The sequence below is a fragment of the Diadema antillarum genome, unplaced genomic scaffold (assembly GCF_040938485.1).
Source record: "Diadema antillarum isolate AM-2024a unplaced genomic scaffold, OU_Dant_1.0 seq00000193_RagTag, whole genome shotgun sequence".
Taxonomy (NCBI): domain Eukaryota; kingdom Metazoa; phylum Echinodermata; class Echinoidea; order Diadematoida; family Diadematidae; genus Diadema; species Diadema antillarum.
This window is the reverse complement of record NW_027271256.1, coordinates 668-289,025: the sequence shown is the minus strand read 5'-3', so window position 1 is coordinate 289,025 and position 288,358 is coordinate 668. Positions and strand designations below refer to the sequence as shown.

The 288,358-nt window shown below is 38.6% G+C and overlaps 6 protein-coding genes and 2 long non-coding RNA genes across 9 annotated transcripts; all 8 read right to left on the bottom strand.

Annotated features, from left to right (window-relative positions):
* Window positions 1–39,516: 39,516 nt before the first annotated feature.
* Window positions 39,517–40,086, bottom strand: LOC139728694 (uncharacterized). The gene has a single exon (XM_071639636.1). It carries the CDS (start codon window positions 40,084–40,086, stop codon window positions 39,517–39,519), a length of 570 nt encoding a protein of 189 aa, XP_071495737.1.
* Window positions 40,087–52,953: 12,867 nt separating this feature from the next.
* LOC139728706 (uncharacterized) lies at window positions 52,954–73,930 on the bottom strand. Its single transcript, XM_071639648.1, has 10 exons — window positions 73,789–73,930; window positions 72,930–73,101; window positions 63,060–63,201; window positions 60,981–61,112; window positions 59,717–59,880; window positions 57,861–57,973; window positions 56,800–57,069; window positions 54,689–55,037; window positions 53,580–53,806; window positions 52,954–53,106 (listed from the first exon to the last, which is right to left on the bottom strand). Exons 2-10 carry the CDS (start codon window positions 72,976–72,978, stop codon window positions 52,954–52,956), a joined length of 1,599 nt encoding a protein of 532 aa, XP_071495749.1. The 5' UTR covers window positions 72,979–73,101; window positions 73,789–73,930.
* A 9,922-nt stretch (window positions 73,931–83,852) lies between these two features.
* On the bottom strand, window positions 83,853–86,422 carry LOC139728704 (carbohydrate sulfotransferase 11-like). Its single transcript, XM_071639647.1, has 3 exons — window positions 86,305–86,422; window positions 85,474–85,565; window positions 83,853–84,998 (listed from the first exon to the last, which is right to left on the bottom strand). The coding sequence occupies exons 1-3, from the start codon at window positions 86,420–86,422 to the stop codon at window positions 83,853–83,855; spliced, it is 1,356 nt and encodes a 451-aa protein (XP_071495748.1).
* Window positions 86,423–141,006: 54,584 nt separating this feature from the next.
* Window positions 141,007–168,701, bottom strand: LOC139728703 (uncharacterized). The gene is made up of 9 exons (XM_071639646.1): window positions 168,680–168,701; window positions 168,205–168,282; window positions 166,115–166,189; window positions 164,738–164,800; window positions 162,032–162,145; window positions 157,371–157,466; window positions 156,674–156,754; window positions 150,437–150,508; window positions 141,007–141,309 (listed from the first exon to the last, which is right to left on the bottom strand). Exons 1-9 carry the CDS (start codon window positions 168,699–168,701, stop codon window positions 141,161–141,163), a joined length of 750 nt encoding a protein of 249 aa, XP_071495747.1. The 3' UTR covers window positions 141,007–141,160.
* Window positions 168,702–179,148: 10,447 nt separating this feature from the next.
* Window positions 179,149–197,404, bottom strand: LOC139728720 (uncharacterized). Of its 2 annotated transcripts, XR_011710826.1 has the most exons (4): window positions 197,375–197,404; window positions 195,552–195,665; window positions 180,421–180,471; window positions 179,149–179,584 (listed from the first exon to the last, which is right to left on the bottom strand). It is a non-coding gene; the product is annotated as an uncharacterized lncRNA (long non-coding RNA). The 2 variants fall into 2 exon arrangements; XR_011710825.1 differs by lacking the exon at window positions 197,375–197,404 and having other exon boundaries at window positions 195,552–196,314.
* Window positions 197,405–198,602: 1,198 nt separating this feature from the next.
* On the bottom strand, window positions 198,603–223,351 carry LOC139728719 (rho GTPase-activating protein 5-like). The gene is made up of 12 exons (XM_071639660.1): window positions 223,147–223,351; window positions 221,533–221,832; window positions 220,342–220,494; window positions 218,948–219,068; window positions 214,993–215,116; window positions 213,694–213,892; window positions 212,701–212,883; window positions 208,195–208,452; window positions 206,666–206,826; window positions 203,586–203,718; window positions 203,019–203,053; window positions 198,603–198,781 (listed from the first exon to the last, which is right to left on the bottom strand). The coding sequence occupies exons 1-12, from the start codon at window positions 223,326–223,328 to the stop codon at window positions 198,636–198,638; spliced, it is 1,995 nt and encodes a 664-aa protein (XP_071495761.1). The 5' UTR covers window positions 223,329–223,351; the 3' UTR covers window positions 198,603–198,635.
* Window positions 223,352–223,898: 547 nt separating this feature from the next.
* LOC139728702 (rho GTPase-activating protein 5-like) lies at window positions 223,899–228,941 on the bottom strand. The gene is made up of 4 exons (XM_071639645.1): window positions 228,725–228,941; window positions 226,250–226,435; window positions 224,682–225,172; window positions 223,899–224,063 (listed from the first exon to the last, which is right to left on the bottom strand). Exons 1-4 carry the CDS (start codon window positions 228,939–228,941, stop codon window positions 223,899–223,901), a joined length of 1,059 nt encoding a protein of 352 aa, XP_071495746.1.
* A 302-nt stretch (window positions 228,942–229,243) lies between these two features.
* On the bottom strand, window positions 229,244–285,381 carry LOC139728693 (uncharacterized). Its single transcript, XR_011710823.1, has 3 exons — window positions 285,232–285,381; window positions 256,646–256,704; window positions 229,244–229,570 (listed from the first exon to the last, which is right to left on the bottom strand). It is a non-coding gene; the product is annotated as an uncharacterized lncRNA (long non-coding RNA).
* Window positions 285,382–288,358: the final 2,977 nt, after the last annotated feature.

Below are 288,358 nucleotides of genomic sequence, written 5' to 3'. Positions count from 1 at the left end.
ACGAGACTAAGATTGAAGCGCTTTCCTGGGTATATCAATCATGCAGATTTATATCTATAAACGATATGGTGCGTGAGGAACGCTCTTTTAAAACGCCACTAACATCTTACAGGACGAAGGGTTATGGTGAGTGAAGACTACAGTGCAGGAGTTGTTACGGACAAAGGATTAACCAGAGACGAGTTACGAGTATACTCGGGCAGGTGTCTATGGAAAATGAGTGTTGTAGCAATATCAGTCTGTCCTCTACGGGTTAATAACGCAAGCTTCACTTTGAATGAATGAGAGGAGGAGCTTGATTCGAACCGGATAGGTGCCGTGCGCAGAGCATGCAGCCGCGTTTTAGATGCATTATGGGATAGCTCACGGGACAAACTTGCCCCAGTTTTGATTGCACATACACGTAGATCACGCTCTGTCTTTATCCGGAGGTATTTTTTGTTGAAGATTTCTTCGCGTTCCATAATGTGGCAAGCACATTGATGTCTTGCCGTTGTGAACCATGACTCTACATAGTGACCGCGAATCAGTAAAACTTATATAGAAACGTTCAACTCTTTTAAGCTGAATTATAGCCGAGACAAAAAAAGGGGGTTAACAACGGAAAGGCAGACAAAAAACTCAATTGAATCGTATGGGAACTGCGACTCGCGTGAGACAACCGGAAGTTAACAAGGGCACCGAGGAATTCAAAAGTGCATCTGTGACAGAGCTTTTCAGCGTGCCCAGAAGTTTTCTGCGCATTGGCGATATCGAGAATTGACTATACTAGAGATAATAAATGCTAAGCTTGCTATAGAGTAATAAGAAAACTTCTGAAGGGGATAGGTACTTATATTAGGAGTGTATTGATAGAGAGAAGGGGAATGAGATCTGAGGGGAGAGATAAAAAGGTCGGGTGACACAATATCAGAACGCGTGTGCTTTCTCGTTAAGCCATTTTTATTTTTCATTACAGTTAACCGCTGTCTTTTTATCTTTATTACAGCTTTATTACGACATAGGCAGTAAAAGTACTAATGGCCCTGTTTACGACCATTAGAATTAAGGAGGGCGCGAAGGAGTGGTAAGCAACGTAAAATCTTTTCTACCAGAAAGTTTGCACGAGACCAGTAGACACGGAAGGCCATTTCTGCCAAAGTGGTGCTGAAAATCTTAAACCTTTTCTTCTCTATGCTGTAAAGATGCTTGAGCGTAACCTCGTAAAAACCATATAATATGCTAATTAGGTGATCACGTGATGGAGTTTTCGCAAACAAGCACACACAGATGTTGCTTTTTCAGACCAAGTATATTCTGTATTCGTATTTTTGTTATTGCATATATAACTGAACTTATGAGATACATTATATAGATGATGACTGGCGGGGGAGGGAACATACCGAATGTTCCACCCGAAGGGTTTGAAATGCTTATGAGGGAGGTTATAAGCCCCGAGACGAAGTCGAGGAAATTATGGCCTCCCGAAATAGCATTTCAAACCCTGAGGGTGGAACATTTCGTACATGTTCCCGACAACAAAAGTCATCATCTTTTATACTATATGGGTTGGTCAAATACGTCAAATATCAACGTCAACCACCAGCACAACGCACTCGATCGCTCGCGCAGAGCCAAATTCACTGTGCGCGGGTCCTTGTGTCATTACGTGAAAATGTTTTCCCATGGGAGAACATTACAAAATGTTCTGCCCATGGGCGAACATAACCAATGTTCCTCCATCACATGACTGTGTTTAGCCAATCACTTACCGGTATTTGACTAACCCATTTGATATTAATTAAATGTCCCACTTTCATATATCATATTTCCTGCACCCTTCAAATAATTCATGTTTAAAGTATACCAAAGCTCAAAGAGAAATATGGATTGAGTGAAAACAGCAACATTAGTAGAACACATCCTTGAAAGTTTGAGGAAAGTCGGACTATCGATGCAAAAGTTATGAATTTTTAAAGTTTTGGTGTTGGAACCGCTAGATGAGGAGACTTCTAGAGGTTATGACGTCGTGTGTGGACGACAATATAAAAAGAATATAAACGGAATTCCACAAAAAAACTCACTTTTCTGCATAATGAACGAGCACTTGACACATGCTTGACTAACCGCTTTCAGAAAGCAGGGGAATGATTGCTATGACCCTCAACTTATTACGTCACTATCAAGTTGATGTACTGGAGAGTGCAAAATTGGTATGATGCAAAGATTCATAGCCTCAACATTAGACAAATTATCAATTTCTATCGGAAAGTGAGAGAGAAGGTAATAAACATGCTTGGTTTTTACGAGGATATACGCTTTGCAGTATTCACGAGTCCAGAGAGAATAATAATATGTTTGCAATATCCATAAATGTGGTCTTCCGTGGCCATGTTGTCTGGTCTCACATTAATTTGCTATAGTATCTAAAGCTGATTTAACCAAGGAGGTACTAGGCGAGCTCAGCACCTCCTTGATTTAATGCTGCCAGCTGCATGAACTCTGCCTTTAATACTCATTCCTCGTGAGTAAGGGCCATTTCGTGCTTTAACTGCTTATGCCGTAAAGTACGAAGAGCTCGTATAAAAGTGACAGATATGGACTGAAAAGAAACAAAATGGTTCATTGGAAATGCAAGCACGTTCTGATGGCATATTTAGCCCTTATATCAAGTATACCTTTTCATCTCTCTCTAACACACACACACACACACACACACACACACACTTTCTCTCTCTCTCTCTCTTTCATAAGTGCCTTTTATTTTTAATATTATTCTTGATTCTCTGTAGGGCCGAATTTATCGTGTATCTGGCGGCAAATTAAGAAATCTTTCAACACCAAATCAAGTTTCTACACTCCCTTATTTCCAAATGGAACGCGGTTTGTTGGTCGTTTGCCAAACTCTTAACCTTTCTTCTCCGGTTGCAACCTTTTATCGTAAGATGTCAGCGGTGTTTTAAAAGAGCGGTTCGGAACCAGTTTCAGATTATATTGAATGTAGGCTACATGCATATTAACAGCAATTATCGATTATTATTACGGCTGGCAGGTGATGTGTCAACATTTTGCCCCGATGTTCGGCCGACTCAATAATTGGCGAGTATAGCGCTAAGAGATACGAATAGCTGGACCGAGAGAAGGAGAGAATATAAAGGCAAAACATAGTTCTGGTACGCCTGAAAAAATTGTCAACTCCAAAATATACACTTATACCTAAGAAATGTGTGGAATAACGCTGTAATAACAAGATATCGTTGGTTAATGACGAACATGTGAAATATTAACCAAAAAAATTTGCATCTCAGAACTTACTCGATTGGGTTCAGGCTATCTCGGACTCGGGGACAACTCGGCCTCACTTTGATGGCGGGGCCGAGTTGTCCCTCTGGATTTTACAGAGTTGTACTGTGGAGGCGCTGACTGGTCGCAATTATGGGCCGAGTTGATGCAACGCGCGCATCAAAGAACCTCTTTGGCGCGCCCACAAAATGAACGCGCGCCTATGTATAAAATAATGATGATCACGAATTGCGTATAAACTGTCTGAAATAGGGCCGAGTTGTCAGTGAGACCGAGTTAAATGGGATCCTTCTGGAATAAAAGTAGGTAATATGCCGACTTTTATTTTTGATCTCAAAATACTCCGAAACAACTCACCATCCCGGCAAATCGCGTCAGCCAGGTAAGTTTCTTGGTAGACTTCTTTAGATATATTGCAAGCAAATATGTAATGGTGCAGGACGGGCCCTCGCACCCCTACCAGAACTACATGTTTTCACTTGGAGGTGATTCAAATACGCCCGACGAAGAATATAGAACCTAAACCAGATAAGATTGGTCATCGTGGTTCAAGCAACATTTACAGTGTTGGATTTACTATTTCATTTTTAGCAAAATGGTAAATTCAACATTTAGAAAATCAAATTTAACAATTACAAAAGTTTGGAGGAGTTTGGAGGAGTGACATCTTAACTGTTACTTGTTTTGTTTTGTTTTGTCTTCTTTCCTTTCCTTTTTCTTTTTTATTATTTAGAGTAGACTCCTAAATTGATCGCATTATCACGGGCTTCAATTTCTCTTGGAATTGCTGTTCCCAATAACTCTTTTATGAAACTATGAAACTCAAAAATTTATTTTTTGGGGGTATTTTAGGGCCCCTTTTCATTAAATCTCTCCTATTTTTCTGTTTGTTGATTGTAATAAAGATGATTTGAACAAGTCATAAAATCTAAGAAAAGTAAGTTGAACTTCGTACTTTATCAGCGTCACACAGGTAGCACATCAAACATGCCGGTGTATCTTTTTTTTTCAATTCAATTCAAATTTTTATTTCATATTTCGAAAAGAAAATTTTACTTTCTATGGCACCTTTCAGACCAGAAAGGAATCCTTACTCACATTTTTTTTTTTTTTTTGGAAATATCATTACGTCATCTATCCCGTCATGTTTGTAATACTAATGGCTTAGGCTTTGTAAATGACAATCTATATCGACAAACCTAAACTATATATACCGTAGAAAGAAGTTCGAGTGATAAAAATAAAATAGAATAAAATAGAATAATATTACGGGGGCGTGGGGGGGGGGGGGGGGGGGGGGCAACATTTTATACAACAAAATGGGACACTGAAAGCGAAAGCCCAAAGCGCCCGAGAGAAAAATTTGATATTTTCAGAGTTAAAATTGAGCGATATGGTGCACAAATTGGGAAAAATATTCGAAAATCTAAATGGTTACAAGAATACATTGTTTCGAAAACTCCTGGGGGCATTTTACCCCCTCCAGCCCCCCCCCCCCCCTCCTGCCTCTGCGTACGGCCATGGACCTAGCTAGCATTTTATCATTACTATTATTTTTGCATGTTTCATTTTAAAAGTTGCACCTCAAATATTAGGGGTGACATTACATTCTAGGATATGCCTTATTTATAAAGCATGATGATAAATGATGATAAAACCAGTGTATCATGATAAAACCAGTACATTTCGCACTTTTCGCTTTCCTTATGTTTTTTTTTTTCGACTACACGAAGCTCATTTGAGGGATCGTGAGGTGGAACGTTTTAAGACATATTCTTGGATTTATTTTATTTTGCTTCATTGTTACCATGCTTATTCGCCTGCCCTTACCAGGGGCGGATCCAGGGAGGACTGCAACCGGCGCACGCCCCCCCCCCCCATTTATTTTGTGTTGAAAAAAAGAAATAAAAAGAAAAATGGGGAGGGGTGCGTGCGCCCCCCCTTAATTTTGTAAACGCGCCCCCTCTTTACGGAATTCCTGGATCCGCCCCTGCTTACAACAATGTGTTCATATTTTACATTCATAGCCGACCTGATAGGCGCCAGACGACGCTTCTCGTTATAGCACTTAGCATGAATGGGACATGAAGTTGATAAGAAGTTTCTCTATATAATGCCCTGAGTACGTGCAACTTAGTTGGTAAAGTACTCGAAAGTGTTTGCCATGTTCTTTTTCATTTTTGTGCCTCCCGGTTGCCGACAAGAACTCTTTTAAAGCGGAATTCTGATTTTTGCTAAACGTAACAGTAAAACTCAAACTGCAATTTGGATGTGACGTAAGAGAGTAATGCTATCTGTAGCTGCAGTTAACACCATTATTTCGTAATAGATCGGTTTGCAATAAGCACACCTATCAGACCCCGTTCTCATGGCGTCTGGTCTGCTCAGACTGTATATACGTGTTTCCCTTCGCGTCCAACACCTACCGCAGTGGCTGATCAAGAGGGGGGCGCAACCGCGCACGCTCCACCCCCCCCCCTTTATTTTTCGTTAAAGACAAAAGAAATAATAAGAAAAAAATGAAATGAAACCTAGAAGTGGCACCAGAAATATTAGTCACGCCCCCCCCTTTTTTTTATAGAGAATTCCTGGATCCGCCCCTGTACCGCCTCAAAGTATTGCAACGTCCTATCACAGCCTATTGTCCTGTTTGCATGTGTTCTATCCGTTTTACTTTGTCCTATAGGCTATGTTTCTCATCTTAACATTGACAGATGTGGCAAATTTCTGCGTTTACACCAATATTCTAGTCCGGGAGCCAGCGGGGGTCAGCCTAGCTGAAAAGGTTACCAATTTTTATGTATATAGCAATTTAGTACATATGCCCCTAAGTATGGAAATGCACGTCTGGCTGGTCATCGGTGGTGGGTGTGGCCAGGAGGGCCAAAAAAAGGACCCCTCAAAATTAGGCTAGCCTAGCTGGAAAAGTAACCCCATAAAAACAACTGGAACTTGTTCGTTACACTTACAGGATAAATGAATGACCATTGCCAGACGTTTTAAGTGGTGGGGGGTAGCCGCCAGACGCTCTTAAAGGCCCAACTCCAGCTAGGCTAGCCTAGCTGAAAAAGTAACCTCATGAAAACCACTGGAACTTGTTCGTTACACTTACAGGATAAATGAATGACCATTGCCAGACGTTTTAAGTGGTGGGGGGTAGCCGCCAGACGCCCTTAAAGACCCAAATTTTTCCAGCTAGGCCAGCCTAGCTGAAAAAGTAACCTCATGAAACCCACTGGAACTTGTTCGTTACACTTACAGGATAAATGAATGACCATTGCCAGACGTTTTAAGTGGTGGGGGGTAGCCGCCAGACGCCCTTAAAGACCCAAATTTTTCCAGCTAGGCTAGCCTAGCTGAAAAAGTAACCTAATGAAACCCACTGGAACTTGTTCGTTACACTGACAGGATAAATGAATGACCATTGCCAGACGTTTTAAGTGGTGGGGGGTAACCGCCAGACGCCCTTAAAGACCCAACTTTTTCCAGCTAGGCTAGCCTAGTTGAAAATATAACCTAATGAAACCCACTTGAACTTGTTATTTACACTTACAGGATATATGCATGGTCGCGTTGCCAGACGTTTTAAGAAGTGGGTGGGGGGGGGGGGGGGGGGGGTATAGCCGCCAGATGCCCTCAAAGGCCCAATTTTACCAGCTAGACTATAGCCCTGGCTGGAAAAGTTACCTCCTGAAACCCACTGGAACTTGTTCTATGTTTGTATCTCACCTGATAAACACTGTCGACATAGTATTCTGGTGTTCTTTCGATAACTTTCCACACTTTTGAGCTATCAAATGACCACCAAATTCACTCCTCAGATCACCTAATGATTGCTGTCAAGTGTTAATATTGGTGAAGTCCGACTACGTCAACAGTCAAAAAGTCAATGAACTAGGCATATGCCATTTGAAAATCTCTGTAATCACAAAGTCGATACGTGGACGAGACATCACTTCGCTTTTGCCTTGTTAGATGGTGAATATTTCGTCGCTGAATCCACGAACCGGCACAACCGGCCAAAATCGAGTTAATTTTCGATTTTGAGATTTTTGCATATTATGATAGTATGTACCGAGTTCTACAACCTGACAAATTTTTGAACCTCAATCTCAAGTAATTACGTAATAATAACGACTATGCCACTTCGTGAAAACTCCGACTAGTCGGTCTGGATTTTCACGAAGTGGCACTATAGCGTGCGTACACGCCGGATGTCATCAAAAATCACTGATCTGTCAAACGTCCTCGTACGCGCTCGTCCAAAATGGCTGCGCCCAGAGCAGCGGAAACCAGACAGATGAAATCGGTAAAGTTACATATCGCTCTGTATTGATAGTTAAATTATTCGAATTTGTCACCTTATTGAATGTAGATTTGTGAATAAGGAATTAGAATATCCAAAGAGTGTAAATATGTACTCTAACAGGTCACAATGACTTAGTTTGGCTCTGTCCGTCCTAGCTTCGTGCTCTACGTTTGCAGTCCCACAGCTATTATTCGGTGTAAGTGAAGAATAGGGAAAGCGGTTCGAACTAGAGTCAAATGAACTCGTCTCACATTTGTATCGAATTTGTAACGCACTAAATGGTGATATATTGTATAATTTTATTGTTGCCTGTAATACGAGCTCAAGTATGTAATGCTACGGCCTACTTCTTCCCAGGTAAATTAGCTCTCTTACTCACTCTGAATCTTCCAGGAATTATCTACAGTTCGTCTAGATCTAATGTAGATAGTTAACTGTGTTACAGTGGTAAATTATTGATAGTGATCTTGAATGCCTTTACCTGTCCAGGTTACTGTGATGTTATGTCGCTGATTACCCTTGAAGTCTCAATGGGGGGAAAATGATTTAAAGCTACTTATGCTAAAATCTAAATGAGAAAGGTCTTCCTCTAAATTGGGGGCGAGGCGTTACGAACAACAATAAGGTTTGATAATGTTGTCGTGAATATCATACACGTGTACCAGCAAATTTGATTTGGATAGACAGCAAGCAAAAACATATTTGTTACGCAACGTTAATGCTCAGCACCTGAATTCATAAATTGTTATATCATGCTATAGGCCTAAATGTAAACATTATAAACATGTACCTGGCAAGTAATTTTGCCTTAGTTTGTGATATTTGCTTGTTTTGATCTTCTACAATCGATGGTTCTTTGAAACACAGTGTTTTTGTTTTTTTTTGGGGGGGGGGGGGAGGCATGAAGGATTCAGAGCTGTGCAAATTGTAAAAATCGACCATAGTGATGTTCTCAAACTTCAGATTCTAATAAGCCATATAATGTAGACCTGAAAAGGAGGTGGGGAAGGGGGCAGTGTGATGTTTTGGAAATTTGTGCCTCATATTGATGATCTTACAGAATTGTAAGTAGTGATGGATTTTCATGTAACTGACATCTTGCATTCATCTTCCATTCCAAACAGATATTGAGGCATTTGTGTGGACAACGCAACAACTTGCAGACTGGACTTAAATGAGTGATGTTCTTCGATGATGGGCTGCTTTACAAAATTGTACTCCAAACCGCATTCCTGTAGATTTCTACCATCATCACAAGCTTGAACAAGAACCGTAAGTTACATTACTATCTGACAAGGATTTAGACAGACCAGTGTGTAATACTAGTACACAGTGCAGGCATACGACTAATAATTTGACTTTTCACATATCGTACTGAAATGATTATGTATCTTACTCTTTTTTTTTTTAAAATTACAACTGTATTTGTAGTTTTGATGGTCGTGAAGCACTGACATAACATGGGATCCGACATTTTGACATCTAATTACCTGCAGTCATGCTGCATTTTGGTATAAAGGCAATGCTGTCTCTCAATCTGATCTTGATATGGTACTGGTATGCATTTCTTCAGTGTCATGTATCTTTCACTTCTGTTTTAATTGTAGTTGTGTGTGTTTTTTATGTTTGCTGTGTGGTTTTTTTTTTGGGGGGGGGGAGGGACAATGGAGATGGGGAATGAGCAGCTCTCTGTACTGATATGCGATACCATCAGCTCTGCAAAAGTCAATGGCACATACGGTATGACAAATACTTGGCAAAGACAATGAAAATGAAAGGTCTCAATATAAATTCAAAGCTTCATTAATATTAATGTTGTTGGTTTTTTTTTACTTTGTACACTCAGAAGTCAAATGTTGTAATAGTCTGAGACTTTACTTACATGGTGTTGACTATGTCACTGATTTTCACTTGTGATGTTCTGCTTTCTTTATTCTTTGTCTTATTCTTTACTTCAGTTCTGCCCCTGATTCTAGTCAACAATGTATTCATTCACCATTTCGTCTGGCTTAGCATCCTCTTCCTACTGCACTCAAAGGTTACATTGTGCACTGAGCTAAAGGTGAGCAAGATATAAACAGCAATCAGTGCAGCACCTACTCATGTAGTATTGGGTTTTATTTTGTCATAGATATTGCTCAGAAAATCCAGTGTCAATGGACAATTAGGAGTTATCCTAGTATAGTCTTGTTATGTACATTATCACGTTGATTAAAACTTATAATTCAACAGAATTGCATTAGCACTTTTGAGCAAAACATTACCAAAGTGTTGATATGAAAGGAACATTATATGATTATTTTCTCAGGCAAATCAATATAGTTTTACAGATGTGGAAAATTGATTAAGTAGTATGTTATGACTGTTGTCTCAAATGTCATCATTCCCCTCTGCAATATAGAAGTAACATTGTCGTGAAAAACAATTGTTCATCTTTGCATATAGGGAGAGAAGCTGATGACAACTGTCTACTGGATATGTCGAAGTGGAGAAAGCAAAGAGAAACCCGGAACAGCTTCAAATGACTAGGGTGGCTGAGCTGAACATCTGCACCAAAGTCCAAGCCATGGATCATTACGGAAGGAGAGCATAGCAATATTTCACTACAATCAGAGAGTTGCTCCAGACAGCACTCAGCGAACTTTTCACAAACGTGTGTGAGTGATGAATGGGCAGTCAGGTTCTGGCAGAACATTACCTCGATGTTCTGCTTAATGTCCTATTTAATGACTTTGGGTTGTGTGTGTGCAGAAATGGGGGGGGGGGGGGGTAGTGGGATTATAAAATCATTTTGATAATAATAATTATAATGATAATAATAGCAATAATAATGATACTACTACTACTACTACTAATAATAATGATAATAATAATAGTGATGGAAATAACGATGATATTAATAATAATAATAATATAAATGATAATAAAAGTAATAATAACAATAATCAACAGTGCTTATATATAGCACATAGAACATTCTGTATTATGTCCCTATGTGCTCAAGGATAAAAATGATCACACAAAAACATACAATTGCAATAACAATAATACCTTGTTTCATGTTAAGACTGTAATGAAGACATTCCCAAGGCAGACTTAGATTAAGATTTGTAAATTAGTTTAAATTCTGGGGTAGATTATACCATATGGTAGAGACATGATGAGCAAATATGTATGTTGTTGCTTTTTTATTCAGCATAACAAATAAGTCCCTGCCTTTTGAACAACGGTTTCTCTCTGGTGTGTCTGCATTTCAAAGTAGTTCTCTCAAATAGTGTGTATTCAAAAGTTAATATCAACATTTTGTACTGAATATGAATTTTGACTTTAAGCCAGTGCCAAGCCAGTGCAAGCTTCTTAGAACCAGTGAAGTTTGTGTTAATGTATATTATATATATTTCGTTTTAAATTTGAACACTACTTTTGCAGCAGAGTCTGGGATAGCTTGTTATCTCTGTATCTGTTTGACTGACAATCCACAAACTAATTAATGATGAAATCGACATGTCAAATGAAGAAATCATGAACTGAACGTACTGCTATGTGTTTATCAATGGAGTCTCAAATTTTCCAAATGTTGTATGTGAAAGAATCAAGGGGACATTAAGGGACATTAATCCTATGTACTGTATCTTACACTGTCACTTTTTTCACTGGCATTACTCGTGATAACCATCAATCCATGGGTCTCTCCATGCAGCTTTGTCACAATGATGCCATCCTCAATTTCCACTGTAGTATGCTTCCATTCTCTTTGGCTTAACAGTGCTTTTCACAGCAAAAACTATATAAGTATCAAAATCCATATAAAATGTATTTTCTTTTACTTTTTTGTGAAGCAGCTCACCTATCATACTATTCATTTTGTCTCCGTTAGCCAGGCCGCCATTAGGCCAACCCCGTTAACGATTCTCAGTATTTTTTAATCATGCGTACCCCCAGCACCTGGGACACCCACAGCAGACATTAACCAAAGTCAGGACCAAGCTTCAAGTCAATTTGTGCGAGTTAGAAAGGTATTAGGAGACTGCAAGAGGGTTATAAGCAATTGGATGCTTACATTTCCTCTGCTTGCTCTGCAACTCGAGGAGAATGAATAATAAAGTCTGACAGAAAATGTTTTATTGGATGATACGTGTACTGCAGTACACATCCATATTCTTGCAGTCTGTGTCCACATCAGGACTTACAGCATGGCCGTCATTATCTATATCTTTTTATATTGAATATTGTTGTGGATTTCATTTTTCAAAGAAAAAATGAAGAATTGCAGGTCTGATACGTTAACAGTCTACTTGTAAACATGTACAGTGCCAGAAAAAAAAAAACAGTCACCTTGTTTCATGGTGTCAATATTATTTACAGATATATGTGCAGAAAATTATATACAGAAATATTTGTGAAGTAAAGAACCACAGAAATATAAAAACATGAAAAATTTGATTGCGTTAACGAATCTGAATGTGGAAAGTGTGATACTCGAAGAGATATCAAAACTGATAATTTCCACGTAAGTTTATAGTAAAAATATCAGGTAGAAATTCATCTCTATGAAATCTTTTTAAAAGAACATTACTTGTGTAGATAACTCTGTAAAGTGTTTAACAATACAGTGCATCTTTGTACTGTTTGGAAATGTTTGCTTTGAAGAGGTTGGACTTTATTTCTCCAATTAGAATAAATCATACTTAAACAACAGTAAAGTTTAAGAGGCAAAACTTGTCATTAATTCGTGTATAGGGAATATCCAGTAACTGATTTTGGAGTAAGAAACGAGATTGATATTATGACGATTTGGAATGAAAATGAAATTTCTTTCTGCCAGAGAGCTGAAAGCTGCGAGAACAATACATTTTTATAATCAATTCCGAAAAAGTAGAGATGGCTAGTATTTAATTTGATGATAAGAAAAAAAAAGATTCCTTCTTTTTTGGGGGTGAGAACTGGATATAAGAAATACTAATACTAAGCAATATTTTATTCTATGAAGGTAAAGGAATATTGTGTAAAGGTACAATGTAATGTATTTCTATTTCATTGTGGTATGGGTTCCTGGAAATTGTCTTGTTCATTAGAACATGTATGTCAAGATTTCTTTCATTACGGGAAATATAGTTACTTTAAATTATGATTGAATGAACTACTGTCTCATTTCAACAGCTTCTGATTTAACAGCAGTTTTGCTTATTATATTTTTCGTTACGGAATACCTGGTACCATAGTAATGCACTTTGAATTTGGCTGAAAATGAAATGTGGAAATCCGTTTAATGAAATGTACAACCTATGATACTTGGAAACAATACAACATAATTATAGTAATGAATATATGTTCAAACAATTATTTTTCCTAGATTTCTTTTTTCTTCAGTTCTGCACGAATTAAATGTTGAATATAATCTAATGAAAATAAATGTCATTTGTTAAAAAGGAATGTGTATTTCTTCCTTTAATGAATGATTGAACATAATACAGGACTTGTGAGAGTGCTTGAAAATGTCATTATTTCTCGAAAAAGACAAGTGTAGAGGATGATGATGATGATGATGAAAGAAACAAAAAAAAGTAAAGATCTAAACATGAAGCTCCATGATCGAAATAAGAACTACTAATCTACAATACTTTTATCAACGGATATTAGATTTACAATGCCAAGAGCACAGAGTGCTAGGATTACTAGAAGAGCTAATTGTGATTTAAACTTTTCTTAGTGAAATAACCTTAACCAGAGATAAATTTGACAGCCATGTGCCGTTTCGTGAATTTATTGGGTGCTGTTCGTTATTCCGAAGGTTCGCTATTCCGAAGGTTCGTTATTCCGAAGGTTCGTTAATCGTGAAACACACAAATTCCCTATACCTAGACGTTTGTTAATCCGAAAATGAAATAGGGTTCGATAATCCGAACATTTGGGGCGTTATTCCGAAGGTTCGTTAACCCGAAAATGAAATAGGGTTCGCTATTCCGAAGGCTCGTTTATCCGAAAATGAAATAGGGTTCTTTATTCCGAAGGTTTTAATCCGAAATGATAGGGTATAGGGTCCGTAACGAACCTTCGGAATAACGAGTTTTGTTTCATTTTCGGAATAACGAACCTTCGGAATAACGAACCTTATTTCATTTTCGAATTAATGAACCTTCGGACCAAAGAACCTTCGGAATAACGAACCTTCGGAATAACGAGCTGTAACCAATTTATTTTGCGGAGAATCCTGAACGCTATGTGCGGCACAAGAGCAGTGTGCCGGTTCGTGGATTTATTTTGCGGTAAATCCTGAACATCATGTGCGACACTAAGCGCTGTGTGCCGGTTCGTGGATTTATTTTGCGGAGAATCCTGAACGCTATGTGCGACACTAAGCGCTGTGTGCCGGTTCGTGGATTTATTTTGCGGAGAATCCTGAACGCGATGTGCGACACTAAGCGCTGTGTGCCGGTTCGTGGATTTTTTCGGACCTAGTCTGGAGTTTTCACAAAACGACACACAACTTTATAGCCTTACTGTGTGCATATATTACATCACTGGGAAAATTGTTATGTATAGCAAGAAAGAGCAGATTCTTCTCGTACGTCACATTGAAATGTGTTGAAAATCAATTCCATTAACATATCTTACTAATAGTTTGAAAAAACAGAAATCTTTAAATGCGATTTACTCGAAATGTACTTCGCGCACCGGCGGTGCGCGTGTGCCGGTTCGTGGATTCAGCGACGATTTGTAAGCTTCCGTTTCTAATTCATACAGCACCAGCATACATGTCTGAGAATAGCGGTAAAGAAGATTAGAGTCTTTGGCAACAAGTGCAAAATTAAATTCTGTGCCTTATTTGCTAAACAAACGTGGTATAGTGATAGGAGGACAACGACCTGTTACGCAATATGGCGGACCAATAGCTCTATATTATTAGTGCTATAGAATAAATGACAATGATGTAGTTCTGGAGCATACTTTTCATTAGATGCTTTTGCAATGACTCAATGTATACTTTTAATCGAACTAAGTATATATCCATGACTTGCTCATGAATTACGGCAGAACGATTCGGTGAGGAAAGTTTTCTGTCATGTCATTACGGAAGAAGTGAACGTGTCAATATTTTGCTATTTGTTCCATAATTACATGTATTTCTGAAGTGGTTAAATGTATTTTCCTAAAACATTTTTTCTTTTATATAATATCTAAGTTGCATCCAAATGCCTATTCGCTGAAAAAATGCGGGCCATGTATTCAAAGGTCAAAGATCGTAGGTTAATGGAAGTAGGGCATACATTGTACAACATTTCACTAAGTTGTTGGTTGTTGTTGTTGTTGTTTTGTTTGTTGTTGTTTTTTTTTTTGGGGGGGGGGGGCATGATTCAAAGTGTCCTAAAACCTTGTATAATACATGTATTTACTTTTGAAGTCACGACTCTTGCTATGTATGATGCCAAACTCTTCCCGCTCATACAAATGCAGCCGTTTCAGGGAAATAATTATGATAATGATTGGTAATGCTGAAGTGGTTCATAACATTCCATTGATACTATGTATAGAACAGAAAGTGAATTTGAAAATGGTATATGATATCCGCAATTTACTCTTTGACAGGTTCTATCATCCGATTAATAATGTATAAATTGAATATACAATAGTCCCCTATTCAGTAACTACAGGTTAAGTTAGATAAGCTGCATTCATTTTGCACGCGACCATGGCGTTATAGCCAAAGATGATTGAATTCTGTAAATCTCTGTGTGCCTGCACAGGATTGGAAAACGAAACAACTTTCTGTGTATAGAACAACGAAACAGAAACTGGTGCATGCATTATTTTCAGTCACTTTGTTATGCATAATGATGGTTTGCTCATTGCAGTTCCGGAATCTCAGCTCGATGGACTCGAATTGATCCCAAATCAGTCGGCATGCGTGTATCACCCAAAACAATATCTGAACACAATTATAACTGCAGTCCTCCATAGTCTCTATTGGTTGCCGATAAGGGCTGGTATCAAGTTTGATTTTCATATTATTTACAGCACCTTGTATTTAAATGTTTTCATCGAAATGCCCGTATACGGTATGCGTATCTCAGTTAACTCTTTAAACCATAGTGATACGTGCCAAGAATCTCATGTTTTTAATAAGCGTGAACTCCAAGACATGTCGTGATAAGGACTTTAAGACAATTGGCATCGTCATTATAAAACGAATTCCCCTTTTACAAGACACGTTTTAGATTTTAGATAGAAATATGGATTCGTTTGAATGCATACAAACAGCTTCTTAAATCCTCTTACATTTTGTTTTTAAGATATGGTGTATACTTTAGAAGTGTAAGAAGCATGCTCTTGTTTTTAGAGGCTTTGAGTACTGGTAAGAAGTATGTTATTTTTAGAGATTATGTGAATGAGTACGCATTCAAGAACGTTTTGAATAAAACGTATCCAGACAACTGCATATCATATTTCTGCATATCATATTTTCACCTCTTCCTTCATGCAGATGTATACTCTTGCCGAGAAGGTTAACTGTTTGATAGATATAGTGCTCACCTTATTGAAAAGGTAATTGGGTAAATTTTTGGTTTCAGTATATTATTCAAACACAACTAAGTTAACTTTTACATTAACATTTTCACAACTCACAAATTCCACACGCACACACATTTCATGATTCACAAGATCCAAGTTACACTAATCCTATTTACTTTGCAGAGTGCAACAACAACATAAGTTATATACTGAGCAAATAGGCTTACATCAGTTCGCACTATTCAAGGTTTAGAGTAGTTAAGGAACTAAATCGTACCCGATTATGTGATGCTAAGTTGCACCTTGAGATGATGGGCAATATTGCCCTTATAAAGGAGCGGGCAGTGACACTGACTTGCTCCTTTAAAGGAGCAATTTTGCAGCAGTCATGGAGCAAATAAGCACCACATAGGTGCAACATCATAGTCATACCAATAAGGCACAAGATTGCACCCTCAAGAGAGGGTACATTCTTGCATCCTTCGGGCATAAAGTTGCACCTAAAGGTACGAGGTTGCGCCTTTTTCAAGGGGGCAAAGTTGCTCCCGAGGGTGTAACTTTCACCCTTTTTTGCGGGCACAAAGTAGCACCCAAAGTTCCAAGATTGCACCCTCAAAACAAGGCACAATCTTGGAACTTTGGGTGTTTCTTTGCACCCTCACGAAAGGATGTAAAGTTGCACCAAGATGTAAAGGCTACACGGGGTGCAAAGGTGCGCCGAAAGGTAAAGGGTGCAAGATCGCACCCTCAAGAAAGGTGCAACTTAGCACCACTTAGTGTGGGTGGAAAGATGCACCCTCAAGAAGGGGTGCAATCTAGCACAACTTAGTGTGGGTGGAAAGATGTACCCAAGGGAACATTTTCGCACCCTCAATAAAGGGTTCAACTTTGCACCCTCTCTGCAGTATTATTTTATACACACGTGAATTCCTTGTTCCTGTGAGCTACGTTTAATATGAGCGTGACCCAGTATTAGACACGTGTCAAGCCTTTGCAGACACAGAATTTTTTTCTTCATATTGTTTAAAGGTCATTAAAAACAAATTTAAATATATATTTATTTCTTTTAAGTTAAGAGGAGCAAATGTGGAGATCATGACCTGTGATACATGTTACGGGAAGTCTATATTTTTATGTGTACTCGGTTTTTTTTTTTTTCAACTACAAGGATTTACCTATGAGCTAATTGGATAAAGAAGCTGAGCATTCCTTTTTTTTCATCAGTTAGTGTCAGTGCTGGTGTATTATTCTTGAAAAGTTGGCATCTAAATGTCCTCCAAACCAAGTACTTATCACTGTATAAAATTATATTCCTGTGAGTTACGTTTCTTATGAGCATGACAGATCTGTAGACACGTGTCATAGTGGTTACAAACACTAAGTTTCCTTTGCTTTCATCGTTGTCAAGAAGCGATTTTGAACAATTTCAGATGTTCTGGTTTTTTCAATTTCGTTACGAGAAGGCAATAATGATTTCATGTAAAACATGTTAAGGAAAGTTGATAGTTTGGTTATTTTATCATTACTCATCTTCGTCTTCTCAACAAGAAGATGATACACATGAGCTCATTTGCTAAAGAATTTGAAGGATGTTTAATTGCTGGTAGCCACGTAGGGGCTTAAACATTTTGCATCTTAATCCCTCGAAACTAAGTACATGCAGTATTAGTTTATAGATAACATAATATTTTTGTTGTTGCTGTGAGCTTATTCATATGAATTGTAGACATGTTTCTCATATGTTTCTGTCATATGCTTTACTGAAGAACAGCAAATGTTGAGTTTATTGGCAAGAGAGGTTGATCATTACTTTACATTTAAGTTCATTGAAGTGCCGGAGCATAAACTTGTCTTGAAATATTAGCATCCAAAACCCTCCAAACCAAAAACGTGCAATACTAGACACGACAGGAATTCCTTGTTGTTGTGTGTTATGTTTCTTAAAAACACTGATTTTTTCTGCTTTTGCAATGTACTATGTTCAAAAACACTCTTGAACAATTTTCAGATTTCGTTTCTTTCTTAAGAGAAGAAAACGATGAGGTCATGTGAAGCATGTTCCTATATAAGTTTTATTTCGTTAATACTTTTTCTTTACCCATCTCCTCAACCGTAAGGTGATACGGTACCTAAAAAGTCATAGGCCAAATGTGTTGAGCTTTACTTCCCCTTTTTAAAGTAAATTTAAGAGCTGGGGCATTATTTTTAAAAAGTTGGCATTTTAAGCTTTGTACACCGAGGACGAGTCTTACTGAATGGATTTCTTGTTGCAGTAGAATTGTATTTTTTATGAGCTTGATGGAGTATTAGACAATTGTATAAAGTGTTTGCAAAAACTGTTAATGTATTCCCTTTTGCTAATGTCCAAAGAGTTCATTTGCCAAGTTTTGATTGTCTTTTGTTTTAATCATCAGGGGTTTGTTTTATCATGGTCATAGAGGAAAGAAACTTAATTATAAAAAAAGCCTTCATATAAGAAGAGATACTGTAGGACACAATTTTATCAAAAGTTGTGATTTTCAACATTTGCAAAATGCAATTGATGAATATTTCTCCCCAGGGCACAGAAAGAAAGTAGTTTTTGGTCTTGTTTTTTTTTTTCACGTCAGTATGTTATAATACCCGCGGGTTTACGCCCATCCCACCAATTTCCATCAGGATACTGTACCCGGCCCTGTTTTTTGTTTTTTGTTTTTCATTTTTGTTTTACACTGCAAAGAAAATGAGAGCACTGATGTTTGAGAAAAATCCTGACATGTTTGATTGGGCAATTCTTTTTTGATGTCTATTATTCTTCCCAAATAAGTTTTTTGGTTATCACTGAGGACAAATACAGATACCCTATTTCTTCTACCAAAACCACAGCACTGTATATTCTCATATTTCTACAGTATTTCGTCTCAACACTTGCCCTATTGATATTTCAAGTCATGTTTCCCTGTGCGCTAAAGAAACTCCCTCATTAAAGGAGACCTCCGGGTGATTCTCAGATTTTTATATTTGTACAACTATGAATTAGTTATACTGAGGACAGAGTTTCAGAATTTGTGATAATTGGGATGAAGAATAAGAATATTTTCAAAAAATAGAACAAATTGCAATGAACAAGGATGATGACATGGGAGAGCTAGTCACCATAACAATGCATGAGTTGGGGCTCAAGGAAGCAGAACAAAAGAATAAGGCATGCATAGATTATAGACAGGTGAACTCGCAAGCAAGCGGTATTGTTATGGAATTACACTGCTATCATTTCTGAAATATGTGAAGCTTATAGCTGGTAAAATTGGGTCTTTGAGAGCGTCTGGGGGCTACGCCCCACCACTTAAAGCGTCTGGCAACGGTCATGCATTTATTCTGTAAGTGTAAGAACAAGTTCCAGTGGGTTTCATGGGGTTACTTTCCTAATTTTCAGCTAGGCTAGCCTAGCTGGTAAGAGTTTGGTCTTTGGGGCCTCTGGCGGCTATTGTCTGGCAACAATCATTCAATTATCCTTTGAGTGTATCACAAGAACAAGTTCCAGTGGGTTTCAGGAGGTTATTTTTCCAGCTATATATAGGCTAGTCTAGCTGGTAAAATTGGGTCTTTGAGGGCGCCTGGCGGCTACCCCCCCCCCCCCACCACCACCACCATTTAAAACGTCTGGCAACGGTCATGCATATATCCTGTAAGTGTAAAGAACAAGTTCCAGTGGGTTTCATTAGGTTACTTGTTCAGCTAGGCAAGCCTAGCTGGAAAAAGTTTGGTCTTTAAGGGCGTCTGGCGGCTACCCCCCACCACTTAAAACGTCTGGCAATGGTCATTCATTTATCCTGTAAGTGTAACGAACAAGTTCCAGCGGGTTTCATTAGGTTACTTTTTCAGCTAGGCTAGCCTAGCTGGAAAAATTTGGGTCTTTAAGGGCGTCTGGCGGCTACCCCCCACCACTTAAAACGTCTGGCAATGGTCATTCATTTATCCTGTAAGTGTAACGAACAAGTTCCAGTGGGTTTCATTAGGTTACTTTTTCAGCTAGGCTAGCCTAGCTGGAAAAATTTGGGTCTTTAAGGGCGTCTGGCGGCTACCCCCCACCACTTAAAACGTCTGGCAATGGTCATTCATTTATCCTGTAAGTGTAACGAACAAGTTCCAGTGGGTTTCATGAGGTTACTTTTTCAGCTAGGCTAGCCTAGCTGGAAAAATTTGGGTCTTTAAGGGCGTCTGGCGGCTACCCCCCACCACTTAAAACGTCTGGCAATGGTCATTCATTTGTCCTGTAAGTGTAACGAACAAGTTCCAGTGGTTTTCATGAGGTTACTTTTCCAGCTAGGCTAGCCTAGCTGGAGTTGGGCCTTTAAGAGCGTCTGGCGGCTACCCCCACCACTTAAAACGTCTGGCAATGGTCATTCATTTATCCTGTAAGTGTAACGAACAAGTTCCAGTTGTTTTTATGGGGTTACTTTTCCAGCTAGGCCAGCCTAATTTTGGGGGGTCCTTTTTGTGGCTCTCCTGGCCACACCCACCACCGATGACCAGCCAGACGTGCATTTCCATACTCAGGGGCATATGTACTAAATTGCTATACACATAAAAATTGGTAACCTTTTCAGCTAGGCTGACCCCCGCTGGCTCCCGGACTATTCCTGGCGGCCAAGGCAGCCCAATGTGCGCGAAAGGCATGCAGTGCGCCGTTGGTAGGAGAGGCATTCTCGTATTATTTTCCCCCTTCGCATTCTACTAGGTGTTTCAAAAAACATTTCCCACTTTTGATTCTTGATAATTCATAAACTATATATCAGATAACACTGACATTGATATGAGTGATAGCTGAATACTGTACAATTTGGTTGAAGGTGGTTTAAATATGAAAGCATAAATCAGTTTCATGAAATCTATGATTAATTTCACAGTTAGGTTCCAGATTTTGCTCAATTTTCAACCCTCTGTACAAAATTTCACTTTGCACAGGAGTCAATGGGTGTGTATGGGAGTGTGTGGTTAACACCCTGACAATGGTCCTGAACAATGGCCAGGGTTTGAATGCTTCATTATTTATTCATGAGAAATTCCACTGTCACAACTAGTCTTTATTCAGCCTCTGGCAGTATCTGTGTAAAGTCAAACACCTGCCGATACTGTCTTTGAGTCGTGACTTTGACAGTGCTCTCCCTAATTCTGAAAAACGAAATTACAATGAATACCTTCTGTTCTATCGTAAACATGGTGACAGGAAGCAAAGAAAATCAATTAGAGTATACACTTGTGTATATGGAGCCTTAAACAAATCTACTGGTAAACAAATCGTCCCAATGATAAATGCTGCTGACCTCTTTATCAAGAATGATCTCTTTTTATCGAAAAAGCGAAAATTTGTCAGACTATTTAATTAGTAGACAGTTGTATAAAAATGAGGAACTTTAGATCATTTATGCTTAATTATATCCCAAATTTAGTGATATGTGAAGCAAAATTTGAAAATGATTGCCAGCTGGAATGAAATGTGGTGTTTGCAAGCACGTGGAAACATGTGCTTACTTTTTCCATGTGCATGCGTTTTACCCTTTACCGTGCATGAATTCAGACTAGCAGTGCCCAGGGCAATCAACATGAATTATTGATTAAGCATTCATGTGCCAGGGAGCGCGAGACTGACGCCTAGTGAACAGGTGGTTCAGGCATGTCCATTGTTCAGGGCCATTGTCAGCACACACTCACATACACATCATTGGTTTCTGTGTAAAGTTCATTTTTGTACAGAGGGTTAAAATTTGACCAAAATCTGAAACCTTACTTCAAAATCAATCTTAGATTCAATGAAATTGATTTATGCTTTCACATTTAAATTACCTTCAACAAAATTGTACATTATTCAGCTATTACTCATATTAATGACAGTTTTATCGAATGAACAGTTTCAGAATTATTAATGATCAAAAGTGGGAAATGTTTTTTGAAACACCTAGTAGTCTTGTTCGTTCCAGTCCTCATCCCGGTGAACATAGAGCTTTGAGACGCTGTTCTCACGGCGTCTGGTCAGGCTAAACTATCAATATTTTCCGTCGGGTCCAGTTACGTACCGCCTCCTAGTTTTGTTACGGCCTATATTACGTGCCGTCATGTTTCGTTGCGTTCATCCCGTTTTAAAACGGCAAACAAGATTCATCATAAGCAACAGGACTGCCATGGCATTTCTTCTTTTTTTTTGACATTTAAAAAATCTGACATGGCATCCACGGCAATCACGGCCAATCAGGTTTGTCTATCTCGCTTCATCGGGTCGTTTAAATTCATCCCGTTTCGTCCACGGTGGCCTGAAACGTGGATGCCGCGGTTGCCGGAAAAATAGTGTAAACGCAGGATAAAAATCGAGGTCATCCAAGGCAGTCACGACTTGCCACGTGTCCACATGCAGGTCTTCCACGATGTCTCACGTCCATCCCGTTTTGTCGATAGGGTTGACCTTGTGTGATTGCTGTGGCAGCCAGAAAGGCGGCATTAATGTAGCATTAAGAATGCACAAAGATAGGGCAAAAAACATGGATCTACGTCACAGTGCTATGCAAAATAGATGATACATTGTGATGATGAAATATCTAACGCCGAAAGTATCTGAATGACATATTATACACATTTTTTTTTTTTAATACTGCATAATAACATCATAATAACGTAGAGGGCGCAACGGCAATCTCGGAAAGGTTTTTCACCGCTGCAAAATTTTGACCCAAAATTCCAGATTTGACCGCGCCCGCCTATGGGGCGCCAAGTGTTCGCTTGAAAATTCCGTCCAAATAGACACGAAATTACCTTAAAACTACCGAAATCATACACTGAAATCCATTTCGTTACAAAATGAAATTGTACAGACAATTTCGTAACAAAACAATTTCATTTTGTCACGAAATCTGGTTTAATTACAAAATTAGGAAGACAGTTATCCATTTTGTTACAAAATGAAACAACAAATTTTATTTTGTAAACAAAATCTCATTTTGTTACAAAAAAGACTTATGCTTTTTCATTTTGTGACAGAATGACATGGCAAATATAATTTCGTAACAGAATCTTATTTTGTTCCAAAAAAATTCATTTCATGTACGGAATTGAACTACAAAACAATTTCGTGCACGGAATGGTTCTACAAACTGCATTTCGTGTAGAGGGTCTAACAGAACTGAACTACACTCCCTTTTGTGTACGGAATTGAACAACAAAAGTCATTTCCCTGTAAGGTACCATACGAAATGGATTGAGTTGCACACGAAATGGATTTCGTTGCACACGGAATGCATTTCGTACCATATCAAATGGATTTCGTACCATTCGAAACAGATTTCGTGTTACACAGAAAGGAATTCGTGTACGGAATGGCATTCTGTCAATCTCTGCCGTGTAAGAGATATAAGAAGGACGCTGATTGGCCGCCTTGTTGATCCGAGCAAGCTCCGCCCTATATTTTGCATATGCAACAATTTAGAGGTGAGTTTTTGTCCTAGTGTTTGTTGAGTTTTTTGATTGAACACGATGTAGCCAGTCAGTCCGCAGCGCGTGCGATAATGAGGCACGAACGACAATTTTATTCAGAATCACGTTTGCGCAGTTTGTGCCCTTGAGACTGACGAGATTTCGCGATACTTTGCGAGAGTTTTTGCAGAGGTCGCAACAACAGCTTTCATAGCTTTCGCAGTGCATTGTTTAACCCAGGATGGTTGGGTAAGTTATAGAGCTGATTATGCTCATTAATTTGATACCTAATTTCCCTATTTTTTATCTCAATATATATACTTTAGTAGTCCATTTTAGCATCAAAGTAAACGATTATTTTGCCAGTGTTCAAGAAGCTTTTAGATCACAGTTTGATGTTTTGCTAGTTCCTGACTGGTATTGGAAATAGATCTCCGTAATTTCTTCGATTTCACAATCGTGAAACTTGAGCGAATAATTATGATCAATTAAAAAAAAACGAAGAGGGGCACCATTTTTAAGGTTGTGAATTTTCCTGTTGAAAACAAGGCAAATTATGTTTTCTTATACCGGAAGTGGGGTAGTGAATGAACACGCGTGGAGTGTGTTGTTGATACCCAGACAATGGTCGTGGACAATGACCAGGATTGGAATGTTTCATGAGGAATTCCACTATCGCAGCTAGTCTTTGTTCATTCTGAAATGTGGTGTGTGCAAGCACATGGAAACATGTGCTTACTTCTTTCATGTGCATGCATTTCACCCTGTGTCAAGAATTCAGACTAGCAGTGCTCAGGGAAATCCACATGAATAATTGATAAAGCATTCATGTGCCTTGCAGCAGAGCTCGGGACAGGTGGTAGCCAGGTCCATTGTTCAGGGTCATTGTAGGTGCACACTCACATACACATCATTGGTTCCTGTGTAAAGTTCAAGTTTTGTATAGAGAGTGAAAATTCGATCACAATCTGTAACCTAACATTTAAAACTAGAAATGTCGCTACGGCGACTGATGCCTCCGCCATAATGCATGATTCTCCCAATAGGTGTATAGTACAATGTCTTCACAATGTGTGATGACAGTTTCACATAACTGGCAAAATATCGAAATAACAGGTTTATCAGAAATATCTTGAATGTTCACTTTCCATGAACTGGGTTTGCTATAATTGTCTATCAAAGAGTGCAGGTACACATATTTGGGGAATTGGAAATTTTTACTTGACTTCTGACCGACCTTATTATAAGTTTATGCATTGAGTATAATTTTCAAAATATGAAGAGAGAGTGTAATTACCAGTACAAAATATATATATATTTTTTCATTCAAACCTAACCTTTGACCTTTGACCTTCTGGCTGGAAATTTCCAAGAGAATCTCCATTAAGTAATACATGTACATATATTAAATTTTAAAACTAATAATGCAATCATTGCATATACTAGTACAGGCGTATATGAGGGAAATAGTAACATTTTGAGAAGTTGACCTTGACCTTTGACCCCTGACTATTGACCCATGACCCCTAAATTCCCTAGATAATCCCTGCCAGTCAGTACATGCATATGTACCAAGTTCAATGAAGATACATTGAACCATTTGTGAGAAAAGTGATATTGCAACATTTTCACCTAACCTTTGACCTTTTGACCTTTGACCTTATGACATGAAACTCTCTCTGGAGAATCTTTATGCAGTAGTACATGTCTACACTGAGTTTCAAGAAAACAACTGCAGGCATTGCATAGATATGGGGGAAATAGCAACATTTTTAGCATTTGACCTTGACCTTTTGACCTTTGACCTCTTGTCAATGTCACTAAAATCTACTCAACTAATTGTCCCATCATACATCATCCTTGGACCAAGTTTGGTGAAAGCTGCTTCATCCAGTTTTGAGTTATCACGTAAACAGATAAATTTTAGGATTTGACCTTGATCTTTGACCTTTGACCTCTGTCCGATTTCACTGAAAAACTAATCAAGTATTTGTCCCATCATACATCATCCTCCAACAAAGTTTGGTGAAATTTGCTCCATACAGTCTTGAGTTATCGCGTAAACGGATAAATTTCATGATTTGACCTTGACCTTTGACCTTTGACCTTTAGCCGATTTCACCTAAAATCTAATCAAATCATTGCCCCATCATACTTCATACTTGGACCAAGTTTGGTAAAATTCCAGTAAATATTACTCAAGTTATCGCGTAAACGAAAGCGGACGGACGTACGTACGGACGTACGTACGGACGTACGTACGGACGTACGTACGGACGTACGGACGTACGGACGGACGGACGGACAACCCGAAAACATAATGCCTCCGGCACCACTACGTGGCGGAGGCATAAAAATCATGGATTTCATGAAACTAATGTTGGCTTTCATTTTCAAATTACCTCCAGCTCAATTGTACACTATTCAGCTATTACTCATATCAATGACACTTTTATCTGATACAAAGTTTTGAGTCAGCATTGAGTCAGCAGCCAATGGATACTACGCAATGCGACACGCCGCGTCTTGCGACAGATTTCGACCAATTACAGACCCGGAATTCCGGTGCGAACGCGAGGATAATCTTTTTAAACTCGACGCTAGACATGTCTCTGAATTTTGCTAGTTCCTGACCCGTATTGAAATGAAGATGAGAAAACGTGCCCTTATTGTGATACTATATACTTTAGCGGACATAGTCTTCACCATATTTTAGAGGGGCATGAAAGATTTCAGGTTAGTTTTTTGGCGTCAAACGTGAAGGAATATTTTTGAATACAGTACCGAACTTCGAGAGAGATTTTGATATTCTATATTCTTCTTTTCCGTTTTATTTTGATCATGAGCATATTTGCTAATGCTTTCTCTTTCAGGCGATACTAAAAGTGTCGAAAACTGACAAGAAATACTCGTTCTACACGGATTTATTCATGACCATGTATCTGCTCACTACATATGCAAGCACCGCTCAGCCGTGCATACGACTTGAATAAATACGTGCGTTTTCGCTCGCGCTGCGGACTGACTGTAGCTTATCTACGTGTGTGCGAGAACATCGTAGTTTGTGCGCTACCCACTCGTTTGTTTCCGTGTAAGCATTTTTACCGTAAAGTGTCTTCATCGTTCGTCTTCCAAGCATCGTGTTTTCACCCTAGTTTTCCTCATCGTATAGTTTTTTACTTCGATTTTTTTTTTTTTTTTTGCGGTGCAAGATGTTCTGTGTATTTTCTCTACGGTAGAATGCCATCGTTGATGATCTTCGTGTATTCATTACTAGTTTTCCACCTCCGTCTCATTTTTGTGTAAAACTAGTGTCAAACGTAGCGTAGTTACAACTATGGTTTAGAGCTGGTTAGCTAGGTCTGCGATGTCTGTATCGTTTTAAGCCAGACATGATTTTGGAACATACATTACAGTGTCAAGACCTGTTCAGTGGACTTTGAATTCGCTATTTGTCTGTTTTAGCTCTTGAATGTACGACTTCGAACGTCCGATTTGTTTTTTACCACACCACATGGAGCTTCATGTTTTTTCAGCCCCATGCTTCTTTACATACACGTACGTCACACCCACACAAGCCATCGCGATCGAAGTTTGAGCGATAGTGATAACATGTGCGGAGCAGACATGCGGATTTCAGCACAGGGTAAATGAGTAGTTGAACGTATCATGATTGTAAAACAAATATTTTTCTATGTCTCTGCAAATTTGAATTAGGTTATCTCAGCATAGATAGATTATGATACATTACTAAATAGATTAGCCATAGCAAGAACTTGCTTACATGAGAGTTATTAGATACCGTTGCAAAATAAAACCCCCATCATTGAATGGAATGTTCCAGAGCTATCTCGGGGGCTCGAGGACATTATGGACACGTCGATTCGCAAGTGGGTAAGATGCGATTATAGATGGCTTGAAATGAAGAGGATTTATGAATGAAATACACAGAAACAATATTTTTTTCATAATTCCTGCACAGTTTATTATTTCTTTTCATAAAATTCACGTAAACTAGTGCTGTATTGAGTCAACTAAGTGCATATATTAGCACGTGTGTACACGCATCATCCCTCCTGCCTAGTGGGAATGACACAGGCAGTTTTTTCAATGACGTATGAATGCTCTTCGCGTGTAGATCGCGCCGTAGGGAAGATCGCGCCCAAGTTCATGGCCAACTTACTTAAGCCCCCGTTCCACTATGCCGTTCTCGCTACGATTTGACAATTTCCTCAGGTCGGGAAGGATCGGGTAAAACCTGTGCCGATCTGGACACAGTACGATGTTATAACGCTCTAAGTACGCTGCAGTTACGACTACCAAGTGCTTGCTACGCTCTTACTACGATGATCGGGAATGAGACATTACGATCTCTGCTGCTGCCGGTACGCTTAGAACGATGTAGCTACGCTGTCAGTGCGATGTTGCCGATGTTATCCGATCTATGCACGCTGTATCTGCGCTCTGAACGATCTATACGATCTTATCACGCTGTTACCCCGTTCAGAGAGCTGAAAAGTGCCCGATGTGCCCCGATATGTACCCCGATTCGACTGTCGGTCTGCAGTCAGTCAACTTATTAGCATGCAGAACCGAAGAAATATACTGTGGACCTCGAAGAGGCTCCTCAACTCACGGTTCTTTTGCAGCAATGCATTGAATAAACAAAGACCTGCTGATTTTTCCAAGGCTTTTTCTTGATGTCCTTGCTTTTATAGTCCGTCTTCCTCCAGTTGTAGATGATTTCGTATTCTTCAAAATTCTGCTATGTCCTCTTCCTCCTCTTTCAGCATCACGTGCAGCCTCTCTTTCTTCGCCTTTTGGGCAGCTGCTTCGCTGCTTTCTTCTCTTCTTTTTCTTCATCTCTTCTTCTTCGAAAATTACAGCTAAAATTACTTCCCGTTCTTGTGCCGATGTTACTACGCTCAGAAAGACCTTGTAACGCTCATCCCGCTGTGTTTACGCCGTCACTACGCTCTCCCCGCTGCGTTTACGCTGTCACTACGCTCTCCCCGCTTGCCGTACGATTAAAAATATGTCAATTTTGATCGGGGAGATCGGGAAGAAATTTTGAACCGGTTCAAAATTTCTTCCCGATCTGAAAAAATGCCCGCTCCAACCCCGACCTCCACACACTGCTGCTACGATGCTTCCGATCCCCATGCGCTTTTCCCGCTCTCTCCCGATCTGCTAGATCGGGACAGATCGGGGTTCAAATCGTGATAGAACGGGGGCTTTAGGATATTGGGACGCGAACGGAAACACATGGTGGTCTAGTTATATCTGAGCAGACGCCATGAGAACGGCGTATATCGCATAATTATGAAAAGTGTGTTTTTAGCAAACTGGGCCGTGGCCACAGAAAAGGTAATACTGATGGTGAACTTATAACGTTACTCTCTTAATTAAGATACATACCCGCAAAATTACAGTCTCGATCTTAAGAACTTAATGATGAATCCTATGAACGTAAGATCGGTATTCTACTCTACCAGTTTCAAGGATCTTGACAAAAATATGAAAAAGAACATGGCAAACACGTTCGTGTACTTTACCAACAAAGTTGCACGTACTCGGGGCATTACACAGAGAAACTTCTTATCAATTTCATGTCGCACTCATGCTAAGTGCTATTGGGAAGCGTCGTCTGGCGCCTATCAGGTCGGCTATGGATGTAAAATATGAACACAAAAATATTGCTGTAAGGGTAGGCGAATAAAAATGGTGACTATAATAAAGCAAAATAGAATAAAACCAAGAACATGTTTTAGTTGGCTCTTTCCAGACCCGGGCTGCCTACAACCTGGTGCACCCTTACCACTCCAGTGTATGTTCTGATTTCGAAAAATGTAATAACCAGTATGATACTTGTGTTTGAAAGCCGAATAGGTAATAATAATAATAATAAAAATAATAATAATAATAATAATGATAATAATAATAATAATAACAATAATAATAATACATACGTGGTATAGTCACTACTGTATCATGATATCTGGACACACACAAAAAAAAAAACCAAAAAAAAAAACCTCACATAAGCAAAGCGAAAAGTGCGAAATGTACCGGTTTAACCTCACTGGTTTTATCATTTCATCATACTTTATAAAGTAAGGCCTAGCCTAGCCTGTAATGTCACCCCTAATAATTGAGGTGAAACTTTGAAAATGAAACATGCAAAAAAAAAAACAACGATAGAATAAAATGCTAGCTATATAGGTCCATGGCCGTACGCAGGGAGGGGGGGGGGGGGTGGAGGGTGGAAATGGCCCTCAGAAATTCTCAAATATTTCGCCCAATATGTGCACCAAATCGCTCAATAGTAGCAACTCTGAAAATATAAAATTTGTCTCTCGGGCGCTTTGCGATCTCGCTTGCACTGTCAGTGTCCCATTTTGTTGTAAAGAATTTGCCCCCCCCCCCCCCGTAATAAAAAGTATCTCCTTTTTCTATTCTATTTTATTCTATCACTCGCACTGCTTTCCACGTTTTATATAGTTTTATGTTTATCGATATAGATTGTCACTTACAAAACCTAAGCCACTAGTATTAAAAACAATGATGGGACAGATGACATGATGATATTTGAAAACAAAAATGTGTGTAAGAATTCCATATTTTACAAATTGCAAACATCTTGGGCTCGCTTGCAATGATTTATATAAACTTTACGTATAGTTTTGCTATCATTATATTTGATGACAGCTTAAATATTTAGAACGCTTGCGTAAGACTAACGTGATTTACCAATAAAATGAAATTTGTCAAGCCCCCGATTTGTAAAAGTCCCCTTTTTACCTTTTTTGGTCGAAACCATGACAGGCGCCTTCACGCCTTGTCGTCATAGCGCCTTCGTGCATGTCTTTGTACAAGTCGCCTTTTCGCCTTCTCGTGTAAACAAGGCGCCTTGGCAATTTTTTAAAAGTCGCCTTATCGCCTTTTTGAGTAAACCCTCAATCTCCTGTTTGGCCATGTTTCCTGTCAAATATCTGAATAAGTTTTAAAAATAAAGTATCCCTGTTTGTGCATAATAATGACAGGACAATACTAAAATCTAATACATGTACTACAAAACACGGGTCAATAAAGATGACACATAATTAAGTCGAGAATTGCCTTCTTGACATGAGTCAAGATCGAGTAATGATAATAATAATAATAATAATGATGATAATAATAATAATAACAGTAATAATGATAATAATGATAACGATAATAATAATAGTAATAATGGTATTAATGGTAATAATAACTAGAAATATCACTTACTCTCTAAAAAAAATCGAGTGAAAATTTTCACTCTAAAAAGAGTGAATACAAAAAAGAGTGAATTTCGAGTGAAATTGGAGTGAATTTTGAGTGAAAATGCTCATTTTCACTCATTTCGGAGTGACGTCAAGGATCACTCGAAGATTTTGGAGTGATCCCTGACGTCACTCCAAAATGAGTGAAAATGAACATTTTCACTCAAAATTCATTCCAGTTTCACTCGAAATTCACTCTTTTTTGTATTCACTCTTTTTAGAGTGAAAAATTTCACTCGATTTTTTTTAGAGAGTAAGGTGATTAATACCCCCGCCCCGTGACAGCAGTCTTACCCAAGGAATGATCTTTCCTTGATCTTCTGCCATTTAAATGCCGTTACCATGGCAACGCAGCTTCCGACACGTCCGAAAAATATGTCTTGCACATCTTCCCACCAAGACTATTGTGTGTGCCACATTTCATAAGCTTTTGTCAAAAACTGAGGAAGTAGTTCAATCCACAAGATCTTTCCTTGATCTTCCACCATTAATATGCCGTTACCATGGCAACGCAGCTTCCGACACGTCCAAAAAATATGTCTTGCACATCTTCCCACCAAGACCAATGTGTGTGCCACATTTCATGAGCTTCAGTCGAATACAGAGGAAGTAGTTCAATCCGCAAGATCTTTCCTTGATCTTCTGCCATTTATATGCCGTTACCATGGCAACGCAGCTTCCGACACGTCCGAAAAATATGTCTTCCACATCATCCCACCAAGATCAAGGTGTGTGCCACATTTCATAAGCTTTGGTCAAAAAACTGAGGAAGTAGTTAAATCCGCAAGATCTTTCCTTGATCTTCTGCCATTAATATGCCGTTACCATGGCAACGTACTTTCGGGTACTGTCAAAAAATGCGTCTTGCACATCTACAACCAAAGGCACACATCTGTACCAAGTTTCATGGAAATTGGGCAAAAACTGAGGAAGTAGTTTGCAACACAAAATTTTCCATCATTTTGGCTCATAATATGTGAGCTGTTACCATGGCAACATACTTTTTGTCACTGTCAAGAAATGTGTCATGCTGACCTATATCCTAAGACAAACATTCAATATGAATTCCATGAGAATTGGAAGAACACTGATGAAGCAGTTTTGCCATGAAGCATTTTGCCCTATATTTTACCAATAACATGCCGTTACCATGGCAACGCACTTTTTGCCACTGCGGAAATATGTGTCTTGCACATTAACATATTCAGACGAACATCTGTACCTAATTTCATAAAAATTGATCAAAAACTGTGGGAGGAGTTCGCGACGCAAGATTTGTACCCATTTTTGCCCATAATATGCCGTTACCATGGCAACGTACTTTTGGGTACTGTCAAAAATACGTCTTGCACATCTACAACCCAAGGCACACATCTGTGCCAAGTTTTATGGGAATCGGTTGAAAACTGAGGAAGTAGTTCGCGACGCAAGATTTGCAACGGACCGACCGCCCGACCGCCCGACCGCCCGACCGACCGACCGCCCGCTGATTCCTATATACCCCCTTCAAACTTCGTTTGGCGGGGGTATAATAATGATAATAAGTCACATTTATAAAGCGCATAAAATTAACAAAAATCTCTTTGCGCTTTTACATAACATGCACAATCGATCATGACATAATATACAATCATCAATACTTGAACAGATAAGTTTTCAGTGCCTTCTTGAAAGAATCTTCCCCAACATATCTGGCAGATTTGCTCAAGCAGTATCACCCTCCTCGCAACCTTCGCTCAAGCACCCAAGCGCTTCTTCACATTCCCAGAACCAACACTTCATATTACGGGGACAGATCTTTCGCAGTTGCTGGACCTACGCTTTGGAACAATTTACCACAAAAAATTCGATGTGCACCCAGTTTTGCAAATTTCAAATCCGGTCTTAAAACTCACCTGTTTCGTCTTCCTTGATTAAGATAAACATTCATTACTCCTTTTGTTAATTATTGTATTTATTATGTTGAGTGTTACATTTGTTAGTCATTTGTTTGTATGTTGTATCTGAATTGTACAGCGCATAGAGAAGCATGTGCTTATTATGCGCTTTATAAATGTAGTATTATTATTATTATTATCATGGAAAGTGGTTATATGCTTAGAACTGATTGCAAGAGGTAATTAGTATAGGGTTATTGTATAGCTCAAGGAAGGATTATTCTTCAGTACATCGTGTAGACGGTGAAACTCTTTCCACTATTCATACCAAAGACGCTTACTATCTTTGATTCATACAGCTGTAACACGCACGCGCGCCAAACACACACACCACACACACACACACATACATACGTGCTGTATACCAAATAAATAACAACGAATAAGTCATACATTCCTATGGGAGTAATATGCCAACCAAATACCTCTCTTTATTTCTTTTTTTTTCATGAGTCCTTTAATAGAGGTCTTACTTGGGCTAAGTCCGCTGAGTCAACTATTACATCTAGTGTAGACAAAGTCCCAAGTATATGCAGCGCTAATTCAACCTGGGAGTAACCACGGTAACTAGAATCGATAGATTTTTTTTTCACTTTGATCTAGAGACAAGTTAGTCCTTACTTTCAATTTGTTTAATTTGTAAACAAAATTATAGCTACTTTGTCTCCAGACCAAAGTGGAAAAAAGTCTCACAGGTGTTTTTGTCTTATTAACTTTTTAGGGGATACTTCTTCTCTAGTATATGGGTGAGAATTTTGAACGATGTACAATTGCCAATTTTCGCACCTTATTATGACATTCTTTCCCTTAGAACACGCCAGGATGATCTAAGAAACCATATTTTTTCATGTCATCTCAAAGATTGGTAAATTTCCTTTCAGGAAATGTATGGTTTGGTTAACTTTTGCCTGATATCTTTCATTTGACAAGGACTTAAAGCGTAAAAATACGGTAAAAACGCCATTTTCACGATAATTTTTGTTTTTCAAACTAATGATGTGCCCTTTTTATGGTACGAGGCATCTAATTTCTGACCATGTTCTGGATCTGACATATCATGGGTATGTACCACAAAATTACAAGAACTTTATGAGCACGTATAGAATTACAGAGAACAATTGAAATACCAAAGCCCTAAACAGACGAACGTCCGTGATGCTTTTATTTCTATCGCTGCTGCAAATTCTACTTTGTTGTCCCAACTGTAATGTATACGTAAATTTGGTGTTCCACCTAATGAACATATCCTGCAAAAAAAAAAAAAAAAATACGTCTGCTGGCTGTACATGGGACGTAACATTCTTTTATACAAAATTATACTCAGTTTTCGTCACGGACGTGCTTCTACTATTTTCTAATAAAGATCGTAGCCCATTTACTATTGGCGATATTGTTCTGAGTCATAATCAACTAAGATCTAGCAACACGATAATATGTTTGTTTTGAGTTTCTGTCCATCCTTTGTCAAATAGGAGCCGAAATTATATTTTTCGACGAACCTCCGAGAAAAAAATAACGTCCGTGATGATTTAAACGTTTTCGAGTGGGACACCGTCTTGCTTTGGTGACGATGAAACATTTTACCTTTGGCTCTCTAGCCGAGGAGCTGCATGTCATTTCTGGAGCGGACTGAGGCTCGTCCGCAGTTTTTGGACCATGCAATTCACCGAAAACCAAGCAAATAATTAATCTTTTCTCTGAAAATTCACCTCCTAATCCCCCTCTGAGCAATATATATGTTGTAAGGACGTCAAATTTCTTATGATTTGCATTGACAATACCTTTTCAAATTTTTGAAAGAATTAGGAAGGCTAGGTACTCTCTGCCGATTAGTTATCCGTCCTGGAACATGACCCTAGTAGTAGAACGAACGTCCGTGACAAATCCAGCGAACGTCCGTGGCGTATGCAATCCCACCGATAGGGATAACTTGCCCAGAAAGTGTCCTGTATTCTGAAAAAACTTTTGGCTCCAATAGCGACAAATAAAGTTTTACAAAGTAAACAATGAGTTTAGAGCAGTAGTTTCAGAATTTTTAAGGCGTTACGTTATCATGATGAACAAACAGTTGAAAATGTACTCCCAATTTTACGCTTGTTTTCCCTCTAATTATACAAAAACAGCTTAACACTGAAAACAAAGTTATAGGAAAATGGAATTTTGCCTAATCTGTAATTTCTGTGCATTTAAATTTCTTTCTAATGAAGTTCTGGAGACAATTCGTACTGTAACAGGTTCTGAAAGTATCGCTCACGGACGTTCTGTCCGAGAAAGGAAATTTCTGATAATTACAAATATATCACTGCTCATTAAGTTAATGTTACTTGAACATATTACCAAATCACTGAGTCGCTCATACCCAAAAATGAATAACGTTCAGCACTCAATTTACCTGTAATAACAAACGGAAAAGGTATTGGTCACGGATGTTCGTTGGTAGAATAAGTCAATGGATTACATAGTAGGAGAAAGAAGAACAGTGCCACTTTTTAGTGACAGATGCTCCAAGTGTTTATCTTTTGAGTATGGTAGCTGCCGTCTCAAACAGAACACATCTAGTTTTGGTCTCCATAACGGACGTTCGCTGTAATTTGAATGATATTTAATGCCATAATTCATTCTTTTTTTCTCTTCACGACGATTTTTCTCTCATTCTTTAAGTAGCCTGAACATGCTCCGACCAAATAGAAAACAAAAACAAAACAAAACAAAACAAATCCGAAAAGCGCTACGCAATCACATTCGGGATAATGACGGAAGAAGTCTGTAATGGGCATGTGTTGAAGAAGAAACGGAAAAAATTCAAAAGGACGTGGAAGCAGTTGAATGAAAATGAGAAGAAACAGAGAAGGGATCGAGCTCCAACACAGAGAGAAAAGAATTGCCGGTGCACTCCCGTTATACCAAATTCCTCTGGAGAAGTTTTGTTTGTTTGTTTATTTGTTTATTTTTTATTCATCGAAATGCCGTCACAAGCGAACAAAAATAATGCAGTATACATTTATTGTCTGATGAAAACAAACAAATCCTCCGCATATCATCACATGGTGTTTTTTTATATTCATCAATGAAAAGCAATGTTCATTTGTAATTTTTCATTTTACATTTAAGAGACAGAGAGATCGTCACTTTGTTTGTGCTTTTGTGCTTACTTTGAAAACACATGCTAAAAAAGTAATGATTAAGAATAGGTTTAAGGTTGCACTTTGATACGTTCGCTCTTCCAAAGATTCGTTACTCCGAATGTCCAACGGTTTGTTATTCCAAAAATGAAAAAAAAAATCGTAGTTAATTCAGAAGGTTTCTTATTAAAAATGGTCTTATTCCGAAAGTTTGTTAGTCCAAAAATTAAACATTAAGGTTCATTATTTTTAGGTCCGTTCTTCTAAAAGTGGAATGGGCCTGATATTCGTTTAGGTGAAAACGGTTATCATGAGGCTTTGAAATTTGGAGGATTTGGTTGTTAACTTGTTTCTCCACATTTGGATAAGCGAACCTGATTTTTCATGTTCCAATTAATAAACCTTTCGATTACCCTTGGGAGATTTCTATCATTTACCGAATAAAAAATGATTATACGAACTCTATCAATTTTCGGATTGACAAATTGTATGAATAAAGAGCCTCCGAAATGACGCGCTACAAAATGTTGTAACAAACCATATTGTATAATATCGAAGTCACAAGCATCCATCCAAGTTATATGGACTTATTGTGTCTTGTTATGACGAAACTTCGCAGTATCGAACCTAATATCATTTCTGACTAATATAACAACACAAATTCTCCTCGGTAACAGTGTGTACCACAAGGAGCAAACGCAGAGGGATTTCTTCCTAACGTATTCATTTGCCCTCCCCAGCTAAACTTCATATTTCTATAACGGAGCACATTTATTTTGTTTTTCTATGTTAATTCCTTGTCATATTTAGCTGTGAACATGTTCGTTATAAGCAAATTTTGCATTGTAGACTTATAGATAACAAATTTAGGACCTGAATCTTTACTTCGTGATAACGAAATTTTGATAAATATATTCGTTCTCAAGGATGGTCTACACTTTGTACGTCACTGAGTTTACACGTACGTTTGTACGTTCATTTACGTGAGATGGAAAAATGGTTTTCTTTGATTCCTCAGTATGAGAAGATAAACAAGCTTTTATCATTGAAAATTGGTAATATCTATTCAGGATTTTGCAGAGGAGTTTGTTCTCGACATAAAATTGCTGTTTGTTGTGAGTAGAATGCGTTTCCAACTCAAGAGAGCTGCATTGTTCAATATCTTGTTTGTTTCGAACGTCGGTGAGCTATATGCGAACCTCCGTGATGAAAACGATATGCTATGTTTGTTGGGTTATAGAGACTGCCTAGATCACATACATCTTAAAAAGGTATGTTATTGTTTGGGAGTGAGGATTAAAGTATGGGATAGTGAAATAAGAGGTCAAAATATTGAGTTTCTGTAAAATGCGCGTAAAGTGGAGAAAGTGTTTAGCGGAATAGCAATATTTGAACAGAAATGACGAATTTGGTTAATTCATCAGTTGTCTACCATTACGTACAGGTTAAGAGTACAAGCTTAATATTCTGTCAACACGTACACATGTTCCTTAAGATATTTTGTTACGATTTTTAACTGAATCAGATCTTTGCAAACTATGTTAAATGGTATAGGGTGTGCAGTACTAGTCCTCACGGACGTTCGCTGCTCTAGATAGTAAACTTCCGCGGTGAATAAAAACCTGTTCCTCTGGGAAAATCCTAGTATAATTGGGTTCATATTAAAGCTTGAGTTATACTCTTTCGGGAAAGATAGATGATTTGGATAATTTCCTACTTTTTAAATTTTGCCTTGTTTTGGCTCAATTGTACATCGTTCAAAATTCTGACCCATATAGTTGAGCCGGACAAGGAGCATTTTGGTTATCTTGTTTGGCAAATCAGCAATGAATTAACATGAAGTATTAGCATTTGAAATGAACGCAAATTCAATAGAGAAAAACACTTCTCAGACGTTATTGGTTTAGTTCCGTCTTTTATATAGGGCTTATGCTGTTGTATGGCTTTGAAAAAAGAAAACATTGATTTTGTGGATAGTAACACTCGTGCTAATCAAACAGTAGACACTTCGTTTCTGAGTTTGTTTGAAATGTGTTATTTTATGGTAACTTTTTGCTTCATTTACGAGTTCTCATAGAGGAGCGGTCATTGGCTGAAGTGAGTGAACCGTGCGAAATTACAATTCAAGATTCATACGGCTGTCACCGAAATGACTAGCTCAATTTAGACATTTTGGAAGAAATTTATGAAGAGCACACCAAAAAACATGTCAATTAATAGGGCCTACCAAAACCAACAACCAAGTGACATCCACCCGAATACATAACTCCGCATAGTCTGATAATGCCGTTATGTATTAACCACACACAATCATATTTACATGCTTGGATATTTCACAAACATACTTACACAAAACAACACCAATAATTATGATGATGATAATGATAACTGATTCGAGTTCAACTAAAAGTTACGGTGTGCTGTGTGTAGGCCTGTGTATTCAATGATATTCTTACTTTCTGTTATAGGAAATTAACATTTTGGAGACTTTTCAAGCAGCAATTGATTATACAAAAAAAAAAATAGCGATAAGTAAATTTGCCTGTACATCTCGATATCAATTTTAAAGTGGATTCTGAAAACATTAAGTAAAATTGAACAGGGAAGACAGTGGCGAACCATAGTTTAAAACTGGGCTTGACTTCAACTGTTTGCGAAAGGGTTTGTAACATCACCACAGATAATTTCAATGATCACTCCAATGTACTAGTAGGCCTACACAAAATTATGTACCACTATTGCTCTATGAGACTATGCATTGTATTCGAGTTTTCAAGTTAATGCAACGGTAATAATTTGATCTATCGAGTAGACTCAACCCATTAGACTCAAAGCGGAGAAACCTTAGCCCTATGCCATTGAATTCGGTTAATGTCTGATGAATCTTTAATACGAGTGTCCCTCGAGCATTGCATGAAGTCATCGGGAAAACATATCGTTTGAAAGGACAAAATATTGCATACGTTCAGTTACAAGGCGTCACTGATCTAGGGTCAAGACCCTTTTTATTTTATCTAACAGATTCTAGATATATTGGAAAAAAACAGATACATATTTACTAATTACGCTTTAAGCTCTGTTCTGGACAAATGACTTGGTCTACTTGAACTTAGGTACTTGTTATAAAGTCTTGAATCTACTTTTCCCGATCTCACACAGTCCGATACAAATTCATTTGCTTGTAAAACTAGAATCTATTTACAAAGCACTGCACAATGTAGGCAAACCTTAAACTTCTTGTAGACCTAACCAATGTGTGTAGAATAGAGGCCGAGTCTTGACCATAGTCAAGGGTCTAAATTGTTAGATCATAGAATCTAGATGTTCTATTTTTCAGCCTACACTCTGGAGTCTGTACAGCTTCTGGAAATAAGGATTACCTTAGTTTTAGATAAGGTCTAGAATTCTATATACATTAGGATGATAGGGTCTTAGCTTGTTAATGTACGATTACGATGACGACATTCGTATTTATATCCAGTAGGCACTCTGAGAAGGACGGAGAATAGAACGCACAAGCCGACACAAACTACACATGAGCCGGTCCCTCGGTGAAGCACAGCGGGGCCGGGCCGAGGACATAAAAATAAAGGATCCGATGAAAGTTAAAAGAGCTTGAGTTCGAGTTGGCGATGGACCGGCATCGTTCGGTAGATGCTCGCAAAGTGAGAACCGCGCTTGCACATGTTACCGATAGCCTGCGACAGCGAACCGTCTTTCGATGCCACAGTCGTCAATAACTGCATGAATTCCTCGAAATCGATACTGTCGGAATTATCGGTGTCAATTTGACTAAAAGCAGCGAGACGTTCGTCAATGCTTGATGTATCCCCCAGCTCGTCCAGTGCGTTTACCAGCTCCGGAAAATCGATGAGTCCGTCTTGGTTGACGTCAAACGTCATAAATTGCATTTTGAAGTCTTCAATCTGGCCCAAGGTGTATGCTTTGAATTTCTTCATCAGACCATCGAGGTCCTCGAACTTTTGCTTGGCAAGTTTAGCTTTCCGACGTTGTTCTACAAATCTGTGAAAGTTCTTTTCCGTTGCTGACTCGAACCCAGTCTTGTCGAAGACCGGACGCTTTTTTTCCTTGCCGTTTGAGGTGAACATGTCCGCTGCCTCGAAACTGATATTCGTCTTGGGAACCGGGATGGGAAAGCTTGGGTTCAATCCCATGATGAGTAGATTGTTATGCCTGGTTTACTTAATGGTCCGTCAGTGTCGACTTGTAATTAGAGAAAGAGGCCAATAACGTCTAGCAGACAGGCATGCACACGTCCGAAGTCTTAAATTTTGTTTGTATTTTTCAGCACTCCGCAGGTGTTGTCCGGTAACTTGCGGTTACTTGAGCTCAACGGGCGGGAGGGCAGCGCAGCTAGCTGGCATGGCCACTATGCACTAATTTTATGAAAGTACTGTTGTGTTGTACAATGTGCATGCGTAATATGCGCTAGTTCTACAAACGGTACGGAGGAGCATGCATGTAACGCTAGCATAGCATGCATGCGGTATGGCTACTAAAAACATCGCACTGCTGAGTTGCTACGCGCGCGCACGCAGCGCGTATTTTGAAGTAAACGCGATACCCGCATTTGTTGCGTCATCAATGGTCTACTACATTGTATTAGACATCACGACGTCACCAAGTGATTTGAGCTGGACATTATTACGTCATCACCAACTGTTTGACTCGCAGAATCTCTGTACCAGGACGACATTATGATAATAGTGATAACATTGATGATGAAATACAATTTATTCAACGCCGTTTATGTGTGAAACATTCAAAAGCGCATAATGATTCATTAGGATTTCATTGTAATAATAGTTGTACTACAAGTTCTTGAAATAGGTTTCTATGTACAGCGTTATGATACATGCACAGTTTGAATAAATTATCAAGGCACTTCATCACGTACAACTTGGAAAAAGATAAATAAAAAATAAGAAAGTGGTTATATAAGGCATTTTTTCAAAGGGAGAATGTTATCATTCATCGTGCTCAGGGTGAAGCAAATACATTTTTAGGCTGTCCTTGAAGTTGACTCCCTGACTTGTTGAAATAAGATAGTATGAATTACAGTAAAGTTAGGCCTATGTAAGCACATTCACCCGTGTATAATACTTTTTTTCAAAATCGGATGAAAATTAGGGATATTGTAAAGTCGCGCTTTTTCCCACAAAATCTTGTTTTTTTTTTGTTGGTTTGGTTTTTGTTTTTTTTTTTGCTATTGTTGCTCAAACGCAATATTGTGATCAACTCAAAACGCTAATATATATCATTGATGGTTATTTTGAAGTACTCCATCCTAGAATATCATTATTTTTCTATTTCATATGGAGAAAATTTAATTCTCGTCAGATCTTGGTCAACAATAAAAAATGTAGCGAAGCTTCATAATTTCATAATTTCCTTGATTTCGATTTAACTGTGCGCAAATTTTCACTGCTCTGCCTTTTAATTATAGCTCTTTCTTCTCCGAATACCTTCAAACTCGTTCGGAATTCTGCTCATAAGAAAGTTCAAGAGTTTTGACTTAAGAGTACTTGTATTGGGCAGTGCATTAGATGGAACCCCGCACGTTCAGTTCGCGTAATAAGCCTACGTGACGTAGGACCTACGTACTGTTGTATGTATGTAGGCCTACATACACACACACGCGCGCGCGCGCGCACACACACACACACACACACACACACAAACACACACACACACAAACACACCACGGACTTACACACGTACCACACCAGACAATTAAAAAAGTGTAATGACATCCAATTCACATGCTACAGTAAAATGACGCGGGAAGTTTTTTTGTGTCCAATACTAGTCTTTTATTGTCGACGCCTCCCTCAATAAGGCAGGTATTGTGATGTCATAATGGAATTTCTTCCTCATAAACACGGTCATCTGTGGATCTAGTAACCACTCCAAGGCAACGAATGAGATAAAAAAGGATGAGCTACGAGCATCTTCTATCTTTTTCTAATATGAACGACCGCCTGAAAACGATGTAACAATTTTACAAGCAGCAAGAAATAGACATTGGTTTTTTTTAAGCGGCGTGTAACGCCATTGCAACGAAAAATGATACAATAAACACAAACTACACAAACAACAACGGCGCATGCTTTGACAATAATTTATGCTGATGTAAATGGCCAATACAATGCCACAAAATCAACGATTGTTTACAATTGTTTATGATATTTCAGGGAGCAGAGAAAGATAAGGGGAATCGATTATAACGAAACACTGCACTCATTGGATATACAGTAACAGAACTTGAATTACAATAATGATCATTGAAAGGGAGAAACATAATAATCACGCTCGACTTGAATTTGAACACTGACACTTGACTGAAATGAGCCAGGAAACTTCATTCATCTCCATTTCTATTATTTTTCGGCCCTTCAGTATTAAGCAGAGTAATTTGTTCTACATGGCCGTTGAGAGAGTCAGGCGCCGTGCTTCCCCACGGCATGTGGGATTGAAACAAAGTCCCCTTCCAAGGACTACAGGAAATGAGGGGAAGGTACCTTGATAATCAAGGGACCTCAGGAATGACAATCAGTTTCATCAGCTTCCGAGCCAAAAACACCTCCATTGCTGCGTGAAAGATATGGTTAAAACAACCAGTGTAAGCATGTCACTGTTACGCAACAGCAAATGTCTGCTCCTTCTTTCCATTTCATCTGACAATTTTTCAAAGTACAGAAAAACATTCCCGACTTTCGACCATCAACTCAAGCTAATGTTATCAACAGGCCGCATCCTTTATGAATAAAGAAACAACTCTGTCACATTTGTTTTCTTTAATTGATGCTCCATAACCTTTAAAGAATGCAGTAATGTTTCTTCATAAAGAAATCCACAATGCATAAATATAATTGAGAAGTGATGCATAATACACGGATACATTGCCAATACAGAAATTGGGAACATTATTAAAACGTCCATGTACAGGACAAGTGGATTTTATGACAACAAAGGATTCATTGAATACATGATAATAAATACACTTTTCTGAGGACGTAAGAAATGAGTACCGTAAGGAGAAAAGTTCATTCTTAGTACTTGGATTTTCAACCCTGTACAGTCGACTCCGTTATAATGAAGTCCTCTGGACCGGCAGTTTTCTTTCTATATATATCGAAATTCCGTTATAACCGAATAAATTAACAATAAAAGATACAGAGTATATAATGCTGGGCTCTGAATATTTACTTTGTTGTAACCGGAATTTCGTTATGACCGTATTCGTTATAACGGGAGTGCACTGTAGTACTGCAAGGATAAGAAGGTAACGTGTTCATCACCTTAAAACAAGGGAGATCAACTCTCTATATATGGATATATTTAGGGTAGTATATTCCGAACGGATACAAAGTCAAAGGGGAAAGCAATAAACACACATAGAGTACTAGAAAGCGACGTGAAAATACAATATTATTTGCCCAAACTTGCTCAAAACTTAGCCAGAGATCGCTACATGCCTATACACATTGCTCTCGTGTGCATTGAAAACACTTTGCCGCAAGACGATTCGAGCGCCATCTGCGTTCTGACAAATCGTCATCAGTCTTGTTACACTGACTGGAGACAACAGGTCAACAATACGTGTATATGACAGTATTTTTTTTAATCTGTCAGCAGTAAACTGCAACGACCACGCCGAGCCACTACACATCTGTCCAGCGCCCCCCCCCCCCCAAAAAAAAAAGAATAAATAAATAGAATAAGATAAAATACATAAAACAAGACAAGGAATAGCATACAATTATGTTGTACCTGATATTACAGTAACTACATGTATATTACACAGTCAACAGGCAGCAGTAAACTTCTCCTAAAGTACAGGTAGTACTCTACAAGCACATTGATGACAGAAAAAGAAATACAGACAGCTAAATATAACATACAATAGCTTTGTAAGACATCCATCACATACTTCATGATATACACATTCATTGTATAGAAAATAGACTGTGCAGCTGTACTACGTGTACCTGATTACCAATAGAAGTCTCACTAAACCAAGACACATAGAACTTGTGTACTGTCGTGAAATGCAGCATGGGTGCAATTCTAGAGAGCAAGGCACATTGTCAATTCTTTCACCACACAATACAAAATAGAGAGGGAAAATATACGTATTTTGAAGGATTATGTCACATAAAGAGAAAATCTTTTGATGTGGTTCCTGTTTTGTTTGTTCAATTGCTGACAATCTGAGAAATTTCAAAATTGGAGAACAAACTGCCAACCACACCAGAGCCTCCTACAGGAGGAGAATGTTTTTAATATCATTCCCTAACTATATATGCAGAACGACACTGTTATTTTCTCAGTTACACTGGTTTGCATGGGGAACCTCAAACAAGAGCTGATGAAAATATGAGTTTTGTGTTGCATATATATGAAGAGTTTGTTCGCAAAAAGCAATGTCCATATTTGCCAAATGGAGATATTTGGGATTAAAGGTCAACAAAAATAAAGAGAATAATAAGAAAATGTTTGCTTCTTTTGACAATAACTTCAAAAATGTACCTTTATATGTCGTGACCAATATATCAGGTATTATTTTGTACTGAATGACAGAGACCGTACTTCAAAATCTTCAAAACTGGACTTATCGGTTTTTGCGAACAAACTCTTCATATGTAACAACACTGCAAGAGTTAAAAAAGTTAGGACACATCATCGCTTTATATAATTTGCATATGTTGACATGTTTTGACATGTGTCATGAATTGGAAAACAACATGAATTAAGAAATTCTATAACATCCTTATTTCACGTCCAATTGCACTGAAATTTCTATTTCTATTTCTATACCGGTATTTTAAATTATGACTAACTTCATTCTACCTATAACAGCCAACTTTTAACATGCAGTGGGATTGCTATGTCAGTCACCAGTTTTACTCTATAAAAAGGGGAATACAATGACACATTCTTTCAGACAGTTCAGATAAAGTTTTGAAAGGCAATGACCTTTGACCTCTGATAGCACAGTCACACACAGTTTCCAACTCTTACAGAGAGAAATTACAACCACTTAGAAACACAAATATTTAAATAATGTTGAAGAATGTTGTAAGTTACATTGGTTTAATAAGGATCTCAGAGTTCCATGCCTTTTCAGCTCAGTTTATTTCAGTTATCTAATTCTTTGACACTACAAGGGATAGCAACTCTTCCATTACAGGCTCAACATGCACCAAACCAAACCTAGGACCAGGGCCGGCGCAGCCGTGGGGGCCGTGGGGGCTCGGGCCCCCACACTTTTTGTGCACCATACAAAGGAATACATAAGGTGTCATCACTTTGGGCCCCCACACTTTTTTCAACCCGGAAGTACGTAAGTGGCACTAAAATAGAAATAGATAGAAATCTTGAAGTATGGCGGCAGTAAGGTTATGTGTTTTCTCTGAAGACCTTTTTTTTATAACACCCGGAAATGGGAGGGGAGAGAATGAGCTGAGGACTGTTTTTTTGTTTTTGTTTTTTTGTTTGCTTGTCAACTGAAGAAACCCGGAAGTGGACGGGGAGAGATGAGCTGAGGACCTTTGTTTTAATTCGTTTTGTTTTTTTGCTTGTTAGCTCATGAAACCCGGAAGTGGGCCCCCACACTTTTGAAAACACTGCGCCGGCCCTGAGGACAGTCGGGCTTTGAAAAAAAGCCCACTGATCTCATCGTTGCATTGATTTTGTGCTTTTCAAAGAGCCAAGTTTTGTCAAATATAAATCATGATAGCCAAATTGTAACAATGCATGAGTTTGTCAGCTTTGATAACATACCCACAATGTAATATCGGCACTGATAATCATGATGAAATTGATTAATTATCATAATAACCTCAGAGCAGGACTTTACCATGAAGACAAAAGTCTAGGCATGTTTGATTGTTTTTACTTTTATTTTTGCTTGGTTTGGCCAATTTCAGTGAACTTTCTTTCTTTCTTTCTCATTTTTGTGCAAAATCAAGCAAATCTGTGTGTAGTTAGTTTGGCAGAGTCCTGAATATTTCAGCCTAGCATTGAATTAATTAAACTCTCCATGCCACAGAATACTCAATGTTCAAAGTAATAGACTCAAGATTGTCCTTATAATGCACGGATGAATATGACTGACAATGCAAAAAGGCATTCTAAACGAGCCTTGTAGGCCTACTTGAAAAAACAACAAACAAACAAACAAACAAACAAATAAACAAACAACAATAAAGATCTGCTAATTCAGTAACCCCCAATACATCATCTATTCTTCAAAATATTTGTTTTGTTAACTAATATCATCCAGAGAGTATTAGGTTTAAGATACTTCTTCTGGTTTATCATGTTATTGAGGGAACGGCTCCTGATTACAAGGTGTGTTTGTTTCGTCAATACCAACCTACATGAACTCTTTGATCCTCAGCTTCTGGTCTCTTACATATTCCACTTTCTAGGAAATCTTGGGGGGAACGAGTTTTCACTCACACTGGACCACACTTTGGAATTCACTTCCACGTGAGCTGAAAGACTCAAGCTCCATCACGTCTTTTAGGAGTAACCTAAAATCCTATTTGTTTAACAGTGCCTTTTGAAGACAGTCATGTCTTTTTTTCATCTCCTTCTTTTTAATGTATTTTCAGTCTTTTTGCTTTGGAGTAAAGTGCCTTGAGCATTCAATCAGAATGGAAAATGGTGCTATAGAAATTGTACACATTATAATTATCAGGACACTGACAGCAATAGGAGAACCTGTGGCTGTTTTGGAGGTTGGATAAACAATGAGAAAAATACATTGTATTAGCAAAACTACAGAGGAAAGTGAGTCAGAAGAATAATTCAACAGGCTACAAACAGGATGCTGTGATTGGTCAGGACAGTCAGTGACTTGCAAGTCCACTCATGAATAATTCAACAGGCTACAAATGGGATGCTGTGATTGGTCAACCTTTCTTGGCCTGGGAGCTGTAGAAGGTGGAGCAGCACGTGGAGGGGGCGGGGCATATGTAGGAGTCTCAATAGATGGAGTGCTGGGATAATTAGGGAACGTTCTCAGGACCGCCTCCAAGTCATCTTGTAGCTATAGTAACGATGTGCAAGCAAACATGAATGGTTAATGCCTTGTTTCACTGCTTGGTGACTGATGAATATTGACTGTTTGGTGACCGATGAGATTCATACTTCTCTACACATTCTGCAGTGAAGGCATGACGACTACCAAGATACTGTATGCAAGCCTACTAGTACATCCCTGAATGCATAAAGATTAATAAACAAATCATAAAACAAAAGAAACTTAAAAAAAATGTAATGATGCACTTAGTGAAGAATGACCTGATTATGCAACTGAAGGAACAATCTACTGCTGGATTACCGTACAAACTAGGGTCACTTGATAAACTAGGGAAGTGTTTCTATATGTGACCCTGCATCACACCTACAAAAAGTTGCCAGACATGGATTTTTAGTTAAGACCATATTCTGAGAGAGCAGACTTAAAGCTTTAAAATGATGTATAACTCAATTTAAATTGACTCTCCTCTAAACGTATCTTAATATTGGAAAGAAAGCACATAATCTGGAAAAGTGTGAACTGAGAAAAGAGGTTCTGAAGTACAGTGTCTATTCAGGCGCTTAATCTTTACCAAGCCATGCTAGCTGTGCTATGAATGGAGCAAAAAAAAGAAAGAAAGAAAAACAAGATGTAAACCATCAGGGCAACAACAATGAAGGGGTTATCAGATTAAGCTGAAATTAATCATGATGGTTTATTAACATGTACATTCTGTCCATGAGAACTGCCAACTTGCAAAGCAGTATATCATCCTTTCACAAGTTAGGTGTGAGTTGAAAGTGAATTAGAGTATGTACAAGGTTTGTAAGAAATGAAAATGGGACTCTATGAAACACCTAATAACACTACGCTACCAAAAAAAAAAAAAAAAAAAGTATTTGAGAGAAATGGCTTAAACACAATTTTCTGTTCGTTTTATGCTTTAGCATAATGTAGAAGACTTGATATTTCAGAAATTATGAAAAACTCAAGATTGGCTAGTTTGACCCATTTCACCTGTTTTCAGTGCTCACAAAAAAATCAGTGCGTGCGACTTTTCATTGGTTTTGTGATGCACAGTCACATACATGTATGAAGACCTCACAGCGAGAGCTTCGAAGGGTTTGTGCTTTGATCATGGTTTAAATTTTGACATGATGCAAAATATTTCTGGCAATACACATGCCTTGGCAGTCATTCCTGTTGATGCCTTCTGGTAAAGCTTGCCTGGTGGTTATGATGAACAAGGAAGTGCTGGGATTTGTGGTGCACATTGATACAATTAAATGACTACTGCAGCATGAGCAGGCAGCTGTACTTACATGCAACACAATTCACTGTATGTGGGACTAATGACAATAGATCCCACATACATCCAACACAATTCACTGTATGTGGGACTAATGACAATAGATCCCACACACAACTAACTACTGACATCACTATATTCAAAAGATATTAAATGCAAAACAAGACTCTCAACAGCATTTGTTACCTCTCACAATTTCGACAACCACAGCATTCATAACCTGGTGACTTGCCCTGTTTGCGATTAATCACACACCATACAGCTCTATGGTTTTCAGAGAAAACTGACAATAGTAAGATAGCTTAAACAAAACTATTCTAACACCAACCACGTCCACTTTGTGCATAAAAGTTCACTTAAAACACAAATGACCCAAATGGTACTGCAAGTGATACATTATTTCTGGCGCTACATCAAGTGGTCAACAGTAACCTTCCTGGTGAGAAAAGAAAATGACCTTTCTCGTCAAATTATGAGTGTGACGTAACCACCAGCTCATTGTGTGACAAAAAGAAGAATCCTGAAAAAAAAATATTCGAACAAACAACAAGAGCAAACAAGAAAGACACAATCCACAGAATATTGCCCTCACTTTCCCCTCTTCATATGTCATGGGTTACTAGTCCTTGATCAAGGCAAATCCAGCAACATACCATGCCATACAGTGTATGTACAGTCAGTAGTTGCCAGTGGTAAAGAAAGCTATTTGTCGGTTGAGAATGAGAAAGGCGTTAAGGTGCCTCGAACACAATGCCTCAATAGTGCCCATATCATTCTCACCCAAAGTATTATGAAGCTTAATCACTAGAAAAGTAAATTTGGTGTTCAGCATGGAGAAATTCACACTAAGTGCCTTGATCAAAGGCCACACATGGGCCAGCATGAAATCACCCACATGGCCCCATGCCAGTGTACTTGGTTTCAAGCCTCTTGTGAGAAAGGATAGTGATTAATTGTTCACTCTTGTTCTGCAGGGGAAAACACCAAAAATATTGCCCTCATTCAACCATAGTGTGCTTGCACCAAAATCATGCAATATGGTCCACTATCAGGCAATATACAGTGAATTTTATTCCCCTGAAGGCTGTAATGAGAAACAATAGCTGAGATTTTGCAAAGCTCTGGCAGCTAAACATAACTTGATGTTAGAAGTAAAATTTGAAAAACATTAAACAGGCACTAATACATAACGATCTTGTATCAAAATACTGTTCCTCAAAATATTGATACAGTGGCATGAATTCATCCTAAAATATTGACTTCTATGTAACAAATATTTACTATCTTTATGTATCCTCGCTTTACAAAATACCATATCATTTTGTTACACATAAAACAACAACTCTTTTCATCCAGTTCATGTTGTAGGCAAAGTGTACAAAAATATTGTTGTAAACAACCTACACAGCGTCAACATTGTCAACTCCATCATCATATCAGGTAACTACTTTATGTGGGTGTAGTGTTCCCACTGAGGGGCACTTGAAGTGCAAGTTGTTTTTTTTTTCTTTCTCTCTTTCTAATAAGTTTTATTTCATATATATGATGTAATTCTTGACATTCTTCATCTGAGCACAGACACATCTGATTTTGCAAATGGCTATTTACATTCCAGAGAATATAAATTTTTGATCGTATGGCTACTCATACATGTTTACCGCTGATCGTGGCAAACTGTTCCACACATAAAAACAATGACACGAAGGAGGTAACCTCATCCCTGATGATAGTGAGTGTTTTAGAAATACATTGTACACATGTAGCATTCACAAGAGACACCACACCTTGCTTTTTGCTGAGAAACTAAAGAACCTGGAAAAAAAAAAACCCGATGGTGTCGAGAGACATCGACATACAACATACAATGTTTCTGACTCTGTGATACCTACAGTAGGGCTACGAATAGTCCAACATTAAAATCTGGGAGGCTTCCACAGAGCAATCAGGGAAATGTGTGTTACATGGTATCTCAATGGGCAAATATTCCCCAAATTGGGGGAGCATTTTGTGTCACTTTGTCAACACATGAAAAGATGTCTTAATATTTCAGGAAACCTCTTGCAGAAAATCTTGGAGACTTGGCAGCTCTCCTAAACTGACTCATTGGTATTAACCCTGTCTGTGCCAGGGACTCTGGGCAGTGTGTATAACACTATGGGCATGGCTCGACACTAACTTTTTTGTTTGGTGGCCCGATGGGGCCACCAAAATCCTAAATTTCAAATTTTTGATGGCCCAAGAGAAAAATTTGGGGTCCCGAAAAAAAACAATAAAAAACATTAAAAGTCCTTTTTATTAATGAGTCAAATATTTCAGTTTTATGATAGTAAGAATTAGAAGTTGGACATAATTATGTACTCATAAATATACTTCAACAAACTTGCAACACTCACTCTCAGGCACTCATTCAGTCCTTTTTATCCATCCTTTAAACAAATTTAACTGCTAATTTCCGTCGCAAAAAGTTACAAATTTATTGACATACTTTTCAAAAAATTTTGGTGGCCCGAGGCGGGCCACCAAATTTGCCCTTTTTTGAAATTTGGTGGCCCGACTTTCATATTTTGGTGGCCCCGGGCCACCGGGCCACCGTTAGTGTCGAGCCCTGCTATGGGGCTGTGTGTGAGAAATGGTACTCAAAGCAGATAAAGGGTTAAATGAATGAGACACAATTTTACTGTCTTTGCACAGAGTAAAAGAAAAATCCAGCAAACTGAAACAAACGAAACATAGTAATCTAAAATCATCTGTTGACAATAACTGAAGTATGAGATGTCTGTCCCTATCCTACTGTACCATCACCATTTCTACAAAAATCAACGAAACATGAAGAAAGGAGAAGTGTGCTAGTTTTTTTGGCATCAATTGTTAAACACTGCACTCTCTTTGATGGTAGAGGTAACATTCACCTTCCTCTTTTAATAGCACCTTAAGACTCTGCAACCACCCACACTGTCAGTGTGCTTGCGCAGGGGTGTGTGTATGTGTGTGTGTGCAGGAGGTGGGGAGGGGGGGAGAGGGGTGTGGATGTGAAAACACATCCATTTCTTTGCCGTGGTTCACATACATGTAATCATCTGAATCATCCCTACATTGCAAGTTTATTTTTATTCCTTTATTAACTTTTTTATTTCATCTTCAGTACTGGCGTAAAAATTTAACTAAAACATGATACATTCACAGCAGAAAACTTTTGCTAATTGGAGCCGACAGCTTTTTTTGCAGCATAAAACTTTAGTGAATTTCCATTGGTATTCAGTGTATTGTGATGCAAAAACTTTTGTGCGTATTTTACTTTCGTGAAATTTGGCTCCTCCAGAAATTCACGAAAGTTCCATGCACGTGAAAAATTTCGGGTTTCACAGGACTTCCTTCACTGAGGAGAGGGTTTTGACAATGCAAATTTAAGTTGATGGGTAGTAAAAGGTTATTCATGATAGAAATGTCTCATGGCGCTCTACAGTACATGCGGATATTTGATTTGGTTTACAAATGTGGACCTAAACTTACAATCTACATGTCATCGCTGGGGTGATAAGACCTTGTATCTGCAATTTTGGTGAAAATGACTTTTTTGTATTAATAGTCAAATAATGGGTTAAGTGATGTCCTGTCCAAATCCCAACTGTCTTACTCCAAAAATGAAGCCACCACAGCATGTCAAACGAAAGGCTATCCCATTCGCTCTAGTGCTTTGGCCGCCATGTTTTTTGGCTCTCCTGAACATTTGACATTTTGTAGATACAAGGTCTTGTCGCCCTAGCGACGATATACTGCTCTATTATAGGAACACCACAGAAAAACCTTAATTTGGCTATCCACCTGATATCACAACAGACACCACTAGTTGGTATGAATGTCATCTCCTTGACAATGTTAGTCACCTGTGCTCGACGACAACGCTCTCGTGAAATCTTCTCCCGTGGTCAAAATTTGTGATCCAAGTAGAGCTTCGGTGCGTCAGCTATGAGAGAAGCAATAGGGACTTTTTGATTTTACGTCCTGGACGTGGACGGCAAGGTAATGACGTCATTTAATAAAGGAACTGCCCATGCTCCAGGTTCTCCAGCAGATCGAACTCCAGAATCGAGAACACATTTTCCAAGGATTTCACATCCTCCTAGATTCATGACATGAATGACGTCATCGCTCGGCACACTGATAACCAGCATGCGGGAGGGGACGGGAGTCATGACGTCATAGCAGTACGTCGTGACCAGTATGCACTGAAAATCAAAATGGGTGATAACACCTCGGAGGTAACGAGTAGACTGCAGCAATATGGAACCGCTCTAATACGAGATAGACGTCCATGTCCACACAATCGAAAAGTCCCTAATGTTTGGTTTAACTCTACCCATTCTAAAATGACTTGTATCTATGATTAGCACACATCAAATCATATGCAGAACAAGACGGTCTGGCATGATATGGGTTAAGGCTGTCTCGGGTTCATCACATTCAACCGCTGTATATGCCATAAATTTTCTCCACAATGCACCAACTTATTTTTCTCCACGTGGGACTACACAAACACACACTGCACTTTCAATTCTTCAGTCTATGTGACTCACGTCCTGCAACATATCCTCTCGGTATCATCCATTTGGAGTGTTTCTAGTTCATGTCACACCTAGGTCTCTCTCTCAAAATTGAGATAATGATGTGAAAGGGCGCCCCCTACAGCCGTATCGGGTGATTTTGATCAAGGAGCTGAGGCGACTCCACCATGATTCGTAGGAGGAGTTTCTCGATGTAGCCCTCCAGTTCCTTGATCTGGTCGAGATTCGCTGAGAGAATCGACTCCTGCTCCTGGACCAGGTGCACCAGTTGCTATGGTAATGGAGTTGAGAATTATAGCATTAGGACCAATGTAGTTGCTGAGGTACAAATTATTTAACGGTTACTTTGTGTTGAGTAGCATATGGGGATTTGAAAACCAATTTTCATCAAATAAACATTGAATCCTTTTTAGAATTACATGCTCTTTCACATTTCATAAGATGTTTCTCATTATCTCACTTAGGAATGTTGTAAACCTGAATCTCACATCAACCAGTACTGTACAGTCCCTTTAAAAACTGTTTAGGTTAATAACGAGGTTCCACTTTATATTCCCAAGGAGAAAGAAAGATGGACCCACCTGTCTGGAGAGGGTGTCATATTTGCTCCCCCCTCTCGTACTCCACCCCTCTCTGCCCTCCCGGTTAGGATCAAAATAAGTAATAAAGAGTTTAAAAACTGTTTAATAGGTTAATAACGAGGTTCCACTTTATATTCCCAAGGAGAAATAAAGATGGACCCACCTGTCTTGAGAGGGTGTCATATTTGCTCCCCCCTCTCGTACCCCGCCCTTCTCTGCCCTCCCGGTTCTCCCGATGCCTCTCTTCACCCGGGGCAGGCTTCTCTGGCGTGGGGCTGCGATGCCGATCTCTCCTGTCTCCGCCGTCGTCGCCATGGTAACCCAGCTCCGACAGGGTGGTGATGCAGGCACTCATGGTCTTCTTGTGTCGGGTATGGCCTTTGGCATGTTCTAGGCATGGTGGCAGGGGGTGGGGATGGTGAAAGGATATTCAATAAAACTTTTGTGGAGCAGACTTAAAGTAATAGTATAGGTTTTACTTTGTCTACAGTAAAAAGGTGACTTTTTCCAGCTTTATTCTCTTGAGGAAAAAAGGTACAGGACCACTTCAAATGTTTGTTGAAAAATATTACACTGATTTACCTGAAACGGTTGGTTTTCTGAGCTCTCTTAGAAAAGGAAATAATTGCATAGTATTTTTTCTTTTTCTCTATGCCCTCTGTCTTTCTCTATTTCACTAATTATTCGAAGGAAATATTAGATCAGGCTGAAACCTATTTACCTCTTTCCTCACCTTTCTACTTTTCCCTCCTCCTTCCTCTAACTATTCATTGGCAAAAAGGTTGCCCCTCTAAAAAACAAAAACAACTTGACTCCATTTATGAATCAAAATCCAGAATACATCTACAGTAAACTTCAGAATTCAACTCAGAATTGCTTTGATTGCTTCTCTTTTTACAGAGTACAGAAAAAGCATGTCAAAAAAAAAGGACTCAACATTAAAAATTTGCTCTGGTGGCCTGCTTGGGCCACTATAATTTATACATTTAAAATTCTTGTGTCAAAAAAAACAACAACAACAACAAACAAACAAACACTAAATTTCATTTTAAACCTTAGCTGCCCGATCAGGCCCCAAAGGATGACTTTTTGGAAATTTAGTTGGCCGACACAAATTTCTGGTGGCCCCGGGCCACCAATAATGTCAAGTCCTGTTCAAGGTGCCAGAGGGTTTAATAATGAATAGATGTAACCATAACAAAATTGAAATCTGGAATTCACTATAGAGAAATTTCAGGAATCCTCTAAGAATGGATTTCACACACAACTCACTTCCCCTGGGCAGGGTAGTGTAGGCGTACGCATCTTCTTTGTCCTTGGGCATGTCCGACTGGACTTTGTCCTTGGCGGTCAGCAGACTCTCTTCCGACACGGCATGGCTGAGGGGCGCAGCCGGGGGGTGCAGGCTACCCACCAGACTGGACACGCCCAGGTGCACCCGCTCCTTGCCCTGCTGCGAAGGGGAAGCGGGGCCACCGCTGTCGGGCTCGTCCGCCCCAGCGTCGCCAAGGCGATCCGCATCTTTGTGATGCTGTGGCGGCGTGGGGGATGACGGATCGGAGCTGGAGAGGAAACGCAAGTCCGGAGTGCTCAGGCCGATCTTGTTCACATGCTCTTTACTCTGAATAAAGAAGAAGGAAATATCAAGCAAACAGATGATGAATCACAATCACATCAATTAACATATAGCTCACATTCCACGTACTGTCTCTACATGGTATCCTTATGCCATCTTCTTCTGTTAACTCATTCCCTACCCAAATCTGAATTTCCCCATAATTCAGAAAAGGCTCATTAAGATCATTGAAGCAATGACTTAATATTATGAGAGTATGAGGAAGTTCAATAGGCAAAAAAAAACTAGAAATGTCGCTACAGCGACTGGTTATACCCCCGCCAAACAACATTTCATAAGCTTTGGTCAAAACAACATTTCATAAGCTTTGGTCAAAAAACTGAGGAAGTAGTTAAATCCGCAAGATCTTTCCTTGATCTTCTGCCATTAATATGCCGTTACCATGGCAACGTACTTTCGGGTACTGTCGAAAAATGCGTCTTGCACATCTACAACCAAAGGCACACATCTGTACCAAGTTTCATGGAAATTGGGCAAAAACTGAGGAAGTAGTTTGCAACACAAAATTTTCCATCATTTTGGCTCATAATATGTGAGCTGTTACCATGGCAACATACTTTTTGTCACTGTCAAGAAATGTGTCATGCTGACCTATATCCGAAGACAAACATTCAATATGAATTCCATGAGAATTGGAAGAACACTGATGAAGCAGTTTTGCCATGAAGCATTTTGCCCTATATTTTACCAATAACATGCCGTTACCATGGCAACGCACTTTTTGCCACTGCGGAAATATGTGTCTTGCACATTAAAATATTCAGATGAACATCTGTACCTAATTTCATAAAAATTGATCAAAAACTGTGGGAGGAGCTCGCGACGCAAGATTTGTACCCATTTTTGCCCATAATATGCCGTTACCATGGCAACGTACTTTTGGGGACTGTCAAAAAATACGTCTTGCACATCTACAACCCAAGGCACACATCTCTGCCAAGTTTTATGGGAATCGGTTGAAAACTGAGGAAGTAGTTCGCGACGCAAGATTTGCAACGGACCGACCGCCCGACCGACCGCCCGACCGACCGTCCGCTGATTCCTATATACCCCCTTCAAACTTCGTTTGGCGGGGGTATAAAAAGAAGGGTAGAAATGATTAGCCCTCAACTCACCACATCATTTAACCACAGTCTTTAGACTAAATATGAGCACTATCGTAGAACTCAGTGCACATACAGTGGACTCCCGTTATGAGGAAGTCCTCGGGATCGGCAGTTTTCTTTCATTATATTGAAACTTCATTATAACCGAACAAATAAACAATAAAAAAAAACATAGAATCGATTTTCTTGCGGCCTGAATTTTTACTTTGTTGTAACCGGGATTTCACTATTAATGGGAATGCACTGTATTGACAGGTATTGCACTTTGTCAAACGTAATGTTGTCTAAAACCGAAAGTTTTACAAACATTAGATCATTATATCTTATGTTTTTTATGTAGCATATCAGACAAATAGATTCGAGAAGTCCCGAATACAAGGCAATTGAAATCAAGTGGCAGGAAAATGAACATACACATATTAAAGAAAATTAAAAGAAAAAAGAAATTCCAAAATTTGGTGATGGGGAAAAACCCCTTGCAGTTTAACAAACTTCCCTACAGCGATATACCATACTCAATACACTTTGTACAGGTTTCAGAAGCTTTCGATGTGCAGAAATTTGATGCAAGTGACATCATCAAGATACATCATGCAAAATAAATATGCGGAATACGACATCCCACACATTTTTAAACTCACCAGTGCTTTTGAAATGTTCCCAAAGGCTGCTTTCACATTGCGCCCCAGCCCGCCTTTCCCTCTCGCGGATCCCTGGAGGCCGGATGGGCGGGGTTTATTCTGCGCCTTCCGAGGGGGCGTGTTCGGTAGGGAGCTCCCCCCATTCTTTCCGTGGACCCCGCCAATGTCCAAATGATGGTGGTGCAGGGCGTGGTGCGTGGACCGGTGGTCATCACTCATAGAGGAGGCAATGGAATGTGAATCGTCTGAGTAGAATGGGTCCACGTTGACCTACATATGAAATCATGAAAGATCCCAATATCAAAACTAGTCTGAGTAGAATGGGTCCACGTTGACCTACATATGAAATCACGAAAGATCCCAATATCAAAACTAGTCTGAGTAGAATGGGTCCATGTTGACCTACATATGAAACCATGAAATATACCAGTATCAAAACTGAATTCATGATTCAGTCAAAATTAACCCATACTTTACTTTGTTCACCAATGCCTGGAAACTTAATCCCTAATGAATACAGATTATTTAATCCTTATAAATCTTTTTATGTCACTGTGGGCTTCCTATTGGACAGAGGCACACAGCTGCAATTGAGTGGCCTTCCCAACTTTACTTGTACAACCAGGCCCCGTTTCACAAAACTTGTTATCAGTGACAACTGCCACATTTCTATGACAAATTTGCTCTCATTCAATCAGATGTAAGGATTTCAGAAGCTTGTAACAACTACATGTATCAAAACTTGTCACTGATAACAAGTTTTATGAAACAGGACCCAGGTCAATTTTAGATGGCTTACAGAATGCTGAAGAAAAAACTTGGCAAGTTCAGCTGAGTGCCTGGACTCACAAAGGTTTAAATGTAACAGGTCATATCGTAGGGTGAGAATGGAAAGGATGTCATGTTGCCACTTAAACTGTTCGAGGCACCTTAATGCCCTTCTCATTCTCACCCGACGATATGTAAAAATGCCATATATCCCGAACCATAAACCATCAAATCTTCAATTTTACCGAAAAATGATAAAACAAATAATGAACAATGAATATACATGTACACACCGAATCGTGGAATTGCATCTCCATGTTGTAATCATTCAGGAAATCCTCCTGAGCATTGTGTGAGTCTCGTCTCCTGCCATCTGATGATGCCCCTGAACTTTTTCTCCTCCATGCTGCCGTGATGTGAGACATAATCAAAGTTACATAACAGTTTTAATCCAACAAACAGACAAATCAAGTGCGGATTCATTTTATGTGGCTACATTAAGGAAGGAATTACGCTGTAAGTGAGTATACTGTAAAACACGATATATTCGCGGCATGAAAATTTCTTGAATTGGAGCCGACAGTCTTTCTTGCAGCATGAAATTTTCGCAACTTACCACTGGCATCCAATGCATACTGTGTAGGCAAAAACTTTCAAGTGCATTTTAATTTCGCGAATGTTGCTGCTCGCAAAATTTGCGAAATTAAAATGCATGCAAACATTCCTCGTTTTACAGTAATCAGACAAACATAGCAATGACAGACAGCTCTAAGTACCATATAGTACAGTAAAAATAATATATCATTGAATGTCTTGAGGCAAAACTCATACCTGGTCTAAAATATGAATACAATTGTATTGCATATTATAAAGTGTGGTACATAATGTTCAAAAGCACAGCATCTTTCCCATTTCAAAAATACATTTTTATCTTTTTGACTGAGAAAAATATGAAACTAGATATATCGCTACGGCTACTGATATGCCTCCGCCATAATGCATGGTTCTCCTAATAGGTCTATAGCACAATGTCTTGACAATGTGTGATGACAGTTTCACACAATTGGCAAAATATTAAAATGACAGGTTTGACACAAATGTGCTGAATGTTCACTTTCCTAGAACTAGGTTCAATTGGATGAATGATTAAAATGTAAGAGTGCAGGTATTTGGGGAATTGATGATTTTTACTTGACTTTTGACCCTTTTATAAGTTTATGCATTGAGTAATTTTCAAGGTATTGAGAAAAAGTATAATTTCAGTATCAAATGGGAAAATAGCATTATCTAAACCTGGTCTTTGACCTTTGACCTCACAGTTCCAAAGAGAATCACTGTTAGGTTGAACATGCATAAATATGTAAGTTTCATGATGATACCTTGAGTTACTTTCGAGATATGGAGGAAAAAGTGCAATTTAGCACTTTCACTTGACCTTTTACCTTTTGACCTTTGACCTTTAGGCAAGAAACTTCCCCAAAAATATATATTGGGTAATACATGCCATACATCAAATTAAAAAAAAAAAAACCTTCAGGCATATTGCATTTTAAGGAAAGTAGTGATATTTTGAGGAGTTGACCTCAACCTTTGACCCCCTGACCTTTGACCCATGACCCCCAACTTCCCTAGATAATCACTGCCCATCGGTACAAGCATATATACTAAGTTCCATGAAGATACCTTGAACCATTTGCGAGATATGGAGAAAAACATGAAATTTCAATTTTTTTTTTCACAAAATAACCTGTGACCTTTGACCTTTGACCCTGTGACCCTAAAATCCACACAAAGTATTATCCCCCAAGGATATACCCTCATACCAAGTTTGATGTAAAACCACCACACGGTTCTTGAGATATCGACAAAAACAAAACGGGACGGACGGACGGACGGACGGACGGACGGACGGACGACCCGAAAACATAATGCCTCCGGCCACTTCGTTGCGGAGGCATAAAAATACAATAAAACACATTGGCAGTTCTGTAAGCAGTGTATCATTTATTAGCAACTACAATGAATCAATGTGACCTTATTCATTTTTGTTGTTATTGTTGTTACTGAAAAACAAATTATATTAACGTGTACATTGAGACCTCTGACAGTAAGAAGAGTTTAACTCCACCCGAGTTTAAGCCAAACTCACCAGGAGAGGGCAGTATATTGAGAAGGGACGGTGACTTCTTGTCTTGACCTTTGACCTCGCTCTCCACATCTTTCCTGTACAGGATCTGGACAGTGACCTCTAGTTGACCTCTGTCTCCTGTCTTCTTCCCTTCCTGTCCTTTCTTTGGCTGTAGCTTGTACCATCTACCAGACAAACCAGCAAGAAGGAATGACCTTTCACCCTTGTTGCCATCCAGGGGCCATGGAAGGGGGAAGGGGCTAGAAGGGGGACAGTGCAGCCCCCTCCCACACACACACAAACACACACACACACGCACTTTTGGGGCCTGATATAAGAGGGAAAAAGATCTGGAAAAAAAAATCTGAGAAAAAGGACAAAAGATCACAAAACCCGCAACTTGACAAAGGTTCCTTCGAGAGGGGGGTGGGGGGGGGGGGGGGAGGGGGGCTGCACTGACCAGTGGGTTTCAATCAGTGCGATTTCTGAATCGCATCGCCATTCGTTCTTCCCACGAACTGTAAGGAACTGGAATTCCCTGTCGTCAGAAATTGTTTCAGCGCCATCTGTGGGATCATTTCGAAACCGTCTAATGGTTGATCACAGTGGCTAGTTATTTTCGTCATATTTTCTATGTGCTTGTAAACATCTGTAAATAAATTGTATTATAATGTAAATAGCACCAGTCTGCAAGAATCTTCAGTCTATTGAAGGAGGCAGACTTAATCAGAAGAAGAAGAAGAAGAATCAGTGCTATAACCATCGTGGCTTTGACTGGCTTTGGAATAATGTTGCTGTGGTAGTTACCACTGATTGCAAAGTGACAATGATTTGTACATTAACTTTACGATTGCAGTTTCTAAAGTGGCTATGGAAAAGGTAGAATACTGGTTTGCCAATTATTACAGATTGACTGACTGACTGATTGATTAATTGATTGAAAGATTGATCGACTATTTGATTGATTGATTGATTGATTGATTGATTGATTGATTGATTGATTGATTGGTTGGTTGGTTGATTGATTGCATGATTGATAGATGGATTAAATAACTTCAATCAGTGGTAACCATCTTGGCTTTCACAGGTTTTGAAATAGTTTTGTTATGGTTGTTACTACTCATTGTAATGTTACCATATTATGGTTTTAGGCAACGGGGCCTAGAGTTAATGAGTTACTACAAACGAGTACTCTGATCAAATACATAAAAATGTCATTTCTGAAATTATGCAAAGGCAATACTAAAAACAGGTTAAAATGTACACAAACAAATTGACATCTTACTTTCGAACACATTTGCCGTATGAGGCTGCGATGCCGCTGACGGACACCTCGACACGGCCAAGAAATCTTTCCCTCAGGAAGTCTGAATGACAGACTACTAGTTCCAACGTCCCTCCATGGTCTGATATCACACTGGAAGAAAACAATCAATATGCAAACCTTTTTCAGAAATTGCCAAATTTACTGGTCCGACATAACCATTAAAAAAAATTTAAAAATTGTCTTGTCCAGTTGGAAATCTAAGAACAGGGTCAGTAAATTACAAGTTCGAACCAGAAAAAAAAGAAAAGAAAAACTGGGTATCATTATTCTACTGGTCTGGCAGAGGCAGGTCGGACCAGTAGAAAAGAAAGAAAAAATGGGTTTCAGTGTGCATAGCAGCCATGTGATGCTATGAAATGCAGCCAAAAATCTATCTCCAAAACATCTCCTCAAATATTCATCTGGATCTGCATGAATGTCCTACATACTTGTACAGTCTGTGTCTAATTAAAGTGTGTAAACTTAAAACAATATTTGTTACTTTTTTTCCTCAAAGAAAGAGATATAGAATACAGTGGCTTATCAAGCATAAATTTGGCCAAAATGGCATATTTTCCATTATAATTCATTCTGAGCTTTGTACCGTGACAATCCCCATTTGAAGGTCGTTGTTATGCAACAGGAATTTACAGGATTAACTCCTTCAACATCTTGTTCTTGTTTCTTGTAGAACACAAGAAAACTATTTTAAACAAAAATTTTAGGACATTCCTGGGGATTAGCAAATGATTTGCAGCAACTGACAGTGCTGCAAAGGGTGAATGCAATGAACTAGTTTGATGAACATCATACATGGTTGTGAAATCAGCATTAGTGGTAGTAGAAGTTCTTAAGTATTCTTTGCAGTATTGCTGGAATCAGTACTGTTAACATAATTACCATTATCATCACTATTGTAGTAGTAGAATATCAGTGGTGGTAGTAATAGCAGAAGTACAGCACAAATGTAACTTGTAGCAGTAGTATGTAGTATCAATGGTGTAATTATCATTACTGCAATTTTATCTTTTCTATTACTGTTAAAACGATACAGGGTTTAAATAACTCACAATTCCCATAACAGCAAAATATTTTGAAGTAGTAAGAGTATCAATGTTTCGATATCATTACAGTTATTATCATTATCATTAACTACAATTTTCAACATTGATCATTGCCATTGGTATTTATCATGACAACTCTTGTAATCACTAAAAGCAATCTAAGGGTGCATTTATCAACTCTTTTTCTCGGTAGAAACAGGTTTTCCAAACGACTTTCAGGGAATTTTTACGAGATGATAAATGCCAAGCTGTTTTGATTATGGGGTTCGGAAAGCCTTTTTGAAAACCGCAAATTTGTGCTTTCCGAAACAGGTTTCCTAAACAGGTTTCCAGAAACCTGTTTCAAGAAGCCCTTTGAAGCGAAATAAACGCAAAGCTGCTTTGAAACAGCTTTGTACTGCGCGGTCGTGATTTGGCAAAAAGGTGTATGTCTGAAAAATATAATGTTTTTGGTTTTTACCATTTGGGGGGTTTTCGATGCCGAAATTTTCAGGTGACCAACTTTCGTAAGTCATCGAGCCTTTGTTTCCGAGATATTTGGGGCTATCTCTGCATCATTTTATCAGTTTTCCTGCTTTTGATTTGTATTTTTTAAAGTTTGATGCAAGAAAATTATCAGGAAATGAAATTTGCAGTGTATACTAAATCCTGTCCAGAATCAAATCCCTGAGCACTGCACAGTTTAGATGGCTTCTATGGTCAAGGAAACTGCCAAAATTTTAAAGTCGATTTTCTCGGCTTTGTAGTCGCTGTAAAACGGCAGACATTCACCTTTTTGCCAAAACACGACCGTGCGGTTACGAACCATGCATTTCCAGTTTCTGAAAAGACGTGCACCACGCAAAGGCCAGTTTTTTCGTATTCGCGATGAGTTGATAAACGCAACTATTTTGGAAGCCATTTCTAAAGGGCTTTGGAAACGGCTTTTGAAAGCCCTTTCAAACAGGGGAAAGATGATAAACGCAGCCTTAGATATCAAAAGAAATTGACTCACAATTCACATTCCTCATTCCAGACTGCCGTCCGAACCCTGTCGAGGACGGAAGTGGCAAACTTGCTCTTCCCGAGGGTAAAGGTCACGAAGGCATTGTTGGTGTCATCCTTACCCTTGAAGACCAGTCCCTTAGCTTGGTGAGCTGTATGAGAGAATGGAAGGAATGGAAGGAGAGTGGTCTGGGTAACGTTCTATTCCACATGCTGGGGACAGCCTTCCCTTTAAGGCAAAGCCAGGCATGCATGTATATATTCCTTTTGTTGCTTGCCCATTAGGCATGAAAAATCATTAGTTTTCCAATATTGCTTACCAGATAGAATGATGTACTTACCCCAAAATAGCATCAATGTACACGCTTGTATTAGTTGTCTTGAGGAGATTCTGATTTTCATACTAAGTCAAATTTTGCCTACACGATCAGGCATGTAAGTTTTAGCATTTGTATTATAGCATTTGTATGTATTATATTCACTTGCTCAACATACAGTTTTCATTACTCCACACAGGCGGGCATGTGTTGCTGTCAAGCCCCAATAAATACTGTATTGTATAGTATTCAGACTAAAATTTTAAACCTCCAGAAAATATCTCGAGGTTGCAAGTTGGGGGTGGGCGGATGTATTCTAGCCAAACAGCCGAACAAATCATTAGTGTGAACTGTTGATTCACGTCAGAATGACCTCAGGTCAGAGTCAAACAGATGTGCCCCAGAAACATACAAGTCTTTGACCATGAATTCTGTGGAAGCTACACGTATTGCACTAGTTGGTACACAGGTACTAGTAATATGTTTTATCACCTATACAGTGTTTTGGAGGTATTGTAAATGCCTGTGGAATGCTATGAAATCACTACAGTAAGTACCCATTTTCACTGAAAACTGATTATAAAATGGCTATACAACATGTGTACATGTATGTACACATAATAAGCATGTTGCATACATACCAAGTTCTGTGAACAGAGTCTAAAGAAAGATTTATGTGAGTCCTACAGTTCTTTGCTCGTACGTGTATGTTTACACATTGGATGGAAAAAATTATATCGGAATTACATTGTACAGTATAACATTGCTCACACCACAGTGACATAAAAACCAGGGGAATACTTTCCTCTACATGTTTTATATAAAGTGTAAAACAGGACTTTCAAATTGTCTCTAGTGTAGTTTGCAAATGGCTGACTTTTTAGCCCAATTATATACAGTTTTTGTTTTAATCATGTGGACTACGGAGATAAAGATACTTGTATGCCAGAATGTACCACTGTCCAGGCTGCAAATTTTAAAAGTGAAAAGTTGTTTGTCTTTGTCATTCACCAATCAAGCCAACAACTGTATACTGATTTAGTTTAGACTCTGACCTTGAACTATGACCTTTGACATCATGACCCTAACTCACTGAAATAAAAATGTACAGTGTACACCGCTTAGATCCAAATCCTCGAGAAATACCGTACCAATAGAATGTTCTTCTTCTAAGTATAAAATTTGACTTTACCACATATATGTAAACATCTGGTCGAAAAAGACGATCTGTAGGACATTATACTTCATACGGATGCAGAATGTAAAATGACTATCAGCATCCTGCTTTGAGAACAATTAAAGAATGACAGACTCAGGAACAATGGAATAATTCAGTCTGCCTATTTTGAAGATATCCGGATAAATTTAAAGGACAAGTTCACCTTCATAAACATAAGGATTGAGAGAATGCAACAATAATAGTAGAACACATCAGTGAAAGTTTGAGGAAAATTGGACAATCGATGCAAAAGTTATGAATTTTTAAAATTTTTGTGTTGGAACCGCTGGATGAGGAGACTACTACAGCTTGTGAGTCATATGCGTACAACAGTATAAAGAAAATGTAAAAGAAAATTCAACATATTTTCACTTTTTTCGCATAATAAAAGAGCACTTGACTTGCCTCTTTCTAAAGGCGGGGGGAATAATATTACCCATAACATTTGTCGGTAACGAGTCAGGGGAATGTGTACTTTTTTCAAAAGATGGAATTTTGTGAAATTCTCTTTATATTTTCCTTATATTGTTGTACGCATGTGACATCTAAGTTATACATACACTGCAGTAGTCTTCTCATCCAGCGGGTACTGCACAAAAACTTCAAAAATTCATAACTTTTGAACGGATTGTCTGATTTTCCTCAAACTTTCACTGATGTGTTCTACTAATATTGCTACATTCTCTCAATCCTTATGTTTATGAAGGTGAACTTGTCCTTTAACAAAACAGGAAAAAAATCACATGAAAAGTCCTGGAAACAAGGCTATCATGAAAAATGTAATCGACTCATAATTGAGACATGTCAGTGGTATGCAAATTTACATACCAGCAAGTTATGAGTCATGAAGTAACCATCCATAACAAATCTGAGGTCATGCATTCTGCTAGTTGTAAAATGGCATACGTTTACTGTACAATACACATATTCCATGCCTATCTTTCCGACAAAAGGTCTTATCTGACAGCCATAAAATTATAGTGTGAAGCTCGCCTAAAGTATGTCTAATAAACAGCCATTGAATGCAGGTGCGGGTTCCATTTGTTGTTGTTGTGGTTGTGGTTGTTGTTGTTGTTGATGTTGTTGTTGTCGTCGTCGCTGTTGTTGTTTTTTATTATTTTGTGTAAAAATGTCCTCTATGTCACTTCACAGCACAGTTTATGGCCATGAAAAATGCAACAAACATCTGAAGCTGGACTCTGATCATAACATTAGGAAGTCTGTTAGAATGCCTACATGTGCTATCAACAAATGAATGAATTAATGAATGCATGAATGAATGAGTGAATAAATGATTGAATAGGCCTACATGTATGTCATATGAATGGCAGTGAATGACTGCTGAGTGAATGACCATTTGAATGAATTTAGTCAATAAATGAATAAAGAATGAATGGAAGGGGAATATTGACTACATGAATGAGTAAATGAATGAATGAATGAATGAATGAATGAATGAATGAACGGGAGGTAAATGACTGAATGAATGAGTGAATGAATTAATAAAGGAATAGAAGTGTTTGAAAGATGAGTGAATGACTCTGTAAATATGTGGAAACAGGAATGAATGAATATGAATGAATGTGGAGTGAAAGACTGAATGAAAGAGTGGATACATAACAATGCATAAAACAAGACCTGAATGAATGAAAGAATGGATGAATTCAGAAAACATGCCAATTGATGAACATTGAAGGAACAAATGAATCTACAAGGGGGAAGAATGAATTAAAAATGAAGGCCAGAAACAAATTATAAGCACATGATCAGAGGTTTGTACTCATATGACCAAACTACCGCATGACTGCTTTCAGTCCCCTGCGAATTCCTAGGCACTGAGAAAAAGAGCCTTGCTTCAGAGGCACTTGTAACCACTGCCTACCACGGGACTTGAACCAGGGACCTTACAATTAAGAATCTGTGGTCCATACTGTGATCACTAGGCTGCTACAGCTCCTACTATAGTCAGAATAACACACACACACACACACACACACACACACACACACACACACACACACTTCAATGTTTATCCCAAGGGAAAAATAATACCCACGAATTTGTATTAAAACTATTATAGGCCTATCATTAAACATCAAGTACATCTGGTCCCTGTTTTATCAAACGATAAAATCGGTTTTAAATTTCTTTACCACACAGGCTGCCATAGACTTACAGAAACTATACAAAATCAACGATGTAATCAATTTTAACTCTTCATAAAAACAGGGCCCTGGCCTGTTGAATGCAGATCTCTTTGTCAAACGGATATTAAATTCAAGGGACTTCAAACCAATGTACTGTTCATGGGTGGAGGGGAAAGAAACAATTATGTGGTACGCAAGGTTATCAAAACACACAAACAAGATTGTTTTACCAGGGACTTCCGCCTATTAAACATGGACCTATAGGAGCTCCATGCTCCTACCATACAATGGGCCTGTTCAACATGTTGATAACATTAAACCTCAAGGCTAAATTGTTGTTGATGGTGGTGGTGGTGATGGTTTGAATGGCATTCCATTTCCACAGATATATTTACAGCAAACATGAAAAGTAATTAAACCTTGTGACAAGGCTGCCACATTATACTTGTTTGGGGTGTTTTGTATTTGTGCATTTAGCTATTTTTTAAGAGACCAGTAGTGCCAGTATATTACTTTTAAACGTGTTAATAAAACAAACAAATAAACAAGCAGACACTAAAGGGCTTTTTACACTTGTGTTTCTTAACCCCGGACTTTCTCTGACCCAGGACTATCGTTAGTCCTGTACCAATTTTTTCAGCTTTTTACACTCGCCAATTAGTCCCGTACTATCTCTTGTCCGGGGCTAAGGAGAAAACTGACCTTTTTACACTGGTATTTCTTAGCCCCGGACTTTCCATACCACATGAATATTCATGATTACGTTGTGTACTGTACACGTACACGCACGCACCGGCAGCACTTGATTACCTCGTTTCTGATTGGTCAGTGAGGGTCGGACTTCGTCTCCTACGCTTAGCCCAGGATTATTTTTTCGTTCTGTTTACACTCACTTGCTTGGCACCGCAATTGCGGTGCTAACCCTGTTATTTTGCAGGGCCATAGAGTACCGGACTATCGGTGGGGCTAGCCCACTTTGGCAAAAACGAGTGTAAACAGAAAGTGGGCTAAGGATAGTCCCGTACCAATGGTGGGGCTAAGTCCCCCCACCCCCCCTTAACCCCACCGTTGGTACGGGACTAAGCAAAAATTACAAACTTTGTAAAAAGCCCTTTAGAGGGACTGACTGTAGGGAGTTTTAATCCCGGATATTTTCCCGCATTTATAAATTGTATGTTCCTGCCAGGCAGGATTTTAACCCAGCATCTGGGGTTAGTTGAAAAGTCTTGAAAGTCTTTAAATATCAACATGAACAATGCGACATGGTTGAAATGCTGTGCACACTGAATGCTAACAGACACCTGAAATATACACTGTGTATACCGGTCTCTCCGTGTAGGGTTACAAACACATGATACACTGCTTGCAACCATTCAAGAGTACAGTGTGCTCTGCTTGATTGCATAGGGTTGATAAGAACAAAATTTCCTCATTTTTTTAAACCAGATGTACCCCACTAAGAGGTGAACAATTATATTGCATCTAAAATGTCTGGGAAATGCTTCAAGTATAGATTCAAGGCCTACTCCTCACTAGGATTACCATCCGAGTTAATTTATCCTGTATTCTACATACGTACGAAAAGACAAATTTGTGCAATGGTACAACTGACTAAATTATCCCGTTTTATTCTGTGGTAGACCAAAGTTTGGGCTAAACTGGACTCAGCATGCCATACAATGTACTCATAGCGATTGGTACAAGGATTCTTTTTAGTACCAATGTCTATACCTCGTCCACCATTGAGTTGTATTGAATGTGCTCCCTTTTCTAAAGCCCTTTTTACCCTTGTGTTTCTTAACCCCGTACTTTCTCTGACCCAGGACTATTGTTAGTCCCGTACCAATTTTTTCAGCTTTTTACACTCGCCAATTAGTCCCGTACTAAGCTCTTGTCCGGGGCTAAGGAGAAAATTGACCTTTTTACACTCGTATTTCTTAGTCCGGTACTTTCCAAACCAAATGAATATTCATGAGTTCACTGTGTACTGTACACGTACACGCACGCACTGGCAGCACTTGATTACATGTACCTCGTTTCTGATTGGTCAGTGAGGGTCGGACTTCGTCTCCTTCGCTTAGCCCAGGATTATTTTTCCGTTCTGTTTACACTCACTTGCTTGGCACCGCAATTGCGGTGCTAACCCTGCTATTTTGCAGGGCCAGATAGTACGGGATTATCGGTGGGGCTAGCCCACTTTGGCAAAAACGAGTGTAAACGGAAAGTGGGCTAAGGATAGTCCCGTACCAACGGTGGGGATAAGGCCCCCCCTTAGCCCCACTGTTAGCCCCACCGTTGGTACACGACTAAGCAAAAATTTACAAGTGTAAAAAGCCCTTATGTATCACAGCAAATAATGGGCTAAAACCACCTTTTAAAAAAAATAAACATCTCAAAGTACAAGTCCATCATTGGATGGAGCAAAATAAAATCATTTCAGTGATATCTTGCTTGGGTATCATAACAAGGAATATTGTTGGAATGATAAAGAGTTTCCATGTACATATTTTCTTAATATTTTCACTGTTTTTGAATCAGACAAATAAATCTTGAATTACCAGGAATGGTCATTTTGCAATCAAACTTTTCATGATTCTCATAAAAATGAGTTTTTCATCATACATTGTTTCCTCCCATTTTAACAGTAATTGAAAAAGATTCCATGACAATATCATTATGTCATGAATGTAAAGCAGTAGATCTGGGTCTGGAGTATAAAACAGTGCAGTGACTGCATTGTATGTAGTTCAAGTGCTACTGAATTGTAGCACTCGTAAACCCACAGCTGTACAGTACACACACTTTGTATTGTTGGATATATTGTTTAATCATTTCAAGGCAAAATGAAGGCTACTTTTTTCTGGCCTTAAATCTAATCTGAAGAGGTCATCCGGTGCTGAAATGATATGTGATTGTAGGTAGTTTAATACCAGCACAATGCATCTCTACAGTCTATAATACACCCATATTTCACACAGTCCATGAAATATAATACCTGTACATGAGTTTTGTTTTTTTTTCCATGTATACATGTAACATGTTTAACCCCTTGAGGACCAGTCAAGAGTATATACTCGGGCAAGCATCTACGGGAAATGCATGTAGTAGCAAAGTCAAACCGTCCTCAACAGGTTAAGAGCAACGTTTAAGTTCAACTGACAATGTGCATTATGAGATGTATTTGTATCATCAGTGTTAATCACACACACACACACACACACACACACACACACAAATATAGAGCTTTATATCCCCTGTGAATTATTTTTTCACTATCTTCCCATTCTTCAGATAGAATGTATTTTCTGGTTGTCTACAGCGGGACAGGTTCCAAAGTAACAATTTGTATTATGATTTTTCATTTCAAACAGTTTGTATGTATACCACCACATCCTGTTTCCATGTCAAATGTCCATGAAACAAGTTGAAATCTCACAAGTACAAGCATACTTTCTACAGGAAAAGATGCAGCCTTAACAAGAGGATTTTGGTCTGCAAATTGTTGTATAATCCATATCCTACCATGTATTCCTTACAATAAAAATATGACAATGTTAAAATGCACTCTCTCTGTAGTTTTGATGCACAGGTTTTTTGTTTTGATAAAAATTGCTGTTGTTATGGGTGTGTGTTTGTTTTGATATTGCTGTTGTTATGGGTGTGTGTTTGTTAGCGTAGAATTTCACGAAGTCAGTGAACTAAATTTCAAAATTGAATTGAATGTCTATATTTCTATTAACACTTTGGTCATATTGTCTGTTAGGAAATAATGATACTTTTCCCCCCATGTAACATGTGAAAACAGTCCCTCTAAAATAGGGAGTGAGATTCACATTGTACTGTACATGTACGTACATAGCAACTGTCAATATGAATTTGCATCAACCATTGTGTTTTGTGATGTACATTTGTACAATGCATGCAGCCTCCTACATATGACATTTTTCAGCTTGATAGCTCTTCCACATTATTAAACGGCCACCGCAGCTGACTGTGAACTATCTGGGATTATCACTTTGAATACAGAGAGCACACTAAAACATCTGGAGAGATTCGCCTCTTTTCTCCCTTTTTTTCAGTGGTGGTAAACAGGTGACTATTGCTTCGTGGTTTACTCAGTTGGCAGACACAAGCAGTCCAACAGGGTACTGTATACGCTATAATTTTCGCGTACATAAATTTTCGCGAATTGCCGCTGTCACACATTTTCGCAAGTGGTTGAATTCGCGAGTGGGGGACCAGAGAAAATATGAAGTGGCAAAGAAAGTGTGAATTTTCAACTTACTAGCAAATAAGAATGATACTAGTTATACACTGCATGAAAAAAAAACTTACCAAACTCTGCGAACTAGTAAGTTAGAATTCAACATTTTTGAAGTGGTTAAGTATCGCGCTAGATTTCTGACGAGTGGTCCCCCTTGCGATAATGGATTGGCTCTCTGCAGTATTCGTACAGCGTAAGTAGACGTGGACGTGCTATATGTACGTAAACAAGCTTAGCCAGTATGGTCTGTTTGGTAAGCCGTAATGTTTGTATCATCAAGGCAAGGGATTCATTTTGGAAGGTAATATTTTCGCGAGTTGTTTATTTCGCGAATAGCTCCCGACTCGCGAAATTCGCGAAAATAAAACCCCCGCGAAATATATAGCGTATACAGTAATAATGGTCCTACATCGGAGCACAGATCGTCTTTCTCCTTAATAGTGCTCATACAGCTCAGGTATCAGCCAACTCTTACATGACTGTTCAACATCTTCTTTCATAAAAACCATGGTCACACTGGCAAAACTTCCTGAAGTTTAAGTTCTCAAAGTTTTGCCCGGGTGACTGCAAACTTCCTTCTTGAAACTTCTCACGACACCTCCCACTAAACGTAGGGAAATTTCCAGTAACCCTGCAAATCTTCTTTTAAAAAGTTAGCACAGCTTGAACACAGGCTCATATCAACCAACTCTTATGATTGTTTCACATCTTCTTTCTTTCATAAAAACCATGGTTGCACTGGCAAAACTTCTTGAAGTTTAAGTTCTCAAAGTTGACTCCAAACATCCTTCTGAAAACTCCTCATGAAACATCCCACTAAAATCCTCCTCCCTGCTAAAACGAGGACATTTTCCAGAATCCCTGCAAATCTTCTCAAAGTTTGTGCAGTCTGAATGCAGGCAGCTGAAACTTTGCAAAGTTTGTCATGTAACCAGTCTGGTTCCTGTTTGTGGTGCCTTCAAAGCTGTCAGATGTTGCGCTCTTTCTTCTTTGTTGTGCATGTGCACCAGTGACCAAACCATCAAGACTTGTTGAAGAGTTATCAAAGTTAAACTTTAAAAAGTTTTACTAGTGTGACCTTGGCTTAAATCTAATCTTTTCAAGAGACATTCAGTATGCTGCCATAGAATTATGTATAAAATGTAGATGAAAATCCGTTCATGAGTTAAAAACTTCTTAACCAGCAATGATGGACTGGAACATGGATCCTATCAAACTTTGAACCTTCATAACTTTTGAAAGGATTGTCTGATTTCCCTAAAACTTCACTAAGATCCAAGATGTGTACTACCAAGTTGTTGTGCACATTCACTCCATCCACATATAGACATTATATAGATGATGACTGGTGGGGGAGGGAACATACCGAATGTTCCACCCGAAGGGTTTGGAAATGCTATTGAGGGAGGTTACATGGTGTATAAGTCCCGAGACGAAGTCGAGGGACTTATAGCCTCCTGAAATAGCATTTCAAACCCTGAGGGTGGAACATTTGGTACTGTACATGTTCCTGACAACAAAAGTCATCATCTGTTATATGGGTTAGTCAAATACGTCAAATACGTCAACGTCAACCAACAGCACAACACACTCAATCGCTCGTTCGCGTATTGCAGAGCCAAATTCACTGTGCGTGCGCGGTCCTAGGCCTTCTGTCATTTGTTACGTGAAAATGTTTTCCCATGGGAGAACATTACACGAATGTACCGCCATCACGTGACTGTGTCTAGCCAATCACTAACCGGTATTTGACTAACCCATTTAATATTGTACATTGTATATATCTGAGGTATATTCCCCTTACTGGAAGCATGAATGGTGTAGAAAAGAAGTGATGAATAGCCAAGCAAAGAGAAGAGAAAGAAAAGAAAGGGGACTGAACGAAGCAAACAATTAGAAAAAAAGATGAGTGCACACATTTTGCAATACTCACCAATAACTTTGCACACGTTCCCTGGCGGGTCCACAGTCAACGAAGACATTGTCGTCCAACTTCAGATCAGTTTCATGGGGGGTAGAGTGGAATTTTAGAATGAAGCTAGAAATTTAAACCAGCACACGCCGTGTCTGCAGCATGGCCATGTGTCATCATAACCTAATTGATACTGAAAAGAAGAAAAAAAAGACAATACTTTCATTCTTTCCATTGGTGATGTGAAACTTGTTAAAAAAGAAATACTCTCCGAAAGCATACAAATAAAACATTACTGTCCTAAGCATCTCTACGGGTACAGGTGTTTTGCTGTTGCTGTTTTAGCTCAACTCTTTCTTCAACTTTTTTTTCAAGCATTCAATATTTTTCCTCTAAAATCCACTTTGATCTTTTTAGAATCAGCATCATCAACCAAGCCTAAAGTAAAAATGCATTGCCATCGTCCACATCTTTCTTTCCAGACTTCATCACGACATCACTCATCAGAATAGTGTCAGAAATAAATTCAAATTTTACATCTCCTGCATCCTGATTATTTACAAAAATGATACAAAACAAAGTTATTTGCTTCGGTATTCTCCATTGAAATTGGGAAAATTGAACTATTAAAAAAATCGTTTATATCTCTCACCATGCTGACAACTAAACAACACGACTTTTTACAACGCTGGCACCAAAAATATAGACTAACACCGTATATCCGTACCATATCACATTATTTGTCCGACAATAATACAATAACACAATAATGTATATGTGGGACCGAGTAAATTGCGGCTAACGGTGTACCAGTAGCAGAATTCAGTTTAACGATAGGTCTATCTCACGTAAATTAATAACTTAAATCTTGACAGCTTACCGCTTGAATGTCGAGTTAATCCTAAAATGTCACTTGCAGTTAATGCCAGACAACACTCTATTTTGGCGTGTTCCAACAAGTCAATAATTCGTCATTTACAAGGAAGTTCGTAGAGCACAGTATTTCTACATCACATTCTTCGGCAGTTACTTCACTCGCTCAATGAGTCGAAAGGTTCGTACGATTCAATGAAACATCGATGTTTTGTGTACACATTCAATCAATCGAGCTACTTGCAAAGGGCAGCTTTCGTGAAATTCGCTGACCACATTACGCGAAAAACATCGGAGGTTGAAAAATTGAAGCAATATTCAGCGAATTTTTAAAAGATAATTCATGTAATTAAGTCTACTAGTATATGCCCAACTGCAATAGCTGCATTTGAAGTGAAAAATAATGTTTGCTTGTTTTTGTTACCCACAAGAATACTAGCATACAAACACAGTTCTCTGACTTTAGAATTGTCCAGAAAATGATGTTGAAGTAGTAATTCGACATCATTTTTATAGATTTATTTTGAATTTGTGCATAGGATAATTGGTAGTAACTTATTCCAGTAAAGCATGCGTTCAAGAATTATACATAAGGTATATCGCACGCTTTCTACAATCATGATTTCGTATGAAAATAAGAAATTAATTTTGAATATAGGCCCCTACAGTATAGGCTACCCCGATAAAACTAAATTGGCGTCATATCTATTTGAGAACGTTGTGTTGCGAGGAATCAGTGATATAAAAAGTTTGTCGTGTGAAGAAATTAATACAAACTGAAAGCCCATTCCAGGGGCGGATCCAGGAATTCCGTAAAGATGGGGGCGCCTTTTTATTTATTTCGTTTTAGCAATAATGATAATAATAATAATAATAATAATAATAATAATAATAATAATGATAATAATGGGGGCTCCTGGTGTGCCCAGCCCGCGCCCTCTTCCTCCCCCCCCCCCCCCCCCATCCGCTACTGCACTCCGCCTTCAAGTAATTAAAGTGAGAACAGTAAAATCATTAGCTATATGATGGAACAAAAACAAGAAGAAAACGGGGGGAAAAATCTGAAGTTTAATGTGTTTATTCCCCACACTCTGTAGTGCCATCGGTTATTATATATAAAATGATAGTACAGTTTTATCGCAAAACAATTAAGTGAACTCCATTTGTGTTAATTTCAGTTACTTTTTATTAAACTTGTTTAAAAAAATATGAATAAATGAGAAAATACTATGAAAATATGTTATATTTTTTATGAAAACTTCAAGAATGTCTGAAGAGTTTGTTCGCAAAAGACCGATAAGTCCATATTTGCTAAATGGAGATATTTGCGATTAAAAGTCAAGAAAAATAACGAGAATAATAAGAAAATTTTAGCTTCTTTTGACCATAACTTAAAAATTGTACCTTTATATAATGTAGCAGTGACCAATATATCATTTAAAAGGCATTATTGTGTACTTTATGACAGAGACCGTACTTCCATCTTCAAAAATGGACTTATCGGTTTTTGCGAACAAACTCTTTATCTCTTTTGATAGTGTTATATGACAAGTGAGGTCTCACTGGAAAAGTTTTATTTTGCTCTGACTGACTTGCTTTGAAATTGACTTTAAAATGGAGTTACTGAACTGTTTAAAAATGACGCTTAAACCGTTTTGCAATCAAACTCTTCATATAAATGGCTATGACGTCATTTAGCTTCTCTGCCATCTCATTTAATTGGCCTGTATAACAAGTATTTTGGTCAATATCCCAACAGCTTAACACTGTACACAATAATAAGTAAATCCAATATATAACAATTTGGTCGGGAGAATCGCAAGTTCTTTTCAATCAATTCAACTTAAGAAAAAAAAAGGAAAGGAAATTCCGAATACTTAGTCGGAATGTGCAGCCGAAAAGGTGACAAAAGCTGAGGTGACTTTGACGATTTTTAGTGGGAAAACGTGCGAATGTGACAGCTAAGGACTCTGCACGCATTTGGACTGCTTTCGTTGTGAACATTTTGTGAAAAGTTCCAATGCGTATTGTTCTTTATAGGCAAGGGAAGCAACATGCATGATGACCATCGATGACGGAACTATTTTCACTTTTACAAATTCTCCTCCAGTGGTATACGGTGTAGATCTAAGCGGTCACAGCGCTTACAGTGGTGACTTACTCAGGCGCCATCTAATAACCAGATTTTGAAAAAAAAAGCAAAGAAAGAATTTCATCTTTTCTTCTTCTTCTTCTTCTTCTTCTTCTCGCTCTTGCTTCGTCTTAAATGTTGTATTTTGTTTAATCTCAAAGGCTTATCAATAGCTTCACAACGTTTTCCATTATAGTGTTTAATCTTTGATACTGCCATGGTCTATGTTTTGTACATGGCATGATGTTTACTAAGCCATGAAAATGTTAATGTTAAAAGTAAATGACGTAGAAATGACATGATTTATGGTACTGTGCGTTTCTAAGAACTGAATACCACAATTATTATCAACCTTAATAACGATCGTATTGTCAGAAAAGAAAACTTTGCTAAACTCAATCACGGGCCATGTTTCTGATTTCACGCCGAACCGTAGAATTCCCCTACCTCGTGGTGTACTTATTTTTAAAGGGATATGTTCGCTCAATGACTAGTAATTCTCGAAGAGATTTTTGCATTATTCCCATATAGGCCTACCAAGGGGGAGAGATAAAGAATTTAAGAAACATATTATATGCATTATATGATTATTATGTCCCTAACAAAATCTTATTTTCCCATGTTTTCCACTCGTTCTCGAAGTAATTTACGGTATCCTTTTACTCGTTTGACTGTACGATCCCACTCTGTTAGGTTCACCGGTGTAAGTGAATGGAATTCAATAAGTACTGCTTTGAAATGCAGCACGACTCTTTCTAAATTTTAGATTTAAGTGCTTACTGAAGCGTTCTTTCTTTGAACAGTTAGCCATGACTGAGTAGTATAGTAGTATGTATACTGCATGTGTGTGTGTGTGTGTGTGTGTTGTGTGTGCGTGTGTTGTGTGTGTGTGTGTGTGTGTGTGTGTGTGTGTGTGTGTGTGTACGTGTTAATGTGATGGTGTTTTGTTTAGTTACTTGATTTCACACATAATCAGTTGTAATATATGTTGCTTAATTGTAAAGCATGTTGTATTTTCATGTGCAGGCAACCTAACACAAGCACAATATGCTTTCAAGGCTGCCTGGCTCTCATTGTGAACGCCACTATTATAAATATTATGTTTTTGTGTTTCATTTTGCCGAATAAATGGCCTAAACTGGCCTCAATTTAATGTTAATCTAATATCGCTGATAGGTAAGTAAGAGATCATGTCTGCCTTGAGCGCGGAACCAAGGCGTAGCCGCAAGTTCACCAAACGGGGCTCCTCCCAAACCGGCCCTCTATTGACAGTTGTGTGCACAGTTCGCCGCTATGTCAACCAGTTTACTGATAACATTTTATTGTCGTCTATCTCAATACAGCAATTTTCACCGCCTTTTCATTGTGGTCTTATCTCTCAGTTTGATTTACCAAAGAGCCCAAACATTGTACGCCACAAGTAGGCAAAGGTAACTGCTAACTGTTCGCCTATGATGTGCTGATTATCTTGAAAGGTGACTCAATATTTATGTAGCAGAATAATGGATATCCAAGTGGTAATACTGGTATCAAAGTTCTGAATTATTCGAACAAGATGATTTTATCAATAATGATTTTGGTTCCCTATAAGTTGTTGTGAAAGCCCCTGCGTGGGAATGTTGAAAGGTATTTCCATGTTATCAGATTATGACTGTGTCAATATTGGTATCTGGGGCATTGTCGAATTTATTCGCCCTGCGTTTACGACTCCGGAATTTAATTTCCTTTAATATGCACAACAAAATTGATTTCAGTATTCACATCTGTGAATATTCTTGCGTCGAGATGTTTTCATCAAAACTTATTGACAGATTGTTCATCATTGACGAATGTAAGCAACGATTATTCTGTATGTTATTATTAGCCGCGATCCCCCCCCCCCCAAAAAAAAGGAAATAAAAAATTGAACCTATTTTATACATTTTTTTTTTCAAAAATGGGAGAGTTACTTCCGTAGATGTCTGTAATAGGGTATACAGTTGAACCTCTCGTATCCGGACATGTCGGGACCGGGGCTCATCCGGATAAGGGATTTGGCCGGATACGGGGGACTCAATGCTTTATACATGTACATATACATACATATGCACTGAGTTAGCCCATTGTAGTACCACATGTAGTAACGTGTATACTGCAACCTTTTCACTGTTCCACTCAGTAACAGACCCCAAATGTGAAAATAGAGGTTCGTGTTTGCAAGAATGAAATCATTTTCTTTTATAAATTCTCGGGATAATTTACCTAAATAATTATTAAGAAATGTATCAAGTACATGTAATTCATGTGTGTTAGTGTAGGAGTTCTCAAGGAGTTGGGAATCCCCCTTTCCTCCCGTAATTATTATTTAAAACTAGAAATGTCGCTATGGCGACTGGTATGCCTCCGCCATAATGCACGATTCTCCTAATAGGTCTGTAGTACATGTGGACAATGTGTGATTACATTTTCACAAAATTGGCAAAATATTAAAATGATATGTTTGTCACAAATGTATCGAATGTTCACCTTCCTTGACCTATGTTTAATTGGATGAATAGGAGAGCATGTATTTGGGGATTTAAGAACTTTAACTTCGACTTTGACCCTTTCACAAGTTTACGCACTTGAGTAATTTTCAAGGTATGGAGAAAAAGTGCAATTTCTGTATTGAATAGTAAATTGTTATCATTTTCATCTAACCTTTGATTCATAAGAGAATCACCATCAGGCAGAACATACATAAATATGTACTAAGTTTAAAAATAACTTGAGCCACTTCCGAGATATGGAGAAAGAAGTAAGTTCAGCACTTTCACTTGATCTTTGACCTTTTGACCTTTGACCTTTTTGGCAAAAAAAAAATCCCAGAGAATCTCTAGTGGGTTATACATGCATACATCAAGTAAAAAAAAATAATAATCCTGCTGCATTGCATAAATATAAGGAAAATAGTAACATTTTGAAGTATTGCCCTTGACCTTTGACCTCTGACCTTTGACCCCATGAACCCCAAATTCCCTAGATAACCACTGCCAGTCATTACATGCATATATACTTTGTTCCATGAAGACACCTTGAACAATTTCCAAGATACAGAGAAAAAAGTGAAATTTTAACATTTTACTTGACCTTTTGACCTTTGACCTTTTGACCTCATGACCCCAAACTTTCACCACAGAATCTTAATTGGCTAATACATGTATACACTAAGTTTCAAGAAAATATCTTCAGGCATTGCATAGATATGGGGGAAATAGTGAAATTTTAAGCATTTGACCTTGACCTTTTGACCTTTGACCTTGAGCATGTGCACCCAAAAGTTGATAGGCACAACTTCACCCCCTAATACACATACATGCCAAGTTTCATTAGGATACCTCAAAAGGTTTTGATAGTTACCCTGTCCACAAAATTCATTACGGACGGACGGAAGGACGGACGGACGGAAGGACGGACGGACGGACGGACGGAAGGACGGACGGACGGACGGACAACCCGAAAACATAATGCCTCCGGCACCACTTCGTGGCGGAGGCATAAAAAAAATCACGGCGAGATTGCCTCCGTATAATAGAGAGATCCGGATAAAGGGAGGCCGGATAAGAGAGGTTTAACTGTACTAACAAAATGATGTTCTTCGTTCTTCTCTTTTATCGAAGAATAATAGCAGTCAACCGATTCAATATTAAAAGAATTCTGTTATTTCATTTTAAAATGCTGGCAGAAAATAGTAAATTTAGACGACCAAAGGAATATAATTCGCACAGACAATCGTGCAGAAAGATAAAAGGCATCTAAACCCGTGTTTGTTTGTTTGCTTGTAATCAGTAGCGATGTCATGCATGTTTTAAAATGAAGACGAACAAGCTTATATGTATATATTATATTATATATATATACATATACATATATACGTACATATATATGAAGACCTGAATATAAGAACGACCCAAGTCCAATTTTTGGCCAAATTCAGTTTGACATGGGAAATTGTAGCTTATGCATGGACCCATCTTGTGTATAAATGATAAATCCTAATTACCCCCTGAAGTGCCTGAAATGAATGAGTTAAATCTTTATTAATGTAGGAATGAAGGACTTGGGTCATTCTTACATTCATAATTATAGCGCCCTCTCTCATCCTTCTCTCATCTCTATAGCAGAATATCATGTATATGAATGAAAGAACGACCCAAGTCCATATGAATCCAAGAACGACCCAAGTCCACCACACAAAATGGCCTCTCCACAATTAGTGTAAATATTAATTGTCATAATAATATATGTTCTAATTTGTATATACAATGTTGCCTTCCCCTCACAGTTTTGGACAAATAAAAAAGATATGAAGTTGTTTTGTTTAGTTTACTCGAAATGGTGTTCCATGGACTTGGGTCGTTCTTATATTCATATACTCATATGTATAATGTCTATGTAAATACATATTGAAAGCCAAAAGAAAAACACTTTTCAAAAAAAAGCCAAAAGAAAAACACTTTTCATTTTAGCCGACAAGGTAGGCCTTTTTTTATTGGCAGAGTATTATTTGGCAATAAAGATAACTATTCTTGTTGACTAAAACGCATTAACCTTTTCTCTCATGCCTATCAATGTGTAAATGCCAATACGTGGATAAATCTATCATTAGTCCATCAAACAATATCTTATCATCAAAATATTTTACACAAGCCAAATACATGTATACATGCACAGATACGCACACACCATTTTTTCATGTCTGTCATAATCATCATTGGGCCTAACAACTGTATGAATCATTGACATGTGGGCTTCGGATCTACTTTTTCTAGTACGTCATACAAAACATTAAAACATGCACACCGAAGTAGGAAGCATTCTGAAATTTTTGATTTACTATCTTCTAATTTTATACCATTCTTTTATATTCTTTTGAGTTGTTTTATGTATCTCACTCACCGATTTGTCAGTTAAGATAAAGATTCATTTCGCAGTTTGTTATAATAATCGGAATGTCTTTTTTTAAACTTAGCGTGAAAAACTACACAAAATAACTATTCAAAGTATTCGAACGGGAGATTTTGATGATTCGCATTTTGTTGTCTTCATTGATGTTCAATAAAATAATCAGTGATGCATCGTAATTATAATAAACACAATAGCCACAGCATAGTAATAATCTCCAACGGACTCTGATTTTAATTTCTTCTCACTCACAACTTTGAATATTGACAAATGATCATGAAAGCACTGTACTTTTCAAACTTCAATTAGTAACATTAAGACCGAATAAAAGTGATAATACTTCATGATTATAAAAGGAATATTGATGTTGTTATCAACATTAAACAAACAGCCTCTTAAAAAAAAGAAGAAGAGTGTGTTGGCTGCTAAGGCCGTTTATCTTGTGATTAAATAAGATAATCCAACAAAACAAACGATAAGGTCAGGTCATAAAATAGTTAACATTTACACGCGTTGCAGCATAATGTTAATGGTTGAGACTTAATTTCAGGTTTCTAACATTTTTTTTTTGTGTGTGTGTGAGAGATAATAAGAAACCTCTCATGAAATATGAAAGAGCATGTAATTCCATGAGGAATTCAACGTTTATTTGATGAAACTGGTTTTGAAATGGCTGAGATATCCAAAACAGAGCGATTCTAATAAGTGTAGGACCATCGCTTTGTTTTACTTTGTTTTTGGATGTTTCAGTCATTCCTAACCCAATTTTCATCAAATAAACTTTGAATTCCTCCTAAAATGGTATGCTCTGTACTATTTTAAAAGTGTTTTCTTGGTATCTCCCAAAAAGTTAAAAGCCTAATTCTCATCTCCACCAATACTGTACCATCCCTTTAAGGTATAAATCCTAACGTTCACTTGAGAGAACAAAAACAAAGACAGATAACATTTTACCATTTCTTCTTTTTAAAGATATTCCCTATTTCAATGAACATTCTGCACATTGGGGAGAAGACAACATTGCCCCGTGATCACCGGAAAACAAAAACAAAAACAACGTATAGGACTGTGCGGATCAATCTCCTAATCAAAGACACACTAAAGAGCACGGGAAAATATTTTCTTTTTTTTAAACACATAGAGTTGTATTTGTACGAAATGATAATAATGTGTTTGCCTTTCAACATGCCTCCTTACATTATGTATCATCAAGTTGGTGAAACTTTCAGCGTTATAGACCAACTACATCACAGCATATTAGAACTGAGTTTGCAATAGCAATAGTAGTTGTATACAATAGTATGAGAATTGCAGAGTCGTGGAAGAAAAAAAAAACTATTATACATCATTGGATGACGACTGAAGTCATTTCTAAAAACAGATACCCCGTCATTAGCCCTTGAAATATTATTGTTTTAATTCAGTCAATCTGCAAAAATGTCTATTTGTAGGTGAAAATGCACCTTAGCCATCCTCTACCACCATAAAAGTGAATGAAAAAGGAGGGGATATTATGACAACTTCAATACCAGATAAAAATACATTTTGTATTGAATAACAGTCAAAGTCCACAATCAGAGTCAACAATCATTACCTGTCCTAATTCAAAAGAAAAATGACCGATACCTCGTTTTGATATAAGATCTCATACACTTCTTCGTATAATTTCCGATAAAGACGAGCGTTGAAGATAAAAACAACAAATCAGTTAGAAAAACATGGCGTAAAGATGCAAATTGTGGTTCATGTTTGAAATAAATAATGTAAGCCTATTATTTTTATTCATTCATGCTTCCTAAAATATGCAATGGAGTTCTACCTTCGTCTGTGCTTTGAATAATTGAAGAGTTTGTTTGCAAAAACCGATAAGTCCATTTTTGAAGATTTTGAAGTACGGTCTCTGTCATAAAGTACAAAATGATACCTTTTAAATGATATATTGGTCACTACATATAAAGGTACATTTTTGAAGTTATGATCAAAAGAAGCAAAATTTTTCTTATTATTCTCTTTATTTTTCCTGACCTTTAATGGCACTGTATCTCCATTTGACAAATATGGACTTATCGGTTTTTGCAAACAAACTCTTCAATTCGTGATGTCATTTTTAAATGATTTTGTATTGATATTCATATTCAAATAACTCTGACAATAATTACGTTCAGACGGTGATCATTAATTTGAAGATATCTACCTTTCAGGATAAGCCTGTAGTAAAGTACGAAGCGCCAAGTGTCGTATGATCTCTTTTGTCACGAAATGACAATGTCGTGACGATTTGTTTTTTCGTTGACAAGTGAAAAGTCAATTTTATCACGAAATGACCGATTTCGTGACGCAAAGAGACCATGCGACACTTGGCGCCCATACTTATCTACAAGCTCATCCTCGAAAATTAGGACCATCTTCTGAACGTAAAGAATTGATGACCATCAAGACGGAAGTCATATCTCATTGTCCATGCAAGAGAGGAAAAGGAACGGGTATTTTTGAAGAGGATTTGTCTCGTCAATACCTATTGAACTGTGTAGGAAAGAGAAATTTCTGTTTCTTATACGTTTACTTTGTCCTCAAAGTGTCGATTAACACGGTGACGCTACACTTGCTCCTGCAACAGTTGTTCTTATTTTCACCAAATGGACATAGGGTTAAGATTATGGTTGTGATAGGGTTTCAGGTTTAGTTTGATGTGATTTATAGGATTAGGGTTAGGGTTATGTTTGCGGGTTATGTTTGGCTTTTAGCGTGCAAATATTTCATGAGAGCAATTGGAACCGATAGACACTGGGCAGTGTGGAAATTTGAAGTACACTACTTGATATAAAGAGAAGCAATGACGTGGTAACAGAATTTATCTTATACATACAATACACAACAAACATAAAAAACAACAACAACACACACATCTACACATTCACATTTTACGACACAATATATACACATAACACAGCTGATATGCAAGTTCCCTTGAACTTTGACTGCGGTATAGAGGTATTTGATCGTTATGATTTTTTTCTCTAGTTTCCAATGTATTGTGGTTTGTCGTAGCCGAACAACCTGTAATCCATGTGGTATATCTCCCAGAGAGCATTAAGCGTTTCAGTAGAAAAATCTTCAAAATATTTAGCAGTGCCAGAAGTAATGTTTGTCGGGTGGCTGTTCTCCCTTCCCGGGAATTTCACGTCCCGCGTAAAATTAAAGTGCCGCAGTACAAATTCAGCCTCCTCTGCTACGTTCTCTAGCTTTCCGATAAAGTCGTACTGGATCTGGCACGGCGAGCAGAGCTTGTACATTTCTTTCCAGTGACGATCGAAATGCGGACGCTCCGACTTGTCCGTCAGATATTTTACGAACTCTACCCACGTGACGTTCTCGCCCGTAGCGAGAGCAAGGCTGGACGGATTATCGCGATACTTTCGAATGATGCGCTTACCGAAATAGTGGAAAACGCGCGGAGCTGTCCGATACACGCCGAGATCTGCGTATTTGTTTTTGTATGCCGACGCGACGCGCGAGAGAGGCTCACGCACGAACATGACCTTCCGATAGTTCTTCAACCGATACGCCCTCGCCTCTTTGCTTAGGTGTCCCAAGCGCGTAAGTCCATTGCGCGCATGCGCCTCTCTGCTCGTGATCTCGTCCGTGACGTCACGTTTCCTTGCCAACACCATCAATATTCGTTTCCAGTTGCTGCAGCCTACTTTCGGAATGTAACAGAACAGTAATTTCTCGTCGTCCACGACATAAGTATGGCGGTAAGTGTCTTTGAAGAAATTGTCCCCGCCTAACTCTTCTTTGTTCTCTTGACAAACTTCTGCAACAAGCTTCCGTCTTTCCTCTTGAATCTTCAAGATGGCGCTCTTCCGTTCTACAGAAAATTGATCACCGGTGATACCGACGGTCGATAGTGAAGTGATGTTGCTTGGGGCTGTTCCATTTGTAGACGCTCGCGTAGAATTTCCGCTACCACCCCGTGATGCATTGCCATGATCAGGGAATTCCCCGTCTGATGACGTAATTTCGTTGCCTGATGCCTCGGAAGACTGGCTCACGCTAGATGACTCTTCCCAGCTAGTGCTGCTGCTGTAACCATCATCCTCATACCGACCGTCCGCCCGACTTTCCGTGAGTGGTAACGATGGGTTGCCGCTAAGTTGCTGGGTCTGTGGTTGAGTGTGAAAGAAAGAGAGCCAATCTTCATGGAATTATCGCAAGACAGGAAAGGGCGGGGGGGGGGGGGGAGAATAATGTCACTAAGAATTTACTGCTGAGAGAAGACGCTGCCACATCGTGATTGTAAACAACATCATCATAATGATTTCAGAAGCAAACATTTTTTTTTTCACACAAACATTCACGTTGACGGAGTATAAGACTGAAATAAAATTACCGTTGTCTTTCGCTCAAGCGCACACGTCTGACTTCACTGATATAAATTTGTTGTATGGAGACCCTAAAAGTGTGTTCGATGCCTATCAAAAGTCTGTTATTGAAAACTACAGAAACAATATGCAAATTCGATGAAATGTTAATGTTACTTTGTTCCTCATGATTTTCTGGCTTCTTCTGGAATAAAGAAGAAAAGCGTTGCTAAGTGAGAAACGAATGATTGGGAAGTGTCTTAATAAATTGTATCACCTGTTCTGGACTGGTCTTATTGAGACCAATGGTGGCGTCCCTCACCATCTCGGGTGAAAAAGAGGCGAATTGAGCCAGCGGGAATCTGCTGACTACATGATCGTACACAGGAACTGTGGCAGAAAGGTTAATCAATGGGGAAGGGAGGGGGGGGGGGGGGAGAAGGGGTGGGAGAAAGGAGGGGGGGGGGGGGGGGGAGAAGACACAATTCAGAAAGACCAGATAGAGGGTGATATGATGGTTAACAATGAACCAGTGTTATATACTTTAATGCAAAGTTATTTTTCTAAACAATACATTGATTTCTGGAGTGAACAAAATAATCTTATTCGATAGAACATTGTTTTCGTTGAGCAATGTTCTTTTATTCTTCTTGGAGATATCACAGTATGAACTATCCGAAAAGTGCACTTTAAACCAGATAATCAGCGTTGCCTGTTATTTGCATGATCAATCATCCATCTTCTTCCAAAAGATTTTAATCAATTTCCAAAAGCTGTACCAATATTTGTAAAGGAATGTGATACATGACAAATAATTATGTTGATAAACACTTCAGGTTCTTCGGAAAACATGTATTTTCATAAAGAGTACCATAATAATTGACATTAAATCGTTATTTTTACAATGCTGAAAGTTGTTCTCAGTTAGAATTGTAATCATTTCGATGTCTTTTCAATACAATATAATAAATAACTTAATTATCAAATTACATGCACGCACAGCGCAGGCACATGAATGTATTAACATGCATTACGTGAAGGCAAGAGTATACCTGTTAAACAGACGAAGGTTTTCAAGGCTCGTAAAGTTTAGGTGAACACTTATTACCTTTAGTTAAGTCCGTATATCCGAAGAGCAGGTAGATGGTTGCCAGGGCAACGAAGAGGACCAAGCCCACCAGAGATGGTCTGGTTCCCATGGCAACCAGCTGTCTCCGTAACGTCATCACAGCCCAATATGTGACGTTAGATGTCTCGGGATAAGTAGTCGACTACATACGGCAAGCAGTAGGGAATGTGATATCAAAGTATGAATGCGGCTGTGCGAAGATATGGCATATTATAAACATTGATAAATACTGTATATGTTCATACAAAAGAAATAGACCTACTTTATATAACATCCAAGTAACAAGGAACAATTATTATATGGTCTACAGGTTGTTGTTTTTTTTTTGGAAATGCTGAGACTCTGACGTCATTAAAGCCAATGTATTATAATGTGGAGATGAACAGGATTAAGTGACATTTTTTTTTCCATTTTTTAATATAACAAGGGAAATACTTGATGTTTTGATGATGAATATCCAATATCTTATTTTCTTCGAGTTTCTAGCTGCTTTAGTTGACTTGAATTATCTCGAATTAACAAGATTGGAGGAAACGCGTTTTGCGATAACTCTTTATGGCTCGAATTCATGAAGGTGGTACAAGAAACCATGGTTTAAACCATGGACTATTTGAATGGAGCGCCAGTGTCGTATGGCCTATTTCGTTACGAAATCAGCAATGTCGTCGACGAAATGACCATTTCGTTAACGAAGTTATCATTTCGTTGACAAAATGACCGATTTCATAACGAAATAGTCCATGCGACACTTCGCGCTCCATACATAATTGTCCATGGTTTAAATCATGGTTTCAATAATGTACCACCTCCTTGAATACGGGCCTTAATTTTGTGACCAGTTTCCCCGTTTCGTTGTTATTGGTCAAGTGGAACTTCCTACTTCTTGGCTTCCTTATTCAATTTCTCGGCTTTGATGAAACATCCAACATTCTTGTTTGTTGTTGTTAAAAGGAATATCTTCCGGATTTTGAACTTCTTGACAATGAATTATACACGTCATCTTAATATCCTCACAAAAGTATATTGAAGATTGACCAAATATACTGTACTTATAGAAATTATCATGTGGATGTTAAGAAAACGAGCAGTGTATTGGTCAAAGGTGCATGGCAAGGGATACTATTATTGTCACATCTGTACAATGTACTATGCTTCAAATATGAAAAAGCCAACATTATATGCGACTATCTATTATCTTCTTTCCGAATTCAATATGAGTATAATTCTATGTACATAGGGAGTAGCCCCTTACATACGTACATGTATGTAACCCCCAGTGTATTACCCCGTTGTCCAATGAATAATACACACAAAGGCAATGAAAGGAGTTCCCTCTACATCACACAGCCCTATTCGCTGTTTATACTCTCACCGTGAAAATTCGGAGAACGTTAATAACAGTGTAAATTTGCCTTTCTCTTCTAGCGGAGACTGTGCATATTGATCCAGCGGCCCAGTCCTTCCCCCCGACACTTCACATCCTACCTTAGAGAGGCTCTTACGTAATAGGTCACCTCTTAACCCCCTCACGACTTTTGTTTCAAAATGCTACCGAAAGCCTTGTGCGGGATGTCTACCGGTGGGATAGTGAAAGGGTTAAAGCATGGGCGGGGTAGAAAGTGCTCTGTAGAGGTATGCCTGTTGGGATGTTGACATGAAGGACTTGACTGGGCAGTCAGGCGCCTATTCACAAGGAGTGCGTCATGTCTTTATCACAGTGCAGATCTACTTGAGCAACCAATTTGCATAAAAGCTAGCTTGATTCTTTCATTTCTCTGAGGATTCGGGGCCATGTCTGTATAGGCTAATACTTGAGACTGAAATTCATATCAAATATATTATAAAACTTATGATTGGGTTTAACTTGTGATTGATTACAATCAATCACAAGTTAAACCCATATCGGTCTTACAGAAACTCCAAATGCTATCAAACTGTCTGTATGAAAATCAATAATTATTATGTTTGGTTTTTTTTTTTTATTCTGAAACTTTCGCATTACAAATGTAAATTCCATGTGTCCTTTAATTTACTTTTTTTTTTAACGGTAAAGAGTCTATCTGATTACACTCTATCTGATAACATACCCTATACTCAATTTTGTTTCCTGGAAGTGACTGGATTAATTGCAAATTAATGGGAAACCCACAATTTGCAAATCAGTTCACTCCCTGTCGATCGCTTTTTGATTCAATAGCAAAGTTACGACTAATTCGAAACAATGTATTGTAAGTATATGTGTGTGTGTGTGTGTGTGTGTGTGTGTGTGTGTGTGGGTGGGTGTGTGTGTGAGTTTACTCGAATTATAGGTCCATTTCAAATCTTCCACTTTCCTGTAGATACGTGAAACCATTCAAGAAGACACCAAAGTTTCTTTTGGGGACTCAGCTACTGTATTATACTTCCCCTTTAAACCAAACCGTGTATAGAGCCAATGTCACATACGTACAATATCTTAGCTTGAAATATCAGTATCTCTCTGGGTAAGGGGTATGTACATGGTTTATAGCCATCGACCAATAATGTAATATGAAAATCCATTGCGAGCATGCTTGCATACTGGACAAAATAAATATGAAAAGTGCCCCTCATTAAATTATATCATGATTTAAAGTCCCAAACGCGAGGGAAAAGCACCCTCCGCCACACCCAACTCAATAGGCGCCAAACCTTACCTGTCCCTCATGCCTTGGGTGTAGCCAGTACGACGAAGCCGCGATGTACTCCCCTGGTCGCCGCGGGGCCCTCCATACCGCACAACGATGGTATCGAGATGAACGTTAGCGCAATACACCGATCTTCAAATTTGCTATTAGGAATTCCACGTCCTTTAAAATAACTTGACATAGATTATGTAGCGCCTAACAACGATAAAAGACATTTAACAGACAGAGTAAGGCGCCAACCTCTACAGCCCTTGTCTGTGAGATTAACCAAAAGCACTCCCGTTTAGTTTTGCAAGTGTTAGCAAAGATTCGATAGGCAGTAAAGACAGCGAAACTTCGAGAGTCGACACGAGTATTGATCGCGCGTGGCTTTAAGACACGCTGGCAGCGTGTACCACCCGTCGATCCTTGTTCCACTCCATGACCATTGATGGCAAGTGAAATTCGATTTGCATCGGACAATGGATGGTGGGCGGAGTGCAACGGAAGATCTTGTTCATACGAACTCGCAAGCTAGCCCAGCCTGTGCCATAATAAAATGGCCCATCGCGCGACAAATAAATCGTTTAAAGGGATTGTATATTTTTGTGTGAGACAATTTTAGGTTCCTAACTTTTTTGGTGAGATAATGAGAAACCTCTTAAGAAATATGAACGAGCATGTACTTCCATGAGGAATTCAACGTTTATTTGATGAAAATTGGATTTAAAATGGCTGAGATATCCAAAGACCGAGCGATTCTAATAAAGTGTGGGGCCCACCTTTTATCACGATCGCTTTGTTTTACTTTGTTTTTGGATGTTTCAGTCATTCCAAACCCGATTTTCATCAAAAAAACTTTGAATTCCTCTTAAAATGGTATGTTCTGTTTCATAAGTGTTTCCTTGGTATCTTGCAAAATGTTAAAAGCCCAATTTTCATCTCTACCAATACTGTACCATCCCTTTAAAATGGCGAGTTCATTTTCATCATAAATGCTACATTCGTGACAGTGGATGAACACAGTACATATTAATTACGAGCCAATTGTTATTTCAGCAACAACACAGAGAGACATTAAATCATTCATATTAGAATTACAATCACACATCTTTCGCTACACCATGCACTATGTTCATGGCGGCGACGAACTGGCATCCCGGCGCCAGATTGTTGATTAAAATTGACTCCAGTGCATGTTAAAGCTGATAATGTTGTTTCATTGGCAGGTATTGCTCAATTGTATGGCGCCGCTGGTGCCCAGTATTGAAACCAATCACGTGGCAGAAGCTACTGAAATGATTTGATTTTGTTTCATTTTTTTTTTTCTTTTGAGTCGTTCGCTTGCCCCGGACCATGAGATACATACCATCCCGTCATTCAACGAACGTAGGAGTTCAGTATCAATGATCACTGAACGTTTAACCCTAACTAGGCCGGGGGGGGGGGGGGGGGCTCCGAGCCCCCCCCCCCCCCCCTCCTCGACGTTCCGCGCGATGTATTGCAATCGCAGAAAGCTATCGCCGCGACGTTTCATGACTTTTTTCTTTCGAGTCTCCCGCATCTTTTGACACCAAATTTGCGACGCCTGGGCGCGCGGTTCCGAAGTTACGCATAAATATGTACATGCATGTCAGACCAAAAATTGCTCAAAAACGTTAATTCGTGTACAATTTCAATGCAAACTGTGCTTACTGGCAAATTTCATAAAAGCATGATTAATTTGGTGTTTTATCGATTAAAATCAATGAATAACATATTTTCGTGTACGGAGCGATGTCGTGGACAAATTTCATCGAAAAAACAATGAAAAAACATAAAGTCTAAAAAACAAAGAAATACATAAGAAATTCAAAAAAACAATAAAATACTTGAGAATTTTTTCTGATATCACAATTTTTTTTAGCACATTTGCTAAGGACACTAAAAAGAATATTTGCACAAAAAATGCGCATGTTTTTGAGCTTTTTTGTGTGATTTATACCAAATAGTCTGATTTTATGCATCATCATGCATAAATTAGCATAATTTAGCATAAATGATGATTTTTTTTGAAAAATTAACTTCATGGTATTTTAGATTACATCATAGGCAATGTGTGCGCCAATTTTCGTCGCGATCGCGCGGTCGACGGCCGAGATCTGGAGGGGGGGGGGGGGGGGGGGGGCAGGGAGGCCCCCCCCCCCCCCCCCCCCGGCTCTATCAACTACCTAAATAGCCCGGCCTAGTTAGGGTTAAAAGGATACGATACTTCAGCATTCATCCTGTGTTGTCGTCGAGAGAGACACAGAGAAATCAGCATGTTTGTGATTTTACATTTATACTTTCTTTTTCTCTCTGAAAGTCGGAAGAATATTGCATTCTCCGTGCGCAACAAACTTGATGTACTTGATAAACAACTGAATGACTTGAATGAAAATCATCCCACGTTGGCTTGATTCAAAATACCAGTGGTCATGGTTACTGTAAAACATGATAATATATTCGCGGCATGAATTTTTCGCGAATTGGAGCCGACAGCCTTTTTCGTGGCATGAAATTTTCGCGAAGTGCCACTGGCGTTTAATGCATATTTATAGTGTTAACAAGGACTTTCGCGTGCATTTTAATTTCGCGAATCTTGGCACTCGCGAAATTCGCGAAATTAAAGTGCACGCGAAAATTTCTCGTTTTACAGTATGCAGGCAATTCAAACATTCTCTTATGAATGTTTAACACACAAACATACACACACACAAACTAATATAATTATTATCCATTTCTTATCATCTTAATGTATTTGAGATTGACGCAGCTGAAAAAAAAACCCCAGAAAAGTTGCGTATAATTATGTGATAATTTTGATATCCCCCAAAATATTTCTTGTATAGGCTTAATTAGTGCAGTATCACTGGAAACGGATTTTTTTTTTTTTTTACTTATCGATAATGACCTATCTTCTTTGCTCTTAAAAGTTTTTTTAAGTTAGATATTTTAAATGCTTTTGATGTGGTATTTGTCAATTAAATAAAAGGAAAAAATTAAGCAAGTTTGAAATCTACAACATTCAATTTTGTACAAGTTTGATAAAACGTTCAAGGCTCTTTTTGCTAGTTTTTTTTTTCTCTCTTTCCTCTAGAGTCGACGAGAATGCGGAGCGGATCATGCCTTTGATTCTCTCAGCTAGTTTGATGTGTTCCTTTTTTTTTGGCTTGAACAAGAATTATAATAATATAAAGAGAGAACAATATGTCTTTCATATCAAATTATTTTAGCTGTTGTAATATTTCAATATTGAAAACAATGTTTCAGAAGTCATGTTTGCAGTTTGTATGGCAAGCCAAATGTCCCATAAATCGAAAAACTGTTCATTGACCGATAAATTAGGTTTTCCACCAGAAACTGTTTATCGAGAAAAAAAAAAAATCTTGGGTGAACTCTTGTTATCGAGTGAAAAACTACATTTACTTTATCATGTTTATAAAGCGAAGAACTAACTTTATCATGATAAACTTAATTTTTCACTTGATATACTATGTTTTTGGAGCGATAAACCGAGTTCATTGCCTGTATGTGACATTTGGCCTTCTATAATCGGGCCAATAAGTCTATTATGCTTTCTTCGCACTCCAACACGTCATTCTATTAATTCCCTCTTATGCTCTATACACATGGAGAGTTCCTTTCCAGACGGAGCTAAATCCATTTTTTTTTTTTTTTTTTTACGGCGAGAAACACCAAGATTTGTATTTCACATGCTTCAAAGTGTTTTCATGCAATGATTTTATGTCCCATATTGTTACCCCAAAATGGGATACAGAAAATGTGCCTCAGAAAATGTTCATGTCTATAGTGATTTTTGAAGAATTGAGATGCACTATCAATATTTTTCTTCTTTTTTTTTGCGGGGTAGGGGTAGATTTAGAACCTCTTATTGAAACAAAGTTTAAGCATGTTGATTTACAGCACAATTTGATGCTTTGTTTGTTTGGGTTTTTTTCTGTGATTTGATATTTCTGCCCATTCTCCTTTACCTATAGTGCTCTCCATCTATCCAAAGAATTTATATGAACGGAAATACAAAATTCCACAACAAATACTGGACAAGTAATATGTGGGTCATCTGAAAAGCTACACAGGCAAGAAAGCTAGCCAACTTAGCCTTACCATGGGTCAAAATGCACTCGAGAATACACATGGATTTGTAATTGGATCCTGCTGGATTTAGCACCTAATTGGAACAAAACAGAAATGGATTCAGCATCTTTTGGAAGAAAGTCGTTTTCATTTTCTCGATTTCTCCATTTCTCAGAAAAATTTCAGTACTTTGAAGAGGTTAATTTATGGTGTCATACTAGTGAATATATTTCTGTAAAAAGGTCCAATTTCATCAAAATGTATCTAGCGCCTTTTCAGGATCTCCTCTGTTCTTGTTAACACACACACACACACACACACACACAAACAAACAATCAAATATATATATATATATATATATGCGCTAAACTGAAGATCCAGCTTTTTTTTTATAGGGAGACATTGTGTAGCAGTGCCAGCAGTACAACATGCGATTGAATGGAATTTAATATACAAAGTAGTTGGTTGTGAGTCTCCTTAATAAAGTAATTATGAGCATAATGTATCCCTAAAAGTGGATACATCGTTTTATATATATATATATATACATATACCGTGTATAATTTATATATATGAGTTCACAAATTATCATATGTATACATGTATATATATATATACATATATATATATATATACATAATACGCACATTCTTTGACGAAAGAAGAAACACACAGACACGATAATCACCATTACTTTCTTACATAAGAATCATATATATTTCATACATATTTTCCGCCACCGTCTTATACAACAGTATCATCAGCAGTCGTTTTTAATCTTTTTAAAAAATCACATTTTACATTCTTAAACAATTTGTATACATAAACGAAAAAAAAATATGTGAAGTCAAACTGAGTGCATGGGGAAAAGGCATAATAAACTCTTATGTAATAGATAGATGTCTGAAATCTTAGTAAACGCAGTGATTACATTTTTGAAAATAGAAATGAATTCAAGAATATTTGTATGAAAAGCCATACTGAGTCAAATGCTTGTTTTTCTACTAAACACGTACATCACAGACACTAGTAACATTATTACAAAACAAGTCACGTAGGGGTCTTCAACAAACCCGCAGTGGCGTCTACACTGCTTTAAAAAAAAAAAAAATAGTATGGAGCTTTAAAGTTTTACGACGCGGACGTTCAGAGGGAAAAAAATAAAATCTGCGCATGCGCAATATCGCTTGTCAAAATCGATCTTGCCTGAGTTTTTCACATCGAGTTGCGGGCAATTTTTGCGTCCGCTTAATTCACGACGCAGAGAGCAAATTGACGCACTGATAAGTGGGGGACACAATTTCTACTTTGTATAGGCTGCGTCTTCACGTAATCTAAAGCTACTTTGCAACACGACGCAGGGAGAGAGGAGAACGGCCAACGCAATCGTCGTCTAAGCGTCCACGTCGCAAATCTAAAGCTCCCAATAAGGAAAGTACATGTATGACACCATTTTCTACGACTACGTAGGTAGAGAAAACTGATAAATCTCGGATGAATTTTACAACATATACTTCACAAACCCTGAAATCAGTTCGCAATTGATCTTCACTTAGTTGCCCCCCCCCCCCCCCGAACTTAAACAAATGCAAATAAGATACAAAAATATGCAAGTTACATTTCCAAATCTATTACGCGAAATTACAGATTACGTTGAAAATCATAGGGAAAGAAAATAAAGACAAAGTCCTTGAAAAATGTTACTTATCTGCCACAACAGATTTTACAGAGACCCACTATTCGTCTGTACGTGTATGCATGAGGGGCCATGCAGAGGCATTAGAGTGTTGGTTTTTTTCCACAAACTTATTGAAAATACAGTCAATCTCGCCTAAGTCGAAAATATGGCTACGTCGAAGTAAAATTCAACCCGGATGGACTTAAAGATGTGTTTACTCATTTGTGTATTTTGCAATTCGCGTAAGTCGAAGGCCTTTTTTCCCCGGTACCTTTGGAGTCGACTTGGGCGAGATTGACCTTAATAACATTGAATGAATAATCAAGGCCATATTCTGAACGGCTGAACGGAGAAGACAACTACAAACACAAATCACACATCACACGAAAACTTTTTAGGAAAATCTGAAGCGATAATCTCTTAAAAAACCTGGGTTGACATTTCATCAAAATAAATGTGTTTTTTATCTCCCTCTCTCTTATAAGTAGAGGTATTTATAGCATAAATCAGAGCTTTCTCTTTGTACTTTTGCGCTGTACTTTTTTGTCCCTTTGACCTACAAACTACAAACTACTTCCTATATAGGACTAATTTATAGCTAACTCATTCATTGTTAAAACGGCTTATTTATAATGAGCTGGAGGAAAACAACAATAACATAAAACTTCTCAATATCTCATGACGTTTTATCCAAAGCGTCATAGCATCTATCTCGTCACACTTATCTATCTCCTTAACTTATGCGAGGTTTACTGTACTACATATGCCCTTTACTACCGCACAGCTCTGTCAGACGAGGATTCGACAAAACCATGCACGACTAGAGCAAAAAGGACTCAGCGAATAACGACCTGCTTGCACACACAATAAGATATTTAAGTAGATAACTGCGTAATGTCTTTGGATTACATCTCTTCATTGGCAACGACGCTAACACAGTGAAGGCATTCCGCATCAAGGATGAAAAGTACTGGAACCTTTTACAATGAATTATGAAAAGAAACAAACATTCCGCTAGTCACGACATTACCCAATGAAAGGGCGGGAGTTCCGATTAACACTCGGAGCGGAGTTTTGCATCTTCGCACATTCAACAGTTTGCATAAAAGCAGTAATGCTTTCCTATTCCAACGTAACGCAAAACGCGCCAAAAAAAAAATTATAGGCCTAGCTTTCCTGGTATCGCTTTTTTAATCCTAAAATGACGTCATATCCATCTGCTTAAACCCTCTGGAAAGAATTTTGGGTAAGATGCAATATTGCGATAGCCGCATAATAGAATTTTATCATCCATAATTATTCACGGCCTAAGAAAATGGTAATGTTATGAGCTGTAAATTCTAGAATCTCTCCATTTACCCCTGTATATTCCTCTCGACTGTTCACACTGCTAATGTGTAGCCTCAAAGTTGACATAACCTCCACATGCATGGTAACAATATTTTTCTTTCAATTTTTGCCAAGCATCTCAACTTTTTTTTTTATAACCTTCATTTACAATACCGCATTCTTTAGCATTACACGATGTTAAAATACCATTTGGTTCTTCAACTGCCTATACAAAGCTTTATCAAAACACATTGGTGAAAGAAACTTTTTATCAAAACCGCTGAAAGACCAAAACCACCTTAATCGCTCAATTGCAACAATGGTTGCATGATTAAATTACAGGTTAATGGAAACTAAAAACAACTTAAAAATGACCTAGTCAAATTAAGTAACTCCTACAGAAATACAACGTTATAGTAGTCTCCATTGCCAATTCTTCTGTAAATAAGTGTGGTTTAGTTTGGGGGTTATTCCCTAAGATCTAGCGCTACCTCAGGGGTTCCAATCCAAGGCATTTGGTCACAATCATAACCAAATTGACGATTTCTATCAAACAAGTACTTTTCGTGTTTTGTTTTGTTTTTTTCGAAAACGAAAACAGGGGGTGGTATGCATCGCGACTCGCACAGCACAGGCAGGGTCTATTTGAATGAATTCTAAGCCAGAGCGCGAAATACATTCACAAAGTACATACTTATTACACCACCTGACATACAATGACATAAGCAGCTACACCGCCAACCCTAACACAATACAAACAGATCAGACATTTGAAAACAGAACAGTGTCATTTTCCTTGCAACAGACATACACAAATAAACCAACAAAATGCCTGCAAAACAACAAAAACAGACACAAACATCTATCCTCGTTACAAAGGAATTTTTGTTTTCCCTCTACTTTACACACACGGCATGAAATTGGAAAGACGTCACTTGTTGACGTCACTTGTTGACGTCACTTTTCGATCCAGTAGGGGAACATAATTCTAATCCTTCTACATTTTAAGTCAAAACTACACACAGGCAAATTAGAAAAAACAACATAAAAAGAAAATGACCTCGAACTTTTACTCTCTTTTTTTTCTTTGTAAACACACAAGCACATCTTACATTTACGCATTTGTCACTTACACCAGCAGCAGTTGCTGAGTTGATAATAATCTCTTTACAGACCTATAGGGAGTTTGATACTTCCACAACACAGACCAAGAATTGATAGATGTTTGAAATTAGCTTGACTCAGGGTTGAATTCATAATAAAGTACATAACATAATTCTTCAGGGCAAAACCTTGGGGATATAATATGGAGATTGTACTTCCATTACATTGTGAGTAGAAAAAGCAGGTCCGCCTGAAACTTAGATACATGAAGGACTAAAGGAAATCTTTTTCTCTATTTCGTGTACAATTCTAAGTATAAACAGCACGAAAGCGCTCTGTTGGGCAAAGTTTTCTGTAAATGTCAAAATCGTTTGCATTTCTTAGATGAAAATATGCGCCCAGAATGCTTACACTGACATAATTTATTTCATATAATCAAAGTCAAAGAATTCCATTTCTTTACTCTTAAATATTTTCCACTCTTGCTCCAAGCCCAAAATAGTCAGGTACAGAGTAGCAAGAAGTAAGAAACAAAGAGAATAGACTTGAACTTTCAAATGAATTACATCTTGGGATTTCTTACGATAAAAAGAAACAAAAAATGAATAAGTAATAAAAAAGGTAGGGCGCCCTCAGTGATGGCACCTAATTTCTGTTCATGCATGTAGTCATAGAAAACTCTTCCTGAATATAAACATTCACTGGAATATTTACATCATCCATTTACATTAGGAAACATACAGTCATATATATTCATTTCCCCCGATGTTTGTACATGAAAATACACAAAGAAATAAAAATCAGCAGTAAAAAAACAAACAAACAAACAAATAAACAAACCAAAAAGTTTACGACACATTATCTAAGAAAGAATTCATATTGAAACTTGGAGATCACCGGAAAATCCCCACAAGGAAATATGAGTGTGAATAAGAAAGGAACAACAAAACAAAACAAATATAGAAACTTTCATGCACTCTTCACGTTTGAAAGCAAAGTCATCACATAGAATTGAAGCTTCCTATGTCGGGGGGAAAAAAATGTATACATCGAACTTACTTTGATAGTCTTAGTACAGGGCGTTTAGAGACAATCACAATTTCTTTTTCTTTTTTTTTTTTTTGGTTACAAATCAGGACCATCATTATTTCCTGCATAAAGAATGACATTTAATACTTTGACCAGCCATCAGTAGGCTTAACGGCCTCGTGTTTCTCAACAAAAAATCAATATCTGTCATATAAAGAGCTTTTAGCTTTGAACTCTATAGCGCTTTTCTTGGGGACCGCATCGTGGCACGTCCACTGACCTCGTCTTGTATTGACATTTTTTAACTGATTAACCCTGTCCTTCCATTTTCCTACAAAGTGAATGGCACTTCGACATGGCAGTAGCAAGAGGCTTAACCCTATTCCTGACCAATCAGAATCAAACACCTTATGGGCATCGACAGTTTCAGCGATTTCATTGGCCTTTGTAGGCCTACATTATGGTTGAAATCCCTGCTTCCTCATTGGCCGATTGCCATAAAGAGTATTTCATGGGCTAAAGAAGTGCCAAAATTCAATTACACACTTGCACAGTTTACTTCTTCTTGAAAATTTGAGCAGTCATGCGTCACCGGTAAAAAAATTTCCAGGCAAATGTCGGCATTTGATGCATGTGTAATCAGTGTTATTGTACAAAATGACACAAAAATGGGGTTATAATATGCGCCCACTTTATAGCAAGAAGTAATAACCAGTTGCATTTTCGTGATTTCGTGGAGCTGCATGTACCCATTCATTAACAACACTCCGCAGAAAGTCCAAACAATCTGAAGCTCGGCTGCGCATCGTGGGTACAGACATGCCACAGCTCACTCGTGCATCGATGTATCTCTGAGCTTCATACTCAAGCACTTGCATTAAATGACTTGTTTTATATGGTGCACTCGTGGTTCAAACCAACCAAGTCTTATGACAAAACTTTCCCACTGCAAAATTAGTTATCTTCCAGGGCAAATGGAAGCACTACGTAGTGTGCATTAAGATTCAAACTTGTGGACAATGCAATAAAATGAGTATTTCTTCGGCCACTTTTAACACTTATCCTCAGGCATAGGAATTTAAAAATGACAAGCAAAAATGATTTGACTTGTGAAAGATCAGGAAGAAAAATCAAAAGGCCGTAAAATTACAAAACAAAAATCCTACTAGCGCTCTTTTACAAGGAAGGAAAGACTTCATTGATCATATTGTCCAAGCTGCTGGCATGCACGGAGTAGTGATGCTGAGGATTGGATGAAGCTTTTGATCTGCGCGTTGGCATGGCAACATCTTCATTGCAAGATTGGTCCTCTCTGACTTGAACAAACAACATGAGGCTTCATCCACACAGAGACAGCTGCTACGTAGATTAATTTCACCATAGTTCATGACTCCAAATTGGTGAGATATCATGTATGCTATGAAATGTAATAGTGTATTAACCCATAATTTGAATGCTTTTGCAAATCATTTTTCTTTTTCCCTTTTTTTTTTCTTAATCATGGCATTTAAAGATATGGGTGTATGAATTGCGAAAGTGAGGTTGCTCGCATTAATGTGGTATATATTCATGTCTTGATTCACTTTCACATTGCTGAATTATGGCTTGAAGTTTTGATTTAAATCATTGTTGCCCACCTCACTATCTAGTGATTCTGAATTCACTGTGATCTCAAAATGTTACTGCTTGATTGGAGGTGGGGGGGGGGGGGGGGAGCCTTTTGCAAAGGTAGCTTGCACACGAACACAGTGAGCAATAGACTCGCACACATAGCGCGCGACCGGTGACTTGCGAGATCCGATCGCTGCTTGCATGCAAGTTGACTGCTAGCTGTATGCGAGTCCATTGCAAGTTGCCTTTTCAAAAGGCTAGAGGGGAGGGAGGGGGTGAGGTTATAGTATTGATGATTCATGAAATATCTATTCCGGTTCAATCAGTTCCAATGACCTCAATTTTAATAAACTTTCATCGGTCCAATTTTGCATGCTGTTAACTTGCTGGACAAACCGGGTAGAACCCCGGCAGTCCCGATCCTCCAATGTTTGTCGCACGTGTTCCCACACCATCACTAACTCCGCGCATGCCCAGCTTCCTTGCACTATGATGCAACACAACCCAAAAAAAGAAAAAGAAGTAGTGACTGTACGTTTTTGATCTGCATTGCGATAGCTCATTTTCAAGTTAAAGGGGATAAACTCGTAACGCTGAAATGCTACACATTTTCTATAACTTCTCTGAAACTGCTCTATACTTCTTTATAATTCTCTTCAATTCATAGTAAATACATCCTTTTCTTTTTGTTTACTAGGTACTTCATTAAGCCTTAAAACCATACCAGGCTTTGTTTAACAACATTCAACAATTGCCCCTCGCTGGGATTTGCAACCCCATCTAGATTTGTTTTTTCAGAAACATGAAAGTATTGTTTCGTCGTTGAAGAAGTGTGAGAGCCAAAACTTTCCGTCAGACAAATTATTTCGGCTTTGCTACTACAGCATTTACAGATGTCACACAGTCATGATTCAAGTTCGCCATTTCTCTCTTTGGTAGACATGTGTGCAACGATATCGGTCTGGCAGAGAATCTAAAAAAGCAGCAGAACTTATTACGTCTAAATTTCAGTAGCAGGAGCGAACGTGCCCTCGTTTTGATAACGTTCCAAGTTGTGCCCGCCCTCAACGAGAAGAACAGTACAGGCTGCTTCTTTACTGCTCTCTTATAATCTCACTCTCCATAGCGGCAACATGCCCCATCCAATGTCCACATCACCGACTGATAATGAGCCAACTAGGAGTGTTGTAGGACAGTGTAGTTGATTAAGCCTCATCAGCACAAGCGTTCCAGTTACGTGTACCTTCAACCATTTTTTTTCTTCTTCTTGTTTGTAACGAGGAAGCGTGGATAAGGTTGCTGCCAGAAATAGAGGGTTCTCATCGTTGGGGGAGATACCCAACACCTACCTGCCAGGGAAATGCCCGCCTACGGGGCCAGCATCTCGGCATTTTCGATCATTTTGATTAAGATATGGGTGAGAAAGGCCAGCTTGGTGTGTAAGTCTTCCAAGGGCAAGGCAAAGATGGTTGGGCACCAACAGATGGCCAGGTTTTTCGCCTCCATTTTGTTCGTCTCACTGTACCCGGTCACCCTACGTTTGACAATGGAGTGATCCGCAAAATCAATGCAGGGAATGAGGGTGGGAGGGGGTGATAACGGAGAAAGTGGGTGCGAACTACTCTAAAATGGGGGTGATGACTTTGTGAGGGGTGATTTTTCTCTTGAATTTCCAGCTGTGGCCACTGTGTGAACCAGCGCCAACTCTACTAAGCCCTCTGAACCCTACAACCCGGTGGCGAGTGGAGTGAATGAATCCAAGTAAAAATCACATTTGGTAAGAAATGGCTCCAAACTATGATGTGGAAATGAAACGGCTGAAATGGAATCGAAAAAGGCGTGTAGCTGGATGGTGGCTGTGTAACCTTTCTCTACATTAAACACAGAGTGACAACACAATTGTCATTTCTCTATACACTTCAAACATGACTGAACACACACACACACTCACACACACACACACACACACACACACACGCCGACAAACAGTGACCCTACTGTCTCATGTAACACGGTCACTTTGCTCTACACGTTTAGTTATCTCTTGCCCCTGTGATTGACTGGGATAGGAGGTTTTTGATGATAAAGCTAATGGGGGAAAGCACGAAAATCGACGCATGACATCACTGGATTAGAAAGGGCTGGCGGGTATAAACACACATACATCATGAATGTTTTGCGGCTACAATGTTAGGGATTATTTTTTATGTTTCAAACTCTCCAAATTAGCATGGCAGGGCCCAGGGTTGTTTTTTTTTTTAAACAAACTTCTTCATACGTGTAGCAAATGGAGGGAAAAAAGCGTGAAAACACACTGAAAGTTAACTGAGCGTAAGGGATAATGAACATTTTGTAGGTGAAGGAACTGACATTAAAATACAATCTACCCTTTAAACAAAGCCTCATAATTCAGGTCCACAATAATCCCCACACCAGCGTGTCATATTCGAGACGACCAGTCGGCAAGGCAAGTGGCAAACGCACGAGTGCCGTGACGGCACTGCGTTAAGTGCGCGCACGCCTCACCATTCACCACAGTCAGAAACATGTTTCCACATGAAGAATGTTTCGGAATGAGGCGCAGCCTGGGATAGCAACCTGAGCCACAAGGCCCAGTCGGCGCCTTAAAAATGATCCCGTCGACTGTGTTATGAAAGGTAATAAAATTGTGAGCAATGTGAAAGGGTGTGCGAACTACACGTGGAGGTGACATGATGAGCTCATGAATACCCACACTGGGCTTTGTCAGGTCTTTCAATGTTGTTTTTCATCATCAGCAAGATACAACCCATTCAACACCAAAGTTGAACAAACAAATTAAATCATGTGTGGAAAAAAAAAATCATAGCAACAACATATTAAGGATATACTTTGATATATGACCCCTTCTTATTCTTGGCAGCACTCTACCGAAAAGTGATGCGGTTTACAAATGACAACGAACAGAAATGCAATCTAACTACACTACGGCTACATAGATTAGTTATAATATGGAATACATGTGTTAAAAAAGTCAGCATGAAACATTTTTATCATTGTTCCTTAACAAAACACCATAATCGTTTTTTTTTAACTCTCTATGTGGAACTGATATAAAGCATTCGTACCACTGACTACTACAATGTACGTTGTACCATTGCAGCTGTATGGATGGACGTACAGTACAGTACGTGCTCTGCTGGTACTTAAACACTTAACGTTCTAATGCTGCGCAATTAACAGTCGTCATGGGAAACTATACTTGCTGTACATACACTACAATAACCAGCCAATAAGTCAGCAAGAATTCCCCTGCAGGTAATAATAATGGTAACAATAGGTAGTCTGGCTTGAGTACTCCACTCCCTTCTATGACGGCGTGCGTCGAGCGAGCAGCCTGTCTCTCTGCTCATAGACATGCGGTGCACTTCACCTGCGCCCATCAAAGATAGCGAAAAGAATTCAGAGCAGAAGCAACTGAGATCCATCCCCCATCCCCCCCCCCCCCATAGTGGTGCAGGTGGGTGATGCGATGTCCATACGGTTGCTCTCGAGTGACCGGCAACAGAGGCAATAGGCATGATTCCTCACGAGGAAAATAATGAACAAACAAAAACGAAAAACTCCGAAAGCTGCGGCTCTCCCACCAGACATTAGGAGAGGGGAGATACGAGTTCGGCAGCTCGGTCACCTGACATGAATCACCTTTCATCTGTGAAACAATCCAACTCCCCCGCCCGCGGTGCCCACATGTAAAAGCTGCCAGTTAAGTACAATTGATTATAACATAGTAAAGATGTTGCAGAGTTAACGCCCTCGAGATATCGACGGTAGACACCAAAAAACACAGTCGTTCACAAGGTTACACCACTCAGCACATCTCGCCCTCGTACAATGTTCGGAGCAGCCGAGCTCCATCAACTCATCCTCTGCTAGAGTTTGGCGCCATAAAGTTCCCGTGCAAGGTACGAGTCTTAATAACGGCTTTTCATTCCCTGTGCGACTCAGGTGTGCCTTTATATAATGTGCGTGCATCTTTCGTGCCACTGCCGGAGGCTTGGGGGGCTGGGGAGATCGAGGGATGGGCGGTGATGGCCCAGAGGGGGGCGGATCTGCCCCCCTCACGTAAAGTTAAAGAGTTGCGGTGCGTTTTCTACGATTTGCTTGAAGACCACGGCCAGGAGTTGTTCGTTGGCGAGATCCTCGAAGGACGTGCTCTGTGGGTGTAACATGGATGGCCACCAGCAAATGGAAAGGTTTTCGGCCGTCATCAGGTTCACATCACAGTGATCTGTTATCCTATGGAGTACAATGGAACATTCCATGTTATGAGTGAGTCTGTGCGGTGACTCGGTGCTTCCATTACAGATAAAGGGGTGAGATAAATGTGTCCCCTTGATTTCAGAGTAAGATGCGAGTAACACGATAGAAAATTTTGTATGTGATATTTGTGACCCTTCACCATTTCACCCTGAAATAGTCACTGATACCAAACCTTAGAAATAGAAATAAAACACAAGGATTTGGCAAGAAAAAATACACCTGATGTAAAAAATATCTGATAGTTTATGCATGGCTCGACACTAACTTTTTTGTTTGGTGGCCCAAATTTCAAATTTTTGGTGGCCCGAGAGAAAAATTTGGTGTCCCGAAAAAAAACAATAAAAAACCTTTAAAGTCCTTTTTTTATTTAATGAGTAAAATATTTAAGTTTTATGATAGTAAGAATTAGAAGTCGGACATATCTACTCTAAACTTCAACAAACTTGCAACACTAACTCTCAGGCATTCATTCAGTCCTTTTCATCCATCCTTTAGACAAATTTAACTGCCAATTTCTGGCGCAAAAAGTTACGAATTTATTGATATACTTTTCAAAAAATTTTGGTGGCCCGAGGCGGGCCACGAAATTTGCCCTTTTTTTAAATTTGGTGGCCCGACTTTTATTTTTGGTGGCCCCGGGCCACCGGGCCACCGTTAGTGTCGAGCCCTGGTTTATGGCATGATATCTGTATTGTCTCCTCTCAAATGTGCGAAGTCTCTGAATGTCTGGTCCTCAAAAATTGATTTTTTTTCATGTCTGTGTGAATTGAAGGATAAAGCTGTAAATTGACCTACTGTGTGCAGATACAGTTAGTCTTTTGATTGATTTTTCAGATTAATCTAGTTTACCCAGTCGAACTAGCCTTTGTGAAACATATAATATGCAATGAAATCCAGCTGCCAATTTTGTGATAATGAAATGCTAACTTCTGCAGCAACACCTCCACTAGATCTTGATGGATTAAACATTCCACAGTATATAATTATTCTTTTTTTCTGTGACCTTGTTTGATATGTGTACATGTCAGTTTTGTGGAAAAAAAGAAAGACAAGAAGGAATCTGCAAAGCATGTACTTGTTCTTTCAACTATTACAGTACTGAAGAACAATTTTATCAAGACTTATCTATCAAAGGAGGTGGAAATCACTGGTAACTATGCCAAGGTCTTTCTTCTTCTTCTTCTCTTCCCCCCCCCCCTTTTTTTTTTTGTCAACAGAGTTGATGTAACCTTGCACAAATCTTTTAACTTGACACATCACTCTGTGCTCATTTAATTCATCAATTCAAATATAAACTTAGAACATGAGAGGCTATGGGTTCTAAAATCTAACAGCCAAAAAACTTTCCCCAAAACAAATGACTGATAAATATATATCATATACATGTATATATATTTTTTGTATGGTATTTTTTTTAATTGTAATAATTTCGATGTCAATGACATATGAATATAGAAATGATGATAATTGGTTATTATGATGATGTCAGCGTGAGAATGTTATATAATGATCAGGGGGGTGTTTCATCAACGTTTGTCAGCGCTGACAATTTCAGCTAAATTCTTGGCTTTGATTGGATGAGATGCTCTGGTCACTGACTGTTACTATGGTGATTGTAAGCGCTGACAACTTTTTAGCGCTGACAAACGTTGATGAAACACCCCCCAGAAGATGTCGTAGTCTAATCGAATGCATCTTTTTTCTGTTTTTTTTTTCTTTGTGCCTGAGAGACCTATCACTGGATATAGACCAGATGGTGAGAGAAAAATGAGGGATACAGGAAATACGGAAATTTGCTCGGATATTGTGACAACGTTGCTGCAATTTTCAACAGGATTATATAAAATCAATATGGATGAGTGTCTTACTTTTGTAGGGCGAAAAAAGTAAATAAATTATAATAACCTTTCTGTGATTACAAAAAAAAAAGAAGAAAGATATCATCAGAAATTGAGCTTTTAGCTAAACTTCTTTTCTGCATCCATTCAATCATAGTGTCGATCTGAATTATATCATCACCTGATCTATTGGTCAATAATTTCGAGGGATAGCAAAGGCAAAGCTGTATGGATATTGACTCATGGGGGCAGTACAGCAATTTTGGTGGCTTTACAACTTCCATCTCTAAGTCTCAGGTTACAAAGTATTCTCTTTTGTGAGAAACGAGTAAGGCCACTGAACCATCAAAAACAAATCAACTGAACTGTGAACACACACCGATGAAATAAATCAATAATAAGTCGATAAAAAGGAGATAAAAACACTGTTGACTAATAGAGCCAAATTCTTTTCAAGCAGCCTATTATAAATTATTTCATCATAGGTCACTTTCTAGCTGGGGAAATACAGCGAATGTGGCGCAATCAAGAATTACTACTTTGGTCAACGTCATTACGACAGCCAATCACAATAATCACAAGAAAAAGATTTTTCGAGTGCATATGGATGTAAACATTAGAATCTATTTGCAATCCCTCGAATGATATCATATACTGGTATATACATATATGTACTCCTCGTGGTATACAATGGTATATTGCAATATCTGATTATGTAATAGCATGGTTAATTGACGGTACAATTGTATAATCCTAGAAACAACAAACAACAAGAGACCCGCGGGTCTAGCGCTCACCTGAGTATCGCAAGTTCACCTTTCACGCAGTCACTAATCTAAATTATTTACAGCTCCACCAAAATTTGACCAGGCATTCTCAAGTAGAAGATGAAAATGTACAATAAAGGCCCAATTTTTTTAAGATTCCTTAATTTGGGGGGATTGGGGCCCCCTGGGGCCCTCTGGGTGGGGCATGGTGCCCATTTTGATAAATTGAGATCCTGACCCCCTAGGGATGCTACGTGCCAAGTTTGACAAAAATCCATCATGAGGTTTTCAGGAAGAAGATGAAAATGTACAATTCAGGCCCCCATTTGGACCCTTCCAACCACCCCCCCCCCCCCCCCACCCAAGAGGGGCACCCCTGGATCTCCTATGAACAAACTTGAAACTACAGTCATTAATGTACTCACTCATAGTATTATCTCAGCTCTATAACTTCTGATTCTAGAGAAGATTTATAAAGATTCCTTCATTTGGGGGGTTTGGGACCCCTGGGGGCCCCCTGGGTGGGGCATGGTGCCCATTTTAACAAATTGAGATCCTAACCCCCTAGGGATGCTACCTGCCAAGTTTGGTGAAAATGGGTCATGGGGTTCTCAAGACGACGATAAAAATGTACAATTTAGGCCCCATTAGGACCCCTCCTCACCCCCTCCCCTGGGTCCCAAGGGGGGCACCCCTGATTCTGCCATGAACAAACTTGAAACTACAGTCATCAATGTACTAACTCATAGTATTAACTAAGCACTATCACTTCTGGTTCTAGAGAAGAAGATTTTTGCAGAATCCTTAATTTTGGGGGGCTTGGGCCCCCCGAGGGCCCCCTGGGTGGGGCATGGTGCCCATTTTAACAAATTGAGTTCCTAACCCCCTAGGGATGCTACCTGCCAAGTTTGGTGAAAATGGGTCATGGGGTTCTCAAGAAGAAGATGAAAATGTACAATTTAGGCCCCATTAGAACCCTTCCCCACCCCCCTCCCCTGGGTCCCAAGGGGGGCACCCCTGATTCTGCCATGAACAAACTTGAAACTACAGTCATCAATGTACTAACTCATAGTATTAACTTAGCTCTATCACTTCTGGTTCTAGAGAAGAAGATTTTTACAGATTCCTTAATTTTGGGGGGTTTGGGCCCCCCTGGGGGCCCCCTGGGCGGGGCATGGTGCCCATTTTAACAAATTGAGTTCCTAACCCCCTAGGGATGCTACCTGCCAAGTTTGATGAAAATCGGTCTTGGGGTTTTCAAGAAGAAGATGAAAATGTAAAAAGTTTACGCACGACGCACGACGGACGACGCACGACGGACGACGGACGACGGACGACGGACGACGGACGACGCACGACGCACGACGGACGCCGGACGAAGGGCGATCGCAATAGCTCACTTGAGCCTTTGGCTCAGGTGAGCTAAAAATGAAAACAAGGGTTGGATATTTTGAATTTGAAATTTCAACTGGATAGTTTGCAACAACAACAAAAAAAGAAAAAAAATATACACCAGAAGACTAGCAATCAGGTATAGATTTCATTGATTTTGCTTTGTCTTCCTGCTATTAAAAGGAATAAATGATGTAAGCTTTTCTCCTTACAACCCATTTTGTTTTTGTTGTTTATTGACAACCTTTAATGTTTGAATATATGTTCAAGTATTGAATAAGACGGTCTGCTCATCACACCACTTTGAAGTCTTCCTAAATCTTTCCCGCTGTAGGACACACCCTTACAATACCCACTTGCCGCGCCTGTTTATTTCATTTATAGACCGATGTAAGAGTTGACAAGGTTTTGACAAATATAAAACATACACTGAAACCCCTGTGGCTATATACAATGTCATCATTAGTCAAACCAAGAAGTGTTTACAGATCTGAAAAGTGCAAGTCACCGCTGTTGTGTTAGAATTTGAAGGTTTGTTGGTAAGAAGTTCACGGGCACAGCATGCATTGCATAGTCAGCTTGAAACAGGAACAGGAAGATATAAGTTTTACAAAGAAACAAGGAGAAAGACGACTCTCAAGATGCACAAAGACACTCAACAAAAGGATGCACAAAACTTTCAAAGAACCTTTTAACATTAAGGCCAAATAAAACCTGCATATTTGTGATTTATTATGAATCATCTGGCTCCTAAATACCACAGAAGTGAAGATTTAAATTTCAGCGTGCCTAAAATTCACACATTACTAGTATTCTAATAGCTGTCAAAACCATGCAGCTATAGAAGGGAGCTGAACTGAATTCAACATTCACATTGCTACTACTTTAATGGCAAAGTTAACTTACATTGAACAGCAATAAAACATTTACCATTATATAAAACTAATAATCCACCTTTTATCTCCCTCCCCCTCCCCTACCATCACATGCCTCTCTACTGTGTTTACATCCATGTAATATTTTGCCCTCAGTGTAAAAAAAAAAAAAAAAAAAAAAAGCTTTGTGACTGCCACATGGATTCCTATCAAAATTTTTTACAGTGTAAGGCACATTAAAGTATAGCATCTAAAGAGGATTTTGGCGTGTACAGCCATCTACGTGTGGTTGCCAAAAAACAACAACAAATACAGATAAACACTCTTCGAAACAAAAGAATGATTTGATGCAGATTATGCATTCTATACCAGAAGGCTTACTAAATTGCACATTCAAGTTCTTTTTCAAACTACTCTGGAGCATGAAAGAACCAATGGATTTGATAAAGGGGTTCATTTAGCCATTTTTAGTCATAATATACTTCTCTTCTATTTTTATCTGTGCAATGAGGAAAACATTTGACTCTCCAATCTCTCAGCTCTTGTCTGTGCATTATTCATTTTTTTATTTTTTTAGTAATGGGTAGAATTTTTAGTAATGGGTAATATGTTCTTAGTAATGGGTAGAATTTTCTTAGTAATGGTTTGAATTTTCTTAGTAATGGGTACAATTTTCTCAGTAATGGGTAATATGCTCTTAGTAATTGGTAGAATTTTCTCTGTAATGGGTAGAATTTTCTCTGTAATGGGTAGAATTTTCTTAGTAATGAGTAGAATTTTCTCTGTAATGGGTAGAATTTTTTTAGTAATGGGTAGAATTTTCTTAGTAATGGGTAAAATTTTCTTAGTAATGGGTAGAATTTCTGAAGTGGAAGTGTTTATTCTTTCCTAGAAACTGTCCAACAAATTGATTTCATATGACAGAACACTAAAGGACTTTCAACAATCACACACTGACATCAGGGAGAGGGTAGAAAGATTTAAGGGAATTGCTCGTGTGCTTCAGGCATCTTACTGGACAAACTAATTGCAGAATAACGGAGGCTTTCACATTCCTCGGGGAGGATGTGAAAAGAGGTTTTTAAAGAGAGACTTAGCAACTCTGGGGCCCATTTCATACAGAGTTATGATTGATATTACCAAGGAGGTTCAAGAGAATGGAGTCACAACTGTCTTTATTTCCTTTACTAGATGTTCGATGCCGCCGCTCAAAAATATTTGAAGCATGTGCCAAACGGGATCTCCCACGCAGATAGGAAAACAATTGACTCGTGTCTCATTGCATAATCACCAGTCACTTTCTAAGGAAGATACGTCTTTGTGATGGTAATTACTTTTCGCTATCCCTTCTTATAAAAGGTAGGTGGCACAGACATGAGGATGTGCGAATAGAAATTGCGCAAAAATGCTGAAATTAAGATTAAAATTACTCGATTGGGCATACCCGGGCACTAATCTGATATATCTATCAATAAACAAATAAATAAATAAATAAATAAATAAAGAATTATATTTGAAGATTATTCCACGTTAGTTTTATTTGTTGGAATTAAGCGGAAAGGTGATAAAAACGGCTTTCCAGGATGGTACAGTTTTAAACATTTTCACATGATACAGCTCTGATTTACACTTATGCACAAATTTCTGCACAGGATTGCTTTTGTTTTACATGCCTATCGTTAAGTGAAATTTCATTTCATTTAAAATAAATAAGCAAAATATGGCCAATATTATGAACTTAACGTTCAAAATGAATCTTCAGATTGCTCAGCGAGAAGCAGCTTCGAACATCGAACATCAAAGGCACAAATGCACCTGTGAAATTCTTTTGTACATCAATTAAATCTGACAACTGTTTGAATAATTACAGCCAGTTGGAACTCCAACTCTTAAACCTCCTTGATATTACAAAGCTCAATTTATTGTGCGTAACTCGGTGAAGCCAGCGTAAGATCAATCCAAATCGTAAGTCTGTTTCACAAAGATACGATTTAAAGCACAGCTTTAGTAGCAGATCCAGCATAACTTTTTTGAAACACAATGAATCTTTAAGAAATGAAGAGTTTGTTCGCAAAAACCGATAGTCCATATTTGCCAAATGGAGATATTTGCGATTAAAGGTCAAGAAAAATAAAGAGAATAATAAGAAAATTTTTGCTTCTGATGACCATAACTTCAAAGATGTACCTTTATATGTAGTGACCAATATATCATTTTAAAGGTATTGTACTTAATGACAGAGACCGTACTTCAAAATCTTCAAAAATGGACTTATCGGTTTTTGCGAACAAACTCTTCAAATGGGCCCCTGGCGTTATACAGGCCCTGCAGTCACTACCCACAGTGAACCGGATCTGCTCACCAGTCCAAACTGACTGCAGGCTCTATTTATTTTGTTTTTCTTGTTTTCATTTATGGCAGGATTGCTCACAAACAAGCAGGCTTGACACTGACAGCTGAAACAGAAAAGATTAAGGTGAGGGCGCTCTACTAGGCTGCACGAAGGTGTAGGAATGCTGACATCCAATCCTTTTAACTCTACAAATGCCATGCGTACCACTTTACTCAATCTACAGCATGCCAAAGGTTGCTGTATTCATTCTCACATGCACATGCACTAAAAGTGGACATTTTTCCCCCATTGCTCTTGATTAATTAATTTAACATGCCACTTAAATAAATTCAACATGCCACTTATTGTTCTTTGCAGACTGCTGACACGTCCTTGTAGACGGTACAAACTCACACAAGAAAAAGCATTAAAAAACCATCTAAAAAATTTTATATTCCTTGCTGGTACAGTTGGTGTACGTACAGTATGTTATTGTTTGATAGTCCCTGAATCTCTGTACCATGTTCTACGTTAATGGCAGTTGCATCTTACTACAGACTTGAGGTGCCAATATTCAAACATCAAAATCAGTAAAATGCTCCAAAGAACAATACCCATTTGCCTCTTACAATACATACATCTCAGTGGGCAAAACTGATTCCCAAATGAGGGCGCCATTTAATACTCTCTTGCCAGCGTATCTGATTGTAGTCAGTCATTGACCCATCCAGTCACAGGACCGAGATTCTATGGTTTAATGCTCTATCTTTGTACCATAATTATTACAAATATTCATGGTTAGTACTGGAATCAAATTTGGTAGGATTCTATGTCAAAGACTTACAAGGACAATGTGTCTACCCCTGTATGGATTTTCTGCGCTAATTGGGGCTCAAAGAACTCAAAGGATTATAGCTTCTTTTCACCTGAATCCTACTTTGGTTGCATACCATCATTTACGTTGGTTACAGAATTATCAGAGGCTGTTTACTCGCTAAATCAACTGAAATCCTTAAACTGGCAACATTTTTTGTACGATGAAGTCTGCGTTTCTGTCTCGTTGTGCCAAATTCTGATTATCTCTCCTCTGATTCCGTGCAGAGTTTATCAATTTAATGGGTCCGTCTAATTTTTTCTGCAAAAATTCAGAGTTGCCATTTTAATGATGAAAGGGTGATAAATTTTGCAGCAAAATTTGTCATCGACATTAGACATATTTACTGACTGAGGGCACAGTACTATTATAAGCCAATCATGATACAGTCTGTGATACTGATATTGTAGTAAGTTGACATGGCAGCACGGCAAAATCAAGGTCTTGTTTCTGAGCAAAATCTTCGAGAAAATTCTGGGCCCCATTTCATAAAAAAGTTGATATTATAGCAACTCTTGCTGGAATGGCAATTGTTATCATAATGGTAACAACAACAATTCAGCTTCCTGATTCACTATGGCAAGTTGTCAGTCCAGCAAGAGTTGCTATCCTCACATCTTTTATGAGATGGGATACACAATTTGCTCAAGCAGTGCCAGCTATTTTCACATTTCTGTGGCATAAAGCAAAGCTTAGGGTTCTCTACCTGGTGCACAACAGAGAATTATTGCAGGAACAAAAAAGCTACCCGATACCATCATTTTTTAAATTTCTATTTCAGTATCTAAAAGGTGAAACCGCTCCCCTCGTCCAAATTCAGTTTAACCAACTGTTCATCGGAACCAAGGATGCTCTGTAATGAAGCTCTGAGAATTACAATTCTTCGAAAAGCAGTGACTTGATAAACAGAGCACGGTTGAATATAATGCACCAAGGCCTAAAGAGAATAATGTCTCCTCCAGCCCTCTGACAACAAACTGTTACTGGCAATTCCAGTTCACTTTTTTGAAAGAATCAGCCATTTAAAGTTCAATTTTCTATGCTTTTTTTTTTACCTCCGCTAAAGGAGGAGGTTATGTTTGTTGTCGTTTTCCCATTCGTCAAGCATTTCATATACATGTATCAATGAATATGCGGCCTCAATTTCAGGGACATCAATCATGCCCATTGATAACCAGGCTGTAATGCCTTGTCCAATGTAAGACAGATGACGCTATCAAGTACAGTGTCTAGTCCCAAACATAGCATTCTATGTATGGTTGACCCTTCCACGTACACTGTAACTGTATTCCGTGAAAACGACCCTGTCCTAGAGAAAAATAAAGGTGTCCCTTGCACACACAAACACCAGTATGTACACTCACTCACACAAACACAGACATAAACACACTCACACAGACAGGCAGAAAGGACACAATGTGTACAAGACGAGACAAACCACAATGACAGTAAGTGTACAGTGGTAACACTAACACTAACACACAAACGAGAAGGTGCAATTTTAGTTTTTAGTATACCGCAAGTGACATGCGTTAGTCAGGCAAGGGCGAATATTCATAATATGGGCAGGAAAGTGCACTGATCTGGTGTATGCATACAACACTGATGGTGAGCTTGGGTTGATGGATTTGGTGTTAACACAACAACATTCTGTAATATGGATAAGTCAACATTAATGGTGTAGCAGTTACAATGAAATGTGTGGTGACATTTAGTCTAGTGTTAGTGTAAGTGGGCTGCAACTTCTTTTTTTTTCCATACATGTAGGGTGATGAACAACAGTTAGACCTAAATGCACATTATTTGGATAATGCGCATTCTTAAACTTTTCATGAGTGAATTTTTTTTTTTTCTTTAAAGGCGCTGTCACACTGGAACGAGTGCCAAGCGAATGCCCGACAAGTTTAAAGACGAGTTTGCATCCCTTGCTAAAACTGGAATAGTTTGTCACATGTTTGCCATTCTTTGTATTCATTATCTAGTCATACAAATTCACAGAGATACAATAGAGATTTGGGATATAGTTCAAATCGAAAATCAGCTCCAGCGTATCTCTGTGAATCCCTGCGAATAGGTAATGAATACAAAGAACATCAAACTTGTTACAAACTATTCTAGGAGTAGCAAAGAATGCCAAAGTATCTTCAAGTTTTCAAATTTGTTTGGTATTCGTTGGGCTTTCGCTCAAGTGTGACGAGGCTTTAACATAAAAGTACACAAGTCATAGCCATTTACAAGAGAGAGTTTCGACATTTGAATTTCTTGATCTCGTGTGCAGCTCTGCATATTCTTACAAAATTGTACAAAAAAAAGCAAGTATAATGTCTAAATCAAATCAAAATGATTAGTAATTGTTTACTATTTTTTTTTTCAATTTTGTCATATCATGCAGAACTAAAGAATTAGCATGCATTCCATGAGGAAATCCCCATGTTTATGTTATGCTGGAGAATTAATTAGGAATCTCAAGAAGTTATCAAGATACGATATGATCTCAAAAGAATACAAAGACAAGCACGGGCAATATGTGTGTATATTTGTACCTGTATATAGTTGTTTGTGTATTTACAAATAATGGATACTGGAATACAATGTTAATACACATTGTAGACTTCAATTTTCCTTTACGTGCACATAATGGAATGCCTGGTACAGTATGGCTGCCAACATTCACCCATCAAAATCGGGAAGATCTCAAATAGAAATAAGGGAGGTACTCCTGTCTAGGGTGCACTCCAATGGGCAAAAATCAAAAGACCCAGGGGGTTAAAGCACTCGCACAAGTATCGCAAGTTTACCTTCTACAAATTCTTGCAGACCAATTTGGTACCCCATGCGGTAATGTGGTAATGCTAATTTTAATGCTAATCTGCAAATCAATTTTGTTGTGAAGTGCTGTGAAACCAGTCGTTGACTGTTTAAGGGCGCTATATACTAGTAAGTGATCCGATTGTTTTGTATTGCATGTATGCCCATTTGAACAAAGTGAGATCCCTGTATCCCGCCTTGGGGATGCTACCTGCCAAGTTTGGTGGAAAAATCGGTTGTGGGGGTTTTGAAGGAGAAGATGGAATATTGAACAAGTTTACGTACGACGCACAACGGTCACCAAACAAAGAATGATGGCACTGGCTCACTAACTGGCGATGTGTTTGAGTAATGTCTGCTAGGGATGTGAGCCACTGCAATCCTTCTCGGCAAAATATCCTAAATCAGCTATACACAGCACATATCTCAATATATTTTTTGGTTCTTTCTTTTTCTTTTCAATATTTTCCCTTATCAAGACATGAAGATAAAATGGGGTTTTAATAATAATTTTCCCACAGAATCAGGGAGAGTTTGGCAGCTCTGTCTAGTACCAAGCTGGTGATGTGTTTGATTGATGTTTGTTTCGGGGAAGTGCGCCCTCTCGTGTCCGGTCCCCGCCCCACTTACCTCCTCATGTGTTTCATCATGTAAGTGAGGACCGTTCGTCTGACGCTGCCGAGCCCTGACAGGTACTCCGGTAATCTCTCCACGAAGGCCTCCTCACAGTTAAGCTCTGCCGAGAGGTCAGGTGGGAAACACGCATTCAATTTCACAGCAAATTCAACTAGAATTCAATTTTTCTATGACACCAATGAAAACAGTAAAAAATTTCCATGGTTCAATGCTGTATCTGTTGATCATAATTTATATCATTAAGTTGGTACTGTTACATAAATATACAGTAGTAAACATTTTCCTTCATCTGCTTATTGTCTATAAATAATTGCTCAGGTTGAAAGAGTAACAGCCTCCTAATTGCTACATTTATAATGAATTCTTCAATTGATAACACATCTTAGAGGTTTAAAATCCTCGTTTCGCTCACAAATTGGCAAGTTTCTGAAAAACATTTTTTTTTTTTTAATTCTTTTCTTTTATGTTCCAGTACAGTTTGCACAGTGACATTCAGATAATGCAGACAATGATAATGATAATAATGAAGATGATGCAGATGATGATTATGATGATGATTATGATAACAAAGATGATGTAGATGATAATAATGAAGACAATGATGATATGATGATACAGATAACAAAGACAATGATGTACATGAAGACAATGCTAATGAAGACGATGATGAAGATGACGATGATGATGATGATGACATAGGCAATGTTAATGAAGATGATGATGATGATGTAGACAATGTTAATGAAGATGATGATGAAGATGACGATGATGATGGTGATGATGATGACGATGTTGATGACGAAGATGATGATGATGTTGATGATGATGACATAGGCAATGTTAATGAAGATGATGATGATGATGTAGACAATGTTAATGAAGATGATGATGAAGATGACGATGATGATGGTGATGATGATGACGATGTTGATGATGAAGATGATGATGATGTTGATGATGATGACATAGGCAATGTTAATGAAGATGATGATGATGATGTAGACAATGTTAATGAAGATGATGATGAAGATGACGATGATGATGGTGATGATGATGACGATGTTGATGATGAAGATGATGATGTTGATGATGATGACATAGGCAATGTTAATGAAGATGATGATGATGATGTAGACAATGTTAATGAAGATGATGACAAAGATGATGATGGGTGTGTCACCGTACCTCTGTAGTCTTGTATCATCCGGTCCTGGGTGCTGTAGGGGATGATGGGCTCCGGTAGACTCTTGAAGAACTGCTTGAGGGCGGCCGCGATGGTGTTGGCACTCAGGTTTTCCATGGCGGACAGCGAGGCGTTCTCGTTCTCATCAAACATCTTGATGATAAGGTCAATGTCGGCTGCCTTGCCTGATACCCTGTATATACCCTCCTGGGCTATACCTACATGGTTGCAAATAGGGAATTGCAAATGAAAAAAAAAGAGAAATATGAACATCGCTATGGCGACTGGTATGTATGCCTCCACCATAATGCATGGTTCTCCCAATAGGTCTGTAGTACGTCTTGACAATATGTGATGACAGTTTCACATAATTGGTAAAAAATTTAAACAAAAATTTAAAGGACGTACAGACAACCCTAAAACATAATGCCTCCGGCAACACTTCAAGGCAGAGATATAAAAAGAATGGCAACCCATTAGTTACAGTGTACATTACTTTGAGAGTACAATTGTACAAATTCATCTTAAGGATTTTACAACACAAAGCAAATCCAGAACTGCAGAAAATACATCAATGAATATAAAATAAAATGAAAGGAAAAAGAAATTGAAACATGATAGTAATAAACAAAAGCAGAATCTATACAATGTAAACACTTCCCTGTATTATTAATAAAAAGGGTTTGTTGTTGTATGAAATAAATGTATCTCATATCAAACTGAATTCTCCAATATGTAACACATTAAATCAAAATATTGAAAAGATACTGAACATTTGGGGCATCACTTGTCAGGTTCCCTAAAACTCTTTCATTTCATTAACCTCTTTACATGTACGAGAAACCAGCAAATGGACAAACTGAGCAAGCAAATGGACAGAGGCATGCAGACACACAGACAAACAGACAGACAAACATTCAGATAGACAGACAAACATGCTGACACACAAACAGATAGAAATGGATACAGTCAGACAGACAAGCAGAAAGACAAACAGACATACAATGTACAGACAGGGAAACACACAGACATTAATTTACACAGAAAGACAGACAGACAAACGGCAAGAGAGATAGACATGGAACCAGGCAGACAGACAAGCAGACAAACACACAAACAGACTTGTACACAGACAGACAGACATGCAGACAGACAAAGAGACAGAGAGACAGACACATGTGCAGACAGACATATGCAGATAGACTGTACATGTAGACTACAAAAAGTATACAGACAAACGCCAGACACGCAGATACAGTGTAGACATGTAGACAGACAAAGACATGGAGACAGACAGATAGACAGACAGACAGATAGACAGACTCTTGTTTGTAGGCGCTCACCCTCCTCCTCCAACCTCAGCACACACTGCTCGATGAACGGCGGGATTCCATTCTCGTTCAGGATGAGCTGTTCTAGCTGCTTGGCGGGTTTCTTGGGCGGTGCCATAGGACCCTTCTTCTTGTGCTTCTGCTGCTTTGCGGAGGCAGACACACGAGAGAATTCATCGGAACAACATCAACACTTCCACATGCTGTATACTGTATACACCATTCGACATATTTCGCGAGTCAAAACTTTTGCGAATCGGGAATTCCTAACAATTTCATGAGTGGTTAAATTCGCGATTGTGTGGTCCTGTACTGAACTGAGAAATGTACACGCGTATGTCACATCCACATCGGAATCAGAGTCAATATTTTCGCGTGTCTTTAATTTCGTGAATAGCACCTGACTCGCAAAATTCGCGAAAGTAAAAACCTCGCAAAATATTCGGTGTATACAGTACACTTTTATGTGTATAGTAGTCAATGGTGATGCGTTCTTCTTTTAAAGCATGTGGCCACTATTCTTTGCGAATACACGAACATGAATAGTAAAACAGTTCATGTATGAAATCTTTGTGTATAACTCTACGTTAATTGGTGTTGAAATGTAATTGCATAAGATAAGGCCTCATCCCCGTCAAGTTCTGCTAATAATGACGGTCCCATGTATTGTTTTCTCTCTTGTTCATATAGGAATACAGTTTCATAATAATATTGCTATTCAAATGACTGCCTTGAATTATGGGAAAAAAAAAGACCAGTTACTGACATATCACCCTTATCTAGAAGCAACACAACTCAGCTCAGACACAATGCACAATAGAGCGAAGAGGAGCAAGAGATTGGATTGCCCTACAAGAAGGAATCTAGTCACAGAACTTTTCCTTTAAACCCGTCTGGCACCATCGCTGGCAGGATTCTTACCTTGGCCACCTTCTTCTTGTCCTTCTTAATCTTGCCTGTTTTCTCAATCGTGCCCTGGGGGGGGGGGGGAGGGGGTGTGAGAGGGGAGATCAATGACAAATAAAAAAAGGATGATAATTGGAAAAAAAAATTGTGGCTGGTTCAAATGATTTACAGAGCAAAACCAAATCATCTCATTACATGGTGTAACTTATTCAATCAAGATAATAATCTTATAACATTCTGCTACTACTTCTACTACTACTCCACTGCTGCCACTACTACAACCATAATTACTAGGACTGCTGCTTTAACTATTTCTGCTACCATTACTACAATTACTACTAATACCACTACTACTTGCTACTACTAACTACTAACTACATGCTACAACTACTACTACTACTACTATCACCACTTCTACCACAACTTCTACTTCTACCACTGATACAAATTACTACTAATGATAGCAACAGTCTCTTTTACCTAGGGTAGCCTCTTCAGTGTTGCCACTGCTCTACCAGAGGGCCCTGCTATTATTATTTTCACCCTAGCATTGCCAGGTACCCATTTATACATCGCGGTCCAGAGGGACATTATGGTGAATAAAACCACCTCATTTTAAGGGCATCAGCATGCCTACATGTACTGTTGGCACCTGGCCGGGTTTGAACTCAGGACCTGCAATTGAGCCTTATCCAGCTGCCCCAGTACCTCTATGGATGGAGATAATTGTGTCCACAAAAAAGACTGGCCAAACGTGTGTGCTTGGTGACATACATGTACATACATAGTGTATAGGTAGCCTAGATGTAATTGTATATTCATCGTGATGATGTCGATGACGGAGCAGCAACCTCCTTTGGTGCTCACTGTGCAGTGCTACAGTTTACTTTAATAGCATGTAGAGTGTAGTACAAACATTTTGACAAATTTCATTGTAGAAAACATATAACTTCATACCCTCACGTCTTCGTGGCCTTACATATTCTATTCTAACTTCTGTCTATTAATTAGTAAATATTTAATATCAATTCTAACATTAATCTTTATGCTGCAAAATCACACATTCTTTCAGAGAACTGTATGGAGTATTACTACGTACGCTAAAAGTCGCCAAGGCTTGGCATTTTTACATGTCAAAAAGAGATTCAGTTTCATTCTTATCTTACCGATTCTTGGTCTATACTTGAGCTGTCCAGTGAGTCTGTGATAAGATGAAAGAAAGAAACAAAATTGAAATCAACATTAAGATTAAAACCAGGATTATGCAGAAAGAGAGCCAATGCCTATCTGTAGAAACTACTGAAAATCACAAACATTCAAAGTGCGAGGGAGCCCACAGCCTTTCTTTGGAATAGAATATTTGCAAGTGGCCAACTACATACAAGTCATATTACGAATATCATATGTACCATCAATGAATGGATTTATTAAACATTTGTATTCATTTCACTTTCCCGCATCTTGGCTCCTCATATGGAATTTTTATGTGCATGAAAATAAACAAACAGAATTGTTAAAAGCTTCATTTCATGAATGTGTCTGCAACCAAAAATATCATAAGATTACATTTCTGGTCATTGATCTCGGAAATCTACAAGTGGTACTGTCATATGAGTCTTAAATACCGGTACTGGTTGAATTACAACACAACAATTCAACTTGATGCACAGGCTTCAAGGGAGTTCTTATTGTAGCTTCATTGTCAAAAAGGGACATTTTTTTCCCTTTTTTTTTGAGGGGGGGGGGGGAGATTTGTGTGTAGGTCGCAGTGAGATTCTAGAGGTACACAACAACCCATCACACCTTACGATTTGTGTACACAGGACCGTCAACATTTACCCTTCAAAGTCCGAGAGATTTGACAGAGCAATGCAAGGAGAGACTTTTTTATTACAAGCAGACAGATGCCTGCACAAATGCTAACAGCGTCGAACCATGGTGCGAAAAAAAAAAATCAATTACATGATTTAAAAATTGTCTGCCACCTCTGACCTCTAAACCCCCGATACTGACTTCTAACAGCAGCTGGTTCTTGGGACTGCTTCCTGGTTCTCAGTTATGAGATTCTATCAAGAAATATTAATGAATCCTCCGCAAGGGACCACGTGCATGACAAAACATGCACGGTCATCTGGACAGACAACAAAAAACCTCCTGTCCACTTTCAGAGACTTTAACCCCAAGCACCTTCTGATCTGGAGATTCTTCCCGCCTGAAACCCCTAGCAAATGGGAGACTCCAACTTGATGTGTGCGAAGCGCACATCACGAGCATGAAGTTCCTTGCAGCCGGGGTCCAGGGTCCCCTCAAGGGCCCTGGAAGCTTGAGGGTTCTAGATGCTCTCTCATGTTATGTATCTCAGACTTATTTTTCAACATACGATGACATGAAATAAGAAATCATTTCAAGCAGGAGGCACAGAGCCAGGGCGGGAGAAATTAAATCTCAAGCAAGAAAACGGGAGATTTTGCAGAAATGGGCTTTCTACGGGAGATCTCCCGTGGAAAGCGGGAGAGTTGGAAGGAAACAACATGCATTTCTCAATTGTAACCAGTCACCACATTCATTTCCCTGAGGTGCAAACATGAAAGACCAGAAAAATTGAGGGGGTCGGTGCAATATAGTGCTAACCTACACAATTTTGAGATAATCGCTTTGAATGTTTGGAAAGTCTATACATTGTACATTAATAAAACATGAATGCATGAATGCATTACCATCTTATTGGTTGAATTCAAATATGACATTTTCACAGAGGCTAGAGTGAAGGATAGGGATTTATGAAAATGCACGTAACTCAATTTTGACAAAAGTGTGGGTTAGCACTATATTGCACCGACCCCCTCAATTGCAAGACTGGGCAAATCGGTAGAAGAAAAATTCAAAAGCAAAATCATGACATGAATGTGCGCAAATATCACAGGTACAACATGTATGGTATCTTCAATGATTCGTGTCTCAATTTTACGGTCTATAAATGTTTTATGTTAATCACAGATTTGACAATCATTCTGAAATTAACCTTTGAGTTCCTGAGTCCAACAAATGTAAAAAAACAAACAACAGAAATCGCTAAATATGTGATTTATGACTTTTAGCAGGATTTTGGGATGATGTGTTTGATTTCAGGTAGTGCATCTTGCATAGCATACTACACTTGTACCTAAAAATTTGATGCTATATCATTTTGTTTTGGTTTGTACGTGAAAAAAAAAAAAGAATATCATTATCAATATTTCAACAGTAAAAGGGAGTTCTCGGCAAGATAATGTATGCAAACTTTAAAAATTGATGCAACATCATTTTTTTTGATTCTTGGGTCAAAAAATATCACTACTAGTAATTATGTTTTCACAGAAAAGAAACAACTGAAAATGAATTTGGGAAAGAAACTTCTCAGAAAGCCAAAGTATGCTACCTAAAAATTAATGCCACTTTTTTCTTTACTGTTTTCTTTGAAAACAAAAGAATATATGGAAATTATTATTAATGATATTTCAACTTCTCGGAACACTACATGTTACATTCTCCGTGCCAGGCTGCGCAAATCCAATTTCTCCCTCGCTCTTTCATACCGGCCAATTGCATTGCATTCATTCCACAAGAAACTGAGCCTTCATGCATGCAGGCAAAACATGCCTTCCGGTCACATGATACTGTCATATGACTAATCACATGATTAATCACATGACTGGCACTCACCAAGACTGGCTTGTTCCTCAGGGATTTTGTGATTATACAACAAGGCTGCAGGTAGACCGTGGTACACAAACACACACAAAAACACAAACACACAATGCATGTGGATAGCTATACAGTGCAGTAATATGAGGTAATATAAAAGGTAATATACATGTAGGTGTATTATGGGGTCTAGGGCAATTGCCCCTTCCCCTTCCCCTTTCCCTAAGTCTAATCCTAATCCTGAACTTAAAGGAGACCACTCGATGATTTTCAGATTTTTACATTTGAACAGCTATAAATTAGTTAAACTGAGGACAGAGTTTCAGAATTTACAATAATTGGGATGAAGAATAAGGATATTTTCGAAATTTATAACAAATTGCAATGAACGAGGATGAGATGACATGGCAGCTTCACCATAAGAATGCATGAGTTGGGGCTCAAGGAAGCAGCACAAAAGAAGAAGGCATGCATCGGATTATTCACAGGTGAACTCGCAAGCAAGCAGTATTATAATGGAATTACACTGCTACATTTCTGAAGTATGTGAGCCTCTTATGTCATCATCCTTGTTCAGTGTAATTTGTTTAAGGTTTTTGAAAGTATTGTTTCTCTTCTCAAGAACCACAACAAATTCCACAAATCTATACATGGAGCTGTTGATTTATGTACTACATGATGTGAAATTATGAAAATCGTCTGGAATTCCCCTTTAATAAGGACCCTGACCCAAACTCTAACCCTAATCTTTACTCTTATGTTATCACTGACCAGTATTTAGCCGGGAGTAATTGCCCTAATACGGTATCATGTAATATCATATGCCTTACTAAGACCCATATTTGTAAAGGCAGCATAAATCAAATCCATGGTTTAAATTCAGTCCAAGGACAGAAACAAAATGTGAAATATGCAAACTTTGCACATGGATGGATCAACATGCATTTACTTTTCTACGTCTGTATGCGTACGCGACACGTCAGACACATTAAACGTTATCGTAAATTTGAATAATACATGGACAACAAGAAGGTCTAATCTGCCTTTTTGAATTCCAGGATATATATTGTCATCTGCATCAGTGGTCAGCCAATGGTGTGAGGATGAAGGGTTATGTAAGAAATTCAAAAGTCCGCTCCCTTTATCAAAGGGGAACACGGTTACCATGAAAACGGAGCCAGTCAGGGTCTGCTTTGAGCAGGTAGCCCGAGCAGTCTGAACAGATAAGAGAGATCGGCCGTCGACCGCGCAATCGCGACGAAAATTGGCACACACATTGCCTATGACGTAATCTATGGCACCACAAAGTTAAATTTCTAAAAAGTGATCATTTATGTTAAATTATGCTAATTTATGCATAATGATGCATGAAATCAGACAATTTGGCATAAATCACTAAATAAAGCTCAAAATGGGCACATTTTTTGTGTAAATATTCTTTTTAGTGTCCTGAGCAAATATAAGAGAAAAAAATTGCGGCATCAGAAAAAATTTCGTAAGTGTTTTATTGTTTTTTGAATTTCTTATGTATTTCATTGTTTTTTCGACTTTATGTTTTTCATTGTTTTTTTTCGATGAAACTTGTCCGCGACATTGTTCCGAACAAGAAAATATACTATTAATTGATTCTAATCAATAAAACCCCCAAATAATCATGCTTTTATGAAATTTGCCTGAAAGCGCAGTTTGCATTGAAATTGTACACAAATTCACTTTTTTTGAGCAATTTTTGGTCTGACATGCACGTACATATTTATGCGCAACTTTGGAAGCACGTGCCCGGGCATTGCAAATTTAGTGTCAAAAGATACAGGAGACTCAAAAGAAAAAAGTCATGAAACGTCGCGGCGATAGCTTTTCGTGTCAGCGATACATCGCGTGGAACGTCGAGGGGGGGCCTCGGAGGCCCCCCCCCCCTTCCGGCCTAGTTAGGGTTAAAAACTGGTACAACACTTATACTACTCCTGTATAACTATGGGCATTACACTGAAGCTATTCCAATGTTACCAGTGGCATTACACTGAAGCTGTTCTCGTGTTACCAGTAGCATTACACTTACACTGATCTTTGAGCTTTTCCAAAGCTTCTATGAAAATGTCCCGCTGGCTCTTTAGCTTGGATTGGTTGCCTTGGAGCTGCCCGCCCACACCTGATTGGTTGCTCTGCCGACTCATGTTCATCCCGTAGGGGGTGTCCTGGCCGCTTTCGCTGGCGATGGACGAGGTTGTCGAGGGGAGCGACGGACGCGGTGTTGTCGGGACGGACGGCTTCACTCTCTGGAACTACACCATAGAGAGAAACAGATTGTGGTGTTAAACTGTGCCTTACACAAGTATCCCGCACAAACTGTAAACAAAGGCACACTATACAATCTCTGCGTAGTGTACATCGAGAATGCAACATTGACACTATGTTACACCAAACACGAAATCAAGATTGCAATGTTTACACAGCAATACGGAAGCAACGGTCTTACACCGTGTCCCACACTCAAAATAAGAAAGGACTGCTCACCTGTATAAGCTATGATGTACAACACTTGACACAAAATATTTCAGTAGTAATTAGAGATTTGACACCAAGTGTATTACACCACAGAAAAGATCCAAGCTTACCTGACCAATGAAGCTCACTGCCATCACAAAGTATCACATGTGTAAAACTTAGTTTTAATGTCATTATAATATGTCCCACAGTGGTTAAAAAAAGGTCATTACTGTACCTTATATCTAAGCACAGTACATACCAGAGAGGACTGACATGGTTTGTAAAAGTTCAAAGAGCTGAAATTCATAAAGACTTCCAGGACTGTTTGAGGGCTGATTTTTATCACAAAGGTCTGGAATCTTGGTACAAAAGACTCTCGTTTAATTTCATGAGCCCCAAACTCCATTCAATTATATTTTATGTAAATGTTTTATCACTTCAATTTACTACCCACAATTTCTCCACAAACAAAAGGAGATTAGAAAAACATTTTTTCCTACCTGGGGAAAAATTCAGATTTCCATAAAAAATGAACAGAGGAAATACATGTAGATGTACATTATGTCACCTAACTCTGCCTATAAAGTTGAATGAAATCCCCCCTTAAAAAAAAAAAAAATAAATAAATATATAAGAAACATCCTCAAACACTTGATTTCATGAACACTAACAAATAATGAAAACTTTTTCCAAGATAACAGGGATATTTCAGACATTATTAAAAACTTCTCAGAACCCAGATGAAGTTAACTACTTTAGAGATTAAACAAACATGGTGTAATGGTTGTACATTGTATACCACACCCAATCTACCTTATAAGGAGTAGAAAAAAATAAAACACATACACAATATCTGGAATTATAGTTATGTGATGGATATAGTATGATATGTTCATGATATAATTCAACAGTGGCGGATCCAGGAATTCTGTACAGGGGGTGGGGTGCAAACAATATTTCTAGTGCTACTTCCAGTTTCGTCTCATTTTTTTCTTTTGTTTTAACTACAAATATAAAGACGGAGCATGCACCCAGTGCGCTCCCCTCTGGATCCGCCACTGCATATACATTATACATGTATAAATATACACTGAATGCAGAGTATACACAGATGTATGGGTATTAGATGAATATCTGGCTATACACTAGAATTTGATTACAATATGATTCACTACCATGGAACTTGGTCAATTCAACATCACATGACATGAAAGGATACAATGGCAATAAAAATAACAAATAATTTCTAGTGGTTTTGGGGTAAACTGACTGTTTAATGCAAAGATATTCGAATGATTAGAATTTGTTGCTATGATCTAGATATCAATGAATATATGACAAACTTGCACTGTGAGAACCTGTGTCGTCGTATTGCTATCAAAAATCTATGAAATCAAACAAAACTTTTCAAACTTCTGCTTATATTCACTGGCCCTCACAGAATCACTCTCATGTTAACCTGGGCTGCACACAAACCCATTTCTTCTACTGGTCCAACCTGTCTGTCAGACCAGTAGGTACCCAGTGTTTTTAACTTTTTACTGGTCCATTCCTGAAATAGTTACTGGTCCAACAGTAATATTTACCGGTCCTGGACCATCAGACCAGTGCCAGTGTGCAGCGTTGCGTTAACAGTAAGAACAAGAAGGATTACTGACTTACAGACAGACAGACAGAAAAACAGACAGAAAAAAACAGACATCATCATGTCTGTAAAGCACCTCAACTGTGCACAGCAAAAAAAAAATACACAAATGTAAAAAAACAAACAAACAAACAGACTCCCAAAGCGACCCAAAAAGAAACAGCACAGCAGAGACATATATTTCATAAAAAACAAAGAAAATAACACAGCAGTGCAGAGACGCACAAGGGCAGGCCTCAAAGTAGAGCTAGTCTCGATTCCAGACAAAATTCCTCTTTAACTCCAGGCATACAAAGCCAACTGATTTACAGTTCACTCTTGCCTGGCAAACAAATAGGATCACGGACATGGAACAAGAACAACATGCAATTTAAACGCACACAGCGGAAAAAATTTGCAAAATAATTTGGGTAAGCACAAAAGACCCCAAATATCTTGGTCTTAAAGAGCACTGCTGTATCTTTGGTAGATATTAAATTACTGTAAAACAAGGAATGTTCACGTGCATTCTCACTTTGTGAATTTCACGAGAGCAAATACATCGAATGCCAGTGGCAATTCACAAAAAAAAACTTCCATGCCGCGATTAAGGTCATTAACTCCAATTCAAAAAAAAAAAGAAAAAAATTCTTGCCACATATACATTATGTTTTACAGTATTGTACGTTAATTTTCACGTTACTGAGTCACGAAATGTTGAATACAGTTCTAGTCTACTCTACCACATCGCATACATGAGAGCTACATTCAAAAATGGCGGTTAGCTTCCTTGTTGGATTAGGAAACATCAACATACACAAGACTTCCATTTTATTTTATTCAATTTTATTTTTTTTTTAATTTATTTAATTATTTTATTTTTTATTTGCTTTTTGTTTTTCATTTCTTATTTTTTTTATTTATTTATTTATTTATTTATTTATTTTTTTTTTTTGGGGGGGGGGGTCTTTTTATTTGGGTAAGTGCGTAAGACTGTTGACTCGGGTGTCAGAATCACAACAAAAAACACCAGAAAAAAACAACGCCACCACAGGCCAAAGCATATACAATTATTCACTGCAAGCGTAGACACACGGCCAAAAAAACGGAGACAGGTTCGTCACAGACTACACAACCCTCCTGCAAAACTCATCACAATTACATTAGGCAGCTAAGGACATTTTTGGCAAGTTTGTTGCTTTATTTGTTTTTTGTTTTCTTGTTCACATTAATGCAAAGATAAATGTATACTTGATATATATAACTGCTATACACATGGCAGTGTGGATGAATATGATCTAAGATAATATATTAGAACTTGTTAGCACAAGCGCATGCAAAGGCCAAGTAAATTTCAGCATTTGGTTTATTTCTATTTCTGACTTGGAGGTTTTTAATCTTTATACTCAGGGAACACAATGGGCTTCATTAAGATTTATTCAGTGGCATAGGTGACTAGCCACTTTGTATACACAGTTTGTAGGAGAAAACTGCAATAAAAGTATGTTGCCTACTGCAAATGTTTGGCAATAAATATCTGTCACCCAATAACTAAAAAGTTAAGATATGTGAAATGTTGCTGATATGCTTTTATTACAGATTTTAAATAACTTTGATACAATACTGACGAAGATAGCAATATACACAATGTATATACACGTATAATATCTCATTTCATGAGTAAAGATTTTCTTGCATTGTCCCTCTTAATGAACCCTCCTACAAAAAAGAAAAAAAAAGACAAACTGAAATGCGCGTAAGAAAAATTTGCTTGGCCTTTGACATGAAGATTATTGATATCTAGGGTTATACAGCAAGCTACAATGTGTAGATATACTACAGAGCAGAATGCTTTATTAGGATCTTGAAATACACAGGTACACAACAAGTAAGTTTCAGGCTACATGGTAAGCGGCATGTAGGAGATAATAGAATGGGGCGTTGTGAACATTTGAGAAGAAGTTCCCGGTTATACACGAGCAGCATCAAGAAGGAATGCTACATGGTGCGAGGTGCATCACACAATGTTGAAGGGTGCTCCAGGGATCAAGAAGATTAGAAGAGGGTGATGGGTAATACTATCTAGACGAGGGAGACAAGATGCAAACATGCTTCCACTGATGATGATGAAGAATAAGATGATAAAGGACGAACATCGAAGGACCGACTCCCCGACAGACTTACTGTGCCTCGCGGAAGGTGATCGTGAGGTTGGGCGTATATCCCTTGGGGCATGGTGGCCCCGGGGCCGCCCAGGTTGCTGCCGACAAACCGCCGCGCCTGATCGAAGGGGATGGCGTCCGCCGGACTGGCGTACCCCGCCCCCTCCTCACTCTCGGGACTGGCAAAAGAGGGCTGGTAGGGGGGTTGGGGATGGAGTGGGCGGCGATGGTGCCGGACCGGCAAGTCGTTGGGCCGGTTGACGCTCCCCATGGGACGCATCAAGGCCTCGGTCCGCACGGGGTACTTACTCAAGTCCAATTTCTGCCGAAGGGGGGCAGGTACAGGGAGAGATGCCAGCAGCGGGGGGAGGGAATGAGGGAATGGGGTAGAGGGAGGAGGGGAGGTGAGGATGATGCAGTTACCATGGCAATTTGGAGATGGAGGAGGATCAAGGGATATAATGCAAAAATGTACCAAAAGAGAGTAAAAAGTCTCCACATAAGGCAAAGGCAACCATGATTGTTCCATTTGTTTTGCCAAAAAAAATGTATTTACAAGTATATTCATCAAATGCAACATGAATGCAAAATCAAGTAAGCAAATTTGAAAATATGTGATGGGTTGAAAAAATTTCATAAATTAATGTAAAGAAATTATTATCATTTTTTTTTTTTGCCGATTGACATCAGAAGTCAAAAAATACCAAACACAGAAAAAATATTTTTAACAAAGAATAGAGGAGATTTTATTTATTTATTTATTCATTTATTTTTTTGGAGGGGACAGATTTTTATCAAAAATGGGTAGATGTAAAGTCGGTAAGGATTAAATAGGAATATTGCAGATGAATGGAATAGTCAACGGTCAAAGGTCACGAGGGGTCAAGATGCAATACGGATGCGTTGGCAAGCAGAGGGAGATGGGGGTGGGGCCAATCGAGTGGGAGAAGACAAAAAAACAACAATGGAAATTAATAGCCACTGTGCACCGGAGCATCCATCACACAATTTGTATCATGATGCTGCAGGTTGGATGACATCGCCATGGAAACAGGCCAGATGGATGATGCGGTCTTCACATGGGAACCAGAGTATATGCAGATTATACAACAAATATCGCACATATTCTATGTAAGGCTACCCATAAACACTCCCACATTTGAATATTGTCAAGTTGGGTTCTTTTTAAAGAAATACCACAGGATAAGTATTTTTTGCATTTTTGCTTTCTGTTTATGACTTATGATTTTAGCATGTGCTTTAGGCATGACTGCACTTTGGCAATATTATCTTTTAATATTTCAGAAGTTTGGCGGCTTAATACTACATGTACGTCTCACAAGAGGGAAAAGAGATAACGAAAGAAGTAAAAAAAGAAGCCCTCTCTTAAAAAAAGATAAGTATCTTGCTATTAAACAATAACTTCAATACTTTAAATGACAAAATCTAGTATCAACTACACTGGACAAGTCAAACAGTGGAGGGCTTGAGCTAGAGCTCACTCAGAACAGAAAGTGAAAATCAGTCCCGTCCACGCCACATTCTTAGTCAAGTCAAAATGAATCCAGCTTATTTCTCTCATCATTAACACATTTGTCAAGGCAGCGGAGGTGTTTTTCCTCCACTGCAGATCTTCAAAGGGAAGAAAAGGGGAATGCCTGGCACTGTTTGAAGCTGCAAGAACCCCAAAATGGGGAAAAAGGAGGAAGCACAAGTAGAAATGAGACTGTTAGTCCGCCCAACCACCATTTTTTTTTCTTCATTTTATAATACAATCAGTCCTTCCATGCATCCTCTTAAATAAGCTCACACTTCTAGCTGGAAGTCACGGGATTTCAATCAAATGCTTCTGTCCAGGTTATTTGCGATGATTCTAACGCAGAGGCTTAGAAATAACGTGAAAGCATGAAGGAGTTCGCTGTCCGCCTTTCTGCGTGTCCAGTGAATGAATTCAAGCACGTTACGCAAATGTGGCTGCAAGGTGATATACATGTATGTATGAGCAGGGTTATATACCGCTGTCTGTTCACATTTCCCGCTCTACCAGTCTCACATACTTTAGTTTTGCTAGCAAAGCTTTAGAAATAACTGCTACAATCAATATAGGTGTAGCCTGAGCATATTTTGTACATATACTACATGCTGCATTGCATTTTATTCATTTTCTTTTACTTGTGCCAAATATGACAGAATCCCATCAAACAATGTTTTTGGTTATTACAAACGAAAATAAAAAACAGTGATACAGTATGTGGATGAGATTATTGACTTCTCTTGGAAAGCATTCAACACCTGCCATCCCACCAGTATACTGTACACGCCATGTATTTAGCGAGTCTAAATTTTCGCTAATATTGAGATCGGATTCAATTTTTTCATGCGTCTTTAATTTCCCAAATGGCATCTGACTCGCAAAAATTCGCGAAAATAAAAACCTCACAAAATATTTGGCATATACAGTATTCTTGTGATGTGCATTGAGTAGAATTCTTCCAGGGATGCTGGGATTACTTCTCATACTACCAGCATTTGACCCTTGCCCTCTAACCTCTGCCTTGTGACCTTTAACCTGTCACTGCTGTCAACCAATCAGAGCTGCTGATCTCTTTTGAAATCAGTCACGCTCTTCTCACAGCAAAAATTTCATCACAATCCCCACGAGGCTCTCTTTAGTTCCTTTGTGCATACGTCCATCTTGTAAGTCAAGAAAAATAGGGAGCTTTAGATCTTCGCGACGGGAGACGTTCAGAGGGTAAAAACATGTTCTGAGCATGCGTAGAAGTGCGCGTCGAGTCGATTTATTTTTAGCTTGCGTCCCCCGAGTTTCTCACTACGCGTACTGGGCTATTTCTACGTCTGCACAGTTTGCAACGTAGAGAACTACTTCACGCACCTATCATATGGAGGCGCCATTTTATTTTTTACACGTTGCGTCCCAGCATAATCTAAAGCTACTTTTCACCACGACACAGGGAGAGGAGAACGTCCAGCGCAAGCGTCGTCTCAAACGTCCGCGCGTCAAAATCTAAAGCTCCCTAAAGACAATGATTAGGACACATGAACAATGTGATGGACTGACACACTGACAGACAGACTCCAAAATTGACTGCTGTGTCCCTCTCATCCAAGACTGGAAAAGGTGTGCCATAAACAGTAGAAAGGCAACAGGAAAAAAGGAAAGATGCCTCAGAAAGTGAGAGAAAAAAGAAGCTATTGGAATCAAATCAATGAAATTGAGTCCAGAAGGAGCATACACAATGTATGTTCAAGGAGAAGAGAACTGGGGGGGGGGGTGTTTCATCATCTTAGTCAGTGCTAGCAAGTTGTCAGTCACTGACAATTTCAGCAAAATCCTTGGTTTTGATTGGCTGAGAGGCTCTGGTCACTGACTGTTACTATGGATATTGTCAGTGAATGACAACTTGTCAGCGCTGACTAAGTTGATGAAACACCCCCCTGAACAGGGGGAAAAAGGATGGAAAAAATGAGAGACAAAGAGAAAGTTTGGAGGGAGGAGAACAGAAAGGAAAAGAGACAGAGGATAAAGAAAGAAAGAATTAGTTGGGTAGACACACTCAGAAAAGAAGATACATTGTATATGAAAGGAGAGAACGGAAAAAGATTGAGAGAACGAGAAAGAGAGACAAAGAGAGCAAAAAGGGAGGATAATAGAAAGGAAAAGAGACAGAGAATGAAGATGGAGAGTGCGACTAAGAGATGGAAGGAGCTGGGAAGACACACAGAGACAAGATACAAGTACACTGTACCAAAGAAAGGGAGAGGAGAAGGAATCACAGTGAGAGAGTGATGGTTTACATTCACAAGGACGAGAGGAAGAGGACTATATCCTTCCGCAACATCCCCAAGTCCAGAAGTACGGAGGAAATACAACGTACCAGAAAGATATCCTCAAGAGAAAATGTCTGCAATGAAGAGAGGAGACGGACGAAGAGGGTGAGAGAGAGAGAGGGATGAAAGATATCCTCCAGAGAAAATTTCCGTTATGACGAGAGGAAACAGACAGAGAAAGAAGGAGGGAAGGAGGAATGGGATGAATCGCTTTATTCTTCTGCAGCTTCTCTGGTCGAGGGGTGCGGAGAAAATTCTTTCGAGATGTCCTCCAACGGTGCATTCGAGTGCTTTCCTAAAGCAAACCGATACCAGAATGTACCTGTGGCAGAGGGGTGCTAGAACTCTCCAAAAGTGCACCGTACCTTACTGCACTGAGCCAAAAGTGGACAACCTCCGGATGTGCTCTAAAAGTGCACCAAAACCGTACCAAAAGTTGGCATGTGAAAAATGCGCGTAACATGCATAAAATTATATGTCATAATCTAAAGAGTTCTTTCTCTTTGATCGGGAAATCTTCAAGTACACTGCAGCTTAAGCATGCCAGGTGAATGATTATGTTATTACAAAATGTGCATCCCCCCTAATGGGCTACACTTTCCATACAGAGCTTGCAAATGCTCCAAATCTGGTACAGTCCGGTACAGTTCGCTTTGGTTCAGTTCGCAGGCTTATAATCGCTTTTGAGCGCTCGAACAGACCCCAAGAGAACACCCAGAATGAAGAGAAGAGACAGAGGGAGAGAAAGGAGGAAAGAGGGAGGAAGGATTGAGAGAGAGGATGGGAGGGGGGTCTGCTCTTACCCCTGGTGCTGAGGGCTTCGGTGCCGTCGGAGGGGGTAACCGGGGCTTGTCCTGTTCCCAGGAGGAGTACAGCGGGTTGTCCTCCAGCTCCCCTTGGTAGTCATCCCGGTAAGATCCGGAACCATGACGACCGCCATAATCATATCCTGGATACGAGATTGGGACAACGGTATAACATGATCAATCCACATCAATACTGTACAGGGGCGGATCCAGGAATTTTGCAAAGGGGGGACACAAGTAATATTTCTGGTGCCACTTCCGGGTCTCATTTCCCTTTTTTTCTTTTTATTAATTTCTTTTGTTTTTAACGACCCTCTGGATCCTCCACTGCTGTAGATCAGAAATTTTTGCATGCATGCAACGCTCACGCATTTCATGAAGAGCCAAGATTCGTGAGAGTTGAATTTTGTGAGGACAATCTGTAGGCATGGAATGCCAGAGGCAATCTGCAAAAAATGTCATGCTGCAAAAAAAAAAAAAAGAGATTGGCTGCAATTTGCAAAAGTTTCATCAAGTGAAGGTTTCTGATTCTACAGTACTCTTCAGTTTATTGAACCCTATTTTTCAAGTTACTGTAAACACAGAAATTTTTGCGGTACATTAAATTTTGCGTATTTTGCGCTGCTTCTGGCTAGTGCAAATTCTAAATTCTGCGAAATTACCTTCACAATATTCTTTGCACATTTTGAATCTGTTGACAAATGAGCAGTGTGAATTCAAATATCCACAAAATTTTTTTTCAGCTGCTCAGCGCAAAATCACACGAAAATATTGACGTTAACAGTACTTATTGAGCTTAATTCAATGAACCACAATTTGAACAGAAAGCATATAACTGTACATGGCTAAAGAACACCTCCAAACAATTGATTTCTTATTTATTAGCTGATCAAATATATGTGAACTACAGCTGTATTAAAGGCAACTCTTGAAAGGGTTCAAAGACTAAAACATCAAGATGGACCAATTTTTGCACTGCAAATCAGATTACAACAGCAAGTGATGTGTGTGCGTAGGTGTCTAAACACAAATATTTAGCAGTTTATTGCATTCCATTTAAAAAAGTAGAGAACCCCTCCGAGAGAGTAGTCCTCCACCACCCATTCACGATTAAAATGCCGCCATTTTGTAAGCAGCATCTTCAACACAAACACAGAGGTACAATTGTATGGGGACATTTACACAATACGATTGTAAAAATCGGACCATCCATTGTCGAGTTATTAGGAGATTATGCTTATTTTATGTCATTTATGACCCTAATGACTGTTGACCTTTGACCTTCTGAGTTCAAATTTTATTGTTTCTTTTTTTTATACTTCATTATGAGCATGCCTGCTAGTTTGGTAAAAATCAGATTTATCTGTTCTTGAATTATTGGGAGATTAAGCTTGCTTCATGTCCATAATGACCCTACGACCTTTGAACTTATGACCCCTAAATTTTAATACTTTATTTCTTACTTCATTCTGAACACACCCTGCAAGTTTGGTGAAAAGCTGATCATCCATTAAGTTATGGGAAGATTAATCTTACTTTAAGTCCGCCATAACCCCTATGACCTTTAAACTTTGACTTCATGACACCCGAATTAAATTGTTTTGTTCTTTAATACTTTATTAAAACACTCTGCAAGTTTGGTGAAAATTCAGTCCTCCATTCTTGAGTTATTAGGAACCGCTCATTTAGCGTATGTCCTTAATGACTTTTTATGACCGATGAACTTTGACCTCATGACCCAAAAATCTAATTGCTTCTTTCTCACCTCACTATGACCTACAGTGTGAAATTTGTGAAAATTTGTTCATTCTTTCTTGAATTATCTTGTGCACAAACAGACATGACATACAGACAAACAAACATACAGAACCGAAAACACTTAACCTCTGCCAGCCGTAGGTTTCTCCTACTAGCAGAGATACTTGCCATTCAAATGAACTTTGGGAATACTGTAAAAGTGGAAATTTTGTGCTTTTCCCGCAACTAGAAACTTGCGCGAAAATAAAAGGACGTGAATACTTTTTGCTTGCTATATGACCCAGTAGTTGATGTCTTGATTCCACGGAATTAAAACCACATGAAACTCTTGTTACCAGGCCAAGGGCAAAATATTTGTCCAACAAAAATAGCCACTTTACACTACTGACGATTACTGTAAAAGAAGATACATGTATATTCACGGCATGAAATTTTCGCAAATGCTGACAGCCTTTTTCACGGCATGAAATTTTCCAAAAATGCCACTGGCATTCAATGCATTTTTTAGTTTATGTACAACACGTCCAACTGTACAAGTACGTAAGAACATTTGTGCATTTTAATTTCGCGAATAATGGCCTTTCCGAATTTTGCAAAATTAAAATGCACACTAACATTCCTCCTTTTACAGAACACATCTTATTTTTTTTTTTTTCAACTGAGTGCGATCTGCCACACTTGCTGGGCGGAGTTCCTTACCTTGGCCTGGAGATGGTAATGAGCCTTGTTCAGGTCCCCCACCAAACGATTCGTACAGTTCGTTATTCACCATACCTGTAGAACATGGTCCATAAGAACAAGAGCTTGTTTAAAGGCACAATTTGCCATTTGCAGCTGGAAAAAAAAAAGCCTAGCCTAGTTCTAAAATGTGAGTAACGGAGAGAAACGACCAATGTAATGATATTAGTACGTAAGTATTTTTAAATAAACAAAATGTAAACAGTAGATGTAAAAAAATTGCTTCTACATTAACCCTAATCAGGCTGGGCTTTTTTGGCTATGCTATATCGGGGGGGGGGATTCCGCCCCCCCTTCTATGGAACGCATGATCGCGCCGAAAATCGGCACACGCGACGCCCGCGATGTATACTATCAAAATGTATGGTTGCTTTCTCCGAGAAATTTTTCTTACATTTTATATTAATTAATTATTGTAATTTATGCATAAAATCAGTTTTGGGCTCTAAATCACTTATTAATGCTCTAATTAAGCTTATTTCTTTTTAAAAATGTTTCTTGTATCATTCTCCTGAGACATAGGATAAAAAAAAATCTGTATCGAAATTAATTTCTTATGTGTTTGATTGTTTTTTCAATTTCTTATGTATTTCTCTGTTTTTTGACCTTTTGTTTTTGTTTGTTTTTTGGCCAAAATTTGTCACAGACATTTTTCGAAGCTTTATTATGCTAACATAAATTGATTTCGTCCATTCTAAGTCAAGATATGAATTTTTATGTGAATTAATTGAAAAAAAACAATTTGCATTGGATTTGTACACAAAATCACGTTTTGGAGCAATTTTGGGGTTGACAAATTTTTTTCGAACGGGCGTCGCGTCAAAACGGTACACGCGGGCGCAACAATTTTGGTCTCAAAAGTTGTGCGATACTTGAAAGAAAAAAGTCATGAAACATCGCGGCGGGAGCTTATCGCGTTGCGAAGATATTGCGCGAAACGTCGAGGGGGGGGCGGATTCCGCCCCCCCCAGCTTGATTAGGGTTAAACCGTCTACAGTTTATGGTTAAGTTTAAAAAAACAGTGATATCTCATTATATTCTAGGTTTTATTGCAAAATTTTCATATGGTAGGATGTTTTGTGATACAACTGACCTACACATGCATTACATGTGACAACCTGAACATTTTTTTATATCACTGCTCCGAATGGAAAACAATACTTTCAAGAAACAGATACAGACAGATACACATACACACACACACACACACACAAACACACACAGAAGCACCTTGCTCAACAGAACAGTATATACTGTTGTTTGCATTTCAGTTACAGAGTATCCTTAACCTTTAAACCACTAAATTCACAACTTAATCATAAAACTTTCTGAAAGTGCTTATTTCATTTTTGGTGCTTCCATTTTTCTTTTTTCATGAACAAGATTAAATGAATCTAAGCAGTAAATTTTCCTCAAAAAAACAAACAAACAAAGAAGTTTGCAGTAAAATTCACTGTTAAGTTGCTAGTTTGATGAGAATATGATGGTAATTTCTATCACAAAAGAAAATCCTTGGGACTCCATGGTCATAAAGCAGGGGAAAAAATCTACTTTTAAAAAATACTGTTACATGCACAGCTGGCAAAATACACTCCTCACTTCACACAAATAAGCACAAATTTTTATTTATTTTTTTTTATTAACAGATAACATCGACTGCACTTCTACTGTGCTTTTAATACACTGTTACATCGTACGCAGCAGTCTCTAATAGCCTACTACGTAGTCTTTGTCACACAATGACTAAATTGTAAGTATTACGTTGACAAACAAATGAGTTAATCTCGGGAAACATTTTCTGGATCTAAACATGCTTTTTCATTCCTGTTCTTGGATGAACATTATTCAGTGACAAATACAATGTACACATACACAGGGGTGATTACACACAGACCTACATGGTGTGCAATTTGTACACATGTAAAAGCTACGATCTGCATGTTGCATGATTTATGAGTTTAAAGGGATGGTACTGTATTGGTAGAGATGAAAATTGGGCTTTAACTTTTTTGCGAGATACCAAGAAAACACTTATGAAATAGTACAGAGCATACCATTTTAAGAGGAATTCAAAGTTTATTTGATGAAAATCGGGTTTGGAATAGCTGAAACATTCAAAAACAAGGTAAAACAAAACGATCGTAATAAAGTGTGGTCCCACACTTTATTAGAATCGCTCTGCTTTGGATATCTCAGCCATTTCAAAATCAATTTTCATCAAATAAACGTTGAAATCCTCATGGAATTACATGCTCTTTCATATTTCATAAGAGGTTTTCTACTACATGTATCTCACCAAAAATTTATAAAAACCTGAAGTTAAGTCTCAACCAAAACTACGTTGTATACGATCCCTTTAAAGCAGCACTAAGCCAGATGATTATTACTGGTAATAGTAACCTCAAAAGAAATGCCTCTCAATATAAGCGTCCAATTCACTTTGTTAGGCACATTGAAATTAAATATCAGATTCCTAGCTGTCTAGCCTACATATGTTTCATTTACAAAAATCAGACAAAGTTTTAAAAGGCTGTAAAGGTCTGAAGTTAATCTCTCCCTTTAAACATAAAAAGAATAATCATTGCCTAATTGTTGCAACTCTTAAACAACTTGATGCAGCGGCTTAATTCTCATGACTTTCATTCGTTTTACATGACAGAGAAAACTTTGAGGATACTGTGCTTAGTCAATCTTTCTCTTAATTTCTGTCCAATTTTGATGATTCTTTGATCATTATGTCGTTATGTGTAGATTATACAATGGAACTTTGTTATACAGATGTCAGATACTGTATAACAAACCCCTCTTTGTGATTTTGCAGGTCCAATCTCTTTTATTTCTTTGTCTATTTACCTTGAGATAACAAGGTAATCATCATGGTCTGAAGGTCTTTGCTATAGCAAGGTTTCCTTGAACAAGATAATTGTCATGGTGTTTATGTCATTGTTATAACAAGGTTCCCTGTAAAGCAAGGGAATGGTTCTAGGTCCTTGTTAAAACAGTGATCCCCAGCATAACAGGAATACGCTGGGTTCTCCTAGCCCTATGCTACACAATTGCACGTGAAAGGTCTCCTGAACAACAAGTTAATTGTCACGGCTTTTTAGGTCCTCATAATAAAGAGGTTCCTCTGTATAACATGATAATTGTTAGGGTTTTTAGGTCCTTGCTACAATGTGTTTCCCCTGTATAACAAGTTACTTGTTGTGGTTTTTATGTCCTTGCTGTGATTAGGTTCCGTTGAATGATAAGTTGGATAATATGTTTATGCTGTGCAACAAGGTACAGCTATTGTCTAGATGGTTTTTTTTAATAAGTCCCTGTCATAACACAGTTTTTCTGTGTAACAGACAAATTTAATAGTCATGGCTTTTTATGTCCTCATTATAATGAGGTTCCCTTTACAACAAGGCCACAGTCATCTTTTTAGGACCTCAAAATGAGGTTTCTCTGTATAACAATTACTGGTAACTGTTATGATTATCTACATGTACATCAGTTCTGATCTACATGTACATTGTACAAGTTCAACTGAGTGCCCAATTGTTTAATTGTGCAGTCAACCTTTTCACATCACTTTGCATCACTACACGCAGCTACATGATATTGTACAACTGAACTTAGCTTCTCTGATTACTGCACGCAGCTACTCGACTACTCTGAAGTACTGTAAAAGTGGATATTTTCGCACGACTAATTTTTCGCGCTTGGCCGGGCAAGAGTTTCGCGTGTTTTTAATTCCGCGGAATCAAGACATCATGCACAAGAACATATGGCACACAAAAATATTTGCGTGCTTTTATTTTCACGCTAGTTTCTGATTGCGCCAAATGCGCGAAAATTTCAACTCCGCGAAAATTTCTACTTTTACAGTACATCTGTACAACAGTACCTACATGTAGTTGTATGTCAAGTGGCATCTCACTATAGCGAGGTCGCATGTGGCAAGATACATGTAACTGACATAATGAAGCAGTTTTACAGATCTTATTCCTTCTAAAATGCTTCTGATTTTATCCCTGATATAACAAGATGCCTGATATAACAAGGAAATTTTAGCCAGTCCCAAACAGCTTAAACATGGCTCCCCTGTATACATTTTGTATGATGTATTCATGTCTAATCTTGTGAAGTTAATTTGGTGCCTAGTCACTTCGCTTATGTTGCCAAACTTTTTTAATCAGCATTCAGTAATCTCTTCAAACTTGTGAAGAAATCATGTTACGGTGTGGTAGAGTGCACACTCCGCTCTCTTTGAGAAGGTTTAGGGTTCAAGTCCCGCTGTGGCACTTGTGTCCTTGATTGCAACCCTGTACAATATCCACAATGCTCTTCTCTACACAATGTCAGATATGAGCACCCGGTAGAAGACAGACTACGAATCTATTACCGTACGTGTATACGCCAAACATTTCACGAGGTTGTTATCTTTGCGAATTTTGTGAGTCATGTGCTATTGACGAACTTAAAGACACAAGAAACAATATTGACTCTGATCCCGACACGAATGTGACGTGCTTGCATACATTTTTCCTTTCAGTACCGTACTTCTCGATTGCATATTAAACGACTTGCAAAATCGTTGGCGAGTCTCTATTCGTGAAAAAATCAGACTCGCTAAATATATGTCGTATTCAGAAACTTGTTCCACCCTTTCTTTGCTGGGGACTTCGCAGGAATATGCTGCTTCTGGTGTAGGCGGGGGTTAAAAGTAGAGTTCTCCGTCACGAAGAGAGAAAAAAAAGATAGTGATACTAACCCTCCATCTCTTCCTCATCCGCCTCGGCTTCCTCTTTCTCTATCTTTCTCTTTCTCCATAGACTCATTAAATATATATTGTATACATTGTTGAGTAGCTTGTTTAACCCCTTCTGTGCCAGGGACTTAGCAGGGATATGCTGCTTCTGGTGACGATGTGGGTTAAAAGCAGCATTCTTCGTCACGGAGAGAGAAAAAAAAAAGATAGTGATACTAACCCTCCATTTCTTCCTCATCTGCCTCGGCTTCCTCTTTCTCTATTGGCTCGTCCGGCACCAGGACGCTGCCGCGGGTCAGTCCCGGGAGCTTCCACTTCTCGTGGAGACCGTGGACCACTGCGGTCAATAGGGAATCACCGGTCACTTTTCCAAGGGAATACACAAAGGCAATTCCAGCATTACAGGCCAAACCAACTTCTTTCCCTCACACTGTGGTCACTTTAGTTTGTTCTGTTTTTGTTTTTTTTATTTGTGTTTATCTAATGAGCTTATTCAGGCCAGCACACGAAACTCAGTCAAATTCATTCAATTTTTTTTTTAATTCAATTCAGTTCACATTATTGATAATAATAAAACAAATGAACAAGCAAACAATAGAAAAACAAGACCAAACCCTCCAAACACAACAAAACACAAACAAAGTCTGATAATCAATACATTTTCCTATACCAGATTGGGATATCTATGAATTCTTTCGTTGCACCTGGCAACAGAAACTATGACTGACACGAAATGAAGTGTTTTGTAAATGTTATACAGTGTAAAAATAACTAACCAGGGTCAAAGTTTATTGCTTTAAACTACTAAATTAATAAGAAACTTAAAAATGAACACATAAATAATCATTTAAGATATGCTGCAGAAAAAAATAATAACTTTTTTTTTCCTTTTTAAAGCAGTAGAGCTTTTCATTTCAGAGTTTTATCATAATTTTTCTACTTTTTTGTTTTTAGTTTTCATGAAAGTGACTGAGCGTGCTGACAAGATGGATTTGGATTAATAGCTCCAGTGGCAACCTGTGATGCTTGAACGGCCTGTGAAGTACTAGAATGTGAGATGCAATAGCGCCCCCGCTTGGCATGTGAAGTATATTAACCCATCAAGTCCCAGAGACTTAATTCATTGGTTTGCTGCTGTAGACTTCCATCGATATCATTTACACTATTTATCAGAAGTTTCCATAAGGCAGAGACAAAAATTATCTCAAATTTCAGCCCTTTGTAGCTCAAACATAATTGTTTTGGTAGCAAAATTTTCAATATAACTTCTTAATTGCTTCACAATTACTTCTAATAACTTCTAGTAATTTCTGACACTAATAATTCCAAATAATAATTAACTTCCAACTTCATACAGCGAGTCCTAAATTGGCAATACAAACTTCATTTCCTTTTTTTGTGGTCCGAGTCTCTTCAAATATAATGAATACAAAAAATCCAATAGAATTTCTTTGAAACACATGATATGCAGTGAAATTCAGTGTTGCCAATTTACTAACACTATCCATTCCTGGAGCCAAATGTCCTCCAAGACTTCACGGCCTGCTTCTCTACAGAAGTAGTTAATTTAATAATTTCCATCTTATCTCTGTCTAACAACCTTTATAAGACACTGGTATTCAATAAAATGTTAGTTTTGAGTTGCCAATTTGAGGTGCTAATAAAATTTTGAGTTGCCAATTTGATGATTACCAGACAATAGTTTATGCAGCAAATATATCCCAAGGACTTGATGGGTTACTACTACAGCATGGACATCCACAACCTGTTATGATTTGCAAGGGTATGCGTATAAGGAATGGTGGTCCAAGAATGATTTGCCAATTTGCGGATGTCATGAGACTTTCAATGATTTCACACTTGTTTTTTCTATCTTTTTTAAAATTCTGCTCCATTTTATTCATTCATTTTATATTTTTTGCTCAATTGCAGGAGAGGCGCACTATTTCGGGACTGCTTGATAGTGCCCCAGAGCAAAAAACACGGTGATTAAACATTTTCGGCACATGGAATTTGTGAATGTTTTGCATGGCATGACGTGAAGTAATGCAACACACAAAGGTATGTATGGTTAAATTTTGATGTCTGTCTCTAGGAGACGAGTCATGACCACAGCCACAGTAAGGTCAAAGGTCAATGATCTGGAATATCTTTCAGTGAAAGCCTTTCAAGAGCAGTGCAAGAAAAGGCAATTTCCTTTCAAAACATGAATTGTTTTGGGTCAGTTATCTGCAGTCCATATTATAGATTTTTTGAAAAGATTTTCAGGACATCCAATAATAAAAAAGATATGCCACCGGCACCCTTCAGGCGGAGGCATAAAAATGCTACCTCAGATCAATGGCCTCAGAAAGACAAAAATTCCCATTCTAGTACTTCCAAGTATTTCCATGGAAAACAGTGACCTTTTACTACTGCGGGGAGACACTTTACACAACCAATCTCTCATGGAACATGATGCCTTTTGTAACGTCTTTTAGAAGCAAGTCCAGGACTTCCCACCGTACACATCAGCAACCTTCTAGCTCCAAAGCGCAACTTCTACATGTTTTATTTTGTTTTCTTTTCTTTTATGGGAGGGGGGAGGTGTAAAGGTCGGGATGGGAAGGACCTACAGGTCGAAGTATTGGCAATCAAGCAAAGAGGGTCTTTATTTGGCAGCAGGCAGAAATATTGGCATTCGCAAAAGAAACCAAGCCAAGCTTTGCCATGCAATAATCCCTCACTCTCTTACAATTATGATTTCATTATCTTCTAACCCCCTTTTGTTTATTTCTTCTTCTTTTTTTCTTCTCAACTTCACTCAGTTATTCAGCACACTCGGGGCGTACGTCAGACAGAATCTTGTTATAAACGGCAGCGACCAAAAGAAAACAAAATTGAACAGGCCTTGAGAGAGAGTCAACTATAAAGGAGGTTTAAAACAACAACAGTGCAAGGCCGCTAACATTCGAACACCACAATCGGGTGAAATTCCAAAGAGCAATCGAGAAGACACGAGTGCGTAATATGCATCTCAGTGGGCGAAAGTAATTCCCAGATCAAGGCGATCATTATATTCCTGTATTGGGACATGCACAGATCTCTACTTTCAAACATAATCCGATGCAGCAAAGTTTGTTCTGTAGCAGCAAGATAAAACAAAATTGAAAGAAATAAATTGGGATTTTAAAGGACCATGCATTCAGCACATGCAGCAGCAGATCATTTCTGCAAATGTATTTTTTTTTCCTAAAGCCTGATAACGAACCATTTCATTCACCTGCTCCCTCATTTCAAGTTACTAAGGCAGCAACTCACTCAGCATTCACCAGTTGGTGCTAGGTGGGGCAAGCCTGGAGGCAAGCTTTGTGTCTGATTAGGCAACCTCTTGTGAACAAAGCATGCACAGAATTTGAATACATTTTGGAGACAGTTTATTGGCTCCTACCATAGATAAGACTAAACTACAAACAAAGCATTAAACTAGAAATTGCCGACTTTTGCTTTTTCCTGCAAAACAATCCTGAAAAAAAAATAATAAAAATGATTAAAGGAAAAGTGCAAGCATTTGCCTCTCCCCTACTATTCTTGTTTGTGTTTGGTTTTTTGTTTTTGTTTTTGTTTTTCATCTGGGACTGTCAGGATGAAAGTGATATCCTTTTTTTGAATATCAGGTTTAAAGGTGCACAAACCCAGACTCTATAGAGGGCGCTGTTAAATAACCTGATAATTGCCACACTCTTCCTTTATAAAGATCAGTGATGTAAAGCTAGAATAATTGTCATTTAACGTAAATCATGTATTTAAATGCATGTTTCACAAGCTAGCTGGCATGCTTCTGGAAGCAAACTTGTCTTTGAAGGATCTGCATGTAGTAGGCATACTCATTCAGGAACGATGGATACAGTAGCTGAATCAAGAGCATCCTGAAATAATCATCATCTTGACCATTTTCGAGGTACTCACCGTACGAATCAGCTTTATTTGGACATTTGTGATGTCATAAATAAGTTAGCATGGGTTTAGGTAAGAGCGCCCTCTTGAGTTCTGGGTTTATGTAGCTTTTAAGAGCGCCCTCATAAGTCCTGGGTTCATATACCTTTAATATGATTCTCACATTGTTTGATATGATAACTAAACTTATACTACTGCAAGTGAGTTTAAGACATTGCCTTCATTGAAGCCAAAGAATTTCTTTAAAAATGTTGAAAGCTCCTACAATGGCAGCAGCAAATGTCATGCTTTGCTTTGCGAAGCAGTCTGGGAGTGTTTTGTTGCATTTTTGTTTTCATGCAATAGCTTCTTCGTTGAGAAAAGATTTTGTCGCACCCAATCTCAAAGCAACATCAATGACCTCAGAATTTGTGTAAGAAAAAAACAAACAATCATAACTGGACAAAAAAACAAAACAATCATCACTTTAAAGTTTTGTCACACAAACAATACATCAACTCAATTTACACAGATGAGCATTGCTGAAGACTCTTCTAAGTAACGTTAAACATTTTGTATGCTGCCAGTTCGACACACGACGAATCAGGAGCGTCTTTTTCAACTTGGCGAACATGATTTTTTTTCCCCTTTCATCGTTCTTTTTTTTTCATACTTTTTTTGCGTGTGTGTATCTTCCATGCAGCTGAGGAAAAACTATCATTAAAGAATTCAGGTGCTATTGTAACACGATGAAAGTGAAAATTTGCACAATCCTGCCAAGTTTTTACATACATGTATGATGCTCCATTAATGTGCTGTGTGCCGATTGAAATGCCCTTGCTTTACGTACAGTGAGAGCGCGACATATTGTTGAAATGTAGGTGGGAAAAGAATTCCTTAGGTCATATGGCCAACTGAAGAACAGTGGCATTATTTCGTTTTCCAGAAACAAAGCTTACATTTCCTATGACCACTCTTCAGCAGCTTAAAATAGGGTGTGTGGGGCTTTTTTGTTTTGTTTTGTTTTGTTTTTGTTTTGTCTATATTGTTCAGGTAGATGTTAACCCCTGCTTTTTTGTTCTTTTTTTTTCCGCAGAACACACTAATCACAACGGTAAAAATTCCGCACCAACACTATTCATTATTGAGCGCCCGTAAAGCATTGATTTGGAATTGTATCATGTAGGTTCTACAGTACATTCACAGACTATCAACAAATTGACGATATAATGTGTTTACACCTTAATTTTCTTTTTGGAAATAAGCATATTGGAAAGTAAAGACACAAATACTAGCGCTATAAGTCTGATTAAGAGATGTATTTAGTTGCTGTCCCCAAAAACTTCTCTCCGGTCCCAACAACTTTCACATTAGTGGGTTTTTTTTTTCTGAAGCATTTACAGTAGTATACGAAACTACCATTAAAATAACCTTTCTACTGCTACAGTAACTACTTCTGCTTCACCTGCCACTACCACGGTATTACTAGTGCTACAACTATTGCTGCTACCACTACAATACTACTACTACAATTACTACCAATACAACTACAGTTGAACCTCTCGTATCCGGACAAGTCGGGACCGGGGCTCATCCGGATAAGGGATTTGGCCGGATACGGGAGACTCAATGCTTTATACATGTACATACATACACATGTACTGATGAAGCCCATTGTAGTACCACATGTAGTAATGTGTATACTGCAATCTTTTCATTGTTACATTTGGGGATGTTTGGGGATGTTAAAATGTCTGAAGGTAAGCAATTTGGAAGGAAATTTGATGTAATGTATGTTAATCATGTTGGAAGTAATATTAAAGTCATGTGTGTTTGTGTAGGAGATCTCAAGGAGTTGGGAATCCCCTTTCCTCACATAATTATTTAAAAAAAAAATCACGACGAGATTGCGTCCGTATAATAGAGAGATCCGGATAAAGGGAGGCCGGATAAGAGAGGTTCAACTGTATATGTAACACTGCTATCATTACCATTACTACTACTTCTACTACTACTACTACTGGATTTGTATACAGCATAGACGCTGTCCAGGATAATTTTCTATGTGCTTCACATCTTCATAACACTTAATAATACAACGTATACTGTTGGTAACTTTTAATAACTGAATGGCTTGTGTGCAGTTAAGAAAAACTTTACTACATCAATACTTAAAAAATAAAAGGAATTTGCTATGACTACTAAATTTCTACTACATATACCACTATAAACTCTTTTACCACATCATTCCTATTATGATCATTAAAAACCAAATGTCATTTGTAATATCATCTAACATATCATTCACCAAGCACTCAACTACCACTGAATTACCATGGAGACCTAGAAATAAAGATTCTGTAACCTACAAATCTAAGTCTAACTCCACTATTTTTTCTCATTTCTTTTATTATTTTTCAACTTTCTTCAACCCTTTTTTTCTCTCTTCTCTCTCCTTTTCCTTTCTTTTTTGTTTTACTCTGTGCACTCACTTTCATCTCATTTTTATCCATTTTTACTTATTACTTTTGATATAGTTTTTGAGATCATGAGATATGCTTTAAAGGGAAGGATACAAATTCTAGTCAATCCCTCTCTAGTCTAACCTCAGACATGTGGCTGGTGTCTATCTGGTCATGTATGAATCAGAATATCAAAGTAAAAACTGTAATGCAATACACATTCACATCAGACATCATCTCAAAATTTTTCAAATCGTTATTCTGTCTAGGGGGCCAGTTTCATGGAGATGTTTGCAATTACCTCCTGCTATAATAAATGCAATTACTGTAAAAGTGGATATCTTCGCACGACTAATTTTTTGCGCTCAGCCGGGTAAGAAGAGTTTCGCATGTTTTTAATTGTGCGGAATCAAGACATTAACAACTGGAACATATGGCAAGCAATAATATTTGCGTACTTTTATTTTTGCGCTAGTTTCTGGTTGCGCGAAATGCGCGAAAATTTCAACAACGCAAAAATTTCCACTTTCACAGTAGTACGGCAACAGCTGGGAAATCACTGGTCAGTTGTTCATATCTGAAATCGTTTCCACATCATCATCTATCAGTTAATCTTAACATGTCTCTCCATGAAATGCGCCCCGCCCGACACAACAATCTCCAACATGTGAGAACGCATTAGCGGCCTTCTACCGTCTACTATTAAAGTGATGCATTGATGGGTGACGCATATTGCTTCAGTCTGGAAAGAGGCTATAAATGGCAAGCGCACACCAGGCTAGACACTCTAATTAGTCGCAACATACATAAAATGTGTGAGTGTGTGTGTGTGTGTGTGTGTGTGTGTGTGTAGGCTATAAGCAAGCAGATGGGCTACACTCCTGCTGATGACGCAGGCACTGCGTGTTTGATGAAGACTCGTACAAATGATAATATCATGAATATATTTATACTACATGGTCTACATAAATACTGGTTGGTGATTGGTCATATTACAATCATGTGACTAATGCAGCGAAATGTAAATTGCTGAATTCCACGCACTGACGTCACAGCAAGTAAGGTAAATCCGGAATTTGACTCGGTGCGGATGGGGTTAGAATGAAATATGTGTGCAATATACTTTATGTTGCACATGTATACATGTACATTGTCAAGTCAATATAACAAAATATTGCCTTGTCGATGCTTATGTTTCCTTAGCATTGCACGCATCAGGGAAATATAATCTTTTTCAGAAAATATGATTCCAGGGAATGACAAGTGTCATATTACACCTCTACAAAGACAATATTTGTATAATCAATACAGTTTGTGTTGAAAGCATGGACACTATGGGAAGAAGTTACGGGTGACCGTTAAGGAGTCGTATCATGCGATGCATTCAGTAATGTGACGAAAAAAATGCAATGGGGGTGGGATTAACTAGCAACTAATGGTAAACACAACATCAACAAGGCACCTCAATCATTCCACATTCTATCAAAGTTCTGGAGAAACCAATGACAGGATTACTGAACTCTTTCTGTTTGTTTTTGGCATTGTGAATGTAATCTTCATAATCACTCAAATCAAATTATTATCATAAGTATTATTAGAAAAAGTAGTAAAATTAGTTTTACTAACACCAACATCATCCTCATTCATATCGTCATCACTTTCTGTTAACACTTAAGCACTGCCATTATTGATTACTGTTGAGTCTATTGCCATTATTAGATATTTTGCCATCATTACATATAGATTTCTTTGAGACACCAATCATTCACATTTCTCGGCAAAGATGCACCAAATGGGCCAATCAAGTACTATTTGATTTTCACTACTGGCCCTTATTTGTTTTATGAAAAATTCAGACAGTTCTTACACCTCATCAAACTGAAATATTCAGTGACCATATCCTTTCCTATCGCTCTAGTTTACCCAATTTAACCCGTTGAGAGCAAGCTGATTTTGCTACTTAAACGTTTCCCATAGCCACCTGCCATAGTATATTAGGGACCACTCTTCAAAGGGGTTAATATGGGGGAGGAAGTAATAAGTAGTGGGTGTATCATTTTCAGTATGCAGGCTTCTATTACACAACCACGATGCGCACGCACAAAATGTATGATTTCAAACACATGGTGTACACTAAAACTACGTTACAAAAGAACAAACGAAGAAATTGGCAAAATGGAAACAAAAGTTTGAGTGTTTCTGCTTTCTACTTTGGGTGCAGTACACGTGTATATGACATGTGAAGCTGCGGTGTGAGCATTAATAACCAGCAAATGAATAATAGCCATAATAATAATAATAAGGATAATAATAACAATGATGATAATAATGATACTAAAAACAATAAAACTACTAACATTCATCGACATCATACTCTATAGTGATTATAAAAGTAATATTTCTAAATAGTTGAACTGCTGAATAGTACATGTACAATATTATCACTATGAGTCTACGTAATCATTGTTTTCATTGTTGTTGCATTTATTATCATTGAATTAGATTCCTCATCATCATGACACCCAACGCTGACACTAACATCCTCATCCCCATGACGATTGACATTAGTTGAAGATGAGAAAATGTGCTTTACATTTACAGTACGAAACCTACAGAGACCAGTGTCTCCCATTTTTAACAATTTACAAAGACTTCACCTATTCATTTTTTTTTTACATTTTCCCCTCATCCTACTAAACTTCTCACATCTATCATTCAATTTGAGTCTATGTCTAAATGTTTCTACTTATCAAAATCTCAATAGCCATCTACATCCTAGTCCTAATCCCAATTCTTGTCTTAGTCTGTCCTCAGCTTAATCTCTTTTATCAATCTCATCTCATTGCTTTCTCACTTTGTGTATCAAAAGCTTGATCCTAATCCTTACCATAGTCTACACTTCCAGCTTACCATGTAGTATTAGTATTAATCCTAATCCTAATCCCAATCCTTGTCTTAATCTGTCCTCAGCTTTATCTCTGTTATAATTCTCATCTCATTACTTTTTCACTTGAGTGTGTTCAAAAGCTTAATCCAAACCCTTAACTTAGTCTACCCCTCCATCATATCATGTAGTATTAATCCTTAATCCTAATCCTAATCCCCATCTCTCACCTGATGGATCTGCAGGGCTCCTGGGTCCTGGGGTGGAGGTCTTGGGCTCTTTGTTGACCGCTGCATAAATACCTGTGAGAAGGAGAGAGTTCAGACAGAAGAAAAAAAAAGATGCATGCTGTGAATTCCACACAATGACCCATTCTCCAGAGGAGCTGTGCATCCCTCCCCCCTTGATTGGGTGGGGAGCACCTACCGGTATATTTTGCCCCCCCCCCCCCCCCCCCCTTCTGACTACTATAAACTGTGCATCATTGTTGAATAAGCCAGTTCGGAGATAGCTCATGTGCACATGGGTACAAATGGCCTTTCACTTTTCTCAGTTGGTTAGCCACTTCACTCAATTCAAAGCGACATAATGCAGCAGCTTGCCCAACATAGCAATTTATGGAATTTGTATTCTAACAAAGAATGAACCTGTGTAGATGAAGTGACCAGAATGGTTGTCAATCAACACTTTGGGAAGCATCCATTTCATTGTGCTGTTTTGAATACATTAACAAACTTTTTTCTGTTAACATTGCCAAATACCAGGCTTGCTGTCAGGTGGATGTACTGGCAGGCACCATTTATATGGATTACATGAATAATAATAACATTACAAATGCTTATCTCAGTGAAATTAAAAACCAACCTGTCTCTCGGTACAAACGACCTTTTTCTGCTCATGCTCACACTGGAACCCCGAACAGGCTTATTAGCAAAAATCTTAACCAAACAGGGGACCTCCACTGATCTACATTCAGTAGATCTTCTATTGGGTAAACTTCTTTTTGAGGTGATGCCCACTCGACAACCGAATCTGCATGGATCAAAATTCTGCAGAATTTGAGCCTCTAAGTTATTTGGTAGGACCTCACGTATGTCAGCTAAATGCCTACATTTTTAGAAAGGAGAATTTTTGACAGTCTTTAAATGGTTCCTCAACATCCCTTGCAACACTGACAAGTATACAGTGTACATCGAATAAGCAAGAAGAAAATGAATATTTTATGTAAAAAAAAAATAAAAACAAAGAATACATTGACACTGGATACGCAGGAAACCAGCTAATATTTTGTACCTAAAAATTGGATATCAATGCTCATGAGAGAGTCAGAGGTTACCAGAAAATATTTTGGTATGACGTAAACACCATATACAGATATAACATTATTGTCTTCCACAAATGCAATACATGGCAGCAGACTAGTGAACATATTGCTGAATACTTACCATACTTACCCAAAACCTGCAAGAAGGGAAAATGTACTGTATGATGGCCAAACAAATGAGCATAGTTGAAAGTTGTGTTAGTCAAAAAAAAAAAAAAAATGTTAGCAGAGATGAAATGTTGGATGTGGAACTACATCAGCCTGGGATAGGTACAATGATAACGAAATACATCTGTGATATACATGTATGCCAGTGCTGCATGAAACACTCGTCTGATAACTCAATGTGAGAAAGACATCTCAATTCACTGTTGGACATCTTGGTGGCCGCATTGTTTTTACTTTTAAAAGGAAGCCACTGTTTCACAGCGTCCTGGCTTCGTAATCTCATGATAGTACAGCCTATCATGACGCACCATTCACAAATTATGAATTCAACATGTGAAGTTAAGCAATCGCAGCTGACGTTCTTATCGAAGAACGAAAGTGGGCGCGCAGATATTGGGTTTTTGGTTTCTTTTAATGTGAAAAGATCGAACAAAGTAGGTTCAAGTCAGTTGCAGTTATTTGCTTGACATACGTAGTAACAAATACTTGGCAGTGAACACATAACGTCATCAATGGTGACAAACTTGTAGACAGGCTAGAAAACCCAACCACCGAACGCTGGGAATATTGAGGATGGACAAATAACAAATAATGACAACTGATTCAGATCTACAGTTTCAAAGACTTCCCCCCCCCTCACAATTTTCCATTAGAAGCTACCATAGATGATGAACCTTACACAGGGCTTCCACTTTCTGCAGAACCAGTTACTGCATAAGCCATATATCAAGCTAGAAGTGTAAGTTTTCATGATTCAGATGAATTCAGACCTACAGCTTCAAAGACACCCCCCCCCCAACAATTTCACATCAGAAGCTACCATACATGAATCATCTAATACATGGCTCCGTTAACACAGGGCTCCTAACTTTTACAGGACCAGTTACTGTATATATGCCATATATTTAGCAAGTGTAATTTTTTTTTTGTGAATTGGCACTTTCTACTATTTTTGGAGCGCCATGGTTAAATTCACGATCGTGGAGTACAGTATTCCTGAAAGGAGAAATATATGTGTGCACATGCCATTCATATCGGGATCAGAGTCAATATTTACGTGTGTTTTTAAATTGGCGAATAGCACCTGACTTAATACTATTTCAAATTTGCAAAAAAAAAAAACCTCAAGAAATTTATAAAAACCTTGCAAAATATACAGCGTATAGAGTGTACAAATTGAGCCTAATTCGGGCTGCCTACCTACATGCATACAACAATATCATTTAGATTCAATGTGTAGGTCTCTAACAGAAGAAAAAAATAACAAAACCATATTAACAAACAATATCCTTTATAAACAGAGCTGGATAATAAGAGACATCGGTTGCTAATGTAAGTACTTCTTTACATACTTCTCTAGTAGACATTTTTCAAGCTCTCCACCACTAACATTTTAAAATTCTGCAGCTTCTTTCTGAAAATTCTACTGATATATGAATGTATATAGAAATATCCAAAACAGCAGAGCACCACCAATAAATTAAAATATACATAAATAAAAACCAAGCAGAATACAAGCCAACTGTGGGATACAGCAAACACCACTTTCATTGAAAGCTTTTTTTCCCCACACACCCAATTTTTCATAACATTTAAGCACCCGAGACCTCTTGCACTAAAAGATGCAATTAAACATAACTGAGATAATCAAACATAAGTCAGGTATCACCCAATCACGATTGAGTATTTTAAGACTTATGTTTGATTTTTGGAGTTATGTTTGATCTCAAATTTTATGTAACAGAGCCCTGGGTGGTGTTTCACAAAGCTGTTCTTAAAGTTACGAACGATTTGAGAACGACTGGTGATCAGTTCTGATGTGCTATACTTATCAGAATTGCAATAATTCAGCACAAGAACTGATCACCAGTCGTTCTTAAGTTTGTTTGTAACTTTAAGAACAGCCTTACAAAACACCCCCCCCCCCCAGGATGTCATAACTTCCCACTATTCTCAAAGCAAGTCAAACAAAACCCAGTAAAACACAAAATGTCAGCCCACATATAATGTATGCAATGCCCATATCTTCCTTTGAGTAATATAAAACAAATCAGAAAAAGGAAAGCAATAGAATGCAAGCTTTTATATATCTATACCTAGTAAGCTTAACTTCCAATGAAATACACAGCAGCAAATAACTCTACCATTAGTTCCTACAAAATGAAAAAAACAGAAAAGGAAGAATAGCAGCCCCCCAACAAAAAAGAAAAGAAAAAGGTAAGAGCAGTCACTCCAAACATACATTATTGTAGCAGCAATTTGTATATTATTTGTACATGTAAGAAATAGACAGACTGAACCCTTATGAAGTCAAAGAAAATTCAGGTAATAAGAAATTACATTCTATGTGATGCTGCAATGTTTTTGCGTTAACAATGCCATTTGTATTTAAATAGTGCCTATTCTTGCTTAGAAAGATCCAGGACCTGCATTTCATAACTTTATAATCGGATATCACAATCTTGTAGTTTTGAGACTCTCCTTTTGTTTTTTTATTTTAGTCTCTCTGTTTCAAAAGGTACACTGTACTGTACTTGTGGTTTAATTTTTCAAGGGTATTTGCCAACTTAATGCAGACATTATCAAAGACATATTATCTTGCCTTGTTTAATGTATTCATTGAAATTTCTTCTGTTTTATTTAATAAGAAGTCAGAAGAAACTAATCTCCCAAATGTCTTGTCCAACTTTAGCATGGATTACTTATGTTACTGGAAATATTTATGCAGCTATCATATGGCCAAAAAAAGAAAGAAAAAAAAAGAGAAACACATAAGAAAGCTACAAAAGTATGTAATAAATATCAAAATGGTTAAAGAAAACTAATTTCAAAAGAATTCAGCATAATATCTGGCTTATTCATATCATTATTTGCATATCAATAAAAGGGCATAAAGACATCCTCAACAAATGAAAAAAGAAATAAACATAAATTCACACACACACACACACACACACACACACACAATGAAATCATTCTAATCATCACAAACAAAGAAAGGAAAAGGTACTACGGAAAAGAAAAACAAATAGGCTGTAGTTGTACTTAGATATCTGCAAATTTGCCCTCTTTGCAAACCAAAGACAAAACAAAAACTGTCACCCCCCTCCAACCAAAAAAATATGCAAGGTTTTTGTTTGTTTGTTTGTATGTTTGTTTGCTTGTTTGTTCATTTTTCCTCCACCATGCCACATCATAAACAAACTTTAAGCCAAAGATATTTCTAAACTCAGGCAAACCCAAACTATATCTCTCCTTAACAAGAAAAGTGAGGAAAAATATTACATTATATAATTATCATTCTAAATTCTTTGATGGAAGCTTCCTACATACACCAGCTTTGATATCAATTATTGAGTCTGTTCACCAGGTAAGAGTCAGGCTGCAAGATAAAATCTTTGCTATTTTGCTATAAAGTTTTGCTAGAGTTAGCGACTTTACAAGTGTTAGAAACCGCAAGCAGCTGCGATTTTGACATCGAAATCAACACAAACCATCATTGTTTATGTCAAGTTGTCTGGTAGCACCTTTGGGCGGGCGACTCTTATCAACTACGGCATAAAGGTCCTCTGTGTTAGGAACTGAGGGGGAAAAGAATGAGTTGGTGAGTATGGTTAGAGTGCGAGCTCTGCGAGATGCCACAGTTTATTACGATCATTCCATGGATGATTCCGCTACAGGATTGTGATAAGAGTTCGAGCTGCATGACGAGATGGAGAAATCTGTCTAATGTTTGAATATACGGGGATCTTAGCAGAAATCTATACCGGGTAATTCCTCTATGAAGATACACTGTAAAACCAGAGATATTCGCAGCATGAAATTTTCATGAATTAGAGCCGTCGACCTTTTTTTCGCAGGATGAAATTTTCATGAATGCCACTGGCATGCAAAGCATATAGTGTAGACAATAACTTTCACATGCATTTTAATTTTGCTAATCTTGGTTCTCGTGAAATATGTGAACTTACAATGCACATAAAAATTTCTGGTCTTACAGTAACCACTGTGGTCAAAAAGAGACCATGGACTCATTGGAAGAGATGCTATTCATAACCAAAAATATTCATTAAAAAAAAAAAAACAACTTGGTGTCTATTTTGTTGAACTACAAACTTTGAAGGGAAGCACACATGAGTAAAGGTGCGTATTGGTGCAATGGTAACCAGACGATGATTGCAACTAACATCAGATTGAGCAAAATCTACAGATATAATTTCACAAATGGGATGTATTCCATAGAGCAAGTGACATCTAAAAGTGGGCAAGTTTGATTGAAATGGAACAACTACATTTCAGCGAATATCAAAAAAAGAATTAAAGGAGACCTCAACATGATTTTCAGATTTTTACATTTGAACTATAAATTAGTTATACCGAGGACAGAGTTTCAGAATTCATGATAATTGGGATGAAGAATAAGAATATTTTCAAAATTTAGAACAAATTGCAATGAAAAAGGATGATGACATGGCAGAGTCACCATAAGAATGCATGAGTTGGGGCTCAAGGGAGCAGAACAAAAGAAGAAGGCATGCATAGATTATACACAGGTGAACTCGCAAGCTAGCAGTATTGTAATGGAATTACACTGCTACATTTCTGAAATATGTGAACCTCCTCTGTCATCATCCTTGTTCAGTGTAATTTGTTTTAGGCTTTTAAAAGTATTGTTTCTCTGCTCAAGAATCACAATAAATTCCACAAATGTATACATGGAGTGGTCGATTTACGTACTACATGATGTGAAAGTATGAAAATCGTCTGGAATGTCCCTTTAGCACTTGATGTTTCTGGTTTGTCGTAATGGCTATTTGACAGTATTGAAAAATGTCTGGGAGAAAGGGCACTGAGGTAGAATTTCTCTTTGGTACAACTTCGCTTTACATATTTGTAGTTATCAGTTATGAATGGATTGAATGAAAAGCATTTTTTATTTCATAGGATAATTTTTTGTCTTGAAATGAAAACGAACCCGGTTCGGAAACGAGTCTCTGCCCAGTGGCGGGAGCGGACGCCCTCGCCGAACGTTTGTCAACAACAGCGTACAATTCCTCTGCGAAACAAAGTTTCCAAACACTGGTGTTTACATTTAAGTCAAATGACAGGTGAGTACTTTCAAAATTGGTGTTACATCTTAGCCAAATCATAGTACTTTCTCTACGTCTTTGTGTGTAACGTAAAAAAAAAAAGCAGACTAAAAATGTACTTGCAAGTAATAGATATGGCACATTAAAAGACTTCATTATTTCCACTTATATTTCAGATTTTGTAATATTTTGGTATCAAAATATGTAGTATGAAACAGGACAATGCCATACAGACACTCATGATACACAGTGTAGTGAATTGGTACTTAAGCAACATTGTGAGTACTCCTAGCATGATATGCTGGAAAGCACTGTATTTGAGCATATCTTTCTTATCCGGCAAAATTGATTATCCGGAGGCCCGCCCCTCCAGACATGGTCGGATAATCGAGGTCCTACTCTAGAGAGATAGATCATCTCTATTCACAAATGCTTTTTTTTTTTAAATGAAGAAAAATACACATGTATGATTCTCTTCTAGGCTGACTGCATTATGAATGGATCTTTGGTGTTCTGCTAGGGTTACTTGAGCTACACTTGTTAGAATAGTGGAAGCGACTAGAATTTAAACAGATCACGAACCCTCATAGCTCATGCCCTGCTGGCTGGTAGCGTCTCTGGACGCGTCCCTCGACTTGCTGCTCTTATCAACTACGGCATAGACGTCCTCTGCGCGAGCTGGGAGAAAAAGCGATGAATACGAGTCAAAAACTGCGAGGCCACGTGCTAGAGATTGATTGGGAGTTGTTCACGTGATATTTTTTTTACAAAGTGGAAGATGGTAAGAGACATTATAGCAATAAAGAGCAAGGAGAGCTAAGCTTCTATAGTTAGTGAAGAAGGGAAGAAAGCCTCAAGCCATACACTGATTTCCTGACACAGATAACAAACTCGCATTAGCAATGGGAAGGATGAATATTGTGCGATGATCATTTGAACCCACCTGTCTAATTTCTACTACCTCATGCAAATGAAGAAGCACATTAATTGATGCTTATCAGAAATGATGATGGCATTAGATAGAACGAAAAGAATGAAAAGATGAACAAAGACAATTTTTTGACTGCAGGAGCTTCGTCAGGGATATTGGCCACACAATTCCTTTAAATAATGTAAAATTACAACAAAAAAATCACTAATGCAGAGGTTGACAAACTCCATAGCAACCCTGTAATGGGACTGAAATTCATCTTTAGCACAATTTTGATTCCATTTTGAACAGTAAACAACGGGTGCTCGGTATAACAGAAGGCCAATAAAAATCAACAACATCTTGGGACAAACCCGGTTCGGGCATGATTCCTTGTCCAGCGGTAGAAGCGCGCCGTCTGGTCGATTGCTTATCGACAACCGCATACAATTCTTCTGCAAATTTCATTTGGGGGGAAAAAAAGTAAACATCATGTTTCAGCTGGCCAGAAATGGTACCTCTAAAACATGTTGCCAATTTAAGAATCAATTACCCATTAAGGACTTTGGAGGCTTTTGAAATTCTAAAATGTGTTGCCAACTTACGGATCAACTTCCAATTTAGGATTTGGGAGGCTTTTCAAATTAATCTACCAAAACAAATAATCATTCATATGAATGACAAAGTGCAGAAATGAAAGAATTTTTGACATAAGATTACATGTATGGTATAGTGAAACAGTAAAGAGTATGGCACAATTAAGATATAAACATAGAGCGCCAAACCACCAAGAAGTGATTTTTGGACTTGACGAGTTTTGATCTGGCAAAAAAAAAAAAAAATTGTTGACTTTTAAAGTTCTTTTTTTTTGGGGGGGGGGGGGTTGGCATAATGGGACCACAAAGGATGTTGAAGAAATCTGTAGGATATTCACAATCTAATAATGATCAATTTAGTTGTCTCACGGGTATGAAACTTATGAGAATCATTTATGGGCTCAAGAAAATGACTGAACGAGGATGGACGAACCCTGCTCGTAAACCAATCCCGGTCCATCGTCGGTAGGTTCGGACTCAGGTTCCGTCTCCCTTTCAAGGACAGCATAAAATACCTCTGTGGTGTAATAAATATTTCATCAAAATATTCCTCCAAGCTCCATCAAGACATTAAAGGACAAGTTCACCTTCATAAACATAAGGATTGAGAGAATGTAGCAATATTAGTAGAACACATCATTGAAAGTTTGAGGAAAATCGGACAATCCGTTCAAAAGTTATGAATTTTTGAAGTTTTTGTGCAGTACTCGCTGGATGAGAAGACTACTGCAGTGTATGAATAACTTAGATGTCCCATGCGTACAACAATATAAGGAAAATATAAAGAGAATTTCACAAAATTCCATCTGTTGAAAAAAGTATACATTCCCCTGACTCGTTACCGACAAATGTTATGGGTAATATTATTCCCCCTGCCTTTAGAAAGAGGCAAGTCAAGTGCTCTTTTATTATGCGAAAAAAGTGAAAATATGTTGAATTTTCTTTTACATTTTCTTTATACTGTTGTACACATATGACTCACAAGCTGTAGTAGTCTCCTCATCCAGCGGTTCCAACACAAAACTTTAAAAAATTCATAACTTTTGCATCGATTGTCCAATTTTCCTCAAACTTTCACTGATGTGTTCTACTAATATTGTTGCATTTTCTCAATCCTTATGTTTATGAAGGTGAACTTGTCCTTTAAAACAGGAGGGCCATTCAAACGGCCAGTGAAAAATCGCACCATTAGGAACTTGATTTAAAATCCTAACTAAAGATCTCGAAAGTCGCATAGAAATATTGTACCAAATAACACCCCTTAGCTGTAGGGTGCCATTTTTCTTCTAACTTTGTGTGAGGTTTGCATGCCTTTTTGTGACGAGAACACTTAGCGCAGAAGAAATTTATGCAATTAACCACTACACACCAGCCTAGTGCTACAATGTAACCATAGTTGGATGAAGCAGTGTTAAGCCCAAGCTAGAAGTGTGCAATATTTTGAACCTTTTAATTTTTCATTGCAGTGTGAATGCGGAGTTCTTCAAACACACATGTAGCAATTTTTAATGTTGCAGTACATTAACAATGAGAGTGGGCCTACGGTGCACTGTGCTCAACTTACAACCAGATTACAGAGGCAATATCTGTTTGATACAAATTGTACGTGTATATCTTGGGGTGTGGGAGAAAGTGCTTGATTACTTGCGCATTGAATGAGAATTGAATGGGATTTGAATGGGAATTCAATGGAATTTGAATGGGATTTGAATGGGAATTGAATAGGAATTGAATGGGAATTGAATGAGATTTGAATGGGAATTGAATTGAAATTGAATGGGAATTGAATGGGAATTGAATGGGATACGAATGGGAATTGAATAGGAATTGAATGGGATTCGAATGGGAATTGAATGGGAATTGAATGGGAATTGAATGGGAATTGAATAGGAATTGAATAGGAATTGAATGGGATTCAAATGGGAATTGAATAGGAATTGAATGGTACTTGAATGGGAATTGAATGGGAATTGAATGGGAATTGAATGGGAATTAAATTGGAATTGAATTAGAATCGAATGTCGCTCACAGTGCAGACTGGAAAAAAGCTACTCTGCAACACTGGTATGCAACCTGACGTATCAATTTTATAAAATTGTATACTTGACATGAGCATGCAGTTACTGCCGCTAATTTGCTTACATTCACTGCATGGCTTCAGACAGTTATGGTAATGTGGCTTGATGACAGTATCAAGCTTGAGATCTGTGATGCTTAACCCTAAAAAGGCCGGGGGGGTTTGAATCAACCCCCCCCTCGACATTTTTTGCGACTACTCCGCCGCGCGAAATTTTTTGACCGCGCCGTTCGCTGACTTTTTACTTTCAAGTCTCGCGCATCTTTTGACACCATTTTCGCAAAAATCGCGCATACCGTTACGACGCTGCATGACATTTTATACATGCCTGTCAGACCGAAAATAGCTCAAAAACATGATTTTGTGTATAAAGTCTATGCAAATGGATTTTTCTCTTCTTATTCATAAAGATATGATTATTTTCACTTTCACAGGCGGAAACTAATTGATTTTAGCATAATTATGCTTGAAATAGGTTCTGTCATAAATTTTGTGGAAAAAAAATGATAAAACAAAAGGTCGAAAAAACGAGGAAATACATAAGAAATTCATAAAACAATAAAATACATCAGAAATTGATTTCGATACCAATTTTTTTTTTCAAGTACATTGTTAGGAATGCTACAAAGAATGTTTTCACCAAAAATTAGGATTCTAGGAGCTTTGATTTCTGATTTAGAGCAAAATGTATGATTTTGTGCATATATTAGCATGATTAATTATTATGACAAAAATTTCCATTTCTTTTTGTATAGCTTGGTAGAATACGCCACAGGTAATGCACGTGCCAAATTTCATGGCGATTGCGCGATCAATGGCCGAGATCTCAGGGGGGGGGGGGGTTTGAATCAACCCCTCCCCGGCCACAGAACACCCAAAAAAGCCCGGCCTGGTTAGGGTTAATGGATATGATGTGCCTCCAAAAATGGTGGCTACTAGCAACATTGCTGGATTAGCATCACCGATAGTGAGCTCTTCAGATATGAGATGCTAAGATTTACAACGTACCTATTCCAAGGTTGGAAAACAGCTGTCTCATGCATGTGTAGAACAAAATTTTTGCCAAGTAGCCGTGTCATAAATGCCGTAGATCCAAAGCTTGCTAAGCACTCTGTATCTAAAGCTAAAAGTATGCAGCTACAATAGTAGTTTTTGTGCCTATAGTATATGATCATGAATTGCATGGTTGTTTTCCCCCTGTGGAAGAGAATTTACTTGTAGCAAGAGATGACAAGAAACTTCACCAACTCTCAGGGATACAAAACTAGGCTGAGTGACTACTGTAAAAGTGGAAATTTTCCCAGTGTTGAAATGATTCAGTTTTTTCCATTTAAAAGCATTTGGTGCTTTACTTTTTTCAAGCAAAACATTACTGATAGAAGAATAAACATCAGATGAAATTTCATGAGATGGGGAAAGGGATACAGAAACTGAAAGAATAGAAAACCTTTTACCTGCAAGAATGCATTTTTTTTTTTTTGGTATGGTCATCTTTGATACATGTACATACAAATGACTCTCCAAATCACTATAAATGTTGGAGACAAATGGTTGGGATGGCTTGAAAAGACTTGGCACATGGCAAGGAGCGAAGAGTGATTTCTAATTCACTTTCTTTTTCTTTTCTTTTTGTGGAAAACAAGAAAAAATTGTACAGTACCGGGGGTACTCTCCGCATCTGCCTCGCCATACATGATGCGACCCCCGACGTTGGGGGCGGGCGTTTTCCCGCCACGAGTTTTGTCAACGGTAGCATAGGTCTCGGAGTAAGCCCCTTATGTGATGGAAAGGAATATAATTCAGAGATGCAAGATCACTTTTTGTCTACACAGCAAAATATATGCATGAAGGTCTACAGTATACTTAATTATACAAATGATGCACTGGTTTGAGTGGGTCGGTAGAAATGATTGTGTATGTGTGTGTACACAATTCCTACTGACCCACAAAAAAGTTGGTCATCTGTTTTATAAAATTGGACAGAAATTTTTATTTTTTAATTTATTTCAATATTTTTTTACCAGGGTAGCCCTTTCAGTTGGTTAACTGTTCTACCAAGGGGCCCTGCTCACATTATGTACAGATAAAAATGTCATGATCATCAAAGTAAAGTACAAACAATTCACCCCCCAAAAAAGATATGGCTAAACTATGTGCAGACTGCAGCTTAGCGGGTGCATGGAAAAATCATGCCTCAGGTAATTATCACACACACAGAGTTAAGAATTCCCTAACACTTTATATAAAAGTAAATGACCACCACAAAAGCCTGTGTTTAAAACTTTATCAAGGTAATGTGGTAAAAGGGCACATATTCAATTATGCTACTTTAAGCTGTTTGTTCTCTCATAAAGGGTTATGAGTCATCTTTCACATAAAAAGGATGATCTCTACCTGAATAACAACAAAAAAAAACTCTAACAAAAGCCAAGAACATTATACATGAAAGGAAATGAAACAGCACAACACATGCAAATGAAAAATCAAATGAAATCCAACAAAAATGGCTCTACACCGCTGCCAAACCACGCAAATGTGATATATCATTGTTTTTCTATATAATATCTTATGCTCAAAGGTGCAAAAACAGAAAATCTGCACTTGATTAATGAAATATGAAGAAATATGAGTTGATCTAGTGACTTGCAGTTATATCTGAAATTAATATTGTTGTGTATTATAAAACATACTGGGTTTTAGTGGCATGCTTTACACTAGCTGCGATTCTATATACATGTGAGCCATAAGTTTTACATTGTCATCATTTTCAATAAATTGGCTAGTTCACTGATAGTTCCCAAAACCAACATCTTCGGTAAAATGTTGCCTCTTGCAACAGAAATGCACTGAAATGAATTGCGCATACGGGAAAATTAGCAAGTTTCCTCTTGAAACGTGAGCATCCGTGTCCATCATTCAATCAAGAACGTACACCATGTAGTTAACAATCGTGAATTTAACCACACAAGAAAGTGCTTTGAAAATTCATCAGTTCCAAAAGACATTCAAATTAAGAGTAAGTCTGGATTGATAATGACAGGGTGCTCTTTTGAATTAACTTTGCCTGGAAGCAAGGCTAATAATATACAATGTCAAGTTTATTAATTCCATCATATAATGTATATATGGAAAATAATTGTAACATGGCCTTGTTATAAACTGGAAATTTTCTAGAATTACTCTAGACTGGTAGTGAGCTTGGGTGACCACGGAATATTGCTCATAAACTTTGCATTCATTCAAATTCATGACTTGTGAGAAAGAAAACAACAAAACAAAGTAGGTATGAGCTTGTGATTTTACCTGAATTGAATGTGATGTGTGAAATGAGTTTCTACAAAGACTAGAATCATCAAGGTTAAAAAAAAATAAAAAGTAAAAAAAATTAATGTATACAGGTTGTACTTATCACAGACCTACCAATCATAACAAGTTACTAAGACTACCTATCTATGTAACAATTGTGTTTTTTCTCTCGTAAAATTCCTTCCAAAGTCTTTCAAATTTGCAAAATGAAATAATTTACAAAAATCTCTTTATCTCTCTCTCTCTATCTGATAGATCTTCCTTCAAATTTCAGCAAGAAAAAAAAGATGAGCTCCTAATGAGGCACTGCCCGATAAGCAGAATCAGAAAGAGATCTACATAAAAGGGAAAAGTGTGAGAGATAAGTGGAGAGAGAAAGAGACAGATAGAGAGATAGACAGAGAGAGATAGATTGAGAGATATATAGACAAAGAGAGATAGATTGAGAGATATATAGACAGAGAGAGATAGATTGAGAGATATATAGACAGAGAGAGATAGATTGAGAGATATATAGACAGAGAGAGATAGATTGAGAGATATATAGACAGAGACAGATAGATAGAGAGATATATGTATAGGAGGACAAATAGACATATATAGAGAGAGAAAGATAGAGATAGAGAGAGAGAGAGAGAGAGATAAATAGACAACAGAGATATAGACAGAAAGAAGATATAGGGGCAGAGAGAAAAGTGAAGCAGTGAATTTGTAGAAGAGGATTGCTAATTACCACCACAGTAATGCTTTAATTGTCACTACCAGTAATAAAAAAAAGATAAAAATTGAAAGAAGACATGAAAAACAAAAGATCCATCCCAAATGAAACAAAGTGAAACTTGAGAGCCCTGTAGATCCAGCACTCGATATGAACGCCCTGTGAAGAAATAGTGGCTTTAGTCTGCATGGAAGAAGCATGCGTGTGCTGGTGGGATGAAGAAATAAATGAACACAACAACGACGAAAAACAGACAGATGAGTGAAGAGCAAAAGAAACAAACACAAAAACAAAAGAAGTGAAAAATCAAACAAACAAACAAACAAGAAACAAAGGACAGACCATCTGGGGTTCTGGGTTCTGGCTGCGGGCGCTCCGTTGGCTTTTCTGGGATGGCGTACAAGTCTGTTAAGAGAAAACGATCATCAACTTGACAAGACTCTATAACGATTACCACACCACACGCTCAGAAAGACCCAGTACATACAACCATGTACATTGTAACTTAAACAAGCAAACACACAAGAGGGGAAAAATTGGTAGAGAAAAAAACAAGCACAAAACTAATATCTCCAACAGCTAAACACAGTTTGTGGGATCAACTCTTAAAACTGTCATCTTATCCAGGGAGTCAATTGTACATTATACACTGCAAAACTTGAGGGAAAAAATATGTGAGCAGTTGTGGAGTTCGGGCATGTTAGAGCAAGAAGGCCGTTAGAGAGGTAAAAATAAAATGATAACAAACAATTCAAGGACACAAGAAATCTACTAATTGTAGCTATCAACATCAGCTTTCTGCCCAAGAAATAATAATATTTCAGTGATGAAAACATGTGAGGAAAGATCATTATCTCCTTCTACATGGCTAATTACCGATATACTGAACATGGGATAGTACAAAAGTGAATTTGAGGATTAAATGTAGCTTCAGTCCTTGTACACTTTGTATGCTCATCAATATAAATACATGATAATAATAATGAAAAATAGTTTAATACTGATAAGGGCCTATTGATACAGATACAATAACATGATCGACAGCTGGATTTTTCTTTTTAATTCACAAACCAAGAAGACAGTTTCTTTCTTCTCTTGCTTTCTCAACATCACTTACTTTCTTCAAAAAACAAAAAGAAAAACTAAATTTTTTTTGGCCACGATCAAGAACAATGACAAATACTTGTTTTGTTTGTAGTGACTGCTACACGCCATGCGTGTCAATTCCCTACAAGCAGCAAGTATCTGTGTAATGTGACTATTGTGTAAAGCACGGTGACTATGTGAGAATTAAAACTTGTATCAATGTGAAGGGTGTGATCACACTGGAAAAGAAAAAATATCAAATCATTAGAAAAAAAAAAGCCTATCGATGTGTTTTTGTGAAGGAAGTAAAAATTTCTTGAATAATGAAAAACAATAAAAGTGAGTACATTATTACTTTTCTATAAAAGCCACCTCATTCTGGTGCATGGATTTATCACACGACACAAAAATTTCTAAGAAAAAAATTATCAAAAAGTTGTGAAAATAAAACAGAAAATATAGAGCCAGTATATCTCTGCAAGGAGGGGGGGGGGGGAACAGTTTGACAGAAATTTGTTAGAAATCATTATTTTACTCCTGTCAGGATTGACCACAGTGAGGTAAAAGTTTGGAATAAAGCATAAAATTTGAAAAATAACAAAATATTGAAGTAAAGTGCAAGTGCAAACCGACCCTCGCTGCCGGGTGCCGTCTGGTGTGCCGGGGATGACTGGGAAGGCTTTGGCTTGTTGACAACACCATACAAACCTGGACAAAATTGGACGGTTAGTTCAGGGTTATTAGAAGGTGCACCTTAATGGCGATTGTGAGTGAAGCGAGACGACTAAAAAATAAGTCAAATAAAATGTGTGTGCAAAGACACGCACTCACACACACATACCCAAATACATGCACACGCATACACAGACATGCAAACCTACAGTTAACGGACCAAACATACAGGCACACACATACACACAAACACACAAACAAACATTCAAGCGCAGCAACAAAGCAATGCCGATCACAAAAAAAAAATCAAAATTTTTATTTCTTTCTCTTAAGAACTTACTATAAACAAGAAAATTGTTAGACTTTGGATTGCATAACAAAAATACATTCCTAAATATTAAGGGCATTCTACAAACAATTAGGCACACATACGCACACACCCACAGTCGGGTAAATTATTGGGAAAAAAATCATTTTCTTCTTTAAACAAAAAAAAAGCAACTCATAGCCATCACTGGCCGTGCCATAAAATTCTCACATTATTACATAAAGAAAATACCTATTATTCCAATTCCATCTTAGGTTCGTGGAATGCAGTCTCACACACACACATGCAGATAAGCCACACACAGCAAAAAGCCAATTAAAACAAAAAATGACATTTGCAATTAATTTCATCAAATTACTATTGACAGTCAAATTTCCAATGCTACAAAAAAAAAAAGAGAGAGAAAAAAAAACACACACACATTTAGAGAACAGCAGAATACATTAATCACTCTTTAAAAAAAAATGAAAAAAAATCTTAAAATAATGGTATTGATGCATGTGAATTGTATAACTAATTTCTACTTTAAAGAACAAATGAAAATACAATAGCTCTCTTCCCCTCCCCCCCCCCAAAAAAAAATATATATATATAAATATATATATTTGGAAACAATCACTTGACATGATATAGCGAGAGCTTGTTATTTCATGCATGGAGAGTTTGAATCAGAAGGAATTGGAGTGTTAGTACAGCAAGGGAAATTTTGTGTTAATCATTCCAGTTCAGTTACCCCTTTCTGTGCCGTGGACTTTGGACAGTGTGTATAATGCTATGGGATTTACTGTGCCAATCAGTATGCAAAGCACACAAAAGGTTAAAGCAAGCTGCAGGTGTTACAAGTGGAATGAATAGATTTTGCAAAAACTTGAGAGATGAAAGCTCTACTGCCACTCAAAGGGGTTATTGGTGACCTACGACCTTTTACCGTGGGAACGTCGCCAAATCAAGTAAAGGGCAAAGTAAGGTACAATTGTACTTAGGCTGACAAAGACAATTTTGAAGCTTGGTGCACAGATCAAAGTTTGGAATAAATCAACTTTTTTTAGTATTTCCTACCCAAATTCTAAACTTCATTGTACAATGACACTTTTAAATCTCACTGTTGCGATATGATGGTAGTTTGCTCTGGATAAAATTTGAGCAAATTTACTGGTGACGTTAAAGCTTACAACCTGCAAAATAGACAAATATTTGAATAAGAGAAGCGAGAGAGAATAAGTGTGTAAGCTTTGAGGGTCCTGTACAGGGTCTATGAGGAGTCGCGTTGGAAATGATATAAGTTTTTCTTAAGATTTTTTTTTTTTAGATTTTCATATATACCATTTATTTATTCCTCTGACTATAGGAATGATACAAAAAAAAACCAACAAACCGGTTTTGATTGGAAGATATTCAGAATGCCTTAAACCCAAGATCATGGAACAGTTTAGGAAGTAAATTACACTTGCATCAGTATATAATTTATATCTGATACATGTCTTCTTTTTTTTCGTTGCCCCGTGTTGTATAAAAACACATGCTAGCAACATCAACCCATTAAAACATACATCATTCAGTTAAAGCACTGTTCACACAATCTTCTCGCCAAATCAGAGCACTTCAAAAGTGTTAATATTTTTATTTTGTGTGTGTGTGTGTGCATTATCAATTTTCTTTTTTTTTTCTCTCATTCCTTGAACTTCAGAAAAGCAAAATGCAATTTCACATGACACAAACACACCCTGATCTATCGGTACGGGTCGTGGGGGCTTGGCGGGGACAGGTGGCTTAGGTTTTCGCTCTCCATCGCTGTTACGACCTGTGCGGAAGAAAGAAGCAACAGGCCGTGATACCTCATATCACCGTGACCAGAAAAAGGGAAAGAATTGAAAACATAACATTTGTCTTAAAAAAAGAGAAGAAACGAAACGCTTAGATGCAAACTCAGACTCAAACACTGAAACACTGAAACACTGAAACACTGAAACACTGAAACACTGAAACACTGAAACACTGAAACACTGAAACACTCAAACACTCAAACACTCAAACACACAAACACTCAAACACTCAAACACTCAAACACTCAAACACTCAAACACTCAAACACTCAAACACTCAAACACTCAAACACTCAAACACTCAAACACTCAAACACAAGTCAAGCTTTTATGCACCATGATTCTAGAGAATGAGAAATAAAAATTCAAATGTACCAGAAGCTGCAGTCACCGCCATGAGCATGTACAAAATGGAGCAGATTTCAGAGCGTGAAATATCCAAACCCTGAAAAAAAGGGAATATCGTTCAAGGATGGATACCGCTGAACAGAATACTCCGTATTGAGTATCTTTTTTTAACTAGCGAAGCCATACTCAACCATCCTCGTTTTGGAATTGCTATTCGTTACCCTGACAACGCATACCCAGTGGCTATTCATGTTGAGGGTAACAAGTAGCCATGTTCAAACCAGGATAGGTACATCAAGTATGGCGCAAGCGCCGTAAATATATGTACACAATGAAAATATTTGTTTAATGATCAGGCACATGTTGCAATATGTTGAGATAAATAGTGATGTCTTATGTAATGTACCTTCTATGAGGACTATAAAATTTAAAGGATGTTTAGAGAAGATGAAAATACAAAATACTGAAAAAGTTTTCACATCAGAAGCATTTCAGCATTCTCAGTATTTCAGATGTGTTTCTGGGACAAAGATAAACCTCAAGGTCTACACTGTATAGTGTATGTCCAAAAATTCAGCATTCATAGCAATAAGTCTCTTCTCCAAAATGTCTATTAAAAAAAAAACACAAAACAATCATGAAAAGAGATGATTGAAAAAAAGTTGCCCCACACATATCCATCTACCACCATTCCATAGAAAACAAAAATGAAACATATCCCAAGATAAACGATCAAAAATCTAAGAAAAATCAAAATTTCAACAAAAATATGCAATCGAGAACTACAAAAGCCACACTGCATCTCTTTATATCAAATCTCCACATGCCTTAACAAAGATGCAAAATACTTGTTGCTTAGAAAGCACTGAGGCACAAGGGTGAGGCTTTGAAGATATAACCCTTTCTGCACCAGAGAATTTGGAGAGTGTGTACAATGCTATGGGGTGTTCTGTGCCAAATAGCACTCACAGAACACAGGGGGTTAAAGGAGGAATGTCCTAAGTTCAATCCCCTGCCTGGTGCATACACCCATGGAAAACATGTTTCACCCATGGAGTCCTTCCTGGCCAAGCTACAAAATGATAATGGGAACCTGGCAATAAATTGTGGGGTTTCTGAAATAAAGGCAGCACCCCTGAAGATCAGAGCAATTACTGGATGTAGAGAAGGAATTCTTGATAGAGAAGACAAAAAAGGTCATTGTTATCGAAATAATAATTAGAATAATAACCTCCTGTTGTATTAAAATGTTTCGTGTCTTTCAAGGCAGAGATGAGCTGCTGTTAATCACCGGTTTTACAGATCCGCCCAGCTCTTTACACCACAACACCGCACAAACAGGACATGCACTAAGCAATAGCCATATTGGCCTGAATTCACGAAGGTGGTTTAAACTTGGACCATGGTACAAATTTAGATCATGGTCTCAAAAAAAGGTGTAAAATAGGCGTATCTTTGACATGCACGTATCGATGCACGTTTGTTACTCAACGTTTGTCGGCATAATTATGCAATCTGTCGATCATTTATATGCAGAAGAAATTTGCATAAATCATTGTTTCAATTCTAATCACCTTCATGAATTCGGGCGATTAAAGTGCACGACAATCAAACAAAACAAGACCAAAAAAAGACCCAACCACCGCAGAAAAGCAATTAAAAAAAAAATCCCTGTATTAAGTCCAAATAAAGAATAAAAACTGGATCCCATCCTATGAGTGAGATGGCATGGAACACAATGTACATTGTAACACTGAGGGCTGAAAGCAACGACAAAATGTCCATGTAGTGAAGAAGATGAAGCTGGAAGATGTTTCTGCACCTAATTTTGGGGGTCTGTATTTCAGTAACCATCACCTGTTAACACAAACACACACACGCACAGACACAGACACACAGACACACAGTCACACATACACAGGTACAGGTATATCGTGTGATATGAATCAAGTGAAGGCACGGCAAACCACCTTGGCAGAGGCGAGATGAATGGCTGTTGACTCCTTTAAGCACTCACAGCATAAGAAGGTTAGTGAGAGTACATTATTAAAACATTAAAAATTGAACGAATTCAGAGCTTTAAGAGTCTTAGTGACAGAAGGAATCATCTCACATTTTACCGAAAAACCCACAAAATTAGGCAAACCCAAGTCAGTCACTCAGGCAGTAAAAGATCAGTAAATCTGCAGAGAATGATGTAAAGGAGCAGGACAATGTAGCATTAATGGGGGGGGTGTGAACGCACCATCGGGAACCAGTTTTGGGGGCTTGGCGGCCACAGGAGGTTTAGCGGGCTTCTCGGGTTTTGCGGGTTTGTCCGGTTTGGCTGGCTTATTTGGCACACCGTACAGACCTGCAAAGAACACGGAGGTAAACACTGACGCTTTTACACAGCACAGAACACCAAACATCCCGAGAGAGTTCCCTTTTTGATTGGTGTAGTGCACGGTGTTATTGTATGTTTACTATCAAGTGTATAGACTGCAGCTTACAATGTGTAACACCAAATGAAACAAATCATTCTGTGTTTAAACTTAACACAAGATCTACACGGTGTGCAATACACCTGTTGGAACAAGATAATTACTCTGAAGAACACAAGTTTCATCATCATATCTACGTACTGTCTGTAATGTTAAAACAAAAGAAAAAAAAAACAAGAAAAAAAATGTCCATGAAGACCACTGCAAAACGGCATGAGAACATTTTCTGAAATAAAAGAAGAAAAAACGAGGCAACTAATTTCACACAGTACCCTTTCATCTTTAACCTGTTGAAAATGAGTCCCAAGAATTCTCGGGCAGATGTCTACGGGAAATTTGTGTTTTAACAAAATCAGTTTGTCCTCAACAGGTTAATCTTCTATCTGCCACATTTCCTAATGCCTGGCATAGAATGCTCTTTACTTCTACACAATGACAGCAATGTTTTTTTTATTTCCAAAGACCAAGTCAGAACACCATAAGGAATAAAAAGGGACACAGAAATAAAGAGAAAAAGAAAAAAAAGATGGAAATTGCTTGCCACAACTGGCATACAAACTGAAATAAATCTTACGTAAGTCCTATGGTATCCTTAAAAGCTTAAAAAAATAAAAAAATAAACTTTCTTTGGTAGGAAGAAGTAAAAAAGGAAGAAGTAAGTTGATAGATCAGGGCCCTGTTTAATCAAAAGATAAAATCGATTTTAAATTTCCTTACCACACAGACTGCCATAGACTTACAGTTAAAATCAACTATACAATCAATTCTAACTCTTCATAAAACAGGGCCCTGCACATAAAGTCTCTCTGAGCGGGTGATTCAAACTTAACCATTTCTGTGCCAGGGTCTTTGTACAGCATGTACAATGCTATAGACTTCTCTGTATCTGTCAGCACTCACAGCACACACAGAGTTAAAGCCTAGTGCAGGATTGCCAACATCAAAACATCAAAGACATACTGATGCATACTAAAAGTCTTCACAAATGCATATCATGAAGGTTTGAATTATTCAAAGTTTTCAATATTCAAATTTCACATGATAAGCATGCTACACTTGTACATTGTACATAAAACTTTACTTGTTTCTTGATTAACAAACACATTTCTTTTCATGGATGAAGAAAGAAAGAAAGAAAAAAAAGCTTAGCAAGTCGAGTACACAGTGGCATAGACAATCCCTGAGATTTCTTTATTTATCTACAAAGTCCTATAGACAAAGCCGAAGGTTGAAGCATCTACAATGTATCTGCATTCATAATGTGTGAGTCCTTTAATATTAGATCAGAACTACAAGAGGATGGATTGTACTTTTTTTTATTTACTTTAACTCATACAATTAAAGATCACAAAGCTATTTAATAACTGCACAATTTGCACCACATGGTTTTAGTCATAATGCAAAGATTAAAGAACAAAAATCCATGAATGCCCTTTTTTCTATTCTACGTGTGAAATTTTATTCTAGTTATATACTAGATAGATAGATAGATAGACAGATAGATAGATAGATAGATAGATAGATAGATAGATAGATAGATAGATATAGAGAGAGAGATGTTTGTTTCTAAACTTTTGTTGCCTAGCTGCAAAGGAGAGTGAGAGCGAGATTTCTAATTACACCACACCTTCTGGAACTTTGGTGGTTGGACTGGGCGGTGGCGGCTTTTCCACCTTGCCGTAAAGACCTGTTTGTTAAACAATTAAAGTGACAGTTCATTGGTTAGACCAATGCTGAAATTTATGATCAATTCCACATCATGTCTATGCTTGTTTTGGTGATTTTTCTTTTTTTTTTCAACTGATATTTTATTAGGTACAAAGAACAGAGCATTTATCAACAAAGCAATCACAGATAAAAGTACCACTTCATGATAATTATCACATCAACATTGTCCTGGATACATGGAGTAAACTCACACAAACAAGAATAATAGCAGAACTCTTATCAAAGAGACCTGGAAAATTAAAAGTTGTAGAATTTGAGAAAGAGATTCGAGCAGCGGGGACTTTCGTTTTGATGAGTAATTTCTCAAATATGCTGCAATTGGCTTTAATATGTGAGAGGAAAATACCCAAGATTAAGAATAACATTAAGGGTTCAGATTCATCAAAATCAGACTTGAAATGACAAAATAATGGTTTGAAAGTTCCATATTTTTACCTCATGGCTACATTTTGTATGCATCCACACACAGACAAGTAAAGCACGGGCAATAATTTCATTGCCTCATAACTCACTGACTGAATTCTACACAAAATATTATAAAGGCCATGTTTTCAGTGTTGATAGATAATAATTCATCAATTAAAGCCCCTTCCCCCCTCCCACATAAAATTAAAAAAAAATCTTCACTGCAAGCTTATTACAAGAGTGCAATGCATTGATACGTAAGTTGATACAAAACAACTTCTGTTGATTTCACATCAAACTAGGAAATGTGAAGATTTTTGCAGAGATCCATGGGAAACTTGAAAAGTCACAACATTATATTTCTTCTGATAAATTGGCAGATAGAAAGATACACATAGGTAGACAGACGGATAGATGGATAGACAAAAGATGGATGATAAATTCTAAAAGTAGCTAGCTAGAATTTCTCCACGGAACAAACCTTCCGGAACGTCTTTCGGGCTAGGGGGTGGCTTGTTCACTTTGCCATAAAGACCTGTATAAAAGGCGAGATGCAAAATACCTTTCTTATTCCGATCGAGTTTTTTGAAACGATAAAATCTGCACTAGATACAAGCTTGATCATTGCCTCAGCTTTACATGAATACTTACTGCTCGCTTCATGCAATGGTTATGACCTTCTGTTTTTAGCACCTGCTAGTAATTGCTGGCATGTATGGCAGCATTTGCAATATCTTTTTTTTTTCTTCTTTTTTTTGCCCGAACAATTAGTCATTGCTGCTGCAGTAGAATAATATTAACAATCTTTGACTTGAAGGCATATTGATAAAAAAAGGGTCAGTAGATTAGAAATGCAACATGGTCCATAGAGTGTGTTCACTCATTTCCATCAGCGGATCACAGGACGACGGGCACACCCTGATGAATTTGTACCGTCAATGGCACGCCCATTACCAGGACAGTGCAGCTAAGTAAAGATTTGCGTCCTGAAAGAGCACGGCTTTCATTATAATATCAAACATGCACTAGGAAATTCTGTAATAAGATAGATGCATTAAGCAGCATTTGATGTTATATTTTCTTATATTCATCAATTTATTCATTTGCTAATATTTGGTCTTAGTTTTTGTTTATTTGTTTGTTTGTTTTTTTTAGAAAAAAATAGCAACATATTGCCTCTGGCATGAAAAAAAAAAGCAACAAAGCATGCAAAGCAAGAACAAGATTTGCTATTCTACGGTGAAATGACCCAAACTAAAACCCAGAACATAAATACTTCCTCTCCATGATGACACCATGGAAACCAAATAAAAATGTTAGCACAGAGCTAGACCCCCAGAAAAAAAAAAGACCCACCAAAAATGGTAATAACGTCTCCTTTAGTTTCCATTTACTTTTCCTGCTCCTTTTCCCTTTCAGCGTGAGCGATTTTTATTTCTTAATGCGTACCGGTATGTCCAACGTAATTCTATCTTTCCAATATGCATGTGTGCGTGAACCTAAAGCCCATTGAACACTATACGATCCGACCGGTCGTACGACCTTAAGACCGGAAGTGTGACGTTACCAGTCTTGCCAGTTTCCAGTCATACGACTGAGTCTTAGCGCCAGTCGTAGAGATTTGACATGTTGAATTTCCACGACCGGTCGTGGGCTTTCAGCCAATCAAGATAGAGTAAAATGCAAGCACACACAGTGCGCACTGTGTGCGTTTTAATGCTCATCGGTAAAATGTCCTGAAGACAGAACAGTCGTATTGTGAAGCCTACTCGTAAGGTCAGGTCATATAGTGTGCATTGGCAGGTCATACGACTGGGTCTTATGGTCTTACGGTCGTATAGGCATGAGTCGTATAGAGTGCGGCAGGCTCAAGGGTCATCGAGGACCAGCCAATGTTGTGTCATACAAGAAGATCTGCCCACTGCTTGACCGGTCAGATGATTGACCGACTGACCGATCCACACATCGGTCACACAAACTATCAAATCAATGAGCACTTGAATGAAGAGATGAGCTACTGACAGAGTATGCATGACACAGCACTGCATTCATCACTGTATAGATTGAAGTGATCACCCATTGAAGGCCTGTAGACTTCTAATACAGTCCTTTTGATGAATAGAAAGCAGAAATATAATGCCACACTCGACTGTTGGAAGAAAGTGAAAAGGAATTACACACAACACATCACAGCTGAATAATGATTTCCAACTGGAAGGAATGTGCAAAGATGCAGCGTTATACAATTCTGCGAACAATTACGTATGGAATAGATATTAAAAGTGTCTATTTAACACATACTCTGTAATGTAATTTGTCTACTGTAAAAGTGGAATTTTTGCAATGTTGAAATTTTCTCGCATTTCACACAACCACAAGCGTGAAAATAAAAGCACGCAAATATTTTTTGCTTGCCATGTGTTCCAGTAGTAGATGCCTTGATTCCGTGGAATTAAAAACACGTGGAACCCATCTTACCCGGCCGAGCACGAAAAATTAGTCGTGCAAATTATATCCACTTTTACAGTACCAGGTAATTATGTATGAAATAGATACCTAAGGAGTGTTTATTTGTCTATAATGCATACAGTATTCTACATTGTGGTATTGAGTCATAACATATCACTTCAGACTACACACAAACACACACACGATATATAAAAACCTCAACCACACTGGCACACATACTGAGTAGAGTATAGAGCACGGCAAGAAACGATGGTGTTGCTAAGGAACAAAATGTTAATCTCTTGACTGTGATTGGCTGAAAGAGTCTCTGTGCAGGTGTCCTACGTTAAATCATCTACAAGTCCCTAAAATCAGAAATGAATGATGCTAAATATGGTAAAATAGGAAGAGGAGAAAGTCTTTAAAAAAACACACACGAAAAAAAAAAAGATAACCAATGCAGTAATAGCCATTTTCATGAAAACGCGGTATACCTATAACAGGAACATAATATTGTATGCATAATGTAGATGATACTGCAGCATGAGTTACTACAGAGTAACTTTTTGTTTTTTTTCAGTGAAATGGGGCCTTGGTTCTGTTAGCCGCTTGTGATAAATTAAAAAAAAAAAAATAGACACACTAAAATCTACGGCTATTTCAAATTCTGCTATAACACTCTATATTTCTGAATAGCCCTATGTGAGCAAGAGTCATCCGATAAACTGTAACTCAGAAGGATGAAAGCATTATTGTGCCACGAAGAATTTGCTATACCAGAAGAAAAAGATTAGATAGATGAATTGCTTTAAAGGGACCTTTTACAAACAAAATTTAGGAGTTACAATTAATACCTTTTCAACAGTTCTATAAAAAGCAAGCAAACACAGAAATGTTGCGATCTGAAATTGCTATGACCTTGTTCTGCTCTATTTGTGAGAGAAAAGTATGTTAAGGTATGAGACTACGTGGTGTAATACTTTGATAACATAGATGGTGGCATTAAGTTCAGTGTGTGAGGTGCTATCAGTGAAGACGTGGAAGCGTATCATCATACTGTGGTCTAAGTTTAGTGACCCGTCACCATGGCAATCAGAGTCGCAGGCATAAGCACCCAAAAAACTGCAATATCACACAATTTGACAGAAAAATGATTAAATCTACCACTTCCTTACCGCAGAAATTTGCTTTCTTCACTCTACCATGCCTGAATTTCAGAGTCTGAAACTGTTTTTTCTCTCTCTCTCGTTTTTTATTTATTTTTTTCTCCTGTTTTCATGATGTTATGATGGAATAGTTTTTGAATTTATCTACTGTGTCAATATGCTTGCCTGTCTTTACACTTCAAAGCCTCTTTTTCTTTCTTTTTCAAAACTGCATCTTTGCAGCATTTCTGTGGAAGACTTTTTGGGGAGAATAGGACAAGTTTTATCTCATCCAGCTTAGAGTTGAGGGAATCTGACAATTACAGATCAGAGAGTCCATGTTTGACTTATCCAGGTTTTCGTGGTGACGGGTTACATTTGGACTGGTATTTATAAGAAGTAATATAAAGAGATTATTGAAGGTTTGTTTGTTTTCTTTTCATGAAACAAGAAAGTAATGATGCATGAATTGTGAGTGACTTGCTACACTGACGCAGTTCTATTGAACAGATCCTGCAATGGTGATAACAACAATAGCAACCAGAGTTTGGTTTACCCTTTCTGAGTGAAAGCTCACTCTAATTCTTGAGTTGATGCTACCATGAAAGTGCACGCAAACCAGTTCAGAGCAGAAATTTGGGTGTTCACAAGATGAGGTAACTTTGATGAGAAATTTTTGTAAGCTGCGGTCACACTGCCAAATGACTGCGATACTTCCCACTCAAACTAGGGATATTTTCCCCCATCCCTGCAAAACTTCTTGATCAAATGCCAGTGTGACCGCTAGAAGTTTGTCGCATGACCAGTCCACCATCTGTTTCCAGGCTGTGCCTCAGAAGCACGTGGTCATTGTAATGAACAGGTTGGTATTGTGACATCACAATCACCAGCTGTCAGGCAACAAACTCTTTTTTCTTTGTTGCACGTGCGCACCAGTGACCCAAACATCTTGATCCAAAGACTGAAAGTATGGCTGTCAGTGTGAATTGACGACAAAAGATCGCGAAGTCTAGCGATCGTAAACTTTACGATCTTTCGCCAGTGTGACCATGACTTTAGATCATCTGGCAAATTTAGTATTAAAGGTCATGGCAGCTCTGTGTAGTTCTCTGAACTGGTTTCTTGCACACGTGAGGAAATCAAGATACGCTACCAGCACCTGCTTCGTTTTCTTTGCTTTTCTTTTTCTCAATTTCTAGTACGCAGCTTCAATGGGCTATGATCTTTCTTTGAAATAACGTAAAACGCACCCTCAGAAATGAAAGATGATCGCTTCTTCCACTGGCCTGACATGCCCAAGAGACCTGTAACAATGGGAGTGTGGTAGGTTGGCTTTGACATGAAGGCATGGGTGTTTTTTTTTTTTTTGGGGGGGGGGAGGGGAGGTAGGTGTTCATTTTTTGGTGAATCTTTAGGACATTTTGATACAATCGAGTATAGTTTGCACATTTAAGAAAGGAACTTGCAAGACAGAGGAAACAAACTAGCTACCTTTTTGGATAGATGGACTGGCAGCTAAAATCAGAATTACACTTTCATTACCATCAAATATTTCATGTTGCCGGGATATTTCAAGATATCTTTATATGATAATAATACACTGTACATTGCTGCAAATTTGTTTTATTTGTTTATATTGTTTTCTCAAAGACGCAAAGCAGTATAAGGTCTCAAGTCATAACATAACCATGGTTCGCAATCAATTTTCCCTCTGTAAACTGCTGATCTTTTTTGAATAAGACGGCATGTATACAAACACAGCATCGTAGTTGAAAGTTATGAATAAGTCACTATGCGTGGAAACTTGCTATAAAGAGGTTGGATATACTTGTACATGTAGCAAAACCCCCTTAACATTTTGTAGGTCCAAACTCTTTATAAACATTTGTCTTAAGTACAACCTGACATAATTAGAAACCTAGAAAGGAAATTATCATCCTTATGATGGTGTTTAGGTCCTTATCAAAATGAGGTTCCCCTTTAAACTGATGCCTACCCACCTCCTCAGAGATTATAAATACAAAAAAAAAAAAAAAAGGAATATCGAAAAAAAAAATGCTGGAAGTACATTGTATCTGAATGTTTATCTCTTCACTTTAGAATAGGAAAGACAAACTATTCTATCAAGTGATCTCTATGTATGGTGTCTGTGAAAGAAAAGAAGAAAAAGACAAAAAGAGTTACTGTGTATGCCAAGCATTTTGCAAGCATATATCATGCAAATAGGGACTTTTTTAGTTCGAAAGTATTTATAAAAGTGCATTCCAGAACTATGACGCCGGTCATGTTTTTCTTTGCCAAGAGGCAAAGTAAGTAATATCCCACCTTGGAAGATGCATAATATACATAATTTCTATTTTAACGTGGGGCAAAATTGTCGCAAGCTGCTTTAATATCTTCAAGAGTATCAACTTGACCCCTGAGACATGTGAAATAAAATGACTGCGAAATACAAGGCATACACAGTTACTCTCGTCAAAGTGCAGATCCCATCACATTTAACTGGAAAGCACGGCATCAATCTTTTTTTTTTCTTTTTTTTTAAACAGATCTCAGATGGGCTAAGCTAAAGAGAGAAAGGAAAAGAGTGAGAGGCAACGTGGATGTGAATATTAGTTGTGTAAAGTGACACTGCAACTAGACGATGAAAACAAATGTAAACGCACCCTCTGCGCCTGGAGTTGACGTGGCACTGCCCTGTATTTCAATAGAGGCATATCCCCCTGCACAAGACAAATTGGCGATCGACGTGGCCAGTTATTGGGAAAAAATTGCAGAAACTTACCAGGATGAATAATCAAACTCAGGTAAAAAGCTGCAAGTTGAGTTTATCGATGTTCCTATATATCAAGCTATAAACTTTTTGATTGTGCCAAAATGCATATAATTTGCCTTGCTTCATTTTGATGTAATAAATGTACAGCTGTATCTACTACTCACTAGTCTAGATGAGAGCTTTAATGTTTTCAGCCATAAACCTCGAACAACTACAGATTGTATGTGTTCATGGCTGTTAACTTCTGCAGATATTCTGCACAGTTCTCTACTCTTGACCTCACAAATTGCTGTAGAGTTCTCAACTCATGAGGGCAGCACATCAAAAAAAGTTTGACAAGTTTTAATTTGAATGTACTACATGAGTTTTCCTTAACTTTGCAATTCCAAGAGGCCTTCTAGCACTACAGTTCATATATCACGGCTTGACACTACCCTTTTTACCCCGTGGCCCATTTGGGCCACTAAAAATCATTCAACTTGACATGTTGGTAGCCTGAAAATGAAATGCAGCGGCCCAAAATAAAAGGAAATACAGAAATTCATTTTGAATTTTAAGTGCCTGATCTGGCTACCATGAGATGGCCTTTTCGGAAGTTTAGCAGCCTGATACCAGTCTTTAGTGGCCCTGGGCTAATTTTGAGCCTCGTATATACATACACGTACATAGAATGTACATACTGTTTAAGGAAACTTCTCCTTGAATGAAATATTACGAGTGAGAGAAAGAGAGAAAAGAGAGAAATCATAAATCAAAGCACATCCTCTGCTTTGGCAAACGCACCTGCTAGCTCAGTCGGGCGAGGAGACAGTGGCGGGGAGTACACTCCTGTGGCTGGGGGATCCGAGGGGGGTGGAAAAACAAATAAACATTACATTAGAATACAATCACATCATACAAGTTCATTCTCTGCTTCCAAGTTGCCAGGTCTTCTCTTTTTCGCGCCCCGTCTTCCAGCGGTGTCCCGCCGTCCAAATAAGCCTGAACGTTTGAGAGAGACCGCATTTCAGGACTTCTCAATGGTTAAACAGTCCATACCTGCTCTTTGAAGGAAATCGTGATTTATTGAGAAAGATTGCATATGTACACCAAAAAGGCTACGTCACAAAATCTTTGTCCAGAGAATATCAAGATGGACATATTGAAGTCACATACATACATGTAAACTCGAGTGTACCTTTAAGGCAACGTTTATTCTGCTTAAAAACAAAAAAAGGCATTCAAACAAGGACACCTTATTTCTGATATGTGATTTGTTGTTGCAGGTGAATAGAACATTTCTTTTTTACGGTCCTCTAGTGATGATACACTTCAATCAAAAAAAAAAAAAAAAATCTCAATAGTGAAGAGGTCTATTCATTTGATTATTGTTTCCTTACCTCTCTCAGACACTCACATACACACAGAGACAGACAGACAGACACACACATACACACATACAGACACACACTGAGCAGTGGTTAATATCTGATACAAGAGGTGGTGGCGAAGCTGTGTATGAAAGAGAAAACGCAAACTAGGATCCAAATGAGAACCTGGGCCCCACTTCATAAAGAGTTGATTTGATGACAAGAATCCAGCTTCCTGATTGGCTGTTTGCTATGGGAGGTTGTCATTCCAGCAAGAGTTGTCATCCTAACATCTTTTATGAAATGGGGCCCTGATTTTACACAAACACGAAAGTGATAGCCTGTAACACCATTTGTGAATGAAAATAAATGATGTAATGCCAATTCTGGAAGACACATTTTTTTTTTTTAGGATACTAGTACTGTATATGCTATAATTTTCGCGTACATAAATTTTCGCGAATTGCCGCCGTCACACATTTTCGCGAGTGGTTAAATTCGCGATTGGGGGACCAGAGAAAATATGAAGTGGTAAAGAAAGTGTGAATTTTCAACTTACTAGCAAATAAGAATGATAGTTATACACTGCATGAAAAAAACTTACCAAACTCTGCGAACTAGTAAGTTAGAATTCACCATTTTTGAAGTGGTTAAGTCCATCGCGCTAGATTTCTGACGAGTGGTCCCCTTGCGATAATGGATTAGTTCTCTACAGTATTCGTAAGTAGACGTGGACGTGCATAAACAAGCTTAGCCAGTATGGTCTGTTCGGTAAGCCGTGACATGGTATACTAGTACTGACATGTTCGTATCATCAAGGCAAGGGATTCATTATGGAAGGTAATATTTTCGCGTGTTGTTAATTTCACGAATAGCTCCCGACTCGCGAAATTCGCGAAAATAAACCCCCCGCGAAATATATAGCGTATACAGTATGCTGACTTACAAAACATTAAAACTTTGAAGATGAAGACATGATGAAAGCAGGCTATCAAAGGCATTTTCTCATCTTATGCGCCACACTGTGTTATATTGGGTATAATATAACTTTGGTGTAACACAGTGTGTTGCACTGTGCTAAATTAAGACTGTGCTATGGTATAAGTCAGTGGTACATCATAACACTGTGCATAACAGTGTAAAAATATGTAGCATGTACACTTGCATGACAATTTCATCTCCGTAAGTCCATTTTTTTTTCTGAAGTTTAAAAATGTAATATTGACAATATAATATTGCTAAACTTTGCGATTCTGAACTATGGGCTCTGAAGTAGAGTAATGCAAAGAGAATCAAAACACACACACTGGAAAGAGAAAAGAATGTGATTTTTGTTTTTAGCATGAGGAAATGTGCGTTTGCACGGATTAATGGGCAGAAACACTGTGAAATATCCCGGTGTATGGCTGTCACAGGTGCACAGCATTACAAGTCTATGCATATTGTATATATGTACTGATCCAAACAATGTAAAAAAAAAGAGAGATTTACAGTTGGTAGTGGTTGGATAGACATGAGCGATGAAAGTTTGCGAAGAACACTTTGGTCACTAAAAGAGCATGTTGACAAGAGAGAGTGCTATATGGGAAATAACATTTGTGTGCACTTAATGGTTGCACATTTTATATACAAGGTCGCTGGCTCGTACAGGGACAAATATCAATACACACTCCTCATATAGTTAATATGTAGCATCACTCAACAGTGTTGAAGAAAAGGAGCACAAACTTATCTTGTGACATAGAAAAAATACCAAGGAGTACACGAGATACCAGTAATATCTGTATAATCCTAAATTGACAGAATAAAAGTTCTGAACAGTGGAAGAGTGACTAGTGTCAAAGTTCAAGCCGATGCAAGAACTATCGCGTACATCAAATCCCGTGACGACTACATAAGTTTGACTGTGATAAGGATCAGGCTTCTTCTGTCACAAATCAGCCTCCACTTATCCACAGAACCTCAGCAGCCCAGTCGACATCAAACCTAATTCTAATATCTTGTGATCATATCTAATTCATATCAGATCTGATCAGCTCCAATTCCAAAGCAGTCTATTATGTTCTTGTTTTACAATCACACTGCTCACAGCAGCTCAACTGGAACTACACTTAGCCTAATATCTGATAAATTTATTTACTGTGACCATATATCACTTTATCCAACATTTCCCTTCATGGTCAAAAACATTGAATTAGAAAAAAAAAGAGAAGAAAAATGTTTATACAGATTTCTAAATGAATAAATACAAACCAACAAACTGGTAAACGAATATCATGACAGAAACATGTCTGAGTTCCATGAATACATTCCCACTCCAATTCCTAGCGTCAAACCATGTTTTTGAAAAAAACAAACAAACAAACAAACAAAGAAAAAAAGAATGGCGGCCATGATGTATAACATCAGACACACATAATTATGATCCCTGAAAGATATGATAGTGGTTTCCATAGTTGCTGATGCGAGATGAGCTTAAAGCTCAAACTGATGCGGTCCATCACCACTGCGTTGCCATGGGAAACAAACAACACGGGAGTAACACACCAAATTTCATGACAAAACACCACAATAAAACATGAGCAAGGAGCATGGTACCTACAATATTCATTCATAGCAAACACAAACCCTGGCAATAAAATGAAATAAAATGAAACAGAAAATCAAAAAAAAAAAAAAAGCTCTTACACCATAGTCTGGTCAAAAGTAAAAAAAGATATCATGCAAAATCAAATCAATGCAAAACCAGCATGACAACCCGAAAGGTAGAAATAATACCTACTGCGCCACCGCCAACCTAGGACACAGAGAAGCGAGGGAAAATTCTTCACAGTAGAAACGAAAGAGCCCCGCCAAGACATTCAGATACAAATTACATGACGTATAACAAAGTAGCGATGCAACAAATTAAGCATACTCAGCGAAACGAGGCACGAATGAAAAATTGTTGCAGACATGGAGACCAATACAGCAATACTTTTGAAGGAATTCATGGAGAGTCACCATTTTGTTTAAAAGAAAAGAGAGCAAAGCATAAAATCAACACCTTTTGATGACTTTACACAGATTTTGAATAGCAGGCAAGCCATATTTTGTTTTAAAAGAGATCAAGCGTAAAATCAACATCTTCCGACTGCCTGACATAGATGCTGAATACACAGTAGCAGCCAAGCCCAGTACACTCACCGAATCTGATAAACACGTAATCTTGAAAGTACACAGTCTTCCAACATCTTCTTTTGAACAATACAAAACCGTTTTTTCTTTCACTCAAGTATCTTTCTATGTAGTACTTAGATTCAGTGTTCTATTTTTCATACTATCATCTTGACATTGCTCTATAAAGAAACTTTGTGTAACCGCTCACAAATCTCTGGCAAGATGAGCTACGACCTCTCTAAGTCTCCACAAATGGAGACAGGAGGTAATTCAAAAGAAGAATGTACACTTCCTCCATCCCAAATCAACCAACGATTTGAGAATAGTTGTACATACTAATTCTCCCATGATCATTATTATCAAGGGGTATTGACATATTATTCCAGAGAAAGAAAAATGAGAGAAAAAAAAAGCAAATGCACGCCAAAGAACAAATTCTCAGAACCACCACAGCCAGACACACAGAAACTTCATCATACACAGCATGAAGACTTTATAGGCTGCTTTACAAAGTGCACCACAATTTGAACAAGTATTTGGCGTCTTACTCTACACAGTATAATAGAATCACTTTTTATAAGATTGTGCAATTAAACAGGGTGACAGGAATATCAAGAAGAGATTTCTGGGTATATGAAAAGCAATTACATCTACATTAACAATATATTAGAAAAGAGCAAATAAAAATATAAAGGGTATAATGAACAGCTTAATGATAAATCTGGAGCTTTAAGATACACATGATGCACAGTCAGCAGAAAGCATTTTGTCATTTTTTACTAATCTTCTTATATTAGGGAAACAAAAAAAAAATCAAATAACTAGAGTGACACCAAGAAAAATACTTCTTAACTATTCATTTAATATTTACTTTTGTTCTCCAGTACATGTACATGTTAGGATCTCATTGGTTTAAAAAAAAAAAGATGCGAAAAATCTGCAATCGCTTTCATTCTGCAACGTCAGGGTCAAGTTTGTGTGCGGTGCCAAGAGAAAGTCGCGGGGTGCAACATCAAACCACATTTATTGTCAAGGTAACAACGACAAAAAGAAAAATGAGAAATGCCTTGTCAAATGGGAGGGGTACAAATCAGAAAGAAACAGGTAAAGAACAGCAGACAAGAAAGACGGCCAATTTCATACATTTCTCGTCAAAACAGTGAAAAAAAATAAACGAAACAAAACAAACTCTTGCCAGCTACTTGGCAGAGAAGCGTCAGAAGACAGATCTGGAACGTTTGAATTCACAATACATCAAAAGTACAAGCGAGAAACTTAAATCTACATGTCAGATTCAATGTCTTTCCTTTCCAAAAATGGCCTGTTTTGTTAGTAAGCACTAATAATATTCATTTCATTTTCTAAGCAGCTGTTGCAGAGTCCCAGCATTTCTACATGGTTTTAGTTTTATCTTATAAAGGGGGATTAATTCTTCACTTGTTTGAGTTGCCTTCCATGTACAACTTTGATGCCAAATTCTCACACTTGTGATGGGAACATCATAAAGAAACGGAAAAAAATAAATAAAACAATGTGTGAAGCAGTAACAAACAAAGTACAATGGTCCTAAAATCCCAGAACCTCTCAATTTCTGTTTCGCATTACTCCAGGCCACGGCAATGATGCAATGAAATGAATGAATCATGAACATCCTAAAAAGCAAATAGTTCCTCTAGCATGACAGACTCATTTGCTTCAATACTTTTTTCTTTTGTGTTTGTTACGAAACAAATTTCACTTTCTGATGAACCCTTTGAGTTCTAAAAGACTTCCACACTCCAAACGAGCAGTATCGTAGAATTGTCAATGTCATTTGTCAGACGTATTTACACTTCGAAACGCTTTTGCATTCCACATTTTGCATCCAATTACATCTCTTTTAACTTTCACACAAACAGGGCATGTCAGACTGTCTTGGTCCAGGCTATTAAAAGCATTACCATTTGCAGATGAAACAAAACCCAGCTTTAGCGCTAAAAAAAAAGTTCTGAAATGTGTGTTAGGGATAGAAACAACTAGTGTAAAAAAGTTAATCAGTATAATCAATGTGAGGTATTGTTAAATATAAAAAATTTGAAAAATAGATTTATAACAAAACTGTTTCGAGACTAAACCGTCTACAGTTATGTTTTAGTGAGAAAAATAGTGGGAAAAATAGTGACATCTACTTATAGTTTAGGGGTTATTGCAAATTATTTATATGGTAGGATGTTTTGTGACACAACTGACCTACACATATGCATCAAATGTGATAACTGGAACGTTTTTTTTAATCACTGCTCCCAACGGTAAACAGTTACCTTTAATGTGATCATTTATTTGCTTTTATTAACCCTCTTTACTGATGTTTGACCCCAGACGGTTTCAAGACTGTATTCCCGATGGACTCTTATTTGGGCCTTCCCAGCTAACCGAAGGCAATAGCGAAGTAGAGGCACGGCAAAAAGCGAGCTGCAAAAAAACGACAGAATTCACACGACCACTAACGTCATACGGAAGAGAGAAAAAATGCAAACAAAATGAGTGGGAGAAGAGGGGCGGGGGCAGGTACAGAGGGAGGGTATACAACAGTGCATTGACCTCTAGCAACCTTAACTCCATTGCAGAGGAATAGAAAACAAAAACAAAACCAACAGCACTGCAAGGAAATCTCTCTTTTTTTTTTGGTGGCGTTTTCTGACCAACATCACAAGAACACAGCACTGCTATTAGGTACAGGAAAACAAGCTGTCAAGATACAAAGGCGAAGGTGAGGCGACGCCCATCAAACGTGTTTTTGTGCTTCGTTTCTTTGAACGATTTGCGGCCGTGCTGTTGTTACAGAGAAAAGAGAGGAAGGGCGCCCACAGGAGGGAGAAAAAGACCAACCTTGCGACCCCTGCTGCCGTTTACTGGAGCTCCGGATGGGCGGCCGCGGCTTGACCTTTGGCTTTGGTGGACTACGGGCATTCAAAACGGGGGCTGGCTCGGACAATGTGTTTTTTGGGGTTTTTTTCCCAGAGAATGGAGAGAACGAGAAACAATGGGTGGGAGGGAAGAGGAGGGGGAAAAGAAGAATCCATGGAAGACAAAAGAAGAAATGGTAAGACAACCTTGGCATTGGATCAGAGTTAAAAGACGCTGGTGATTATCCCGCTCATACAATCATTTGGTTGGAGATGGGATTATTCAAGTCACCACACTTGCCACAATTTACACTTCAAATGACGTAACGAACAGAATCCCCTTTGAAAATGTGACGAGATAGAATGAAATGGCAAAACCCTCATGTTATTGTGTACCATGACATCCCCGTGAAGACTGGGCGGTTCAAACACAGATGAAAAATGAGAACTTCCCGCTAGCCCCGCAGTGCTTAGATTTGGACCCTACATGATGAGGGAAACCTGCTTTTACAAAACTGGGCAATTCATCTCATGTCGGGTGGAAAGCTCTATGTTTTGGGGCCTCCACTGAGAGCAGAGAGGTGTGGCTTGGGGTTGCCAGGGCAGCATAAAATTCTTACAATAAAAAAAAGCAAACAAACAAATAATATAATGGGTGATTGAGTCACCTGCTGGAGTTAACATATCTCTCACAGTAGTAAAGTTTTATATTTTTCCCCCTGACTTCGTAGAGATTTACTACATTTTATCTATCCACTCAGTATTTCAGGAATATTCAATAGATATTCAAAAATATTCAGAGTTGCCAATTTGATGAGGATAAGATGGTAACTTCTGCTGCATGATTCTCAATTCAATTGAATAGAATTCACTTGAATAGAATGAAACTGAATTGAACTGAAAGATATTCAGTTGCCAATTTGATGAGGGTAAGATGGTAACTTCTGCAGTATGATTATCAATCCAATTGAATAGAATTCATTTGAACAGAATAGAACTGAATTGAGCTAAATTGAATTGGATAAAAATATATTCAGTTGCAAATGTTAAGAGAAGTAGGTAACTTCTGCATCATGATTATCAATTCAACTGAATAGAATTCAACTGAATAGAATTCAACTGAATAGAATTCAATTGAACAGAATTCACTTGAATAAAATAGAATAGAACTGAATTGAATTGAATTGAATTGAATTGAATTGAACAAATCTGAACTAAAACATTTTCAGTTGGCAGTTTAACGAGGAAAAGATGATAACTTCTGCAGGATAACTGTCTCTCAGGCTTGCTGAGGTGATTTTCCCTGGAACCCACTGAAATGCCTTTTTCTTCCTGTTTTCATTCATGTTGAGGTAAAGATAATATCAGACTCTCTCAATACTGTACAAAAACAAAAATATGAATGCACAGAGAACAAAAAATGGATAATAACATATCCATGGAGATAAGAAAAATACTATTTCTTAAAATACAAATTCTGCGGCAGAAATTTATGAAAAACATAATAAACTATAAAAGATGATATCAACAGTGTAGAAACAACCCATTTGTCTTCGCACAGAATGAAATAAAAAACAAAATGAGAAACAAAGTAGAACATATCGACTCAATAAATATGATGATATGACTGTTTGTCCCAATCCAGTGACAAGGCATAAACTTGGTCAAGCACAGGATTTAGTTGTCAGTGTGAAAGCATCCAAACTTTTGCTCACTACACAAATAGTCTTAACGTTAACACTTTCACACCATCACAGCAAGTTGGCATAGCCAGGCAACAAAGTGTACGTACATCAGGCAAACTTCAAACACATGAAGTGTTGCCTCACACGCATACACATTGTACACTCAAGAAAACAAACACAACCACATTCAGGTTAGAAGAGTAATGAAGATCTCTCCGAAAATTAGCCGAAAAACAAACAAAAACAAATTGCCATGACTCCTACTCAACACACCAGCCAATATCTCAATTCAAATACAGCAGCTAATATCGACTGAATATGGCAGGAAAGTCAAACTTCAACTTGTGCTTTATGACACAAATATTAAGCCGACAATGGTTCGCTCTGAGAGCCATATTTTCAAATCAGGTACGGTTTTCCTGTGCTTCTTACATTATCAAGTTTTGGATGCTACATGTCTGTTGCGACTGTACATGTTTGCGTTCTCTTTGGCCACCAAACAAAAAGAGAAAAGAATATTAAAGGTCATCCCACCAATTACCTTACAGCCATCTTAAGATAGATAATAATCAGTAAAACTAGTAATGAAAACAATGTACAATGACATGGCAAATAATATCCCCTGATGATGATGATAATGATACATGATCTCACACATACAGTATGTACTTTGTACAGTAGTTTTATGAGAAATGGCATGTTAAATCATTTCATCAGTAATATGTGAATGAATAGCTCTCTACATTGTACTTGCCAAGTCTGTCTTTTTAGATGAATCCAACACATTGTAAAAGTGCAAATATTTGTGTGAGTAATTTTTCGTGCTCGCCAAGGTAAAGTAAGGCAAATTTTGCAAAAATGTTTACTTGTCTTTGTCTTTGAGACTATAGACTACACTCTCATTTCAACCATTGCATACCAAACCTATCAAGCTTCGGTTAGTCTCCATCAGTTGTTGCTAGAGAGGGCAAGCTTCCGGCAAGATTTTTGCTTGTCTAGACAATATTTCGCAAACAAAGCACACATCAAAATTTGAATACGTTACAGAAATGGTATGTTGGACGAATCAATTATTGGATAACATTCCACAACCACACTGAAAATATGCAGCATTCCACAAAAATGATGCAAAAAATATAATCACCAACAAACAAAGACGGATCAGGCACCTTCAGATTTGATGTATGATTTCATATTGATGAACTTAAAGGGATGGTTTAGCTTTGGTTGTGATGGGGCTTTGGGTTTCCAACTTTTTTTTGTGATATACATGTAGTGAGAAACCCCAGACGTAATATGAAGGAGCAAAAGATTCTAAGAGGAATGCAAACTTCATTTGATGAAAATTGGTTTTGAAATGGCTGAGATATCCAAAAACAAAGAGGTCCCAATAAAAGGTGGGACCCACCTTTTATAGGATCACTTTGTTTTACTCTGTTTTTGCATATATCTCAGCTATTTCAAAACCGATTTTCATCAAATAAACTTCGCCTTCCTCTTAGAATTGTATGCTCTGTCATATTTCATATTGTGGTTTCTGATTATCTCGCAAAAACGTAAAATCTGGACCACCCATCTCAGCCCAAAGTACTGTAAAACATGATATATTCGCGGCATGAAAGTTGCGTGAATTGGAGCCAACGGCCTTTTTCGTGGCATGAAATTTTCGCGAGTTGCCTCTAACATTCAATGCATATAGTGTAGACAAGAACTTTCACATGCATTTTAATTTCGCGAATCTTGGCACTCGCGAAATTCGAGATATTAAAATGCAGGCGAACATTCCTCATTTTACAGTAAACCATCCCTTTTATCCATGTGTCGTCAAACTGCATGTGAAGTCATAAAAGTTGGTATAGTGCAGCAATGTATATGGCATGCCAATGAACATTTACATAAAAGTATATTCATATATGTACATGTAAATATACATATACGAATATGCATATATTTATCAAATATTCAACCATGGTAGCATACAGCGACCACTTGTCATTCAGAGCACATTCAATAACATATGCACTGTACAGTAAATATTTATAACACAAGGGAAATAGGGAAATGAATGAATTCAAGATTTGTTTTCTCATCTTAGAAGTGCTGTGCGAAATAGAAATATGTTACCGGGTAATTTCCATTAAACTCAAACATAACTTAATTCCTATATAAAAACTACATGTATGTTAGAACATGCCTTACAGGTGCGATGAGCAATTATTTTCCTTGTTCAAAAAAAAAAGTGCAGAAAAAGGATAAACACAACGAAAAAATATAAACAATCCATCATTAGTTTACCAACATAGTCCATCAAGTACAAAAGAAAATCAGTTGGAACTTGTAACTGCTACAAAGTTCCCATTTTATGGCAGATAAGACTTTCTCAAAAATTGCTGCTGAGCAGTTTGGCAGGAGGGATTTGATAGAGACATATCTTATGGGGTAATTAGGAGCTTTTGTTAACGCATTTTATTAAAAATCCCCCCCCCCCCCCAAACACACACACACACACACACATACACACACTCAACAAATTTCATCTGTCATTACTCTGGTTTGCCCAGACCTGCTGACAGCTGTTGCTTTATTTACAAAGTGCCAAAGTCACAGCAAACCTGTAATTTTTCCATGATACACTTTGTACCCCTGTTATGTAATGAGTGTCTTAAACTGAAGTTTAAATATGTGAATCGATTGATATGAATATTGATATGAATTTTTTCGCACGCATCAGTAAAGCCAAACATTGTATGCTATTAAATAATTAGCAATGCCTTGTACTATTGAAAATAAAGAGTGATCAAGTTTTCATGACCCTTTTTGTATACAATCGTCATAATCTGTTTCATCATAATCCTAAAGAAGTTGGGAAGTGGGGGGAGGGAATGACGAAGTGGGGTAAGGGGAGAGAATATGCCTCCCCCCCCCCCCATGAGTTAACCATATACCAAAACTTAATACCATTAATGATACAGCATGCCACGTTAGAAAGGAAGACAGAGTACAGTTCGACCTCGATCATCTGGCCTCCTTTTATCCGCAAATCTCTATTATCCGGACGCGTTCACGCAGTGAAGGACTTTTTTTTTTCATCCAAAAATTGAGAAAAAACAGTGACTTTAAACTCAATCAAAATTTCTACAAAACTTACACGATTTACCTACAATATTCCCGACAAAACTGACATAAATTCACACCACATTATCATCGCAAAAGTAAGCAGTCATGATCTATAAATTCACCATAAGAGCCACCATTGCGGGGTACGCTACCTGCCTAGCTGCCAGTGCACTGGGATGGCAGCTTGGACGGCAGCTACATACATTAACATTGTGTCTCCCATAATCGGCCAATTCGCTTATCCGGATGAGCGCCAGTCCCGACATGGCCGGATAATCGAGGTCGAACTGTAAGTATGGATAAGTAACCCTTTCTGTTCCAAAGACTTTAGATGGTATGTACAACATCATCGGATTGTCGATGTCAACCAGTACTCAAAGCTCACAAAGGGTTATATAAGGAGCCATCTAGCAGCGTCTGCCATCATAGATGAGAAGGTATATCAAAAGGTGGTAATAGAGGTTTACAAATACTCATCATTTAGACGAGGGAAAAAGGCATGCAAACAAATGATGTGACAGAAACCAAGCATGAAATGAGGCGAAAAAGTAGCAATTTGATTACAAGAAATATGAGAGAAATAATAATGGTTTCTTTTTTAATTGATTCAAGCTAAAATGAGGATACATATGAATGCAAGATACAGAGATATTAAGGAGGAATATAAAACAAAGTAAAGTAAGATAAGGTAGGTAATGGACAGTAAAGGTTACAAGAGTTACTCATCAAAAAGTTTAAGAGCTCAGCTGGAGGGAGAACTAATAACCCATTACAGACTGGTCCCAAACAAATCGGTGTCTATGGGGGAAATGTGTTACAGCCAAATCAGGCGGCTCTCAACGGGTTAATCAGGTTAGGAGTGAGAGGGATGGGGAGAGGGGGGCAGCTCAGCCCCCCTGGAGGGATTGTGCCATTATTGTTCACGAGAGGAGGAGGCGTCATGCAGAGAAACCAACCTTCGCCTGGGCGGAACGTCGACGCACTCGGTCGCACCGGCTCCGAACCGCGCCTCTCCACCTGAGCGTAGACTGCTGCAAAGTTTCAAAGCGTTCGGTCGTTGACAGCATCATATTTTTCGTTACCATTTTGTGGGAGTTTGAAAAGCAGACGATGCAGTGGGGAGGGGGTGGGAAAAAGAGGATTCGCAAAGAGAAATGAGAGTCGATGATGATTTGTGTTAGGCATGGAAGCATTAATAAGGCGAGATGAGATGTCATGTGGAAGTCATGATGAATTGGGATGTCAGCAAGATTAGAATGCAGCGTAGGATTAAGCACTTCTATTTTTTTTTTTTTCTCTCTCTCTTTCCAATGCATCTATTCAAATTTCCTCTCATCAGCAATGTCACAATAGGATCCATCGCACACATCCTACCATCATCTAACACTCTCACACATCAACTCAGTTTAATACACATCATCCCTTAGACTGAACAGATGTCTCTGGTTTACTTAATATATAGCTTTTATAAATCATGACAAATTTTCCAAGAGATGGCGAAACCATTTAATGAAAATATGAGACATGTACTAAAGATGCACAATAGAGTGTAGAATCTTACATGATAATACATTCACTATTATTGCCCTCACTTTGTATTGCACACACACAGACACACACACATGCAAATGCAGCTACAGCGGCCTTCAAATATAGGCCTGTCTGTGACGACTACACGGAGATACATTCACTAAATGTGTCATGCAAGGATACCAGTAATATAGTACACCTGCTAACCGTGAAATTCAATCACTCAGAATACAAAGGGAAAAATATTGCCAAAAAATGTATACACATGTACTTCCCCAATCTCAAACACATCATTACAGTGTTCTTAAAAATAAAAAAAAGAAGAAGAAGAAGAAGAAAAACAGAACAGAAAATACAAGGTTGAACACTGCTTCTCCTTTCCTGAAAAGAAAAAGACTAATATTCCTATTTGATTGGAAAACTTTGCAGGTGCAATATACAGGAGGGAAACAGTTAAGGACAGGGATCCATAATCACATCTGAACCAACTTATGCAAGGCATCCTACTGGGGGAAATATGTGTACTGTAAACAGTGTAAGGAAATGATTGCTCCTCTTAAATACTCATGCAAGGGTCACACATCCCATAAATATGTACACACCGACAAATAAATACATGCATAGGTGTTTTGCCACGGTGACAACTAGAGTTGCATCTTGGGCTGCTAGAATTTATCTGAAGTAATCGCAGCTCTCCGCATACGATTGCTACGATGCTTCTTTTTCCTCGTTTGTGCGCGATACTGATCAATTTGCACGACGAGTCAAACGTGATGTGCAAATCAAGAGCCTATCCTTTGAGACTCTGAGAATGCACAGACCTAGTCAAATATTAGTCCACCAAGCCAGAGTAATACGTAATCAACCATCATGCCACATTCAACAAGAGTCCCAAAACATCTTCCCAGCATGCCTTCGTGAAGCAAAAAGTGCTTTATCCCACCATTTCCAAAATCCACGACCGTTAAGTATGCACAAAAAGCAAGACTATAAGTCGAAGTGAAGTTGCCGCAAGATCAATCCTCTCTACTCCATCTAAGAAGACAACATCCAAATTATTTTCAATTTCGCAAGCTATCGAGGCCTCCAGTAAGTACCAATTTGTGTGAATTAAACAAGATCATTGACAACAAAATGTTTGCAAGTTTTCATTTCCATGTTAGTATCACACAGAGCAAAATTTGTGAAAATTGCCACATCACAAAAATTATCCTCAATTACAGATGATTAGATGCGAAAAAGAATTTCTGGTTCCAATATTTCTCAGCATTTGAATATACTGTATATGCATTAAAATATGTGGAAGGGTATACAAGATAGATTACCCAGCATTATAGAGATTTAACAGAGGGGGAACATTTACAACACCCAACCACACAATCATTCATTCACGATCTTCATGTATATGAGAAGACATTGAGATATGAGTACATGGTTATTTTCTAATATTTGCATATATATGCATGAGTGTGAGGGTTGTGTACATACAGTAGTTGATCAGACAGGATTGTGTACAAATATGTAAATGATGCCACCACTTTGTATAGTGCAACATGCAGAACACACACAATGCACACAGACCATGCAAGTAGTACACAATTTTACTCTCCCATGGGGAGCGAGTGGCAAAACTCCCCTCGCGTAGTGTCCTATGAGATATACATGTATATACAAAATGTTTGTATAATGTTTACATGAAGACATAAAGACATAGAACCATGGAGGACAAACAAAACAATACAAACAACCCAGAAAAAGTGTGCACAGCACTGATCTCTACAGGAAATACCTGGATATCTCATGCGCTCATTGCTTTGAAGCCACTGCACCGCCATTTTACCAGGCACAACCACCATAGTATACACTTGTGTATGGAGCTCATGACATCATGTGATCATGGCGTTACAGTCTGCTGGAAAATGTGTGCAAATCCCCATAGAGTGTGCCTGGTAAGATGGCTGCACCGCGGCTTCACTTGTTTCTACAACGTGAACAGGCCAATGAGATATCTAGTACTGTATGTCCTACAGAGATCAGTGGTGCACAGCCAGAGAGAGGCAGAGCCCCACCGTGTGACAGAAAGCAGACAGGCGAGACCACAGGATGACAACCACAATGGTACTTAAATGCACACATACGAGAGTGACAGGAATGAGGAACGACAACATCGACAAGACACGTAACGCTACCTTCGGAACCGGAGTTAAGAGGGGTGGGTGGTAAGGCCGAGTTTGGTTTCCGCCGCAACTCCGAGCCCCACCGCCGCGGCCTGCTCTCGTAGTGGGGTGTGTGGTATATTCTTGCTGCTTCGGTTTGAATTTCGTTTCGAGGTTATGTGGTTCATGTTTTTTTGATTGGGGAGGAAGGAGAAGGTGTCGAGGGAGAAAAGGGGTGAAGGTGACATTTCGGGGAAAAAAAGGGGAAGATGAGAGGGAGGTTTTGGGAGCGGGGGCAATAGGGGAGAGAAAATACAGGAGAAAACGGGACGATAATAAGGTATCTGGCATACTGTCCAAAACTTTGTCAAACGCTTTTTCAACATTTTTCTTCATGTTTTCATTTTACTTTATGTCTTTTCATATCTGCAGCCTTCATAGACACATACGACTCGATTATGTGAGGAATCACACACTTACAAAGAGAAAAAAAATTACATCATTCTACTTAAAACATCATGGTATGCATGATTTCAAAATCATGATAATATTGATACCACAGAATGAAGTTGGGCATTCTACATTCACAAATTTTGAGATTTCACAATGATGCAAATTTTTTTTGATAGCACTTTTAATTCTATATTCCTTTTTCCCCACAAAACCAGTGATGTCATTCACTCTACGTATGAAACAAAAGACAAAACCACATTAAATGTACACACACAAGTCTCGGCTGTCTCTATACTCTCATCAGATAAAATGTTAGTTTGTCAAACAGCTATAAAACTTGCAATTTAACCATGCTTGTTACAAAAAGGAGAAACAAACAAAACCAAAGGCAAAACTACAATGCTGTTGATGAGATGTCTCGTGTGAGATGTACGCATGTGATGCTTCAAGTAAATTTAAAATCAACAAAAAAATTGTGAATATTCCATTGCAAATTACACAGCAACACTTTAAGGGTTTGCAAATTTATCACTCATTAGAATGGATGGTGAGCTGCAAAAGGCAATATCACGGCACACTCGATGTATTTGTTATGGATGATGGCCAAGAGCAACACATAAGGGCAGTGTCTTTTCGCTGAGTGGCCCATTATGGGCTTCGGGCATTGCAGTTTTGAAGAACAAAATACGTCCATGCAATGAACTGAGGAAACCTTCATACAATCATGTACAGTGACATAAATATTGACTTTTTATTCTTAACGGATGGGCTAACTTTGATAGACTGTATTTAAATCTACCCAAAATACTTCATTATTATCTTCAATTTAGAGCAATCCTCCATCCAAACAACAGGCGTTCTTCCCATGCTGAATGTAGTGACTTTAATACAACGTTCATGAAACAATGGTTTGCTTTAAAAGCTCACGGAACGTGCATGTAAATCATTTGAAGTTTGGGGGGTCGATAATTCCACTGTGAATGATTTTCCCCTGTGCAGTCATTTATTGCAGGGCTATTTCAAGACTGAAAGATCCGACGGCAAGAATGTAACTCACTCTTATTTCATTCCACGTTAAAAACGAGAAGGGAAGTTTGATGACAATATATGTCAAGGTGCATGGAAGACTTTTGAGGTAATGACATCACCACTGCCGAAAAATTAATATTCTTTATATCACTACTTCATGAAAACATGTCAAAGTTTAGCATTCTATAGCCTTCTTATTGAGAGTCTCATTTAATGACACCTCTACCATATTGTGTATCGGACTCTTTTCCTTAAAAAAAAACAAGCAAAAAACAAAACAAAACCCAAAAGCCCTTATTTGTCACAGGCAAAATTTGAGCATGAGGTGGAATTTCACTTCGAAAGTGGTGCAAAAACGCTAGACGGGGCCTCACCTTCACTGCTGGTCCGAGCGCTATTTCTCCGGCCCGGCGTCGAAAAGTCGGATCGAATGTCTTCATAGACATCATCACTTCCTGCTCGCGATGCAAAATCAAATTTTTTGAGCAGGAAAAAAATAAAAAGAAAGCAAAAGGGAACAAGCAGAGTACAAAAATGAAAGCAGCTGTAATACCCGACAAATTAAAGTGAACAGTTCAACCACACGAGAAGAAAAATCTTTCACGAGGAGAATACATATGTCAGCATGCAAATACACAATTCATTCTGATATATTCGATGAGCACTTTTCAATGCAGCTCCTTTTGCACAAATCTTGAAATGCTACAAAGAAATTTCAAACAGAATACAACGAAAACAACAAAAGGCCATTTCTTGTGAACCTCTGAACTATCCGCAGCATACATCCAAATACTGCTGCCTAGATACAAAGTATGTATCTGTGCTGATTCAGGGCCCCCAAAAGCATACAGACAGATTTGCTATCAAGGTTCATTTATCATGGTTACCATGGCAACAGCTGAAAAAATATCGGTGGCCGATTGGCTGGAACCAAGCTGCTACCTTGGAAACTCACTTGCTGTCATTGTTTTTATTACAATAGCAAATACATGTAGATAGTTCAAATAAATTGCTCTGCAGGCTTTCAGGCAGCCATTAATGATAAGAGTGGATAGGACAGTGTTGAAACCTATTCATGACTTGCCTGACTTAGCAACAAGGTACATGAGGACAATGGAATCCATTTATGGATATAAACCTTACAGAAATGGGCAAATTCCATTGCCCAGCACAATTCAAGTCAAAGGATATACATGTTTAAAATCCAAAAACTTGCGTGTATGGAGTTTGAAGGAAGCGTACAATATTCACTAGAACATGGCTGAAATGGGGAACTATGCATCATTTCATAAAATTTTGGTCTTTTGTTTTTTCGCGCCAAACTTGTCCACCCTCTGCAAATGTCATACGCTCGTCATAAACACCAGCCAAAATCATTAAAATTTGGTGTAATCAGGGTGTAATAATCCTCAACCTGAGAAGCGGGTATTGAGAGGATTCAAGAACAAAGGAAATATTCTGCTTACACATCTACATAGTGTAACTGCAGTGTATAGTGTAAACTATCCTGCGTAAGGTGTAGTTTTTGGTGTAACAAACATTAAGCAGTCCCAATGCAGTACGCATTGTACGATCTACAGTGTTCTGTGTGGAGTGTTAATAACACAAGAGCAAGTGTTCTTCCAGGCTTGCTCGTTACATCGGACGTGTACCTCTGCTGGAAAAGTGCGACTGCTGGAGTCGAACCCTGTTGCGAATCTCGCTGGGTTTGACCAGTGAGTCGTGGACCACCGCCTCGCTCGACACCGACCGATTACGGGGAACAAACTCCGGAGTGAATCCTGGTGTTTGGGAGTTGTTTATTATTTTTGGGTGTTTCGAGCGGGTTCCGAGGAAGATGGGGGCAGGGTAGGGGGGCAGGGGAGTTTCGGGGAGTTCGGTGGCATGATGCGTAACAAGTGCCCATTGTGCGATTCGCCAAATCAATTTCATGCATATTAAATCAGTTCAACAGAAAGGTTAAAACATAATGCAAAATAAGGGATGGCGCAATATTGTAACATCATTCATGGCAACCACATGTACCAAGTGCAAAGAAATTGGTCGGAACATAACGGCAGTTTTTCATAATTGAAATAAGAAGTTATATTATTACTTGCACCATCGGTAATATATAACGTGATGCAATGAAAGTAAAAATTTAATCAAAAGCAGAAGCAGACATTTGATCAAATTGAAGAATGATCATTTTCATGGTTGATATTGAACGTGAGCAGTGATCAGATACAGGAGCCAAACTCGACAGTAAGAGAACAGCGTTTGAAATGAGAATCAAAACATTACATTTGTGATGGAGTACACGTGTATTCGCAAACACCAACACACAAAGAAGTACACACACATGGCAAATACCAAAGGAAGGCATGCAACACCAACAGAGAAAACACCACATTATACACAGTGTAAAATGGTTGGGGGTATACAGATACATGTAAGTCACATACAAATGAGTCAGACCAATGTATGTACATACAGTAAGACAGGTGAAGAAATGTTAACACCGAACATAATGTGTCAACACCAATTAAGAAATGCAACACCGGTGTACAGATGTTTACACACGAGGTGTAATATGGCCACACACGTAGAGGAGGGGAAGGCAATATTCACGAACAAATGTATCACAGAATCCACGACATTGAAATGAATGAACATCGTAGCACATCAAGGACCAAAGCCCACAGAGAAAGCGGCATGCGATGGGATGAGGGAATCGAGGAGGATTCAAGTGGAATGGATCGGGTTTGACGGGAAGGAAAAATGTGAAGAAAGGAAAAAAAGAGGGGGAAAACGAGAGAGGATATCGTTAGCAAATTTTTTTTCCCATTTTTCATTTTTTTTGTCTCTTCCTTGCTGGCAAGAAAACCACAATATCTGATATTGTGGTTTTCAGCCAATCAGATGCAAGGATTTCAGTAGCTTTTAACAGTTTGTCAGACGAAATATCTGACAAAATGCTTCATGAAATGCCCCCCAGATTTCCCCACAACCTCAAGCAGATGAGAAAGCCAGAAAATGAAGCAAGACCAATCATCCATTCTCGTTTTACTTCATCGGCGCTACATCTTGCCCTGACATCTCCATCAAATATTCACCAACCCACATGTTGTGCACAAATACAGTACTGTAAATGTGAATATTCTTACACACATTATAGTTTTGTTTTTTGTTTTTTTCATACTAGGTCTTGCAAGACAAGATTTACATTTTCAATCTGGTGAATGTCGACATGTACACTAGGACAACTACTGATAGTTTTCAAATTAATAAGTTGCAACACTGATAGTATTATATTAACGTACATCAAAAGAAAATGAAATACAAAACAAAATCTTTGCTTGTTTTGATTTTTGCACAGGGACAAAGAATACAAAATGCATGAAAAAATTTCTGTCATTAAATATTCCTTGATCATGCTTTTTTGCCCACAAGGCTCTTATGACTTTACGAAGGGTAATACCCATTTAGCAGAGCTCAATGCTCCTTTGTGTTGGACCACAAAAAGAGTAAAAGTGAACTGCACGCAAAGGTACGGTATTCCAAATCACAATATCAAATCTTCAAGTGAACTTTTGGGAATGAAATCATTGTATTATGCGGTGACTTAAAGGTCATGTACGACATCATAATGGTAGAGATGTGATTTATATAAAATTCTCCAAGACCAGACCAGACCAGCTTTCACACAATAACTTTGGTATTGCCCCATGCATGATGGTCTCCTTTGCATTACACAGTCCCACGTACTCATAATCCTGTTAGTAAGTCTTCACAATGCATAACCTTTTGTCGTCACTCATGACAGGTACAGTAATGCCCGCACTGTAGACATTCACTATCTGATGTAAACAGCAAAATAATACTTGGTTTCAAGTAACTCTGGGCCTTAAACAAACCCATTATATAAGTTCTGATGTTAGTAAACACACTATAAGGGGAAGGGGGTTCTCAAAAACACCATACGTTTGCTACAGCTTCAAATGACAGTTCAAATGATATGCAATCACAATATCCAATGCATACTGTGACATCTAGCACATGGCTGATAGATAAGAGAAATTGCTACATGTCTAATACGCATGAGACAAGCGATTATGGTGAATAACTTAAAGGTATGCATTATTATAGTTGCATTTACCAACCCATGGTCATCCTGGACAATATTGGAATCACTTCACGGTTTTGTAAATGGCTGTTTATAATGTAACCGTTTTAATCACAGTTTTCCTTTTTTTGTGAGTGTCTTTTGATATATATTTTAGTTTTCTCATTTTATTTTGACTGTTTGCTTTGTACATTGAATGCAGCTAAGCCGATTGGCTGGTATGTTTGACTGCTTTTGTGAATAAAGCTTTTCAGTTCAATTCAATTCAATGCTGCCATTGTCCTATCAATCTACACCCATTGTACTTGATAAAATAATGGGCTAGCAAACAGATAACTTTTTCATTAACTCTCATATTTAATAGAGTAGAAGCTCATATGTACATCATTTTCAGTTCAAATAATACTATATGTTACAATATCTATCTATGTACATATCTATTTTCCTCTCCATTAGCATTTACAATTGTAAGTAGAATAAAAAGAGATGTTATAGGGTGTGTACAGTTCTGGTCGGGGTGAGGATTTGACTTTTAACATTTTGCGAGATATTCAGAAACCACTCTATGAGATGTCAAAGAGCATGCAATTCTAAGGGGTGTCAAAAGTTTATTTGATGAAAATCGGTTTTGAAATGGCTGATATATCAAAACAAAAAAAAAGGTGAAACAAAGAGATCGTAATAAAGTTGTGGCCTGTCCCCTATTATTATTATCACTTTTAGGGATATCTCAGCCATTTGAAGACCAATTTTCATCAAATAAATGTTGAATCCTTCTTAAAATTACATGCTCTTTCATATTTCATAAAAAGTGTCTCATTATCTCACTTAGGAATGTTAAAAACACGAATCCCCACCTCAACCACTACTGTACAGTCCCTTTAAAGAAACAAGCAATGAACGATCAAAACACATCCATATTTCCACAAGGCTACGCTACGAAACACCACCAGAGGAAAGAATAGACATTGCAGCATTACAAGGTCCATCCCTGTGCATTCTGGGGGCAAAATGGGAAATTCACAATGGACATGAGGATATTGACCGATTCTGTGACGCGCTATGTGTATTTTTGGCATGCGCGCAGCCATACTGGGTGTATCATCCGACCCCCCCTCCACACTCCCCCACCCCTCTCCCTACATTAGCACGCGCGCAGAATTAAAAACTGCTTTAGCCAATGGGCGTCTCGTACTGAGTGCGCGAATGCTTGCTAGTGCGCGAACCTTTGTTACAAGTGCGTGATAAACATGTTGCCCGGGGGTGGGGGAGAGCAGGGGGGGTCGGCTGATACACACCATGGCTGCGCCCTGTGCCGTAAAATGTCTGCTGCCCTCAACGAACCCGAATCGGTCAATACGGCTGGTCTAATCCAGACCAAACTGGATCAGACTAAACCAATCAAGGCAGGCAATGGGCAGAAACTTCACAATGCATAGGAAGATATAGGGCTTGTCTAAACCGGATCAAACTGGATCGCACCAAACCGGATTGAGGCAGGCAATGCGCAGAAACTTGCATGCAACACACACAGATGCCCACTACTCATCTCTACCTCAATAACGAATGTTGCTGAGACAAGAAGAAGGTAGAAGATGAAGTAGTTTATGTACAGCAAATGGATGAAGGCATGAGATCGGAAGTTGAGGTTAAAGGTCATGCCACACTCAGTAGGGCATATGCTACCATTAAAATCACTTCCTACACTATGAGGTAATAGATTGCTAAGACGCCATGGGATGAAACAGCTCAGAAATGCACACAAGGTAAAGATTGACATAAGGGTGTGAGATAAGATGGCAAGTTCTGTTCTGACAGAATGCTGAATAGTGACGTTTTGTGACTAAAAAAGAAATCAATCTTAAAAAGGAATCGATCCTGCAAGGTGCAAAAGGGAATAGAGAGGTCATTACCTGTCGTGGGCGTCTCTCCACCAAATGACCCCTCCCTGTGAACAAACACACAGACACAGGCAAAGACAATAATTAGTGCAAGTCAGGAGTGTAGAAGTACGTCTCTGTAAATACTTCATCTACAGTAAAAGTGGACATTTTTGCGGTGATGAAATTTTTGTGCTTTTCCCGCAACTAGAAACTAAAAGCATGCAAATATTATTGCTTGCTATACGTTTCAGTAGTTCATGTCTTCATTTTGCGGTATTTAAAACAATGGCAAACTTGTGTCTTATCCAGCAGAGCGTGAAAAATTACTCACGCAAAAATATCCACTTTTACAGTACTTGAAAAAGTAGCTGTTATAGACAGGTACGTGTAGATGCTAAAGGCAGGGCCTTTTACATGGCTTTTCTCTTGCAGGAGAATTTTCCTTAGTGGTCATATACGGCAGGTGGCTGCTAGAGACAGATGACCGCTATAGACAGGTGGCCGCTAAGGCAGGTTTGACTGTATATACATTCTGTAAGAGAGGATCCTGCATTCAATACCAAAGATTGTGGGACCGGTCGTGAAGGCATCACTTACTGGGCAGGCGATGGGGGCATCATGGGGAGGCGGTCGCCAGGCGACTGTGGCTCTGGGTCTGCCAGCTTGTAGGCCTTCTCTGTCTCTCGCCTCCTGTCAAACGCATCCTTCAAGAACTTGTTGTAGATCACAGCTGGAGGGGGGTGAGAGAAAGGGTGGAGGGGGGCGAGAGTAAGGGTAGAGGGGGTGAGAGAAAGGGTGGAGGGGGCGAGAGAAAGGGTGGAGGGGGCGAGAGTAAGGATGGAGGGGGCGAGAGAAAGGGTGGAGGGGTGAGAGAAAGGGTGGAGGGGGGCGAGAGAAAGGGTGGAGGGGGCGAGAGTAAGGATGGAGGGGGCGAGAGAAAGGGTGGAGGGGGCGAGAGTAAGGGTGGAGGGGGCGAGAGAAAGGGTGGAGGGGGCGAGAGTAAGGGTGGAGGGGGGCGAGAGAAAGGGTGGAGGGGGCGAGAGTAAGGATGGAGGGGGCGAGAGAAAGGGTGGAGGGGGCGAGAGTAAGGGTGGAGGGGGGCGAGAGAAAGGGTGGAGGGGGGCGAGAGTAAGGATGGAGGGGGCGAGAGAAAGGGTGGAGGGGGGCGAGAGAAAGGGTGGAGGGGGCGAGAGTAAGGATGGAGGGGGCGAGAGAAAGGGTGGAGGGGTGAGAGAAAGGGTGGAGGGGGGCGAGAGAAAGGGTGGAGGGGGCGAGAGTAAGGATGGAGGGGGCGAGAGAAAGGGTGGAGGGGGCGAGAGTAAGGGTGGAGGGGGCGAGAGAAAGGGTGGAGGGGTGAGAGAAAGGGTGGAGGGGGGCGAGAGAAAGGGTGGAGGGGGGCGAGAGAAAGGGTGGAGGGGGACGACAAGAGAAGGGGGATGGATGAATGAGATAGGAAATTGTTATTAGTCAATTTACCACTGGCATTTCAGAAGTTTAAGACCACTCCTTTACTGCTTTGACTGCCACTAACATTACCACTTTAGCTTCAACCATTACCCCATCAGTACCCCTTCTATTGCTACTATCACAGCTGCTCCCTAATGCTGCTGTCACTAATACAACACACAAGTATTGCTAGAACCATAACTGCTACTGGCATTTTGGTAGTTTAAAGGGATCATATAGTTTTGGTTGAAACATAACTTCAGGTTTCTAACATTTTCGGGTGAGATAAATGAGAAACCTCTTATTAAATATGAAAGAGCATATAATTCCAAGAGGAATTCAACATTTATTTAATAACTAGAAATGTCGCTATGGCGACTGGTATGCCTCCGCCATAATGCATGACTCTCCTAATAGGTCTAGATAGTACATGTGGACAATGTGTGATTACATTTTCACAAAACTGGTAAAATATTGAAATGACAAGTTTGTCAGAAATGTGTTGAATGTTCACCTTCCTTGAACTTGGTTTAATTGGATGAATAGGAGAGCATGTATTTGGGGATTTAAGGACTTTAACTTGACTTTGACCCATTCATACATTTATGCATTGAGTAATTTTCATGGTACCGGTATGGAGAAAAAGTGCAATTTCTGTACTGAATAGTAAATTGTTACCATGTTCATCTGGCCTTAGACCCTAAAATTCATAAGATAATCACTTTCAGGTAGAACATGCATAGATATGCAGTAAGTTTCACGATAAATTGAGCCACTTCCGAGATATGGAGGAAAAAGTTAGTTCAGCACTTTCACTTGATCTTTGACCTTTTGACCTTTGAGGCAATAAAAAAAGAAAAAGAAAAAAAAAAACTCTCCAGAGAATTTCTATTAGGTTACACATGCTATTGTACACTGCATCTGACTTGTACCTCGCTCGGGTGATCACGCAACACTCAAGAAGTCTGTGCCGCGGACATTGTTTTCATTGTTTTCTTTTTTCTTTTTCTTTTTACTTTTTGGCGTTTATATTTCTCCAATTCAGAAATTGTCATTCCTTTAATTACATACCCAAGTAAGAAATAATCTCACATCCGCATCTGGGAATCTACACCCTACAAGCAATGCTTCTATGTAGATTCCTCATATTTCACATGTTTTATTGTCTTATAAGCTGTACGTGACAATTCATCCAGGCTTTTGTATTGTGATGTTTATGTTTTATGTATTTGTCGAAATGTGGAATATGGAACAATAAAAAAACAAAAAAAAAAACAAAAAACATGCATACACCAAGTGTAAAAAAAAAAAAATACTAATCCTGCTGGCATTGCATGAACATGAGGGAAATAGTAAAATTTTGAAGTGTTGCACTTGACCTTTGACCCCATGAACCCTACATTCTCTAGATAATCACTGCCAGTCAGTACATGTATATATACTATGTTCCATGAAGATACCTTGAACAATTTTCCAATTTACAGAGAAAAAAAAGAAGTTTTAATACTTTTACTCGACCTTTTGACCTTTGACCTTTGACCTCATGACCCAAACTTTCACCAGAGAATCTAAATTGGGTAATACATGTATACACTAAGTTTCAAGAAAATATCTTCAGGCATTGCATAGATATGGTGGAAATAGTGAAATTTTATGTATTTGACCTTGACCTTTTGACCTCTGACCTTGAGCACGTGCACCCAAAAGTTGATAGGCACAACTTCACCCCCTAATACACATACATGCCAAGTTTCATTAGGATACCTCAACAGCTTTTGATAGTTACCTGGTCCACAAAATTCATTACGGACGGACGGAAAGACGGACGGACGGACGGACGGAAGGACGGACGGACGGACGGACGGAAGGACGGACGGACGGACGGACGGACGGACGGACGGACGGACAACCCGAAAACATAATGCCTCCGGCACCACTTCGTGGCGGAGGCATAAAAACTGGTTTTGAAATGGCTGAGATACCCATAACAAAGTTATCCTAATAAAAGGAGGGACCCAACTTTTATTACGATCGCTTTGTTTTACTTTGTTTTTGGATGTTTCAGCCATTCAAAAACTGATTTTCATCAAATAAACTTTGAATTCCTCTTAAAATGGCATTCTCTATACTATTTCATAAGTGGTTTCTTGGTATCTCCCAAAAAGCTAAAAGCCCAATCCTCATCTCCACCAACACTATACCATCCCTTTAAGACCACGCCCTGTTCCTACTTTGGTCCCTGAAGGTGGAGCAGTTGGCAGTGACGAGTTTGGCAGTCTTCGTCTCATCTACCAGCCGGTTGATCTCGGTGATGCCTTCCGCTGCTGAGTTGATGTCCTCACAGACCGCCACCACCAGGGTGGGGATGGGCTCCACCTGCTTGAGGTACCACCTAGAGAGAGGGGTGAAACCAGTATGCGGGGCAGGCAGGGGGTAGAAGAGCAAAAGATGGGTCAGTATATACCACGCCCGTATAAACAATATACCACAGTCTAAGTGGGTTATTCAGTGCAATCAGGGATGCAAGGTAGAATAAAAGAGATAGCCTGAAATATATCTACATGAAGCTACTTTGAAACTGCACTGTACCAGGGCATGAATTCAGGTTTTTCGTCAAAACTGGAATCCTTGTTATACGATACACACATTCAACCTCGACTTCACACAAGTCAAACAATGGCTGAATAAGAAAAAAATTCTACCACAGATGGATATAAAGATATGTTGATTGTACTACGTAAGTCAAAACTCAAGTACATCGATGAATTCCTACCATTCCCTTTGGATTTGATGTAAGTGAGGTTGACTGTATATGTGCACAAAACTAGCATTGTAATCACCTGCATCGCCATTACAACCATTATTGGTATCATTAAAGATCACTATCATTATTACTATTATTATCACCAATTTAGTACATATGTAAAGAAATAGTAAAAACTTCGAAATTATTACTTGGAAGATTCAGAGATGCCTAACATCACATCGTCGCTGGGGTGACAAGACCTCGTATCTCAAAAATGACACATGTTCAGGAGAGCAAAAAAACATGGCGGCCAAAGCACTGTAGTGAATGGGAAAGCCTTCTCTTTGACATGTCATGGTGGCTTTATTGTTGGAGTAAGACAGTTGGGATTTGGCCAAGATATCACTTGACCCATTATTTGACCATTAAGCAAAAAAAAAATGTTTGACATTTTTGAGATACGAGGTCTTGTCACCCCATCGACGACATATTCTTTTCTCACTTTCACACTACATTACTTAATTTGTGTTTTTCTCATATCTACGACTCATCAAAACCATCACTTTTATTTGCAACCTCTGAACAAAATGCATTGTACAGTTCTTCAGGTGGCCTGTACAACAGCAAGATGCAATCCAATCAATACTGATCACTGCCTATCAGGCTGTCCACAAAATGGACAAAGTAAAAGCGAGTAAAGACATATAAAGAAGAGAGAGAGGGGGGCGGAACCAAAGACTCCACCCACCAGAGCACCTTCTGGTCGCAAGATAATCATCAAATTATCAATAAACGTCATCTAACACACGTGCCACAAGAACAGTTCAATGAATATTTTCAAAGAAGACAGACAGAGACAAAGTCTTTGAGAGGGGACATAAGCCCACTGGTTCTATGGTTGCTTTCTTTTAAGAATTTATCTCTTCCTTAACAATTACATAAAAAACAAATCATAATCAAATTCCAGGAATGGAACTTATGAATTCCAGGAATGGAACTTATGACTCCGCCCACCTGAGCACTTCCCGGGAGGCCTTGCGCTGGGCGTAGTATACCAGGATGTAGCCGTGGTGCACCTGCTCTTCCCGGAGACGCCCGGACCGGTGGTAGGAGGCCACCTCGAACTCCACCCGGCACTTGGTGTCCACCAGGAACATGTGGCAGCTAAGGCTATTCTCTTGGTTGGGCGTGGCCACGCACAGGTTGCTGGTGACCGGGGAGAGGACCAGGTCCGGCTGGAAGGGGTCGCCACACATCATGGACAGCCCGATTCTGGAGGGGAGGAGGAGGAGGAGGTGGGGGGCACAAATCAGGTAGAGGTGGGGAAGGAGGGGATACCAAGAGGGGAGCAGGTGGAGGGTGGGTTGAGCAGAAAGAGGGGTTGGGATCAAGCGGGGAAAGGGGAATGGATTGAGGGAGGGGGTCGGGTAAACAGAGGGGTGGGGGCAATTAGGGAACGGGGAATGGGGTGAGGGGGGACCAAGAGGAGGTGGGGATGGGTTAGCAGAGAGGGGGATGAGCAAAATAGGAGGGGGGGACCAAAGGGGGATGGGTTGGGGGGGGAGAGAAAAATGTGGTGTTAACACAAAGTGAAGATTAAATTTGACGATGGGGGGCAGGTACAAAATTTAATGTAGGGGGAGTAATGTAAAGAGAATGGATGGGGATTAGGATATGTGTTACCATATTACAAACATGGTGATCAAATTTGATTACAGAAATAGGAGAAGGGACAGCAATTTCAAGACCTTCACTGCTATGGCAAAATTCAGAGGGCAAAACAGAATATCGGGTAGCTCAAAAGAGGAAGAAATTTGGACAGTTCAGTAAGAACTGGCCCTTTACATATGAGATAGACTTTTCTTTCATTTTGTTTAACTAGAGATTCAAGTTTATCTTAAAGAAGGGAGTGTGTGTGTGTGTTCTGTATATTTTAACGTACTTCAATACATGTATTTTCAAAAGTCCTGTTTGTTGTTGTTATAGTTGGTATTTTAGCATTTCTGTCAAAGTTTGCCAACATCAGGTCAAACAGAAAGGGGGGATAAAAAAAAAAGGAACATAAAGATATGGGCCTGGGATACACGGTATAGATGTACCATTCATCGTTAGTCACAGTAAAATGAAATGGAGAGTGGCATTTTGCATGTAATATTGCACAAGACTCTCAGCCGAATTTCCTCAACTCCTCGGGTTCAGGAGAAACACTCCATCGAGAGTCGAATGTCATTTGAGCTGTCACTTATCCCCCATTACTGACAGCACCGAGAGGTCGTGAAGGTCTACATTAACTTATCACGAGAGTCCTTCTCGGGAGTGCGTAAGACACTCCAGCTAACACCATCCATGACCGAAACACTTGAACACGTGTCACTACCGTGGATCGTAAATCACCCCACAGTGATGAGGGCGCACAACACTTGTCTTTGACTTTTGACGGCCGCCACAAGTGCTTTCCACTTCTTCACCGTAACGTTAACCACCAAGGGAGCCTTTCATTTAACCCTTTCTGTGCCAGAAACTTTGAACATTGTGTATAATGTGGTGGGTTTTTTTGTGACGATCAGCACTCACAGCACACACAAGGTTGAGAAAGTTTGCAATTACTGCCAATCAACCTGCTGAGGACGGACTGATCTAACACGCATGTCCCATAGACACCTGCCTCGAGTATTCTTGGGACTCGTCCTCAACAGGTTAAAATGCCTCAAAGCTGGTGGGGAAAAAAAAAAAACTCAGCTGCAAACGTCTATGAGTTGCTGCCATGGTGAGAGCAGATCGCTCACTCGTTTACTTACAGCAATTGCAGACATCACTATGAAGCAAGACTCACAGGCATTCTGCATTGTTGATTTCACTTGAAATTCTCATTCAAACTCATCTGCAACAAAGTGGCTAGTGCAGTCCATAGTAAGAATAAATCAGAGGTCACTGCACTTCAAAAAAAAAAATACATTGTATGCCTTATGCTTGACCTGCAGAGAGTGATATAAACCCTTTTTTTTTTTTTTTAAGTCCCTGGCAAAAAAAAAGGGATCAAATATTGGTGAGGGTGTGTTTGAAATCAACATCACTCCCAGTATTAAAATCTCAGACGTCCATCATCACTGCCCCACACTAGCCTAAAGGAAGAAAGTGTCCATCCAGAAATAAAAGGTAAATGACAGATGCTATTTGCTCATTTGATTGCATTTAAAAAACAAATAATGAACACTTCTTTTGTCACATGCTTCCTTTTGTCAATGCCAGAGGTTGTGAGACAACACAGAAGGCCAAGTTTCAATATCAGATACATGGCTTTCACATGTTCATAATTGGCTCATGTTTCACATTGTCCTGCCTACATGACACCACACATAAGAAGTGAAACCATGCTACATTAACACTAGTGAGAGTCGATCATTTTTTTTTATAATTCATGGATATTTTAACAACATTTTTGGTGACACAGACTCCAATGTGAGGTAGAATCAGCTAAAACAGAAAGCAAAATAGTAAACAATGCAAGTAATTCGAAAATGAAAGAAAGAGAGAGAGAGAGAGAGAGAGAGAAAGCAAGAGGACGAGAGACTTTTGCATGATGAGAGAATAGAGAGTGGTGTACCTATCAAAGCTTGTGAGACTGCAGTGGTGAGTTCTGGTGAAAGGCATGACCAAGTCTGGCGAGAAAGGGTCACCACACACCATGCGAATGCCCATCCTAGCAGCACACAAACACACACACACACAAGGGTTACACACGTGTATACACACACAGGGGAAAGCAAAGCAATGATATTAGGGGTAGGTAGTGCATGGTAGAGATTGGGGGTACATTGTACAAATAATGTAGATAGAGGAAGGGTAGAGTACAACAAACGGGTGAGATAGCACAGTTTATGGGGGGAGTGAATTTTTTCATGCACAAATGAGGAAGCAGAACAACCCACAAAGGGAAGAGGAGGAGGAGGAGGAGGAGGAAGAGAAGAAGGAAGAAAAAGGCAACAAAGAATCCTCAGTGAATAGCAAAACATGATAAGGATAAAACAAAAATAAAAGAATAAAAGGAGAATACCACAACAAAGAGGAAATGAAACTTGAGAAAACAGCCAAAATATGATTTCAAAATGCAGACCAGACAAGATGACACAGCACTAAGCATTCATAGAGAAGTTACAACAAGAATGACAAGCATACGAAAGAAAAGTGAATATAAAGAAGAGATGAAAAGGAAGTAAAAGGAGAGCAGAGGAGAAAGGAGAAAAAAGACTGAGAAGCAACTCTGTTGGAAAATTTGCTCTCAGCCAATCAGATGCAAGGATTTCAGTAGCTTATAACAGTCTATCAGAAAAAAAATATCTGACAAAATGCTTCACAAAATGCCCCCCAGATAGGTTTACAGGTTGATTGACAAGATATAGGATATAAAAAGTGATGACAAGAGAAGAAGCCCGAGAATGAAAGTCATTCATCAACGAAAAGATCAGTGAAAGAAGATCAGCTTGACAGGTGAGGAAATACAGCGGCCATTACGGGGCACTCGTGAAGGTGAAACCCAGAAGGGTTTCATATAGGAAGTGAGGAAGCGACACGAGGGCCATCGAAAGTAGAAGCAGAAATTTGAGACATAAATCAAAGAGCGCAATATTGATGATCAAACATGATATGAAGCAGTGCATATTAATGAGGGCATGCCATGCAATTCTCAGCCTTTTTACATTTTTTTTTCTAATGATTGCTTGTGAAACTAATCAATGTAACAAGCCATTATCTACTCTCTTTTTTTTTTTAGCATGCTTGCTAAGTACGACTAAGCTTGTCTATGTCCAGAATCATCAATATGAGTACAAGGTAACAAGTCACTTTTATTTTTTTAGCATGCATGCTAAGTATGACTAAGCCTATGTTCTGAACCATTGATATGTCTATAACGTCACTGCACAAGTGGCCCTACATTGGACGTCACTTTGCTGAGCCCAGAAATCTCTCTCTTTTTCCAATAGATAGAAAAAGAAAGTGAAAATTCTTGTGATGAAAATTACTCCATTAAGAAGTCAGACTGATGATTAATCACCTCACTTTCATATGCATTAATGTGCGGCCAAGTGCCACCATTTTCTGTGACTGACATCCAGGAATCTACGCCTATTGGGCTTGACGGATTTTGTTGTATGTACAACTATTTTCATTGTTTGGGCATTCTCAGTTTGTTCTCATAAACATGTTTTGCGAATCACACAGTCACAGGACAACATTTTTGTCAAAACTGCGTATTCTGATTTGTATGTCTCTAATTTCCACCTTTACCGCCATTATCTTTGTGTGTGTCTGTGTCTATGTGAAGAAAAAGGGTAATAAAGAATAACTAAATCTGTATGTTATCCATCAGTATGCAAGTTTTGTTTACCGAATAACAATTCTATTGCCGCAAAAAAAAAAAAGACATCCTCATTCATTGCAGTTAGATCCGGGACATTGATGCCAGTCAGCGAAAACACAGCACTCTAATGGTTTAATTCTTGTTCCTAGTCTCCTTCTTACCTGAACCCGCCTTCGCCCTTTTCCCCAAGGATGCCCTCTGTCTGGCTGAAAGAGCCGCCGCCGTACTTCTGGCCGGCCACCACGGACCGGATGGCCTCCTGGATCTGAGACTCGCTGAACTTCTTGCCCGGCCACAAGGTGGCGCTGTCCGCCGGCACGTTGACGATTTGGCAGTTGTTCAACCTGGAATGGCAAGAATTGATCATTGGTAATGCTTCATAACAAAAGCCATACAATGTCTAGAATTTTTTTGGGGGGTGGGGGGGGGGGGGGGGTTGGCAGTTGTTCAACCTGGAATGGCAGGAATACAATCATCGTATGTACTTGTGTCATCATGAGATCCATACAATTTCCAGGAAAATAATTCTTCAATTTTGGCAGACATGAATTCTCTACATGCAAAACATTCAACTGATATATATATTGGTCTACTTCATTACAAGAAAAATATTTTTTTTAATGAAGTTACAAAGCTGTAAAATTTATAGTGCCAAAAATCAGATTAATGTGCATTTTTCCTCCTTTTGTAATCTCCGTCTTTGTACGAGTAACCTGATGGCGCACCACCTTTACTGATGGTATTGAACAAATGCACAAGTGATGACACAAAATTTAATAGTGCCCTACATGACGGTAACAACTGATTCCATAAGTAATGGTTATAATGGGAACGCCATAACAAAGTCACAAAAAATATCTTGAATGTTTCTAATCTGTATGTTTGTTTTGTTTTGATATATAGTTACGTTTCACATGTGTATTTGTTATCTTTTTTTCTTGTGTTTCATCAAAAAAGAGCTTTCAATTCACTTGCTTCTGCATTTGTTTCAGTTGTGATCTATAGTTTCACTGCATTTATTTTTTTCTTATTCTACACCCTTTTTCATCAAAAATAAGGGCTTGAAAGTCTCTTTGTTTCTAATTGTTTTGGTTTGTTGTGTTGTTATGTTTCCCATGTGTTTTGGATTTTGTTTCTTGCTGTTTTTTCCTGACCTGCTACAAAGGCGCTCTGCCTGCTCCCGAACCTGGGCCGTGTCTGCCTCGGGGCTGGTGCTGCGGCCAAACATTAGCACCACGGCCATGTCCCTCAGGGCGGGGATGTTGTACTCCTCCTCTCCCGAGAGAATGGTACGTTCAAGACAATCTTTGACGTACTGGAAACCCTCAAGGGAAGTGAAGACACAGATGCAACCTGTTCCAGGACGAAGAAAGCAGGAGTGAAAAATGAAAATTTTTCAGCTGAATTACCTCCAACACAACAGAAAGAATGGTGCAACTGCTATTAACTACTTCTACTGCTACTTATAAAGATGATTCTAACAGTAGTAGCTGTAGTAGCTCCAGTAGTCGTCCTAGTAAGAACAATCATAATGACAATTATCATTATTATTATCATCTTCATCATCATCATCATTATCATCATTATCATTATTATTATCATTAATATTATTACTATTTTATTATCACTATGAATATAATTTCAAATATAATTGAACTGAATTGAATACATTCATTTCAATCACAAAACATTTGTCTCTACAGCCATACAAAGCAAAACATAATACTCCCAATTTTCACAATTACTGTATATGCTAAATATTTCGTGAGGTTTTAACTTTCGTGAATTTCCGAATCTCAAGAAACTTGCGACAAACTGACCAAACAGCCTGCCAGTCAATTATCTGAGAGACCTACCCTTCACATTCTAGCAGCTGCATAGTGTATCGGATAAAACCAATTTAAAGGGGCATAGTCCCGGTAGTGTAGATGGCGCTGTTGATGATACTGCCGAAGATTACCGAAGTAGAGCTGTCATCAAGAGTAAAGTGCGTAGGTGTTGCTAAGTATACGTTGCCTTCTCTGCGCATCGCGCAGTCTGTAGTAATGCCAGGGTGCGTGCATATGTGCTTGTTATTATGACATCACAAAAGAAGTTTGCTAAAGCTGTCATCCCCCTCAGCCGAATCATGAGCCGAAGTGTGATCGGACCACTGACTACAGTGAATCGGACTTCTTCGGACTCGGGAAAGTGGGCCAAAGCGTAAGCGCCAAAAGAAGTCGATAGCGTAGGTCTCTATAGGAAACTTGCGCCGTGCGCCCGCGTAGGCATTTGACTAAAACACGGGGACCATGCACCTTTAAATTTTGTTGGAAGTGATATTATAAGTTGACAACTGAATCACACCTGTCATGTAGAGTGAAAATAAAACCAGGTTTTACATTTGCACAAGTAGAATGATTTACAAAAGCAGCCCATCGATCTACTGAAATCTACATCCGCAAGACACCTACCTTTTGGAGTGAAGTGGTCTGTTAGGAGTTGATTGCTGGGAAGCATAATGTCGCCCTCTATTGTCCTGAGTTCCAAGCTGTAGAGGACCTTGTTCAGTGTGTAGTCACCATCATACGACTGGGCCTACAAAGCAAAGAGTAAATCACATCGTCATAGGCACTGTAAAAAAAAAAAATATATACTTAACATTTGCACCAAGTACCTCAAGCATCACAATCTAATTCACTTATACACATATACATGTAATCTATAATTTCTATCACTGCACCTTTTAATTTTTTTTTTTTTTTTTAACAGATATATGGCATTATACAAATGCTGTGGATCATCATCATCATCATCATCATCATCATCATATGTTGCAAACAAACAAACAAACAAACATGAACCAAACCACCCAAAATATTTATTTTAGATACAAAGAATTACAATCTGATTTATGGAGCTACAAATAGAACTAATTCATTATCATGTCCAAATCACTTATAATGAAATAAATTTAAAACTAACATGAGTGGATTTTTGTCTTTTAATTTTGATTATGCACAAACATTAAAAAAAAAACACTAAGCAATAAAAGCAAAATCAATTTAAATCAAAAGAAGGTATGATTGTAAATAGAATGCCTACCTGTGTATAGGGCATAATAGGAATCAAGAAAGTCAAAAATATAACAAATCTCAATGAAATTAAATTAACAATTGAGAGAAGAATACAAACATCAGCAGTCCATGCCTTCTGAAGAATGAATCATAAATATATAAAATTGTTCTGTATGATTAATGATGATGGCATACATCTATTACTACTTGTTAATATAATCTGTAATATATAAATATTAAACTGAAGATGATCTTTTAGCTTTTTAAGAGATGGAGGAAGTATGAGAGAGAATGACAATTTCCTGCTCTTAATTACTCCATGAAACTGAATCTTCTCAGGTCTGAGAGCACGGTATCTATGTACATTATTAAATAAATATGATCACCCACAAATGGAGTTCTGATAAGATTAGAGGACAGAAAGGAATAAGTTTTACAGAGGACAGAAAGGAATAAGTTTTAAAAAAAAATTTTTTACAGTGAGGAGGAAAAATTCTGTCTAAGCCTCAGAGAGGAAGATGTACACTCATTCTCCAGAATCTGAATTCATTTTCTATTACTGTATACACCAAATACTGTATATTGCTAAAATGTTTATTTTCACAAATTTTTTGAGTAAGGTGCTGTTCACAAATCTAAAGACAAGCGAAAATACAGTGTACTGACTCTGACCCCGACATGAATAAGATGCACAAGCATATATTTCTCCATTCAACGCTGTACTCCAGAATCGCGAATTTAACCACTTGGGAAATCGTCAGGAAGTCCCTATTCACGAAAAATTAGACTCGCTAAATATATGGCGTATATTGTAATAGTTTGCTCCTTTCCATTCTTTCTTTCCACAGAACCGGAAAGACAAGGGTGAAAGCTTCTTGCATTGATTCATAAGTTACTATATTTCACGATGCCGCAGTATTGAATGAAGATACATTCTGGATGATTTATATTTTGTAACTTTACATTATGTGGTACATAAATTGACAGTGCCAGGTATAGATTTGTGGAATTTATTGTGGTCCTTAAGCAGACCAACCAATACTCCAGGCGCTGTTCTAAACAACTGTTGCCGGCTACAAGGAAACACAGAAACAGTTACATCATTGTACAACCATTTATGAAGTTTGCTGGGGAAGTTTTAGATACCATGCAAAGTTACAGTCTGTTACAGGGACAGCCATTTACTGTATGTGTCATAATTTAGAATTTTGCCACATATGATGGTGCCATTCGTACATTGATAGCAGTGCCGTATATAAAGAGAGTCTGGCTAACTACTAAATTGGACGCCATGTCGTTACCGCGCGTATTACACATTACAGGGTTAGCGTGTGCGCTCAGACGTAACAATACGACCAAGCCAAATATTAAAGGTGTAGTTAACAATGGGCACTGTGTATGAGCACACTTTGGAAACGACGTGGCTCCACGAAGATCACAGGACCAGTTTCGACCAATAACAGGCCTCAAAACTCATGATCCAAAAAGTAAGTTGGCTAGACTCTCTTTATATACGGCACTGATTGATAGTAACATTGGTCTGCAATGAAGATAAATAGCTGGGTTAAATCTCATTAGTAAAATGATGAGCTATCAATTCTGAACCAAACTACTATGTCATATAATCATTCAACAGCATATATTCTGTTATTTCTAGAAAATATATTTGTGGTGGGAAGATGTGTTAGAGGCATTAAAAGACTATGAAGAACCCAAGTATAGGTGTTCTTTACAAAATTTTGATGCTACGACGTGACCCGTGATCGTGAAAACTTTTGTAGGTAGCACGGATTCCGTGGAAAGCTATCGACCGATGAATACAGAAAGCAACAGAAAAGTGTTTCTGGAAGAATTAGTAAAGCTATATGGATATACCATCTAATATTGGGGTTATACTAAATGGAATGTTTAGTTATTGTCGTAATGCACACTACCTTTCGCTCAATGTCCCTGAAAGTTTGCTTAGCTCGATATATCTTCGATTAAAATATAAAAATAAAATAAAAACGAGGAGTGCAAGGGTCATTCCAAATGGAGAAAGAGTGCATCAGCAATAAATGAATGGACGAGGAATACAGAATCACAATGAGTGGGTGAAGACAACACGTAGTCAGCAGCAAATAAACTCATACCGGTGCTTTTGTTTTTTCAGCATGCAGTGAACTCTACAATATATACAACTTGCAGGTGTCTAAGCAACATTAGTGCTCCATACTAAATTCAAAAATTTCACAAGTGATGTCTGAAAAAAAAAAAAAAAAGTGGCATATTATATGACATTGTTAGGGAATGAATTAAATTCCCAGGAGTCTTCCTGAACTGATCTTTCCACTGTCTAAAAAGAAAGCTGATATCAATTTTCATTCTCTCGCAACTAAAAAATCATCAGTTGCATTACAAAATAGGAATGACCGCGTATCAACATGCTGCTATGTCTTACAGCTAGAAGTTGACTGAAATACCTTCTTCCGCATTTTTCTCACTCTCTATCAAACAACAGAGACAACAAAAGGAATCATTTCAGTTCACAATTTCCCATTTTGTTTTGGTTTTTCCACATGCACCATGTATTTCAATGTCAGTCTGCATCTTTCTTCTTTTTCAAATCTTTTACTAAATCAAACTAAAGAGAAAAAAAAATCAAATGAAATATGCATACAGTGTATGTAGTCTTTTGAATTCATGGTAGACATTTTTCATGACTTTAGAAAAAAAAAAGATGATCAATAATTGACTTCTTCAGAAACAAACAGAAAGCGACGATGAATTGGAACGTCCAAAGGGAAGCATACTTTTGTCAGATTTTATCAGAGATTCACTCCAGAGATTCACTCACTGTCTGCATCGAATTTTTTTTTTGGTAAATCTTGTTGTAATTTTGCAGCAAAGTCCTTGTGAAATTGGCAACTCTGAATTTGACTTCATATCTCAGATAGGAGACAGATCAGAGGGCTCTGATAACATTCAATAAATGCACACGAAATTAGACAAAGACTTTTAGAAAGAATCTACCAACTTTAAGATGAGATTCCAAGGTTCTACGGTATTGCCAATTTAAGGAACAGATGTGTATTTAGTGATTCAGCAACTTGTGACCTAAAATGTGTTGCCAATTTCAGGATCAGATATAAATTTAGTGATACAGAGGCTATTGACAATCCAGCAACTGAACTAATCTATGGTACGTGACCAAAATACGACTAAAATAAAGGACATTTTTATTCTACTTTTAGAATATCAGCAATAAGCAATTAACATCATAAACATGACATCAAACAGCACATATTTTGAGGTTTCTAAGACTAAGAGGGTCAAGGTGTATTCATGTGGAGAAAAGATATGCAAGTCTCACGTTTATTTCGGCCTCCAGCTCGACCGCCAAGCCATCCTCCCCCATGACAATCATGCTGAGTTTGTTGTTGGTGTCATCCAGGCTGCCCAGAGTGTCCCGGATCGGAGATCGGTCAGAGACACTGACAAACAAACAAACAAACAAACAAACAAAATGAACAGGGGAATGATTATGGATGACACAAATTTGAGTAGGTACTGTAACAGTCCCACATAATCAAAATCAGGGAGGTGAGAGAAAGCAAGGTTTTGATATTTCTTTGTCTAGATATGGAGTGAGAAGTAACATTTGTCGTGGGATTTGGGAGCTGTGTACATCGATCACTTCGGCATCGTTTCAGCTCAATAAATTTATGTATTCTTTTCACTTACAATCAAAGCATTTTAACATTTCAAATCCAAAGGGAAACTACATGTGTAGTTGCTGCTAGAGTGTATGTCAAGCAAGGCTCAGGCAAGCTTCATGGTTGCTACGAGCAACTTTTGTCATGATGACATGTATAAGATTTGAATACTGTAAAAGTGGAAATTTTTCGCGAAGTTGAAATTTTCGCGCATTTCATGCAACCAGAAGCTAGCACAAAAATAAAAGCATGCAAATATTTTTGCTCGCCGTAACGTTCCAGTAGTTAATGTTTTGATTCAGCGGAATTAAAAACACGCAAAACTATTCTTAACCAGCCGAGTGCAAAAAAATAGTCACATGAAAATATCCACTTAAACTACAGTAGATCATTGAATCTGAGTATCTTCAATATTGCACTAGATCTGAATAACATGTTCACATATACACCTTTGTATTGTAGACATATTCTAAGTGCAAACCATTTTTTTTTTAAATGAATCCATATTCTACATTCAAATTGAGCATTCTCTGCATGCTAATGAATATGGATTTATGCAAATTATACTCACTTCTAAACAGCCCTCTCTATGCTGCTCTGTATACATTTCTCCATATTCATAAATTCATATATTCAAATTGAGCCCTTATCTTCATACTAATGAATATGGATTTATGCAAATTATACTCACTTCTAAACAGCCCTCTCTATGCTGCTCTGTATACATTTCTCCATATTCATAAATTCATATATTCAAATTGAGCCCTTATCTTCATGCTAATGAATGTGGATTTATGCAAATGATACTCACTTCTGTACGGCCCTCTCTCTGCTGCTCTTTATACATTTCTCCATATTCATAAATTCATATATTCAAATTGAGCCCTAATCTTCATGCTAATGAATATGGATTTATGCAAATGATACTCACTTGTAAACAGCCCTCTCTATGCTGCTCTGTATAAGTTTCTCCATATTCATAAATTCATATAATAAAATTGAGCCCTAATCTTTATGCTAATACATATGGATTTATGCCAATGATACTCACTTCTGAACAGCCCTCTCTATGCTGCTCTGTATAAGTTTGTCCATACACTTCTCCTTGTAGTAGCAGCACTCCGTTGATGGGTTCTGAATGAAGATGAGCTCCTGGATGAGACGGGTGACTCGTTCTATTTCCATCTCATTCAGTCTCTGATACCTGAATCAACCATAGTCACAGAAGACCATTCATATTCAATGTTCATTCAACTCTATTGTTACAAAATGTTAGTCCACTTCAACGTCCATTCAACTCAATTGTTACAAAGTACAGTTCAGTTCAGTTCAGCATTCTTTCAACTCGACTGCCACAAAATGCTAGTTCAGTTCAACACCCATTCAACTCAAATGTTAAAAAGTACAGTTCAGTTCAATGTCCATTCAACTCAGTTGTTACTAGTACTATCTCAGTTCAGTGTCCATTCAATTCAATTATCACAGAGCACCATATTACCTAAATATCCATTTGAGTGGATTCTTGCAACCAAAAAATACTGAAGTTTCATATCTGTTCAACTCAATTCTCACAAGGCACTAATACAGTTCAATATCCAATCAAATCCACTTAAAAGAAAATTTTATTTTATTTCAATGTCCATTCAAGTCAATTCTTGCAAAGGACAATATTGGCTCAACATACATTTTATTCAATCATCATGAAGGACTATATCGCCAAAATATTGAGCTAACTTGATTTGTAAGAAAGTACACATTCAGTTCCACATCAATTCAACTCTATTGAGACAAAGTACTATTTCAGTTCAACTTTCACAAAGTCAATTGTAGGTTATTCCATAACCACAGACCTCGACAATAACCAGACGAAAATATCTTGCATGGACGCGCATGCATGATGAGTAGATTGCTTACTTCGGTGAGTTTCATGAGAGGAAAAAATTACACTTTTGCCTGCATTCCATGACCTTTGACCCCAACCATTCACTCTCGTCATGATACAGTAATGTAAAACCTGAGACGATCGCAACATGAAACTCTCACGAAGTGAAGCCGACAGCCTTTTTCACGGCATGAACTTTCCTGAATTGATGCCCAGCATTCAATGCATTGCGTAAACAAAAATTTTGCGTGCATTTTGCTTTCGTGGATCTTGGCTCCGCACGAAATTCGTGAAAGTTCCACACACACGAACATTTCTGGTTTTACAGTTAACTCGACGGCATGATCAGGAGATGCTCACCTCGGCTCTCTCTCCAGCATCTTGATGATGCGGTCGACTTCACTACGGGCGGACTGCGAGATGTCCACGCTGGCCAGGAGGCCGTAGCGCTCCATGAGGAGCTCTTGGAAGTCGGCCCAGGAGCGCTCCGTGATGTCCTGCTGGTGGACGTTGTAGATGGCCAGCCGCGTCCCCTCATCCAGCTCCTTAAAGCACTCGTGCTCCGCGATGGTATCCATCACCGCCTCCTCTTCCATGCCGCGGTTCGGCAGGACGATGTTCGGCAGCGACTCCAGCAGCTTCTTGAACTCCTCCTTCATCCTAGTTTGGCAAAAAGTGGGAAACAAAGATGGAAAAAAACTTTCTAGTGTCTTTCTTAAATCAAAGTCTCAATGTTCGTATTTAATTTCTTGATTTTAACTCCACAGCAAATATTAGGTCGATTTAATGATTTTCATTATAATCTTGCAGAGCATTAAGACATTCAATTCCATTCGGTGCAAAAGCAAATAAAATCTTTTAAGTCACAAATACTACCCTAGCGAAATATCCTCAACTGACCTGACCACTTTTTTTTCTGTTTTTTCATGCTGACCCTCTTTGACAGTGCCCTGTATTTGAATATCCTGGACTGTGCACACTGACAGAAATCACAACTAGTAAAGCACTCTGAGAGCGCAGACCTCCGCCAAGCATGAAGCTTATTTCCACCGCTACACTAATCTTGTTCTTCCATAGAGATATCATACGTACACACAACATCGGTGCTAAAAGTCGCCAGATTTCCAAATATAGAAGCCTTTGCTACGTCATCAGCCTTCAGCTGCACGGCGCGCCTCGCCCCAGGAGAAAAACTAGAGCACGCACTTTAGTGCGCGCAGACAAACCTCAAATACGCGCAGCCTGAACTCCCAAGTTCATTGACCCTACCTGCCAAAACATCATAAATTCCCCCAAAATCTCGGATCATTGCCAAAAGTTAATCGTTTGTTACTTGTGTCATTCTCAACTTTTCCTGCAAGTTTCATCCCAATCCATTAACTACTTTTTGAGTTATTTTGCGCACAGACAAACAAACAAACAAACCAACAGTAACGAAAACATAACCTCCTCCCTTGGTGGAGGTAATAACTTAGGTATTAAACAGCCCCTGTATTTGGTGAAATCAACTGGACGTGAATAAAGTGAGTCATTTCTTGTACAGATGAAAGGGAAGGAAATGGAGAAGTATGTATTCTACAAATAATTGCTGAAACACTATCAACATTTTCTGAACCACACTGAAAATTTGGTGGCCTGTCACTATTTTGTCCTATATTTGTCTTCTATCCGTGGAAACATCCGTAAAACATGACATGCACTGTAAAACCAGACATTTTTGTACGAAAAACTCAAGCAAATTTTGCATGGAGCCAAAATTTACAATACTTGAGTAAACTGTACATAAAAGTGTTTGTGTACACAATGCATTCAATACCAGTGGGCGATTCATGCTGCAAAATAGGTAATTGGTTCCAATCTACGAAAGTTTTATGCCACGAATGTTTCTGGTTTTACAGCACGCTGTTTACTACGGACCCCAGAAGGGACTGCAAACCAAAAGCCAAAATTTCGGTGGCATTCCGGAACCCTCACTTTTCTTTCCTCTTGGCCGCGTTGAGGCGGTTGACGTGGTCGCCGAAGAGGTTCTCGCACTCCGTCTCGTTGTCCTCAAGGATATCGTAAGGGATGTGGTCGTCGTCGGTGTCGATGTGATCGCTCTCCCTCCATGACACGCCTTCAGGCAGCATGATGAACCAGTCCTCAAACTTGTCCATCTTCGGTAGAACTTGCCGTGTCTCAGTCCAGTCCCTGTTGTATTAAATGCATGTACACATACAATGTACACATACCGCAATGATAACACCCAATATGATTAAACTGTACAGTATGTTCATGCAGCAGAAGTGGAAAAGGTAGTATTCTGAAAGGTGGTTTCATAAAATGATATCTTGATAATTTAGAGGTCTACAATGCAAAACTCGAAACTCTTTCGAGGCTGCAATGGCTTACGCTCGACAAACACAAAGTTATTGCAACTGATTGACAACAATCACCTCATGAAGAGCGCTGGTTCAAATCCAACCCAAAATGTAAACCCATGATTTTTTTTTAATCACGGCTACTACTAAGCACTGACTGATCAGCGCTTATTTGAGTCAATGTTGAGAAATTTATCAATCACTTGCAACAAGAACAACTCAAAGCAAAAATTAATTAATTTTAATATACGCAAAAGTGACGCTACATGTAAATATCATGAAATACAGGGACAAAGGAAGTAGACAGCCGTATGCAATGCCGATGAGAAGTGAGGAAGGGGGTTCAGGTATCTGGGAAGAGCCAACTCACCTCCCACCGATGGAGTTGAGGTCGGGGAAGATACTGTCAAGAGCGGCAGGCAGGCGGCCGAGGTACTGCCCCTTCTTCTTCTGCTGGTGGTTCTGGCGCAGCCGGTGCGTATGCCGGTTGAAGTTCTGCCTCGCATGCTTCGTGCCCGCCATCTCGACGACCTGGAGAGGGGGAGGAATGTCGCCACCACAACAAAATATCACAAAGGTTAGCACAGCTACTTAAATAGCATACCTGTGATTGGTTATTCCAACAATCTACTGTAAAACAAGGAATGTTAGTGTGCATTTCAATTTCGCAAATTTCGCAAGAGTCAAGATTTGCGAAATTAAAATGTATGCTAAAGTTCTTACCTACACTATACGCGTTGAGTGCCAGTGGCAATCCGCAAAGATTTCATGCCGTAAAAAAAAGCCGTTGGCTCCAATTTGCGAAAATCTCATGCCGCAAATATATCATATTTCACAGTATTTGTCCATTTCAATGATTTTGATGGTATTGTGTCATATAGTCTCTGAAGAATAACAGAGAGAAACTTATTTTACCAAATAAGTGGCATTAACGTTGATTATTTAAAGTAGTGTTGTCATCCAATGATGACAGCACTGAAACTCCAAAAAATTCATAACTTTTGAACGGATTGTCCAATTTTCCTCAAACTGTCACTGATGTGTTCTACTGATATTGCTGCATTCTCTAAATCCTGATATATATATGAAGGTGGATTTGTCCTTTAACAGACAGAATGTGAGGGGCGATGGACAGACATGATGCCGTACCTTCTGAAAGGCGGGGTCGTTCTGAAACTGCCTCTTCTTCGTGGACCACAGCTCGCGGTAATTTGTCACCTCGCGCTTGAGGAGGTCGAGGTAATCCGTCACAGCAGCATTAAGCCCCCTCTGCCGAAGCTCATTGGCGGCAACGTAGCTCAGCTCGCGGGGGGCGCCGCGCTTGTCAATCTTGGCTGCCAGTGTCGTGAAGGCCAGGTCCACGTTCACGCACTCCTGCGCCGAGGTCTCGATGAGCGTCAGCCGGTTCTTGTTGGCAAAGTTGCGCGCCTCCCGCATGTACGCCTCCATCGGCTCGTCAAACTTGGTCGCCGCGACGATGATGGGTCGCTTGGCCTTGCTGAGGTGGCTGTACAGCTTTGTCAGCCACTCCAGCTGCTTCTCGTGGCCAGACGACTTGGAGACGTCGTAGATGATGATGAACCCATCCACTGGGAACTTGCCGTCGGGTAGAATCTTCTGCGGAAAGTTTGTCTCATCGCCTGTAGGAGAGAGAAAACAACCAGGTAGAATTCAAAACTTTGCTGAAACTCAAGAAACCTTATGATGACACTAAATCAAACCAGGATTTCCTTTCATTTGGTTGCTAAAAAAACAACATTGTATACGCCAAATATTTCTTGAGGTTTTTTATTTTCGCAAATTTCGCCAGTCAGGTGCTATTCACAAATTTAAAAGCACACGACAACATTGCAACTGTGACCATTCACCCCATTTCAATCAAACTGAAAACTTGTAAAATCTTTAAATTTCTCAATTCTGTACAATCCTGACAAAATTTAAACCACTTTTTTTTTTCTGAGGGGATGGAGATATTGTTTGATTTGAATCTTTTCGTTACAGTGAACATAAAGATCTCTGGCACTCCCAATTTAAGTTTGAAAACTCTACGACTTCATCATCCTGTGTTCAGTTCTGAAAGCCAAAAATATTTTTTGTATGCCTGCAGAATTGTTGATTTTCATTCCAAATGTCCATATAGTCATAAGATATGTGTGGAACAATGCTGTAAAGGCACAATTTCAAGTTGGGTAACATAAAAAAATGTGAAATATTAGCCAAAAAGGTTCGCCGGAAGTCCACAATCTCAGAACTTTCACATGATCGTGGACGCTACGTCATTTTTCATAATTGATTATCAATAGTTGACAAATTCGGCCACACCAATCTTCCATGCTAGAATGAAACGCATGCAACTTGTTGGAAAATATAATTGAAGGGCATGATCGATCATCACGTAACGTTCTACAGTGCCACAATGCTGAACGGGGAGGGCTATTCCAGAATAAAAGTAGTGAACTACGATCAAAATTATTCTATATTTTGAATCTCAAAATACTCCAAAACATGTCTTCACCATGGTACATCACATCAGCCAGGTCACTTTCGCTGCAGGCCCTTTCGATGTATTGCAAGTAAATTCCACATGGTGGAAGATGGAAGTTTTGAGCTCCTCTGATCTGTTTTTGATAGCTTTAAAGCCACTACACCAACAGGTACATTTGGATATCCCACTTAATACAGCTAATTCAGCCCGTCACACAATTCATTATACGCACCAACTTGATCCTTGCAGATGTATGTGACTTTCTCCGCCGACTGTAGCTTCGTCACCGCAGCCCGCTTGAAGTAGCTGTGGGTGTTTGAACCACGCAGCGGCGAAAACGATGAGTCGTCGATGAACTCGGTCTGCTCCACAACACGGAATGTCATCTGTTCACTGTCTAATTTCTTGGTCACCTCACCTGTTGGTGTGAAAAATGGGACCAAAAAAAAAGAGCATGACCTTTAACCCCTTGACTGCTGTATGCTACATTTAACAGTGGATTCCTGTGTTCTATGACATATTGCAGAACAGGCTAAGAAAATTCTGTGATCTCAATTGTCAAGAGGTATGTGTTGTTTTTTCCAGGTCACATGTTTATTAAAATATGATAGTTACAGTCACTGATGATAACCACTGTAAGTATGCTGTCGCACACTTATAGCACGAGTTCCCACAACAGGCAAGTATTCTAGCATGGTAATAGCAAGGGGTGTGGGTAGCCAATTCATAGCCTTTTGATCTGCAATTTACACTATTCATATTTACACCAAAGAAACAAAACTTCTATGTTAATTATGACGTGTTAATCACAGTGTTTTACACGAATTGTTTCAAATGGAGCCTTCACACGGACAGAAATTGCATTTTAGCTAAAAAAAAAAAAAAAAATCTGGCTCATGGCAGCAAGTGTTTTCGTCTGTTGTCAAACAGACGAGGGCACTACACAGGCGTTACTAAACAACATTCGGATATCAACCCGTCCCTCTGAGAATCCTGGCACTGGCCTTACCCTCCACCGTGTCCAGTATTATGACAGGGGGTTAACCGCCCATAACACTTTATTATGGGGGAGGGCAGTGAAAGTGCATATTTGGTTGCATGACAGGTACCTGCACTTATTACGCAAAGTTCAACCAGGCACAGTGCATCAAAAGGAAAACTGCCCTTCAGTTTTAGTCCATTCCCAAACCCTGTCTCCAACCACTTCATTGTGACAAAAGCTCTAAAACAAGACAGTTAATTACTACCTTAATATCATAAATACAGCGGTGTACACAACGACTGACAGAAAACAGATCATGCCTTGAAATAGTCTCTTTGTGTTTATAGTCTATCACCAAAAAAAAAGAAAAGTTTACTGTATCTTCATTGCACATGATATTTGAATTCATACACTTTAAAATCCTATTTTTGATCTACACACTGCAGAATCTTTATGATCAATTTGTCTCCATTCGTAATGGTATGTAAAACCTATGGCAAAATAGATGAGACCATATTTTAGAAGACAAAGATTGCATACAATGCACAGTGACAAATTATTTGCAGGTTTTTCATATTCGCGGTATTAATGACTTAATAGTGTGCAGCCTTGATCAGAGAGTAGTGCAGAAACACTGTTCAAAAGTGAGATATTGTGGGGGCTATGATTGGGATCCACTTTATTGCAGGTTTGACTGGTCTAGGCAGAGTTTTGCAAATTTGTATCAACAGCATTTGACAAAGTACCAAGTACACCAGTATCACCCCCTCCCCCACCCCCATCCCCCCAAAAATGATAAATGAATGATACTTATTAACATATGGTAAAGTTACTACATTTTCTATCACTAAATTCCAGGACTTTCCCATAACTTTGTGATGAGTAGGACTTCATTAACTGCATAACCTTTTATTTTTTTTGCAGTGACAATGAAAAATAGGAAAAGCCTTTGAAGAGTGACATCTATAGCATGATGCATTCAAATGGGGATACACGCAGAATAGTCAAATTTGTAATTCTAGGAATTACAAACGGGAAATATTTTAGTGTGACTATTCTGTAATGACTTTTCCATGACTTTGGAGGATTTTGTTTTTCTATGACCTACATTTGTATTTCACAATCAGGAAATATTGTGCAAATTTCCCCAACTTTTCCAGGCTTTCCAGGGTAACAGGGAATCCCAAACATTCCTAATAGGCATTTAAAAACAAACAAACAAACAAACAAAGAAGCACTCTGAGAGTGCAGACCTCCGCTACACAGCTCATTTCCACCACTGATCTTGTTCTTCCATGAAGATCAGTCATTTCCACCCATACGTATGCCTGCTGAAAAACCCCCAATTTCAAAATATAAAACGTTTTTTTACATCATCAACTTCAAGCTGCGCGTCGCACCTCGCCAGAGCAGAGACTAGAGCATGCACTTTAGCGCGCATTTTTATGCAACCTTACAAAACAACCTTGAACCCCCAAGTTAATTAACCCCACATGCCAAAATATGAAAAATCTTTCATAAAATCTATAAATTCCCAGATTACTACCAAAATTAATCTGTTCCATGTGTCATTCTCAACGTCTACTGTAAGTTTCAACCAAATCCGTTCACAACTTTTCGAGTTATTTGCACAAGGACAAACAAACCAACCAACAAACAAATCAACACCGACGAAAACAAAAACATTGGCGAAGATAACAATGGTTTAGTGAGATCATTGCTTACCCCAGTACAGGAAGTGGTCATTGTTGACAATTCGGCCACTGAAGTCCATTGCACTGATGACCGAGATGTGGTCAGTGAAGTAGTCGTCGGCGTGGGGCCGCATGAAGCGATTGCAGAGGCACGATTTCCCCACGCCAGTCACGCCCCGGTCCGTCTCCGTTCCCGACATCCCCACCACGGAGATGTGGAAGATTTTCTCTCCTTTTGCCCTCGCCATGGCAACGATGCCCTATCCTCTTCTCGCTCTCTTGTCTCTATCTATAAGAATCTTTTCCAACAAACACAAGTTTATAGCTAAGGCTCTCCGAATCAAACAAAGTGGCTGCCACCTGTTACACAGCAGACCATCACAAACGATGGGTGATTTCACAACAGCTGGGAGGTAAAACACCAGAGTTGCGGGGATGAAAGCGGCTGGGGGGGGGGGGGTTGTCTAGCACAGTTCACTAGGGACGATATCTCGGCCCTGCCGCCGCCACCACCACCGGCACACCAGTCTCTGGACGAAGTTCGGGCTGGTTATCTTGCGATCCTGGCGACTGTCTCGTCATACCCTTCCGTGTTTTTCGTCTCTTCCATGGTATGTTTCGTCCTCAGGCTTCCGGCAGCAAATCTTTGAGCGATCCTCCCTCTTCGATCCTGCTTCCTTGTTATCGTAGCAACACAAGAAAAACTCTAAAACACCGCTGGATGTCTACATGATAGCAAGAGACTTTCCCACAGATTTTCACAGATCCCACGTTGGTGTTTATTGCCGCCTCTCCTTTACCAACACTTACGGAATGTGGAGCGACCTGACTGACGAAATGTACATCCTTCCTTGTTCCCCCGCCGACTCTTCAGTTCCTGTATAAAACAATCAGGGAAGAGAAATAAATATCTTGAGTACCCACAGTGAAAACATGACAGACAAGCACAATGGCTCTTTTGTTAGAAATTGTTCCCGCAAAAAAAAAAAAAAGCAGGCACCTCGATCAGTTTCTGTATCAAAACATATCACGTGCAGCTTGATCATGATTAAAAATGACCTGTAAAAGATACTATCAGCATGAAAAAAAAAAAGTTGTGTTTCCTACTAAACAAGACTTAAATCCTCCTCTCGACCAGAATGACCAGTAAAGGTATACATTCCTTTCAGTATACTTCCATGTGTTATTGTGCAACGTGTATACTGTACGTGCACACAAAGGCAAGCTTAAAATATCCACTGTAAATATGCATGTACTACATTGTAGGTAAAGGCAGCTTAACCAATGTTCTCAATTCTGTAGATTTTTTTCCACTCCACAGACATACTAACAAGACACTCAGGTCATCTCTACATACTCAAAGCATATAACCCAAGGTCTAGTTTGTATGCTTAAAGTTGTTGCAATGTCTGGCAAGCCTGGGCTATCAAAGCTTTCTTGTTGTTAGAAGAAACCTAATTACAGGCATGCATAAAACTTGAATTAGCTCATATATGCCAGTCCATATTGTGCTAATAATTTTGTAATCAAAAGAGAGCTGTCGTTTCAATTCAATTCAATTCAATTCAAATCAGTGAAACAAAGAAGCACCCGTTTAAAAACCAAGTTTCTTTCACTTCCACACTCCAACAAATACAAAGATACATCTACTATCAAGCTACTGACACTCAAAACACTCAAAGCTGCAAAATTTGAACACGACAGGCAAGTCAATGCACATACAGTTGGAAAATCTGAGAGAGATACTGTAAAACGAGGAAAGCTCGTGTGCATTTTCTCATTTCGCAAATTTCGCGAGAGCCAAGATTCTTGAAATTAAAATACACGTGAAAGTTCTTGTCCACACTAAACACATTGAATGTTAGAGGCAGCACGCGAAAATTACATGCCGCGAAAAAAGAAGTCGGCTCCAGTTCACAAAAATTTCATGCCACGAAAAAAGATCCTGTTTTACGGTAATGTCTCCTTTTTGATGTGCATTATTACTTCAAAGCAAGACAGAATGAACCGGCAAGTCAAAAGAACTGGCCAAGGAACCGAGAAACTTCTTCTAGACATTCAATCATCTCACACACATCCTGCAGACGACCTTGCCAACTAACAGGCTATTTTTTTTTATTCCATAATTACTTCTGAACAAGATGATGCCTCCAGAGGGAAGAAAAAGTTCTAATGTTCAAGCTCCATGAATATGATTTATCTCCAGAGCTCTCAAGAAAGTTTTCTGGACTTTCAAACATCTGGTCTGACACAACCCTTGCACTTCTCCTCTTGATCCACATTCAGACCACGTGATTAATCATTCGAAACCAGATTGTGAAGTTTCCTTGGACATGTGGTTTCAGCTTCAACAAAGACCAAGAAAACAAAGCCTCATTGATGGGCATTCAGTCTATCGTTGCTTTTGGTCTTTCAGATTAAAGGGAATTCTCTTTTTTTTTTTTGATAATTTCTCATCTAATAAATTGGGTTTTGATAATTTCTCATCTAAGAAATAAGGTTTTAATAATTTCACATCTAATGAATTGGGAAAATAAAAAACAAGGAAGTATAAACTCTAAAATAAAACACTGCTTTTAAATGTTAAAAAAACAAAAAACAAAAGTAAACTGCAGTTTTCAAAGTTGCATAAAGTGCGGTGACACAGTGCAGATACACATATAATCATGTTTGGTACCACACAGAAACAAAAAAGAAAATACCCTGATATTTCCCTGGTGATTTTAAAGTTACCTTTGACATCACATGGCACTCTTTAAATCAACTCTAGTGAGCAAACTTTAAGTGTTTTACGGCAGTCAATCGAAAGTGAAGAGTTGTTCGTCTGAAGTATGCGGTATCGGATAACGAGCCACTATGTAGACAGTCCGTCGTGGTCTCAAAGCACACATAAGAATGTGGTATAAAGACGAAAGTGATGTTCAGCTCTCGACACTGTTTTAAAAAGTGCAGTATGAGCTGGCTGTGGGGTCTGAACCTTCAGGACCGGAAAGAAACGCTACCAACAAAATCGCCGACAACGCATCCCGTGCGGTTTGTACTTTTGTATGGAATTGAATACCAGCTCACTCCAAAATGGAATTACTGTGTTTGTAAGTTACATTTAACGCTAGTGTGCACGCAAACAATACGCACTAATATTCTACTGCTGTCCTGTTGACATACAGCAGTCGTGTGAGCGATGCATGTCAATAGTAAATTAGATACAAAGAACAGACCGTAACTGGAGAGCAAAAATAAACCCAAATGTTAGAGTAATTATGTGTTGCTAATATAGAGAAAATTAGTAGTTAAACAGACGAAGGTTTGTGACAAGTCCCCAGCTAGACTAGGACCCCGTTTACAGTGCGAGGCTCGGCCGTGGCTCGGCCCAGCCCCGCTTCAGTGTAAACGCGCAAAAGGCCAAATGCGGGGCCAAAATTGGCCTCGCATTTGGCCTCGCTCTGGAGGTGGGCTCGGCCGCGGCCGAGCTGCGGCCCAGCCCGGCCTTTTCTCGGTGTAAACGCAAACTGGGCCAAATGCGCGGCCAATTTTAGTCTGGCTTCCAAACCCTCTGCCCGTACTATTTCGCTATTCAGGATATTAACCCCCTCAACGTCGAAAGCTAGTATAGTTTAAGGTGGTTTTGTCCTGCAAAGGATTTTCCCTTCGGCAAAGGCCTTTGCCAGAACGACGACTTCGTCGCCACGGAATCCAGTTGGCAAAGTGTCTGAAAACCAGACTATACCAAATTGCGTTTGTTTACAAGAAGAGCACCACTACGACAAAATATCGAAAGGTTTGAATTAAAAGCGCGGCCGAGCCCGGCAGTGTAAACGGACAAAATTGCGGGGCTCGGCCTCGCAATTGAGGCTGGGCTCGGCCGCGGCTCGGCCCAGCCCCGCACTGTAAACGGGGTCTAGGAGAGCCTTTCACTATAACTCAAGAGAATCTAAAATTGCCTTTTATGATAAGTGTACCGAGAGGTTCTCTACTTACAGCTGATTTGGATCAACTATAAGAGTTATAATTGACTAAGAGAAGTTGTGATTTTTTTTTTTTTTTATGTTATAATTGATTCAAGAGGAAGTTATAATTGATTTCAATGTCTCTTGATAAAATGGACTTACAAATTGTATTCAATGTAACTGACTGAGAAGTTACCAACTATAGATTAGTGGGACTCATAATCATTTCAGCTTTGATTAAATAGGGCCCTGTCTTGCTTGTGTGAGCTGACCAGTGCACCAGGTTAAAATGGTAATGTGCATGCCAGAAGGTATTAAGTCCATTTTACCTGTCTTCACTGATATTTATTAGCAAGTAGCAAGATTTAAGGGAGGCACAAAAGCTATAGGGCAAGGCTCTGTGGCTTTAACAAAAAAAAAATATTGAAAAGAAAAATAAGAAAGAACAAATCTGTTTTATATCTGTGGTACGTACTTCAAACATATTAAATTTCTGAATTTGGAATGTTACCATCACCGATTCACAATGACAAAACAGAAGTTGAACATGGAATTGGACCCAAAGGGACCTACAGCACTCTGGCAATCCTGATTACAGTAATGCCTGTCATATACATGTAGGCACACACTTCTCTTTTCATTCGCTGTTGGATTGGTCATAGACATAGGTTGAATACTTTACATGACTGGGCAAAACAAAAATTGGAAAAAAAGAAAAGCTTTTGTATTGTAATGTAAGGCTCCTAAAATAGATGGTGTACTCCTCGAAGCTGTTTTCAGTACACCTGTACTACGACAGCTTGTGACCTCGACTAGATGTAACGAGGTCAGACACGCACACCTTGCAATTCTAGCAATGGAAGCCTCTCATTACATCGGATGCAAGGTACACGGCGTGTGTAGAGATCTCCTCTTTACGGACCGAGCGAAACCCGATGAAGCCAGCCAGACGCTCTGCTGTCATATCTGCCCTGACAGATGGGAAAACCATCATATTTTCTCTCCCTATCTGCCCCCTCCGACTAACTGGGATCCAGACGTACTGTAAGACTCGTTTGTAACCACGTTCTTGAAACAGGCTTTCCAATGTGTTTTTAATCTAATCTCGTGTTCAAACACAAATTAAGTCCCCACTCTGACCTCTGTCTAAACTACAAATTACATTCCACAGGAGCAGCTGTGTCGAAAAAGACACCAATGGGTTGTCAATCAAGCAACTAACCATGCAAACCGTCACTTGCTGAAGTATGTGTACACACGCACATGGCAGCAGTGAATTCCAGGCTTTAAATATTTAAGCTGCGCCTTTCCCATCTCCTGCTGGAGGGGAAACCATTACAACTGCTGGAAACGCACGCATCACGACTCGCACCAAAGTCGTCTGGAAGACATCTGCAGGCCACCACTGGCCAAACCAAGAGACGTGATCCCAATTCCTTCAAATCCTTCACATGATGGAATTAATAGTGTGACTGATGTTTTGGCGCGCATTTGTAAATGAATCTGTTGGCAAGTGTGAAGCTGGTGTCGGTCACCATACCTCCCTCTCCCTTCCCCCTACACATCCCCATCTCAAGGGAATACTCTTCACACGCAAATCTTTCCAAGGACCGTGGCCTAGCCCCCTTTTGTTCTTGTTGTTGTTTGCGTCTTCAATATCCATCACAAGCTGATAATTTCCGCCGGCTCGACCCCTCCGGCCATTTGTGCGAACGCGGCGGGGACTGCACGAAACGGCCTGCCAAGTTCGGTCGCTCGCAATTTTTGGAGGAATGGCTTCGACACGCGCGGATGACACGGTGTCGCATTTCGCCCAGAGCACAATAGCAGACACTGGCAAAAATGAATTGTACCAAAGAGGTAGCCCTATGTTGTACTAACGAAGGATGGATGCTCAAATTTTTAGTAGCAGAATTCCACACCTCTGCCTTTGATAATACTCTTGTTACTGTTTATACAACGTCTTCTTCTACAATACTTTCAAAACATCATCATTATCGATTCAAATAAACGTCAATCATTCAAATGTTGCCATATGTTCACTTGAATAGTGTACCTTCCCATACTGTACCTAATGATAGATGAAAGCTACTGTAATGTGCCCTTCATGATAATGTGATATTATTGCTTCTTCATATTCTTGTAATACTGAGCTTTCTCTAGTCCTATTGACGCAAGATGTCTATGAAATGGGATTACCTAATCCCCCTAATCCCTGTTTTGTCACCATGACCTTCCAGTTAGAATGCTATTAAATAAATGTTGAATAGGCTGGCTACCAGTATTCCAAAATTTTATACAATTAGGTCAAGATCGAAGTGATTATGGAATGAATGCTAGTGAAGAAAACATAGCAATTAAAAGCTAAGTGCTTTGGTGCACTAAAGAATTTTATACTGCAAGTTACATTTATGTTTACAAAGTGCTTTTTACTAATAATAGGACTCCTAGTTTAATAGCTGTCAACAAGTGCACTCACCAATAAGATTCTGATGTGAAGTAGGCTCAAACAGTGGCCAGTTTTGTGCATGCAGAATATGTATTTGCAAGCACTATTAAAATAATCTTGAAATGCAACACAGAAAATGCAGTATGTTTATTAAAACCATCATTGGGGATAGCTAGATCCTATGGAAATTATGCCTCAACAATTACAAGAGTTTGAGATCACGATGGGCCAAGTGTCAGAGGCACATTATTTTGAAGGGCCAAAACATGAACCAGAAGATGGCAAAATGATACACAGGCATAGATACTATCATCACAACTTTACAATCTACTCATACATGCATACATCAAACTAAGAGTTGTCATTTGTTTTATAAGAAATATTTTATATGATAACTAATATACCCATAAGTCATCTTCCTCTGTTGAAATTGTACTGAAAATATCCTCCTACATATTGTGTCTTTGCACTTTATCATTACTGCAAGTCGAGGGTGTGTCATCTATACGCAGGAGGTCATACACCTAAGCATTGCCTTCAGTAACACAGGTGCCTTGAAAGGTGGCCCCGAGGTGGGGAAATCCCCAAACTTTGCCTTCTAGGAGGGGGTGCTGCTTAAAGGGTGTGTGCAGTTCTGGTTGAGGTGAGGATTTAGCTTTTAACATTTTACGAGATATTCAGAAACCACTCTATGAGATGTCAAAGAGCATGCGATTCTAAGGGGTATCAAAAGTTTATTTGATGAAAATCGGTTTTGAAATGGCTGAGATTTCCAAAAACAAGGTGAAACAAAGAGATCCTAATAAAAGGCGTGGCCTGTCGCCTTTTATCATTATCACTTTTTTGGATATCTCAGCCATTTGAAAACCAATTTTCATCAAATAAACGTTGAATCCTTCTTAAAATTACATGATCTTTCATATTTCATTAGAGGTTTCTCATCATCTCACTTTATAGGAATGTTCAAAATATGCATCCCCACCTCAACCAATACTGTACAGTCCCTTTAAACCTTTCTTAGCCAGGGACTATGGAATTTTGTGTGCCAATCAACACTCATAGCACAGAAAGGGTTAACTGTGCAACTGTACAAACTGAAAGTGAAATCCAGTGTTATGCTATCTCCAGGGTGATTTCCTGGCAAGTGCAAAAAACAACAAAATCTGGAATTTCGTGATCAAGTTAGGAAGTTTTTCTCAGAATTCTAGAGCTCAATTCCACCAACAATGCTTTTGATTACAGTGACAGAATTTGATGTTTAAAAGCAATGATGCCTCAGCCTAACAAGACTCTTTGCACACCAATCTGCGCTACTTTTTCTTTACTTTTTTTTAAACCACCGAGTCGCAGACACCAAAATTCTATTAAAGGTGTGGTGGTACATCTTTAGTCATGATCTTTATCATGTAATTTGATACTCCTCTTCCTCTCATTTCTCTGCTTATAGTCACACAAACTTATTTCAAGGGTTGACTTTCCCTTAAAGGAACTGTACAGTACTGGTTGAGGTGGGGATTCATGTTTTGAACATTCCTTAGTGAGATAATGAGAAAAATCTCATGAAATATGAAAGAGCATATGTGATTTTAAGAAGGGTTCAACGTTTATTTGATGAAAATTGGTTTTCAAATGGCTGAGATATCCAAAAAAGTGATAATAATAAAAGGCGACATGCCACAACTTTATTAGGATCTCTTTGTTTCACCTTGTTTTTGGAGATCTCAGCCACATCAAAACCGATTTTCATCAATATAAACTTTTGATACCCCATGGTATCGCATGCTCTTTGACATCTCATAGAGTGGTTTCTGAATATCCTGCAAAGCATTAAAAGCTAAATTCTCACCCCAACAAGAACTGTACACACCCTTTAAAGTCTCTTGGTTATGGCATTAACAATAACATGTATAGTGTACATGTATGCATAGTAGGTACAACCATGCCCCCTCTTTTATTTTTCCACAACAATCACAAAAGTGTGAACACAGTTTTGTCCCCCACAATGAATCACACACATGGATCTGTTGCACTGCGTTTGAGGGGAAATCTGTCAATATCAGGGCCACCGACCGCACAAGAATTGATACGGCAACGGCAACATACATGTAGGGAGGATCTTTCCCTGACATTAGCCTCACCATCATCGCTTCCCCAAGTAGGGCTGGAGGTGTGAAAATAAACACAGGCTTTATTGATATCTTCATGTACGGAGGAAGAGTGCTTGTCTATTACACATGGTGATGAGGATATTAAGGAGCAATGTTTACACTCGCTACCAAGAGGGGGAAAGAGAGAATGAGACTTGGAGTGTGTGCCGTGTGAAAGAGCTTGGTCAGAAGCTGGCTTTTGACAGGTGTGTGTGCATTGTGGAGCGGTGGGGGTACCCTAACCCGTTGAGGACGAGTCCCGAGTATGCTCGGGCAGGTGTCTATGGGAAATGTGTGTTCTAGCAGAATCAGATCGTCCTCAATGGGCTAAAGACCTTGCTGCGTCTGAAGGGGGGGGGGGGGGGGGGGGCAACATCACAATGGTGCTGGGAAGCTCAAACTTGTTATACCTCTTGCACGCTTGGGAAGCCGAATCACAACGAGAGCGAGGGCGAAGTCACCGATTTTGACGCCATGGTCGCTGGTTAGCATAGCGAGTCGTGGATTTGGGGTAACAATTCAACGGGAAGAATATATCTGGTATAAACCAAGTGTCAGTCATCCATGCCAAATATGGGCGCACAGCAGAAGGACCAATAAATAGATAATTGCAATGTCAATGATGGGGTTTGTTTACATCTGAGGCCCAAGTCCAAGTCAAGCGGAATTGTGCCACAAAAGGTAATTCTAGAGCAGACAGGATTTTCAAAAGCGATGACACTGAAGGGTTGGAAATCAGAATAAAAACTCGTTTTTCAAACTGAAACAATCCCATGCCATGCAGCACTGCACAATCACTTGCTACTCTGAATACAGGGATGAATACATGAATGAGAGAAAATTGAAATACATATACGACCACGTTTTATCAATTTCTACAATACATACAGTATACAAAAATTTCACTTTTCACTGTAAATCTGCTCCCTCAAAAAAAAAAGTAAAAATCTTCTAGTAAAGGTCTAGTTTATCAATTTCTACAATACATACGGTATGTACACAAATCTCACTTTTCAATGTAAATTTGCCCCCTCAAAAAAAAAAAAGTAAAAACCTTCTCGTAAAGTTCTCCCAAGTATTTTGACCATTGTAATCTAATCTAAAATCAAGCTAATACAGGTCTGTACTCCTTATACGAATTCCTTGTATCTTGCTGTTTACTATTACAAGATTTAAAGTATCTTCTATAAATACTGAATTCAAATGATGTGGTGGTGGGGGGAGGGGAGGGTTTAGGATGAACTTTGTGGCTTAATTTGTGGCCGACGTCATTTTACGAGACCCTAATGGGAGCCATTAGCCACTGCTCGACAGCAGCAACACTTCTGCGGTTAGCGGATCGAAAACACTCCAGTACAAAGAAACTGGCATTCCCCAGAACGAGAGAAATGCATGCCATGACAAAAGATGTCACAACTCAGTGAGTTCTGTCACTTGCTGTTCAGAATGGGGAGAGGGGGGAGGGGGAGAAGAAGGTGGGGGAGGGATGGGGGAGGTGAGGGGGCAGGGGAGGGTGACTTTAACCCGTTGAGGATGGGCTGATTTTGCTACAACACGCATTTCCCATCGACATTTGCCCAAGTATACATTATACTAGGGACTTGTCCTCAACAGGTAAAGCCCGATTTATAAAACTGTTGACTCTTTCCACTGCAGAGCTTGACATTCTTGGTGGCTCAGTGGCCCAGTGCCACTAAAAACTTATGTCAGTTCACCAGTTACATTCTTTTAGTGGCCTGAATGGGCAGCTAAAATCCAAAATTGATTACTATATCTCCTACTACAGTTGTATTTCGGGCCACCAAAATGTCAAATTCAAAGATTTTAGTGGCCCAAAGGGGCTACCAGAGGGGGAAAAAAAGTGTTGAGGCCTGCATTGTCTTGGTGAGAACATTTTGTAAAGGCATTTTATAACTGGAATTGAGCTTGTCTTAATTTTCAACAGCACCTTTAATTTCCACTTTGGAAAGCTGAAAAATTATACAGCTACCATGTTTTCTGACACTCGAGAACTAGACGAGGCTGTCCAAGCTAAATAGTTGTGTGCTTACAGCCGAAGTCTACGCACTTCCCCTTCAACGAAGAGAGAGGCGTAAGAAAAACAAACCTCTTCAATTTCTTCTTCTCAGCTTCCTCTTCTGAAAGATAAATACTGCTGGAAAATCCACAACTTCACATGAATGCTTGTTACATGGGAAAGGGAAAAGGAAAAATCTTGATAATTGCGACTGAAAGTATTCATGCAAAACGCACATTGCATTCATGAATGAACATACCTTGCCATCTATCACTGCAAGCTATGGCAGGCCAAAGTTTGGGGAAGATGGGATCACCCATCCAAATGTTACATTGCATGTAACCCGCTGAAGACTGGCCAGGAGTATACTCTAACAGGTGTCTAGTATGGGAAATGAGTGTTGTAGCAAAATCAGCCTGTCCTCAACGGGTTAATAAACCTTATTTTCCCTGAGATATCAAAAGAACACCTGACCTGCACTAGCTCACCCAGGGGACAGAGATACTAATTTGCCTCTTATAATACTATAAAACATGATATATTCACGGCATGAAATTTTCGAGAATTGGAACCGACGGCCTCTTTCATGGCATGAAATTTGCACGAATTGCCACTGGCGTTCAATGCATGTAGTGTAGACAAAAACTTTCACTTGCATCTTAATTTCGCGAATCTTGGCGCTCGCGAAATTCGCGAAATTAAAATGCACACGAACATTCCTCGTTTTACAGTAATCTCAAAAAAAGTAAAGGGATGATATGTGAAATTCATTTTAAATTCATCTACTACTGTAATAGTAGCAGTTGTATGTGCATAAGGGTATTCAAACTTTGTTGGGATGAAACTTTATAAACATTTTTATTCAAATCAAATATTTTCAAACATAACAGGGATCACTTCCTAGAAAATATCACTGCAACATGATGAACATTAAATTCAATCACAGATTTTCTTAGTATTTCAGGGTTTTTCTTTCTTTCTTTCTTCTCTGTAGCAATGACAGGTGCAATCATCAGGACTTATATGTGAGAAGTGTCAATGTCTACCCTTACAGCCTTAGAATACTCTGTGATACATTTCAAACTCTCAAGCAAACTCATATACCATGTGATACTGTAAAACTGGTTAATTTTGAGTGAGTAATTTTTCACGCTCGGCTGGGTAAGATTAGTTTCACTTGTTTTTGATTCCGCGGAATCACGACATCCACCACAGAAACATACGGCATGCAAAAATATTTGCCAGCTTTCATTTTCGCGGTAGCTTCTGGTTGCCACAATGCGCAGAAATTTCAACACCGCAACAATTTTCAATTTTACAATATATATCTCTCTCCTTCCATTTCTTATAAAACTCCCTCTTCAAACTATATGTGGATTATGCAGGCACATATCACACACGTATATCCACCAACACACATCCAAATTGCAATCATGTGTTACAAACATCTTTTTTGATTGCTGTGAATTTCCCAACACATTTTTTTGTTCCTTTAGCACTCTGTCTTTCCTTCCTGAACTCTCCCCTCTCTTTCTTTTCTTTCTTGTTAATTCTCTAACTTTCTCTCTCACTCCCTACTAATCTCTACCTCCCATTCTTTCCCTTTCTCCCTGTGTGTGTGGATATTTATATCCCATTTCTATACTTTTTTATCTCTCCCTCTCTCTCTCCCTCTCTCTACTTCTATTCCTATCATCTCTTTTCTTGTTTCCAAATCTCTTTTTTTTTCATCTCTCCCTCTATTTCCTCTCTCTTCCTACAAACAGGGATGATATTGAGATTTGTTGAAAAAATCGAAAATCAACATTTTAAGGTGATTTTGATACATGGAAAAAGTAAAATGTGTATAAAATGTGATAGACTTGAGAAAAAAAAATCTGACTCAGATTTATATCTACAGAATACTATGCCTGTACAAAATGTATATCATTGTCCTTCCTGAACATTTCTTTTGCTCATAGAGGAAGCAATATATTTTCAAAAAGGACATTTATCATACAAGCTCATATGAAAACATATGAATCTCCAAGATAAAGACATTCGATCTTGGAGGCATTTAGGTGAGAATTAGCAGTGGGATCAATCGAGTGTGGACGGTGTGTGAAGTCGAAAATTAATTAGCATCCCCTCCTTGTATGCATTAACCACAGCGCGACTATCAATAGGCCACGGATAGGACGCTTGGATGAAGCTCATTCCAGGGACTGTGAGTCATTTGAGGGATATGAATGGGGCAGCATGGGGGTGGGGCAGGGGGGCGATGGGATTGCTATTGAGGACATGATAGCCTGGGATGGGTATTTCATGAGTTGGCAGGCGCCCGTGACTTGGTTGGCGGATAATGTGATATCCAACAGACGGCACTCCCTTCTCCCTACCATCTCCAAACATAACCATCACTACCACTACCACTACCACTACCACTACCACTACCACTACCACTACCACTACCACTACCACTACCACTACCACTAACACTAACACTAACACTAACACTAACACTAACACTAACACTAACACTACCACTACCACTACCACTACCACTACCACTACCACTACCACTACCACTACCACTACCACTACCACTACCACTACCACCAACACTAACACTAACACTAACACTAACACTACCACCACCACTATCATTACTACTCCCCGCCCCCTTGTGCACCTTACCCCCACATCCATATATTCCAAGACATGAACTGTATGCTCACTTGGCATGCTCCTCTCGTTCTTGGAAAGCCAATAACATGCTAGCAAAGACATGGTATGCCCTCTCCCAATACCCGACCCCCACCACCACCACCATTATCACCCCCCCCCCCCCCATCTTGCACCCCATCCCCAATCCCATCCATTCCGAGTCAAGAGCATGTTCACTTGGCACGCTTTGCTTTGACTTAGTTGGCCAGTAATGTGCTATCAATGACATGACAGTCCCCTGTCGCTCCCACCTCCCCCCCCCCCACCACAACTACCACAATCACTACCCCTCCTCCCCCTCCTCCATTCCATCCCCACTCCCATCCATTTGAAGTCATGAGTATGTTCACTGGGCACGCTTGGCTTTGACTTGGTTGGCCAATAATGTGCTATCAACGACATGGCTCTCCTCTAGCCAACCTCCCCCACCCTCCCCCCCCACCCTTCACCACCACCACCACCAATACTACTCCTCATCCCATCCCCCCCCCCCCCCATCCCCCATCCATCCCAAGTCACGAACATGTCGCTTTGGCACACTCCATGCTCGCCCCGTGCTTTGGTGCCTTCATACAAAGTGATCGGGGAAACGTGCAGTGAAGCGTACAGTACGAGAGAGACAGAAAGCTTAGAGTGAGTGCGTGTTTAGAACCTCCGCCGACACCTTAGGACCGACACGATCGTCACTTCTTATTACTGTTAATATTCTACACTGTCAAACACTGTCACATCACTGCTTACTATGTGTTTGTCACACAGATACTGCATTATAGACCAGCCATTGTCACTCATTGTCCAGCCTTTTCATATGGGTGCATTCGGAATCCCTTGCGCACAATTCCACACAATGTAACAAGCTGGCTTTTAACAAATGAAACAAATCAAATGAACTGAATGGTGCGAGCTTTCAAGACTTCACTAAACAATACTTCCTTAAATCAAATAAGAAAGTTCTATAAGATGTAAAGTTGCCATGTTTATTCAAATCAGCTATGAATAGCAAAATGCATGGTGAGATGCCACAGCCTCAAAAAACCTCCCATTAAGAGCTGCATCCCAATCTTCACTAAATATTTCCTTCAGGCAAGACTTCATTTCATTACATTTTAGTCTATCCTCATCAAATATTTGCCGATTAGAAAGTTTTGAGCTGGTGATGATGACTTCTAGAAGGGAAAAAGCTTGTACTGGAACATCCAAAGTATGATTAGCATTAAATTTCATGCAATTACATTGTTGAAATTTATGTTGATGTAGGGCAATTTGCCAACAGTTGTAATGATTTGCATTAATGATAAATTTGGTATACAAGCCAAAGGGAGGATTGGTATTTACTCTATAGTGGTACACTTGTATGTTAGCAATACAAATTAAGAAATTATACTCATGAAACTGAAAAAAGCTTGAGCACGCAAATACTATAATGAAAAGTCTGTATTTTAATATCAAAATGTAACATTTCACTTCATAGTAAACGTGAAGTGTAAACACAGGCTGCACTGGAACTAGTCATACAGCTAGTCCCACGCACTTGTATCCTTGTAGGTGGATAATAGCGTACTTTGCAGTCTTCACCGGGGTTTTGGTAGCTTAGCTCATGTATGCTTTGTCCTTTGTCAAACCTGATCATGAAAAAAAAGGGGGGAATTATCTTCTTGTATCACTGATCTACACACCATTAAGAACATATTCCCAGCATTCACATTGGGCAGGTGCCACACTGAGGGGACAGTCAGAAGAGACCAGTATCTTTTTTGCAACTGATCATCCACACTACTGCTTAGACAATCCCCAAGCTGCGGGGGCAACCAGGGTTTGGGTGAGCCCTGTCATTTGCCAAACTCAAACTTCAACATCATGTGTACTACTATTATTTCTGCATTTATTGCACTGCATTCTATACAAGCTGCCTTTCCACACAAATTCCCTCTTTTACACAAAATCAACTTCTGACCTTCTAGCTCAAAACAAGTCCCCCTCTCACCACATGTTCCCCTTCCCCTCCACCCAAACCTTTCTCCATAATGTTCTGCAACAGAAGACTGAATCTAAAGAACCTCTCTTTGTTTTTCATTTGAATCGATGAGAAGAGCATCCAGTCTTTAAAGGCATAATTTACTATTTGCAGATGAAACAAAAACCCAGCATTACTGCTATAAAATAGTTCTAAAATGTGAGTTAGGAATAGAAACAACCACTGTAAAAATTTGAATCGGTAAGATCAATGCTACAGTGTAAGCATTGTTAAATATACAAAATGTGAACAATAGTTATGATAAAAATGCTTCCAGACTATTACCAAGGAGGTACTAGGCCTAGTACCTCCTTGCTATTACCGTCTACCGTTACGGTTTGTTGAGAAAAATACAGATATCTCCTTATATTTTAGGCTTTATTACGAAAATTTTATATGATAGGATGTTTTGCGGTACAACAGACCTACACATATATATATGCATTAAATGTCAGATCTTGAGAAATTTTTTAAATCACTGTTCCCAAAGGTAAACAGGACCTTTAAGAAGCAGGAAAAAACAGAATGAAAATGGAGAGAATAACAAAAGCAGAAACAAGGAAAGGGGAAAAAGAAAGAAAGAGTGAGAGATGGAGAGACACAGAAAGAAAGACAGAGACAGAGACAGAAAGAGAAAGAGAGAGAGAGAGAGAGAGAGAGGAAGAGAGATTCTTTCAAGAATGGAGAGGTGATTAAATACTCTCCAGAGTAGTATTTTGGCACAGGGCAAAACGCGAGGTCATCCCTGAATCTCTATGGCCACACCAGATGGCTCCCTCAACACATTAACATTCTCATAAATACATCCCCAGCTTTTGAGAATCCCTGACTTTCTTCGTCAAAAAAAGGGTAAAAACAACAACAACTGGGAGAGGACAAAAAATAATAGAGCTTTAATTCAGCACTACACTACAGCTGGTCAGGCAAGTGGCATACAATTATACACAAACTTATACACACACAATTCACAAACACACCCCTATAATACACAGACATAACACACACACACACACACACAATATAAACAGACTAGTTTTGTTGTTGCTGTTGTTGATGTTGCCTTTATTTTTCTCCCTATATTAAACCTATAAGCAGGAAGTTGTAGACAGGAAGAGTGCGACCTGTGAGTTGACACATTTGTTTTTTGACACCACCAGCTCAGCTCAGCTCTGCGGGGGAGGGAACAGTATCACACCTGTGCGTACGTTTCTAAAGTACATTAAAGTACATGGAGTACGCACACGCATGTCCACAGGGAGGTTTGAAGTCATTGTAATGTGTTGTGAACTTGCATTACCCTGTATCTATCCCAAGTTTGACCATGTATCCCACGCAATAGCCCAGGGCCAATCTTACGATTCTTCCGAGGTTCACGAATGTTGAGCTTCCTCCCTTTCTCATACTTCCTGAGAGCAACATAGAGGGCTTTTTAAATGGAGACTGCTCTAAAGAAATAAATGGCAAAAAGCGCCACGGAAAAACAAGATTGCAACATCTGTAATATCCTTCTTCATTCACTCCCTAACTGTCATAAAAGGTGAAACTTTTAATTGCCCTGTCTGTAAAATATCAGGCCCTTTGTTATTCATTCTGTATATTAATGATATATGTAATGTGTCTGATCGTTTAAAGTTTATTTTATATGCAGATGACACCAGTGTGTTCATGTCCAATTCTGATATACAAATATTACAGGAACAATTTGCAAGTGAATTAAAAAAGCTAGTTTATTGGTTAGATATAAATAAGCTTGTTCTTAATATAAATAAAACAAATTTTATGTTATTTTCAAACAAAAAAGTACACAATGATTTTGTTTATATTAAAATCAATGATGTTTTTATTAAACGTGTTCCATATGTTAAGTTTTTGGGTGTAATAATTGATGAAAAATTGTCTTGGAACCAGCACACTGATGTTGTCTGCAACAAACTTGCAAAAAATATTGGTTTACTGTATAGATTTTATTCGTATCCAAAAGAAGTTTTATTATTATTGTATAATTCTCTAATTCTGCCTTATTTGAATTATTGTATACAAATCTGGGCAAACTGTAGTGAACAAAATATGTTGAGGCTTTTTAAATTACAAAAGAAAGCAATCAGAATTGTATCTCATAGCGATTACCGTGCTCATACAATGCCAATATTTGATCGTCTGAAAATTCTTAATATTTATAATATGTATATATATCAAAGTGCAATATTTATGTTTTCATGTTCTCATAATATGCTACCTGGAGTATTAACTAATTACTTTAAGCTCAATAGCCAGGTGCATACATGTATAACAAGAAACTTTTTTAATTATCACTTGCCATTTGTAAGATTAAGCTCGTATCAAAAGTCAATATTTTATAATGGACCGAAAATATGGAATGAGTTACCAGAGGAAATAAAGTCAAGTCAGACTTTTACGATTTTTAAAACCCATCTTAAGCAGTATTTAAGTGACAGACAATCTTTAGAATAAATGTATCATAAAAAATATTTTTGATAAGATTATACATATACTTTTTGTTTAATGTGTTTGTGTGTGTATGTTTTGTTTTTGTTTTTGTTTTTGTTTTTGTTTTTGTTTTTGTTTTTTTGTGCTGCTGTTTGTAACTTTGTAATATATATGATATTCGTTTGGTACATGTTAAAGGACTTGGCTTCATATAAGGCACCGCCTTCCTGTCAAGTTCCTAATGCTTCATGATTTCTTATGTTGACGTTTATATTTTGTATCCGTTGCAGTCATATCAGTTATTTTATACAAATTTGACGACATGAATTTAAATGTAATGTATTTGTACTTATATGTAGTGTATTTTCTCTGTTTGTTTGTATGGTTTTTATGGAGTATTGAATAAATAAATCCAAATCCAAATCCAATAAATCCAATCAACTACGCAGCTATAAAAAGGTTTGATGGGTTTTTAAAACCCTTGGAATAGTTTCAGCAAGTGAAAGGATCTTGTTAATGAGAAAATCTTTAGCTTGTGGTATGAGGCAGATGATGAAATAAGGCATATTTCTCACCATCGAAAGTTTGGTGATATCTTTTTCCCAAATGAAGCTTCACCCATCTCTGAATTACAGGAATTTGGCCGTTTCCTGTCTGTTGCCATAACGACTATGAATATGCCAACTGCCTACAGTAACTGTTGAACTCTTTGGAATTGCTCCCCCCCCCCCCCTTTGCTTTTTGATAGTTGTAACTTGCTTCTTATTCAGTACAAGTCAATATCTACTTATACAAAACTAAGAATCCATTCCCATGTATGAGTGCTGCGAAGAGGAGAGCCTCCTTGTTAGCTTCATGCCAGAAATAAGTTTGTTACATACAGTTAACTCCTTGCCACAAAAGGCAAGGTACCAAAAATACACCTGCTCTGGGAACCTAGAGTAAGAAGAATTTCCAATAGAGCAAGTAAAATGAAGGGGCATTTGACTGTGAACTCCTTTGGTGCCAGGGACTTAGGACAGTGTGTACAATGGTGAATGGGTTTTCTGTATCAGTCACCACTCATAGCATACGAAGGGTTAAAGGTGTATGAAGCCTCCTGTCCAAATGGGCAATAGGGCCAGTGGGTAAAATGCACAGATTTATTTTTGTATCACCCTGAAAGGTATGCATATAATTTGCATACATTAGCAGACTGGTCTTGTCATCAGAGATAGGAAGCTGACCTTGAATACGACCATTACACAGTAGGGAAGGTGGATCGCTGACGCTTTATGCATTCACACTGGCTGCTAATTAGCATATTGCATGCATTATGCACGCATTCAATCACACTGCCGAGCCATTTATACCAACCACTGCAACATGGGTCAGACATTGAATGTTTCCCCCCCCCCCTCCATCCACCCCCACCCCCCAATCCTGTAGATGTTATGGTTTATGGCTCACGCATGAGTGCTAGAGTGTGACATGTGCCACTAAGTTGAATGACATGTTGCACATTCATTTTTTATGGGGCAGTGCAATATCTTGCCACGAATAGTGCCGAGCATTGCAAACTCAAAAAAAGGCGCACACCCTCGCAGATCCTGCACATTTTACTACCTCTCCAATGTAAACATGTTGTATCCTTCATGTTTCATTGTACAGTACTCAACGTATGAGAATGGAATGACAGATTATAAGAATCAAGAGAGTCTTGCAACAATAACAGGCTCACAGGCCATATAATGAATACTCTTCCTTCTAAAATATTTGTACAAAATCCCAAAAATAACAGTTAATGCGGTAGATGTCTTTTTGCAATGAATTTCATCAGCATCTAATCTACTGTTTCTGCTTTTCCATTGTCACGACCGTTTTGTTCAAATTCTGTCACCGAACAGAATTTTATAAACCACAGACTACATAGCAGTTTTTCTTTACTGTTAATACAATATAAAACAAAATATATAAGATTTATTTTTTCAATATCATTGGAAGTTTTGTTGGATTAAACATGGGTTTTTTAAATACTGGTAGTCCTGTTCTTTGTGGAATACTTGGATTGAGAAATCTAACCTCTCTGCAAACAATAGGGCGTACTACGCACAAGAGGTCTATCGGTTTTGATCACGGTGTTAGTTTTGTATTCATGAAGCAAATTTGGTGTTTATCCAACGAACACCTGTACTCCCAACTCTAGGAATCTGCAGTCACCACACACTGAGCGTCAATGTCAAGGGGGTCAAACAGGTGTTTATAATGGTTCCATGACATTTTACTCCTGTGATAATTGCTCCCATGAAGTATTTGCATGCTAAACCAAACATAAAGTCTACCCACAAACATCACTCTAACCCTAATCCTCGCAGCAAACAACAAAGCCTAAAACCCTATCACAATGTTCACTAACCCTAACTACGAGTCCTTGGATGAAATTAAGACTGGAGCAATTGAGTATATGAATATAAGAACGACCCAAGTCCAATTTTTGGCCAAATTCAGTTTGACATGGGAAATTGTAGCTTATGCATGGACTCATCTTGGGCATAAATGATAAATCCTAATTACCCCCGGAAATGCCTGAAATAAATAAGTTAAATCTTATATGAATGTAAGAATGATGGACTTGGGTCATTCTTACATTCATATTATAGCGCCCTCTCTCGTCCTTCTCTCATCTCTATAGCAGAATATCATGTATATGAATCAAAGAACGACCCAAGTCCATCACACAAAATGGCCTCTCCACAATTAATGTTAATGTTAATTGTCATAATAATATATGTTCTAATTTGTATAATACAATGTTGCCATCCCATCACAGTTAAATAGAATATTATTGGACAAACAAAAAAGATATGAAGTTTTTTTTAGTTTACTCGAAATGGTCTTCCATGGACTTGGGTCGTTCTTATATTCATATGTCACAGGAGCAAATGTCGTGTCACTCTTTATGATGTGCCCCTTCACCAAGTTACCCTGTTCAGGTCTGAAACTAAAGCTGGGAATCTGAAAGCAATTTGGCTTGAAAATAATTGTATTAAAAAGGTGCCATTATGGAGGGAAAATCACCCCCCAAAAATGCCTGTTAACTTTACTCCTTTTTACTGAATTCCATAGCTAAAGTGTCTTGAGAAGTACAACTTGTAGGCTCTAGGGGCATTTCATCACGCATTTTGTCAGATTTTTTTTTTCTGACAAATTTGCTCTTAGCCAATCAGATGCACAGATTTCCAGAGCTTAAAACGGTCTGTCTAAAACGAATGAATAAATAAATAAATAAATAAATAAATAAATAAATACATAAATAAATAAATAAATAAATAAATAAATAAATAAATAAATAAATAAATAAATAAATAAATAAATAAAAATCTCACAAAACTCTTGATGAAATGCCTCACCTCCCCCCCCCCCCCCCCCCACTGGTCACATGAAAATAGTTAACCCTAGTTTATCACTTCATTTCACACAGGCATTGGAATCTCTGCATAGCCCCCCATGCAGAAGTCTCCCTGTCATTATCAGGTATGAAGTTGGTATGGGGGGATGGGAAAAAATGGGGGTTTAGCACTAGATCTAGTGAGCTATTAATGAGATACATGAGCTTTTGCAAAAAGACAAAATTGGACTGGGCGAGGTTAAATGGACAATATGGTCACCTCATTTGTGATGCATTGTGTTCCATTATTAAAGTTTGTCTCAAACCCCCCCCCCCACCCCATCATATATGACACTCTGGGTAAATGGACACGCCTCTGAAGAAAATTCCCATGATATACAAACAAACGGTAATAGATCTATGCATTCTGCACTTCACGATTCAACTCAGATATGGACGGAGAGATAGAAGCATGAATATTTTCCCAGATGCCTCCTGATAAACACTCTGACAACCGTCTTTTCTGAAAATGTCTTTCACATTTATCAGCAATGGGATAAACAGTCCTCAACCCCCATCCCAGAAAGTAGCCAAAGTGTTATCTTTACAACCACAACAACAACAGCAGCAACAACAAAATGATTTCATTGCTTATGTTGAAAAAGGCCAATTTATCAATACATTTTTAAGATCTTTCTGATGATGTGCGACTACCAAACTACAAATTTTAATGAACTTTGAATGTTTCTACAACAGATACGGTGCTATACAAATGCTGTGGATCATCATCATCAACTTTGACATAATACTACTTTGCATGCATCGCTTGTTGCCGAGTCAGGAAAGCTTTGCACAAGCTTTCTGATTAGTAGAAACAGCATATATTCAGAGCACAGAAAAGTAGAACGTGTTAACTAGTTAACTGGTCTATGAGATCACAAAGCAATCCCTTGAATTTTATGAAGCAGCTGTAAAAGGGGGTCACAATATTTCAAGAGTTACTGAAAAGCACTACACTACATGAAGTTCAACATATGGGACTACATATACACACCACACCCTCTCTGTAAATGCTGTACTACACTACCTGGGTGCTGCTGTGTCCTCCAAATAAATCCAACATGTTACTGTTAATTGTTCCATCATACTTGCATTTTCCATGACTGGTAAGGGGGCATAACCATGGGTACGATGTGTCCTCATGCGCTTGTTCAAGTCGTCGGCTTCAAGAAGTCAAAATTTTGCTCAAAGTTGTCTATTAAGTTCAGATGCAGGATGGATAACATGCCTTGGAAAACTTACAGTGCTACTGTTTCATCAATACAGCTACACTAGGTCCTGATTGAACAGGGGGACTATACATATCTTTCCTTTCTTTTCTTTGTTGTCCTTTTTGGCCTTTAAAGGGATAGTACAGTATTGGTTGAGATGAGAATTGGGCTTTTAAATTTTTGCAAGAAACCAAGAAAACATTTATGATATAGTACAGAGCATACCATTTTAAGAGGAATTCAAAGTTTATTTGATGAAAACTGGGTTTGGAATAAACTGAAACATCCAAAAATAAAGTAAAACAAAGCGATCGTTACAAAGTGTGGGTCCCACACGGTCCCACACTTTATTAGAATCACTCTTTTTGGATATCTCAGCCATTTAAAAACCGATTTTTATCAAATAAACATTGAATTCCTCACAGAATTACATTCTCTTTCATATTTCATATGATATTTCTCATTATCTCACCTAAAAATGTTAGAAACCTGAAATTAGGTCTCAACCAGAACTGTATGATCCCTTTAATACTCCATTGCATCTTATGGAGTGTGCACTATGTACAATGTACAGTACCTTTGCACTCAGCATTTCTTTGTTATCTGGTCATTTATTACAATCTCAACATACTTTGCACACTGAACTTCAACCCTGTAATCTTTCCCTCCCTTGTCCGCTAATGGGACACACTTGAACAGACACACACCAATGTTCTCATACTATGTATGAGTGCACATAAAGCATCGCGAGCATGATCCAAAAACATGATAGAGTGTAGTGCATGAGATCCCTGGTGCATTTTATCCCATGGGGAAGTACAAACCATTATTTCAGTGTATTATAATATGTTGCACAACAAACATTCCATTCATTCATCCACTGTACAATGTATATATAGAGAGTGGTACCATGTCTTCTAGTTTTCTGTCAGATGAGAATGCCTTGGAAAGCATTCAGAAGCGATTAGGAAAAATGATGGGCAGTCTCCAATTTCATTGATGGCAGACATGGACACAGCCTGCTCCAAAATTGCCCCTCTTTGCTGTATCAATTAGCTCCTAAAGCTGATGAGATCTTATATAAAAGTGGAAAGAGACGGGGGGGGGGGGGGGGGGGGGGGGTGGTAGGTGAGGGCATCAGTAGGGACATGATAAAGAGAAGGCTACTATTTGATACCATTGCCTATCTCACCCTTCACCTCGTTGACACTATAATATACAGCCAGGAATATCAGGCACCAACATACCGGTCCTTATTATGGAAGGAATAGGGGGTCTGGAAGGGTGGGGGGGGGGGGGGGGGGGCAGAGACCAGTGGTAATGGCCTGGATCCATTACCATCTAGCGCCACTAATTGCCCTTGATGACTAATCAGTGTGCGTCCTACATTGTGTCTGTCCATCTGTCTGTCTATCTCTCAGTCTGTTACACAGGCCCATTGATGCAAGGTAATTCCCCCTCCCCTTCCCCCAACCATCCCCCTTCTATCCCACCCCCATGATTTGACCACAGGATTCGCAGCAGGTCGGGATACGGACATTGCACACGGCTGGGAAACCGCTCTCCAAAATCCCCCTAGCAATGGTTCCGTTTCTCAGTCATGCTACGAGCCTACAAGTGTATATTTTTGAAGCACATTGCCACCAGGCATTAACCTCCCCCCCCCCCCCCTTCCCCTTTGCAATAGACTGTCCATGTATTCAAATTCTATGCATGGTAGCTCTTTATTCACAAAAGACTACCCTTGGCAATCACAAAGCTTGCAGAAGGCTTGCCCTACCTAGCAACACCTGATGAATGTCAAGTAAATTCTTGCCTTAAGAAACTTAATGGCCCATATTCACGAAGGTGGTACAATCTTTGTCCATGGTGTAAACCATGGACAAAGACCGTAGTTTTGTATGGGGCATCAAGTATTGCATGGTCTATTCCGTTACGAAATGATAACATCTCATAACGAAATGATCATTTCGGTGCCCAATACAAAACTACGGTCCTTGTCCATGGTTTAAACCATGGACAAAGATTGTACCACCTTCGTGAATTCAGTCCTATGGGTGGGAGCTGGTGAGACAAATGGTTTACGCTGTTAATTGACCGATTCAGGTTTGTTGAAGGCAGCAGACATTTTACGGCACAGGGCGCAGCCATAGTGGGTGTATCAGCCGACCCCCCCTGCTCTCCCCCACCCCCGGGCAACATGTTTATCATGCACTTGTAACAAAGGTTCGCGCACTAGCAAGCATTCGCGCACTCAGTACGAGACGCCTATTAGCTAAAGCAGTTTTTCATTCTGCGCGCGTGCTAATGTAGGGAGAGGGGTGGGGGAGTGCGGAGGGGGGGGGGGGTCGGCTGATACACCCACTATGGCTGCGCCCATGCCAAAAATACACATAGCGCGTCACAGAATCGGTCAATAGGAAAAAACACAACAACAAAACATCCTTGAATTTCCCTATGGTGTACATAGGAAACAGAAATGGATCATTATTCTATTATGGCTGCGTAAAATAGCACCGACTGTTACTCAGTTCCAAGCATACAGAAGCACCTCCCATTACCTTACTAAACATCAAAAGTCAAACATGGAGTTTTTATTAATGGCATAATATGCCATTAATATGATAAAAGATATTGTCCTTTGAAGACAACTGATTTTGCTACAGCACGCATTTACCTGCCCAAGTGAACACGAGACTCATCTCTGCTATTAAATTAAACAGCTTTGGGGACTGCTATTGAACTTCAATTGAATTGGAGAATTCAACTCCCCCCCCCCCCCCTATCCCCCTACCCTCCCCTGCCTATCGAAACTGACTGGTGAGGTTTTTCTTTTGTTTGTTGATTGTCTCATTGTTATTACATTGGCTAAATGCCATAAATCACTCAAAGTTGATCATACAGTGACAGTTATAATGTCATCTATAACACTGAAGTCAGAAGAGGCTTACAATGCCATCCCATTCACACGAGTTCAGTAAATGTCTCGTTTTTTTCAAACTAATGACTCGCTCATTCATCTCAACAAAGTTTTGATAGTCAAGTACACATTTTAATGACACTTCACAGGAAAAGTGACCACAAGTGTCAAACGGTCATTCGTCTTTTTCACGGTTTATACATGTAGCATAATTGCCCGAAAGTGCCATTTGAAAGTCCAGTGATACTTGTACACGGGTGTAGTGAAGACGTTCAAGAGTGCTCCAAAGAGACATTAAAAACTCTTTTATGTGTCAATGTAGGGTACCAAGCATCATAAAAAGTACAAATACGTACGTACACATATTGTTGTTACAAAAATTAGACCTGTTATTGTCTACAGGTACTTATCATTAATGTCACATTGTTGTTACAAAAATTAGACCTGTTATTGTCTACAGGTACTTATCACTAATGTCACATTGTTGTATGTTGTGCACTTTGAATGAGAGAGTCATACAACGTAGGCATATTCCCTTCCCTAAATCTTGCCTACACATGTAGGAGTAATATGAAACTCATCCAGTCCTTCAGGCAGGGAAACAACACCGCAGATGGGATCACTAAGTCATCATCAAATTGGCAATTGGGGGATGACTATTATGGGACTAGTTTAGTAGTTTCACTCATCAATAAATCTGCACAAACCCAGAAAACAAAATATATGATGCAACATTGCAAATTCGAAAGAGGAAAAACAAACACTTTAGGAAGTTAGAATATGTTGCCAATTTATGGATTAATATTATAAATGATTTCTGCAAACTGATAGGCTTTTCAAAACTCTGCAACTGAAATAACTGATAAGAAATGGAGAGCAAAGGACTCAAACTCAAGAAAAACAAGACTTCCTCATGAAACACAAGCAACGCATTATAATAAAATTAAAGGACACTATTGAAGGTCATCCCCTGCTTGTTCATGAAATACTGTAAAAGGGGACGTTTTTATGGTGTGTTCATGGTGTTTTTGCGCATTTCGCATAACCAGAAAACTAGAGCGAAAATAACAGCATGCAAATATTTTTGCTTGCCACATTTCCAGTAGTTGATGTCTTGATGCCACGGAATTAAAAACACACGAAACTCATCTTACCCGGCCAAGAGCGAAAAATTAGCCGTGCAAAAATATCCACTTTTATGAAATTTTCTAGTCAGGTGCCATATTCCATACATATCCAGGTTTGCTGGAGTGTGCCCTATACAGCATGAAGTACCACTACACCTCAACTCAATTCAACTCAACTCAACTCAACTCAACTCAACTCAACTCAACTCAACTCAACTCAACTCAACTCAACTCAACTCAACTCAACTCAACTCAACTCAACTCAACTCAACTCAACTCAACTCAACTCAACTCAACTCAACTCAACTCAACTCAACTCAACCCAACCCAACCCAACCCAACCCAACTCAACTCAACTCAACTCAAGCACACCCACCTGCTGGATTCTTCCGAACTTGTGAAGACAACAAATTCCAACACATCCTAAAGAATACAGTTCGCCGTCACAAACAAGATGGCCTGCACAAATTCCAATACTACATTTACCTTACAAATGCCAGGACTTGAGGACGGCCAACAAATATTGGATTGTACTTGAAAGTGGGAAAGACAGAAGGGCTACAGAGTAAAATCCAACGCCAACATTTTTTTTTCGGAAAAAAACTATAAATAGAATGCCATCATGGAAAAGTGAACAGTTTCTGATGCAGCAACAGTTAATGATATGCGAAAGCAATACACACAGCACAAAAGGAAACAAACAATTGTACGTAAACGGAGACAATACTTCCTTATATTCACCAGGAATTCCTGCAATGATCATATCGTGGCGTCACAGTGAGGGAATTTCAGTCCAAAGATAACACACCACGTTCACAGAGTGATGTCCCAATATCCTGAATGGTTTGGCAAGTTACACAGTGTAGTATGCACGCTATTGAAAGCAGAGGAATGGTTAATCTTTTGGGCTGTTGTCCACAACGGAACAATCTAATGATGCACAACTGTCATTTCAACCCCCCCCCCCCCTCCACTTCCATCCAAAATGATGCATTCCTCAAAAAGATGTGCCAGTAGGCAGTACATATCCATTGTACATTGTATACATGTATCATAGTTGTTATCATCATCATCATCGTCGTCATCTTTATAAAACTACCAGTGTGGTCTCATTCATTTGGTCACTACTACATGATGTTTTTGTTTTGGTTTGTTTTTATACAATGTAACAGAATATCAGAATGGACTTTCCCGTTTAATGTGGAAGTAAAGATTGCTTTTAGTCATCTGCATTTTTTTTTTTGTGGGGGGGGGGTGAGAATCAGAGAACCCAACAGCAAATTGTAAGCCACTATGATTTAAAATTTATGTGCTCTGTTCCCGCATAGCTAACTACCAGTGTGACCCTTCCAATGAGTCTACTTTGGGAGAACTTTGCCGAATGCACTGGAATTTGCACTTTTCTTCGCCAGAAACGGCAACCCTTTATGGCTGTAAAGTTTGCGAGTGGCTTCTTTGTCAGTCCTTGCGAATAAATAAAGTAGAATGGCACTGTGTTACAGATATACAATGTAATGTGCACGTGTACAATGTACATACCTTTGATCTGCCACAATTACAGTATGCAATGTATCGAGAAATACGTTTCCACTGAATTCCTGTATGAATCAAGGGGAAACAAACATGGGGAAAAAATCAGAGAATATTACTCAAAGAAGTTCCTCATTCCCTACACCACATAAAGTATGTCCCAAAAAAAAAAATTACAATCAGATTTTTGCATTGATAACTCCAACTATGATTAAACTGTCTAAATGCTACATGTACTTCAATCTTACAATGTAGAGGTCTCTATTTTGCAGAAAACCCCATTCAATTTGGTTAAGCGGTCACAGAGAAATGTGGATCGTTGTATTATTAAAAGCATGTCATGAGTCTGATTCTTCCAAGTTTAGCACTTGGATGCTCTTGCAAATAGTGAACACAATGAACAGAACTTGGAGGGAAGAGATTCCTAACATGCTCTACAAAATTCCTCATTTCTCTTTGACAATTGAAGCAAATCGAATGGGGTTTTCTGTAAGATGTGGGAAATGAGTTATAGTTTCATACCCTGAAATTGCATTTGGATTGATTAACATATTTTCAAAGTAATCATTGCGGAGGGTCACGTTGTAATTTTCTTTGGGACATATGGTAGTTGTTGAAACACTGGTCACTACAAAACAAAACACACAAGACCATTATCATGCACAAAGATCATTCATACAAGTATGATATCAGTTTCTTTCATATTTCAATTCTGATTTGGACGAAACTTATGTGTAGATCACCCAATAGATTTTTTTTTTTTTTTTTTACATTAAAGCCAACTGATAAATGATGTGGTTCTGTACTTTATGGATAGCATTTCATACTATGGACATTTATAAACCAACACAAAAATCTCCTCCACATGATACTGCAACAAAAGAAAGAAATGAATTTATACATGTTAAAGTATCAGGCATAGATTGAAAGCATAAAACAATGTTCCAAGTTTGAAAAATGTGAGTTGCATTGAGCAATGATAGAGAATACTTCAGACATCATACAGGGCATTTGTCTTAAAATTTGGAAGTCTGGAAGAAGACTACTGTACTTGTGCCAAGAAAGCAATGTGCATTGCAGTGTCTATTCAATACAGTTCTTTCTCCAACAAACCAAACCATCAACATCAAATGTCGAAAAACGTTTCCCATCCCTCCCTCTGCACTGGGCCATGTGTAACAGCATTCGACACTCATCAAATCGTCAAATGAAAAGTGCATTGACCGTTTTTCTCCACTTATGACGCAATTCTAGCGAGGAAAATTCAATTTGAGTAGAAGGATATGAAGAGGAACTTGAAAGGAGATGGGGAAGCGGGAAGCTGGGACTTAAAGAAATTTTCCCTACGACACAAAGGGGATTGTTTGGTAGACTTGACTGGAATACAGTACTGTTCTTTGCAGCTTCACGCCAGCTCCGTGGCTACTACACGAGGTTTTGAGACATAACATGAATACTACATGATTCTATCGCCTGCTTGGCAATTTTAGTTATTACCGCGTGATGCAATGCGGCAGAGGCGCGCAATGAGTACTTTTCTTGTTCCCTCACATCATCCTATGGGCTAATGCACAATCAATAAAACTAAGACTGAGTCTTAACAGAAGAAGAAGTGGAAAAAAGCAATCCAATAATCCCCTTGTAATTGACATTTCCACAAACTAAAAAAAAAAAGATGAAATATTGAGATGCAAAATTGCTGGCAAAATTAAGAGCACATGTCTACAGCCTAATAACAGATGACCAATTAGTTATGAAAGGGTGGACAACCTCCCAAACGTGAATCTTCAAACAGTCAGATTTTTAGACATTACATACATCCTATGTCAGGAGAAATTACCTACAAATATAAGATATAAAGTGGATTCAATGAATACAAGCTGTTCTACAGTATATGAGCAGTGAGTCAAATAGCTTTGATAATTCAAATTCAACAGCAACAACAATCTCCATGAATTAAAAGTGCCTTTATTTTAAACTGGAGTCGAACTACATTGTAACCGCAGAGAATGGTCACAAAAGAGAGCTTAACTTTCCTTCAAATTTCAGAATTTCAAATTGTGAAAAAGAGGGCCATTGATCATAAAATAGTATAATATTGATTGATATTCTCTTGCTTTATTGACTATAATATTATGCAGCATTTATCATAAACTTATGTATTTTTTTGTTATAAGTGACAGGAAATGTACTGTCAAATATTGGCAATTATTATCCATGCAGAGGATTTTTAGAGCCCAAATACAAGTGTTATTTTGTCGACGCACCTCATAACCTCCAACCCACTTAAAAAGTTTGTTGAACTCGACCAATATTTTTTGCCGAGGCGCCCAATATCTAAAATATTGGACGGCAAGAGGGGGATTCCCCAAAGTTTTTATAAACTGCACCGTGATTGGTTGAGATATATACGAGATGACCTGAAATAAGAAGTAAAAACGTCTGTGATTGGTCAATCACGAATTAACTAGAATATCGTTTCTTCTAAAATTCTGTGTTTTTACAAACAAATTTCATACATCAATTAGGTGAAATTGTTTATCCACACAATTTTTCAAAATATCACTTTCATAACAGGAAGTTAAATTTACGTTTGATGAAAACAAGTTGCATTTTTTTGTGCATGCAGGCGCAAGGCGACGATTGATCTGCAGCTCTGCATGCTCAGCGCTACTGCTAGATAGCCCGCGCGCGATATAATGTAGCCGGCCGCCGCCGCTGCGCTTGCATTTGCATGCGCGATATGCATATTACAGTTACTGTACATGTATGTACGTGTGTACAAGTACGTTATATACAGCACAGTAGGACTAGTTGTGGTAGTAGTAGCCTAATTCGATCTTTCACGATCTACGGTAGATGTGACGTGAATTGTTTCTCAGATCTCGGATACAAATACATCTAATTCTGGTCTAAATTAGCTAGATCTCGGTCTAATAGTAACATGACGGCTACCTTGGATACATAGATCACTGTTTTATCAGAGACTGAAGTGGATTAACTTGCACTGAAGAGTGTACATGTACCATACCCCATGTCAGGATCACTACACAGTAGGAACAGCACTCGGAGTCGGAGACAGAAAGGGTAGGCCTAAGCGAAAACATTCTTTGCTAAAATCCTCTGTAGGATAATAATGATGATATTGAATGTCCTATTTTCGATTAATACAAGGAAATATTGGACTCGCTAAGCAAAATATTGGACTCGTCTTCGACTCGTCCAATATTTGTGCATAGCTCGTCCAATATTTCCTTGTATTAATCTCAAGGCCATCCAATGTTATATAATTATATGTAAGTGGAACGCTTGGGACTGTAGGAACCATAGTGCATTGACCTGAAATACACACTGTATATGCCATTGGGAAGGGGTGGGGCTGATCTCACTGGGAGACCCTGCTGACTACAGAAAGGGGGGATTCCCCCTTTACATGGTGGAAGGGGGAAGCCACTGCTATACTTGTACTTGTACTGTGTATTCTTCACACTCTATACCTACAATACTATCTGACAGAGTAAAGCACTATGCTATGTCAAAGGGATCGTATACACCGTAGTTCTGGCTGAGACCTACAGTGTAATTTCAGGTTTCTAACATTTTTTGGTGAGATATAAATGAGGAACCTCCTTCGTTCCATGAGGAATTCAACTTTTATTTGATGAAAATTGGTTTTGAAATGGCTGAGATATCCAAAACAGAGTGATTCTAATAAAGTGTGGGACCCACATTTTATTATGCTTGCTTTGTTTTACTTTGTTTTTAGATGTTTCAGTCATTCCAAACCCGATTTTCTTCAAATAAACTTTGAATTCCTCTTAAAATGGTATGCTCTGTACTATTTCATAAAGGTTTTCTTGGTATCTCGCGAAAAGTTAAAAGCCCAATTTTCATCTCCACCAATATTATACTGTCCCTTTAAACTTGGCCTTGTTGATGGAACCCAGCAAATGATGCAGTATAAAATTTGTAAGGGCAACACTGCTGTGTGTTAAACTGCTGTCAGTTTGTGGAATAACGATTTTAACTGGACTTCAAGGCTACCTACAGTACCACCTACTGACTCTTGCGTTATTAACCCGTTGAAGACGAGTCCCAAGTATACTCGGGCAGGTGTCTATGGGAAATGCGTGTTGTAGCAAAACCAGTCTGTCCTCAACGGGTTAAAAGCTTCCCTGTAATGCAACCCTATGTTTTTGTTTTACGCATGTGAATCTATAAATACTACATCTCTTTTTGGAAGGCATTCCTAATTCATCAACTTTCATAATCCAAATCATCTCTTTCTTCTCTTCCTATTCCGAAGTAAGAAGAGTGAAGTTTTACGGCTTTAATACCCACTAACAATTCAATGACCTTGTGAGTACTAACACTTATGAGAGAGAATCTTTAAACCCATAATCTTTATATCTGTTCCTCTATTCAAAGCAGTGTTATTGAACATAATCTCAGCTATTGTACCATTTTCTACTACCTTGTACTAAGAATACTTCCCACTTATCTTAACCCGTTGAGGATGGTTTGATTTTGCTACAACACGCATTTCCCATAGACACCTGCCCGAGTATATTCTGGACTCATCCTCAACGGGTTTTAAACAGCCGTGTGACTGAAGTCTTGTTTAATCATTCTGTCTTTCTGTCTTAATTCTACTCTACAACTTTACAATTGACTTTATAGCAAGATATTACAGCATGTAACAGCACCATTCCACAAAGCTGTCTTCATTCCAATACTACTGTGTGTTACAATATTGGCTGACACAATTTGTAAGTGATACAATCTGTCAAAATATTACTTTTACAATGTCACCAAGTCACTGCACTATTAAATACATACTGTATGGGTTTGCCCTTCTTGCCTTTATGAATAGTGTGAGCGATCAACACCCATTTTTTGTGACCTCAACAGAATTCCCACGATGTATGGACTGCAGTTTACACTGTAAATTTGTGTGTGTGTGTGGGGGGGGGGGGTAGCTTTCTGGGTTCAAGGTTATAATTACAAAAGAAAGAAAAGAACGAATCCTTTGTAATCACTTTTGACAGCTGGCATCGCTGACCAGTCAAGCATTACATACTAACAATCTCAGCTGCAGCTACGTTTGTATAGACTAGAATAGTCCAACTGCTTACATTTGAATTACCAAATGTGGTATTGAATACCACAGTACCACTTTTGGCCAGAGCAGGTGTTTGGGCATACCATCTGACATCAACATGTGCATTGAACCTGTACCCAAGAAGCACTCATTCATTTTCAGTTGCCCACCAGTGAGTTACAGCTGCCCCAGGCAACCATGCATTTGAATTTGCAGGACTTTGCTTGCATCATGTAGGCCCTACACATACTGTATACGCTATATATTTCGCGGGGGTTTTATTTTCGTGAATTTCGCGAGTCGGGAGCTATTCGCGAATTTAACAACAAGCGAAAATATTACCTTCCAAAATGAATCCCTTGCCTTGATGATACGAAAATTTCAGTACTAGTAGTATACCATGTCATGGCTTACCGAACAGACCATATACTGTAATGGTTAAAGCTTGTTTACGTACATATAGCACGTCCACGTCTACTTACGAATACTGTAGAGAGCCAATCCATTATCGCAAGGGGACCACTCGTCAGAAATCTAGCGCGATGGACTTAACCACTTCAAAAATGTTGAATTGTAACTTACTAGTTAGCAGAGTTTGGTAAGTTTTTTTCATGCAGTGCATAACTAGAATCATTCTTATTTGCTAGTAAGTTGAAAATTCACACTTTCTTTGCCACTTCATATTTTCTCTGGTCCCCCAATCGCGAATTTAACCATTCGCGAAAATGTGTGACAGCGGCAATTCGCGAAAATTTATGTCCGCGAAAATTATAGCGTATACAGTACTGTAGTATACACTGTACATTATACAACACATCGGAGGAACCTGCCATAAGCCCGCCCCATGCCTCCCAAATTTCACTGTTACAATAGGGATTTTAAAAGGTGTCAAATCTATGCACAAGTAATTTCACATACTATGTTCATACAAAAGTATATCACCTTTTAATTCTCTATAAATTGGTTTTCCAGTTGTTCAGGGGAAAAATACTCACAAGAGGCAAACAATCTTCCGATTTCTGATATAAAAAGGACATCTAATGACCATACATGCTTGTAGACAAGGCTATCCAAGGCTTCAACATATTCATGATTATTGGATATGGATGCAAATACTCATTTTTCATTTTTTTTTTTTTTTGGTCTATAAAAAAAATAACAGATATTAATACATTGTATTCAGAGTACATGTAAACTGTTTTTTACTGTGTACCTGTAATTCCAAGCTTACTCCGCCCCGCCCCCTTTAATATATATTTTTTTTCTCTCTCTCTGTCCTTTTTTTCACACATTGCTATTTTTATCTGTCCATCCACACAAAATAAAATTTCTCTTGAATGACACAGAAGTCGTCACCACCACACACACACATTACATAGATATGGTGCATGCATGTAAAGTTGCACACTACAAAAGCCCAAGTTTGGCTCTTTGCTGAACAGCGTCAAGACAATACATAAATGTCTGCACAAAAGAACTAAAATTCTCTTCCGAACGGCTGATCGCACATGGTCCACTGCATTTGTGGATTGCAACGATGAGTTAGTGATCCAAAAAAAGAAGAAGAAGAAGAAAACAAAAATAGGGAAAGTAATAACAAAGCATTGCCGCACAATATTGTGTACTTCTGCCTACCAGCAGACATGCCATGGACATGGTACAGGTGGGGCTGGGCTAAATTAAGACAGCAATAATTCTACAGTTACTTTTAATACTGATTAGAGTATGCGTCACCGCAGCACTGCCATAGTGCAGTTCACACTGAGCAGACTTTTCTCTTAAAAGTTGACATGGAAGTTAGAGAACAATGATGATGGCGAACTTATGGAAGGTAAAAACCTATCTTGGGTTCCTGCATAAAGCTCTTGCAGTTTACAGACTCTCCCGTGTTGGTCGCAAGGGAATGCAACAATCTTTAACACCACAATGTCTTGCCATCATATCATCAGGCTCATTCACATCTACAATGAAGTACACTTGTACAGCGGTACTTCAAAAATACAGTGCTCAGTACAATGTATGTTGCATAAATGTGAATGCAGCCTTGCAGGAGAGCTTTCAATTTATCAGACTGGAAAACGAGGTATGTTCACATGCATTTTAATTTCGCAAATTTTGCGAGAGCAAAGATTTGCGAAATCAAAATTTATGTAAAGCTCTTGTCTACACAATATGCATTGAATGCCAGTGACAATTCACGAAAATATCACGCCGCGAAAATGAACATCGGCTCCCATTCGCAAACTCATTTCATGTAACAGAAATACCACACTTTGCAGAATTTCTAAGAGTCCCCTTTCATAAACTCATCCTCCAATTATCCGCCTAAGAATTATGCGGACATTTCAATAAAAAATGTGTTCACAAACTCTGAAAATTATCCGCATTATTTTTACGAGCGCCCGTCCTGAAAAAGGCGTATAATCGTCATGGTGACTGCACACGTCCCTCCTGCGGGAAAGACAGGTGACGTTTTGACCGCACCCCGGCAATTATCCGCATTATTTGGATTTGCGTTCATAAACTCCAAATCTGGTCCCGATGCTGCTATTATGCAGATAATAGAAGGGTCGAAAAAAAGCGGATAATTCTTCCCCCCGCGCCGATTTTACGACCAAATGATGTGGATATTATTCGCATAATTGAGTTTATGAAAGGGGTATAAGAGTCCCCCAAACAACATTTCTGTGCACAGGTCACTGTTGTATTTTTTCATTATCATTGTAACTACTGTACACACCAGATTTTTAGTGTGTCTAATTTTGTTTGCAAGTCGCCACTTCACAACATTTTAGCAATTAACTTCGTGATCGTGGGGTACAGCAAATAGAGGAAGAAATATTACAGTACACTGTATGTGCGCACATTGCATTCATCTTGTTCAAATGAATATTTTTGCTTGTTGTTAAATTTTTTAATAATACACGTCTACAATTGTAACTCACAAAATTTGCAAAAATAAAAGCCCCACAACAAATAATGGCATGCAACGTCAAACTTCTATCGTGAAATGGTACTTGCAAATGAAAAAAAAAGAAGAACAATTATGGAGATCTACTGACGATGCTCAGCGGTGCCTGAATGAGTTGTAAGTGGTTGATGGAGCAATTCCTAGACATCAGAGGAAAAGGAAGTTTTAGCGGTGCCAAGATGACCATGTGAACATACAATGTACCTCCCACTCTTACATAAGCCCTTTTCACACTTGTGTTTCTTAACACCGTACTTTCTCTGACCTAGGACTATCGTTAGTCCCGTACCAATTTTTTCAGCTTTTTACACTGGCCAATTAGTCCCGTACTATCTCTTGTCCGGGGCTAAGGAGAAAACTGACCTTTTTACACTCGTATTTCTTCGTCCGGTACTTTCCAAACCACATGAATATTCATGATTACGCTGTGCACTGTACACATACACGCACGCACCGGCAGCACTTGATTACCTCGTTTCTGATTGGTCAGTGGGGGTCGGATTTCATCTCCATCGCTTAGCCCCGGATTATTTTTTCATTCTGTTTACATTCACTTGCTTGGCACCGCAATTGCAGTGCTAACCCTGCTATTTTGCAGGGCCAGATAGTACGGGATTATCGGTGGGGCTAGCCCACTTTGGCAAAAACGAGTGTAAACAGAAAGTGGGCTAAGGAAAGTCCGGTACCAACGGTGGGGCTAAGGCTCCCCCCCCCCCCCCTAGCCCCACCATTGGTACGAGACTAAGCAAAAAATTGAAATTGAACTCTCTCTAATGTGCTTTGAGAGCTGATCAGTACAAAAAAAGCGCACAGCCTCGCACACACTGTCTGAAGTTCCTGGCACAGAAATGGCTTAGGAGAACCTGACGATAATTTACACTTTGTCATATTATCTCCTGGAATGACACTCCAACAGGAAAAAAACTGTTGATTTTTCTTTAAGTAGATCCCACGCTATCCTGTGCATAGAAAGCCTAAAGTGGTCTCCCAAAAGACTGGTACAAAGTCTAGCCACAAATGTATTTTTAGCAGCACAATATTCACCACTGACTTCATTATTACCCCAAACAAGGAAATGATATCGTCGCTGGGGTGACAAGACCTTGTATCTGCAATTTTGGTGAAAATGACTTTTTTGGATAAATAGTCAAATAATGGGTTAAGTGATGTCCTGTCCAAATCCCAACTGTCTTACTCCAAAAATGAAGCCACCACGGCATGTTAAAGGAAAAGCTATCCCATTCGCCACAGTGCTTTGGCCGCCATGTTTTTTGGCTCTCCTGAACATTTGACATTTTGTAGATACGAGGTCTTGTCGCCCCCGCGACGATACACAATATTCTAATAGTGCCTCATAGCAGAATGTTCCATGCAACCTTTGACCTTTGACACATCTAAACTCCTTATGAGCCAAGGCTAATGCCACATGTACAATCTACAACGTAGCTTAACTTTACAAGGCTTTTCATTTACAGTGTATGTCTGGCATTCAGAATTCATCCAAAGTTTCAATAACCTGAAATATACGTTGTAGCAAGCCCACTCAGGTGCAGCAACATACAAAACTCTGTCCAACCAAAGGTCATGACGGCTAACGTGCAGTACTTGGGATTTGGGGGATTAGGTGTAATCCATATCGTTCAAAAATTGTCATTTAAAGACATCTGTGGCTATCGGCTATGAGAAGGGCATAAATGTGCTATCAGCTGTAAAGCTCTGCAAAAGTAATCATGAACATTGCAAGTCATATCCCAAGAAATTCCATGTGGGGTATTTTATTTTTTTCTTTATTGTTCTTCTTCACATGTACAGAAATCACGGGATCTCCAGGCCACGGAACCTCCAGGCCAAAAGAACTGCTCTGCTAAAGGAGTAGTTAATACAGGACTTTCTTTTTGCACCACTCTGTCAGAGTCCTTTTAGTACTGAACAATCTGCAACAATTAGGCCCTACAATCTAACAAACACTCAAATTCACAAACAACAGCATAAAAATGTAAGAACCAATAAAAGCTGCAACCAAGGATACCAATATGGCCAAGGCTACTGTCCCATTAAAACTTTATTTTTACTCTAGAGACTTTTTTGGATGGTACACAGTATGCACAATGCTGTCAAATGGCACTCAATGCACACAGTTGAAAGCCAGTTTTAATAGCGTGTGAAGTACTGCACAAGGTCAATGGTGAAAGTTTAAAGGTTCTATTTTACCTTTGGGAGCAGTGATTTTAAAAATATTCGAGTTGTCACATTTGATGCATACGTACAATACCTGTACATGTACATGTACAAGGTCTGCTGTACCACAGAACATCCTACCATATAAAATTTTTGCAATAAAGCCTAAACTATAAGGAGATACATGTAGCAGTATTTTTCTCAAAAAAATGTATATAAAACTGTAGACGGTTTAGTCAGTCTGGAAACATATAACTATTGTTCGCATTTTCTAACAGTATTCAAGATCGATTTTACTGATTCAAATTTTACAGTGGTTTTTTTCTATCCCTAACTCACATTTTAGAACTATTTTAAAGCACTAATGCTGGGTTTTTGTTTCATCTGCAAATGGTAAATTATGCCTTTAAATGCACTGGTTCTCAACTCACAATTTGACAGATGCCAAAAATGTTCAATATCTGACAAGTTTTACTTTGTTTGTTGTTTTTGTTTGCTTGCTTTTTTATCATGCTTCTTTAAATACGCAGTCACGGTGTTTGGGTCACATTCACCATTTTTGGTACAAAATACAGAGTTGCAAATTTGTGAACCTCACTGTTTCACACACCTACACAAACTTACCTCTCTTTCTCTGCATTTCAGCACAATGTCATACCATGTTTTACTTTTATGGATCCATCGACAAAGAGTTAAAGGGATGGTACAGTTCGGTTGAGATGGGGCTTCAGGTTTCCAACTTTTTTTTCTTGATGGTGATTTTTTTTTAATATGAGAAACTTCTTATGAAATATGAAAGAGCATATAATTCTAAGAGAAATTACAAAGTTTATGAATTGGATAAAAATTGGTTTTGAAATGGCCGAGATATCCAAAACAAACCTATCCTAATAAAATATGACAGGCCACAAATTTTACTAGGATTGCTTTGTTTTACTTTGTTATTTGATATCTCACCCATTTCAAACCCAATTTTCATCAAATAAACTTTGAATTTCTCTAGAATTGTATGCTCTTTAACAGTAATTTCAAAAAGTGGTTTCTATGTACCTCACAATAAGTTAAAATCTGAATGCCCTCACCTCAACAAATACTATACATCCCTTTAATTCAAACTAGCAGGAAGGCAGGGCTGTCATTGAAATCAGATTGAAACTAATTCAAAGTATGGAATCTCCCAAAAATAGTCATTCCTCACTAGTATCATCGAAAACAGAAAAATAAATTCAAACAGAAACCACAAGAGTATAAAATCTAATGAGCGGAAGTTTCCTCTCTCAGTACAAAAAGTTGCCTGATTTACTGATCTATGGTACCCACTTTCTTTCGCTATCAATTTCCTTGTTTAAACTGGCACATCAACTTTATTATAATGTTGTGCTGAAATATACAATGTAACCTGGTTTTATATTTGCTGGGCAAACAGGTTATGACTGCAACACTATCATTCAAAACATGACTTACAATACCTGTTTAATCTGTACACATAAAGTGCAACCATTGAAAGAATTGTGAGTTTATGACATCATGATCTATTTAAAGCATCTATTGTCAGTTTATGACATCACCATCAGATTTATAACAGCTGAACAGCTAAACAACTGTACGTATGGTATTGGTAAGGACCAATATTACTCAACTGTAAATACACATTTAGGAAACTTTAATTTTCATGAAATTTATTCTGAATTCATTATTTTGCTGCAGCATTCAGTTGTCTCATTTTAATAGCTCCATACCTACCGTATGGACATCCAAAGTTAATGTGGGGCGCAACTGCACTTTATTATACACTGTATTGAAAGCTACAGTGAGATGATACTGATGCATATATGATAACAAAATAATAATATATCAATTCATAAAGCACAAAACCTATACACATATTCTTCTGCACTGCAAAAGCTTCTGATGTGTTTGATAATAATGAACAATTAAATGAAAAGATGTGTTTTTAGCCGTGATTTAAAAACTGCTACTGTTGGGGATTTCCGGACGTGTAATGGCAGATCATTCCAGAGTTTGGGAGCTGCACAGGCAAATGTTCTGTCTCCCAGTGTTACTTTTGTTTTTCATGTTGGAATTTGTATATAAAGAAGAGTGTCCTTAGAAATGCACAAATTATGTGTGTCTATGAGATTTGAATACTAATAATTCGGATATGTACCTGGGGGCTTGACCGATGAGTGACTTATCATACAATCTCATAGGCATAGGTACAGTATCATGGGCGAGTGATGTACAAATGTACAGTTGTACGTGTTTAGCAAATGTAAAGTCATTGATTTTATGAAGATGTTGCTGGCTCTACAATGTACAGTTGTACTTCACCACGCATGCACAAAACATACATAAGTACAATACAATGTTTGTATAATGCACCACGGCTCAAGTACTGAACAACACGGGCCTATTTAAGAAGGAGCACAAAAAAAAAAAAAAAATGCACAGCAACACAAAACTAAACTGCACACTTAAATGCACTCTCTTCACAAAATTTGCAAACAGCCCAGACTCCCTGTCATAGTATGCATTTGTAAAGGCATTCACCTTTTTATGTCTGCGACCCTGCAACATAAATTAACGGCTCCTCTGCATTGTGTGGGGAACATTCCCTGGTCTTGCACACAGGGGGTATTCAAGAGTATGACCGACTACACATAGTACAGCATTTTGAGGGCTTGTGCGTATTGCTGTGTTTTCGTGTTAATGTGCCATAATTTGCAAGTGCTTATAAGGGTCTGGATGAGAGCCCCTGTCTGCTAAGGTGTGGGGAATGGTGGGGGGGGGGGGGTGGGAGTTGGGAGTTGGGAGTGGGAAACTTATCCACCTGTAGCGCCAAGCAAATAAGGACTAGGTACACACTCTATGGCCCGAATTCACGAAGGTGGTACAAATGAAACCATGGACAAAAACCATGGAGCGCCAAGTGTCGCACGGAATATTTCGTTACGAAATCAGTCATTTCGTCGATGAAATGATTTTTTTGTAACAAAATGACAACATTTTGTGACTAAATGAACATTTCGTCCACGAAATGATAATTTCGTTAACGAAACGGTCATTTTGTCAACGAAATGACCAATTTTGTCAACGAAATGACCAATTTCGTAACGAAATATTCCGTTCAACACTTGGCGCTCCATGGTTTTTGTCCATGGTTTAAACCATGATTTCATTTATACCACCTTCGTGAAATCAGGCCTACATGTGTACACATTGACGTTATAGTCACCTTTGACAAACTGCTTTTGACAACTTCCAAAGCACCTTGAGCTTGAATAGGCATGCTAATATTCAGCATGCATCTTGAGATGTAGCAGTTCATCACCATACCATACAACTGTAAAACACAATATTTTCGCGGCATGAAATTTTCGCAAATTGGAGCCAACGGCCTTTTTTGCGACATAAAAATTTTGCGAGTTGCCTCCAACATTCAATGGGTATAGTGTAGTAGACAAGAAGTTTCAAGTGCATTTTAATTTCACGAATCTTGACTCTCGCGAAATTCGCGAAATTAAAATGCACACGAACATTCCTCGTATTACAGTAATTATTACATATAGTGACGAAGACTGTGCAAACTCCTCATACTGCTGTTCCACAAGGCTATGTGATTTGTACATAATGTTTCAACACAACTCTATTAAACCAGTACCAGTGTACCAGTAACCTGAGTACGGTAATGACGTTTGCTACTGAGACGTGCTCTCTGCAAAACATCACAATTTTGGGCACTCCGATTTTTATTTATGGGGGTTTAAATGTAAATTTTAAAAAAGAGTATACAAAAACAAAAACAACTTGAAATAGACTAGTCTCACCTGCTCACCTGAGTCTTTCAATCAAATGATCGCACTATCAACATATTTCCCAAATACATCTTGAAAAATAGTGATAGAATGCGTGCATGGTCAGCTAACCGATCGTCATGGAATCTTAATTCTTAAAGGACAAGTTCACCTTCATAAACATAAGGATTGACAGAATGCAACAATAATAGTAGAACACATCAGTGAAAGTTTGAGGAAAATTGGACAATCGATGCAAAAGTTATGAATTTTTAAAATTTTTGTGTTGGAACTGCTGGATGAGGAGACTACTACAGCTTGTGAGTCATATGCGTACAACAGTATAAAGAAAATGTAAAAGAAAATTCAACATATTTTCACTTTTTTCGCATAATAAAAGAGCACTTGACTTACCTCTTTGTGAAGGCGGGGGGAATGATATTACCCATAACATATGTCGGTAACGAGTCAGGGGAATGTGTACTTTTTTCAAAAGACGGAATTTTGTGAAATTCTCTTTATATTTTCCTTATATTGTTGTACGCATGTGACATCTAAGTTATACATACACTGCAGTAGTCTTCTCATCCAGCGGTTACTGCACAAAAACTTCAAAAATTCATAACTTTTGAACGGATTGTCTGATTTTCCTCAAACTTTCACTGATGTGTTCTACTAATATTGCTACATTCTCTCAATCCTTATGTTTATGAAGGTGAACTTGTCCTTTAATATTAGGCCCTATTCATTAAAAATATACACGTATTGCTACATGTAGGCCTACATGTAGAATGCGCACACATTAGTACCGGGACTTACAGAGAGCACAAATTAATATTGAGATATGATCTGATTTAGATTTCATGGGCTATCACAAGTGAATTATGGGGGCTTTTTGTACACTAGCTGCACCGAAACTTAATTTTCAGGGTTTTGGTACACTTCAAAATCTGTTGTGACTGAAACAGATAAAAACTAATCAATCAGCCTGGGAAGAAGACTATCACCCTCCCTTCATGTACTCTGTGACCCATCACTATCAAGACATGCCCCCCCCCCCCCCCTTCCCTAATAGCCAGAAACATTATTTATGTCCACACAGACCTGGGAAAAAGGCCTTGTGTGAGGGCAGTCCAAATGTGTTCACACTGTTGTTTGCCATGTCCACCTTGTCATAGTCTTGTTCAAGGGCCTTCACAACCAGAATTTTTCTTGCAAAGAGAAGGGATAGCATAGAGTACATAAAGCACACAAGATGTATTACTGCGATTAAGGTTATTATACGTAGCTGGGAGACAGCCTATTTAAGTAATTAATATCTGAGTTGGGGGTGGGGGTATCAAGATGCATTTTGTCAGATTTATTCTTTTTTTATCTGACAAACTGTAATAAGCTACAGGAATCCCTGTCTGATTGGTTGAGAGCAAATTTGTCAGAAAAAAATAAAGACGCCTCATTCTAGGTAGGCCTACATAATGTACATCATTCCTCCGATGTTGGAGGTTACTGTATTGAAACTTTGAATAAATTGATTCTTCAATACAGGATGAGGAAGTTTCTGTAGATTTACCACAAAAAAATGTGACCATGTTTGTAAATCAAAACGTGGTATCTTTAAATTCAATAGGGGATCACTATGAACAAGCCTCTTATGTGTGTTTTTTGTGTTTCCTCCACTATCATTTATAAGTTCAGTATTGGGTTTTTTTTATGTATGTGTTTTATCAATGTTGTTTTAACGCCTGATGTGAAATGTGGAAATAAACTTAATATAATGCTCCCCACGGTGGTGACTGTTACTCCATGACAACTTTGCAAAACAAAAACAATGTTCACTTCCTCATTCCACTCGATATGATCTTCTCCTGCCCCACCCCCACCCCCCCCCCCCTAGCTCAACATCTGCCTGCCCAGACAATAACTTGTGTACACAGTATGAACCACGGGTATTTATGCAAACAGGACAGAATTTACGTAGTATTTACAATTGCATGCTACAGGCGGTTGCAGGATCAACCCAAGTGACTCAACAGTTTTGTTTTACCAAGGTATACAAATATGTGGTAAACCTAAAGGAGATAGCCCTTTGTATCATATAAATGTTCCACATTCATAAGAATAATTCAGTGATTATTTACATCGATGTCGGGCAATTTGTCAATCAGTTGCAACTATTTCAACTCTTTGTGTTTTCGTAATAGAATCCATTTCCAGATCCTGTCCACATTCAGTGCTACCACTTTTAGGTTCGCCTTCAATATTCTGGGCGCAGCCTTGAACAAAAAATAAATAAATAAATAAATAAATGATGCATGTGTATGAACACACCCCCATCAAGTTCTTGGACAGACCTTCGTGGTATGCCTAGACTTGTTAGTCCAGGCTCTTACAACGTATTAATGCCTGGCCTTAGTAGAATGAAGGAGTAATCAGCACGGCTGCTCTGTCTGCCGAGGAGAAAATGGAGGTAAAATGGAGGATCGATTGTGCCCGGTTGTGACAAATTGGTGTCACGATGGGTTTTACAGCCTGAACAACATATCACAGACCTGCTGCCCAGTGTGTTCACACGTGAGAAGTCTGCCCACTCATCACAACCTGCAACAAAAGGAGGCATGCAGGGCAGCAGTGTAATCTGAGAACAAGCTCTACTGTGTGAACGAAACCACTGCTTTCTAGATTTGTTTGATCATGAGGGTAGAGATTCCATAACGCATTTTTTTTTTAAAGGTAACGGTTACAGTTTGTAGTAAGAATAATTAATTGACCTCCATTGTCCTACAGTTTGTAGCACAATAACATTGAAGCAATGTACACAAGGACTCCACAGGGGCTGAATGCTTTTTTATTTTGCTCTACAGAATTTCACAAAGATCTATTTTCACAACTTGAATGTACTGGACTCAGGATTACATTGTATCACAATTCTCTGCATACTAATCTATCTAGGGTCTACAAAATGTATCTTTTTTTTTCAGTTGGTTTACAGGCACTTCACTCATTCTCAAAGACCCCATTTACAGTGGGTGAAAAGGCTGGGCTCGGCCGCGGCCGAGCCCGGCCTTTTCTCACTGTACAAATGTAAATGCAAACTGGGCCAATGCGGTACCAAATTGAGACCGGCGCGCTACCAATAATAGTCGTTTGTTTACAAGCAGAGTGCCACTACAACAAAATATTGAAAGGTTTGAATTAAAAGCCCGGCACTGCAAGCGGACAAAATTGCGGGGCCGAGTATTGCAATTGAGGCCGGGCTCGGCCGCGGCTCCGCCCGGGCTCGGCCCAGCCCTGCACTGTAAACGGGGTCAAAGGAACATTTAATGCATTACAAGCTTGCCCGATGTAACAATTTATGGAATTCATTAATCATGTTCAAAGAATGAACCTGCGTCGACCAGAATGGTTCATCAATTAACACTTGGGGAAGTATATTCATTTCATTCTGCATTGACTATCAACAAACTTTTATCAATACTGCCAAATGCCAGGCTTACGGTCAGGTGGATTTGCTGGCAAGAATTATTTATAAGGACTACATACATGTTATAAAATGTCATAAAATGCTTAAATCTCAGAGAACTTAATAGCTAGCTAGCTGGCTGGCCGGGCGTGCGCTTTTTCACGTGAACCGGAAAGGCGTTAAGATGACATCACTCTAAACGGGTTTAGAAACGCTGTTGCATTCATGCTTCCCCGTCAAACGTGATTAGTCAGAAACGTCGATCATAAATGCACCTTTTTGTGCATTTTGGATCGGCGTTTTGAATCTGCGTTTCTATCGAAGTGAGCATGAACACAACAGCGTGTTGCACTAATCACGTTTCAAAACGCTGATTCCGGCCCGAAAAGGGGAAGCACAAACACGGCCAAAGTCTTTAAACTAGAGTCTCAGCGACTATTAAAGACGAATACATGCTACATACCTTAATCCTCTGACACGCTAGAATGAACACATACACTCACGCGCAGACAAAAATGCAAGCCACCAGTCAAAACCAGAGCATAACAGAATGAATACAATTGTACATTCTGTAGATCTTCCCTCCTTGAGGCACAGAACATATTGTATCGGTTTCCCATTACATAAAATGCTTGATATACATGTAGAGTTACATAGGCATAAAGAAACACATTATGCTCTGCTACAGCAGGCAAGCCTCTGTCGCACTGCAAAATACCATGGTATCTAATGATGGCTTTATTTTCTGTAAAATTTCATGTGTATTCAAGCTATCAATTTGCCTCTCAAATGGAAAACTGCTTTGAACTTTGCTGCTTATTGAAATAGGATTTGCGATGTACACGTACACGTTGTACTCATTTCTTATTTGGTCTCTGTAGTTCTCAAGCACACAATTTTCAAAATTGTAACTTGTCTAGTCCCACGGTTTAATGTACACGCGTAGTTCAATGATCTCTATCATCATTTTTAAAATTTGTTGTTTGTGGTTCTTTATTAAAGTAATGTAAATATTCCCTTTTATTTTATATGTGCTGCTTGTTGGTTAGACACAACTTTTTGTTTCAGACTTTTTTTTTTTGGGGGGGGTGGTAGAATTTTCAAAAGTTTCTTGACCCATTAGAGACTAGTCCTGAGTACATGATACAATACTCGAAGGCAGCCGTCTATGGGAAATGTAATAGCAAAATCAGCCTATCCTTTGATATAAAGAGGGTAATTGCTATTAACCCATGGAGGACGAGTCCCGAGTATACTCGGGCAGGTGTCTATGGAAAATGAGTGTTGTAGCAAAATCAGTCTGTCCTCAATGGGTTAATGACCGATTCTTGTAATGGCAACACATCTTATAAAGATATAAAGTTCTTCTGTGTTTTTCTATCAAATCGGCAACTTTTCTTGTACAATGTATTTATTTCCAGTTTTATACACAATTAATGTAGGGTACTTCATCAATTGCAGCTACAATGTACAGTTGTATAAACTTCTGCAAAATAAGATATTCAGTGAAATTTAGAGTTGCCAATTTAATGATTTAAGATGAATTTTGCAGCAAAAACCCTTTCGTATGTGGGAGTGGGTGAAAACAGCCTACACTGTACATGTACATGTACAATATGGCTATGTACATACAGTGCCAGCACTTGGGAAGATGTATCAGTTTGAATTCAACCCTGCGTGTTGAAACATGTCAGAGACTCCAACCCAAAGTACCTTCTGATCTGGAGATTCTCCTGACTGAAACCCCGAGCAAACGGGAGACTCCAAGTTGATGTGTGCGAAGCGCGAAATTCCTAGGGTTCTAGATGCTCTCTGGTGCTATCTAAGGCTTATTTTTTCAACATACGATAGAAATATGCAAGAAATCCTTTCCAACGGGAGACAAAGAGCCAGGGCAGGAGAAATTAAATCTCAAACGGGAGAATGGGAGATTTTGCAAAAATGGGTTTTCGGCGGGAGATCTCCCGTCGAAAACTGGAGAGTTGGAGTCTCTGACATGTTTGAGCGGCGACTTTGGAGTGTCCACAGGATACTCGCCATGAATTCAAATGATACAGGAACTGGGCACGCGTCATCTTGTCGCACCAGCTTCAAGATGCTACATACAAAGTTGTAAACTTTCCTGCTTCCTCTTGTCTATTGATTATTTATCTTTTAATACATTTCCTGCTCTTTTTTTTTTCAATACAATCATGCAGATGTACAAACTGTACTATGACAGCATACACACTGTGATGTACATTGTGTACGTACTGTGAATGTACACGGTGAAACACAAATACGGACGAGTACAACATAAAATTTATCCTTTGAACAGACTTGATATCTACAGCAAACTTCACACGCGAGTGGTGAAATTCGCGACAGTGGAGTCCTTTACTGAACGCAGAAATGTGTACTAGTACATCCTATTCATATTGGGATCGGAGTCAATATTGTCATGTGTTTTTAATTTTGCGAATTGCAGCTGACTCGCTAAATCCGCGAAAATAAAAACTTCACGAAATATTTGGCGTATACAGTAGATCTTACTTTTATAGTACCTACAGCTGTACTGTGTCCCACAGTATTTAGAGACCATTTACACATGAGCACTTTTGGAAAAGTTTTTTATTGATCCATCTAACTTTTTACAGAAGTACATTGGAAGAACCAAAGTACAGCCAAGTTGCAAAATTTGATGTGACATTTACTACTCATGGCTACTGTATATGACATTTTGAATGTACTGTGACATGTGTACTGCAATTCATTGGTTTGTACTCAGTTGTGTGTTTCAGCAAAATGCATGAATGTGAAGTTGGCAAGCCATCGACCGAGTCGGGCTCTGTTTCACGCAGTGGTTGTTACTGTAAATCTCAGAAAATTTTCAACACACTGCTGAGCTGCATGATGATATTCAAATGCACGGAAAACGATCCTGAAGCAAAATATGATCTTCATTTTATTTCTAAATAGGGATAAATTTCCTTTCCTCACACAGGATGTATTAGTCATAAATTCCTCAAGTGGTAAAACTGAAGGAAGTCATGCCGAAAACTTCTTCTGGATAAAATTTGAAGTTGGAAAAGGAAGTTTGGCACTTGTAATATTTGTCTGCGGAGTATGCTGCACACTTATAATGTGACATTGTAGTCACACAACAATACATAATTATTCTACATTGAATATTACCACCCCAGGTGACCTTTGAACATTCCATTATCAACACTGCTTTTCATCCTTTGGTTCTGATGCTTCAAGTTCCCATAGCCTCAATGCAATACACGCCCAGTTGAAAGATTTAATGTTGGCTAAGGTACAATTTGTACATATGTGTAATAATGCATTGCATACAATGTACCTTTAATTTTGCTCAAACTTGCACTGCTTTGTTGACACTGCATTCATTCATACAGCATAATTGTTTTGTATTAAGTCAAATCATTTTTGCAAATCAGGACTTCACAATAATTTTGCTAAAAATGCCAGTAAACCCTATCCAGGTCCAAAAGCAAGCCTGGTACATGTACAGTGTACACTGTATGTACAAAAAATGTACTTGTGTGTACATTGTAGCAATGTTCACAGAAAAAAAAACAAGGAAAAGTAGAAATTACGCGGTGCGTAACATATGTCCCCGCCGGAAGTAGCATTTTGTAACAAAATGTGCAATATAGGTAAAAAATCAAGGTCAAAGGTCAAAGAAGTCAAAGGTCAAAATTCTGTGTAGAAGTTTTGAAGCCCTCACCTAGTGCCATCACATAAAGCAAATGGAATTGAAATTGGGTTAGAAATGGCGAAGGAGTAGCATTTTGTAGCCAATGTACAATATAGGTCAAAAATCAAGGTCAAAGGTCAAAGAAGACAAAGGTCAAAATTCTGTGTAGAAGTTTTGAAGCCCTCACCTAGTGCTATCACATAAAGCAAACGGAATCGAAATCGGGTTAGAAATGGCGAAGGAGTAGCATTCTGTAGGAAAATGCACAATATAGGTCAAAAATCAAGGTCAAAGGTCAAAGAAGTCAAAGGTCAAAATTCTGTGTAGAAGTTTTGAAGCCCTCAACTAGTGCCATCATATAAAGCAAACGGAATCGAAATCGGGTTAAAAATGGCGAAGGAGTAGCATTTCGTAGCAAAATGTACAATATAGGTCAAAAATCAAGGTCAAAGGTCAAAGAAGTCAAAGGTCAAAATTCTGTGTAGAAGTTTTGAAACCCTCACCTAGTGCCATCACATAAAGCAAACGGAATCGAAATCGGGTTAGAAATGGCGAAGGAGTAGCATTTTGTAGCAAAATGTACAATGTAGGTCAAAAAATCAAGGTCAAAGGTCAAAGAAGTCAAAGGTCAAAATTCTGTGTAGAAGTTTTGAAGCCCTCACCTAGTGCCATCACATAAAGCAAACGGAATCGAAATCGGGTCAGAAATGGCGAAGGAGTAGCATTTTGTAGCAAAATGTACAATATAGGTCAAAGGTCAAGGTCAAAGGTCACGACTGAAATTCTGTGTAAAAGTTTCAAAGCTCCCATGTAGTGCTATCATATAAAGCAAACAGAATCAAAATTGGCTCATAAATGACAGAGAAGTAGCAAATTGAAGATTTTGATCACACACGGACGCACACACGGACACACGGACGGACGGACACACGGACGGACACACGGACACACACACGTACGGAGCCCGTTTCATAGTCCCCTGCTCGAACTCGTTCGGCGGGGACAAAAAAACAATAATAATGCATTCAATAAAGCACACTGAAACAGATGCTTCCTTAAGACTGACGAACCATTCTGGTCACTTGATCTATGCAGGTTCATTCTTTGTTTGAATCTGAGTTCCTATTAAAATCTCTATGTTGGGCAAACTGATGCATTTAATACATGTATGTTGCTCTGAATTAATTGAAGCTTGCCTAACCAACTGAGAAAAATGAAAGGTCATAAATTTGTACCCATGTGCAAATGAGCTATCTCCGAACTGACTTATTATCTGGACTGCCCTACATTGTATATTTACTGGTAAGGAGAAAGTTTTCAAGAAAACTCCTGCAGACTCAGAGAGACTAGGCAGCTTGAAGGTGAGATTTCTAAAAGTCTTGGCTCTCGTTGGAGGCATATAATATCTGGATTGAACTATGTGGGAGGAAGGTGTCGGTACAGCAATTAACTGATGGGCCAGGGATGTTTCCTCTTCCCCCGATCTTTGGCTGACCACAAGGAATGCTCGTTAATGCATTCCGCCTCGTGCAAACAAGGAGCTGGGGGCGAAACAGCTGACTCTGAGTTGGCCGACGAGCCAGCACATGCCACATGGATGTACACTCTTCACACCCTTTAAAGAGCAACTCCACTGGCTGTTCCGACACATTTGCGCCGATTTCAAACGAATCGCATATCAACGAGTGGACAGAATATTAGCAAAGAAGTCCCATTGTACATCAAATGTACATCAAAATCAGACATACATGAGTAAGATACAATCGTTGTGGCAGTTCTGGCATTTTTTAAGCTTTAAAATTGCTGTCACCACTCAGTGGCATTGGCTGTGACCACTTGTGTACGTGGGACAAGTTATCGACCACTATTTACGGTAATTATGTCATCATCTTGTCATTGCATAAATTTACAATACATACTGTATCATGGCTAGCGTCAGTATACCACAGCTACTGTACAGCCCGACCACAAAAATAAACTGAAAACAAGTCATCATACACTACGTGTACAAGTGTAGCAAAGTTATTGCGACACAACAATACATGTAACATTTTAATTTTATGCATTTTCACTTTACTTTTTCAAAGTAGAAAAATAGTGAAGGTTTGTGTGAAAATGAATGAGGGGGAGCTTCATACACTGTAAAGCAATCAATATCATTATCATCTCTTTGCATGAATGTCTATCTTTTGCATGATTTTGATGAGACTGCAACCAAACTTCTTTGATTTTACTCTATTCAGTTCAAGCCAATTGTAAACTTGAGTCGAGTTGTACTTTAAAATGGTAAGAGCTGCAAAAAGGTGGGAAGGGAAAGTGTGCACATGAACATGTCTGGAGCTTTGTGAATCATTTCAGGTGCGTGTCTGACCAGATAAGGCCATCATCTACAAATGTATGCTTGCCAAAAACTTCTAATATTATATAAGCTAACACAACACTCTGGAAAAAAAAAGTTGAACCAAAATTGGAAGACAGTTCTTTTTAAAAATACCATACACTATGTATGCAGATGCCTGTTCCTAATAGTTCTTTTTATTTCTAATATTCCTTTTACTATGCACCTCTAAAAAGACCTTCAATACTAGAGAGATGATGACAGCAAAATGTGTTATCATAGCAACTATTACCACTGTTGATTATAGATTTTAAAAATTCTATCAGTATCTCCATACACTGTTTGTGCCATGTGTTTGTACACAGGATAACCTTAGTTTGCCTAAATGGGAATGTACTGGGGTCCCATACCTTTACTCATTATTTAAAAGGATTGACGAAGATTTTGTTTACATTTCCCATAGAAACCTGCCTGAGTATACTTAGGGCTAGATGTACAATGTACGTTTAGTCTTCAATGGGTTGATCAACAAGTGTGTACATCTATAAAGTATGTTTTGCTTGCCTAACAATGAGTTTGAGTTGTCCAAGGCAAGTGGGCAAGTGGATTTGTAGAAGCCTGCTAGTTCAGGCAAGCACAGTTCATTGCAATTTGAGCAAACTGTATACTGCTGCTTGTTTGTATCCCAGCTGCATGACTCCTGACCTAGCTTTTGCTTTTCATTGGCCAGTAAAGTGAAGTACTGTAAAAGTGGAAATTTTCGCACATTTCGCGTAACCAGAAACTAGTGCAAAAATAAAAGCACACAAATATTTTTGCATGTCATTATGTTCCTGTATTTACTGTCTTGATTCCACGGAATAAAAAGCACGCGAAACTCTTTTTACTGGGCCGAGCGCGAAAAATTAGTCGCGCGAAAATATCCATTTTTACAGTATAGTGCTACTTGTACAAATTGTACTTGTTTGGGTAACTTTCACTGTGATGGCCCAACAGACAAGCATTATACATATCAAGCAAAAGTGTGGCATCAAATTTTAGCATGTGCTTCATACCTTAAATGTGTGCAATGTACAGTACGTGTGACACATGTACAGCTGAGACGTGACATACAATGACACAAATATACAACCTTACAAAATTGTATGTACTATGTGTATTAGACATACATGTACATGTACCCTGTTACACCATAATTTATGCCAGGACAGAATGAATTAATCCTGGGCCAGACTGACGGTTGGATGAGACTGGGAGAGATACACGTGTATTACTGTGTATTCACAGTCTTACACAGCAGTGCATTTGTATGTCAATTCAAGACTGTCAAATAATGCAGAACATGTGTGTCTGTGTCAAAAACAGTAAGATATTTAAAGGACAAGTTCACCTTCATAGACATGTGGGTTGAGTGAGTGCAGCAATATTAGTAGAACACATCAGTGAGAGCTTGAGGAAAATCAGACAATCCGTTCAAAAGTTATGAATTTTTAAAGTTTCTGCTTAGTCACGGCTGGATGAGAAGACTACTAATTTGCTTGTGATGTCACATGTGTACAACGATATAAAGAAAGAATAAAGAAATATCAACATATTTTCACTTTTCTCACATAACAAAAGAACACTTGACTTCTCTCTTTCAGAAGGCAGGGGGAATAATAACCCTTACCATACGTCAGTAACAAGTTGAAGAAATCTGCACTTTATCTAACAAGAGACCCGCGGGTCTAGCGCTCACCTGAGTATCGCAAGTTCACCTTTCACGCAGTCACTAATCTAAATTATTTACAGCTCCACCAAAATTTGACCAGGCATTCTCAAGTAGAAGATGAAAATGTACAATAAAGGCCCAATTTTTTTAAGATTCCTTAATTTGGGGGGATTGGGGCCCCCTGGGGCCCTCTGGGTGGGGCATGGTGCCCATTTTGATAAATTGAGATCCTGACCCCCTAGGGATGCTACGTGCCAAGTTTGACAAAAATCCATCATGAGGTTTTCAGGAAGAAGATGAAAATGTACAATTCAGGCCCCCATTTGGACCCTTCCAACCACCCCCCCCCCCCCCCCCCCCCACCCAAGAGGGGCACCCCTGGATCTCCTATGAACAAACTTGAAACTACAGTCATTAATGTACTCACTCATAGTATTATCTCAGCTCTATAACTTCTGATTCTAGAGAAGATTTATAAAGATTCCTTCATTTGGGGGGTTTGGGACCCCTGGGGGCCCCCTGGGTGGGGCATGGTGCCCATTTTAACAAATTGAGATCCTAACCCCCTAGGGATGCTACCTGCCAAGTTTGGTGAAAATGGGTCATGGGGTTCTCAAGACGACGATAAAAATGTACAATTTAGGCCCCATTAGGACCCCTCCTCACCCCCTCCCCTGGGTCCCAAGGGGGGCACCCCTGATTCTGCCATGAACAAACTTGAAACTACAGTCATCAATGTACTAACTCATAGTATTAACTAAGCACTATCACTTCTGGTTCTAGAGAAGAAGATTTTTGCAGAATCCTTAATTTTGGGGGGCTTGGGCCCCCTGAGGGCCCCCTGGGTGGGGCATGGTGCCCATTTTAACAAATTGAGTTCCTAACCCCCTAGGGATGCTACCTGCCAAGTTTGGTGAAAATGGGTCATGGAGTTCTCAAGAAGAAGATGAAAATGTACAATTTAGGCCCCATTAGAACCCTTCCCCACCCCCCTCCCCTGGGTCCCAAGGGGGGCACCCCTGATTCTGCCATGAACAAACTTGAAACTACAGTCATCAATGTACTAACTCATAGTATTAACTTAGCTCTATCACTTCTGGTTCTAGAGAAGAAGATTTTTACAGATTCCTTAATTTTGGGGGGTTTGGGCCCCCCTGGGGGCCCCCTGGGCGGGGCATGGTGCCCATTTTAACAAATTGAGTTTCTAATCTTCTAGGGATGCTACCTGCCAAGTTTGATGAAAATCGGTCTTGGGGTTTTCAAGAAGAAGATGAAAATGTAAAAAGTTTACGCACGACGCACGACGGACGACGCACGACGGACGACGGACGACGGACGACGCACGACGCACGACGCACGACGCACGACGCACGACGGACGCCGGACGAAGGGCGATCGCAATAGCTCACTTGAGCCTTTGGCTCAGGTGAGCTAAAAAGTGAAGTTTTGTGAAATTCTCTTTTTATTTTTCCTTACATCCTTTAATATATATACGCATGTGACATCATACACTGTAGTAGTCTTCTCATCCAGCAGTGACTGCACAGATGCTTTCAAAGAATTCATAACTTTTGAACGGATTGTCTGATTTTCCCCAAACTTTCACTGATGTGTTGAGACATTTGTTTTTCGGGGTGGGAAGGCTTCGACAGTCTATAATTATCAATACTAAAAAAATATGAAGAAAAAAAAATGCTGCCTTCACAGGGTTAAAAACAAAAACAACAAGAAATCTTGACATTCTGAACAAGACACCAAGAGTAAAAGTTTTTTTCCTCTTTTCTTTTCACTGTCATCTGATCCATTCAATATCCACCACACTCCTATTACAACTCTACAATGATACTGTCACTTCCCTTTTCACGCCTTGGTTCACATGTACTTTGGTATTCCACATTACAGCTGTAGATCTCTACTAGATCTAACTTGTAGTACATTGTGCTTATGGTTCAAGCAGGAAGTATTGGCACATCAGATGTGGCATTACAGAATATCCTTGGGGTCACAAACCTAGACTGCTAGAGTCCCAAAAAAACCTGTGCATTAAAAATAAAATATGTTATCCCACTTGATAAACAATTGATCTCACTTGATAAACAATCGACCCCAAACAGCCAGAGTGATTTACAATTGTAGATCTAGTTTGTTACATACAAAGTGCATATCTACAACCTGTACTACTAAATTGTAAGAACATAATAGAATCTATGGTGGCAATGATGATGATGATGATGATGATGGCTTCTTTAATTAATTATGTAGTGCCAGTATCTGCCATGCATGCATTTGAAGGGCACTCATCATGCTCCGAGTCATAGGAATTTAGACAAGATCGAAAGTTGACCAAAAGATTGGTCCATACACTTGTATTTTATCATCAGGGAAAGATACTTCATTCCGCAGAGACTGCGTCTGGCTTCAGAATTCCCTCCTTTAGAGGACTCTATGGAGCAGTCGTAAAAGTAAAACAAAATGATAAAAAGACTCCTCCGGATAGACAGATTTTTCTGCTAACGTCAGATCGAAAGAGACCCAACGTTACAATCAGGATCAGGAACCCCTGCATGTTCTGCAATATTAACTAATCGTAAGTCAAATTGGGACATCCAGACTACAACTAGTAGAAGATCTAGAGTCCCTGTCCCTAGTTGTTAAAATATCATATTTTCGAGACCCTAAAGTGGTTCAATTTCGCTGCATGTGTGACCTATTAACACTTGCCACACGAATCACTGCACGTGCACTGACTCAACTGTCACTGACACTGAGTGAGCACCATGATCTACTCTATTTAGCCACAAATAGATAAATTCCAGGCCTGTAGGGCCCTATATTCTATCTTTTTAGCTGTGGTGCATGGTGAGCTGTGAGTGAGGTCTGTTTTAACTGAGCAATGCATGATGATTGAGGGTTTAGGCTGCACAGCACAAGCTATACTAAATTACTAGCTACTTACTACCCTACAGCTAGTAGATGTCTACTAGGAATTGTTTCAATATGGAAAGTGCTTCCAACAACCAACGCTGCACAGGATCCTTAACATTCTTCTTATGTTGAACTCAAGTTTTCAGTCATTAGGTAAGAATATGCAAGCTCACATCATATCAAATCAAATGACTTCAGGGTTATCACACGCACCACCACCCAGCGCCTACTCGTACGTTATCACATACCGATTACTAGTACACTTGCAGCTGCACTCAACGAACCTGCAGCGCTTCTCACACACACAGAAGTGAAAATGAAATTTATACATTCATCAACAAGTCACACAAATTCGTTTCCATACACGTATTTCCACTCGTCTATAACTCTCGAAACAGGTGAGGAAGCCATACTTACATTCGTATCACTGACAGCTTAATTATTCCCAACTGTCAAGGGTTGATCCATAAAAATAGTCACGGAAATTCACCAAAATTAATAACTTTCCTACCCCACTGAGGCTGCAGGTAGGATCCTGGGCGTTCGCGTCAGACACACGAATCCACCACCGTTCGTTACATACATAGACTACTGTACATACTATACGTACGTGCATTACTAGTACTCGGTTCCTGAATGGGCTGAGATGCATTCGCTGATACCAGCAGAGGATGACGCGTCCTTTCATTCTTTTTCACAGGTTGATGACTCGCCCGAGTTACCGCAGCGAATTTTCGATGGAGAAGAATACCGCCATCTAACGCCAATAACTGACCAGCTTTGTAAGGAAAGAAATAGGGTGGGGTCACCCTGTACGAGGAACCACCTCAAAAGCATGCCGTTTACTAGTGGCCTTATTACCTGTATTAGATTTGATGCATTTCATACAATATATTAATAGAATTATAAGTATTGTGGAGTGGAGTATTGAGTACATTATGTTAAAGAAAGGGTGTTTTACTGGGTCTACAATACCCCTTTTGATTTTGATTTGTCTGTCAAAAAAAGATACTATAGGGCATAAACTTGGAAGAGAGAATAGACGGAATATTGTGTCCTCTCAAACATGACCCTTTTTAACCAGTGTTCCTATACCTTCACTGATAATGATGATAATAATACTACTCATGATAATAATAATAATAATAATAATAATAATAATAATAATAATGATAATAATTATGATAATAATGATAATAATGATAATTATCATGTTTACCATTGTTACCATTGTTTTGTTGTTGTTATTGTTGCTAATACTATCATTATCATTATTGTTTCTGTCCACTATTATAATATGTTTTCCTGGTCAATTTCGGAAAAATGTCATTTATTTTCCTTTTATGTGAATTCAATTTGTATTTTTGAAACAGTACATTGACTTTTGTATATTGATTGTACATTGACGATTTTTCTTTTAATGCTTTCAGAATCGTTTTTACTCTTGAGGCACCTGAATTACTGGCCACTAATTCAAATTCAGATGTGAGCATTCAATTTCGTGTTTGGGCATACTTTCCGAGTTTGTGCATTCAGATTCGTGGCGATGGGCTCGATAAGCACTTAATACAGGAAGCACTTTCAATTTCGTTTTTAAGCAAGTGATTTTTCACAATAAGCACTAGAGTCAATTTCCTAATGCACGTGAGCCAATCCTTGTTAATATTGGCTAGAGTGATTATTTCCAGCTAGTCATTGAATGTGACGTTTACTTTTTATGTATAGGCCATAATTATTCTTATACATTCCATCATCATGATTAGCATTGTTTATTTGGGTGCACGTCACGAGACCGACACCCACGAGTCATACAGCCCACAAGTTATACGGCCCACGATTCGTATACAGCCCATGATTTCGACACTAAGCAAACAAGGCCCACGAGACCGACACATTAATCCCCGTGTTGTATCTGTCGAACTCGTGGACTTTTTTACCTAGAGGCGGTCTCATGGGCTTTATTTGACTAGTGTCGAACTCGTGGGCTGTAGGACTCGTGGGCTCAGGACTCAATTCATGGGTGTCGGTCTTGTGGGATGACCCCGTTTATTTGCACATCCAGATTGTATTCTTTCGCTGAGCATTTTATGTAAACTTCAATATAAAATCTTAATTTCGTCATGATGTCGTCTCATGGTTGTCTTTAACTCTAATTTACCTTCATTTTTATGACGATCATCATTATTGGGGTTTCCAATCTTCATTTGATATCTTTATCTTAAAGTGCAAGTTTACGTTTGGGAGCAGTGATTTCATCAATGTTTGAATTATACGACAGATGTGTATGTATGGTTTCATGTATATCACAAAACACACTATCATGCCGAATTTGCGGCGTAAAACTTCCGAAATTGGTGCAGCATTGTTTTTGAAAATCAGATTTTTTTTTTTTGCTAAACATGATGTAAATTTCAATATAAAATCTTAATTTCGCCATGCCATCTCATGGTTATCTTTCAATCTTTAATTTAACTTTATATTCATGACGATCATCGTATATTGGGTTTTACAATCTTCATTTGACATCTTTATCTTAATCATGATCATCATGCAGCTTTCTTCATCTTATATATTATTTGGTTTACATCATCATGACCAGTAGGCACCCTAATCCCTATGTAACGCGTGTTTTTAGCATTCAATTTTAAACGCAGTACAAGTAATACTAGTACACATTTTAATGGACATTGTACATGTTTAATTCGAATGCACCTTTTATGAACTATGTGTTTACCCATATCTGAATTCGAATACGCTACTCCGAAAGAGCTGACAACAGGTGGATACCAAGTTGAATAACCATTGCCGAAAATGTATGCGCATCATGCAAAATTGGTTGCCAAATTAATCAATCTAATTTGAATGAAGAAAAACGATTTTGAATGACCGTATTTTGATGCCTGAGCACATTTGACGAAAATTAATACTTCTAATATGAAATTGAATGGCAAAGCAATGATATCGGCCGGGAAAACCTATATTATTATTATTATCAACATTTTCATCATTATCATTAGTATTATCATCATCATTATTACCGGCATTTTGTCTTGATAGGGACGAGTGGCCCTTTAAGCTCTAAACAGGTTTTAACGGGAATACACACCGCTTGTAGACAGAATGTGATTAGGTACAAAACGTAAACAGTGATTTCAAAACCGAAACCGCTATTACATGTTGACAGTTCCTTCTCTTAATATAAATGGCAGACATAGGCGCCGGAAGTGGGGGGGCAGGGGGGGCGGCCGCCCCCCCCCCCCCCCAATCCAAAAAGTGGTGGGGCAAAACGCATTTTTGCCCCCCCCCCAAAAAAGCCCCCCCCCAAAAAAAAAAAAAAAAAAAAAAAAAATTATAGTAATAATAATAATGATAATAAAAATAAATGAATGAACAAAGAAAATAAAATAAATATGTATATATATATATATATATGAATAAAAGGGAAAAAATATGGCTACAAACGGCAGCTTTTGGACTGTAAAATGTCAAAATTTGCAAGCTCGCTCGCTTCGCGCGCTCGCATCCAGCAGATGAGCCCGGTGCG

Bases quoted from the DNA above. Each gene is read 5' to 3' on its own strand.
- LOC139728694 (XM_071639636.1), bottom strand. From the start codon at position 40,086: ATGGGATTGAACCCAAGCTTTCCCATCCCGGTTCCCAAGACGAATATC.
- LOC139728706 (XM_071639648.1), bottom strand. From the start codon at position 72,978: ATGTCTTCGTTGACTGTGGACCCGCCAGGGAACGTGTGCAAAGTTATT. The intron at 63,202-72,929 runs GTGAGTATTGCA...TCTCTCATACAG, and splicing joins GAACGTGTGCAAAGTTATTG to CTCACCAAGCTAAGGGACTG. The intron at 55,038-56,799 runs GTGAGTTTAAAA...TTCTTTATTCAG, and splicing joins GGAACATTTCAAAAGCACTG to AGTAAAGAGCATGTGAACAA.
- LOC139728704 (XM_071639647.1), bottom strand. From the start codon at position 86,422: ATGACGTTACGGAGACAGCTGGTTGCCATGGGAACCAGACCATCTCTG. The intron at 85,566-86,304 runs GTAATAAGTGTT...ACGATCATGTAG, and splicing joins ATATACGGACTTAACTAAAG to TCAGCAGATTCCCGCTGGCT. The intron at 84,999-85,473 runs GTGATACAATTT...ACTCAACCACAG, and splicing joins ATAAGACCAGTCCAGAACAG to ACCCAGCAACTTAGCGGCAA.
- LOC139728703 (XM_071639646.1), bottom strand. From the start codon at position 168,701: ATGGCGGTGACTGCAGCTTCTG. The intron at 164,801-166,114 runs GTCGGTTTGCAC...TTCTCTTAACAG, and splicing joins GACGGCACCCGGCAGCGAGG to ACTTGTACGCCATCCCAGAA. The intron at 150,509-156,673 runs GTTCGTTTTCAT...TCCTTCTCACAG, and splicing joins GAGACTCGTTTCCGAACCGG to GTATTTATGCAGCGGTCAAC.
- LOC139728719 (XM_071639660.1), bottom strand. From the start codon at position 223,328: ATGGACAAGTTTGAGGACTGGTTCATCATGCTGCCTGAAGGCGTGTCA. The intron at 215,117-218,947 runs GTGAGACTTGCA...TTTGCTTTGTAG, and splicing joins AGCTGGAGGCCGAAATAAAC to GCCCAGTCGTATGATGGTGA. The intron at 203,719-206,665 runs GTAGGAACAGGG...ACCCCCCTCCAG, and splicing joins CTCCACCTTCAGGGACCAAA to CTGTGATCTACAACAAGTTC.
- LOC139728702 (XM_071639645.1), bottom strand. From the start codon at position 228,941: ATGGCGAGGGCAAAAGGAGAGAAAATCTTCCACATCTCCGTGGTGGGG. The intron at 226,436-228,724 runs GTAAGCAATGAT...TCACACCAACAG, and splicing joins TGACCACTTCCTGTACTGGG to GTGAGGTGACCAAGAAATTA. The intron at 225,173-226,249 runs GTGCGTATAATG...TCTCTCCTACAG, and splicing joins CATCTGCAAGGATCAAGTTG to GCGATGAGACAAACTTTCCG.